The sequence below is a fragment of the Salmo trutta genome, chromosome 30 (genome assembly GCF_901001165.1).
Source record: "Salmo trutta chromosome 30, fSalTru1.1, whole genome shotgun sequence".
Classification (NCBI taxonomy): Eukaryota; Metazoa; Chordata; class Actinopteri; order Salmoniformes; family Salmonidae; genus Salmo; species Salmo trutta.
Window position 1 is genome coordinate 27,293,674 of NC_042986.1, and position 288,358 is coordinate 27,582,031.

Sequence of the window (288,358 nt, forward strand, 5' to 3'; positions counted from 1 at the left end):
AGTAGTGTATGGTAAACACTGACTTGAACCCATCTATCCACTAGGTAATAGTGTATGATAAACACTGACTAGAACCCATCTATCCACTAGGTGATAGTGTATGGTAAACACTGACAAGAACTCATCTATCCACTAGGTAGTAGTGTATGGTAAACACTGACTAGAACCCATCTCTCCACTAGGTAATAGTGTATGGTAAACACTGACTAGAACCCATCTATCCACTAGGTAGTAGTGTATGGTAAACACTGACTAGAACCCATCTCTCCACTAAGTAATAGTGTATGGTAAACACTGACTAGAACCCATCTATCCACTAGGTAGTAGTGTATGATAAACACTGACTAGAACCCATCTATCCACTAGGTAATAGTGTATGGTAAACACTGACTAGAACCCATCTATCCACTAGGTAGTAGTGTATGGTAAACACTGACTAGAACCCATCTTTCCACTAGATAATAGTGTATGGTAAACACTGACTAGAACCCATCTATCCACTCGGTAGTAGTGTATGGTAAACACTGACTAGAACCCATCTATCCACTAGGTAGTAGTGTATGATAAACACTCTCTAGAACCCATCTATCCACTAGGTAATAGTGTATGGTAAACACTGACTAGAACCCATCTATCCACTAGGTAATAGTGTATGATAAACTCTGACTAGAACCCATCTATCCACTAGGTAAAAGTGTATGGTAAAGACTGACTAGAACCCATCTATCCACTAGGTAAAAGTGTATGGTAAAGACTGACTAGAACCCATCTATCCACTAGGTAATAGTGTATGGTAAACACTGACTAGAACCCATCTATCCACTAGGTGGTGCGCTGACAAACTGCCTAATCTCTGCTCAAATGTGTGCCATCCAGTGGTTATGCTGTTTATTAACGACAGGTGTACTAACCTTAACACAGAATACACAAACCTCCCTCATACATACCGGTATGCAACATGCATCTAAACAGTAGATAGCCTTTCTAAAGGACCTTGTTGACAAGGGCTTTATTTAATCTGACCTAGTAAAATATATGGAAAAAAAACACCAGAATGACACACATGATGATGCATATTAGAAGTCAAAGACCAACACATGCATACCATAAGTCATATATTTGTTTATTTAGCGTTGTCAACATTGTCACAGTTGAAGTTTTACAATAACTGGAGTCTTACTGACTCACTACTCACTGGACAAACTGAATGCACATAGAAATGAGGCCACTCTTGTCTTTCCCTTTGATGAGTGTGTGTCTGTCTGTGTGTGTGTGTGTGTGTGTGTGTGTGTGTGTGTGTGTGTGTGTGTGTGTGTGTTTAGGAGGCAGTGAACGTTATAACAGTCTGTCTTTGAGATCCACAGCGAATGACAGTTCAGTACAGTTGGAGGCAGAGACAAGCGATATGTTCTGAATCATATATTTTCCACCTCCCATATGAGGTGACGGGCACACCACCCTGATCTCCACGGCAGATGTTGGATAACAGTAGTGATAATATACACACTATATACATATCCCTTTTCTCGCACTTGGTCCCTTCTAATCTTCATTTTAGATAAACCACCTTTTTTAGAATTCCATAATTAACACTTCTACTCTTCTATTTACACAACCATAGCCCTCGGCTCAATAACAACAGAAGTGCAACGGTGTTAATGTTTTGTTCTTTTTACAATGGCTATGTATATGCAGATGAAATAAATGCATGCTGAGCTCAAGTAACAATCAGCTTAACGTGGGACAGCAAGAGCAAGTCAACATCAGAAGATTCCAGATCTAAACCAAAGGAAAGGAAATAAAGTCAATCAACTTTACAGGCTGACCTGGTCAGCAAGCTCACAGTGAAAAGGACACACGATGCATCAGGTCCATGCAGTGCATTGTGGGGGTACTTCTCAGACTGTAGATCACTGTGGACATTTCTTGAAGCACTACAACACATATCAAGATCAATGTATACATTTCGTTCTTTTGTTTTTTACGTTGTCCGACCATTTCTGAGTTACAAAAAGGAAAATATGAAATTATTAGAAAGACATTCAATTGATTATTCATGTTCCAGATAAGATATGTTTATCTGTCTAAATGTCCTTATTTTTTGTTATAATATCATGGCTCTAATATGAACGGTTGTGTTGAATGTAGTCTTATGGTTTCAGTTTTCTTAGTGAATGTTAAAATACATTTACACCCTGAATATTGGGAGAAACAGTTGACTCTTACTTTAATGTACACATGATAATAGACTCTTATTTTGTAGAATGTAGAAAGTTATTTTACTTTACATATATCCCAGTTCCTTTGTTCCATTTGCATTTCTTTGCTGTATATTAGATCTACATTTTTTTCAGATTTCCTGAAAAATGAAAGCGCTCCTTCATATGTGCTTATCCAGCAAAATAGTTCTGTTCTGCCCACAGGGAAGCATATTCCTTTTAAAATATATACACACATTCCTCTTTCCTTCCACCGTGAACTGTGTAAGTCAGTACATAATCTGGAATGAAAAATATATATTTTTCACCTGAATCTCTTCCTGGACAACATGATAACAGACTTGAACCTGTAGAAGGCCTACATTTCTTTTTTACGTGATTGCACTTTAATCGCTATGGTAACACTGATTTGTTATAGAATGTGGAGAGGATAGCCTCACATCAATAACATTACATGCAACATCACTTATTAGACATTCCACTGAATTCCAGGACTGTGCTTCTCAGAGAACCATGAGAACAACCACACATTAAGCCACTGAGAGAGAACGACAGGGGTCCGAACTAAATAAATAAATAACGACACAACATGAAAACATACAAAACAAACAGAAGGGACCCTTTGCTTGTTCTGAATGTACAAAATCAGTACGAAGATATTGCACGTACAGAATGATAAAAACAAAGTTGACAAACAAACAAATAATTCACTACATACTTAAGATCTTATTTTAGTCACTCAACTACTCAGGTTTTGTGAAGAAAACAAAAATATAGTAAATTATGAAGAAAAAAAATGATTATTGTATTTCAATTTGAAGAGTCAAGAATGCAGCTGCATCACTGGCATGAGACATTACCAGCTCTACTGTGGGTCCATCAGTAAAGTCTCCGATAGGTCAGGCAAGCTGTGAGCTGAGCCAGCATACAGCCAAGAGAAGCCCATTAGCTCAACCAGAGAGCTGTGACACATCTTCACTGCTATCTTACTACATGTCCTTACTCACAGTGCTAAACATATAAAGGAGTACTATACTGAGCTGAGAGGGACCCATCTACCCAGCAGATGAGCAACATATGCTCAGTAAATGCCCATGCCAAGAAGTGTCTGTCCACTAAGGTTTTATACAGCACTAGGAGGGCCATGTGCCACAGCTGCATTCCTGAGTCTCTCAATGCTCTGGTTGGAAGGCAAAGGGTTCCAGAGCAGGTTATTGGCCTGCCTGACAATGTGGGTTCACGCCTCCTTTCCATCTATCCTGTTACCATAGAGTCAGTATAATACTGAGAAAGTTCCTTTCTAATGATAATAATAATGGTTGTATAATCTTAGAAGGTACTTTACGCACAATATACTGTACATGAAGTCTGGACTAAATAGTTTATGCATTAGTAATTGGCACATTTATTAATGAGAGTTAGTAGACAACACGTAAAGCTGTCATCTACAGTAAATGCAGCACTAGAACTACTACCATTGAGACTGATCCTCAGTTGTTAGCCTGTCCATTGGTCTAGGTATTGTGAAAGGATTACACCTAGCTTTTCTACACTACATGAATTCTACGAAAGGCAACAACAAATAGCATTCTTAAAAATAAAGAAAGGGTTTCACAAACCTCAAGAAAGTAGTGTTAAAGCTAGCCTTGTTTCGAGAAGACTGTCCCAACTCCTTACACGAAGGGAAGACAGGCTATTGAAAGAACAGAGCAATGTAGAGCGGCCTACAGAGATGCACGGTTCTCTTCAGCCGTCACAGCCGGGTTTGGTGTGAGTTCACAGGGATTAGGAGGGAAAGGGTTTCCCCGTACAAAACGCCTCCTCTCTCAACCCCTGACAGAAAGAAAGAGGCCCCCACTCTAAGGTCCGAGCCGTGGCCCTTTGTGGAGGAATTGAGTCTGGTTTCCAACCTGCATATTGGTGAGATGCTGAAATAGGGAGGGGATACAGGTGACTGCCAGAGGTCCATCTCAACCACAGCAGTGGAACACAGTGGACAGGCCATGGACAGTATACCCTCTGTCCCATTGGTGGACGAGTCTCTCTCTCTCTCTCTCTCCTCTCTCTCTCTCTCTCTCTCTCTCTCTCTCTCTCTCTCTCTCTCTCTCTCTCTCTCTCTCTCTCTCTCTCTCTCTCTCTCTCTCTCTCTCTCTCTCTCTCTCTCTCTCTCTCTCTCTCTCTCTCTCTCTCTCTCTCTCTCTCTCTCTCTCTCTTCACACCACGGTGCTGATGCCACTGTGCTTGGGTTTGGACCCGCCGGGTGCCGGGCTCTGCTGCTGACTGTGGTGGTGAAGGGCATGCTGGGAGTGTGAGGCATGATGGCCGTGGGTGCTGTGACTGTGCTGTGGTACAAGCGGGTGTTGGTGTGAGTGGGAGGAGGGTGCGTATGCTGCCGGGTGCTGGTGGTACTGTGTGTGGGGCGGGGGGTGGTAGTGGTGGTGGTGGTGGTAAGGAGGGGGGTTCTGCTGGCAGTACTGGGAGTGGTGGAGCTGGGCCTGGGCTACCTGCTGGGCTGTGTGGTGGAGGTTGGACGGATGGGGCGTGTGGGAGATGAGGGTGGGGTGACCGGGCGGAGGAAGAGGAGGATGGCTCTGGGATGAAGGCTTTGCCCGCTTGCTGCCGAAGAGCGACCCGAGGAGGGAGGAGGAGTTGGGGATGGTGGGGTGGCCCCGGGGCGGGCCCTCACTGCGGGGGGTCGTGGCTCTCCGGCGTGTGTGGGGGCTGCTAATGATGGACCCCTGTGGGAGAGAAGAAGAGGACATCATATCTATCCGTACCTTTAATACAACTGGACATTCACACGGTACCTTTTACTAGTCTAAACTACCATCATTTAGGCTACGGTACCCCCTCATGGAAATGATGCAAATTGCCTGCATATTCAACAGCAAGTTGCACAATGTTACAGACAGAGCATGCAAAAAAATGAACTAAAAATGCCATCTCATGATGGTTGACAGACAAATAATGAATGGTAATATTAGTGTTATGGCCACTCTTGACAATGTTACAAATGAAGAAACCTACATTTCAAAACATTTCTAACATAACGTGTGAAATCTGTTCAACGTGTGAAATCTGTTCAACGTGTGAAATCTGTTCAACGTGTGAAATCTGTTCAACGTGTGAAATCTGGTCAACGTGTAAAATCTGTTCAACGTGTGAAATCTGTTCAACGTGTGAAATCTGGTCAACGTGTAAAATCTGTTCAACGTTTGAAATCTGTTCAACGTGTGAAATCTGTTCAACGTGTAAAATCTGTTCAACGTGTGAAATCTGTTCAACGTGTCTGTGAGATTTGAAAACTGAACCTTCATAATAGATGCATCAAAACTATACAGGCCTATACATATTCCTATTGTTGAACGCCTTCCAAACCTGCACAGAGTCCCACATGCAAATGGTTAAAAACAATGGAGGCAGAGGATCCACATGCAGAGGAGGTAACAGGCATACTCTCTATCCATATTGGGTTAGCATTCAACCAGACAGCAGGAAGCAGCACATTTTAAAACAACTCTGTTCACTTCTCCCCTGTTCTAGTTCCAACTCTATCCTTTATGTAATTCATCCACCTTTTAGAAGCCCTTCATTTGGTTCATGCTCTGTCCAAGGTTGTAAAGAGACCCTATAGATTTCTTTGAAAGTGGAATGACATTTTAAGGGTCCCCAGACTCTAAAACCAACACATGAACACATGGAATGAATAAATGATGATGAATGAAATCCACATCTTTCATATTGACTATTTCATATTGTGTGTAAAAAAGCCCATTGATAAGAGTTCTGATAGTGAGATATTGTAGAGATACTGCTGTAAAATAACCTACCTCCCTGAGCTTCTAATCTCTCTGGGCTTTCTTTCCATAGAACAGGCAGGGGACAGGAGAGGGACCAGGGTGGTGAGAGAGAGGAACCAGGGGACAGGAGAGGGACCAGGGTGGTGAGAGAGAGGAACCAGGGGACAGGAGAGGGACCAGGGTGGTGAGAGAGAGGAACCAGGGGACAGGAGAGGGACCAGGGTGGTGAGAGAGGATCCGGGGAACAGGAGAGGGACCAGGGTGGTGAGAGAGAGGAACCAGGGGACAGGAGAGGGACCAGGGTGGTGAGAGAGGAACCAGGGGACAGGAGAGGGACCAGGGTGGTGAGAGAAAGGAACCAGGGGACAGGAGAGGGACCAGGGTGGTGAGAGAAAGGAACCAGGGGACAGGAGAGGGACCAGGGTGGTGAGAGAGGAACCAGGGGACAGGAGAGGGACCAGGGTGGTGAGAGAGGAACCAGGGGACAGGAGAGGGACCAGGGTGGTGAGAGAGAGGAACCAGGGGACAGGAGAGGGACCAGGGTGGTGAGAGAGGAACCAGGGGACAGGAGAGGGACCAGGGAGGTGAGAGAAAGGAACCAGGGGACAGGAGAGGGACCAGGGTGGTGAGAGAGAGGAACCAGGGGACAGGAGAGGGACCAGGGTGGTGAGAGAGGAACCAGGGGACAGGAGAGGGACCAGGGTGGTGAGAGAGGATCCAGGGAACAGGAGAGGGACCAGGGTGGTGAGAGAAAGGATCCAGGGAACAGGAGATGGACCAGGGTAGTGAGAGAAAGGAACCAGGGGACAGGAGAGGGACCAGGGTGGTGAGAGAGAGGAACCAGGGGACAGGAGAGGGACCAGGGTGGTGAGAGAGAGGAACCAGGGGACAGGAGAGGGACCAGGGTGGTGAGAGAAAGGAACCAGGGGACAGGAGAGGGACCAGGGTGGTGAGAGAGAGGAACCAGGGGACAGGAGAGGGACCAGGGTGGTGAGAGAGAGGAACCAGAGGACAGGAGAGGGACCAGGGTGGTGAGAGAGAGGAACCAGGGAACAGGAAAGGGACCAGGGTGGTGAGAGAGGAACCAGGGGACAGGAGAGGGACCAGGGTGGTGAGAGAGAGGAACCAGGGGACAGGAAAGGGACCAGGGTGGTGAGAGAGAGGATCCAGGGAACAGGAGAGGGACCAGGGTGGTGAGAGAGGATCCAGGGAACAGGAGAGGGACCAGGGTGGTGAGAGAGGATCCAGGGAACAGGAGAGGGACCAGGGTGGTGAGAGAGGATCCAGGGAACAGGAGAGGGACCAGGGTGGTGAGAGAGAGGAACCAGGGAACAGGAGAGGGGCTTTAGAGTTACATAACACTGGGGGGAGAGTAGGTGCTACAACAGGTATTCACTGGCACCCCTGACTTTGGTAATAGAACCCCAAAGCAAAGTAAAACTGCGGGTCTGGACATGGCTGAATGGAGGACAACAAACAGCTGGGGGAGGGGTTGGGGGTACGATGACGACACAGGGATCAGAGGGAGGGAGGGAAGGAGGGAGGGAGGGAGAATAGTAGTAGAGTCATGCTTGTTTCAAGAAAAAGGGCAAACTGGCCACATGACCAAAACAAGAAATGTCTCCCATCTAGACAAGGCCAGCTTCAGAGGCAGGCAGCCCATGCATGCACACGAACCGAGGCAGGCAGGTTGTTAAAAGGCATCCGAGAGAGAAAAATGAACTGAGAGTCTATGAAGCAGAGGGGGGTGCAAGACCAAAAAAAATGTACGGAGTGTTTTGACAGTGCACATCATCACATAGAGAGTAGCTTGGATACCAGCTGCTTCCAACTTACTTCCATATTGCTGTCTAGTGATCCTGCACTGCTGCGGCGCCCACGCTTGCCTGCCCGAGACATGCAATACCACAGATTAGAGATGGATAGGACAGCACTCCTGGATCAACTACAGAGGTTTAGGCAGCCCTCCTCTCCCCTAGGGGGCAGTGCAGGGGGTTGTGAGTAGTACACTGGAAGCTGAGATAAATCTGGGCTGAGGTGAGAACAGGGGGTCAGGAAGAGTGTGGGGAACCGGTTGATAGGTAGGTATTACTGTGGCGAAGTTAAGTCCATTATTTTTGCAGCTTTGTTCAGAGATAAAGACAAACATTTGGTCTGTGTACTTCTACACTATTCATATTATATATCCTAGATTTCTGATAATAAGCTTTCTAAAATACTCAAGTGATGCTAGAACGAATATCCGGCATGGGCTCAAACTTAAAAGGACAAGGAAATCATTTTTGTAACATTAAGCTGAGGACATCTGCATAACTACAAACCGTTTAGCAAACTATACTCTGCAACTAGTTAAGATTATCCATTGTTGAATTTTTTGGTTTTGTCCTGATAAAAGGTGACAACAGAGATTTAATGTTGTCACAAGATGTAGATTGTCATAAGGGAAGGTCACAGCTGGCTTTGAAGAGAGCCAATGGCAGTGACAGTCACGGAGGAGGAGGAACATCAAAAGCAATACAATGGCTGTTGCACATGAGATGTACGAGCAAATACAGAAAAGGCCCAAGGGCGAACAGAGCGGTTTGCCACTGTTAGAGGCCCAGCCAATGGATACAGGACCAGTCTTCACATATGGAGAAAGGAGAAAACCCAATGGGAATGGAAATATCAGGAAGTACATAATGAGATGGAGAATAACGAGAAAAGAAAAAAACACAGGAAATGACCACACTATCATGCCACGTCCTGCGATTAGACAGTTAGGGCTTAACCATACACACACACAGGATACGCTATGTTGTTCTATTGACTTCAGCACTGACTAACCTTATCATATCAGTATTTCAGTACAGTATCCAACATGACAATGGAAACAGAGCAAATACTTCCCAATGTGAGATACAGTAGGACTGTAGGACCCCTATATGGATTTCATTACGTTACCATGATGTCTTAACATAACTGAGATCCAGAATGAATGACATGTCCTCAAGGTGCTGCGCATTAGAGTCAGAGATGCTATGTGAAGTACTGATATTCATGACAATGAGATGCTTGTTGTCATTTTGGAACCAAATCTCATCTTTTGTCAGTTATTGTATGAGAACACATCCCCATTGAGTTCAGTGGGGTTGAATCACAGCAATGAGAGAATGACTGGTAGGGTGAGTGAATAAATGGGAGATTAATTGAACATATAACAAGCAAAGCTCGTCATGAAATGTTTTGAGAAACAATAGGGATTTAAGAATGAGAATGTGACACGTAAAGGTGCAAAAATCAAAGGTGTTCATTGAGATATAAAGTATATTTGGATTCAGATACAGGGAAGAGAGCCATCCTTCAATATCACTTTTCAGTGAACAGGCAAATCCTCTAAAGTAGGCCTATGGATAATATCATACCAAAAAGCTTATTCATTTAGAAACTTGTATTTGTCTATGGCACTCACCTACTTCTCGTTTCATATCCCAGGTTATGATAATACTATTTCACATTGAGGTAGGGCACCAGTATCAGAAAATCATCTTGGGACTAAACTTACAAAGGACCTTAAGCTCAATGATCCTGTGGAGTCTCACCCTGCCCATGTATAGTATGCCTTTTAGTTATTTCATAGGAACATCTCACTGGAATAATGTTTTGATTGATCATCAATACAGCTTAGGGGAGGAGGGGAGAAGTCTGACATTAATGCATGGTGCTCTAAAACATAATGTTGGATGCTCTGAGATATATCACTATAGGACCAGTAAGGAGGTAACAAAACAGAGGGTCTCTCCCAGGAAAGGACCCTCTGGTGAACACAATGATGACCTTTGACCTTACCTGCTTCAGAGAGGTCGCGGAGGGAGCTGCTGAGGGCGCTCCTCTTCAGGCCCTCGCCCATGGTGTAGGTGTCATCCAGACTGGCACGGTTCATGTTGCCGTTGCCAGCCTCCTTCTTCAGCCCAGAGCTCTGGGACATACTGGGCCTCACCACCCCTTTCTGCTTCTCCAGCTCAGCTGTATATCAACATACACATTCTTTTATTTTGTATTTTATTTCACCTTTATTTAACCAGGGAGGCCAGTTGAGAACAAGTACTCATTAACTGCGACCTGGCCAAGACAAAGCAACGCAGTGCGACAAAAACAACAACACAGAGTTACACATAAACAAACATACAGTCAATAACACAATAGAAAGATCTATGTACAGTGTGTACAAATGTAGAAGAGTAGGGAGGTAAATGGGGAGAGAGTAAGGTGAGGAGTGTGTTTGTGTCTTTGTTTCAGTGCTAGCTTTCAGACACACAATAGTTCTACATTTCCTCATATAATTTCATCACTGGCACTAGCCTTATTTTCTCATAGACTATAGGTATACATTTGGTAACTATTGCATATACATAGTAATTAAATGTTGCATTGTTAGTGCACCTATATCCTTTTGGACGTTTGACTCGTTCTTAAAAATAGTGTTCTGTGTGTTTCCCTTTGATGAATCCCACAAACACAGTCCTCCTCCTGATAACCATCCTGTGAACTCTATAAATAGTCCTCCTCCTGATAACCATCCTGTGAACTCTATAAATAGTCCTCCCCCTGGTAGCCATCCTGTGAACTCTATAAATAGTCCTCCTCCTGGTAGCCATCCTGTGAACTCTATAAATAGTCCTCCTCCTGGTAGCCATCCTGTGAACTCTATAAATAGTCCTCATCCTGGTAGCCATCCTGTGAACTCTATAAATAGTCCTCATCCTGGTAGCCATCCTGTGAACTCTATAAATAGTCCTCCTCCTGATAACCATCCTGTGAACTCTATAAATAGTCCTCATCCTGGTAGCCATCCTGTGAACTCTATAAACAGTCCTCATCCTGGTAGCCATCCTGTGAACTCTATAAACAGTCCTCCTCCTGGTAGCCATCCTGTGAACTCTATAAATAGTCCTCCCCCTGGTAGCCATCCTGTGAACTCTATAAATAGTCCTCCTCCTGGTAGCCATCCTGTGAACTCTATAAATAGTCCTCATCCTGGTAGCCATCCTGTGAACTCTATAAATAGTCCTCCTCCTGGTAGCCATCCTGTGAACTCTATAAATAGTCCTCCTCCTGATAACCATCCTGTGAACTCTATAAATAGTCCTCATCCTGGTAGCCATCCTGTGAACTCTATAAATAGTCCTCCTCCTGGTAGCCATCCTGTGAACTCTATAAATAGTCCTCCTCCTGGTAGCCATCCTGTGAACTCTATAAATCGTCCTCATCCTGATAGCCATCGTGTGAACTCTATAAATAGTCCTCCTCCTGATAACCATCCTGTGAACTCTATAAATAGTCCTCCTCCTGGTAGCCATCCTGTGAACTCTATAAATAGTCCTCCTCCTGGTAGCCATCCTGTGAACTCTATAAATAGTCCTCATCCTGGTAGCCATCCTGTGAACTCTATAAATAGTCCTCATCCTGGTAGCCATCCTGTGAACTCTATAAATAGTCCTCATCCTGGTAGCCATCCTGTGAACTCTATAAATAGGCCTCCTCCTGATAACCATCCTGTGAACTCTATAAATAGTCCTCCTCCTGGTAGCCATCCTGTGAACTCTATAAATAGTCCTCCTCCTGATAACCATCCTGTGAACTCTATAAATAGTCCTCCTCCTGATAACCATCCTGTGAACTCTATAAATAGTCCTCCTCCTGGTAGCCATCCTGTGAACTCTATAAATAGTCCTCATCCTGGTAGCCATCCTGTGAACTCTATAAATAGTCCTCATCCTGGTAGCCATCCTGTGAACTCTATAAATAGTCCTCCTCCTGGTAGCCATCCTGTGAACTCTATAAATAGTCCTCCCCCTGGTAGCCATCCTGTGAACTCTATAAATAGTCCTCATCCTGATAGCCATCCTGTGAACTCTATAAATAGTCCTCCCCCTGGTAGCCATCCTGTGAACTCTATAAATAGTCCTCCCCCTGGTAGCCATCCTGTGAACTCTATAAATAGTCCTCCTCCTGGTAGCCATCCTGTGAACTCTATAAATCGTCCTCATCCTGATAACCATCCTGTGAACTCTATAAATCGTCCTCATCCTGGTAGCCATCCTGTGAACTCTATAAATCGTCCTCATCCTGGTAGCCATCCTGTGAACTCTATAAACAGTCTTCCTCCTGGTAGCCATCCTGTGAACTCTATAAATAGTCCTCCTCCTGGTAGCCATCCTGTGAACTCTATAAATAGTCCTCCTCCTGGTAGCCATCCTGTGAACTCTATAAACAGTCCTCCTCCTGGTAGCCATCCTGTGAACTCTATAAACAGTCCTCATCCTGGTAGCCATCCTGTGAACTCTAAACAGTCCTCCTCATAAACAGTGAATTAGTAATGAGGACCATGAGGCCCTCTCTGCCTCTATTTGACTGAGTTTACATGACCCACGGCGGCAAGGGAGGGAGGGGCGGACAGAGGGAGGGAGGGAGAGGGGGACAGAGGGACGGGCGGACAGAGGGCTGGAGGGGCGGACAGAGGGAGGGAGGGGTGGACAGAGGAAGAGCTAAAATGTCTGCTCACACTCTATCCTGTATTTCTCCATTTCCTGGACCTCTGCAATGGACTCCCGCAGGTCGTCAGTAAACTTCTTGCGGTCCTGGGGGTTGGGCGCGTTAAAGTTGATGAGGACTTTGATGTCGGCACCTGGTATGGCTGATGTAAGCTTGATTCCATTCCCGTAATCTGGACAAGAGAGAGAGCAAGTGAGCTAGAGAGAGACCTTTAAAACTAGGTCCATCGACCACAGATGAAGTTTAAAAGAACACGTTCCGAAAATCTGTCTGATGTTTTAAAAGTATAAACAGTGTCTCATTTCATCATCCCGGGACGGTTAGATGTATTTCTGTGGTAAATTAAACCCAGTGGGATGTACTATATACAGTGCATTCTGAAAGTATTCAGACCAGTGGACTTTTCCCACATTTTGTTACCTTACAGCCTTATTCTAAAATTGATTCAAATATATATTTTTTCAATCTACACACAATACCCCATAATGACAAAGTTAAAACAGGTTTTTAGATATTGTTGCAAATTTAAAAATTGTTAAAAACCTAAATAACTTATTTACATAAGTATTCAGATCCTTTGCTATGAGACTCGAAATTTATCTCAGGTGCATCCTGTTCCATTGATCATCCTTGAGATGTTTCTACCTGTGGTAAATTCAATTGATTGGACATGATTTGGAAAGGCACACACCTGTCTATTTAAGGTCCCACAGTTGACAGTGCATGTCAGAGAAAAAAACCAAGCCATGAGGTTGAAGGAATTGTCCGTAGAGCTCCGAGATAGATTGTGTCGAAGCACACATCTGGGGAAGGGTACCAAAACATGTCTGCAGCATTGAAGGTCCCCAAGAACCCAGTGGCCTCCATCATTCTTAAATGGAAGAAGTTTTGAAGCACCAAGACTCTTCCTAGGGCTGACCGCCCGGCCAAACTGGGCAATCAGGGGAGAAGGGCCTTGGTCAGGGAGGTTGACCAAGAAACCCATGGTCACTCTGACAGAGCTCAGTTCCTCTGAGGAGATTGGAGAAACTTCTAGAAGGACAACCATCTCTGCAGCACTCCACCAATCAGGCCTTTATTGTAGTGTGGCCAGACGGAGGCCACTCCTCAGTAAAAGGCACATGACAGATCATTTGGAGTTTGCCAAAAGGCACCTAAAGGACTCTGACCATAAGAAACCAGATTCTCTGGTCTGATGAAACCAAGATTGAACTCTTTGGCCTGAATGCCAAGCGTTACGTCTGGAGGAAACATGGCACCATCCCTACGGTGAAGCATGACGGTGGCAGCATCATGCTGTTGGGATGTTTTTCAGGGACAGGGACTGGGAGACTAGTCAGGATCGAGTGAAAGATGAATGGAGCAAAGTACAGAGAGATCCTTGATGAAAACCTGCTCCAGAGCGGTCAGGAGCTCAGACTGGGGCGAAGGTTCACCTTCCAACAGGACAATGAACCTAAGCACACAGCCAAGACAACACAGGAATGGGCTTTGGGACAAGTCTCTGAATGTCCTTGAGTGGTCCAGCCAGAGCCCAGACTTGAACCCGATCTAACATCTCTGGAGAGACCTGAAAATAGCTGTACAGTGACGCTCCCCATCCAACCTGACAGAGCTTGAGAAGATCTTCAGAGAAGAATGGGAGAAACTCCCCAAATACAGGTGAGCCAAGCTTTTAACGTCACACCCAAGAAGACTCGAGGCGGTCATCGCTGTTCTAAGGTGCTTCAACAAATTACTGAGTAAAGGGTCTGAATACTTATGTACATGTGATATTTAAGTTTAAAAAAATTTGTAAATGTGCCAAAAATGAAAAAATCCAGTTTTTGCTTTGTCATTATGGGTTATTGTGTGTAGATTGATGAGAAAAAACAATTTAATCAATTTTAGAATAAGGCTGGAAAAGGTCAAGGGTCTGAATACTTTCCGAATGCACTTTAAGCATGCTGGGCTAACACATTGGGGAGATGGTGAATTGGGAGTGAGAGGTCTGTGCCACTTACGCTGGTTCTCAAACATCAGAACCTGCATCCCATACAGAGAGAAAGACTGCCTGAAGCTGTATGTCACAGAGTTCTTCTTCTTCTGGAAAATCTTTGTCACCTGCACCCAAATAAACACACAAACAAACACACAGCCAAATACACAAGTTATACTGTGGGGGCAAGAAAGAGAGAGAATAAAAAAAAGCTTAGACAGAGGTTTAAACTAAAAAGACTGGATCATTGTTGTTGCTGTGAGGCTAGAATGATCATATTTAGGACAGGATAGGACAGGAGAAAGGAAGGAGACGTACCACCAGAAGATCATTAAACAGGAAGATCTCCCGCTGGTGCAGGCCCAGCTTCTGGAGCTTGTTGGGGTCCGGCACTTCAAACAGCCGGCAGTAGCAGACCAGCCTGCGATGGGGCAGGGACAGGACCTAGAAGCCAAAACAACATTACTCCCTAACACTCAGCGATCAGGCCCTGAGCTCAGGCCACAAAGTAATATGACCCCAAAATAGAATCGTTTTTACTCCGTAAAAACAGTTATATTTTGGGGTCATATTAGAAATGCACACACTCAGATATACGCATGCACGCACGCACGTACGTACGCACGCACGCACGCACGCACGCACGCACGCACGCACACACACACGCACGCACGCACGCACACCCTCAGCTATGCCGTCAGGGAAATAAAAACGGAAACTATGAGCCTCCATTTTAGGATGATTTAGTGTGAGGAGTGCAAAGGAAAGGGCTTTTAATGATGTCTGAATAGTGTACTCCAACCCCCTGGTGCTGCTGGCTCTCCTTGTTACATTATTCATCCTAATGTATTCATTGTCGTTTGGAGAGGTGCTTTCACCACCCTAGTTTGTTTGGGAGTCAGGGGGACACACAGTAATTAGACTAGGTTCCCTTAGACCAAAACACATCCGTCATTTATTCCCTCAAACAATGTGCTCATAAAAGTTTAATACTAGCAAATTAAAACAGTCTAAAACGGTCTGATTCATCCAATGAAAATTCATGAAAAGCAGGAGCTGGTAGATCATTTTCCTGTAGAATAATATGATTATGTAAACAGTGTAATGTAGAATAATATGATTATGTAAACAGTGTCATGTAGAATAATATGATTATGTAAACAGTGTCATGTAGAATAATATGATTATGTAAACAGTGTAATGTAGAATAATATGATTATGTAAACAGTGTCATGTGGAATAATATGAATATGTAAACAGTGTCATGTAGAATAATATGATTATGTAAACAGTGTAATGTAGAATAATATGATTATGTAAACAGTGTAATGTAGAATAATATGATTATGTAAACAGTGTAATGTAGAATAATATGATTATGTAAACAGTGTAATGTAGAATAATATGAATATGTAAACAGTGTAATGTAGAATAATATGATTATGTAAACAGTGTAATGTAGAATAATATGATTATGTAAACAGTGTAATGTAGAATAATATGAATATGTAAACAGTGTAATGGCAGTGTAATGTAGAATAATATGAATATGTAAACAGTGTAACGTAGATTAATATGATTATGTAAACAGTGTAATGTAGAATAATATGATTATGTAAACAGTGTAATGTAGAATAATATGATTATGTAAACAGTGTAATGTAGAATAATATGATTATGTAAACAGTGTAATGTGGAATAATATGAATATGTAAACAGTGTAATGGCAGTGTAATGTAGAATAATATGAATATGTAAACAGTGTAATGGCAGTAGAACAGAAGCCTGCAAGCATATAGGTTACAGAAGTTACATCGTTTATTATTCTCCTAAATATATTCAGAACAATCTTTCAGCACTTCTCACCCCTAAAACATTCATGACTAATAATACCCACTCTAACAAATGCCCTCTGTCTGTGTGAGGCTTCTGTGTGTGTGTGTGTGCGTGCGTGCGGCGTCTGTGTGGTCTGTTCCTGGCAGTTATATATGCCTGGCTCAGTATACAGTCAGTAAACACTGCAGCTCACTAGCACCTAGGAATTTATATGTGTTGACTCTGTCTACAGGAGCATCAAAAGAGATCCTGCTCATCACAGTAATAGGTGTGGGCTTTCAGGGGAAAGTAGACCCTTAATAAAACTAAAGTAGTCTGAAACAACAAGTATCTACAGGACTTGGATGATTTTAGGCATCCTGATACAGTAAGACTGGGTGATGGTAGTTTAGGCCGAACACCTGATACAAGTACAGTCAGGGCCATCATTATTGGCACCCTTGATGAAGATGAGCAAAAAAATACTGTATAACATAAATAATACAAATACTGAGCTAGATTGTATGCTAAAACAGTTTGAAAATTATATTTTTTTATACTAATACAATTGCTCATCTCATCGCTGGACTTGAATCCCATTGAAAACCTGTGGTTTGAATTGAAGAGGGCAGTTCATAAGAGCAGATGAAGGATATCAAGAATCTGGAAAAATTCTGTATGGAGGAATGATCTAAGATCCCTCCAAATGTGCTCTCCAATCTTACAAAAGCATTTTAGAAAAAGGCTCAGTGTCGTTATCTTCGCAAGGCGAGGGCGTTGGAGTATTGAAAACAGGGGTTCCAATCATTTTTTATCTCATAGCAATTGTATTAGTATAAAATAACATAATTTCAAAAATGTTGGAGCATACAATATAGTTCAGCATTTGCATTATTTATTTTATACAGTCTTTGTTGCTCATCTTCATCAAGGGTGCCAATAATGATGGAGCTGACTGATCACGCATAGCCCTGACTTACATATAAATTGTGGGTGAGGAAAATTAAATTCAGCAAAAAAAGAAACGTCCTCTCACCGTCAACTGCGTTTACTTTCAGCAAACTTAACATGTGTAAATATTTGTATGAACATAACAAGATTCAACAACTGAGACATAAACTGAACAAGTTCCACAGACATGTGACAAACAGAAATTGAATAATGTGTCCCTGAACAAAGGGGTGGTCAAAATCAAAAGTAACAGTCAGTATCTGATGTGGCCACCAGCTGCATTAAGTACTGCAGTGCATCTCCTCCTCATGGACTGCACCAGATTTGCCAGTTCTTGCTTTGAGATGTTACCCCACTCTTCCAAGGCACCTGCAAGTTCCCGGACATTTCTGGGGGGAATGGCTCTAGCCCTCACCCTCCGATTAAAATAGGTTCCAAACGTGCTCAATGGGATTGAGATCCGGGCTCTTCGCTAGCCATGGCAGAACACTGACATTCCTGTCTTGCAGGAAATCACGCACAGAATGAGCAGTATGGCTGGTGGCATTATCATGCTGGAGGGTCATGTCAGGAAGAGCCTGCAGGAAGGGTACCACATGAGGGAGGAGGATGTCTTCCCTGTAACGCACAGCGTTGAGATTGCCGGCAATGACAACAAGCTCAGTCCGATGATGCTGTGCCACACCACCCCAGACCATGACGGACCCTCCACCTCCAAATCGATTCCGCTCCAGAGTACAGGCCTCGGTGTAACGCTCATTCCTTCGACGATAAACGCGAATCTGACCATCACCCCTGGTGAGACAAAACCACGACTCGTCAGTGAAGAGAACTTTTTGCCAGTCCTGTCTGGTCCAGCAATGGTGGGTTTGTGCCCATAGGCAACTTTGTTGCCGGTGATGTCTGGTGAGGACCTGCCTCACAACAGGCCTAAAAGCCCTCAGTCCAGCCTCTCTCAGCCTATTGCGGACAGTCTGAGCACTAATGGAGGGATTGTGCGTTCCTGGTGTAACTCGGGCAGTTGTTGTTGCCATCCTGTACCTGTCCCGCAGGTGTGATGTTCGGATGTACCAATCCTGTGCAGGTGTTGTTACACGTAGTCTGCCACTGCGAGGACAATCAGCTGTCCGCCCTGTCTCCCTTTAGTGCTGTCATAGGCATCTCACAGTACGGAGATTGGAATTTATTGCCCTGGCCATATCTGCAGTCCTCATGCCTCCTTGCAGCATGCATAAGGCACGTTCACGCAGATGAGCAAGGACCCTGGGCATCTTTCTTTTGGTGTTTTTCAGAGTCAGTAGAAAGGCCTCTTTAGTGTCCTAAGTTCTCAGAACTGTGACCTTAATTGCCTACCGTCTGTAAGCTGTTAGTATCTTAACTCCTTATGGATGGTGGCAGTATTGAGTAGCTTGGATAACTGATGTGCCCAGAGTAAACTGCCTGCTACTCACGCCCGGAAACTAAGATATGCATATTATTAGTATGTTTCTATGTTTCTAAAACTGTTTGAATGATGTCTGTGAGTATAACAGAACTCATATGGCAGGCAAAAACCTGAGAAAAAATCCAAACAGGAAGTGGTTTGTAGTTTTTCAAGTGATTGCCTATCCAAACTACAGTGTCTGTGGGGTCATTTTGCACTTCCTAAGGCATCCACTAGATGTCAACAGTCTTTAGAACCTTCTTTGAGGCTTCTACTGTGAAGTGGGAGAGAATAAGAGCTCATTGAGTGAGAGGACTGCCAGCAGGGCATGAGCCTAAGCCATGCGCGCTCACATGAGAGGTAGCTCAGTTCCATTGCATTTCTGAAGACAAAGGATTTCTCCGGTTGAAACTTTATTGCAGATTTATGATAAAAACATCCTAAAGATTGATTCTATACATCGTTTGACATGTTTCTACGAACTGTAATGGAATTTTTTTCGTTTTCGTCTTACCTGCGCGCCTTTGTGAACTGAAGGCGCGAACAAAAAGGAAGTATTTGGACATAAAGGATGGACTTTATCGAACAAAACAAACATTTATTGTGGAACTGGGATTTCTGGGAGTGCATTCTGATGAAGATCATCAAAGGTAAGTGAATATTTTGCTATTTCTGACTATTGTTGACTCCAACATGGCGGATATATTGTATGACATGTTTTTGTGTCTGAGCGCCGTACTCAGATTATTGCATGGTGTGCTTTTTCGGTAAAGCTTTTTTGAAATCTGACACAGCGGTTGCATTAAGGAGAAGTTTATCTGAAGTTCCATGCATAACACTTGTATTTTCATCAACATTTATGATGAGTATTTCTGTAAATTGATGTGGCTCTCTGCAAAATCACTGGATGTTTTGGAGGCAAAACATTACTGAACATAACGCGCCAATGTAAACTGAGATTTTTGGATGTAAATATGAACTTTACCGAACAAAACATACATGTATTGTGTAACATGAAGTCCTATGAGTGTCATCTGATGAAGATCATCAAAGGTTAGTGATTCATTTTATCTCTGCTTTTTGTGACTCCTCTCTTTGGCTGGAAAATGGCTGTGTTTTTTTGTGTATAGGCGCTGACCTAACATAATCATATGGTTTGCTTTCGCCGTAAAGCCTTTTTGAAATCAGACACTGTGGCTGGATTAACAAGAAGTAAAGCTTTAAAATGGTGTATAATACTTGTGTGTTTTAGGAATTTTAATTATGAGATTTTTGTTGTTTTGAATTTGGCGCCCTGCACTTTCACTGGCTGTTGTCATATTGATACCGCTAATGGGATTCCAGCCATAAGAAGTTTTAACATCCGTTTCACAGGTGCATGTTCATCAATTGTTTATGGTTCATTGAACAAGCATGGGACACAGTGTTTAAACAATTTACAATGAAGATCTGTGAAGTTATTTGGATTTTTACGAATTATCTTTGAAAGACAGGGTCCTGAAAAAGAGACGTTTCTTTTTTTGCTGAGTTTATATGGTTTTTACTAGGGCTGTGGCGGGCACGAAATTTCGTCAGCCGGTGATTGTCAAACAAATAAATGTCGGTCTCACGGTAATTGACCGTTAATTAACATAAACACATTTAGCATCTCCTGGCTTCCACACATGGCCTACAAGCCCCGGATGCAGACCTTTGGAACGTCTACATTTTTTAAAAGTCTAATAAATCCATGTAATATAGCCTACACCTTCACAATAAATCCATTATTTAAGACAGGTCTAAAGAAACATGATATGATAAAAATGTAGTCTATTTCAGAAGAACAGAATTACATACTCTGAGTTGTCCTTATGTTAGGTCCTGATCTGGCTATGCCAAATGGCTGTGGGCTACACTAGTTCGTTTATCAGACAAGATTTACTTAGAATTCCGTGGCTTTATTTTATATTATTTTATAGTCTGAAGAATACAATTGAACAAAGCTGAATAAAATAGAAAGGATATTTTCTCCAAATGATTTGAGGGAGTGCTATTCTGTGTTGAGCGGTTAACAAAGAAATAGATACTCCTACTGTATATGCTTAATTTAGACTCTAAATTAAGCATATACAGTAGGAGTATAAATTTTAGAGTTATTTATGTAACTTTAGTTGTTCTACAAACGTTGGGCTATACGTTGTAAGGCTACATGATGCAACTCTAATGATGATTTGAAAAAAGTCGCTTGAAAGATATGATCTCTGCTTTGTTTTTTTGTGCAGTCTCGCATTCACAATTTGACAAGCACTTAATGCCTCGAAATTCACAGCGGCATCCCCTTTGTGTGGCCGTAATGCACCCTAAAAAATCCATGTCTTTTGCGGCCAGTGGCCTTTGTGCCCTTGGCCAGAGTGCTGCGTTGTGCCCTTCTCCCTGAGTGCTGCGTGCTCCGAAGCACCTCTCACTCACATGGCTCTCCATCACGTGATCGGGTCTTTCTCACAGGCTACAAGTGAAGACAGGCACATCGGGAACGCAACTGCGCGTGTCCTTACCCAATTCCGAGGTGCATATTGAAGACATTTGAAGAACTGTCCACATTCACTTTTCGTCAGCCAACAAGATGAGTAGGCCTAACGAACAGCAAAAGCACTAGCCTACGTCAATCTACTATCCCACATAGTACAAAAGTTGACCTATTCTATTCTGGGCAAGAAATGAATATTCCAAACATAGTCTGGGACAGTTGGGGACACGGTAGATCCCAAATTAATACACTAGCATCACATCTTTAGTGTGGTTGATAAACTATTAACTATTTCTTCACATTATAAGTGCAGCATAGCGAACACGGCAGTAGGCAAAAACGCAAATGTTCCATTAGTGGGAAAACACCATTATCAAAAGTGACCGCAAATCTTGTCTTTACCTATACTAAATAATATATGTATGAAATTTGTTTTGATTTATCATGCACCTGTCTCGAAACAGGGGCAGCAGAAAAAATACATGTCATCTACATACACTTAGGTTGGAGTCATTAAAACTTGTTTTTCAACCACTCCATACATTTCTTGTTAACAAACTATAGTTTTGGCAAGTCGGTTATCTACTTTGTGCATGACACAAGTCATTTTTCCAACAATTGTTTACAGACAGATTATTTGACTTATAATTCACTGTATCACAATTCCAGTGAGTCAGAAGTTTGGAATATTCCAGAAAATGATGCCATGGCTTTAGAAGCTTCTGATAGGCTAATTGACATCATTTGAGTCAATTGGAGGTGTACCTGTGGATGTATTTCAAGGCCTACCTTCAAACTCACTGCCTCTTTGCTTGACATCATGGGAAAATCAAAAGAAATCAGCTAAGACCTCAGAAAAAAATTGTAGACCTCCACAAGTCTGGTTCATCCTTGGGAGCAATTTCAAAACGCCTGAAGGTACCACATTCATCTGTACAAACAATAGTATGCAAGTATAAACACCATGGGACCACGCAGCCATCATACCGCTCAGGAAGGAGACGCATTCTGTCTCCTAGAGATGAACGTACTTTGGTGCGAAAAGTGCAAATCACTCCCAGAACAACAGCAAAGGACCTTGTGAAGATGCTGGGGGAAACAGGTACAAAAGTATCTATATCCACAGTAAAACGAGTCCTATATCGACATAACCTGAAAGGCCACTCAGCAAGGAAGGAGCCACTGCTCCAAAACCATCATAAAAAAGACAGACTACGGTTTGCAACTGCACATGGGGACAAAAATCGTACCTTTTGGAGAAATGTCCTATGGTCTGATGAAACAAAAATAGAAATGTTTGGCCATAATGACTATCATTATGTTTGGAAAAAAAGGGGGAGGCTTGCAAGCCAAAGAACACCATCCCAACCGTGAAGCACGGGGGTGGCAGCATCATGTTGTGGGGGTGCTTTGCTGCACGAGGGACTGGTGCACTTCACAAAATAGATGGCTTCATGAGGATGGAAAATGATGTGGATATATTGAAGCAACATCTCAAGACATCAGTCAGGAAGTTAAAGCTTGGTCGCAAATGGGTCTTCCAAATGGACAATGACCCCAAGCATACCTCCAAAGTTATGGCAAAATGGCTTAAGGACAACAAAATCAAGGTATTGGAGTGGCCATCACAAAGCCCTGACCTCAATCCTATAGAAAATTTATGGGCAGAACTGAAAAAGCGTGTGCGCGCAAGGAGGCCTACAAACCTGACTCAGCTACACCAGCTCTGTCAGGAGGAATGGGCCAAAATTCACCCAACTTATTGTGGGAAGCTTGTGGAAGGCTACCCGAAACGTTTGACCCAAGTTAAACAATTTAAAGGCAATGCTACCGCATACTAATTGAGTGTTTGTAAACTTCTGACCCACTGGGAATGTGATGAAAGAAATAAAAGCTGAAATAAATCATTCTCTCTACTATTATTCTGACATTTCGCATTCTTAAAATAAAGTGGTGATCCTAACTGACCTAAAACAGGGAATCTTTACTAGGATTAAATGTCAGAAATTGTGAAAAACTGAATTTAAATGTATTTGGCTAAGGTGTATGTAAACTTCCGACTTCAACTGCATGCACTTAAATAGCGGACACTTTTCTCATGTTTCATTTTCATGCCAGCCCGGTAGACTATACTCCTGTTGTAAAGACAAGCAATGTGCTTAATACTAGGAAAGTTGAGAAATAAATATAGTAGGCCTAGCCTATAGAAAGCTGATGGGATCCTCCTCTTTTTAATAGAGGCCATAACTCTGTTTTCTCACGCAACTTACATAGCCTATAGAAATGTTGTACAAATGATCTCATGGGGTTTGATTACATTTTGATTACATTTTGAATACATTTGCATTGACGTCACAGTGATTAGCGGGACAATAGAGCGCTGAGTACCAGGCAGTTAGCATGTTTGGTAAGCTACTAATGACCATCAGCAGTATCAGAGCTTGGAGAAGCCTAAGTACTGTGACTAAACGGTCATGTGGAATTTGACTGCCTTCATGACTCGTGACTGCCGGTAATACGGTCACCACAACAGCCCTAGTGACTACATGGTGGTTACATGAAAACGGTGAATATGTACTTACACATCCTAGACCGTGGTGGAGAGATCCAATCTGCATTGAAAGGACAGAGAGAAGATCAAAAGGAGAACCTCATTACTGTTTATGTGCTTACAGGACATCACCTAGATCATGTTACATATAAATGCAGTACATTAGTCACATTACATCTCATAGGTCATCTCATTGATGGGGTCATACAGGCTCTTCCCTCTGAAGGTGTATGGTTACAGCCTGGTTCAGGATTAGTCTGGCTGTGTGTTTATGAGCCATCTACACTACGTACAAACCACCCTCATGAGAACCTCAAAGTAGAATCTCAGTATTGCAGTTGTCCTGTAGGTAATTTGACAGTCAGTAATGAGTTGAATGAGGTGGTTTAAACCAGTGTCTCCTAATCCTGGTCCTTGAGTACCCCCAACAGTACACAGTTTCCGTTGTAGCCCTTGACAACCACACCGCATTCAACTCATTGAGGACTTGATGATTAGTTGACTAGTTGAATCAGGTGTGCTTGTCCAGGGTTAATATAAAAATTTGTATTGTTGGGGATACTGGAGGACCAGGGTTTGGAAACACTGGTTTAAACAACAGAGGTGAAAATGACAGTACAAGTGGGGACAGATACAGGTAACTGATAAAATAAAAGACACCAACATAAACAGCCACCAGAACAGCTTCAGTGCATAGATTCTACAAGTGTCGGGAAGTATATTGGAGGGATGTGACTACATTCTTCAACAAGAAATTCCATAATTTGGTGTTTTGTTGATGGTGGTGGAAAACTCTGACTCGGGCGCCACTCCAGAATCTTGCATAAGTGTTCCATTGGGTTGAGATCTGGTGACTGACAGACACACACACTATGACCCTAAGCATGATGGGATGTTAATTGCTTAGTTAACTCAGGAACCACACCTGTCTGGAACCTGCTTTCAATATAGTATGTATTTACTCAAGTGTTTCCTTTATTTTGACAGTACCTGTAGATTGTTATAGGACGGAAGTCTAATGTGGATTTTAATGTCCAGGTTCTTCACTGTACTGTGGGTCCTCTGAGGGTTTTGATACTGCTGTTTAGTGATGATGAGGGATCATTTTTCATTGCATTACATTATAGCGTGTGGTGAAGGAGTGATCACCTTCTGCTCCACTACTGGGAGATATAAGGAGTCCATCATCATGCTAAAATCAGTCCGTCTGGAGCTTCCTGGGGTATAAGGGTTTAATAACTTCAAATTCATGCGGTCACTGAGAATCTCAGGCCTTGTTCCCCTCTATCTTTACATGACCGAAATGTAATTCATGGCTACAGGTACAGACTAGGCTTCTTCACTATATGCAGTACTTCACTATATTAAGTGTTAAGGCATTAATGAGACACATTGGTAACAGAGAAGAACAACATTCAACAAACTCTCTCTCTCTCTCTCTCCAAGTAAGGGAAGGTTATGGGAGTTCATTCTTCATTAGACTGCAGAGGCTGGACTCCCCACTTGTGCCATCAAACCCCTGCAACTTCTCCAGAATGCTACAGCAACCTTCCCAAGTTCTCCCATGTTATGTCACCTGCTCCTCCGCACACTCCACTGGCTTCCAGTTGAAGCTCACATCCACTACAAGACCCTGTTGCTTACTTACAGAGCAGCAAGAGGAACTGCCCCTCCCTACCTTCAGGCTATGCTCAAACCCTACATCCCAATCCAAGCATTCCGTTCCACCACCTCTGGTCTCTTGGCCGTCCCACCCTTACGAGAGGTCAGCTCCCACTCAGCCCAGTCAAAGCTCTTCTCTGTTCTGGCACCCCAATGGTGGAACCAGTTTCCCTCTGATGCTGGGACAGCAGAGTCCCTTTATTGAGGAAAAATGTACTTACTGGGACTGTGAACTGTGGTTGTAAGTTGCTCTGGATAAGACCATCTGCTAAATGACAAAAATGTAAAATGAGGTGGCTAACACCTCTCAAGGGCCGTGGGTGTATTAAAGTCACCAATGTGAAGGTCTCAGAGTCAGACATGACTCATTACTCTACAGTACTACAGCCACAGGACCCCGCAGCTGCCAGTGGACTGCCAATACAGTACTGCAGAAGCCCTCTTTCTGTGAGGGTTTACACACCAACAGCAGGAGAAGAGGTGATAACTTTAAATAGGAAAATGTGTGAAGACACAACTCTCTCTCTCTCTCCCCCTCTCCCTCTCCCTCTCTCTCTCTCTCTCCCTCTCCCTCTCCCTCTCCCTCTCCCTCTACCTCTCCATGGATAAATGCATGTCTTTGACCTGTGTTTGACAAACCGAACACAATAGTTAATCGTAGTGCTATGGAGCGACACATTTCATTAAGACGACAAGTCTTTCCAGTGTAAAACCCAAGGGCATTTCCATCATCTGCCTTGGATCAAGTGCTCTGCAAAAAGTGCTGTAGAAGAAGGGTTTTAGTTAAGTTCCTCACCGGTTTTTTGTTGCCCACTATGAGTTTCTCCACCTTCTGGACCTGAGACACATGGTCCTCGTTGGTCTTCAGCTCCCTCTTCCTGATCCTCTCATAGATTCCTACCAGAGTCTCCCTGGGGATGTCCTCCCCATCGTCCACCCCTGGGGAGGAGGAGACAAGGGTTACACACACTCTCACTCAGAGACAGAGGCACACACACGCATGCACGCACAGGCGCACCACACACAGGCAAATTCATGCACACACTGTTCTTGTCATTGAGAGAGGAAAGTAGAGTGAGATTATGAATCCCTCTTAACCAATTACTTATTGTTGTTTTCCCATTACTGACACTCATCACGATAGATTATGAATTATCCCATCATGCTTTATTTCTCAAATAAAATCTCAAATGGCAAAATAAGACAAATAGTTTAATGTGCTTCTATCACACTGCTCACCCAATAATAACAAATGTAAATGTGATTATGCTAATGTGATTGTGTGAAGGAGCAAGTAATCAGTTGTAACACATTTCTTCACAATTCATAGTTATCACTCTGTTATAACACCAACACCTTAAACAGCCCCGACTCAGTCACAGCCTGCTTTGTCGACTTCCAGAAGGCTGACACACAGTGAAATGTCATTTTAACACACGTGACATGTGGCAACTTCTTCAGATAGTCGACATGCTGCCGTCACCCTACCGGTGAAAAATATATTATTTTCATCTGTGTGTCATGAAATAGTTGCATTTGTGATTGAAATGCTGATTACGTAGCAGAAATAAACAGTATTGTCGTGACAGGTGTCAGAGGAGTGACATTCTGTCTGTGGACAGTGGAGCCAGTTCCAGGTGTGATTGAACATTCATGCTGTGCTTAACTTCGTCCCCAGGCTATTATGCACAGTGCATATAATGGTACATCAACGATTCAAAGTTGGCCTTAGCGGGAGCGACCTTAGAATTCTAGTATTTGTCATAATATCTTTGCGAATCACACGACTGCGAGGCGTGGCTCTGTTCATGAGGTATGATAGCGTACAGGGGAGGGTTAGGGGGAAGGTGTTGTGGGAGATGATTGGTTGGTAGGTTAAGCCGATTAAGGCAATGTCCATGCGCCGGGAGTTTCTCCCGGTCTTTCTGTAATGGCTAACGAAGGCCAAGTTCGGCACGTTGGTCCACCAGACTCTTTGTGCATTTGGGCGGAAGTGTCTGGGAACGACATTATGTTTAACTGGAGTGGATGTGTGTTTCTTATTTTCTACAGATACATGGTAGTGGAACATGCTCAAGTGTTTTTTATTCACTAAGCATTGTTGAAAGGGTGAAGCAATCATATTGTAAATGTCCCGCACTCACTTTATGCAGTTTTTAGTTCATTTGATCATTTTTATTTTCTCTTAAGTATGTAGAGGACAAAGTCTCAGTTTTGACTTCAGAAACCCTGACATTTCCCCTTCTCTCTCTCACCTCGGAGGTTCTTAACGAAGTCCTCCAGCTTCATCTTCCTCTCTGGCTTGACGTTGGGGCTGTACATATCGGTGTTGAGGAGGATGATGGCGAAGGCCAGGATGAAGATGGTGTCAGGATTCCGGAACTGGCGCACCACCGTGGGGTTACAGATGCAGTAACGCTGACTGTAATACAAACAAACAGGAATGACAGATGACATCACATGTCAGAGATTGAAAGAGTCATGGAGACTTTTGATATAGAGAGCCATCATAGAATGCAACAGAATGTTAAAAGCCTTATAGTCCACACAATGTGGACATTTGTCTTGTTGACTTGCTGGTGAAAACGTGTTCAGGCCAGGATACAATGCATCAGATGATGGTCAATAACTGTCAGCATGGTGTGTGTACCATGCCATCATATTGCAGTATCGTGTGTGTACCAGTCCTTTAGCCAACATGGTGTTGTGAGCAAAGCTAGCAGTGACTTGCATTTCTAATACTTAGGTCAGCGTCAGAGCAACTCTATTTGAAAATGTAATGCAAAAGAGCAAATAACAATCTGTCTCTCTCGTGACATATTTTCCAAAAATACTGTGCAGTACTTTAGCCATTACAGTAACGCTAAAACAGATCTGTGTGCCCCTCTTGGCCAAACCCCTTCAGTATACGCATCTCTCACCGGTATGTATCTTTATTCCAGTACATCCTTAACCTATGTACTCTCCTCTGTTGTCTCACCTGTAGGCTTCAATGAGGCGCTCCACCTTCTGGGCCTCTCCCTGGACCCGGATGTGATTCTGGAACTTTCTCAGTGCCTCGTCCAGCTCCATCGACGAGAAATCCATCTCATCTACCACACAGCTGGAACAACCAACCAACCAACCAACAATTCATTCACTAACCCAAAAATATATCGTTGATCAATGGTTTGTCTAGTATTCATTTACAAAAGTCCATCTCATTTACTTCCCAGATAAAACACACAGATCACAGGGGCATTCTGTGAGCAGCAGTTCAAGATTAGTCAAAATCTGACAGGAAACTCCCTAATAGCCCTTTGATAATGACACAAAACACATTTGAGAGGCCAAGTGTGAGGAGCACCAGATTGTTCTTAAATGTGGAGATCTGTGTGCTTGAGATAGGGTGACTTTGGGGGTTTTCTAGTCCTATTGACACAGCCAGTCATCTCTATCGCCTGTAGCATGTTAATGAGTCCAGCCTGTCCCTCCCTCTCTCTCTCTCTCTCTCCCTGAGCAGCAGAGTGTGGACATTCTACTAGGCTGGCCCAAAGCCACAGATATACAAAATTGAAATAAAAAATTTTCATCAAATAAAATGTATTAGTCACGTTCACAGCAGGTATAAAACGTGCGGTGAAATGCTTGCGTGCTAGCTTCCTCAACATTGCAGTACAATATCAGCCATCCTCACCCATCTTTGTTTAATATGTTGAATTTTAATGGCCACAATGTTAGTGCCAACTGTTCCAAGGCAATAACCTGTCAGTTAGGAGAAACATTTGGAGCAGTGAGAGTGAAGATGGAGGATAGTTTGCTGAACTCTGTACAGTTCATCTATTGTTCTGGCCTGGCCTACAGTATTACATTTACATTTAAGTCATTTAGCAGACGCTCTTATCCAGAGCGACTTACAGTAGTGAATGCATACATTTCATACAACTTCATACAGATTTTCCTGGTCAGGTCAAAATGACCTGGCCTTTAAAAATGACCAATTAACAGTACTCACTCCAGGACGTCTCTGTTGAACTGTTTCTGCCGGTTGCCCAGGAACTCTCCAATCATCTGCCTGCTCAGGCCCTTTCTCTGAAGCAGGAAGTGAGCCACACCCACAGGCGTGTCTGGGACGAACCCTCTCTCAGTCAGGTACTGGACACCCTTTTCTGGCTTCCTGCAGACACACACACATATAAGCAGGCGTGTCCTTATGCGGCCTATCCAATCATTTTACAGAGCCAAGTGTGGTGTTTGATTCTGACTGATAGGAAGTGACCTCAGCAGGAAAACGGTGGATAATAATATTTAACCAAGGCACAGAAAATGGAGCGACACTGTCTGGCTGTATGTAGTAGAGGTTAAACAGATGGACTGTAAAATAAGTTCAATAAGTAGACATATAAATATTCAAAGAGATGACACAAATGCCCAAATATATGGCTTAGCCTATAGGCCTATCTTACACAAATGCATTTTTCCATTTTTCCATTTTAATAGATCCTCTTATCCTCAACATTCCTAATTGAATTGAATTAGACTTATTACTTATATTGTGTGGCACTCATACAACCGTGATTACTGTAGGTAGGTTACCTCGGTTCAACTACCGGGACCACTCTACAACATCAACAGCTCATTGACACCAATCAGTGGTCAGCCACGTCAGCACTTTGTCAAAGCCGAGCACCTACTTGTTGAAGAGGTTCAGGCCGATGCGATAGTGCCTCTTGCGGATCACATCGTTGCTGAAGACCGGTGAGTCCCAGCTATTGCGAGTCTCTTTGTGGTACGTCTGCTTGCTGAGTGTCTGTTCCCTCAGGCTGTCCCGGGACGACGACTCAGAGCTGCAGTTGATGGTGTCGTTGGAGTTAGACGTGCTGTTGATGCTGTCGTTGTCCCCATCCGAAAAGTCAGACTCAGACTTGCTCTGCCGGTTGGCCGAGCCGTTGATGGCCAGGTGGCTCTCCAGCGCCCTGTGGCGGTGGCGGAGGGGAGCCTCGTCGTCCCGGGAGGGCCCTCGTGGGGGCGGACCATGAGAGATGTGTTTGGGGCTGGCCTGGGAGGATGCCACGATGTGCCCGCCCCCATGAGGCTCGTAGACAGGTGGACGTTTGATGGAGCTGCGGTCAGAGCGGTCGCTGTGTTCGGCGGAGCTGTCGCTGGGCGGCTCGATGGTCAGCAGGGGGAGGTGGAGCCTCTGTTCCTGGCACTCCAGGGAGGGAGTGCTGCGGCAGCTGGTGTCCGTGTCACGCTCGTCATCCTTGGGGTCCAGTGGCCAGTAGTCCTGGGAGGAGTTGGCCGAGCGCAGGCGGAGGTCTGACTCAATGCTGGAGGGCTGGTCACCAGACCCCCGCGACAGCCCCATGGAGGGAGACAGTTCCTCCTCGTCAATAAACAGAGTCACATCGCTGTAGGATGCCATCATGTCTTCTCGCTTGCGTCCCGTCGCCCCGCGGTGAGGCTTCACCTGATAGGCCACCTCCCTCTCCACCTCGGGGCAGCCCAAGCCCTCTGGGTCATGACCCTCGTCGTCCTGCAGGCTACGGCAGTTCAAGGCGTCATCGATGGACTCGGCCAGAGACTTGACCTGCCTGGAGAAGGCGTCCTCCAGCTCTGTGATGGCATCCGTTAGGTGGTTCTGGGAGGCCGGGTGAGACGCCATGTTGGCCTGGTGGTGGACCTCCAGGTCCCCACACTCGGACTGTACCAAGGCCAGGGGGGTGCCGTCGTTTGTCAGGGACACTTGTTTCCCCTCAAAGTAGGAGCTGTGGACTTTCTCAGGGCCCTCGAAGGAGAACTGCATCCTCATATTGGACAGGACGATGCGTCGGGACATGCGGTTCTCAGACATACAACTCCTGAGGCGCTCAAAGTTTTTGTTCATCTGGTACTGACGGAAGGCTGTTTGGATGGTTCGGGCCGCATGCCGGGTTATGAAGCGTCCGCCATATTTACGCTCCAGCATCTCCACCTGACGGATAATAACACCATGATTATAACACAACAGCCCTTCACAAATGAGGACCCATGCTCATACACGTGGGACTGAACTGAGCTTGTCGAGGGACAATTACTATCATTTGTTAGTCATACAAATGTCCAGGATGAGCAGAGAACCTGTAGCAAAGCAATGCCACTGTTTTTTTCAAAGGTACCTGTAGATGCTTAGTTAGGGTGTGTGTAGTGTGGTCAATGATACAGTCGTTCAGTAGCGGAGATATTAGGTGACGCATCTGTATAGATGTTGATGAGTGTGTCTGCAGACAATCAGACAGTGGGGCCAGGGTACTCTACCTGTTTGTCCTGGAGGTCAGCCGACAGCTCATAGCCCTCTGAGTGTGAGCGGGAGCGTTTGATGGCCTCTTCCTCGGCCTGCTTGCGGAGGATGGACTGGGAGTGCTGGAGCTTGGGCCTGCGGGGGGGCCGCTGGGGGCCGGGCTGCACTCCGTGGCCGTAGAGGGGGCCCTCGAAGCGGTCTGGGCTGATCACTGGGCCCCTGTAGCTGGCTCCACCGTCGCTCTCATTGGGCCGCGCATCCCCCTCCACACTGCAATAACAGACACACAGAGATACACAGTTACTCTACTGCAATGACACAGAAAGAAAGAGTTTCTCAAAGTTTTCATCCGCCTCCACACTGCAATGATACAGAGAAACAGAGTCATTCAAAGCTTTCATATCCTGTGCCCATCCACTGGTCTCCCAGTACTCATACCATATTGACACTCATCAAGTAGTCATCTCATCCATTACTCCTCTAGAACCTATTCAGGACAGTAAAGTACAACCACCAACATGGACCATTCAGTACTCATTTGGAACTGTCATTCTTTCATTTTTTAATTTCACCTTTATTTAACCAGGTAGGCCAGTTGAGAACAAGTTCTAATTTACAACTGCGACCTGGCCAAGATAAAGCAAAGCAGTGCGACACAAACAACAACACAGAGTTACACATGGAATAAACAAACATACAGTCTATAACACAATAGAAAAAAAGTATATATACAGTGTGTGCAAATGATAAGATAAGGGAGGTAAGGCAATAAATAGGCCATAGTGGCAAAATAATTACAATTTAGCAATTAAAACACTGGAGTGAGATGTGCAGAAGATGAATGTGCAAGTAGAGATACTGGGGTGCAAACAAGAAGAAAAAAAATAACAGTATGGGGATGAGGTAGTTGGATGGGCTATTTACAGATGGGCTATGTACAGGTGCAGTGATCTGTGAGCTGCTCTGACAGCTGGTGCTTAAAGCTAGTGAGGGAGATATGAGTCTCCAGCTTCAGTGATTTTTGCAATTCGTTCCAGTCATTGGCAGCAGAGAACTGGAAGGATAGGCGGCCAAAGGAGGAATTGGCTTTGGGGGTGACTAGTGAAATATACCTGCTGGAGCGCGTGCTACAGGTGGGTGCTGCTATGGTGACCAGTGAGCTGAGATAAGGTGGGGCTTAACCTAGCAAAAACTTGCAGATGACCTGGAGCCAATGGGTTTGGCGACGAGTATGAAGCAAGGGCCAAGCAACGAGAGCATACAGGTCACAGTGGTGGGTAGTATATGGGGCTTTGGTGACAAAAGGGATGGCACTGTGATAGACTGCATCCAATTTGCTGAGTAGAGTGTGTACACGACTTTAACCCCTGTGCTGCTGAATAAGTTCAGGAAATGTCTGTGAATCAAGTCCTCACAGCATGAATTTTAACTAAGCTGTTGATGTCTAAATGAAAACAGCCAAATAAAACAGTGAGGGCTGAAGTCCATGTTTCTGTGTGTTTAAAAACGTAATTACAGACTCAATACGGCATAGATGGTGGTAGAGCAGCATTCAGCCTTAACACGACTCATTTCTCAAAACTGCTGACAGTAACATTTCTAGACACAGCCTACATCAACTTCTCAACACTGTGTGCTGATTAAAAGTGCATGTAAGTGGGTCGGCCATGATTACTATTTGAAATATGACTGTAACAGCCCCATTCATTATCTAGTATTCAGAGAGAGTAACACGTCACCAAGCCAATCTCCATGAAAAACTCAGCAGTCAGCACATTTGTTGGCGTGATGACACAGTAAGAACCAAGCAGTGCAATCAACATACAAACCCTTCAACCCAACCTTTGAAAGCAACCCTTCAACCCGGCAGGAAGTTAAACAGGAGAGGGTACTCACTCACTCTTACGTTCAACATTTGGAGAAGACTGCTGCTTCACATGCAGAGACCTCCTGTGCTCTATGAACTGCCAACTCTTCCTCCATACCTTGTCCACCATGTCTGATTGCCAACAGCAGTCCAGAGTTCACACTAATGACTGTATATATGAACACACTCAGAGCAGCTCCCTCCGCAGTAAGTCTGCACCATGCAGTTCAAAGGTCAACCAGTGTGCAATGACAGTTACATCATGTTTGGCGTATAGGAGCCTCAGTAAATATTCCAAAGTCCTGTTTGAGCTTAGAGTGACAAGGTAAATATATACAAATGTTAATCATTCGAAAAGTCTCAAATTGAAATCCATTCAATGAGTCAACATGGAAAGGGGTGTTTGTGAGTGAGGGTGGCTTCCCCATTTATAACTCCTGTCATTAACTCTTTTCATGGGAACTTTCCCTTTTACACAGGATATGTTTGGGTTTGAATACTGACCTCATCTGTAGTATACACCGGACAAACCCTGGATTCTTAGCTACATTAAACCGCTTCCCTCATCATACAGGAAGAAGGCTGCCAGCAACTGAGTTATGACCAGGGGAGTTCGTTATTGGTTGTACACTACAAACATAGAAATTAATCTTAAAGCTGTAATAAAAACTACAGCCAATAAGGCTTTTAGTTACAATTTCATAGTTTAACAATGATGTTTCTAATTTCCATTACATGCAAAATCAGAAATTGTGATACCTCTTAGTGTTTATATAATTTGATATGAAGACCATTAGTGAATTTGACCCATCATACACCACACCCAAAGTACCAAAGTAACAAGCAAGGTTGTTTGCCTATATCATCTGACCTACAAACAGATATCAGTCACAGCTGACTACAACCAGTGTTAATCCCCTGACCATGACCACAGGGTATTTTCAGCCTTATAATGGGATGACTGTATAGAATACTCACAACAAACCCTTCTGCATTTCAAACACATACTGACACCATGTTAAGACCCTCAGTCAAGGTTTAGTAGGCCCTCCAATTGCCTGACTAAAATGTAGGGGCCTTCTGACTGCTAAATGGGATCTAGCACTACTAACGTATGCACCACAGCTGAAGAGTCAGAAGGGTTAACACATGAAAGGCATTGAGAAACGGCTAATGACACTACGGTTTCAAAGGTGCACAATCGGTTTAAAACTTTTCTCAGAGACACATTGTGCTTTGTAAGCCCTTTTGAATTCGTTTTAGACACTCAACCGCCTCTCAATCAAGCAGTGGCGTGTGAATTCTGTAAACACGTCGATCGACGTGTCTCCACAGCGGCCAGCCAGACTGCCACCTAGAACATGGAGGAATTAGCTGAATACAGACAGAGAACGGCTATTCTTGTGAAGTACTGCAGAAAACTAGGGTCTTGCAGTGAGATTTAAAGTGACAGTTACAGTTGAAGTCGGAAGTTTACATACACCTTAGCCAAATACATTTAAACTCAGTTTTTCACAATTCCTGACATTTAATCCAAGTAAAAATTCCCTGTCTTAGGTCAGTTAGGATCACCCATTTATTTTAAGAATGTGAAATGTCAGAATAATAGTAGAGAGAATGATTTATTTCAGCTTTTATTTCACATTCCCAGTGGGTCAGAAGTTTACATACACTCAATTAGTATTTGGCAGCATTGCCTTTAAATTGTTTAACTTGGGTCAAACGTTTCGGGTAGCCTTCCACAAGCTTCCCACAATAAGTTGGGTGAATTTTGGCCCATTCCTCGTGACAGAGCTGGTGTAACTGAGTCAGGTTTGTAGGCCTCCTTGCGCGCACACGCTTTTTCAGTTCTGCCCATAAATTTTCTATAGGATTGAGGTCAGGGCTTTGTGATGGCCACTCCAATACCTTGACTTTATTGTCCTTAAGCCATTTTGCCACAACTTTGGAAGTATGCTTGGGGTCATTGTCCATTTGGAAGACCCATTTGCGACCAAGCTGTAACTTCCTGGCTGATGTCTTGAGATGTTGCTTCAATATATCCACATAATTTTCCTCCTCATGAAGCCATCTATTTTGTAAAGTGCACCAGTCCCTCGTGCAGCAAAGCACCCCCACAACATGATGCTGCCACCCCCGTGGCACAGTGGCTTCTTCCTTGCTGAGTGGCCTTTCAGGTTATGACGATGTAGGACTCATTTTACTGTCAATATAGATACTTTTGTACCTGTTTCGTCCAGCATCTTCTCAAGGTCCTTTGCTGTTGTTCTGGGATTGATTAGCAGTTTTTACACCAAAGTACGTTCATCTCTAGGAGACAGAACGAGTCTTCTTCCTGAGCGGTATGATGGCTGCGTGGTCCCATGGTGTTTATACTTGCGTACTATTGTTTGTACAGATGTACGTGGTACCTTCAGGCATTTGGAAATTGCTCACAAGGATGAACCAGACTTGTGGAGGTCTACAATTTCTTTCTGAGGTCTTGGCTGATTTTTTTTGATTTTCCCTTAAAAAAGTATTGTCAAGCAAAGAGGCACTGAGTTTGAAGGTAGGCCTTGAAATACATCCACAGGTACATCTCCAATTGACTCAAATGATGTCAATTAGCCTATCAGAAGCTTCTAAAGCCATGACATCATTTTCTGGAATATTCCAAGCTGTTTAAAGGCACAGTCAACTTAGTGTAAGTAAACTTCTGACCCACTGGAATTGTGATACAGTGAATTATAAGTGAAATAATCTGTCTGAAAACAATTGTTGGAAAAATTACTTGTGTCATGCACTAAGTAGATGTCCTAACCGACTTGCCAAAACTATAGTTTGTTAACAAGAAATTTGTGGAGTGGATGAAAAACTAGTTTTAATAACTCCAATCTAAGTGTATGTAAACTTCCGACTTTACAACTGTATGTATGTATCATACGTTGTCTGCACTTACACTTTAAACCTAGCTAAAATTGGCCCTTGTGGATAAATAGGCTACACCTTGAGTTGATCTGAATGTATTGAGTTGAAGTGAATGTATTGAGTTAATCTGAATGCATTGAGTTGAACTGAATGTCGTGAGCTGATCTGAATGCATTGAGCTGATCTGAATGTATTGAGCTGATCTGAATGCATTGAGCTGATCTGAATGAATTGAGTTGATCTGAATGTATTGAGTTGATCTGAATGTATTGCGCTGATCTGAATGTATTGAGCTGATCTGAATGTATTGAGCTGATCTGAATGTATTGAGTTGAACTGAATCAAATGTAGTTCTAATAACTCATTGTTGTCATAGCAAGACAAAACTCTAAGACATTTTATTTAACCAGGTAGGGAAGTTGAGAACAAGTTCTCATTTACAACTGCGACCTGGCCAAGATAAAGCAAAGCAGTTCGACACATACAACAACACAGAGTTACACATGGAGTAAAACAAACATAGTCAATAAAACAGTAGAAAAATAAGTCTATATACAATGTGAGCAAATGAGGTGAGATAAGGGATGTAAAGGCAATAAATAGGCCACGGTGGCGAAGTAAATACAATATAGCAAATAAAACACTGGAATGGTAGATTTGCAGTGGATGAATGTGCAAAGTAGAAATACTGGGGTGCAAAGGAGCAAAATAAATAAATAAATACATTAGGGGAAGAGGTAGTTGTTTGGGCTAAATTATAGATGGGCTATGTACAGGTGCAGTAATCTGTGAGCTGCTCTGACAACTGGTGCTTAAAGCTAGTGAGGGAGATAAGTGTTTCCAGTTTCAGAGATTTTTGTAGTTCGTTCCAGTCATTGGCAGCAGAGAACTGGAAGGAGAGGCGGCCAAAGGAGGAATTGGCTTTGGGGGTGACCAGTGAGATATACCTGCTGGAGCGTGTGCTACGGGTGGGTGCTGCAATGGTGACCAGCGAGCGGAGATAAGTGGGGACTTTACCTAGCAGGGTCTTGTAGATGATCTGGAGCCAGTGGGTTTGGCGACGAGTATGAGGCAAGGGCCAGCCAACGAGAGTGTACAGGTCGCAGTGGTGGGTAGTGTATGGGGCTTTGGTGACAAAACGGATGGCACTGTGATAGGCTGCATCCAATTTATTGAGTAGGGTATTGGAGGCTATTTTGTAAATGACATCGCCGAAGTCGAGGATCGGTAGGATGGTCAGTTTTACGAGGGTATGTTTGGCAGCATGAGTGAAGGATGCTTTGTTGCGAAATAGGAAGCCAATTCTAGGTTTAACTTTGGATTGGAGATGTTTGATGTGAGTCTGGAAGGAGAGTTTACAGTCTAGCCAGACACCTAGGTATTTGTAGTTGTCCATGTATTCTAAGTCAGAACCATCCAGAGTAGTGATGCTGGACGGGCGAGCAGGTGCAGGCAGCGATCGGTTGAAGAGCATGCATTTAGTTTTACTTCTATTTAAGAGCAGTTGGAGGCCACGGAAGGAGAGTTGTATGGCATTGAAACTCGTCTGGAGGGTTGTTAACACAGTGTCCAAAGAAGGGCCAGAAGTATACAGAATGGTGTTGTCTGCGTAGAGGTGGATCAGAGAATCACCAGCAGCAAGAACAACATCATTGATGTATACAGAGAAGAGAGTCGGCCCAATAAATGAACCCTGTGGCACCCCCATAGAGACTGCCAGAGGACTGGACAACAGGCCCTCTGATTTGACACACTGAACTCTATCAGAGAAGTAGTTCATGAACCAGGCGAGGCAATCAATTGAGAAACCAAGGCTGTTGAGTCTGCGGATGAGGATGTGGTGATTGACGGAGTCGAAAGCCTTGGCCAGGTCAATGAATACGGCTGCACAGTATTGTTTCTTATCGATGGCGGTTAAGATATCGTTTAGGACCTTGAGCGTGGCTGAGGTGCACCCATGACCAGCTCCGAAACCAGATTGCATAGCGGAGAAGGTACGGCGGGATTCGAAATGGTCGGTAATCCGTTTGTTAACTTGGCTTTCGAAGACCTTAGAAAGGCAGGGTGGGATAGATATAGGTCTGTAGCAGTTTGGGTCAAGAGTGTCACCCCCCTTTAAAGAGGGGGATGAGCGCGGCAGCTTTCCAATCTTTGGGAAACTCAGACGACACGAAAGAGAGGTTGAACAGGCTAGTAATAAGGGTTGCAACAATTTCGGCAGATAATTTTAGAAAGAAAGGGTCCAGATTGTCTAGCTCGGCTGATTTGTAGGGGTCCAGATTTTGCAGCTCTTTCAGAACATCAGCTGACTGGATTTGGGAGAAGGAGAAATGGGGAAGGCTTGGGCGAGTTGCTGTAGGGGGTGCAGTGCTGTTGACTGGGGTAAGGTGGCCAGGTGGAAAGCACGGCCAGCCGTAGAAAAATGCTTATTGAAATTCTCAATTATAGTGGATTTGTCGGTGGTGATGGAGTTTCCTATCCTCAGTGCAGTGGGCAGTTGGGAGGAGGTGCTCTTATTCTCCATGGACCTTACAGTGTTCCAGAACTTTTTTGAGTTTGTGTTGCAGGAAGCACATTTCTGCTTGAAAAAGCTAGCCTTGGCTTTTCTAACTGCCTGTGTATATTGGTTTCTAACTTCCCTGAAAAGTTGCATATCACGGGGGCTGTTCGATGCTAATGCAGAACGCCACAGGATGTTTTTGTGTTGGTTAAGGGCAGTCAGGTCTGGAGAGAACCAAGGGCTTTATCTGTTCCTGGTTCTACATTTCTTGAAGGGGCATGCTTATTTAAGATGGTGAGGAAGGCATTTAAAAAAAATAACCAGGCATCCTCTACTGACGGGATGAGGTCAATATCCTTCCAGGATACTCGGGCCAGGTCATAAATCGTACACACCATCCACAGCTTTCTTACACACCAATTCTTCAACAGGGGACTATATCAGAGTAGATCCCTGTGACAGATTAAGTGGATAACATTAAGTCTAACTCTCTGTTCTGTTGGGCTGAGACACCGAGGGTCACATTACCTTGACAGTAAACCAACGCTAACCGCCTCCCTCTGGGCATTAGATAGACACACAGTGTACTGTATCTAGACAGTCTAGACCTGCAGACAGCAAGCTAGAGTTAAGATACACACAGAGGCCTATTTCCTGCATGCAGCACCAACACACCCAGTGTGACAGAGTGAAAATCACACTTGTTGCATAATCGCCGTGGGGACAAGTGTTCCCGACCATCTGTCATGGCAAACTGTGTGACGACGCACTCGTCCCCGAAGTATGAGGCAGGCGCACCGAGTATCCTGCCACAGTACTACCAGAGAGACCGGCTATAACAATGCCTTTATTTTACTATGAATTTGACAGACCTGCGATTTTCATGGTTTCATCAATACAAATGATTTATTGTATTTGATATAGTCCATCATTTCATTTCAGGGCAATATTGGAATTGGTGGTCTCTCTGGCATAACAGACTATGATGAACTGAATAAACAGCTTCATGAAGCCCTGAACCTTTGCTGCTACAGTGAATCTCTTTCTGTCTATTGTTGCATGCGCTTCTCACAAAGACTGATCCCGTCAGAAATAAGCTTTGCTACAGAGATGTAGAATCTGGTTTTCTTAAGCTACTGTAAGAGTTTTCTGGTTTGTTCTTCACTGTGTCAGGCCAAAACTATGTATGACAGTAGTGGATATGGTTGCTTTACGTGCACAATTCCCTCTCCTTTACTGCACTGGCCCTTTCCATGGAATACTGAAGTCTCGCATACACAGTCTTATCCTCACTTCTCCACCTTCATCCATCACGCAACAGCACCCACTCTCCCTCGGAATTCTAATTCTCCCTCTTCAGCCACCAAAATGGTGTAAGTAAAGAGAGAAAGAGCAAGGAGAGAGAGAGACTCCACGTGCCATCCTGCTGTTCTTTTCCTTGAAGGTCACCCTCACTTCCCCCCTGTCAGGTCAGTCGTTCCTGATGAGAGGAAGAGAACAGAAAAAAACGAACGAAGAAAAAGCTGTGTTTTAGAGAGCAGATGTTTCAGGCTACAGTGAAGGGTGAAAAGAAGGGAGAGAGGAGGAGAGGAAAGCAGGGCCTCATATGACACAGTTGAAGTCGGAAGTTTACATACACTTAGGTTGGAGTCATTAAAACTTGTTTTTCAACCACTCCACAAATTTATTGTTATCAAACTATGGTTTTGGCAAGTCAGTTAGGACATCTACTTTGTGCATGACACAAGTCATTTTTCCAACAATTGTTTACAGACAGATTATTTCAAGGCCTACCTTCAAACTCACTGCCTCTTTGCTTGACATCATGGGAAAATCAAAAGAAATCAGCCAAGACCTCAGAAAAACAATTGTAGACCTCCACAAGTCTGGTTCATCCTTGTGAGCAATTTCCAAACGCCTGAAGGTACCACGTTCATCTGTACAAACAATAGTACGCAAGTATAAACACCATGGACCCACGCAGCCGTCATACCACTCAGGAAGGAGGCACGTTCTGTCTCCTAGAGATTAATCTACTTTGGTGCGAAAAGTGCAAATCAATCCCAGAACAACAGCAAAGGACCTTGTGAAGATGCTGGAGGAAACAGGTATAAAAGTATCTATATCCACAGTAAAACGAGTCCTAAATCGACATAACCTGAAAGGCCGCTCAGCAAGGAAGAAGCCACTGCTCAAAAACCGCCATAAAAAAGACAGACTACGGTTTGCAACTGCACATGGGGACAAAGATCGTACCTTTTGGAGAAATGTCCTCTGGTCTGATGAAACAAAAATAGAACTGTTTGGCCATAATGACCATCGTTATGTTTGGAGGAAAAAGGGGGAGGCTTGCAAGCCAAAGAACACCATCCCAACCGTGAAGCATGGGGGTGGCAGCATCATGTTGTGGGGGTGCTTTGCTGCAGGAGGGACTGGTGTACTTCACAAAATAGATGGCATCATGAGGATGGAAAATTATGTGGATATATTGAAGCAACATCTCAAGACATCAGTCAGGAAGTTAAAGCTTGGTCGCAAATGGGTTTTCCAAATGGACAATGACCACAAGCATACTTCCAAAGTTGTGGCAAAATGGCTTAAGGACAACAAAGTCAAGGTATTGGAGTCGCCATCACAAAGCCCTGACCTCAATCCTATAGAAAATGTGTGGGCAGAACTGAAAAAGTGTGTGGAAGCAAGGAGGCCTACAAACCTGACTCAGTTACACCAGCTCTGTCAGGAGGAATGGGCCAAAATTCACCCAACTTAGCTTGTGAAAGGCTACCCGAAACGTTTGACCCAAGTTAAACAATTTAAAGCCAATGCTACCGCATACTAATTGAGTGTATGTAAACTTCTGACCCACTGGGAATTGGATGAAAGAAATAAAAGCTGAAATAAAACTCTCTACTATTATTCTGACATTTGACATTCTTAAAATAAAGTGGTGATCCTAACTGACCTAAGACAGGGATTTTTTTACTAGGACTAAATGTCAGGAATTGTGAAAAACATTAAACGGATTTGGGCTAAGGTGTACGTAAACTTCCGAGTTGAACTATAACTCCAGGAGAGAACGTTTAACAACAACACATCTACAGACTACACTTGGTTATTTCAGTTATGAAAAAAATTCCATTGTGTCCTTATCAGCCAACACGATACAGTGGTGGAAAGTACTTCAGTAAAAATACTTTACTAAAAATAAGTACTACTTAAGTACTTTTTTGGGGTATCTGTACTTTACAAATCATATTTTTGGCAACTTTTACTACATTCCTAAATAAAATAATTTACTTTTTAACTCCATACATTTTCCTGACACCAAAAAGTATTCGTTACATGTTGAATGTTTAGCAGTACAGGAAAATTGTCCAATTCACACACTTCAAGAGAACATCCCTGGTCCTCCCTACTGCCTCTGTTCTGGCGGACTCATTAAACACAAATACATCGCTTGTAAATTATGTCAGTGTTGGAGTGTGCCCTTTGTTATCTGTAAAAAAAAAAAGTATTCAATGGTGCTGTCTGCTTTACTTAATGTAAGGAATTTTAAGTGATTTATACTTTTACTTTTGATGCAAAAGTATATTTGAGCAATTACATTTACTTTTGATACTTAAACCTATTTAGAACCAAATACTTTTAGACTTAGCATTTTACTGGGTGACTTTCACTTTTACTTGACTAACGTCCTATTACGGTTTCTATACTTATACTCAAGTATGACAATTGGGTACTTTTTCACCACTGGTCAGATAAGATGGGGATTAACAACCCACCATAGAAGAAAGCTTAAACCAGTGGAAAGGCAATTAATCAAGTGATATAGAAACACCTCCCAAAGGAGAGATTATATTGCCTTCCACATCACTTTACATAAAGTTTGACTTGTATTTTATTATATTAGCAAACTAAAAGCAGGAACGGTGGTCTACGATCCCTAGCTTTCCTCCTGGTCTGGATCTGGAAGGACTGGAGCAGGGTGTCAGTTCAGCTGGTAGTGATTTTCAGCTGGGGAGCCAGAGGTGGGTTGTCCCTCTCTCTCTCCTTCCTCCCTTTTTCTCTGCATATACTGATAAACACGCAAAGGCCTCAGCTTATTCCATCACACAGTCCAGAGGGAGCAAAATTAACGCCTTCCCGGAAAAGAGGAGTCACATCCACTGGGGATCTGGGAATAGTGGACTGCTAATGACGTGCAGGCTGAAGGAGTTCCAGTTGCCTGACGACTCACTGAATTCTTCCACTGCTCTATCGATCGCTTATCATCACTACATACTTCAGTCTGAATCTGCCATCATTGAAGTCCTTTGTGGCGATGAGGGGAGTTGTACAAAACAAAGTCATCAGCGATTGGATCATCTCTAACTAATCAGAGTATCAAAGCCAATGACTAATTCTCAAAACATCGCTTTCTCCACATGTATTCTGGCTCTGGCCCAACCCATCGGTTTCTGGTACCAATCAGACGATCCGATTGTGTCTGAATGCGTTTGCATTCTAGAAGGGTTGGGGAGGGAGTCAAATCCAGACTCAAATCCAATGTGTTCAAATTACATGAAAATAATGCTATTTTGCCAAGCACATCAGTTGTGGGTTTGGCATTGAAAAGCAGAAGCATATTCAGAAAAGTACCTCATACCTACAGTAAAATATGGTAGTAGATCTTTGATGTTATGGAGCTATTTTTCTTTCACTGGTCCTGGGGCCCATGTCAACGGCATCGTGAACTTTGCCAAGTACCAGGACATTTTAGCCAAAAACCTGGTTGCCTCTGCCAGGAGGCTGTCACAAGGCCACAACTGGATTTTCCAGCATGACAATAACACCAAACACTAATCAAAATCCACAAAGAAATGATTAATTGACCACAAAATCTCTCTCTCTGGGAATTGAATCGCATTGAAAACCTGTGGGTTAAATTGAGGAGGGCAGTTCATAAGGGCAGACGGAGGATATCAAGGATCTGGAAAGATTCTGTATGGAGGAATGGTCTAAGATCCTTCCTAATGTGTCCTCCAATCTCATAAAACATTTTAGAAAAAAGGTTCAGAGTCGTTATCCTCACAACGGGAGGGTGCTAGAGTATCCAAAACAGGGGTGGCAAGGATTTTGAACATTATCTTGAGATTTATTTTAATTACTTTGTAAATAAAATGTCTTTCTCTGAGCAATTGTATTATCATAAAATAATATAATTCCATTAGTTTTATACAATATAGCTCAGTATTGGTTTTATTTATTTTATAGTCTTTTTTGCTCATCTTTGTCAAGACTATGTTGAGCTTGGTGTATGACAGAATGTCCTTCCTTTTCTCGTTTAGCCTTTTGTACTTCACTGGAGTTAAGGAAAAAAGCTCACCAGACACCATAAGTCAGTTGAATCAATGAACTTAGAGCTGTGGCATTAGAGCCCATAACCCACACCCGTCACCCTAACCCTCACACCACAAACAGTGTGCCCTCTCCTGTAGAGTAGATGTTCTCCAAACACAACAAAAACAGATGTTTTCTCTCTCCACTGCCAGCCAGTGACTCAGAGAGCTCATAAATACAAACGCAAACTGTGGTCCACAAAGACGCAGATGTGTAAAAACCTTTCGGAGGTCAAAGTTCAACAGACCACACAGCAACATGGTAATGTAGTGCAAGTGCAGCGTTAGAAAAACAACAAAGCTATAAACAACACTCAGATTAGGGTCGCAAATCTACTGGTAGTTTACCAAAGCTACCGGAATCTTCAGTAATTTTGGTAATTAACAGAAAATGTATGTCAATCTATCATAACTTTGGTAATTTATACTTTAATTTTTTATTTATTTATTCATATATACACTGAACAAAAATATAAACGCAGCATGCAACAATTTCAAAGATTTTACTGAGGTACAGTTCATAAAAGGAAATCAGTCAATTGAAATAAATTCCTTAGGCCCTAATCTATAGATTTCACGTGACTGGGCAGGGCTGCAGCCATGGGTGGGCATAGGCCAATCCACTTGGCAGCCAGGCCCAGGCTCAGCCAATCAGAATTCATTTTTCCCCACAAAAAGACTTTATTACAGACAGAAATTCATTTCACTATTCCATATATTTTACATGTGATAAGGCCACACAGAGGGTAAGAAATAATTAGACACATGTGATCACCTAAAGTACCCAAAAGGGCCACTAGATGTCTTGTGATAGATTACAAAAAATAATTGAAAAAAAATAAATAAAAAAATAAATAAAAATAATAATACAACAAGCCTAATTGAGATACATTTCTCCTTTCAGGTCCAATAATGATATTAATGGATTTGTTTTAAATAGCTCACAAATGAGAGCTAGTATACAGAACCAGATTGGAATTTACAGTGTAGTACAGCTGGAAATTGGCTTGCTGAGCCGGCCAAGTTAACTGACGGGATCGTTAGGAGAGTTTCCAGTTGACGTTATGTAGTTGACATCGGCCTCATCACAGTCGTGATTTTTACTACTTTAATTCTGACTTCTTCATTTGAACTATCTCCTACTTCAGTTTCAGTGGCTGAGCTAGCAGGAGCGTTGGCACACCGTCTTAGGAATGAGGAATGACTGTCTAGACAGAACACCAGTCCCAGGACCAGTGTTTGCTTTGGTATTTATGAGTCACTGGCTGGCAGTGGAGAGAGAAAACATCTGTTTTTGTTGTGTTTGGAGAACATCTACTCTACAGGAGAGGGCACACTGTTTGTGGTGTGAGGGTTAGGGTGACGGGTGTGGGTTATGGGCTCTAATGCCACAGCTCTAAGTTCATTGATTCAACTGACTTATGGTGTCTGGTGAGCTTTCTTCCTTAATTCCAGTGACCACGCGGTCTCTGGTGCAAACTGTCTCATCTGCCTGCAGCACCACTGATACGCACCACAATTCTGTTGCATCACGCAGTTGTACACCACCGCCAGCAGTCTGTACCGTTGACACCAGGCAGGATGGGTCCATGGACTCATGCTGCTTATGTCAAATCCTGACTCTGCCATCAGCATGACACAACAGGAACCGTGATTCGTTGGACCAGACAATGTTTTTCCACTCCTCCATTGTCCAGGGTTGGTTATCGAGTGCCCACTGGATCTGCTTCTTCATGTATATAGCTGATCGGAGTGGAACCCAGTGTTGTCGTCTGCTGCAATAGCCCATCCATGACAAGGACCGACGAGTTGTATGTTCCGAGATGCCATTCTGCACACCAGTTATTTACCTGTTTGTGACCTGCCTGTTAGCTTGCACAATTCTCCCCTCGACCTCTCATCAACAAGCTGTTTTCTCCCACAGGACTGCCGCTGACTGGTTGTTTTTTGTTTATCGCACCATTATCAGTAAACCCTAGACAGTGTTGTGCGTGAAAAGCCCAGGAGGTCGCCCGTTTCTGAGATGCTGGATCCAGTGCTCCTGGTACCGACGATCATTCCTCTCTCAAAGTCGCTTAGGTCACTTGTTTTGCTCATTCTAACATTCAATCAAACAGTAACTGAATGCCTCAATGCCTGTCTGCCTGCTTTATATAGCAAGCCACGCCCACGTGACTCACTGTCTGACTGCCTCGATTCCTTATTTTCCTTCTCTATGCTTTACTTCCCATTGTAAGTGAATGAGTCATTCCGCATCATGATTGATTTACTGATAAAATCTCTTATAGGGGTTGATTTTTTTATTGACTTAAAAAAGATCAATTCTGTATTAAACTAAGAGCCCCAAAGGTATTCATGAGCACAGGACGGATGCAGTAAAGAACTGTCTCTTTTGAAAGAGAGATGGCTCGGTGGTGGTGCATCATCAACAGACCACTCACTCAATATGGCCGTCATTCACAAAGCACTCCCAATATAGGCTGCTACAGTACAGTCCTCACCACACCAACGTACAGGCCCAGTCAGACCTGGTGCTGGATGGCTGCTGTCTGAACCTGAGCCTGCAAGTTTTCATGTGTCTAGTGGCGATGCTAACAACCAGACAGTCATTCTCTCAGTAATTAATAATTCAATTAGCCGCCGCACCACACTCCACACCTGCCCTTGACGATCCAGCCATAAGATAACAGCCCCATCAGTCAGTCACAGCCAGTGACTCCACAGGAATGCCCTTCAACTCATGACAATGGGCAGAAATACAGCACACATACATTTTCTTGTGTTACAGACGAATTTAAAATGGATTAAATGGAGATGTTTTGTCACTGGCCTACACACAATACCCCATAATGTCAAAGTGCATATATGTTTTTGACATTTTTACTAATTAATGAATTTCAAACACAGATTCAACCACAAAGACCAGGGAAGTTTTCCAATGCCTCTCACCTGTTTGTAGATGAATATCCCTTTGAGAATGGTGAAGTTATTATTACACTTTTGATGGTGTATTAATACACCCAGTCACTACAAGATACAGGTGTCCTTCCTAATTCAGTTGCCGAAGAGGAAGGAAACTACTCAGGAATTTCACCATGAGGCCAATGGTGACTTTAAAACAGTTAGAGAGTTTAATGGCTGTGGTAGGAGAATATTGAAAAAGGATCAACAACATTGTACTTACTCCACAATACTAACCTAATTGACAAAGTGAAAAGAAGGAAGCCTGTAAAGAATAAAAATACTCCAAAACATGTATCTGTTTGCAACAAGGCACCAAAGTAATACTGCAGAAAGTGTGGCAAAGCAATTAGCTTTTTGTCCTGAATACAGGTTTGGGGCAAATCCAATACAACACATTACTGAGTATGACTCTCCATATTTTCAAGCATAATGGTGGCTGCATCATGTTATGGGTATGCTTGTAATCGTTAAGGACTGGGGAATTTTTCAGGATAAAAAAACAGAATAGAGCTAAGCACAGGCAAAATCCTAGAGGAAAACCTGATTCAGTCTACTTCCCACCAGACACTGGGAGATGAATTCACCTTTCAGCAGGACAATAACCTAAAACACAAGGCCAAATCTACACTGGAATTGCTTACCAAGAAGACAGCGAATGTTCTTGAGTGGCCTAGTTACAGATTTGACTTGAAACTATTTGAAAATCTATGTCAACACCTGAAAATAGTTGTCTAGCAATGATCAACAACCAATCTGACAGAGCTTGAAGAATTCTGAAAATAATAAAATGGGCAAATGTTGCACAACCAGGTGTGGAAAACGCTTAGCGACTTACCCAGAAAGACTCACAGCTGTAATCGCTGCCAAAGGTGCTTCTACAAAGTATTGACTCAGGGGTGTGAATACTTGAATTAGATATTTCTGTATTTGATTACATTTGCAAACATTTCTAAAAACTTGATTTCACTTTGTCATTATGGGCTATTGTGTGTAGATGGGTGAGAAAAAACATATAATTAATCCATTTTAAATGCAGGCTGTAATAACAAAATTTGAAATAAGTCAAGGGGTATTAATACTTTCTGAAGGCACTGTACATGTCAGTTAGACTGACACTATACCGTAGCAGTATTGATGTATCACATTCTGTAAAGCTGCAAACAATCTATTCAGTTATGCAAAGAGGCCAAGTGAAAATCACCTATTTTGTTAAAAGAAGAGGTGATATCGAAATGGCACACCCAACACCTATGCAACTCGATTAAGTTGGAGCACAGAATTCATTATCGTGAACCTAATATCACAACTGTAAGATAACTACTGTCTTCTACCCTGGCTCATGTAATGTGGATATGCTATGCACGTCACTAGAAAAGCACTATGTTAAGAATGGGAGACACATATCAAAGCATGCATACAGAGATTGTGTTGCACACACACAAGCACGCAGACACACACACATTTCTGTTTAAGAAACATTGTGCCTGATCACTTGCCATACTAGCCTTGTCTAACCTTACCCGATTACAAACAGTACAGAAGAACAGATCAGGAGAAAAATATATGTACAACACACACACACACACACACACACACACACACACACACACACACACACACACACACACACACACACACACACACACACACACACACACACACACACACACACACACACACACACACACACACACACACACACACTGCCTTACCAGCTGTCCAGCTCCAGCTCCAGTAAGGACTGGGTCTTCTCTGAGTTACAGTGCAAACACCACATGCTATCTAGCAGTCACAAGACGAGGTGCTCCAAGCATTACCAGCCATCTTTCCCTGTTACTGCCTATGGATCCGTCTCAGATGGGACCCAGTCCCATCGCCTAGCCCTCTAGGTATAGCACTGCATTAGCAGCATACAGTATATTCCCATTGCTTTGCCATCTCAAGGCAGCGCCCTATGGATGTATGGCAGGCAGGCGGGCTAGCAGTGATTGCTAGGTGGCAGAGGAAGTCAGTATAGCCCCTGACAGACGAATGGAGGAATCTTTCACTCACTCTTTCCTTCCCTCTCTCTCTCTCTGTCTGTCCTCAGCTCTTCAGGCTGGCAGGAGTGTGTGTGAGGTGGAAGTGGGGGCTGGTGGGTGGAGACGCTGGACTGGTAGCAGTATGGATGGAGGCGGGAGCAGGGAAGGGGGTGTGTGTTCTGTAGCTAGGGAGAGGAAAGGGGATGGAATTCCTCTAGCAGAACGCTGAGGGGGGAATACAAATGACCCTGGACCAACAAGGATAAAAAAGTAATGCTATCTGAGGGAGGGGAAAAAAACATGAGAGGAAGGTATGGAGGGAGGGAGAGGAAGGTATGGAGGGAGGGAGAGGAAGGTATGGAGGGAGGGAGAGGAAGGTATGGAGGGAGGGAGAGGAAGGTATGGAGGGAGGGAGAGGAAGGTATGGAGGGAGAGGAAGGTATGGAGGGAGAGGAAGGTATGGAGGGAGAGGAAGGTATGGAGGGAGAGGAAGCGAGCCACGAAGGGCACACAGACAGAGTGAGAGGGGGGAGAGAGAGAAAGAGAGAGAAAGAGAGGGGGAGAGAGAGAGAGAGAGAGAGAGGAGAGAGAGAGGGGAGAGAGAGAGAAAGAGAGAGAAAGAGAGGGGGAGAACGAGAGAGAGAGGAGAGCCAGAGGGGAGAGAGAGGTGGAAGCACCTCTTTTAATAGTCTTTCAGGGTCCAGCACTGAATGTTTGCATATAAACAATGAGGAAAAATAGGAAGAGAGAAAGGTCTTTGTTAGTATGAATTTAGAGGCCCCTCCTCTCCCTCCCTCCATATCTCTAATGCAATCCCAAAGGATATAACAGCTACTGTACAGTCGACCCTGCCTTTCTGTATCGGTATACCCTCTTAATTTCTCTATTCCTCTCTCATCACCTATTCTTTTGACCTTCCCATTTCAAGATGTCCCTTCCGCATTCTCTGTAATGTCTGTATTCAGCTCTTTCAAGCTCGATCATGGATGGAAGATAATGAAGCAGCACACAGCATGTGTCCCATTGCACCATAATGGACTGAGTGTGTCAGTCAGGCATGAGCTCCAGTAGAACCTCTTGCCTGCGATGGTGCTGTGCTCTCTAGGCTCCTTAAGGTTGACAGGACAGGGCCCGAGAACAATTAACCCAGTAAGAGAGGGGGTTGGGCTATGGGGGGAACAAGGCCAAACTGCCCCCCAGTCAGGGGTATTTTTGGGGGATAATGACAACAGGCACCAGAAATATGGGGAGAATGGTTCCCAGATGAGTCGGGTTTACTGGGGACACCAATCACTGACGTGCTTGTCTCAGGAGGAAGGTGGTGATTTCCTCTAATTACAAGCCTGGACCCTGGGCTTCCCCGGGGAGAAAATTATTGCTTCCTTTGGCCCCTTTTCATCTGGGACTTCAAATGGAAGATTGAGAGAGAAACAGAAAGAGGGAGGAAGTCAGAGAGACACAGAGAAAGAGAAATAGAAGGAAGCTCACAAGGAAAAAATGTGCATATTTTACCATGTGTGTCTGTGAGCTGAGCTGAGTGGCGGGTGGGGAACATAATGGTTATAGAGACAGCAGATGGCTGAGCTGCTGCAGGAGGAGGAGGGCAGACTGACTAAGGAGCTATTTCAGACGGAGCAGAGACCCAGACCCGTAGTGCTGCTGTAGCCCCACAGCTGGCGACACATTGCACAGCAGCAGACACCCAACTCCATTTGACAGGAATTACCTGTCACGCAGTCTTTCCATTGTTTAGAAGCCCTGTTTAGTTCCGACCGACAGTAAACAAAACGCCCACACCAAGAAGAAAAACGGTATCAAAAACCCACAACTTCTTAAACGGCTTTGAATCTATTTTACAGGCTCATTATGTTGTAATTCAGACGTGTTAGTAAACCCAAGGCGAGAGCCTCTAAGCGTTTCGCCGGTATTTTGAAATGAGTCCAGAATATTATCAAAGCCCCTCGGGCTGCAGCGGCAGTCAATACTTTCATCACAAGAGATACTAAATAAATAAACACAATCCATGCTGACATTCATTTGGAAGGAAGATTTGAATTGATATGAGGGGAGGATTTCATTACGGTCTGGTGGTCCAGTGGTGAGATGGACGGCTACATTATCAGAGCCACTTAGATTTGTTAGGAATGATTACGGGTCTGGAGAATATCACTTGATTTCATATGGTTGATTAAAATTTTTGGGGAGTGAGTTTAATATGCAAGGACAAGCATACGGCCTCAAGCAAGCGGAACTTTTGGTAATATCTGTATAAGATCAGGACTGGCTCAGTGTGGCTCAAGTTCAACATAATTGGAACCATTTATGTAGGACCTCAATTGAAAACATTGATAAGCAGTTCAAAGAATGACAGCACTATCTAAAAATGAAGAATGCAAAATGCAATTTCAAAAGGAGTACCCCCCTGAGATCATGGTGTTTGACAAGGATATATTAATGATCTGCATCAAAACTACCGTTCCAAATATTTTCTGCTGATGATACAAGTGTGTTCTTTCCCACAGCAATGTCAACTATCTCACTGAATAAACTGCTAAACACATGCAAGCACTGTTAAAACTGAGTACAAGGAAAGTGAACAAATATGTATTGACTTTAAATACTGAACAAACCCTCTGTGTCTACCTCCTCCATCTCTCTCTTGCTCTGTGTGTATATGTCGGAAAACCTTCTATATCCCTCTGCCCCTCTCCAAGCGTCTGCACAGCTCTCTCCATGGGAATGATGTCATGGTTGGGAATTCCAACAGGGGGCCCTGTCTGTGCTCATAAAAAACCCAGAGTCTCCCCAGCTCACTGCACATGGCCTGACTGAATTACAGCTCCCAGTCCATCACCCTCTCCTGGCCTTGGCAAGAATAGCAGATCTGGGACATCACCACTTTATGGCATATTTTGTCTGAAAGGTTAGCTTCACAGACCATTTCCATATTTCAGTCTAGCACTTCACGAATAATACTGAGTTATGAATGCCTTACATTCAGAAAATGTTAGAAAATATAACTGAAAATGGAAAACGGCACCTAGCTACAGTACTGCAGATTCCTGAGACCTCCAGTGTTTTTCCATTGAAGCGATAGCTAGTTTCCTGGAGACCCACTCACAGAGTTTGTATTGTATAATAAAGAGTTGTGCTGCACTACTCTGTCTACATGATGTCTTGCACCATTTCTCATATTTGCTTTCTTGGGAGGCCAAGCCAAGGCCAGTGAGAACTGCACCAGAAAAAATGATAACGCAGACGACACCATTTTGTATACTTCTGGCCCCTCTTTGGACACTGTGTTAACTAACCTCCAGACGAGCTTCAATGCCATACAACTCTCCTTCCGTGGCCTCCAACTGCTCTTAAACACAAGTAAAACTAAATACATGCTATTCAATCGATCACTGCCCGCACCTGCCCGCTTGTCCAGCATCACTACTCTGGACGGCTCTGACTTAGAATATGTGGACAACTACAAATACCTAGGTGTCTGGTTAGACTGTAAGCTCTCCTTCCAGACTCACATTAAGCATCTCCAATCCAAAATTAAATCTAGAATAGGCCTCCTATATCGCAACAAAGCATCCTTCACTCATGCTGCCAAACATACCCTCGTAAAACTGACCATCCTACCGATCCTCGACTTCGGTGATGTCATCTACAAAATAGCCTCCAACACTCTACTCAACAAACTGGATGCAGTCTATCACAGTGCCATCCGTTTTGTCACCAAAGCCCCATATACTACCCACCATTGCGACCTGTACGCTCTCGTTGGTTGGCCCTCGCTTCATACTCGTCACCAAACCATCTGGCTACAGGTTATCTACAAGTCTCTGCTAGGTAAAGCCCCGCCTTATCTCAGCTCACTGGTCACCATAGGAGCACCCACGCGTAGCACGCGCTCTAGCAGGTATATCTCACTGGTCACCCCCAAATCCAATTCCTCCTTTGGTTGTCTTTCCTTCCAGTTCTCTGCTGCCAATGACTGGAATGAACTGCAAAAATCTCTGAAGCTGGAGACTCTTATCTCCCTCACTAGCTTTAAGCACCAGCTGTCATAGCAGCTTACAGATCACTGCACCTGTACATAGCCCATCTGTAAACAGCCCATCTTTCTACCTACCTCATCCCCATACTGTATTTATTTATCTTGCTCCTTTGCACTCCAGTATCTCTACTTGCACATTCATCTTCTGCACATCTACCATTCCAGTGTTTAATTGCTATATTGTAATTACTTCGCCACCATGGCCTATTTATTGCCTTAACTTGCCTCATTTGCACTCACTGTATGTAGACTTTTTGTTTTATTTTGTTCTACTGTATTATTGACTGTATGTTTTGTTTATTCCATGTGTAACTCTGTGTTGTTATATGTGTCGAACTGCTTTGCTTTATCTTGGCCAGGTCGCAGTTGCAAATGAGAACTTGTTCTCAACTAGCCTACCTGGTTAAATAAAGGTGAAATAAATAAAATAAAAATAAATAAAAATCAGACTATCTGCCCGGTCTGGAAGCAATTTGCTTGGTGATGTCATTGTTTGATACGGCAGCGTTTTAACAGAAGTAGGGGACCGGGATATTTGGAGTGAATAGTTAGGAACTCGTTCAAAGTTAGAAACAAACACATTTTTCTGGGGAATAAAGGATTCCAGTGTCTAATCGGGAGCTGGAAGCAGATGTATAAATAGGTTGGACTGACAGTAATGAAAGGATATGCAGCGTTGCTCATCAAATCCCATCCTGGCTGGCAGCGATGCCGGAACAGATGTGTTACCACTGGATCTTCAGGGAACCATCAAAGATCATCAGACACCAGCTAGTGATGTCTGAAGGGCTTGTCTTGAAAACGTGTCTCTACATCCGTTAGTAATGCCTGAACTCTACATTTAGAATAGGGAACGTGTCACTCATGTTGTACGGTACCAAAGAATAGGGACAATATATTGGATGTGACAGTAGGCAACACAGATGGGCTGTTTCTCCTCCTCCTGTTTCTCGCTGCAGCAAAATAGCAGTTTGATTGCATCAATTAAGAAGGCAAATAATTTGTTTAATTGGCCGCCAGCAGCACTAAGGTTATTCTTGTTTTGCACACAACCAATTATGCAGAGAGGGCTGCTACACCCAGCTCTCTCTAATGATGATCTCCCAACCCCTACTGTGCTGCTCACCACATTCACTCTGTGGCAGAAGATAGTAGAGTCAAATGGACAAGAATGGAAAGGTGACACAATTCAATATAAATAAAGTTGAGTATGCAATCCCAGGCCTGTGCGTTTGTACAGTCCTGGCCAAAAGTTTTGAGAATGACACAAATATACATTTTCACAAAGTTTGCTGCTTCAGTGTCTTTAGATATTTTTGTCAGATGTTACTATGGAATACTGAAGTGTAAGTACAAGCATTTCATAAGTGTCAAAGGCTTTTATTGACAATTACATGAAGTTGATGCAAAGAGTCAATATTTGCAGTGTTGACCCTTCTTTTTCAAGACCTCTGCAATCCGCCCTGGCATGCTGTCAATTAATTTCTGGGCCACATCCTGACTGATGGCAGCCCATTCTTGCATAATCAATGCTTGGAGTTTGTCAGAATTTGTGGGGTTTTGTTCGTCCATCCGCCTCTTGAGGATTGACCACAAGTTCTCAATAGGATTAAGGTCTGGAGAGTTTCCTGGCCATGGACCCAAAATATTGATGTTTTGTTCCCCGAGCCACTTAGTTATCACTTTTTCCTTATGGCAAGGTGCTCCATCATCCTGGAAAAGGCATTGTTCGTCACCAAACTGTTCCTGGATGGTTGGGAGAAGTTGCTCTCGGAGGATGTGTTGGTACCATTCTTTATTCATGGCTTTGTTCTTAGGCAAAATTGTGAGTGAGCCCACTCCCTTGGCTGAGAAGCAACCCCACACTGGTCTCAGGATGCTTTACTGTTGGCATGACACAGGACTGATGGTAGCGCCACCTTGTCTTCTCCGGACAAGCATTTTTCCAGATGCCCCAAACAATCGGAAAGGGGATTCATCAGAGAAAATGACTTTACCCCAGTCTTCAGCAGTCCAATCCCTGTACCTTTTGCAGAATATCAGTCTGTCCCTGGTGTTTTTCCTGGAGAGAAGTGGCTTCTTTTCTGCCCTTTTTGACACCAGGCTATCCTCCAAAAGTCTTCGCCTCACTGTGCGTGCAGATGCACTCACACCTGCCTGCTGTCATTCCTGAGCAAGCTCTGTACTAGTGGTGCCCCGATCCTGCAGCTGAATCAACTTTAGGAGATGGTCCTGGCGCTTGCTGGACTTTCTTGGGTGCCCTGAAGCCTTCTTCACAACAATTGAACCGCTCTCCTTGAAGTTCTTGATGATCCGATAAATGGTTGATTTAGGAGCAATCTTACTGGCAGCAATATCCTTGCCTGTGAAGCCCTTTTTGTGCAAAGCAATGATGACGGCACGTGTTTCCTTGCAGGTAACCATGGTTGAACAATGATTCCAAGCACCACCCTCCTTTTGAAGCTTCCAGTCTGTTAATCGAACTCAATCAGCATGACAGAGTGACCTCCAGCCTTGTCCTCGTCAACCTGTGTTAACAAGAGAATCACTGACATGATGTCAGCTGGTCCTTTTGTGGCAGGGCTGAAATGCAGTGGAAATGTTTTTTGGGGATTCAGTTCATTTGCATGGCAAAGAGGGACTTTGCAATTAATTGCAATTATTCTGATCACTCTTCATAACATTTTGGAGTATATGCAAATTGCCATCATACAAACTGAGGCAGCAGACTTTGTGAAAATGTATATTTGTGTCATTCTCAAAACTTTTGGCCACGACTGTACATGAGTTCTATTTTTACTGCAACCATTTTGTTAGTAACTTAAAGAAAAAAAGAGACCCTATTTTTCCTGTGTTACTGCAAATAAAATGCAGCCGTGTAAAGTGGAGCTTTGTTTGTCCATGCAGAAATGTTTTCCCTCCAGTCCTCTTTACCATATTTCTCTGTGTTCTCTCTAAGCCCCGCCCCTGAACAAAACCACACTACAAAACAGTGCTGCCATGCTAAAAACAGAGCCATGTGAGATCAGAGGTGACACACTACACTATGGTAAACACACTGTCAGGGAAATGAACAACACACCACTGCCTCTACCCACAGAGAACTGGTACTGTGGTACAATACCTCCCACTGTAGACTGTGGTGCTGTTGTTCTGTACATTACAATGACAGATTACAATCCTTTGGTAATGCCACATTTTGCAACAAAATGACTAGTAGAAGATTGGCTTTCTCTAATGCTCAGTGATGATATTACACTGCAATGGGCCTACTTAGAGGGCACAACAAGGATATATGACACAATACTAGTATTACCTTTCCTTTCCCTTTCCAGTTAGAGTATCCCTCATGATCGGCCATGCCATACAGCACTGTGCTCAGATTACCAACTGTGAGTGACCACTGAGAATATAAATACACAAGATGGCAGCTGGAGTGCATAAGCGGAGACCACTGAAACAGGCTAAATAAGGATTGGGGTGTAGTAATCTGATCTCAGATCTGTGGTTAAGGGCTAGTGACACAGAGTGCATGACAGCTGTCCCATAGATAGACACACAGGTCCTGCAGTGTGCCTCCACCCTCCAGATTGATAGGGCCATCTGCTGGCCAGAACTGACATTGGAGTCATCTCTGTTATCTCTATAAACAGTCACATAGCGACCCTGAGGGAGAGCTGAGCTATGACCATGATGTCATAAGACAATGAGGTCAGGCATCTCAGTGACCATGGAGTGAGGAGGGAAAATGGGGTCAAGAGGTGAGACAGTTATTGAACGATCCAAGGGATGGAAAAAGACACTGACCTGCTTTTACGGGGCATATTTGTCTACGTCATGTTGAGATGGTCAATTGACATGACGGCTTATGGTTCACAGAATGCATGATGTTTATTTATGTTGAATTTAATCAAAACATAAAATACCAAACAAGTCTCATCATATTTTCTGGGACTGGAAAATAGAAGTACAGTCAGTTGCATTACTGCATCTCACAACAACAAAAGGTGATGTAAAAAAAACAACATCAAAAGGAAACAACATTTTCTGTACATTTCAAACACATTTCTACAGGAAAAAAACTGAAAACTTCTTGACTTCCCTTCAGCAGCCAAACACTGTGGAGCCTTTTGAACCAAACTACAGGTCTGTGCTGACATCTACTTCCTGGTCTAACGACACCATGGTGACCAATCCATCATCAGTCAGACTCCCAGCCTGTAAAGCGGAGGCCAAACGCTGTAAAAGACGCCTCCCTCGCCTCTCCTTCCTTTCTCTGGCTCCAAAATTGATTTTCAATGGCTTTGAAACATTGGTGGGTAAAAACTGCTTCTGACGGTTACAAAAATAGTTTGAAACCTGATCATCTATATTCCAGACGTAAGCTGTGTGCGTGAAACATTTTTAATATAATAACTGGCCTGTTTGTTTTGGGCGATTGACAAGTACATCTGACTATTAAATCCAATTAGACACACAAGAGCAAAGTGAAATCTAATGATGCTGTTGATTTAAGCAAATTGACTGTACGGCCCACAATAACATCTGTTGTCAGTTGAATTAGTTTGCATTATTGGTCAGTCGCATCAGAGATCAGACAAACTTTCAGTGAAAAATACACTATTATTTTTGTAAGGATGTACGTACAATGTAAGTATTACAGTGAGAAAGACAGGGAGAATGAGAAGCAGAGAAAGAACTAGGGGGGGGGGGGGCAGTGGGGTGAAAGGGTCAAAACAACACCTCAACAACAAATCCTCTTCATCCCTCCTCCCCACTCTCTGTCATCCGCCTAACCCCCTCACATTTCCCCTTCCCCAACCACATCCAGCTAATCACTTCTCCAGTCATGTCCTGTTCTCCTTCTCTCTATAGTCTGCTCTCTCAGCCATGGGGTTCTACTGGAGCTGTGCTAGATCTGCTTACCTACTATGTGCTCCCTTGCCCTCGTATGTTCTGGCCTGGCAGTACCCGCTGTATCTCTGTGGCATCCGAGCCCCAAAGGACACTGGTGCAATTGAGCCCAAGAGGAGCACCTCCCTGCCCTGCCGTTTGCACTGGCGCTGCCCATTGTTTGAGTTGGCACAGGGCATAAAGCAAGCCTTTCTCGTGCTGCCTGCCGCATCGTACATTTTACATCTTTGATTAGGGACGGAAGCAACAAGGCCTGCCCTGTGGCGATGTGTCAAGCTGTCAAATTGACAAATAATATATATATATATATATATATATATATATATATATATATATATATATATACTGGGTGGTTTGAGCCCTGAATGCTGAGTGGCTGACAGCTGTGCTATAGGAGACCGTATACCATGGGTAAAACATGTATTTTTACTGCTCTAATTACGTTGGAAACCAGTTTATAATAGCAATAAGGCTTTATGGTATATGGCCAATATACCACGGCTAAGGGCTGTGTCCAGGCCATCTGCATTGTGTCGCGTCTATGAACAGTCCTTAGCCGTGGTGTATTGGCCATATACCACACCTCCTCGGGCTTTGTTGCTTAATTATACCATTTCCATTTTGTGAAAGAAACTCAAACACAGAAGTTGCAGACTGTTTGAAACTCAAACACAGGCAAAGGTTGAGACTATGAGAGCTGTGCTGAATGACTTTCTGTGCTCCTTCTGAAACGGAGAAGACTGATGATTTTTCACATTAATGACCTTCTCATTTGGCCGTTGACAGTAGTGCAATAATTCATTTCACACAAAGTTGTTTTAGGCAAAAGTGCTCTGTACTAAATGATTAAGGCCAGCTGTGGGAGTGACAGCAGCCACGGGGCTAGTCGAGATAATGGCCAGCTGTGGGAGTGACAGCAGCCACGGGGCTAGTGGAGATAATGGCCAGCTGTGGGAGTGACAGCAGCCACGGGGCTAGTGGAGATAATGGCCAGCTGTGGGAGTGACAGCAGCCACGGGGCTAGTCGAGATAATGGCCAGCTGTGGGAGTGACAGCAGCCACGGGGCTAGTCGAGATAATGGCCAGCTGTGGGAGTGACAGCAGCCACGGGGCTAGTGGAGATAATGGCCAGCTGTGGGAGTGACAGCAGCCACGGGGCTAGTGGAGATAATGGCCAGCTGTGGGAGTGACAGCAGCCACGGGGCTAGTGGAGATAATGGCCAGCTGTGGGAGTGACAGCAGCCACGGGGCTAGTGGAGATAATGGCCAGCTGTGGGAGTGACAGCAGCCACGGGGCTAGTCGAGATAATGGCCAGCTGTGGGAGTGATTGCAGCCACGGGGCTAGTCGAGATAATGGCCAGCTGTGGGAGTGACAGCAGCCACGGGGCTTGTGGAGATAATGGCCAGCTGTGGGAGTGACAGCAGCCACGGGGCTAGTCGAGATAATGGCCAGCTGTGGGAGTGACAGCAGCCACGGGGCTAGTCGAGATAATGGCCAGCTGTGGGAGTGACAGCAGCCACGGGGCTAGTCGAGATAATGGCCAGCTGTGGGCGTGACAGCAGCCACGGGGCTAGTGGAGATAATGGCCAGCTGTGGGAGTGACAGCAGCCACGGGGCTAGTGGAGATAATGGCCAGCTGTGGGCGTGACAGCAGCCACGGGGCTAGTGGAGATAATGGCCAGCTGTGGGAGTGACAGCAGCCACGGGGCTAGTGGAGATAATGGCCAGCTGTGGGAGTGACAGCAGCCACGGGGCTAGTCGAGATAATGGCCAGCTGTGGGAGTGACAGCAGCCACGGGGCTAGTGGAGATAATGGCCAGCTGTGGGAGTGACTGCAGCCACGGGGCTAGTGGAGATAATGGCCAGCTGTGGGAGTGACAGCAGCCACGGGGCTAGTGGAGATAATGGCCAGTTGTGGGAGTGACAGCAGCCACGGGGCTAGTGGAGATAATGGCCGACAAGGTGATTAGCACTGAGTGACATCATCACCTAAAGAGATCTCCTACAGATGGAGAGTTAAGCTATGGATTTAACAGGAGGAAATTAATGTCATGCAAATGGTGGGAAGGCTGAGATAAGGAACACCATATCACTGTGATTTGAGAGGTACAGTAGATCTCACCTTGAGGAAAAGGGGAAGGACTCTTTTTATCTTCCATACAATATTAACCTCACTTGCCAAGCTTCTAGATTCTCCTATAGTGATGTCAGACACCGTTGTTAAAAGAGGCTCACACAACAGTGAAGCCACAGAAGTATTCTGATTCTAATCTATGAGTGGGGATCCTAAAAGGTGTGTCCAGTATGTCCTCATATTATGATACTGTAAAAAACACAAGAGTAGCATGAACCTAAAATATAGGCCTAAAGACAGGCTTCTATTGGACAGCCAGATAGCTATAGTTTGACCGCTAAAAGCATTGTGGTGGAGGTCGGGGAACTGCAGCGTCAGGCCCTCAAATATTTGTTAACTGAAGGAAATCCTAACCGGTTTCTAACCTCCTCTCTTTTCCAAAACGCTGCAAATCTGAGCGGAAAACAACAACTAAGTCCAAACCCCTGTCACAGAATGTACCTCTGAAAACGGTCAGCCTATCAGTTTACTGGTGACGGTAACCTGGGATGTTTGAGCTTTTTTCAACTGCAACGGGACCTGGATCATTAGTATTTAAATATTCATTAAAAGGTTTGCTTGAAAGCATCTCAAAAATGAAGGGGAAATTAGGAGATACATTATTCATGTCCTGCAATACCTCCATTTGTAAAGCCTTGGGTTTGTTGTAGCTAGCAGTGGACACATTATACTGTAGGTCACTGTGTAAAACATGGAAACAATGTGTCCTTTGAAAAAACATATTCATGGATAACTAATTTAACCAGTCATACTGTCTTTCATTTTTGCTTTCACTAAATGTTCTTATGCTCTGTGAAAATGAGAAGCTAAGCCAACTTGTCTTCAGGTCACGAGAGTGTTGAGAAATATTTTCCTGTCGTCAACACATTCCAGTGGAACCAGAAATCCTGAGTGTGCAAATTCCATTCATACTTCATTTCCAGCAAGTCTTGGAAGAGTGCAAGCCAGCACATCTACTGTCACTCCATATTCATAAAACCCCCTCCAAGCTGACAGGAAGGAAGGAACAGAGACTTTTTAAGAATGTGAGAACTTCATCTCATGACCCGAGCCACGGGCAAGGAGAGGCGATGTATATCATAAATGAATTATACAGCACCAAGTTTTATGTTTCAGTCGCTTCAATGCTTTTGATAAGGTTTAAGATGGTGCTAAATCATTTACTAGAGAGTGGAATAGGCCTATGTACTGTAGAACACATGGATTCCTCTACCATTTTCAATGACAAATGACCCGACACACTTACTTTGCTTCGTGTCCATTAAATCCATACAGAACCAAAATCTCCTAGACCTCATCTAACATCCTAGTGAAAGCCAATAGGGATAGAATCCCTTGTTCGGAATATGTTTCTTTCATTTATTACGTTTATTTGGCAGGGACACTGTACGACAAAACATACGTCTAACAGTATGGGAAGTGATGTGTTGCACCAGATTTAGCTGACCAAAGAAATCCCTGGATACACAACATTCACACACCCACATGACATCAACATCAACACAAAGCTCACAACACTCCAAACCCAATTAGGCCCTGCAGAATGAGGGGAAAGAATCACAGTCATTACTGAGACATGTATTACAACCAGAGAGCCAATCTCTCCAGTGTCTTGGCCTTATCCTGGCCACTGTGATATACACTGAGTATACCAAACATTAAGAACACATGCTTTTTACATGACTTAGAATGACCAGGTGAATCCAGGTGAAAGCTATGATCCCTTATTGGTGTCACTTATTAAATGCACTTCAAATCAGTGTGGATGAAGGGGAAGAGACGGGTTAAAGAAGGATTTTGGGCAAGACAAAAGATTTAAGTGCCTTTGAACGGGGTATGGTAGTAGGTGCCAGGCACACCGGTTTGTGTCAAGAACTGCAACACTGCTGGGTTTTTCACGCTCAACAGTTTCCCATGTGTATCAAGAATGGTCCACCACCCAAAGGATATCCAGTAAACTTGACACCTGTTGGAAGCATTGGAGTCAACATAGGCCAGTACCCCTGTGGAAGGCTTCGACACCTTGTAGTCCAAGACCCCAGGAATTGAGGCTGTTCTGAGGGCAAAAGGGTGGGGTGCAACTATTAGAAAGGTGTTCCAAATCTTTTGTTCACTCAGTGTTCGCTCCATAAGGCTTAGTGCTTTATTGACTGCCTGCACAGTCCTGGGCTCTGTGAATTAGTCATTTGAAGCCCTCAGGTCCAGCTCTCCCAGCTTGCACGATAAGACGAGGATAAAACACTGGTCATTCCAAGGGTAGTGAGCCTCAACCGCAGTCTGAACGACCCCAGACCAGTCAGGGGATGCCCAGTTGGAGGAGCTGAGGGATCCGTGAGAAAATATGAGAGAGGGGGATGGATTTCACTCCTGTGCCTCTCTGTTTGGCTCCTTTAAATGGAGATGTGTAGGTACGGGTGGAGTACAGTGAATTCATTGAATCATAAGAGGCTGGTTGATGATTTTAAATTAGCTTACAGTTAAAGTGGCTACCACTGTAAAAACCAAACTGAATTTGGTCTTCAAAGATAAGCAGTGATTCTAATCCAATGAACTTCCTCCAAACCTGAGTTGTCACTCAGAAATAAGAAGTCATGCTAGCCAGAGCTAAAGGACAGGAGAAACTGAGCTGGTACACAGAAACATCACATGCACAGCTCAGGTGGGACTGTGCTTTCCCACCAGCCTCGCTGACAGACAGGATATGACCCTTTCCTTTCCACACACGTGCACTATAGACATATACCAGAACCACAGAGCTGAGAGTCTTTACTGCCAGGAGAGCTGAACAGGAGGACCAGTGTGAGGGTGACAAGCCCAATTTATCAGCCTCTAGCTCTGAAAGGTTAAGTGAGTAAACATTGATTTTGGCAGAACAAGGTTAAGTTGTTTTCAGCAGATGTTTGGTCTTGAGGTAAATAATATTCTATAGAGGCAGCAACAGAGTATCCCTGCTCACTTGATGCTGAATACAGAGCACATTTAGGCCTACACGCATTGGAATGTGGAGAAAACACCTGGGATTCAAAACTCTTGTTAATTCTGACTAATGATCGTTAGGGGAATACTGTGTTTCATTATGATCTCTAGCTGAAAAACAAAACTCAACTCACCCCTACAGACAACAAGACAACAAAGAATGTGTTGATGGCAGAAAGAGAGAAAGCCAGAAAGGCGAGAAAGAGAGAGAGGGGGTGAGAACGATGAGTGGCTAGTATGGAGAATGTATGATGAAAGCTCTGGCCTGACAACACATAGAAACAAGCCATTAATACACGATGACCCTGTAGTGTGCCAACCTCCATTCTGTCAAATGACTGATGAGAGAGAGACCTCTCTTGGCTCTGTGTGTTTAACTTGCTTTAACAAAGGCTCCTGTCCGGTCCGCTATAGGTTTATTTGAAAAGATGCCAATAGGGTGCTGCCGGCTGCTGAGCAGGATGAATCACCCAGGAGCTCTGCAGTGAGTCAGAGGGGAGAGCTGGGCTGGCTCTGGCTGGGGAGAGACAGGGCGGCCCTGGTCCAGCATAGACAGGACAGGGTGAACAATCATTGGTCTACAGAGAGAAACAACAGAGGACACAGGAGCCACAGATCTACAGTCACTGTTTGGACAAGAACAGTTAAGTTAAATAAACGTATGCGCACACAGAAATAAACACTTATCTCTCTTTCTCCCCTCTCTTCTCTCCCTCCAGGCAACATTAATCAGTGTAACCATGAAGTCAGACAACAGTGCAAAGCAGCAGAGCCGGTACTCCGCCGTACCGTACAATCCATTGACCTGGCAGCCTCTGCTCTCACCTGTAGAGACACTCTGGAGACACGGTCTGCATCCCTCACTGCCACACACCGACTGAGCCAGCATGTCAACAACACCCCTTAAACCCCACTACCGCAGCCACACACCGACTGAGCCAGCATGTCAACAACACCCCTTAAACCCCACTACCGCAGCCACACACCGACTGAGCCAGCATGTCAACAACACCCCTTAAACCCCACTACCGCAGCCACACACCGACTGAGCCAGCATGTCAACAACACCCCTTAAACCCCACTACCGCAGCCACACACCGACTGAGCCAGCATGTCAACAACACCCCTTAAACCCCACTACCGCAGCCACACACCGACTGAGCCAGCATGTCAACAACACCCCTTAAACCCCACTACCGCAGCCACACACCGACTGAGCCAGCATGTCAACAACACCCCTTAAACCCCACTACTGCAGCCACACACCGACTGAGCCAGCATGTCAACAACACCCCTTAAACCCCACTAACGCAGCAACACACCGACTGAGCCAACACGTCAACAACACCCCTTAAACCCCACTACTGCAGCCACACACCGACTGAGCCAGCATGTCAACAACAACCCTTAAACCCCACTACCGCAGCCACACACCGACTGAGCCAGCATGTCAACAACACCCCTTAAACCCCACTACCGCAGCCACACACCGACTGAGCCAGCATGTCAACAACAACCCTTAAACCCCACTACCGCAGCCACACACCGACTGAGCCAGCATGTCAACAACACCCCTTAAACCCCACTACTGCAGCCACACACCGACTGAGCTGGCATGTCAACAACACCCCTTAAACCCCACTAACGCAGCAACACACCGACTGAGCCAACACGTCAACAACACCCCTTAAACCCCACTACCGCAGCCACACACCGACTGAGCCGGCATGTCAACAACACCCCTTAAACCCCACTACTGCAGCCACACACCGACTGAGCCAGCATGTCAACAACACCCCTTAAACCCCACTACCGCAGCCACACACCGACTGAGCCAGCATGTCAACAACACCCCTTAAACCCCACTACCGCAGCCACACACCGACTGAGCCAGCATGTCAACAACACCCCTTAAACCCCACTACCGCAGCCACACACCGACTGAGCCAGCATGTCAACAACACCCCTTAAACCCCACTACCGCAGCCACACACCGACTGAGCCAGCATGTCAACAACACCCCTTAAACCCCACTAACGCAGCAACACACCGACTGAGCCAACACGTCAACAACACCCCTTAAACCCCACTAACGCAGCAACACACCGACTGAGCCAACACGTCAACAACACCCCTTAAACCCCACTAACGCATCAACACACTGACTGAGCCAACACGTCAACAACACCCCTTAAACCCCACTAACGCATCAACACACTGACTGAGCCAACACGTCAACAACACCCCTTAAACCCCACTAACGCATCAACACACTGACTGAGCCAACACATGTCAACAACACCCCTTAAACCCCACTACTGCAGCCAGGTAGCTACTGCTTCAGCCAGACATCAAATTCACACTGCCAGAAAAAAACCAGATACCATAAATGAGCCCACCTACCTGAGCCTCCATATATCTGTCTCCTCTGTGTCCAGTCACGAGCAGAGAAATAGAGAGAGGAGAGCGAGAGAGATGGAGCTGAAAGCCCCTGCACTATAAGGCAGGCTCGTTGATCTACATAGCGCTGAGGTCGGTAAACAAGCTGTTAGGCTAGCAGTGGATCGAGGTGGGATATAGTGCTGTAGTGTAGGCTGCCTGGGGTTGAAAGACATAGAGCACCAAACAGGAACCTGAATGTCAATAAAACAGGAAGGCTCTCCCTGCACTTTCCCCCCTCCCTCCCTCCCTCCTTCACTTGCTCTCTCCCTCTTCTCTGCTGCTTCTCTGTCCCCTTTATACCACTCTCTCTCTCTCTCTCATACACTCAGCCATTTTTTCCTCTCCCTCTTCATATCTCTCTATTTCAGTGCATTTATTCAGCTGTTGTGTTGATCCCAGGGCTCAGTGGGGACGTGTCCAGAGTCATTGTGTTGCAGCGCTGCAATGTCACCACTGTCTCTGTCGCTCATGACCAGGAATCTGAGCTCTGTCAGCAACCACTGAAACAAGTCTTTTATAATATCTACTGATTGAATATGTGCTGGCTCCCTATACTAAACATTGTATTACAATCTTTATTGGCTTGTAATAAACATTGTATTTCGATCTCAACTGGTTTGAATGAAACCACTTCTGTAGTGTATGAAAGGAAATGAAAAACTCATCACTGCACGTGATTGCACCATCTGAAACTGGAACCATGGACATTGTGAGCGGAAAGCGCTGTCAGTATCATCAGACTTTTAGAAAACCTCAACCTCTCTGTCTTTCCTCTGGGCCTCATGTCTTGTCAAGGTCTCACCAGACCTCTCCGTCTTTCCTCTGGGCCTCGTGTCTTATCAAGGTCTCACCAGACCTCTCTGTCTTTCCTCTGGGCCTCATGTCTTATCAAGGCCTCACCAGACCTCTCCGTCTTTCCTCTGGGCCTCGTGTCTTGTCAAGGTCTCACCAGACCTCTCCGTCTTTCCTCTGGGCCTCGTGTCTTGTCAAGGCCTCACCAGACCTCTCCGTCTTTCCTCTGGGCCTCGTGTCTTGTCAAGGTCTCACCAGACCTCTCTGTCTTTCCTCTGGGCCTCATGTCTTATCAAGGTCTCACCAGACCTCTCCGTCTTTCCTCTGGGCCTCATGTCTTATCAAGGTCTCACCAGACCTCTCCGTCTTTCCTCTGGGCCTCATGTCTTGTCAAGGCCTCACCAGACCTCTCCGTCTTTCCTCTGGGCCTCGTGTCTTATCAAGGCCTCACCAGACCGCTCCGTCTTTCCTCTGGGCCTCGTGTCCTATACCCCTTAGCCCAGTCCTCTGGTTCTACGCTGGGCCAGAGACCACAATACTCTGTCAGCACTTTGTTGAACACAATGGAAACATCCCTCTCCTGATATGGAGGACTTGGCTAGTCCAGATTCCAGTGACTGTTGCCACAGGATTCCCCTATTGGAAACCAGCTGTGTGCTGTAAAACTATGTAATTGTTCAATTATTTTCAGATGTATCTTTATGAATTAATCTCGGAGACCCAGAATCAAAAGCTTGCCTAAATGTGTCAGCTACTCGATGCATTTATGTTAAGAATGTCTGTCCCCGAGAGATTAGTATGTATTAATCAATCAAATGGCTTTAATAGACTAATCTGTGTCAATTACAAAACCCATCTGTAACTTTGGTGTACTAAACCATATTCATATGATATTTCTTCCAGCAAAGCTGCTATGTTTCTCTCGGCTCCCAGCAGGAGCCCCCCATTATCTCTGAAAATAAGAAAGTAAATGCTGCCTATAAATATCTATAGAAACTACCTTCAGAGACACCAGTGCGAGAGCGGAGAGAGAGTGAGAGAGCGAGAGATACTCTGAGGTAATCCATACAATGCCAAAGTCCTCCCACATTCCCTCATCTCTTATTTTTCTGCCCTCCAATGGTTCACAGTGGAATATACAGTACCAGTCAAAAGTTTGGACACACCTACTCAATCAAGGGTTTTTCTTTATTTTTAAGATTTTCTACAGTGTAGACTATGAAGACTATGAAATAACACATATGGAATCATGAAGTAACCAAAAAAGTGTTAAACAAATCAAAATGTATTTTATATTTGAGATTCTTCAAAGTAGCCACCCTTTGCCTTGGTGACAGCTTTGCGCACTCTTGGCATTCTGTCAACCACTATCGTGAGGTAGTCACCTGGAATGCATTTCAATTAACAGGTGTGCCTTGTTAAAAGTTGATTTGTGAAATGTATTTCCTTCTTAATATGTTTGAGCCAATCAGTTATGTTGTGACAAGGTAGGGGTGGTATACAGAAGATAGCCCTATTTGGTAAAAGACCAAGTCCATATTATGGCAAGAACAGCTCAAATAAGCAAAGAGAAACGACAGTCCATCATTACTTGCAAGACATGAAGGGCAGTCAATACAGAAAATGTCAAGAGCTTTGAAAGTTTCTTTAAGTGCAGTCGCAAAAACCATCAAGCACTATGATGAAACTGGCTCTCATGAGGACTGGCTCTCAGAGTTACCTCTGCTGCAGAGGATAAGTTCATTAGAGTTCCAGCCTCAGAAATTGCAGCCAAATAAATGCAACAGACACATCTCAACATCAACTGTTCAGAGGAGACAGCGTGAATCAGGCCTTCATGGTCGAATTGCTGCAAAGAAACCACTACTAAAGGACACCAATAATAAGAAGAGACTTACTTGGGCCAAGAAACACTAATGGACATTAGAACGGTGGAAATCTGTCCTTAGGTTTGATGAGTCCAAATTTGAGATTTTTGGGTGCAACCGCTGTGTCTTTGTGAGACGCAGAGTAGGTGAACGGATGATCTCTGCATGTGTGGTTCCCACCGTGAAGCATGGAGGAGGTGTGATGGTGTGTGGGTGCTTTGCTGGTGACACTGTCTGTGATTTACTTAGAATTCAAGGCACACTTAACCAGCATGGCTACCACAGCATTCTGCTGTGACACATCCTCACATCTAGTTCGCGCTTAGTGGAACATTTGTTTTTCAACAGGACAATGACCCAACACACCTCCAGGCAGTGTAAGGGCTATTTGACCAAGAAGGAGAGTGATGGAGTGCTGCATCAGATGACCTGGCCTCCACAATCACCCCACCTCAACCCAATTGAGATGGTTTGGGATGAGTTGAACCGCAGAGTGAAGTGCTCAGCATATGTGAGAACTCCTTCAACACTGTTGAAGCGTTACAGGTGAAGCTGGTGGAGCGAATGCCAAGTGTGTGCAAAGCTGTCATCAAGGCAAATTGGGGGTTACTTTCAAGAATCTAAAATATATTTAGATTGGTTTAACACTTTTTTGGTTACTACATGATTCCATATGTTTTATTTCATAGTTTTGATGTCTTCACTATTATTCTACAATGTAGAAAATAGTAAAAATAAAGAAAAACCCTTGAATGAGTAGGTGTGTCTAAACTATTGACTGATACTGTACATCCTGTCAGTTGTTAGGGTAAAGACATCCCACATCCTTTTATGTCTCAGGTCTCATTCCTTAAATAATTCACAGTGGAATTGGCGTAATCTCCTTGTGTTGGGGGCGAAACAGTTAGCTATGACAGAGGGAAGTCTGTGGGTCTCTCTATCACTTGGAGACTGGAGAGATATGAAGGTGACCTGGTTTGGGAACATTTTCAGCTGGGGATTGAGGCTCCTGTCCTCTGTTATAAAATGATCTAACCAACAGATGGAGCCAGTGCACAGCAATTTAGTACCAACACCATTCTGTGAGTGAGTGAGTGAGTCTGCACTAAATGAGGGAGAATGTCAGAGAGAAAGAGAGAAGATTAAGAAAATATATAGTGTGTTTGGGGAGAAGCAGGAGTGGGAGGACAAATAATATTATCTCTGTATCTGTCAGGGGAGCTCATTTGTGGCGGAGTATGAAGACGACAGTAACAGTACTGTATAAAGAGAACGGGTTTGTTCTCTAAGTCCAATACCAAGACAGGGGACTGGGAGGCAGCAATTACACTCTCAGAAATAGTTGTTAAAGAACTTTCTTCAGTGTAATTTTGATGGCCGAAAGCAATGATGGAGTAAGTAACCACTATTCTGAACTCCCATGACAGAGAGATCCATAACACAACAGTTCTCTCTGGAATGCTCTGTTCTTGAGAGAAGATATACATTTGGAAAAGAACCACTGCTAAAACACTCTGAATGTTCACATAAAAAATAAATTAATAAAAAAACAAGAAGCCTGGCTGTATCGAGAGTGCCTTGTTGAAATTGTGATGAACTGTCATAATTGAGAGAAGCCATTCGGCAGTGAGGATAGAAGGAAGACATGCTAGGAGTGAGTGTCTCTGGGGATGTTACCACCAAACACTGATGGAACTGCACACGGTTGTCACAGTAACAGAAAAGGCAGAATAACTACTTTGTAATTGTCAGAGGACAGAATGCCCTAGAAGGATAAACAGTACACGTTAATGATTATTTACATGCAACAGAGCAGACATTATAATTTATCACAGAGGCAGGTACTAATTTAAAGACGTGGGAAACCATCCAAGTAGACCATAGCCCTACACGAAACCATGCTAGTCAACTGTTTGTACTCAGCAGTGTGGATGTCCAAAATACTAAACAACATTACTTGTGTAGTTTGATGAAGTATTCCAGTATGCTACATCAATGGGCAGAGATGCAAACTGGTGAGGGCCCAAAAAGGTGACACTTTTTTTTGTTGCACTGAAACATGCAGAAAATCCCTGTGAGGGGGAAATGCAGGTTTTAACTAATTAAACAACAAAGAATATGATCTACATGATCAGTCTCTGTGTGTAAAATAAAAAGTGGTTCATGTGAACCGAACTCACAGCTAAAAAATGTAAAGAAAGCAATCTAATGTTATTTGTTGCCTAGACTTTACCGCAAATGACACTCTTGAGAACAAATATTGCAGTTAGCCATGACAGCCTTTATAATAGAACGCTTGTGACCACACACATCTAAATATTGCACTTGGGGAAAAAACATCTTAAAGTAGAAACAGAATGAAACAAACGACAATCTATTTTTGCTATATTATAGTGGCCACTTTTGTAGACATCAATCAAGTGCACAAGGCTACATGTGTGCAAAAATAATGTTCACTGAGTAAAGCATTTTATAATCACCCCTCACTCACACACAAGTGTTACTGTCAAATTCAATACAACAAAAGCAATATCTTTGGGCTACACTGCACATTATTACATTGTACACTTTCTGCCTGTGGATCTGTTCTACAATGTGCCAGCAGAGAATGATACCCTTTGTTGGCATAATTGATCTATTTCAGGCAGAGACTACACCTGGCATACCCCTTTTTATCCACTGTATTAAAAAAGTGATAAAGAAGGAAAGTGTGTGGTGTTCCTTTCACCTCTATAGTGGCATCCAGTTTAATCCAGGCCCATCTCCAGCTACACTTGTTTAACAAGCAACGCCTCATTTTCACCTAATTCTCTCATTCTAAAAATGAACCACATACCGTAGAGGGAAACCAGTTAACAGATAGTGGTTAGTTCGTTAGCTAGTTAGCTAGTTAACATTTCACACAGACTGCCAGGGTCCAGTAAGCAACTAACACGTTATATCTTGAGCCAATTTTCATAAACTCAATAATTTGATCAGATAAATTGGCTAAATGTGGCTCAACATTTCTCTGGCTAGCTAACGGAAAATTCGATCCAGCTAGCACGATTCTTAACAATGCTAACAATTCTTGTTCCACCACACTTTCTCCCTCACCTCAAACGTTCCAAATGCCAGTTGTTTTTTGGTTACAGCTCATGAAGTACGCTTCATCACCTTCTCACCGTTCAGCCCCGTGGTCAGCCTTCCCACCTAATGTTACCTATTCGTTATCGTTCAGGGGACGCGCTGCTGTAACTGGCAAGCTGCCAGGCCTATACATTTATCAGCACAGGATCAATCATCAGCCTGCTCGGAGGAATCTTGGCCAATGAATTAGTAATGTTTCAGCTTTAAACCAAGGCCACGGGTTATGTATTTACTACGTAGACTCCTGTACAGTCTCTCAGATAGACACAGAGCTGAAAGAACTCCAGGGCATGTCAAGATATTTTACAGTTTTTCTCTCACTTTCTTTTTCTCTCTCTCTCTTCCCCACGTCTCTCTTTCTTGTTCTCGGTCTCTCTCTCACACACACAGACACACAATACAACTTATTGTCCATTAGTTACAGCACACATACAGTCGAGCGCAGGGTCAAGCTGGATGGAGAAAATGTTGTGGGGTTAAGAGCCTTGCTCAAGGGCCTAACGGTAGGGGAATATCTTCAGGGTGTGAACCAATCAGCCCTCCAACTGCCAGATCAATTCTGCCTGTAGCAGCGCTTTACTGTGTGTGTACGTGTGTGGAATACAAACCATACGGTGCAGAGAGTGTGTGGAATACAAACCATACGGTGCAGAGAGTGTGTGGAATACAAACCATACGGTGCAGAGAGTGTGTGGAATACAAACCATACGGTGCAGAGAGTGTGTGTGTGGAATATAAACCATACGGTGCAGAGTGTGTGGAATACAAACCATACGGTGCAGAGAGTTGTGGTATACAAACCATACGGTGCAGAGTGTGTGCAATACAAACCATACGGTGCAGAGAGTGTGTGTGTGGAATATAAACCATACGGTGCAGAGTGTGTGTGTGTGGAATACAAACCATACGGTGCAGAGTGTGTGCAATACAAACCATACGGTGCAGAGAGTGTGTGTGTGGAATACAAACCATACGGTGCAGAGAGTGTGTGTGGAATATAAACCATATGTTGCAGAGAGTGTGTGTGGAATACAAACCATACGGTGCAGAGAGTGTGTGTGGAATATAAACCATATGTTGCAGAGAGTGTGTGTGGAATACAAACCATACGGTGCAGAGAGTGTGTGTGTGGAATATAAACCATACGGTGCAGAGTGTGTGTGTGTGGAATACAAACCATACGGTGCAGAGAGTGTGTGTGTGGAATATAAACCATACGGTGCAGAGTGTGTGTGTGTGGAATACAAACCCTATGGTGCAGAGAGAGTGTGTGTGTGTGGAATACAAACCATACGGTGCAGAGAGAGTGTGTGTGTGGAATATATACCATACGGTGCAGAAAGAGTGTGTGTGTGTGTGGAAAATAAACCATACGGTGCAGAGTGTGTGTGTGTGTGTGTGTGTGGAATATAAACCATACGGTGCAGAGTGTGTGTGGAATACAAACCCTATGGTGCAGAGAGAGTGTGTGTGTGTGGAATACAAACCATACGGTGCAGAGAGAGTGTGTGTGTGGAATATATACCATACGGTGCAGAAAGAGTGTGTGTGTGTGTGGAAAATAAACCATACGGTGCAGAGTGTGTGTGTGTGTGTGTGTGTGGAATATAAACCATATGGTGCAGAGTGTGTGTGTGTGTACAGTAACTCATCACTCCTCTTCTCCTCCCCACCCCACCCCTTCACTCCTCTTCTCCCCACCCCACCCCTTCACTCCTCTTCTCCTCTTCTCCCCACCCCACCCCTTCACTCCTCTTCTCCTCTTCTCCCCACCCCACCCCTTCACTCCTCTTCTCCTCTTCTCCCCACCCCACCCCTTCACTCCTCTTCTCCCCACCCCACCCCTTCACTCCTCTTCTCCCCACCCCACCCCTTCACTCCTCTTCTCCTCTTCTCCCCACCCCACCCCTTCACTCCTCTTCTCCCCACCCCACCCCTTCACTCCTCTTCTCCTCTTCTCCCCACCCCTTCACTCCTCTTCTCCCCACCCCACCCCTTCACTCCTCTTCTCCTCTTCTCCCCACCCCACCCCTTCACTCCTCTTCTCCCCACCCCACCCCTTCACTCCTCTTCTCCTCTTCTCCCCACCCCACCCCTTCACTCCTCTTCTCCCCACCCCACCCCACCCCTTCACTCCTCTTCTCCCCACCCCACCCCTTCACTCCTCTTCTCCCCACCCCACCCCTTCACTCCTCTTCTCCTCTTCTCCCCACCCCACCCCTTCACTCCTCTTCTCCCCACCCCACCCCTTCACTCCCCTTCTCCTCTTCTCCCCACCCCACCCCTTCACTCCTCTTCTCCCCACCCCACCCCTTCACTCCTCTTCTCCTCTTCTCCCCACCCCACCCCTTCACTCCTCTTCTCCCCACCCCACCCCTTCACTCCTCTTCTCCTCTTCTCCCCACCCCACCCCTTCACTCCTCTTCTCCCCACCCCACCCCTTCACTCCCCTTCTCCTCTTCTCCCCACCCCACCCCTTCACTCCTCTTCTCCCCACCCCACCCCTTCACTCCCCTTCTCCTCTTCTCCCCACCCCACCCCTTCACTCCTCTTCTCCCCACCCCACCCCTTCACTCCCCTTCTCCTCTTCTCCCCACCCCACCCCTTCACTCCTCTTCTCCCCACCCCACCCCATCACTCCTCTTCTCCTCTTCTCCCCACCCCACCCCTTCACTCCTCTTCTCCCCACCCCACCCCTTCACTCCCCTTCTCCTCTTCTCCCCACCCCACCCCTTCACTCCTCTTCTCCCCACCCCACCCCATCACTCCTCTTCTCCTCTTCTCCCCACCCCACCCCTTCACTCCTCTTCTCCCCACCCCACCCCTGCACTCCACTCTCACCATTACATAAGTTAGTGCAGCACGCTCCCCTCAGGCACACAAAGAAATGAGATGCAAAAGAATGTCATCAAAAGTAAGAGAGGGTAAGAGAGGATAAGGATAAGAGCTGCTAGAGAAAGATGCAGAAGAAGAGATGGGGGCAGCATATCCGTTTGAGACAAGAGCCGTCACAGCTACATAGCCCCTAAACACTGATCATGTAAAATGGAAGTATATACCAGAGTCAAGGGACTCTGCATTTCAGTGTATTCTGCTCACAAACACTAGAATACAGTCCTGCAACAGAAAGTGAAAGAACTGAGATCGTGTGAAAGTGAGTAGCTTCACTGCCATAGCAAAAACACATAATGTAGTGTACCTACCAGATGATCTAAAGCCACTAAATGTATCAGGACTCAGGAGAGTCTGTACGTCATTAACATGTACATTTAGTCATTTAGGAGACGCTCTTATCCACAGCGACTTACAGGAGCAATTAGGGTTAAGTGCCTTACTTAAGGGCTCATCGACAGAATGTTCACCTAGTTGGCTCGGGGATTCGAATCAGCGACCTTTCGGTTACTGGCCCAACGCTCTTAACCGCTACCGCAGTGTTTCCCAACTCCAGTCCTCCAGTATCCCCAACAGCACACGTTGTTGTAGCCCTGGACAAACTCCCTGATTCAACTCATTGAGGACTTGATGATTAGTTGACAAGTTGAATCAGGGAGTTTGTCCAGGGCTACAACAACGTGTGCTGTTGGGGATACTGGAGGACTGGAGTTGGGAAACACTGTGGTAGGCTACCTGCCACTATGAGCTTCACAAGTAAATAAACCAGATTGCCAACAGCCTCATTTGCACTTCAAAGCTGCAGGTTGAAGTTTAAATGTTTAGTAACAGAAATGCGGCATAACTCTGAAATGAATAGATATTACAACCACTAATATCTAACTTGGTCTCACAAACAACACGGTAATGGAAGGTGGTATATTACTGTTATATTATCCTTGGTCTTAGACCTTGGAACTCTTTCAAAATGAGTTGGAATGTCTTGTTTATGTCAGTTAATTCAAGGTAACTATTTGCAACATTGTTAGAGAGGAAGGTAGGCCGTAATGTTTCATCTGTTTGTATTTCACATATGCTTACTGTGCCACAGAATAACTTCAAAACTGGATAACAATACATGTCCAAATGCAGTACACACTGATCACTCTAAGATGTCACGTTGAGCCATCACAGAAAGGGCTTGATGTATTCAGAGTTCACGGTGCAGTCTCCCCTCTGGGAGTAACACAAGTTTCAATTATTCAGAGAAGTGGACACTTTCAATCCAACATTCAATAGATCTGAAGAACCGTGTACACACAGAGAGCTTAAGATGCAGTGGGTGGAAAATACTGAGGTCAATTCTGCTGGAATAATGCCCTAGGTCTGTGTTATCATCAACATCCCACCAAACAAAATGCAACCGTAGCTCTATAATGCTGTAGTACTCAACGGTAGAGGGACTTACAGTAGTCACACGGAGGATAGACTACAGACGAATACTGTATAATTCTCGATTGGATACGCTCACAAAATCAATCATGAACACAGGTGTGAGGAAACATGCTGAATCAACTGTAAACTTGTGAATTTGGGCCTGACGCAATTTTGTGTGTGTGTGTGTGTGTGTGTGTGTATATACATTTGTGTGTGTGCATGTGTGTATACACATTTGTATGTGTGAGTGCGTGTGTGTGTGTGTGTATATACATTTGTATGTGTGAGTACGTGTGTGTGAGTGCGCGTGTGTATGTGTGTGTGTGTGTGTGTGTGTGTGTGTGTGTGTGTGTATATATATTTGTATGTGTGAGTGCCTGCGTGTGTTTTGAACTTATGTTGGAATGAGGCACTACTATCAACATGATCAACCCAAACAGAAAAATGGAAAATTGTTCAATAGAGTTAGCTGGAAAACAGACACACTTCAAATGGCAACAACTGCATGTATAAGCTGTTCCATACCACAACTTTAACTCACCACAGTGGAACTACACGTCCAATTGGCTGGTTGCAGCTTTTCCATTACACACATCGGTCTCCTCTCTGCCCAGAAAAGATCTTACTCGTCATAAACCCAGTGTACCAACACAGGCAGCCAACGTCCTATGTCTCTCCTCTCTCGGTCCTGATGTAGGTCAAGACACTGCTGTTTGTCAAGGTGTCCAGATTAAGTCAGAACAGCTTCAGACCAGGTCCACATGCTGTACCGTAGCCTACTTCCCATGGGGCTCTGGCTGGTCTGTTTGTTCTTCCTGGAGTCAGCTGCCGATCATGAGGCAGGGTTGCGTCATCGTTCGCCTCACAACAACCCCAGTTTCAGCATATTCCACCACATTGTCGACACAGTGGAAGATACAGACACTGGCATGGACACATTGATAGCCAGAGTTAGAGATTGAGGAAGTGTGTGACTCCAGTAGCCTCCAGTTTCCTTTCCTATTCAGATGACACCCTGGTCCCTGTTGTTCCCCCTGGATTGGAGACGAGGTGCAGCAGCGTTCGGGGACCAGAGACACCATCCAGACACACAGACAGTGAATAAATAATGGCTGCTGTGCTCCACTCGCTGCCATGGAACCATGGTCAGATCAGGTTGCCAGTCTTCTACTGTCTCATTATAACCTCTTTCACTGTCATACAGACCAATTTACTGAACAACTCCCTCAAAATCCTCACTTTAACACTGACCAGAATCAAATCAGACAGTCTAGATGGCCTTTCTTGCAAAACAACCTTCTGTTCCCGCCAGAGACAAACTTCACTTGAACGAAACACATGTGAAAGCTTGACTGTCTCCATCTGAAGAGACACCTCTAAGTCGGAGGAAGTTGGAGAAACGTACATGTTGAGAAAACAATGAGCCAGCAGGTCAAAAGGAATGTGTTTCAGAGGCACAGTGTGTTCTGACGAGACAGGAATGTTCCTCCTGGGTCAGTACATGCCTTGTGAGAGAGAGATAAGCGTTTATTTAAATCAGCCCAACAGGATTCAGAAACTAGATATCACTCAGCAAAACACAGAAAGGTGCATAGTCAGGCAGAAGTAAACCGAACAAGCCAATCACACAACACCAGCCTTTTAAAAATAACATAGAAAATTGTTTCATTTTGACACAGATAATATTTAATCTAATACTTTGTTCTGGGAACATATGGGTTCATTCAGGATGAGATTTCCATCTTTTAAGAAAATGTCCTCTGTATTCCATTCTACTCCAGAGGACTGACCTGAGCATCGCCTCAAAGCTTTTATATATCTTCATTTTCCAAATGATTGTGTTGGGTGTGTACTGTAAAATCTAGGAAACTTTGCATCACTGCCGCTCCTATGTGTGGATTTAGCCTAACACTGATGACGAAGATGATGATGATGATGATATGTTTCCAGGGTGTTGAACATCGAACATGTCTCCAGGAAACCACTTTTATAGACAGTATGGGCTGTATCTTTGATAAACTGGTCAAATATTTTCTAGGCAGTTTGTAAAGAAATAGACGAGACATGAGGAGCTGTCTGGGAACAGTCATGACAGATGATCTCCTACCTTATTGTTCGGCTTGAAATGCAGTACTTCCACATCACATTCCACGCGGCAGTGACCTCACTGCAGACACCAGACACGCAGGGAGAACATGTGCAGCACACGCAGGAAGGAACTTTCAAAATGGCCCAAACGCACCAAACTGTGGCAATTCCTCCTATAGCAGCCAGTGGAGAGACACCCTGTTCTAGACCACAAATGACAGCCCACATCCTTCAGTGTCCAAAGAAAAACACAGAGAATTCATTTTCCTCCAGCTCCAGTTTCCTCAGCTGTGCTGTTTAGAAGTTCCCTGTCCCAGTTTATCCTGCCTGTGTCCACACTCAGAAAGTTGCTAGACTAGCAAGTTATCCTGATGACCAAGAAAGGTAAAGGCTCAGTTCAGTATGTCTAGGCTCCTCGTTAAAGGCTTTCCACCCATACCGTTCACTACTACACCACTCCTCCCTCTCTCCACCCATACTGTTCACTACTATACCACTCCTCCCTCGCTCCACCCATACTGTTCACTACTACACCACTCCTCCCTCTCTCCACCCATACTGTTCACGACTACACCACCCCTCCCCCTCTCCACCCATACTGTTCACTACTACACCACTCCTCCCTCTCTCCACCCATACTGTTCACTACTACACCACTCCTCCCTCTCTCCACCCATACTGTTCACTACTACACCACTCCTCCCTCTCTCCACCCACACTGTTCACTACTATACCACTCCTCCCTCGCTCCACCCATACTGTTCACTACTACACCACTCCTCCCTCTCTCCACCCATACTGTTCACTACTACACCACTCCTCCCTCTCTCCACCCATACCGTTCACTACTACACCACTCCTCCCTCTCTCCACCCATACTGTTCACTACTATACCACTCCTCCCTCGCTCCACCCATACTGTTCACTACTACACCACTCCTCCCTCTCTCCACCCATACTGTTCACTACTACACCACTCCTCCCTCTCTCCACCCATACTGTTCACTACTACACCACTCCTCCCTCTCTCCACCCATACTGTTCAATACTACACCACTCCTCCCTCTCTCCACCCATACTGTTCACTACTACACCACTCCTCCCTCTCTCCACCCATACTGTTAACTACTACACCACTCCTCCCTCTCTCCACCCATACTGTTCACTACTACACCACTCCTCCCTCTCTCCACCCACACTGTTCACTACTATACCACTCCTCCCTCGCTCCACCCATACTGTTCACTACTACACCACTCCTCCCTCTCTCCACCCATACTGTTCACTACTACACCACTCCTCCCTCTCTCCACCCATACTGTTCACTACTACACCACTCCTCCCTCTCTCCACCCATACTGTTCAATACTACACCACTCCTCCCTCTCTCCACCCATACTGTTCACTACTACACCACTCCTCCCTCTCTCCACCCATACTGTTCACTACTACACCACTCCTCCCTCTCTCCACCCATACTGTTCACTACTACACCACTCCTCCCTCTCTCCACCCATACTGTTCAATACTACACCACTCCTCCCTCTCTCCACCCATACTGTTCACTACTACACCACTCCTCCCTCTCTCCACCCATACTGTTCACTACTACACCACTCCTCCCTCGCTCCACCCATACCGTTCACTACTACACCACTCCTCCCTCTCTCCACCCATACTGTTCACTACTACACCACTCCTCCCTCTCTCCACCCATACTGTTCACTACTACACCACTCCTCCCTCTCTCCACCCATACTGTTCACTACTACACCACTCCTCCCTCTCTCCACCCATACTGTTCACTACTACAACCACTCCTCCCTCTCTCCACCCATACTGTTCACTACTACACCACTCCTCCCTCTCTCCACCCATACTGTTCACTACTACACCACTCCTCCCTCTCTCCACCCATACTGTTCACTACTACACCACTCCTCCCTCTCTCCACCCATACTGTTCACTACTACACCACTCTTCCCTCTCTCCACCCATACTGTTCACTACTACACCACTCTTCCCTCTCTCCACCCATACTGTTCACTACTACACCACTCCTCCCTCGCTCCACCCATACTGTTCACTACTACACCACTCCTCCCTCTCTCCACCCATACTGTTCACTACTACACCACTCCTCCCTCTCTCCACCCATACTGTTCACTACTACACCACTCCTCCCTCGCTCCACCCATACCGTTCACTACTACACCACTCCTCCCTCTCTCCACCCATACTGTTCACTACTACACCACCCCTCCCCCTCTCCACCCATACTGTTCACTACTACACCACTCCTCCCTCTCTCCACCCATACTGTTCACTACTACACCACTCCTCCCTCTCTCCACCCATACTGTTCACTACTACACCATTCCTCCCTCGCTCCACCCATACTGTTCACTACTACACCACTCCTCCCTCTCTCCACCCATACTGTTCACTACTACACCACTCCTCCCTCTCTCCACCCATACTGTTCACTACTACACCACTCCTCCCTCGCTCCACCCATACCGTTCACTACTACACCACTCCTCCCTCTCTCCACCCATACTGTTCACTACTACACCACCCCTCCCCCTCTCCACCCATACTGTTCACTACTACACCACTCCTCCCTCTCTCCACCCATACTGTTCACTACTACACCACTCCTCCCTCTCTCCACCCATACTGTTCACTACTACACCATTCCTCCCTCTCTCCACCCATACTGTTCACGACTACACCACCCCTCCCCCTCTCCACCCATACTGTTCACTACTACACCACTCCTCCCTCTCTCCACCCATACTGTTCACTACTACACCACTCCTCCCTCTCTCCACCCATACTGTTCACTACTACACCACTCCTCCCTCTCTCCACCCATACTGTTCACTACTACACCACCCCTCCCCCTCTCCACCCATACTGTTCACTACTACACCACCCCTCCCCCTCTCCACCCATACTGTTCACTACTACACCACTCCTCCCTCTCTCCACCCATACTGTTCACTACTACACCACTCCTCCCTCTCTCCACCCATACTGTTCACGACTACACCACCCCTCCCCCTCTCCACCCATACTGTTCACTACTACACCACTCCTCCCTCTCTCCACCCATACTGTTCACTACTACACCACTCCTCCCTCTCTCCACCCATACTGTTCACTACTACACCACCCCTCCCCCTCTCCACCCATACTGTTCACTACTACACCACCCCTCCCCCTCTCCACCCATACTGTTCACTACTACACCACTCCTCCCTCTCTCCACTCATACTGTTCACTACTACACCACTCCTCCCTCTCTCCACCCATACTGTTCACTACTACACCACTCTTTCCCTCACTTCACCCATACTGTTCACGACTACACCACTCCTCCCTCTCTCCACCCATACTGTTCACTACTACACCACTCCTCCCTCTCTCCACCCATACTGTTCACTACTACACCACTCTTCCCTCTCTCCACCCATACTGTTCACTACTACACCACTCCTCCCTCGCTCCACCCATACTGTTCACTACTACACCACTCCTCCCTCTCTCCATTCATACTGTTCACTACTACACCACTCCTCCCTCTCTCCACCCATACTGTTCACTACTACACCACTCCTCCCTCTCTCCACCCATACTGTTCACTACTACACCACTCCTCCCTCTCTCCACCCATACTGTTCACTACTACACCACTCCTCCCTCTCTCCACCCATACTGTTCACGACTACACCACCCCTCCCCCTCTCCACCCATACTGTTCACTACTACACCACTCCTCCCTCTCTCCACCCATACTGTTCACTACTACACCACTCCTCCCTCTCTCCACCCATACTGTTCACTACTACACCACCCCTCCCCCTCTCCACCCATACTGTTCACTACTACACCACCCCTCCCCCTCTCCACCCATACTGTTCACGACTACACCACTCTTTCCCTCACTCCTTGCTGTCTTGAGGACAACCCTTCTTTTTGTTTCCTTACAACGCACCCTAACCCATCTGGCTGGGACTGCCTATGATCCCCACTGGTGGTGTGTGTGTGTGTGTGTGTGTGTGTGTGTGTGTGTGTGTGTGTACGCATGTGCCTAGTACCTGGGCCCATGTCCAAAAATGACAGAGTTCTCAATAGGAAGGCCAAGCAGGGGGAGGGTTAGCCCCAGTTCAGCAGCTGGGAGAGGCTGTTTTCAGTTACTACACCGGCCTTGCTTGGAACAGAATCTGACCATGTTACTGTAAACTCTCTGCTGGTGTTTCCAGTCACAACCCATAACGACTACATTATTCCAGTGACTGAGGAACCAGGAACATAATGTAGTATTTTTGATTAGGCATAAATAACAGGTTTTCATAATGGAAGAGACTACAGACAGACAGACAGACAGACAGACAGACAGACAAGACAGACAAGACAGACAAGACAGACAAGACAGACAAGACAGACAAGACAGACAGACAGACAGACAGACAGACAGACAGACAGACAGACAGACAGACAGACAGACAGACAGACAGACAGACAGACAGACAGAGAGAGAGAGGGAGAGCCAGAGGGGAGAGAGAGAAAGAGAGGGGGAGAACGAGAGAGAGAGGGGGGAGAGAGAGAGAGAGAGAGAGGTGGAAGCACCTCTTTTAATAGTCTTTCAGGGTCCAGCACTGAATGTTTGCATATAAACAATGAGGAAAAATAGGAAGAGAGAAAGGTCTTTGTTAGTATGAATTTAGAGGCCCCTCCTCTCCCTCCCTCCATATCTCTAATGCAATCCCAAAGGATATAACAGCTACTGTACAGTCGACCCTGCCTTTCTGTATCGGTATACCCTCTTAATTTCTCTATTCCTCTCTCATCACCTATTCTTTTGACCTTCCCATTTCAAGATATCCCTTCCGCATTCTCTGTAATGTCTGTATTCAGCTCTTTCAAGCTCGATCATGGATGGAAGATAATGAAGCAGCACACAGAATGTTCCCCATTGCACCATAATGGACTGAGATATTACTACTCAGTATTCCAATTAGCAATGTTTAGCAAATGTCAACACAATGTTTAGCTTGTGTCAATACCAGAAGAAACGTGATTGACTCAACACCCATCCATCCAGAGTGACGATTGTACCTACAGCTGATGAGAATTCCCAGCAATATAAAGTGACAGGAGGCACTGTTTTCAGGGTAAAATAACTGCTATGCAATGCATTATGGAAATGTCCTCATCCTACGAATACTAATGACCACAGCGTGTGTGTGCATGTGTGTGTGTGTGAGAATCCATTAGGATAGATGTGACAGTGTGACAGGTGCTTCTGAGGGTTCCACAGACTCTGGATCAGTCTACCATGTCTCCAAACGCAGCTTAGTTCTAATTTAGACATCAAACTCGGGCCTGATGCGGTCGGCAACATCAAACCAACTACATGGGTTATGCATGAGCAAAACTCCACATGTAGGCTACGCCTGGGATGTATATCAACATGAAATGTTACTTTAACAGTGGTGAAGTTGCAGAAGGTGAGTTATTAGATTAATGAATGGATTATTATAGTTTTGATTATCACCAGCGAGTACAGATGCTTTATGGTTATGTGGAACATAAAACCCTTTTCTCATTGCTCTTGAAGCTTCAAAATGCATGATATTAGTGTCGGCCTCTTACAACACATCTCTGCGGGGGGGGGGGTTCCTGCATGAAGTGGGATCAGGAAAGCATAAACCAACACAATCCCATAGGCATGTTCATTCCGCCCTTGGTTGTTCTCCTTGAGTGTAGATAATGTCTATTCTGTGGGAGTCAGCTAAACATTGGTATTCTCAACAGCATGGTGGAATCACAGCAGCTGTACTAGAATACAGAACGTCAGCTATCCGCTCGTGACAGGCAGTCAGAGACATGATGAGTATTTATAATCCATGTAGAGGGGATAGGGGAGGATGAATTGGAGTAGGCTTTGTAAGAAGTGTGCGCAGCTCCACCTTCCTATCGAGTAAACTACCTACTGTATGTACAGTGCTGTATATCAAACGCTGAGAGGAAACCCTCTGACTAGATTCAGTAAGGTGACCTGCCCTGCACTTACTTAAAGGCATTTAAAGATTATTACCCACTCCATGTTTCTGCCACTAAGCTGATAACACTGACCTGTGATACAATCATCCAACATTAAATCTACTCTTATAGCTAACACTCCAAGGAGACTGCATGGCAACATGAATAAATCCCTGCCCTGTAATGTGTAGGCTCATAAACCCAGATTCACTACCTGTAACGTGTAGGCTCATAAACACAGATTCACTACCTGTAACGTGTAGGCTCATAAACACAGATTCACTACCTGTAATGTGTAGGCTCATAAACACAGATTCACTACCTGTAACGTGTAGGCTCATAAACACAGATTCACTACCTGTAACGTGTAGGCTCATCAACACAGATTCACTACCTGTAACGTGTAGGCTCATCAACACAGATTCACTACCTGTAACGTGTAGGCTCATCAACACAGATTCACTACCTGTAACGTGTAGGCTCATAAAGACAGATTCACTACCTGTAACGTGTAAGCTCATCAACACAGATTCACTACCTGTAACGTGTAGGCTCATAAAGACAGATTCACTACCTGTAACATGTAGGCTCATAAAGGCAGATTCACTACCTGTAACGTGTAGGCTCATAAAGGCAGATTCACTACCTGTAATGTGTAGGCTCATAAAGGCAGATTCACTACCTGTAACGTGTAAGCTCATCAACACAGATTCACTACCTGTAACGTGTAAGCTCATAAAGGCAGATTCACTACCTGTAACGTGTAGGCTCATAAATACAGATTCACTACCTGTAACGTGTAGGCTCATAAATACAGATTCACTACCTGTAACGTGTAGGCTCATAAAGGCAGATTCACTACCTGTAACGTGTAGGCTCATCAACACAGATTCACTACCTGTAACGTGTAGGCTCATAAACACAGATTCACTACCTGTAACGTCTAGGCTCATAAACACAGATTCACTACCTGTAACGTCTAGGCTCATAAACACAGATTCACTACCTGTAACGTGTAGGCTCATAAACACAGATTCACTAACTGTAATGTGTAGGCTCATAAACCCAGATTCACTACCTGTAATGTGTAGGCTCATAAACACAGATTCACTACCTGTAACGTGTAGGCTCATAAACACAGATTCACTACCTGTAATGTGTAGGCTCATAAACACAGATTCACTACCTGTAACGTGTAGGCTCATAAACACAGATTCACTACCTGTAACGTCTAGGCTCATAAACACAGATTCACTACCTGTAACGTCTAGGCTCATAAACACAGATTCACTACCTGTAACGTCTAGGCTCATAAACACAGATTCACTACCTGTAACGTGTAGGCTCATAAAGGCAGATTCACTACCTGTAACGTGTAGGCTCATAAACACAGATTCACTACCTGTAACGTGTAGGCTCATAAACACAGATTCACTACCTGTAACGTGTAGGCTCATCAACACAGATTCACTACCTGTAACGTGTAGGCTCATCAACACAGATTCACTACCTGTAACGTCTAGGCTCATCAACACAGATTCAATACCTGTAACGTGTAGGCTCATAAACACAGATTCACTACCTGTAACATGTAGGCTCATCAACACAGATTCACTACCTGTAACGTGTAGGCTCATAAACACAGATTCACTACCTGTAACGTGTAGGCTCATAAACACAGATTCACTACCTGTAACGTCTAGGCTCATAAACACAGATTCACTACCTGTAACATGTAGGCTCATAAAGGCAGATTCACTACCTGTAACGTGTAGGCTCATAAACACAGATTCACTACCTGTAACGTGTAGGCTCATAAAGGCAGATTCACTACCTGTAACGTGTAGGCTCATAAACACAGATTCACTACCTGTAACATGTAGGCTCATAAACACAGATTCACTACCTGTAACGTGTAGGCTCATAAACACAGATTCACTACCTGTAACGTGTAGGCTCATAAACACAGATTCACTACCTGTAACGTGTAGGCTCATAAAGGCAGATTCACTACCTGTAACGTGTAGGCTCATCAACACAGATTCACTACCTGTAACGTCTAGGCTCATAAACACAGATTCACTACCTGTAACGTGTAGGCTCATAAAGACAGATTCACTACCTGTAACATGTAGGCTCATAAACACAGATTCACTACCTGTAACGTGTAGGCTCATAAACACAGATTCACTACCTGTAACGTGTAGGCTCATAAACACAGATTCACTACCTGCTCCGATGGGAGCAGCAGACTCAACCTTGCATAGATCCTGCACTAGGTGAAAGGTGAACACCACAATGGATGAGTGGATGTCGAGTCCAGTCACCCTTCCTCTTCTCTCCTCCTAAGCACTTATCAGCTCCAATCCCATTACAGCAGACATCATAAAGTAGACAAGCATTACCAAGAGACCAAGTGACCCAACCAAGTGGCTTGTTTTCTCAGGGAAATCGATTGTTGTCCAGCCAACTCACACACCCCAGAGTAATGTCTCACACAATCACACTTACTGTTAGCACTGTGCCTAAACACTGCTCTGTGTGCTGTTCTTAGTTTCTGTCTATAAAATATCTACACCAATTCATTTCACAGAGGTTTTTTTCATTCAAATTTGGAGTGTTCAAATACGAGCAGGAAGAAAGATCCATGAGCCACAGGCACAAATGAATTACAAGTGTTCCATCCTGCAGAACAAATCGGAAAAACAAATCGCAAAATATCTAGTGTAAAGTCAACTTACCTCTTATGAAAAGTATTGTGAGGCTGTAGACACAACACATGCCAGTAATCCATACAGAATGTCTTAAATTTCCACATTTTTCTGCTCCTAAGTTCTCCTGCAGAAGATCAACAGGGGGCCCCGATAAGGAGACAGCGCTGGTTAGTCCATGGTGCCAGGTGTTGTATGTTCATGTTAGCAGATCCAGTAAACATCATGGCACCACAGGTACTGAACATTGCCCAGGTGTTCAATGTCTGAATCCAGACATGGATCCTCCTCTTCTGGCACACTGTCCTGGTCCTGAGTGGGTAAACTTCTCTGGAGCACTACAGCGCTTCTATGGAACTCCCCAGATTAAAACCGTTCTGGATGTGCGTCTCAAACACCAAACCAGATGAGAACCAGGTCCATCTAAAGTAGTCTTAGATCAGGATCCAGACCAAAATCTATTTGGATCTGTTTGGATCAACTCAGACCAAGTTGAAGTCAGGATCTGCTTAAAATAACTTGTACACTGTAGACTGCATCAGCTCTGTTCAGCTCGTATCCAGGTCACTCAGGCTGTCCTCTGTTCCCGTCCCTCCAGAGCGTGTGTCAGGCTGGGAGTCTGTGGGGAGGCATGGCTATAGATCCACCGGTCCAGAAGATACTGGAGTCTGTGGGAGTACAGAAGCACTGAGGACTAATCCTTCATACACCACACATGCCTCTCTGATCTGATAGACACTGTCTCACTCAGGCTTAGCAATGGGCCTTTTCTTCTTCCTCCTCCTCCTCCTCTTTGGTCGCAGAAGCAAACTTTCTCGATGAAGGCAAGAGATGGTGACTCCTCTACCTCTATCACTCCCTCCCTGTGTCTCTGACCCTGTTCCTTTCCCTCTTTTCCTCCTCTCTGACTTTAAACTCTCTCTTCTCCCTCAATATCTGTACCTTCACGTTCTCTCTCTCTCTCTCTCTCTCTCTCTCTCACTCTCTACTGAAGTGAATTACAGCTACTGCAATCTACATAGATCCTCCCCGAAATGTGCCAATTCTGGTTGCCAGGCAACACTATGGTACTATTGAAACTGCAAATGGAAGCCTGCAGCAAGGACCCTCATTGGACAGACCGGTCGATGGGGAGTGGCCACAATATTATCTACAACTGCACGAGCGTACACCCATGCTGTAATCAGAATAGGCAGAGGCTACAAGTGCTGAATTGTTCAGGGAATAAAATCCTCTAAGGAAGAAGCAGAGCATTCAATGTTGCATATTTGAGCTTTAAACCATCAAGGTCAAGGAGGTGTTGTAGTGAATACAATGACCCATGAATTGTATGAGAGAATGAATATACCTGGTCTCTAAATGAAGCTATTCATGAAGTCATTGAATATCTAAGGTGTGAATGGTTACGTGTGAACAGGAGGTGTGATGGGTATCGGCAGGAAAAAGAAAAACAGGATGTAAATTGAAATTGTATTCATGGAGTGGTTGGAGGTGACAGAGCAATGCCCTGGATCAAACAGCGGCATGTCATCATTATCATCAGCTGAGCATCGACTGAGATTTTACGAACATGGCTTCCCTAAACAAGCACAGGTCTGTTCTCTGAGAGGCTGTGCCAGACTGTTGTACCACCCCATCTCAGGGGCCATGGGAAACAGGGGTACGGATGAGGCCCAGGCCTATCATCATCTCATCATTATTCAACCCCCATCCATCACCATCCCCCATACCCCTACACACACACACACACACACACACACACACACACACACACACACACACACACACACACACACACACACACACACACACTCTCTGGTGATATGTTATTCAGATGAATAACAGACAGATTCAGATAGCATGGTTGTGCCATATGAGACAGAGTGCCTTCAGAAAGTATTCATACCCCTTGACTTATTCAACATTTTGTTGTGTTACAGCCCGAATTCAAAATGTATTAAAAAAAAAATTGCTCTCACCCATCTACACACAATACTCCACAATGACAAAGTGAAAACAGGTTTTTAGAAATTGTTTATTGAAAATTAAATACAGAAATATTTCATTTACATACAGTACCAGTCAAAAGTTTAGATAAACTCATTCAAGGGTTTTTCTTTATTTTTACTATTTTCTACATTGTAGAATAATAGTGAAGATTTTAAAACTATGAAATAACACATATGAAATCATGTAGTAACAAAAAAGAGTTAAACAAATCAAAATATATTTTATATTTGAGATTCTTCAAAGTAGCCACCGTTTGCCTTGATGACAGCTTTGCACACTCTTGGCATGATCTCAACCAGCTTCATGAGGTAGTCACCTTGAATGCATTTCAATTAACAGGTGAGCCTTGTTAAAAGTACATTTGTGGAATTTATTTCCTTCTTAATGCCCAAATAAATGCTTCATAGAGTTCAAGTAACAGACACATCTCAACATCTACTGTTCAGAGGAGACTGCGTGAATCAGGCCTTCATGGTCGAATTGCTGCAAAGAAACCACTACTAAAAAGACACCAATAAGAAGAAGAGACTCGCTTGGGCCAAGAAACACGAGCAATGGACATTAGATCGGTGGGAATCTGTCCTTTGGTCTGATGAGTCCAAATTTGAGATATTTGGTTCCAACCGCCGTGTCTTTGTGAGACGCAGAGTAGGTAAACGGATAATCTTTGCATGTGTGGTTCCCACCATGAAGCATGGAGGAGGAGGTGTGATGGTGCTTTGCTGGTGACACTGTCTGTGATTGATTTAAAATTCAAGGCACACTTAACCAGCATGGCTACCACATCATTCTGCAGCGATACGCTACCCCATTTGGTTTGCGCTTAGTCCCACTATCATTTGTTTTTCAACAGGACAATAACCCAACACATCTCCAGGCTGTGTAAGAGCTATTTGACCAAGAAGGAGAGTGATGGAGTGCTGCATCAGATGACCTGGCCTCCACAATCACCCCACCTCAACCCAATTGAGATGGTTTGGGATGAGTTGAACTGCAGAGTGAAGTGCTCAGCATATGTGAGAACTCCTTCAAGACTGTTGGAGAAGCGTTACAGGTGAAGCTGGTGGAGCGAATGCCAAGTGTGTGCAAAGCTGTCATCAAGGCAAAGCCCTGTTAAGTTAGATGGGGAGCAGTGGCAAACCGCAATTTTCAAGTCTTTACACATATTTTCGATGGGATTCAAGTCTGGGCTTTGGCTGGGCCACTCAAGGACTTTCACATTCTTGTTCTGAAACCATTCCAGGGTTACTTTGTCTGTATTCTTTGGGTCATTGTCCTGTTGGAATGTAAATCTTCACCCCAGTCTAAGATCGTTTGTTCTCATCAAGGATTTGCCTGTATTTGGTTCCATTCATTGTTCCCTCTATCATCCCTATAGCATGATGCTGCCACCACCATGCTTCACGGTAGGGATGGTGTTAGATGGGTGATGAGCTGTGCCTTCTCCAGACAAAGCGCTTTGCATTCAGGTCAAAGAGTTACATTTTTGTCTCATCCGACCACTGAATTGTTTGCCTTATGCTTTCAGAGTCTTTCATGTGCCTTTTTGCAAACTCCAGGTGTGCTGTCATGTGCCTTTTTCTCAGGAGTGGCTTCCATCTGACCACTCTCCCATTAAGCCCAGAGTGCTGTAGAGTCTGTTGTCCTTCTGGCAGGTTCTCCCATCTCAGCAAAGGAACACTGTAGTTCTGTCAGAGTGGTCATTGGGTTCTTGGTCACCTCCCTGACCAAGGTCCTTCTTGCCCGGTTGCTCAATCTGGTCTGTATGAGTATGGGTAGTTCCATATTTTTTCAATTTCCCAATGATGGAGACCACTGTGCTCTTGGAAACTTTAAACACTGTAGAAATTGTTTTCTACCCTTCCCCAGATATATATCCCTCATCACAATTCTATCTCAGAGATCTATGGACAGTCCCTTGGACTTCATGGTATAGTTTCTGCTCTGACATGACCTGTGAACTGTGGGACCTTATATAAACAGGTGTGTTCATTTCTAAATCATGTCCAAACAAGTGAATTGGCCACAGGTGGACTCCAATCAAGTTGTTATGACATATCAAGGAAGATCAAAGGAAACTGAATGCTCCTGAGCTCAGTTTGGATTGTCATATCAAAGGGTTGTGAATACTGATGTAAATTAGATATTTCTAGAGCTGACCCCATTTAGTTGGCTGAATTATTTTGGGTCGAGCAGTAGCAAATACACTATATATACAAAAGTATGTGGACACCCCTTCAAGTTAGTGGATTTGGCTATTTCTTCGGTGTATAAAATTGAGCACACAGCCATGCAATCTCCATAGACGATCATTGGCAGTAAAATGGCCTTACTGAAGAGCTCAGTGACTTTCAATGTGGCACCGCCATAGGACGCCGCCTTTCCAACAAGTCAGTTCATCAAATTTCTTCCCTGCTAGAGCTGCCCCAGTCAACTATAAGTGCTATTATTGTGAAGTGGAAATGTCTAGGAGCAACAAGGCTCAGCCGCAAAGTGGTAGGCCACACAAGCTCACAGAACAGGACCGCCGAGTGCTGAAGCGTGTCCTCGCTTGTAACACTCACTACCGAGTTCCAAACTGCCTCTGGAAGCAACGTCAGCACAAAACTGTTTGTCGGGAGCTTCATGAAATAGATTTCCATTGCTGAGCAGCCACACACAAGCCTATGAGTGGTGTAAAGCTTGCCGCCATTGGACACTGGAGCTGTGTAAACGCATTCTCTGGAGTGATGAATCATGCTTCACCATCTGGCAGTCCGACAGACGTATCTGGGTTTGGTGAATGCCAAGAAAAAGATACCTGCCCGAATGTATAGTGCCAACTGTAAAGTTTGGTGGAGGAGAGCCTGAAGTCGAACCCGGATCTCTAGTAGCACAGCTAGCACTGCGATGCAGTGAAGGGAAATCTTAACACTCCAGCATACAATGACATTCAAGACAATTCTGTGCTTCTAACTTTTGGGCAACAGTTTGGGGAAGGCTCTTTCCTGTTTCAGCATGACAATGCCCTAGCGCACAAAGCGAAGTTCATACAAAAATGGTTTGTCAAAATCGGTTTGTAAGAACTTGACTGGCCTGCACAGACCTCAATCCCATCGAACACCTTTGGGATGAATTGGAACGCCAACTGCAAGCCAGGTCTAATCGCCCAACATCAGTGCCCGACCTCACTAATGCTCTTGTGGCTGAATGGAATCAAGTCCCTGCAGCAATGTTCCAACATCTAGCAGCAAAGGGGGGGAACAAAGGGGGGAACAACTCTATATAAATGCCCATGATTTTGGAATGAGATGTTCGACGAGCAGGTGTCCACATACTTTTGTAGTGTATATATTTTTTTTTTATGGCACACGAGACACTTGTCTGATTCATGTATGTCTCACTGAACTAATCCATTACGGAGGCCACGTGATGCAACACCAGTATCACTAGTAGTACATTTACCCTTAATTGGTTATGGTCATTTCTGTTCATGTTTTCAATATATTATCATTACAGTCTTTTACCGTTCTCATTTTCGGAGTGAACACTGTTTGCAGACCGCACAACCTAGGCTACTCTTGTGAGGAACAAGTTTAGGTTAATTTCATTCCATTTAAGAGAGTTGTCAATTTATTAATTGTCTTTTATTTGTAGCGCTCCTGTCAATCAATGTTGAGTAAGGACACGCACCTGATCATGCATAGAAGTATAGTAGGCTACCTGGCCTGCATGTCAATCAATGTTGAGTAAGGTCACGCACCTGATCATGCATAGAAGTACAGTAGGCTACCTGGCCTGCATGTCAATCAATGTTGAGTAAGGTCACGCACCTGATCATGCATAGAAGTATAGTAGGCTACCTGGCCTGCATGTCAATCAATGTTGAGTAAGGTCACGCACCTGATAATGCATAGAAGTACAGTAGGCTACCTGGCCTGCATGTCAATCAATGTTGAGTAAGGACACGCACCTGATCATGCATAGAAGTACAGTAGGCTACCTGGCCTGCATGTCAATCAATGTTGAGTAAGGTCACGCACCTGATCATGCATAGAAGTACAGTAGGCTACCTGGCCTGCATGTCAATCAATGTTGAGTAAGGTCACGCACCTGATAATGCATAGAAGTATAGTAGGCTACCTGGCCTGCATGTCAATCAATGTTGAGTAAGGACACGCACCTGATAATGCATAGAAGTACAGTAGGCTACCTGGCCTGCATGTCAATCAATGTTGAGTAAGGTCACGCACCTGATCATGCATAGAAGTATAGTAGGCTACCTGGCCTGCACGCAAATGTAGACCTATAAATACTCCCATTTGGGGATCTGATATTATTTATGATTGTCTTAACTCACCAGCACTGTGGCGCTTCTCAAACAAATGTTTTCTTCACCTAAAACAGCAAGTAAACAAAAGTCTGTTTTTACATCCATTGAGAATGACAATAGTTCCTCAAAGTAGCCTATTTGAAAAATCTTTTGATAATCACTTGGTGTTAAAGGGGAAAAAAATGTAATGCTCTGATCTGGGGGAAACGTCATAAAATAGGCCTACCTGTCACGACTCCCACTGAAGGTGGCGCCCCCTCCTGCTCGGGTGGCGCTCGGCGGTCGTCGTCACCGGCCTACTAGCTGCCACTGATTCCTTTTGTTTTCCCCCCTTTCCGTTATTGTTTGCACCTGTCCTCAGTTGGGTTGATTAGCGGGGCTATATTAGCTAGTTGGCCCGCCTGCTCTTCGTGCGGGATTGTTTCTCTGTGTGTTGCTTGTTTACGAGCTGGATGTATTTGGCGCTAGTGCATTGTTTTGCGCTCTCTGAGTTTTGTCCCGTGTTTGGGGCACTTTGATTTTGTGTGCGCTCAGTTCGCTATTTGGGGTGGCTGGTGTTTTACCATGTCGAGCATTAAAGCTATCACCCTTATCGCTGTTTCCTGCGTCTGATTCCTCCTCAACTACGCCCAAGCCTTACACTACCTGATTACTTCTTATCCCTTGTGCAAATAGCCTACAGCTGTGTCTGTCAGAAGCTCACTGGAGCAGGAAACTCTGAGGGCCCAGAATATTTTATACAATGTTGTAAGTTTGCTAGCCGAGCTTGAGGCCGGACCAATTAATAGTTGATACAATGGTTTGAAGTTCGTTGACAGGCCATGTGTAGCCAATGTGATTTATAGGATATTTATTTTATCAGGATATTTTCTACCTGCAGGCTGCAATGTTTTTATTTGTTGGCTTTATTTAGGCTATTTTTATATAGTTGGCAATGGCAATAGAAGTTGGCAAAGGCAATAGAACCACATAATGATTGAGATACGAAGACTCTTATAAATAAAATGAAACTGTTACATGAAAATGTGCATATGAAAATCATAACTGGCACTCAGATCGGTAGAAATTGTAAGATAAATTGGCACTTCAAATGGAAAAGGTTGCCGACCCCTGGTGCAGCCTATTACCAGCACCTTCAGGAGCGTAATGGCAGAATCTACGAAGACCAGCAGCAGATGGAGGACCATGCTTAAAGCATCAGACAAGCACAGCAGCCTACATATAGTTGATTTTATTAACACATAGGTTGTGTCTATATAGGGAAAAAGAACAGACTCTCAGTCTACCAAGATTTTGTTTTAGTCGGGGACAGCCCTAGATATTTCTGTATTTCATTCTCAACAAATAAATACAAAATAAAAATAGTCTAAAAACATGTTTTCACTTTGTCATTATGGTCATTATTGTGTGTAGATGGGTGAGAAAACGTTCATATTTAATCAAGTTTGAATTCAGGCTGTAACACAACAAAATACAAAATGTGAAATAAGTCAAGGGGTTTGAATACTTTCTGAAGTCACTCTGGGTAAAGTGTCTATTAAAACCGCTTAGATGTACAGTGCCATGCAGAAGTATTCATCCCCCTTGGCGGTTTCCTATTTTGCATTACAACCTATAATTTAAATAGATTTTTATTTGAATTTCATGTAATGGACATAGACAAAATAGTCCAAATTGGTGAAGTGAAATGAATAAAATGACTTGTTTCAAAAAATTGGAAAAGTGGTGTGTGCATATGTATCCACCCCCTTTGCTATGAAGCCCCTAAATAAGATCTGGTGCAACCAATTATCTTCAGAAGTCACATAACTAGTTAAATAAAGTCCATCTGTGTGCAATCTAAATGTCACATGATCTGTCAAATGATCTCAGTATATATACACCTGTTCTGAAAGGCCCCAGAGTCTGCAACACCACTAAGCAAGGGACACCACCAAGCAAGCGGCACCGTGAAGATCAAGGAGCTCTCTAAACAGGTCAGGGACAAAGTTGTGGAGAAGTACAAATTTAGGGTTGGGTTATAAAAAAATATCTGAAACTTTGAACATCCCACGGAGCACCATTAAATCCATTATACATTTTTTTTAAGAATATGGCACCACAACAAAGCTGCCAAGAGAGGGCCGCCCACCTAAACTCACGGACCAGGCAGGAGAGCATTAATCAGAGGCAACAAAGAGACCGAAGCTGCAAAGCTCCACAGCGGAGATTGGAATATCTATCCATAGGACCACTTTAAGCCATACACTCCACAGAGTTGAGCTTTACGGAAGAGTGGCCAGAAAAAAGCCATTGTTTAAAGAAAAAAATAAGCAAACACGTTTGGTGTTCGCCAAAAAGCATGTGGGAGACTCCCCAAACATATGGAAGAAGGTACTCTGGTCAGATGAGACTAAAATTTAGCTTTTGGCCATCAAGGAAAACGCTATGTCTGGCACAAACCCAACAACTCCCATCACCCCGAGATCACCATCCCCCACCGTGAAGCATGGTGGTGGCAGCATCATGCTGTGGGGATGTTTTTCCATCGGCAGGGACTAGGAAACTGGTCAGAATTGAAGAAATGATGGATGGCGCTAAATACAGGGAAATTCTTGAGGGAAACCTGTTTCAGTCTTCCAGAGATCTGAGACTGGGACGGAGGTTCACCTTCCAGCAGGACAATGACCCTAAGCACACTGCTAAAGCAACACTCGAGTGGTTAAAGGTGAAACATTTAAATGTCTTGGAATGGCCTAGTCAAAGCCCAGACCTCAATCCAATTGAGAATCTGTGGTATGACTTAAAGATTGCTGTACACCAGCGGAACCCATCCAACTTGAAGGAGCTGGAGCAGTTTGCCTTGAAGAATGGGCAAAAATCCCAGTGGCTAGATGTGCCAAGCTTACAGAGACATACCCCAAGAGACTTGCAGCTGTAATTGCTGAAAAGGTGGTTATGCACGCTCAAGTTTTCATTTCTTGTTTGTTTCACAATAGAAAATATTTAGCATCTTTAAAGTGGTAGGCATGTTGTGTAAATCAAATGATACAACCCCCCCAAAAAATCTATTTTAATTCCAGGTTGTAAGGCAACAAAATAGGAAAAATGCCAAGGGGGTGAATACTTTCGCAAGCCACTGTAAAGTCCCATTTTAGGGGACATGTGTGGTTCTGGTCCTGCTTCCGACCGACATTTACCCCTGGTTCCCTTGGACACAGGGTATATTTTCTGAGCCTGTGTGACATAGATGTGAAATCTGAAACCACTTAAAGCTGGGATGTCCCTCCTGCCATTTCATTCACTCATCTGACTGTCCATCAACTCCTGGCTGAAAGCCACTGACAAAGAACATGCCTGCAATCGTTTCATCGTAGCCCAGCAGGAGAGTGGTTTCATCACGGTACATTCAGCACATTCAGAGTTCGATTTATCTAAAATAATTGATAGATTTTAGCCTCTTCAGGATATCCTACCACTGGGGGCACCACAGCGCATTTTGGAAAAAATGTGTTCCCATTTTCAACGGCCTACTAATCAAACTCAGAAGCTAGGACATGCATATACTTATTTTATATGGATAGAAAACACCCTAAAGTTTCTAAAACTGTTTGAATGGTGTCTGTGAGTATAACAGAACTCGTATGGCAGTCAAAACCCCGAGACTGATTGAACCAGGAAGTGGGATTCTGAATTGTGGACTCGACTTCACAGCCTTCCCTGTAATTCACAACGTGAAAAATCGATAATTGAGCACTTTCTAGTGCTTCCACTAGATGTCCCCAGTCTTTACAAAGTGTTTTGAGGCTTCTGCTGTCGAAACTCAGTGAAGGAGACGATGTGGCAATTGGTCACAGTAGGAGGGCCATCAGCATTGTGACGTCGGCGGCCGGTCTACCCCCACCTTTGGAAACGTTTTGAAACACAATGAAATCGTCCCACTCGAATCTTATTGGCTCTCTTGTTGAAACAGGCCCTGAAGATTAATGTTATACAACATTTGACATGTTTGAACGAACCTAAAGGAGGGAAAAAAGTCATTTTTCGTTAGCCAAGTCCTGCGCCCGTATCAACATTTGGATACAGACTTCGGACGCGCTAACAACAGCAAGCTAATGGAACATAAAGGATGGACTTTTTCGACCGAAAATACATTTGTCGTGGACCTGGGATTCCTGGAAGTGCTTTCTGATGAAGACAACTAAAGGTGAGGGATTATTGACAATATTATACAAGATTAGATGTGATTTTAGGTTTTCTAGCTCATTTTCTGAGTATCGCATCCCCTTTTATCTCAAAGTGTGATTACCCTGTAAAGTTAATTTAAAATCTGTTATGACGGGTGTTTTCAAGAGATATTCATCTATAAATCTTAGATTGACAATATAAAATAAAAAAATAGTTTTCGAATAGTAATTTATGAAATTGTAGCACTGTTTCCCGGGACGCATTTTATGGGAAAATAGTTAGTCAACGTCAGGTGCCGATGTAAAATGCTGTTTTTATATAGAAATATGACCTTTATTGAACAAAAGAATGCATGCTGTGTGTAACATGATGTCCTAGGTGTGTCATCTGATGAAGTTTGTAAAAGGTTAGTGCTGCATTTAGCTGTTTTTTGGTTATATGTGATGCATGTGGTTGGTCGGAAAATTCAAATGATGCTACTTTTACCATGTACTCCTCTAACATAATCTAATGTTGTGCTTTTCCTGTAAAACCTTTTTGAAATCGGACGACGAGGGTCGATTCAAGAGAGGTGTATCTATAAAACGATATGAGACAGTCCTATATTTGAAAAAAAATATATATTGAATTTCGTTATGCTAATGTTGCTAGGAGTTTTTCGCTGGAAAATGATCCCGCTAACGGGATGAGACGCTCAAGAAAAACACTTTCTGTTTGTCATAGACGGACAAAATGAATATGAGATGAAAGGCGAGCTCCTAACAAGGTCAGGAAGCCATGCTCTCTGAGATGTTCACAGGGATGGGGGAAGATGTTTTGATCAAGAAAGACCTTCAGAATATATGCACATTTTCTCTAACACTAATAAATATTTTACAGTTATAAGGAAGGTGAAATCTTATAGTTAGTCATTTTATAATGTGATTATACTATATTTAGAAATAATATAAGTCATTTCAATCCTTACTCATTCAGTTTTGTTGAATAGGAAATACATCATAAAATATTTCATTTTATCATATTTGTACTGTGTACTTGAGCTTGTGTACTCAAAAGTGATTACACCTCAGCAATGTATAACTATTCTTACAAGAACATTTTTTCTGAATATGCAGCCTTACTAATTATTGTTTATGGCCCTCGTGATAAATACAAACTTTTGGGGATTACGTAGACTACATTTGATTACATTTAACTGGATGAAAAACAATATTAACTAGTTATTAGATACGGCACACCTCAAACTACTCCAGACTGACGGAACATAAAAAAGAGATTAACATAGAACATGGAAAGTCAGAACTCTTTGCTGGTTGAATGACATCACTCACACCTCTGACCATCACTCTTTATGAGGCATAACCTTTATGACAAAGACATTACATTATCCCAGAACAGCTATCTCACTGCATAACCACCAAGTTTAAAGTCAAGGTCAAATTTCCAATGGATGGCATGGTGTTACATTAACAGTGCTGTGTGTTCTGGAGACCAGCCAAAGACACCAACATACTCTAAGAGCCAATGAGGAATCACAGCTGAAAGCATTCATCAGCGTGAGACAAATACTGCTTCTTTATGGCTATATCATCATTGTGCTGTATCAATATGAATCTGCTGGTCCAGCAAAAGGAAAGTCGGTAAAGGGCACACAGTGGTATCAGTTGAGCCATCAATCAGAAAAAATGTGCTGATACAGAGAGCTGCTTGACATGCTCCAGCACCGAATGCGGTCTGTTACTACAGACTGATATGGAGCCTTACCGTAGTATGACCCTCACTCTATTTAACATTCCTAGTCAATCACTGATACTCAACCAGGTCAATCTCATCATGGCATCCAGTTGTCCGCTAAGAGAGAGATTTGAATGTGAAGTCAAACAAATAAAGAGAAATGGCCCCCGGCCAGTGCCCTGTACGTCGAGAGGCAGCCTACATGTCAGCACTCCAACATGGGGTAGGGTGACCCAGGAGAGGGGTCTGGCTTCAGGGGTAGAGGGGGAGATGAGAGATGAGATGCAGTGGTCAATCTATAGAAGTTGGAATGCAACATGGTGGAATAAAGTGTAGAGAATGTGTAAGAATAAAGCAGGGAGAAAGAAAGGGGACGATGGTGAGTTAAGGAGGGATAGAAGGATGCAGTAAGAGGAAGGAACAAGGGGATGTGATTATGGATGGCTGCTAGAGGTTTTACGATGGCTACCTGTGAGCAGACTCTCATATTAATCATATAATGATGGTGTTTTCATCAGCCTGATCATTGCGAAACAAAAGAACAAGGTGACATATCAGTGTGTCCCTGAACAGTGAAAGACAATTTGAATGGTCATGCCTTAGAATTGCCCTCCCCCTAGTGGCAGCTAGCTAGCTCTAGTCTTCTGGCAAATGTGGACGGCAGTACACAACATTTCCTCCCCAATTTTATTCAATTCAGAAACATAATCACACACACAACATATACTAGAAAACAATATTTATTCATATCTCATTTCAATACAAGGGGGCCCTACAATTGGAACACTTGAAGGCAATTCTTTATGATAATCCCAAGCAGTTTGCAAATATGAGCCTCAGAAAAGGCAATCATGCACTCAGTTGTATTTCTAAATCAGAAGAAATAGATGCTGTGTATGCAAGACCCCAATAGGGAAAGGGAAATATAGTATCGAGGATTGTCTTACATGTATTTTAGTTACATTACAGTATGCTACAGTATAGAAGGACAGGTGAGCTCACACAGTAAAAGAGCAGTGGGGAGATTCATATAGATTATTAAAAACAAAAAAATACATTTTAAGTGATAAGTAGGCATTGATCTGAAGCCGAGAAAAAAATAGGAAATTCACATGAGCATCACAATGCATACTTCACCCATGCTCTACCAAGGTTTTCCAGTACACAGCTTTGACCTACTACAGTATCTATGTTGGTCTATTGTACTTCCAACAATGTGTAGACAGGTTGCTTAGGATTCAAACCTTCTCAAACAGCCTAATTCAAATTCTTAGAGGTGCTCCCATAATAATGTGATTTGTACCGCATACAAGGTAATGTATTGTGTTCTTCCCACCACACACGAAGACATTACACTACCTTTTCAAGCATTTGTTTAATCATTTGAAAGCAAGCTTTGCTTTTATACTTACAACACCATCAGGCTTGATTGAGTGAGCTGTTTTGTTTTGTAGTAATGTGGTGCCTGCCTGTATTTCCTTAAACCTTTAATTTAATAAGAATGCATTCATTTAAAAATACATACATTTCATAACATATTTTTTGGTCAGTAGGTACCCAACATAACAAGAGTTGTTATTTGAGACACAGTGACTCATATAGATAGAGGTCTATAGAGCCTGTCAACATTCCTGATTTCTGTACCTGTAAGCTGTGTAATACTGACTTGAGCTCAGAACCACTTGTTTTTCAAACATGGTCCTGTTTTATTAATTGCTGTGCTGAACTATTTTCTACATTGTCGAATGATCAAAACTATGCCATAACACATATGGAATGATGTAGTTACCGAAAAAGTTTTAAACAAATCAAAATATATTTGAGATTCTTCAAATAGCCCTTTGCCTTTTACATTTTTATTTAAATTGAACCTTTATTTAACTTGGCAAGTCAGTTAAGAACATATTCTTTACAATGACGGCCTACCCCGGCCAAACCCGGACAAGGCTGGGCCAATTGTGCTCCAACCTATGGGACTCCCAATCACGGCCGGATGTGATTCAGCCTGGATTCGAACCAGGGATGTAGGGACGCCTCTTGCACTGAGATGCAGTGCCTTAGACCACTGCGCCACTCGGGAGCCTTGATGACAGTTTTGCACACTCTTGACATTCTCTCAACCAGCTTCATGTTGTAGTCACCTGGAATGCATTTCAATTAGCAGGTGGGCCTTCTTAAAAGTTAATTTGTGGAATTTCTTTCCTTCTTAATGCTTTTGAGACAATCAGTTGTATTGTGATAAGGTAGGGGGGGGGGGGGTATACAGAAGATAGCCCTATTTGGTAAAAGACCATGTCCATACTATGGCCAGAACAGCTCAAATAAGCAAAGAGAAATGACAGTCCATCATTACTTTAGCACGCTGCCCAAACAGTGCGCGAGCGTTGCAAAATAAATATACACATACATGTTATTCAATCATTGCATAGCCAGGCGCAAAAATAGAAGTTGCTTCTATTTGTGATGCAGTACGCGATGCAAGTCCTGCCTCTCCCATCTCCTCATAGGGTTTTAGAAGCATATACCCACATGCCATCTCCTCATTGGTTATACCCACGTGGGTGAATGAAAGATGAACTGAGGTCGGTTGTGGTAATTCACCTTATTATGAAAGTTAGTTGCCAATCACCATATAAAATCCAAAGAAGAAAAAGCCTGAGATGACTTGAAATGATTCGGTTGACCATTTTATGTGTGGATTAATTGTCTGAGTAGAGGACCTTGTGCATGTCAGGTAAAATAACAACTCAATATTGATATGCCAGGACAAATTAGCTAGCAACAGTAAATAGGACAAATTAGCTAGCTAGCTAAAATTGCCATAAATGTTTAATGCTTTTCGACCTGTCCCCAAATTAATATAATTGGTTCAGAGTTTGTTTTGATATTTCAACCTGCGTGTCATTGATTGCATTTGGTGTGGGGGGGGGACAAAATCAATTTGCACATGATGACGGACGCGGTTTGGGCATGGTGTAAGACATGAAGGTCAGTCAATAAGGAACATTTGAAGAACTTTAAAAGTTTCTTCAAGTGCAGTCGCAAAAACCATCAAGCGCTATGATGAAACTGGCTCTCATGAGGACCACCACATGAATGGAAGACCCAGAGTTACCTCTGCTGTAGAGGATAAGTTCATTAGAGTTACCAGCCTCAGAAATTGCAGCCCAAATCAATGCTTCACAGAGTTCAAGTAACATACACATGTCAACATACACTGTTCAGAGGAGACTGCGTGAATCAGGCCTTCATGCTCGAATTGTTGCAAAGAAACCACTACTAAAGGACACCAATAAGAAGAAGAGACTTACTTGGGCCAAGAAACACTAATGGACATTAGAACGGTGGAAATCTGTCCTTAGGTCTGATGAGTCCAAATTGGAGATTTTTGATTCCGACTGCTGTGTCTTTGTGAGACGCGGTGTGGGTGAACGGATGATCTGCGCATGTGTGGTTCCCTCCGTGAAGCATGGAGGAGGTGTGATGGTGTGATGGAGCTTTGCTGGTAAAACTGTCTGTGATTTATTTAGAATTCAAGGCACACTTAACCAGCATGGCTACCACAGAATTCTGCAGCGATACGCCATCCCATCTGGTTTGGGCTTAGTGGGACTATCATTTGTTTTTCAACAGTACAATGACCCAACACACCTCCAGGCTGTGTAAGGGCTATTTGACCAAGAAGGAGAGTGATGGAGTGCTGCATCAGATGACCTGGCCTCCACAATCCCCCAACCCCAAACAAATTGAAATGGTTTGAGATGAGTCCGACCGCGGAGCAAAGGAAAAGCAAAAAACAAGTGCTCAGCATATGTGGGAACTCCAAGACTGTTGGAAAAGCATTCCAGGTGAAGCTGATTGAGAGAATGCCAAGCGTGTGCAAAGCTGTCATCAAGTCAAAGGATGGCTATTTGAAGAATCTCAAACATAAAATATATTTTGATTTGTTTAACACTTTTTTGGTTACTACATGATTCCATGTGTTATTTCATAGTTTATGTCTTTACTATTATTCTACAATGTTGAAAATAGCAAAAATAAAGAAAAACCCTTGAATGAGTAGGTGTTCTAAAACTTTTGATCGGTAGTGTAAATATATCACTATTATTTGATATATTTACACTACCAATATTAGGTCCGTAAAGTCCATTAACCCTCTGAAGAATATGAATTAGGCTGTTTGAGGTTTGAATCCTAAGCTACCTGCCTACACATTGTTGGAAGTACAATAGAACAACACAGCTACTGTAGTAGGTCAAATCTGTCTGCTGGAAAACCTTGGTAGAGCATGGCTGAAGTAAGCATTGTGGTGTCGTGAATTTCCTTCCTTTTCGGCTTCAGACCAATGACTACTACTCACTTAATGAAGGAAAAATCCACCCAAAACCACTCATTCCTATAATTTACTGTGTTACATAATACTAATATATGAGAACAATATTTTTTTGGAACAAATGTTTAATTTTGTCGTTATAATAAGATTGGAAGCAACATCTGAAAATCGTTGCTGAAATCTCTTGCTGCTCAAGTCGACAACAAAACCCACAATGCAATGCTTGCTCTATGGGCTGGCTGGCTAGCTAGCTAGCAAACACAGCTACACACAATAATACCAAAGTCAATATCAGCATGTGAAGTAGCTAGTTAGCTGTAAAATCACCTTAACAAACTGCATTATCGATTTAAGAGTCTACAATCTCAGACTGTTCAACCTGCAGATCGTTGTGCCTCACAGACTGGAGTCTGACATTCTCAACTGCACCACCATGCAATGCACCCTGGACTGAAGAGGCAGGAAAATAGGAAAAATGTGTTAGACACTCTGTTAAATTAATGAATTGCTGCCTGCTTGAACAGCAATAGCTCAGATACACATGAAAACATGAGATGACCCAGGGAATTGATAGAACATTGCTCAAAGATGCACAAAAATAATTTAACAAAAAAATTATATTAATCACCTTCCGGAAGGTGATTATGCAACATTATTATACAACACATTATGCTGATTGGCTGACAGCCGTGGTATATCAGGGTATGACAAAACATTTATTTTTACTGCTCTAATTTCGTAGGTAACCAGTTTATAATCGAAATTAGGCACCTCGGGCGTTTGAAAAATGGCAACAGAAATAATGTAGTTATTAGTATTTATTTAATATAAACAGGTGATTTTCCAGATGGAACAAAATCTTGCTTAGGGCTCCTAAAAGGCTAGAGCCGGCCCTGAGCATCTTAAGGCCAAGTTAATCGTTAGAACCTTTGTAGTAGCATCATTATATCTCCGAGCTGTTCCCCTAAACCATACTTATTAAAGTTGCACTTCAAAACGCTTGGAATCAAACAGCTGCTTCAGACCACTAACAGAACAGGTAAGTGCTTTGTTAAATGCCCCCCCATGTCACTTTATACATAGAAGATCTCCGATAAACATAGAACCACATGGTTTATCTGTCTCTCTGTGACAGCAATAACTTCAGAATAAAGTTGACTACAAATGCAAAGTTGATAATATCGTTGCAATTGATACAAACAAGTGACGTATAAAAAGATGCTTCAAATGAAAACCGAGATTACTGCATTCAAATATAAACAGTAGGCTATAGGGCCATGTCAATCATATTGAAATACAGTGCCTTCAGAAAGTTTTCATAACCCTCGACTTATTTCACATTTTTGTTGCGTTACAGACAGAATTCAAAATGTATTACATATATTTCTTCTCAACAATCTACACACAATACCCAATAATGACAAAGTGAAAACATGTTTTTAGACATTTCTGCACATTTATTGAAAATAAAATACAGAAATATCAAATTTACATACATTTTCACACCCCTCTGTCAATACACGTTACAATCACCTTAGGCAGCGATTAGAGCTGAGTCTTTCTGGGTAAGTCTCTAAGAGCTTTGCACACCTGGATTATTTGCACATTCAACTTTTTAAAATTCTTCAAGCTCTGTCAAGTTGGTTGTTGATCATTGCTAGACAGCCATTTTCAAGTCTTGCCATAGATTTTTAAGATGATTTAAGTCCTAACTGTAACTAGGCTACTCAGGAACATTCAATATCGTCTTGGTAAGCAACTCCAGTGTAGATTTGGCCTTGTGTTTTAGGTTATTGTCCTGCTGAAAGGTGAATTTGTCTCCCAGTGTCTGTTGGAAAGCCCACTGAACCAGGTTTTCCTCTAGGATTTTGCCTGTGCTTAGCTCAACAACAAAAAAACTCCCTAGTCTTTTCCGATGACAAGCATACCCATAACATGATGCAGCCACCACCATGCTTGAAAATATGAAGAGTGGTACTCAGTGATGTGTTGTGTAGGATTTGCCCCAAACATAACGCTTTTTATTCAGGACATGAAGTTCATTCATTTGCCACATTTTTTGCAGTTTTACTTTATAGTGCCTTTTTGAAAACAGGATGCATGTTTTGGAATGTTTTTATTCTGTGCAGGCTTCCTTCTTTTCAAACTGTCATTTAGGTTAGTAACTACAATGTTGTTGATCCATCCTCAGTTTTCTCCTACCACAGCCATCTAACTGTTTTAAAGTCACCATTGTCCTCATGGTGAAATTCCTGAGCAGTTTCCTTCCTCTCCGACAACTGAGTTAGGAAGGATGCCTGTACCTTTGTAGTGACTGGGTGTATTGATACACCATCCAAAGTGTAATTAACTTCACCATGCTCAAAGGGATATTCCATCTCCCAACAGGTGCCCTTCTTTGCGAGGCCTTGGAAAACCTCCCTGGTCTTTGTGGTTGAAATTCACTACTCCATTGAGGGACCTTACAGATACTTCTATGTGTGGGATACAGAGATGAGTAGTCATTCAAAATTAATGTTAAACACTATTATTGCACACAGTGAGTCCATGCAACTTATTGTGTGACTTGTTTTGCAAAGTCTACTCCTGAATTTATTTAGGCTTGCCATAACAAAGGGGTTTAATACTTATTGACTCGAGACATTTCAGCTTTTCATTTGTAACTAATTTGTAAAGACATGATTCCACTTTGACATTATGGGATATTGTGTGTAGTCCAGTGACACTAAATCTCAATGTAATCCATTTAAAATGTTATGTTTAATCAAGTTCTATTTTGCTACTTGCTGGCTACTTAATATATTTCATGATGTAATGATGTGCCAAATCTGTGATTTTATTGGGTGAGCATTAGAATGAGCCACCTCAATATTTTCAGCTGTAAGTGGTAATATCTCTCTAGGAGCTGATCCGTCGTCCGTATTGTGAAATAATTCTAATGTTAATGAAAGATTTGAATGGAGAAAGCTAATCTTCCTTTCTTTCGATACATGCACCAACAACACACATAGCGACTGCTCTCTCTGCGTGGTGTTGAGGAAAACGCATATTTTATCTTTGGCCGTTGTAGGAAAGATACATTAAAACACAAGTTCATAACATAAGTTCCATCACTATCGGGAAACCGATACCTGGCCTCTCCACTGTTCTCTCTTCCATAGTAGCGTCGTCACACTCCCTGTCCCTACACTCAACGAGGACCAACAAACCCAAGGGCTCTTTTAAGAGACACCCAATTAATTAAAATAAGCACACACCGTATGTGCGCGGGTGTTTGTGTGTCGGAAAAGGGAGGGGGGTGTCAAAACCTATACGCATCTGTCTGGTTTGTGCATGCATTATAAATTAGCAGCGTGACAGTTTTCCCAAAGTTACCAACGTTTGGTGTATCTAACTGGCTGTAATAGCAGCCAAGGACGTTCGCGAGCTTATTTGTTTGTGCTCTGATTACACGCAAGTGTCCAGGTCAGCAGTTTACACAGATGACTGTCTTTAGCCATATGAAAACCCTTCCATAGCAAAATATACCTGGCTAGCTAGCTACCTTCCTTTTGCTACTCATCCAACTGGTGTTAGCTTTCTACTAGCTAGCTGCTACTGAACAGTGAGATTCGGCTGAAATACTACAGAAAGGTAGCAAGCACATCGTTGGATTTTATTAGGCAGAAATGTGCATGTGAGAGAGAAAAATTGTGAATCTAATTAAAAAAATGTTGCACCTACAAACTTGTTCAGTCCAAATCGATATAAGTCTAATGGTCACTTTATGGACGATGTAACCTCATTTTTATCCTATAGTCTAGAACAAATCCGGTATAGTGGTTCTCGGTAACGGCCAGACGGATCATGACGATCATGTGTTGTGTACCTTCAATCAAGTTGATTTGAATCAACATTGGTGTCATATTGGCTTAGATATGATGGTAGGGAGATTTGAATTTAACATTGTGTGTCAAACAATGCATACTATAACATTTAGATTACAGTCAAATCTCTTATCACATACAGTAGATGCTACACTACTGCTGTTTAGCCTCCAGACTTAAAGAGGGAAGAGAGAGCGAGAACGAGGGTGAGGACAGAGAATGGAGAGAAAGAAAGAAAAGGGAGGAGGGGGGAAAAGAGAGGGAGATAGAGGGTTAGAAAAAGAGAAGGGAAAAAGAAATGGGAGGAGAACAAGAAAGAGAGAGATGGGGAGATAAATAGTTGAGAGGAAGAGAAATGTGGGAAAGCAAAATTAAGCAAGAGAGGAGAGGAGAGAGGGGGAGGAAGGAGGGAGCAGGAGAGAGAAAAGACTTACATAAAGCTGGAGCAGTGTTTAAAAGTAGAGAACAGAAAACGAGGGAACAGAAGAAAAAGAGAGATCCAGTAAGGCTGCAGGGTGGAGGTGGAATCCATGTCCTCCCTCTCTTCCCTCCCACTATCGTGAAGGCGTTTATTGAGGCCGGGCAACAGAATTGATGGAGAACATAGTCTTCCCTATGAAAGAGGGCATACTTATACACAAGAGTGCCGACAGAGCTCACATGTGTAACGCAACATACACATTACAATGAATTATGTCTATTCTGGGTGGGGCGATAAAGCATTTTTTGTGATTTCTTGAGTGATGTTTTTGTTGATATTGGAATGGTTTACAAGTAAGACAATGCACAGTGATTTAGGTGCATCATGTGAACATTGTTTAAGCATAATGTTGTGACAACATTGCATAGAACGTGATGCTCTATATTGATGGTAGGATTATCTATTGGCGAGTTATCAACAATCCACAGAAATTCAGAGTCATGAAAACCAAACAGGATGATAGATATTACACATGCATGCTTTTAGACCTATATTGGTTAAGGACAACCGCATGCAAGATAAAAGGGTTTCAGTCACAATACAGTGAAAATAAATATGGTAATGAAATCAATGTTTCTACAAAATTGTAATTACATTAACAGAGTACCATGTAAATATGCGTTCCCATAAAATGTGTATAGTTGTTCGTGGGAACACAGTGTTCTGCATGCGCATGCTGCTATGCCACCCTCCTTCCCACTGCTCTGTATCTCAGTGCCTGAAGCTGCTGTTGGGACGGTTAAGGGCCTATTATGGGATGGCTCAATCCACGGACGCATAAACACTAGAATATACCCCTGAGAGAACTACAGCTTCCAGAGATATACCCCTGAGAGAACTACAGCTCCCAGAGATATACCCCTGAGAACCCACTGCTCCCTGAGATATACCCCTGAGAGAACTACAGCTCCCAGCAGTGGAGAGAGCTAATCCATGCCCTGAGCATGTTCCAAACAAGCCCTGTCCAGTCCAGGGCTGGCACTTCAAGTGCAAACCTAATAGCAATCACATTCCGTGACCCCAGCCCTCGTGTGGGTGCCAGTGTATTAGAGCAGAGTCCAATTTCAGAGCTGCCTAGTGCTAGCCTGGGCGCCAGTCAGATTCTGATTTGCCCAATTTATCATTGTCTTGGCAAGGCAACAATGAGGTAACCCTGTTAGGTTAATGATGGAAACAAGGTTGGAGTCCTTTCTTTTTGATTAAATCAGTCAATTCAAGAGGTGAATTAAAATTGTAAATCATGAGTTGATCATTTCTCATGACAAATAACGTAAGGTTCCATATTTTCAATTCATACCCAGAATTGACTGAATTGAAATGGAATAGCTGGAACACACTAGCGCCCAGGCTATTGTAGCATAGCCCCGGCTAGCATTGTTCTTATTGGCCCTGTTCAGTGCTGTTAGCGTCAAGGTCTGAGTGCTCAGCTGTCCATCACCCCAATGGAGAGGAGATTCAGTGCTCTAATGTACTTAAGTAAAAATACTTTAAAGTACTACTTAAGTTGTATCTGTACTTTACTATTTATATTTTTGACAACTTTTACAGTGATTTTTATTTAACCATTATTTTACCAGGTAAGTTGACTGAGAAGACATTCTCATTTACAGCAACGACCTGGGGAATAGTTTCAGGGGAGAGGAGGGGGGATGAATGAGGTGACCGTGACGGTATGAGGCTCAGATTGGGAATTTATCCAGGACACCGGGGTTAACACACCTACTCTTACGATAAGTGCCATGGGATCTTTAGTGACCACAGAGAGTCAGGATGGCCGTTTTACTTCCCATCCGAAAGACGGCACCCTGCACAGGGAAACGACCCCAATCACTGCCCTGAGACCAGAGGAAAGGGTGCCTCCTACTGGCCCTCCAACACCACTTCCAGCAGCATCTGGTCTCCCATCCAGGGACCAACCCTGCTTGGCTTCAGAAGCAAGCCAGCAGTGGGATGCAGGGTGGTATGCTGCTGGCCACTTCCCAGCTAGCACACTTGGTTCCTTGGAAGTTGTGGGAATGTACGTTTTTGGTTTACCATTGGTTCTGGGAACAAAGCCATAAGTTTACTTACTGGTAAAATGGCCTGTTCTGGGATCGTTAAATAATAAAAAAGCAATTGAATCAATTTTAGAATAAGGCTGTAACATAACAAAATGAGGAAAAAGTCAAGGGGTCTGAATACTTACCGAATGCACTGTATATTTTGGGTTATGGTGGGGTACGGCAGTTTAACTAAGCTCATGAGGCATTTATGAGTTATATTCTTAAAAAATCAATGTCTATATATCATGAATATAACAGTCCAAAAAGGGAGGTAATAACTCCGGATTGACCTTTTAAAGGAGGGATTTGGTCAAAGCTACACAAACACACATGGGCACACACTCAACACACATTGTGTAACATGAACTGCAGTTGTTTTTTTAGACGCATAAAGATGCTTGTCAGGTTGACACAAATGTGTCTACTCTACTCTGACTAAAGCAGTGTTTGGTTCAGGGTGCCTCGCCAATTCACCTTTCATTAGGAGGCTGAGCTGGAGGAGGCTGTTGTTTAAATTTCAGGACAGTGTCCTTCCGGAATTCCAATGTAGAACCCCTGTTCCCCATGAAGGAAACCACTATTGTCCCAGGCCAACAGAACAGACATGGCTGTAGGGTAGATGTGAGGTGCTGGGATAAGGGTTGTAGATGTGAGGTGCTGGGATAAGGGTTGTAGATGTGAGGTGCTGGGATAAGGGTTGTAGATGTGAGGTGCTGGGATAAGGGTTGTAGATGTGAGGTGCTGGGATAAGGGTTGTAGATGTGAGGTGCTGGGATAAGGGTTGTAGATGTGAGGTGCTGGGATAAGGGTTGTAGATGTGAGGTGCTGGGATAAGGGTTGTAGCTGTGAGGTGCTGGGATAAGGGTTGTAGATGTGAGGTGCTGGGATAAGGGTTGTAGATGTGAGGTGCTGGGATTAGGGTTGTAGATGTGAGGTGCTGGGCTAAGGGTTGTAGATGTGAGGTGCTGGGATAAGGGTTGTAGCTGTGAGGTGCTGGATAAGGGTTGTAGATGTGAGGTGCTGGGATAAGGGTTGTAGCTGTGAGGTGCTGGATAAGGGTTGTAGATGTGAGGTGCTGGGATAAGGGTTGTAGATGTGAGGTGCTGGGATAAGGGTTGTAGCTGTGAGGTGCTGGGATAAGGGTTGTAGCTGTGAGGTGCTGGGATAAGGGTTGTAGATGTGAGGTGCTGGGCTAAGGGTTGTAGATGTGAGGTGCTGGGATAAGGGTTGTAGCTGTGAGGTGCTGGGATAATGGTTGTAGATGTGAGGTTCTGGGATAAGGGTTGTAGCTGTGAGGTGCTGGGATAAGGGTTGTAGATGTGAGGTGCTGGGATAAGGGTTGTAGATGTGAGGTGCTGGGATAAGGGTTGTAGATGTGAGGTTCTGGGATAAGGGTTGTAGATGTGAGGTGCTGGGATAAGGGTTGTAGATGTGAGGTTCTGGGATAAGGGTTGTAGATGTGAGGTTCTGGGATAAGGGTTGTAGCTGTGAGGTGCTGGGATAAGGGTTGTAGCTGTGAGGTGCTGGGATAAGGGTTGTAGCTGTGAGGTGCTGGGATAATGGTTGTAGATGTGAGGTTCTGGGATAAGGGTTGTAGATGTGAGGTGCTGGGATAAGGGTTGTAGATGTGAGGTGCTGGGCTAAGGGTTGTAGATGTGAGGTGCTGGGATAATGGTTGTAGATGTGAGGTTCTGGGATAAGGGTTGTAGCTGTGAGGTGCTGGGATAAGGGTTGTAGATGTGAGGTTCTGGGATAAGGGTTGTAGATGTGAGGTGCTGGGCTAATGGTTGTAGATGTGAGGTGCTGGGATAAGGGTTGTAGCTGTGAGGTGCTGGGATAAGGGTTGTAGGGTAGATGTGAGGTGCTGGGATAAGGGTTGTAGCTGTGAGGTGCTGGGATAAGGGTTGTAGATGTGAGGTGCTGGGATAAGGGTTGTAGATGTGAGGTTCTGGGATAAGGGTTGTAGATGTGAGGTGCTGGGATAAGGGTTGGAGATGTGAGGTGCTGGGATACGGGTTGTAGATGTGAGGTGCTGGGATAAGGGTTGTAGATGTGAGGTGCTGGGATAAGGGTTGTAGCTGTGAGGTGCTGGGATAAGGGTTGTAGATGTGAGGTGCTGGGATAAGGGTTGTAGATGTGAGGTGCTGGGATAAGGGTTGTAGATGTGAGGTGCTGGGATAAGGGTTGTAGCTGTGAGGTGCTGGGATAAGGGTTGTAGATGTGAGGTGCTGGGATAAGGGTTGTAGCTGTGAGGTGCTGGGATAAGGGTTGTAGCTGTGAGGTGCTGGGATAAGGGTTGTAGATGTGAGGTGCTGGGATAAGGGTTGTAGATGTGAGGTGCTGGGATAAGGGTTGTAGATGTGAGGTGCTGGGATAAGGGTTGTAGATGTGAGGTGCTGGGATAAGGGTTGTAGCTGTGAGGTGCTGGGATAAGGGTTGTAGCTGTGAGGTGCTGGGATAAGGGTTGTAGCTGTGAGGTGCTGGGATAAGGGTTGTAGATGTGAGGTGCTGGGATAAGGGTTGTAGATGTGAGGTTCTGGGATAAGGGTTGTAGATGTGAGGTGCTGGGATAAGGGTTGTAGATGTGAGGTGCTGGGCTAAGGGTTGTAGATGTGAGGTGCTGGGATTAGGGTTGTAGATGTGAGGTGCTGGGATAAGGGTTGTAGATGTGAGGTGCTGGGTTAAGGGTTGTAGGGACATTTTAGGCTATGAGGGACCATACTAACAGTCTCCTGGTGCAGAGGAGTTTACTGATAGGAGTTTGACTACGTGCCCAGGAAGAAATATGTTGAAATATTCCAATCATATATTTCCCAAAATATCTCCATATAAAACAATATTGACACTTCATGTAAAAAAACATAATGGATACACATTCTGGGTTGTCACGGTTCATTTGAATAATGTCGGATTCTCTGGAGGGATGTGGAGTAGCTGTAGTGTAGCCTAAAGGCTCCGGCATCGATGCAGGGATGCCCATACCCAGATAATAGCTGCTAGATGGAATTGTGAAGCCGCTGTCCTGATGACGCCAGCGCTACGCCAGCGCTACGCTAGGCAAACAAACAACAGAGTGCGTCACCACCACCGCCAGGCACTGGCAGCACATTTCTCTGCTTTTAGCCCGAGTACACGGCAGCACACGGCACAGCACTGGAACTGCAGTGTCAGGCAGCAGGACACAAGGAAGCATGACAGGCTGTTACCTACCGGCCTGCATAGCCACAGTCTGCATAACACATGCTGCCACGGCCAACGATTGGCTCAGATCAAATTCCATCCATCATTTCAGATGATAATATTAATAGAAATTCTATTTCCATTTCAAGGAAGTATTTCCAATGAATAGGCCGATCATTCAATTCTTAGAAATTTGATGCACTTAATTGACTGAATTGAAATGGAATTTAACCAGAGAGATACAAAGGAAAGATGGATTTGACCCCCATGGTCATGCTGGCCATTATGTAAGACTGTGACTATGTAAATAATCCTGCTGTCACTGCTTGGCCAGGCAATACAGAGAGCATGCTGTCACATCTGATCTAGTCAGCACATGGGGCAGTAAGCAACAGCCCTGCAAGTCACTCACCACACACACACACACACTCACTCAAGCGCGCTAATGCGCAGATACATTCTGCATGGATGTACGAGCCTATCTTCAAAATAACACTGTCCCACTCTTTCACCCTTCCCTGAGCCACTGTCCCCTAGGCCACTGTCCCCTGGGCCATCAGAGAGAAGGGTAGTAGTAGAAATGGGCATAATGACAGAGTATATCATCCAATACTGTACAAATCCTGTTTTTCCCAGCTCTTGTGCCAAGTTGATCGTATGTAAACACTCTTGTCATCAAACTGTATGTCATCAGTAGGGACCAGTCTCTGAGGATCATACTATAGTAGATCATATCTCTGTATTGCCACAGTCAGGTTCATATCTCTGTATTGCCACAGTCAGGTTCATATCTCTGTATTACCACAGTCAGGTTCATATCTCTGTATTACCACAGTCAGGTTCATATCTCTGTATTACCACAGTCAGGTTCATATCTCTGTATTACCACAGTCAGGTTCATATCTCTGTATTACCACAGTCAGGTTCATATCTCTGTATTACAACAGTCAGGTTCATATCTCTGTATTACCACAGTCAGGTTCATATCTCTGTATTACCACAGTCAGGTTCATATCTCTGTATTACCACAGTCAGGTTCATATCTCTGTATTACCACAGTCAGGTTCATATCTCTGTATTACCACAGTCAGGTTCATATCTCTGTATTACAACAGTCAGGTTCATATCTCTGTATTACCACAGTCAGGTTCATATCTCTGTATTACCACAGTCAGGTTCATATCTCTGTATTACCACAGTCAGGTTCATATCTCTGTATTACAACAGTCAGGTTCATATCTCTGTATTACAACAGTCAGGTTCATATCTCTGTATTACCACAGTCAGGTTCATATCTCTGTATTACCACAGTCAGGTTCATATCTCTGTATTACCACAGTCAGGTTCATATCTCGGTATTACCACAGTCAGGTTCATATCTCTGTATTACCACAGTCAGGTTCATATCTCGGTATTACCACAGTCAGGTTCATATCTCTGTATTACAACAGTCAGGTTCATATCTCTGTATTACCACAGTCAGGTTCATATCTCTGTATTACCACAGTCAGGTTCATATCTCTGTATTACAACAGTCAGGTTCATATCTCTGTATTACAACAGTCAGGTTCATATCTCTGTATTACCACAGTCAGGTTCATATCTCTGTATTACCACAGTCAGGTTCATATCTCTGTATTACCACAGTCAGGTTCATATCTCTGTATTACCACAGTCAGGTTCATATCTCTGTATTACAACAGTCAGGTTCATATCTCTGTATTACCACAGTCAGGTTCATATCTCTGTATTACAACAGTCAGGTTCATATCTCTGTATTACCACAGTCAGGTTCATATCTCTGTATTACCACAGTCAGGTTCATATCTCTGTATTACCACAGTCAGGTTCATATCTCTGTATTACAACAGTCAGGTTCATATCTCTGTATTACCACAGTCAGGTTCATATCTCTGTATTACCACAGTCAGGTTCATATCTCTGTATTACCACAGTCAGGTTCATATCTCTGTATTACCACAGTCAGGTTCATATCTCTGTATTACAACAGTCAGGTTCATATCTCTGTATTACCACAGTCAGGTTCATATCTCTGTATTACCACAGTCAGGTTCATATCTCTGTATTACCACAGTCAGGTTCATATCTCTGTATTACAACAGTCAGGTTCATAGGGAAGTGATGATTATAGGTCTCCTTCATTCTGTATAGTTGGATCATAGTTGGATGGTGATGATCAGTATTTTCTCTGTAAAAGTAAAGATACCTTAATAGAAAAACAAATCACCCAGTAAAATACTACTTGAGTAAAAGTCTAAAAGTATCTGGTTTTAAATGTACTTAAAAGGAAATGTTCACCCATTTTGAATGTTACAGTGCCTGTGAACATATTCAGACCCCTTGACTTTTTCCATATTTCCTTAGGTTACAGCCTTATTCTAAAATGTAGAAAATGTGTTTTGGCCCCTCATCAATCTACACACAATACCCCGTAATAACAAAGCAACATAAAAAAAAAAAGAAGTTTGCTAATGTATTAAAAATAAAAAATCATATTTACATAAGTATTCAGACCCTTTACTCAGTACTTGGTTGAAGTACCTTTGGCAGCAATTACAGCCTTGAGTCTTCTTGGGTATGACGGTACAAGCTTGGCACACCTGTATTTGGGGAGTTTGTCCCATTTTTCTCTGCAGAGAAAGCTTGAGAGGATTAATCGGGTTCAAGTCCAGGCTCTGGCTGGGCCACTCAAGGACATTCAGAGACTTGATCCGAAGCCACTCCTGCGTTGTCTTGGCTGTGTGCTTAGGGTCGTTGTCCTGTTGGAAGGTGAACCTTCGCCCCAGTTTGAGGTCCTGAGCGCTCTGGAGCAGGTTTTCATCAAGGATCTCTCTGTACTTTGCTCCGTTCATCTTTCCCTAGATCCTGACTAGTCTCCCAGTCCCTGCTGCTGAAAAACATCCACACAGCATGATGCTGCCACCACCATGTTTCACCGTAGGGATGGTGCCAGGTTTCCTCCAGACACTTGGCATTCAGGCCAAGGAGTTCAATCTTGGTTTCAACAGACCAGAGAATCTTGTCCTTTAAGTGCCTGTTGGCAAACTCCAAGCGGGCTGTCATGTGCCTTTTACTGAAGAGTGGCTTCCGTCTGGCCACTCAACCATAAAGGCCTGATTGGTGGAATGCTGCAGAGATGGTTGTCCTTCTGGAAAGTTCTCCCATCTCCACAGAGGAACACTGGAGCTCTGTCAGAGTGACCATCGGGTTCTTGGTCACCTCCCTGACTAAGGCCCTTCTCTCCCGATTGCTCAGTTTGGCCGGGCGGCCAGCTCTATGAAGAGTCTTGGTGGATTCAAACTTCTTCCATTTAATAATGATGGAGGCCACTGTGTTCTTGGGGACCTTCAATGCCGCAGAACGTTTTTGGTACCCTTCCCCGGATCTGTGCCTCGACACAATCCTGTCTCGGAGCTCTACGGACAATTTCTTCGACCTCATGGCTTGGTTTTTGCTCTAACATGCACTGTAAACTGTGGGACCTTTATATAGACAGGTGTGTGACTTTCCAAATCATGTCCAATCAATTGAATTTACCACTGGTGGACTCCAATCAATTTGTAGAAACATCTCATGTACGATCAATGGAAACAAGATGCACCTGAGCACAATTTCGAGTCTCATAGCAAAGAGTCTGAATACTTATGTAAATAAAGTTATGTGTTTTTTATTTTTTATACATTTCCAAACATTTCTTAAAACCTGTTTTCACTTTGTCCGTATGGGGTATTGAGTGTAGATTGACGAGTAACAAAAATGTTTTAACGTAGCTGTAACGTAACAAAATGTGGAGAAAGGGAAGGGGTCTAAAATACTTTCTGAATGCACTGGAAGCTTGTTTTACTCCTACGTTTCTTAACAAGGTCAATGTAAACAAACACAGTTTCAAAACATGGTTAAAAGGATCATTTTGATCTCATGGTCAGTTGTTGCATCCATTGGTCTGTCTAGGAATTTGAGAGGGGTTATTTTTCTGAAGCCCCATCTCTCAGCTGTTTACCAAAACAAGTGGCGGGGTATCCACGTTATTGTTTGAATTTAGGATTAGCCCTTTAACCCTGACCCCCGTGTCACCTTGATTTCCTGACCTGCACTAATCTGGTCTCATTTAAAGCCGTCAGTCAGTCCATCAGTCTGTGTCCAGTGAAGTGGACTGCTACTGGAAGACTGGTGAAAGGACAGACAAGGAATCGGAGACAGATGGTGCTGCTGATTATGCAATGCTTATAACCATCCCAGTCAAGCAGAATAAAAACACACAGGTATTGGACTGTAGCAGTGGTGGCCTGCCTGGGGCTTATGACGTATTCATTTAATGCTGAAAAATACCAGACAAAATGAAAGCATCACTGTGAATAATCATGTGTTATAATATTGTAGGTACTGCAAAACGACTCTAGCTTTTGGGATTGTGAGTAACAAGACCAGATTGCCTGTGAAGGACTTGGCAGAGGCTATTGCATATTTATTAAGTGGACTGATCCCTATTTTCTGCACAAAATGATCACCCAGTGACGGGCCAATTCATATAACACATAATGATGCCTGAGCAATACGCATCCACACACATGAAGATCTGATCATATCTGATCATCATTAGATTATAAGTGCACACTAACCAATGCATCTTGATCAGGCTGCACACCATCACAAAATGCAAAACAGGATAAACTGACAAAAATAGATTTTTATGTGATGATATCTCTTTTTTTCTGTGTGGAATCATGTTGGAACAAACCGATTTTGGCGCAGGCACCTGCACCGAAACAACAATAGAAATTCAACCCCTCCGGAAGAGAGAGGTTGGAGGTTCACTGTGTGATACAGGAATACAATATGATTCCTGTATCCTTTCACAAACAAAGACCTAATCAGAGATGACACAAGGATTTATTCAGCTGAGGTAGCAGCAACGCTAAACTGGAGAGACAAGCATGAAGCATCCAAAACAGTGTTGAAGCGAACAACGACATCCCAAAAATAACATTCACTACAAGTACCAGCCGTATCCATAACGCACGCACACACACACACACACACACACACACACACACACACACACACACACACACACACACACACACACACACACACACACACACACACACACACACACACACACACACACACACACACACACACGTCAGAGCTGGGAGGAAATCACGCACTACATAAGAGCCGTCATAGCATCAGCCAAAAATGAGTCATATTCTCCTTGTCAGTCATCAGCCACTCAAAACAAAATAACTCCCATGACAGGGTGATTTCAATCACAATGGAAACAATCTGACAGTATAACATCACAACAGTCTACCAAAAACCCTTCATCCTCCCTCATCACATCACACAGTGTCCATTTCAACAAAAAGGATAAAAAATTCAATGAAAATGTAATTGATCATATAAATATTAACAGCCATGTTTACCACCAACACACATGTCTACCACACACACACAGACATCCCTCCACATGACCACCATTCTCCGTTAGGGTTGTTAACTAAGGGAGAGAGCTCTCAGAGTCACAAACTCATCCCATCTCTATTCTCCAGACATGACAGGATGAGAGGAGAGGACAGAGCAAGGTCTGCAAGCGCCAGCTAGGTGACTCAGCACATGCACTGGAGACACTGCAATAACAAAGTGCCACACTGCATCCCTGTCAATGAAGGATGGAAGGACCAGTGCCTGGTTGCATCAGCCCAGCCCCACCTCCATACAGCCCCATTCATACAGCATGAGGTTCACAGGGACTGCTACTACTCACATGTCATATAGCCGGTAGGACATGGCAGAGCTGGGTCTGTCCGGGTGAGCCCCGCCGCTGGGTGGCGTGCTGGACTCGCTGCGGGGACGCCTGGGGTCGGTGCTGCTCACCACGGCACGCCACACGCTCGGCTTGTCCATCCTCCTGGCTCGTCAATGGGACTTGACTCAACGGAGCGAAGCGTACGCACAGACTCATACACTCTCTCACATACACTCTCACTCTCAGTCACAAACAGCCAGCCAGAAAGAGCTCTGTGATGTAACGAGGCAGGTCCAAAAGGCAGGCAGGGGGTGTGTAGTGGTAGAGCAAGGCACAGTGAGGCTGGGAGGCTGCCTGTTTAACACTGATAAACAGCCTCCATTTAAACCCATGCTAGGTGATGATGGCTGAACACGTACCAAGGCAGAGGAGACAGGGCTAGCCATCAAAAGCATGGGGATAACTTGCAGGAGCGAGAATTATATATTTATTGTCTCTAATACACACCGGATTTCATCCACATCCTCCCTACACCACCTCTCCTCTGCTCACGGTAGTACAGCCCGCAGCCGGGCCACCCGATTGGCTCTCTGGTCTCCATGGAAACAGGAGAATGTGTTGGAGGTAGGGCTCATAGTCTCTCTCTCCCTCCCCATCTCTCTCCCTTTTTGTGGAATCAATGAGTTTCTTTCTGCTGCATCCCAAACTGATGAGGCTTTTAAGACTAATGAGGGATTGTGCAATTAGTTTGTCAGGTAAAGCCTGTTAATTAGACTCTATAGGAAGACAGGGCATCTGCTTCGTGGCTCTGGAGAGTGACGGCGGGGAACAACACCTCATATGAGAGACAGAGAGAGAGAGAAAAGCCCTTTGAATTGACTTGAGAGAGAGAGGCAAATGATAACAAAGGGCAGCCAGTGAGCACAGCCTAGCCATAACAAAGGGCAGCCAGTGAGCACAGCCTAGCCATAACAAAGGGCAGCCAGTGAGCACAGCCTAGCCATAACAAAGGGCAGCCAGTGAGCACAGCCTAGCCATAACAAAGGGCAGCCAGTGAGCACAGCCTAGCCATAACAAAGGGCAGCCAGTGAGCACAGCCTAGCCATAACAAAGGGCAGCCAGTGAGCACAGCCTAGCCATAACAAAGGGCAGCCAGTGAGCACCGCCTAGCCATAACAAAGGGCAGCCAGTGAGCACAGCCTAGCCATAACAAAGGGCAGCCAGTGAGCACAGCCTAGCCATAACAAAGGGCAGCCAGTGAGCACCGCCTAGCCATAACAAAGGGCAGCCAGTGAGCACAGCCTAGCCATAACAAAGGGCAGCCAGTGAGCACAGCCTAGCCATAACAAAGGGCAGCCAGTGAGCACAGCCTAGCCATAACAAAGGGCAGCCAGTGAGCACAGCCTAGCCATAACAAAGGGCAGCCAGTGAGCACAGCCTAGCCATAACAAAGGGCAGCCAGTGAGCACAGCCTAGCCATAACAAAGGGCAGCCAGTGAGCACCGCCTAGCCATAACAAAGGGCAGCCAGTGAGCACAGCCTAGCCATAACAAAGGGCAGCCAGTGAGCACAGCCTAGCCATAACAAAGGGCAGCCAGTGAGCACCGCCTAGCCATAACAAAGAGCAGCCAGTGAGCACAGCCTAGCCATAACAAAGGGCAGACAGAAAAAGCTGGCTGCCAAAAGAAGGCAGGCAGAGTGATCACTGCATTATGAAAGAACCAGAGACAGAGCTGTACTTCCTCATTAAATGCACAAAATACACAACCATTAGAGAACATTACTTCCCCAGATTTTCATTTCAAATTCGAAGTTTGGTAAAGCGCTCTGATGAAGAAAAGCTACAAATCCTACTAGAAGACGACATAGAAAGCTGGAGGTTGGCAGCACACTACATAACAGCCTGCCACGAGATGACAGTTAGTGACTGTTGCAATAGGATGAGGAAGAATGGATTATTTTATCGAGTCCATTGTTTCATTTTACCTCCATATTAACATTGTTTCTGGATCATTCTGTGGATTTCCATAACCTGGTCATTTTCTATTGTTAATACTTGTTAATGACTCTTTTTATAATGTAACATTGTGCTTTGGTACTATGTATCAATACTGTATGTCATGTCAATAAAGTACATTGAAATGTAATTGAGAGAGAGTGGAAGATAATGAAACATCTATGAGTGAAGACCCCGGTTAATGAAAAATGAGTGTATGTGCAATTCTTACAAGGCTGGTGACTTATGTTCTTTGTTCAACACAGGAAACAATTATCCATCAAATATTGAGGTTACACAGCCCTTGCATCATAGGGGAGGGTGGTAGAGCCCATTCAAAAAGAGTCTTACATCTATAGGAATATCTGCAGTATATATTCTATACTCATTCATGTAATGATGGAAATCTCATGCACAGCACATCCATTTCACAAAGCCACTTCAATAATGCAAGCGACACACAGATCAAAGTGTTGTCTATTAAATCTGCTCTTGGGGCAAAATGGGTCTATACTTACCAAACCGCATACAATAGGGAGGGCTGGGGAGTAGGGAGGGCTGGGGTCTAGGGAGGGCTGGGGAGTAGGGAGGGCTGGGGAGTAGGGAGGGCTAGGGAGTAGGGAGGGCTGGGGTCTAGGGAGGGCTGGGGAGTAGGGAGGGCTGGGGAGTAGGGAGGGCTGGGGAGTAGGGAGGGCTGGGGAGTAGGGAGGGCTGGGGAGTAGGGAGGGCTGGGGAGTAGGGAGGGCTGGGGTCTAGGGAGGGCTGGGGACTAGGGAGGGCTGGGGACTAGGGAGGGCTGGGGACTAGGGAGGGCTGGGGACTAGGGAGGGCTGGGGAGTAGGGAAGGCTGGGGAGTAGGGAGGGCTGGGGTCTAGGGAGGGCTGGGGAGTAGGGAGGGCTGGGGGCTGGAGAGTAGGGAGGGCTGGGGTCTAGGCAGGGCTGGGGTCTAGGGAGGGCTGGGGAGTAGGGAGGGCTGGGGAGTAGGGAGGGCTGGGGTCTAGGGAGGGCTGGGGAGTAGGGAGGGCTGGGGAGTAGGGAGGGCTGGGGGCTGGGGAGTAGGGAGGGCTGGGGTCTAGGGAGGGCTGGGGAGTAGGGAGGGCTGGGGAGTAGGGAGGGCTGGGGAGTAGGGAGGGCTGGGGAGTAAGGAGGGCTGGGGGCTGGGAGTAGGGAGGGCTGGGGAGTAGGGAGGGCTGGGGAGTAGGGAGGGCTGGGGAGTAGGGAGGGCTGGGGAGTAGGGAGGGCTGGGGTCTAGGGAGGGCTGGGGTCTAGGGAGGGCTGGGGAGTAGGGAGGGCTGGGGTCTAGGGAGGGCTGGGGTCTAGGGAGGGCTGGGGAGTAGGGAGGGCTGGGGAGTAGGGAGGGCTGGAGTCTAGGGAGGGCTGGGGTCTAGGGAGGGCTGCGGTCTAGGGAGGGCTGGGGAGTAGAGAGGGCTGGGGTCTAGGGAGGGCTGGGGAGTAGGGAGGGCTGGGGTCTAGGCAGGGCTGGGGTCTAGGGAGGGCTGGGGAGTAGGGAGGGCTGGGGGCTGGGGAGTAGGGAGGGCTGGGGTCTAGGGAGGGCTGGGGAGTAGGGAGGGCTGGGGAGTAGGGAGGGCTGGGGAGTAGGGAGGGCTGGGGGCTGGGGAGTAGGGAGGGCTGGGTCTAGGGAGGGCTGGGGAGTAGGGAGGGCTGGGGTCTAGGGAGGGCTGGGGACTAGGGAGGGCTGGGGACTAGGGAGGGCTGGGGACTAGGGAGGGCTGGGGACTAGAGAGGGCTGGGGAGTAGGGAGGGCTGGGGAGTAGGGAGGGCTGGGGAGTAGGGAGGGCTGGGGGCTGGGGAGTAGGGAGGGCTGGGGTCAAGGGAGGGCTGGGGTCAAGGGAGGGCTGGGGAGTAGGGAGGGCTGGGGAGTAGGGAGGGCTGGGGGCTGGGGAGTAGGGAGGGCTGGGGTCTAGGGAGGGCTGGGGAGTAGGGAGGGCTGGGGAGTAGGGAGGGCTGGGGAGTAGGGAGGGCTGGGGGCTGGGGAGTAGGGAGGGCTGGGGAGTAGGGAGGGCTGGGAGTAGGGAGGGCTGGGGAGTAGGGAGGGCTGGGGAATAGGGAAGGCTGGGGAGTAGGGAGGGCTGGGGTCTAGGGAGGGCTGGGGACTAGGGAGGGCTGGGGACTAGGGAGGGCTGGGGACTAGAGAGGGCTGGGGACTAGGGAGGGCTGGGGAGTAGGGAAGGCTGGTGAGTAGGGAAGGCTGGGGACTAGGGAGGGCTGGGGGCTTGGGAGTAGGGAGGGCTGGGGTCTAGGCAGGGCTGGGGAGTAGGGAGGCGTGGGGTCTAAGGAGGGCTGGGGAGTAGGGAGGGCTGGGGAGTAGGGAGGGCTGGGGAGTAGGGAGGGCTGGGGAGTAGGGAAGGCTGGGGAGTAGGGAAGGCTGGGGAGTAAGGAGGGCTGGGAAGTAGGGAGGGCTGGGAAGTAGGGAGGGCTGGGGTCTAGGGAGGGCTGGGGACTAGGGAGGGCTGGGGACTAGAAAGGGCTGGGGACTAGGGAGGGCTGGGGAGTAGGGAAGGCTGGGGTCTAGGGAGGGCTGGGGTCTAGGGAGGGCTGGGGTCTAGGGAGGGCTGGGGAGTAGGGAGGGCTGGGGACTAGGGAGGGCCGGGGTCTAGGGAGGGCTGGGGTCTAGGGAGGGCTGGGGTCTAGGGAGGGCTGGGGACTAAGGAGGGCTGGGGACTAGAAAGGGTTGGGGACTAGAAAGGGTTGGGGACTAGGGAGGGCTGGGGAGTAAGGAAGGCTGGGGAGTAGGGAGGGCTGGGGACTAGGGAGGGCTGGGGACTAGGGAGGGCTGGGGAGTAGGGAGGGCTGGGGAGTAGGGAGGGCCGGGGTCTAGGGAGGGCCGGGGTCTAGGGAGGGCTGGGGTCTAGGGAGGGCTGGGGTCTAGGGAGGGCTGGGGCTAGGGAGAGCTGGGGAGTAGGGAGAGCTGGGGAGTAGGGAGGGCTGGGGAGTAGGGAGGGCTGGGGAGTAGGGAGGGCTGGGGAGTAGGGAGGGCTGGGGTCTAGGGAGGGCATGGGAGTATGGAGGGCTGGGGTCTAGGGAGGGCTGGGGTCTAGGGAGGGCATGGGACTAGGGAGGGCCGGGGTCTAGGGAGGGCTGGGGCTAGGGAGAGCTGGGGAGAAGGGAGGGCTGGGGAGTAGGGAGGGCTGGGGAGTAGGGAGGGCTGGGGTCTAGGGAGGGCTGGGGAGTAGGGAGGGCTGGGGAGCCTCGACAGGGGTATTATTGTTGATCCCCCCTCTAACTCCTCTACCCCCCAACTCCTCTTACTTCCCCCTCTAAAACTCCTCTACTCCCCCCTCTAAAACTCCTCTACAACTCCTCTACCCCCCCTATAACTCCTCTACCCCATCAAGCTAATCTACTCCCCCCCAACTCCTCTACTCCCCCCTATAACTTCTCTAATCCCCCTCTACCCCCCAACTCCTCTACCCCCCAACTCCTCTAACCCACTAACCCCAACTCCTCTACCCCCCTCTAACCCCCCTTAACTCCCCTATAACTCCTCTTTCCCCCAACTCCTCTACCCCCCTCTAACCCCCTTTAACTCCTTTAACCCCCCTCTAACTCCTATAACCCCCCTTAACCCCTCTAACCCCCCTATCACTCCTCTAACCCCCCTATCACTCCTCTAACCCCCCTAACTCCTCTATCCCCCCTCTAACACCTCTATCCCCCCTCTAACTCCTCTATACCCCCTCTAACTCCTCTATCACCCTCTAACTCCTCTATCACCCTCTAACTCCTCTATCACCCTCTAACTCCTCTATTACCCTCTAACCCCCAACCCCTCTACCCCCTCTAACTCCTCTACTCCCCCCTATAATTCCACTACTACCCCCTCTAACCCCCTAACTCCTCAACCCCCCCCTAACCCCCCTATAATTCTTCTACTCCCCCCTAACCCCCCTAACTCCTCTACCCCCCTCTGACCCCCTTTGACCCCCCTCTAACTCCTCTACCCCCCTCTAACTCATCCAACCCCCCTCTAACCCCCCCAACTCACCTAGGCCCCCAACTCCTCTAAACCCCAAATCCTCTAACCCTCCTCTAACCCCCTAACTAATCTACCCCCCTCTAAATCCTCTAACCCCCAACTCCTCTACCCCCCCTCTAATCCCCTCTAACCCCCTAACTCCTCTACTCCCCCCAAACTCCTCTACTCCCCCTCTAACTCCTCTACCCCCCTCTAACTCCTCTACCCCCCTCTAACTCCTCTACCCCCCTCTAACTCATCCAACCCCCCTCTAACCCCCCCTAACTCATCTACCCCCCCAACTCCTCTAAACCCCAACTCCTCTAACCCCCCTCTAACCCCCTAACTACTCTACCCCCTCTAAATCCTCTAACCCCCCAACTCCTCTACCCCCCTCTAATCCCCCTCTAACCCCCTAACTCCTCTACTCCCCCCTAACTCCTCTACCCCACTCTAACTCCTCTACTCCCCCCTAACTCCTCTACTCCCCCCTAACTCCTCTACTCCCCTCTAACTCCTCTACTCCCCCCTAACTCCTCTACTCCCCCTCAACTCCTCTACTCCCCCCCAACTCCTCTACTCCCCCCTAACTCCTCTACTCCTCTACCCCCCTCTAATCCCCCTCTAACCCCTGAACTCCTCTACTCCCCCCCAACTCCTCTACTCCCCCCAACTCCTCTACTCCCCCCTAACTCCTCTACTCCCCCCTAACTCCTCTACTCCCCCCTAACTCCTCAACTCCTCTACCCCCTCTAATCCCCCTCTAACCCCCTAACTCCTCTACTCCCCTCTACTCCCCCCGTAACTCCTCTACTCCCCCCTAACTCCTCTACTCCCCCCTAACTCCTCTACTCCCCCCTAACTCCTCTACTCCCCCCTAACTCCTCAACTCCTCTACCCCCCTCTAATCCCCCTCTAACCCCCTAACTCCTCTACTCCCCTCTACTCCCCCCCTAACTCCTCTACTCCCCCCTAACTCCTCTACTCCCCCCTAACTCCTCTACTCCCCTAACTCCTCAACTCCTCTACCCCCCTCTAATCCCCCTCTAACCCCCTAACTCCTCTACCCCCCCTAACTCCTCTACTCCCCCCTAACTCCTCTACTCCCCCCTAACTCCTCTACTCCCCCCCTAACTCCTCTACTCCCCCCTAACTCCTCTACTCCCCCCTAACTCCTCTACTTCCCCCCCTAACTCCTCTACTCCCCCCCTAACTCCTCTACTCCCCCCTAAACTCCTCTACTCCCCCCTAACTCCTCTACTACCCCCCTAACTCCTCTACTACCCCCTAACTCCTCTACTCCCCCCTAACTCCTCTACTCCCCCCTAACTCCTCTACTCCCCCCTAACTCCTCTACTCCCCCCTAACTCCTCAACTCCTCTACCCCCCTCTAATCCCACTCTAACCCCCTAACTCCTCTACTCCCCCTCAACTCCTCTACTCCCCCTCAACTCCTCTACTCCCCCTCAACTCCTCTACTCCCCCTAACTCCTCTACTCCCCCCCTAACTCCTCTACTCCCCCCCTAACTCCTCTACTCCCCTCTACTCCCCCCCTAACTCCTCTACTCCCCCCCTAACTCCTCTACTCCCCCCCTAACTCCTCTACTCCCCCCCTAACTCCTCTACTCCCCCCTAACTCCTCTACTCCCCCCCTAACTCCTCTACTCCCCCCTAACTCCTCTACTCCCCTCAACTCCTCTACTCCCCCTCAACTCCTCTACTCCCCCTCAACTCCTCTACTCCCCCTCAACTCCTCTACTCCCCCTCAACTCCTCTACTCCCCCCCTAACTCCTCTACTCCCCCCCTAACTCCTCTACTCCCCTCTACTCCCCCCCTAACTCCTCTACTCCCCCCTAACTCCTCTACTCCCCCCTAACTCCTCTACTCCCCCCTAACTCCTCTACTCCCCCCTAACTCCTCTACTCCCCCCTAACTCCTCTACTGCCCCTCTAACTCCTCTACTCCCCCCTAACTCCTCTACTCCCCTCTAACTCCTAACCCCCCTAACTCCTCTAACCCCCCTAACTCCTCTACCCCCCCTAACTCCTCTACTCCCCCCCTAACTCCTCTACTCCCCCCTAACTCTTCTACTCCCCCCTAACTCCTCTAACCCCCCTAACTCCTCTATATTCCCCTCTAACTCCTCTACTCCCCCCCTAACTCCTCTAACCCCCCTAACTCCTCTACCCCCCTAACTCCTCTACTCCCCCCTAACTCCTCTACTCCCCCCTAACTCTTCTACTCCCCCCTAACTCCTCTAACCCCCCTAACTCCTCTATATTCCCCTCTAACTCCTCTACTCCCCCCCTAACTCCTCTAACCCCCCTAACTACTCTACTCCCCTCTACTCCCCCCTAACTCCTCTACTCCCCCCTAACTCCTCTACTCCCCCCTAACCTCCTCTACTCCCCCTCTAACTCCTCTACTCCCCCCCCTAACTCCTCTATTCCCCCCCTAACTCCTCTACTCCCCCCTAACTCCTCTACTCCCCCCCTAACTCCTCTACTCCCCCCTAAATCCTCTACTCCCCTCTACTCCCCCCCTAACTCCTCTACTAAACCCCTAACTCCTCTACTCCCCCCTAACTCCTCTACTCCCCCCCTAACTCCTCTACTCCCCCCTTAACTCCTCTACTTGCCCCTCTAACTCCTCTACTTGCCCCTCTAACTCCTCTACTCCCCCCTAACTCCTCTATTCCCCCCTAACTCCTCTATTCCCCCCTAACTCCTCTACTCCCCCCCTAACTCCTCTACTCCCCCCCTAACCCCCCTAACTCCTCTACTCCCCTCTACTCCCCCCTAACTCCTCTACTCCCCCCCTAACTCCTCTACTCCCCCCCTAACTCCTCTACTCCCCCACTAACTCCTCTACTCCCCCCTAACTCCTCTACTCCCCTCTACTCCCCCCCTAACTCCTCTACTCCCCCCTAACTCCTCTACTCCCCCTCTAACTCCACTACTCCCCCCCTAACTCCTCTACTCCCCCCCCTAACTCCTCTACTTGCCCCTAACTCCTCTACTTGCCCCTCTAACTCCTCTACTCCCCCCCTAACTCCTCTACTCCCCCCTAACTCCTCTACTCCCCCCCTAACTCCTCTACTCCCCCCCTAACTCCTCTACTCCCCCCCTAACCCCCCTAACTCCTCTACTCTACACCTACTTTGGGTGGGGTAGTGAGATCCATTTTATTTCCCACTGAGAGCAGAACTGCAAGCCCAAGACAGGATGTTGGTAGTCAGTGCACAGGCAACGAGAGGAGAGGCGTGCTAAGCACATCACACTCCTCACGACGAGGACAATATTCTCTATACATGTAAACACTCATGTACACACACACACACACACACACAAACTAAGCACCATCAATCACACAGCACATATATATCCACTTTACTCTATTTTCTCACGGGGCTCAAACATTGGCCTATTCTTCTTTAATGAAGCGGTCCATTTTGATAAAATGGTGTGTCAGTGTGTGTTGTCTGTATCAGTCCTCTCCTGCCAACCTCTGCACCCCCATCCCTGTTGCCATACAGTACAGCCTCTCTGTGCCCAGCTGGCCTGGTGGATGAGACTGGGCACTGACTCTGGCAGGGGTATGGTGCCAGCACGCGCACGCACACACACACACACACACACACACACACACACACACAAACACACACCAACGCCCACACCTACAGTAGCAGCAGCGAAGGCTTTAACCATCACAGGAAGTGCATACTGATGAGTCCCAGCCTAATTGCCTCATCCCTGTTCTCTGTGAGAGAAGCAGCGAACTGCAGAGCCTTCTTAGTCAACGAGATCCAAAAGTGTCAGGAAATGGCTCAGATGGTGGATAGATATGGTGCAGAATGCTAATAGGCTGGCCCCTGGGCAGATATCTTCATCTGGCTTTTCCTTTCCACTGCTGAGAACAGACAACAACGAGAGGATTTAATAGAGATACAGAGAGAACAGACATTAACAGAGAACAACGAGAGGATTTAATAGAGATACAGAGAGAACAGACATTAACAGAGAACAACGAGAGGATTTAATAGAGATACAGAGAGAACAGACATTAACAGAGAACAACGAGAGGATTTAATAGAGATACAGAGAGAACAGACATTAACAGAGAACAACGAGAGGATTTAATAGAGATACAGAGAGAACAGACATTAACAGAGAACAACGAGAGGATTTAATAGAGATACAGAGAGAACAGACATTAACAGAGAACAACGAGAGGATTTAATAGAGATACAGAGACCTAAACTCATCCTAGTCTAAATGTCAGAGCCACTATCTTACTCTGCTATACCAGAAGAAACTAAACACACATAAATCAATGACAAAGCGATAATGCCTAAACCATGTCTTGGACTAAAAGACAGGGAGCTGGGTCTCTGCTTCTGAACAGGTCCAAACCAAAGTGATAATCATACCTTAATAAAGCAAGAATAGCCTGAGTACTGGATTAACAGCTAACAAAGCAGAGCTCTAAGCAAACCCATGCTTTACATGGATCATAACTCTAGCCATACATAGTTTACGGGTTATATTACTACCTTCTTAAAGCCTTGATTCTGACTGGCTGATGGGCATTCTATAGCTGTACATTACTCACACAGCTGAACAGTTATAGGGCCTAGTGTCTGAGATGGTGGCCTTGAGTGAGCTTCAGTCCAATTATGGAGAAGACAGCATTGCACCCCACCTTACTGCAGTACACAGCGGTCTATGTGAACATTGGCACATGTTGTTCATTAAGGGTTTATAAAACATTAATGAGGCTTCACAGCAAAGACACCTTCACTTTCAACTGGGACACACACAGCATCTGGGTGTGGTGGACTGGGAGCTCCTGCTTACCAACATTATACAGAATGTGATGCGAAACATAAGCTTTATTTCTTTCAAAGCGCCATCATCAGTATAGTGTTGAGCGAACACAGCAGATGCCTTCTGTGAAGTTCTTGTCTAGCTCTGGAAGATTAGTAGTGGTATTGTGTTGTGGTGCAGTGGGCTGAGCTTTATTGTCCCATACCTGGTGCCTTGCTGATTGTGTTCTGTTGTTGTTGTGTGTTGATAGCTGCTGTGTGTGTAGACAGCTGAATGCTGATGTGTGTGTCTCCCAGTGGGAAACTGCCTCATTTAGAAGCCCAGTTTTACTGAGCTGCACCTCAGGGGGCTTGAGCCTGGCTGGGCTGTCTCCCACAACACAGGGGGAGGCACAGAGAAGACCTGGGAGACAGTTACATCAAATCACACCTCTCCCAGTGTTCCGAAGGGCACTGAAGGATGAGCTGAAGATAACAGCTGTTTGAGAAGGAATCTACAAAACATTTCCAAACACAATGAGAAAAATTATATGGGTTCAAAATTCAGCCATCATCATTATCCATACTAAACACCCAACCCAGTCCTCTTGGAATGTAAATAAAAGCCTTTATTTCAATCGTCTCACCACTGACCCATTGCCGCCGATACAATACAGTATTGTGTTGAAATAAGTCATGATCCGAGATGCCATGTGCACAAAGGATTTCATCCCTCAGCTCCAAACCAGTCGCTCTTTAGGACACATAGGAGACTGAGCAGAGGACCGACAGATGAAGCAAAGGAACACAAGAAAACAATTCTCGGGAGAGAGAACGGTTTTGTAATGTTAGGTGTAATGTTCCTCTAACGCTTGCATGTCCAGTTTCCCGTTAGTTAGGGGAACGTTCTATGTATCTGTGGCGGACATGAGTCGGTAATGGTCATGTGATGAGGTAGCCCCGCCTGCGAACTTCAAAAGCAGTGTCTGCCCTCAGCCCAAGAGGTAATTCTGTCTAGGTCTAAGATGTTGGGACCCGGGTTCATATCCCACGTGGCTGTTAGCAAAAACCACCGGAGAACCTACTTAGCATGTTTTGGCATTAGAGGAGAATATTCCCTTATTGTCAAACAGAACCTATCCAGAATGTTCTAGAAACGTTTCATTGGAAAGTTGCAAGAACCTTCCTTAGTCCAGTGGAACTTTGATTCCTTACACACTGAAATGAAACATGCTCATATCACCACAAGATGGCAGTACTTCAATGTTGTTGGATCGTTCTGGGTCCAAACCTGCTCAGCCAGACATTACTTACAGACGGCATGGTGGAATGATCAATACCATTCCTGAGGGTGTGAAAATAACTTTCTCCCAGCGGAAATTACACTGGTACCCACGAGAAAAGAGAAATGTACACTGTACATAGCCATATGACATTTGAAATGTCTCTATTCCTTTGAAAAGTTTGTGAGTGTAATGTTAACTGTTCATTTTTTATTGTTTATTTCATTTTTGTTTATTATCTATTTCACTTGCTTTGGCAATGTACACTCATGTTTCCCATGCTAATAAAACCCTTTGAATTGAGAGAGAGAGAGCTGGGCCCCCAGGAGGCAACGGGTCTGAGCAGAATGCATAACACGGCGTACCCAGATCGGGGAGAAGATGACAAACATTGTTACCTCCCAATACATTAGAATGTTGCAGTCCATCGATAAGAGAAGATGAACTTACAAGGCGATGTACACTAAGCATAGACCAAGGACATGAATGAAGCAGTAGCATATTTGTGAAGCATTGATAATCAAATTCAGAGCCAGCGAAAAGAGGTAAGAGCAATCATCCAATTGATACTTGATCATTTTTCTCAATTTAGCACAAATATATATGTGTGATGTTTTATAACAGTCAGTGATTTCAGTAGAACCCCATTGAGATGGCGTACAGCAGGAATGGACATCTGGCGGCCCTTAACAACCCCCCCCCCCCCCCCACCGACCCCCCAAAAACTAAAGTTTTAGTAACTCAGTTGGGTCTCAAATTACTGTTGAGATTTAGAATAGAATTTGTGGTTATGCATCAGCAGTTTCTCATGTTATTCACTGACAGTCCCTCAATTAACCATGTCAGCTACCATTTTTAGATTGGTAAATTAGTCTAGCCAGCTATCTAAACCTGTGGTAATCATGGTCGAATTACAGACCAGGGGGCCCTCATTGATTTTGTAAGTCATGCTCACTCAGATAACATATTAACATGGCATATAAGACCAGGCAAAATGTTAGAATTTAAGGAAATTAGCTGTAAAACAAATGTTTTTCTATCCTCCTCATGGCAAAATATGTATTAATGTATCAAACTTGCTTTTAAAACTGAAACATTCTCTATACACCATGGCAAAATGTCCACTGCAGCTCCCCATTAGGAGTTCAGATTTTTGTGGCCCCTACCGCCATCAAAGTTGCCCATCCCTGGCATACAGCATCTCAGTATTCAACATGTTTTGGTCCAAAATAACTAAATATAAGAACCACCATATTGTTCCACAACAGCAGCCTATTTTTCTGACCTCGCCAATTAACATCAGCAACTGGAAAAATGGAACTCTGTGACCACAACCTTTCACATCTACTCAGGAAGTGAGAAGGTGCAGCATTTCTTTTTGATCATAACATCCCTTCTCTCTAACACAGGGCAGGGTGCGGCGTGTCAAAGCTCTCTCTGTCAGCAGATAGGCTCTCTGTCTTAGAGCATCTGTCATCCAGAAACCAGCTGTTCACTTTGTAAGCCAAATAAAGCACTGTTTCCTCTGTGACTGAAGTGCAGTCAAAGTCCCTGCCTTCTCCACCGGTCTTGTCTTGGAGTCCCTACGGAATAAGATGTGATGCTAGGAATGAAGTGGAAAATGATGATTCTAGCATCGATATAGTATGCAGGGCTAAAGGCTCCGGCACGTTCATAACAGTATGCAAAGTGTATCAGTAGAAGTGTGGATATACACAGGGTTATAACATATTTACACATGTATAGATACGTGCGTGCGCGCACACACACACACACACACACACACACACACACACACACACACACACGTCACATAAGTTGTGATATCATAAATCTGTGTTTTATATTCAGTAGGGACTACTGCATTCCTCTGTCGTGTCACACTGCTTACTGCTTATATACAGTAGTGGAGTTGACTTTCCATGCATAGAGAGAGCCTAATCCCACTGTGATAAGCTGCACTCAACTCATACTCTGTAGCTTAGAACCCACCAACAACCATCAATCTAACAGCTCTCCCCAAATCAAACTCACACCCATATCATATCCCCCTCCTTTCTTAATAAAGCCTAAAAGGCTGTTTAGAAGAACAAGCTGTTTCTCATATTTACAGTTTAATAATGTGCACACACCCTCCGCTCTAATTCCCCTAGGGGGGAAAGCGTTTAATACCTTCAGAGGATCTGTCTTGTCCCCTCCCGCCCTAGCCCCAGAGCTCAGGCTGTATCGGAGCGGTGATAGGCAGAAAGATCAGAGGCATCATGAGACCCTTTTTGCCAGATAATGCAGAGGCATGAAAATGATGACGTGATAAGCTTCGCCTGAGATTAAAATCTCCCACTATATCAACATACACTACATGATCAAAAGTGTGTGGACACCTGCTCGTCGAACATCTCATTCCAAAATCATGAGCATTAATATGGAGTTGTTCCCCCCCCCCCTTTGCCGCTATAACAGCCTCCAATCTTCTGGAAAGGCTTTCCACTAGATGTTGGAACATTGCTCCAGGAACTTGCTTCCATTCAGCCACAAGAGAATTAGTGAGGTCGGGCACTGATGTTGGGCGATTAGGCCTGGCTCGCAATCGGCGTTCCAATTCATCCCAAAGGTGTTTCGATGGGGTTGAGGTCAGGGCTCTGTGCAAGGCAGTCAAGATCTTCCACACCGATCTCGATAAACCATTTCTGTATGGACCTCGCTTTGTGCACGGGGGCATTGTAATGCTGAAACAGGAAAGAGCTTCCACAAACTGTTGCCTCAAAGTTGGAAGCACAGAATCGTCTAGAATGTCATTTTAGCATTAATATTTCACTTCACTGGTACTAAGGGGCTTAGCACGAACCATGAAAAACAGCCCCAGACCATTATTCCTCCCCCACCAAACTTTAAAGTTGGCACTATGCATTCGGGCAGGTAGCGTTATCCTGGCATCCACCAAACCCAGATTCATCCGTCAGACATCCAGATGGTGAAGTGTGATTCATCACTCCAGAGTTCAATGGCAGCAAGCTTTACACCAGTCCAGCCAACGCTTGGCATTGTGCGTGGTGATCTTAGGCTTATGTGCGGCTGCTCGGCCATGGAAACCCATTTCATGAAGCTCCCGACGAACAGTTATTGTGCTGACGTTGCTTCCAGAGGCAGTTTGGAACTTGGTAGTGAGTGCTGCAACTGACGACAGACAATTTTTACCCGCTACACGCTTCAGCACTCGGCAGTCCCGTTCTGTGAGCTTGTGTGGCCTACCACTTCACGGCGGAGCCTTTTCTGCTCCTAGACATTTCCACTTCACAATAACAGCACTTACAGTTGTCCGGGGCTGCTCTAGCAGGGCAGAAATTTGACAAAATGATTTGTTGGAAAGGTGGCATCCTATGACGGTGCCGCGTTGAAAGGCACTGAGCTCTTCAGTAAGAACATTCTACTGCAAATTTTTGGCTATGGAGATTGCATGGCTGTGTCCTCGATTTTGTACACCTGTCAGCAACTGGTTTGGCTGAAATAGCCGAATCCACTAATTTGAAAGGGAGCACACATACCTTGTACATATAGTGTATCTCCCACTATGTTGTTAATTAATACTATGAAAGGAGAGCATCAGTTAAGAGGTGTGTGTATGTGTGTGTGTGTGTGTACACAGTATGTATGTATGTATGTATGTATGTATGTATGTATGTATGTATGTATGTATGTATGTATGTATGTATGTATGTATGTACGCTACCGTTCAAAAGTTTGGGGTCACCTAGAAATGTCTTTATTTTTGAAAGAAAAGCGCAATTTTTGTCCATTAAAATAACATCAAATTGATCAGAAATACAGTGTAGACATTGTACACGTGTGAATGACTATTGTAGCTGGAAATGGCCGATTTTTTATGGAATATCGACATAGGCGTACAGAGGCCCATTATCAGCAACCATCACTCCTGTGTTCCAATGGCACGTTGTTAGCTAATCCAAGTTTAGCATTTTAAAAGGCTAATTGATCATTAGAAAACCCTTTTGCAATTATGTTAGCACAGCTGAAAACTTTTGTTCTAATTAAAGAAGCAATAAAACTGGCTTTCTTTAGACTAGTTGAGTATCTGGAGCATCAGCATTTGTGGACTCGATTACAGGCTCAAAATGGCCAGAAACAAAGAACTTTCTTCTGAAACTCGTCAGTCTATTCTTGTTCTGAGAAAGGAAGGCTATTCCATGCTAGAAATTGCCAAGAAACTGAAGATCTTGAACAACGCTGTGTACTACTTCCTTCACAGAACAGTGCAATCTGGCTCTAACCAGAATAGAAAGAGGAGTGGGAGGCCCCGGTGCACAACTGAGCAAGAGGACAAGTACATTACAGTGTCTAGTTTGAGAAACAGACACCTCACAAGTCCTCAACTAGGAGCTTCATTAAATAGTACCCGCAAAACACCAGTCTCAACGTCAACAGTGAAGAGGCGACTTCAGTATGCTGGCCTTCTAGGAGTTCCTCTATCCAGTGTCTGTGTTCTTTTGCCCATCTTAATCTTTTCTTTTTATTGGCCACTCTGAGATATGGCTTTTTCTTTGCAACTCTGCCTAGAAGGCCAGCATCCCGGAGTTGCCTTTTCACTGTTGACGTTGAGACTGGTGTTTTTTATGGAATACGTGATATTGGAACACTGGAGTGATGGTTGCTGATAATGGGCCTCTGTACGCCTACGTAGATATTCCATAAAAAATATGCAGTTTTCAGCTACAATAGTCATTTACAACATTAACAATGTCTACACTGTATTTCTGATCAATTTGATGTCAATTTAACAGACCAAAAAAATTGCTTTTCTTATAAAAACAAGGACATTTCTAAGTGACCCCAAACCTTTGAACGGTTGTGTATATATGTATGTGTGAAATGTGTGTCTGTGTATGTACAGTGCATTCCAACATTTATGTTACAGCCTTATTCTAAAATCGATTCAATTGTTTTTTCCCTCTCAATCTACACACAATAACCCATAATGACAAAGCAAAAACCTGTAAAAAAAAAAAGAAGAAATATCACATTTACATAAGTATTCAGACCCTTTACTAAGTATTTTTTTGAAGCACTTTCGGCAGCAATTAGAGCATCAAATCTTCTTGGGTATGACGCGACAAGTTTGGCACACCTGTATTTGGGGAGTTTCTCCCATTCTTCTCTGCAGATCCTCTCAAGCTCTGTCAGGTTGTATGTGGAGCATTGTTGCACAGCTATTTTCAGGTCTCTCTAGAGATGTTTGATCAGGTTCAAGTCCGGGCTCTGGCTGGGCCACTCCAGAACATTCAGAGACTTGTCCCGAAGCCACTCCTGAGTTGTATTGGCTGTGTGCTTAGGGTTGTTGTCCTGTTGGAAGGTGAACCTTCTCCCCAGTCTGAGGTCCTGAGCACTCTGGAGCAGGTTTTCATCAAGGATCTCTGTACTTTGCTCCTTTCATCTTTCCTTCGATCCTGACTAGTCTCCCAGTCCCTGAAAAACATCCCCACACCATGATGCTGCCACTACCATGCTTCACCGTAGGGATGGTGCCAGGTTTCATCCAGACGTGACGCTTGGCTGTCCGCCCAGAGAGTTCAGTCTTGGTTTCATCAGACCAGAGATTCCTGAGTCTTTAAGTGCCTGTTGGCAAACTCCAAGCGGGCTGTTACGTGCCTTTTACTGAGGAGTGGCTTCCGTCTGGCCACTCTACCATAAAGGCCTGACTGGTGGAATGCTGCAGAGATGGTTGTTCTTCTGGAAGGTTCTCTCATCTCCACAGAGGAACACTGGAGCTCTGTCAGAGTGACCATCGGGTTCTTGGTCACCTCCATGACCAAGGCCCTTCTCTCCCTGATTTCTCAGTTTGGCCGGCTGGCCAGCTCTAGGAAGAGTGTTGGTGGTTCCAAACTTCTTCCATTTAAGAATGATGGAGGCCACTGTGTTCTTGGGTACTTTCAATGCTGCATACATTTTTTGGTACTCTTCTCCAGATCTGTGCATCGACACAATCCTGTCTCGGAGCTCTACAAACAATTCCTTCGACCACATGGCTTGGTTATTGCTCTGACATGCACTGTCAACTGTGGGACCTTATATAGGCAGGTGTATGCCTTTCCAAATCATGTCCAATCAATAGAATTTACCACAGGTGGACTCCAATCAAGTTGTAGAAACATCTGGAGGATGATAAATGGAAACAGGATGTATCTGAACTCAATTTCGTGTATTTCTGTTTTTATTTGTAATACATTTGCAAAAATGTTTAAAAACCTGTTTTCGGTTTATCATAATGGGGTATTGCGTGTAGATTGATGAGGAACATTTAAAATTGTATATATCCATTAAATTGTATATTAAATATATAATTGTATATTAAATTAAATTGTATATATCCATTTTAGAATAAGGCTGTAATGTAATAAAATGTGGAAAAAGTCAAGGGGTCTGAATACTTTCCCAATGCATTGTATGTGTGTGTGTGTGTGCTTGCATGTGCGTGTGTTTCATCCTGGGCCTTTGGAAAACAAGATTGATGTCACACCTGATCACATCTGAGGATGTTATAACTGTGACACGTCAATTGGCATCTGCGCTTCTTTTCATCACCACGAAAAGGACATATTTACAGCTATCGCCCCCTTCAAACCTTCCCTTCGCCTCAAGTTAATACCCCATCTTCACCGTACCATTTAGAAAACATTTCAAAACACTCCTTAAAATATACTGCTTAGCATGTCTGTATTCAGGTTCCATTATATACCCTCTATTACATTATCCTTAAGAGGCTGTAGACCTGGGGTGGGCAAACTTTTTGGCTCGAGGGCCACATCGGGATTTCAAAATTCAACAGAGGGCAGCACATCATTGTTTGGGACCGATTTGTTCGTCACAATCGATTTGCGAGCCAGGAAAAGGGCAGTTATATCGGTCCATTATAATGTCTACATACTTTCTATCTAGTTTTAGACATTCAAGAGAGGCCTGGAGGTTTTTTAAACACAATCACCCCCCCCCTCCAAAAAATAAAAATGATATACACTGAGTATACCAAACACTAGGAACACCTTCCTAATATTGAGTTGCTGTAGACGCGTTTAGACAACACACACTCTTCCCTGGGTGGGAATATAAACGCCACCAGCCATGACTAGACAGAGTTCCTAATGCTGATAAGTGATCAGGCGTGATAGTCGACTCTCGTTATTGTGAGCACAACCCTGCTCACGGTGCTGTGGTTTACTGAGCCCTCCTTCCAGCTGCTAGTCCTTAAGGGCAGCAGTGTGTAGTGCTGCATAGTGCTGTGGGCTCAATACAACGCTAATAGACTGTCACAGGATGTCACAATTAGTATGACAAATTCCCACCATGAGCTAGACGCACATGATAAAACACTCCAGCTCTCCTCAGAGTGACACGGTGAATATGTGGTCAGGGATCAGTCAGGAATACAAAATAGAACTTTTAATGGACACTTAATAGATATATATTTTTTACATTTCCATGAAACCGCATCAAAAGACAAAAACATTCAATTGAATTCCTTCAGTACATGAACAACCAAAGATCTTTCTATGCCACATAATTCAATCTCAACTACCTCCTAGTTGAGTCCACCTCTCAGCGACCAGTTGAGAGTGTCCTGATGGTAGGTTCATCATTATAGCAGCAACCCTGTAGATTCCAGACAGACAGAGAGAGACCGAAAGCCAGAGCAGCACTCCAGGACCTACACTACTTCCAGAAACTTGTTAATGTGTGTAACCTTGTATTATTATCAAGGTGCTCTGAGAATGGTCCTCACTGATTTAGATCAAACGCTAAGAAAAAACGAGTTGAAAATACCACTTGAACAGCTGTCAGAACATCTGCATGTTTAAAGATTTTCAGTAAGGTGAGCTATAATTGCTTCTCTAAGCACAGTGTAGGTGTCCTTTATACAGTATTACATTAGGAGACATTTTGTAGCCGGTAAAGCAGGTTGTATTTGAACATTGGTCATCCAGGAATGTGCTATTTGTGGCGATGCAGCTGTTGGAGTGGCTCTCACATGATGGACACCTGCTAGGGAACTACGAGAGCAGCCATACAGATGCATGCATATGCACACACATGCAAACACGCAAACACACACACACTCTATTCCGGTGGCCATGAAAGGGGACCTGATTAACCACAATAAGGGGAAATCATTCAGAGCACAACCTGTCCTCACATGTCAGTTTCCTATCCATAAGTCCAATTTATCGTAAGCATTGTAGCCCCATTCATCTGAGATCCGTACTTTTAGTTCCAGTGATCCAGCTTTCAGCACAGCGTAGAGGCTATAAATAACTCCTACAGAACGTGATGACGAAACAGAAGCCCCGAACATTAAAGAACATCCAGAGCTTTCCCATGAGCTCCCACACACAAATAAATATATGTTGATTCAATGTACAATTGTAAGGCAACCAGCTGCAACAGGATTGCGCAATAAAATTGTCACACAAACTTTGCTCAACAACATTTTTGTTGATGGCTCTCAACCTTTGCCTCTCCCGAGTCCGTACGGGAGTTGCAGAGATTGGACAGCATGAAATTGGGGAGAAACAGGGTATATAACCTCAGCAAAAAAAGAAACGTCCCTTTTCAGGTCCCTGTCTTTCAAAGATAATTCGTAAAAATCCAAATAACTTCACAGATCTGCATTGTAAAGGGTTTAAACACTGTTTCCCATGCTTGTTCAATGAACCATAAACAATTAATGAACATGCACCTGTGGAACGGCTAACAGCTTACAGATGGTAGGCAATTAAGGTCACAGTTATGAAAACTTAGGACACTAAAGAGGCCTTTCTACTGACTCTGAAAAACACCAAAAGAAAGATGCCCAGGGTCCCAGCTCATCTGCGTGAACGTGCCTTAGGCATGCCGCAAGGAGGCATGAGGACTGCAGATGTGGCCAGGGCAATAAATTGCAATGTCCGTACTGTGAGACGCCTAAGACAGCGCAACATGGAGACAGGACGGATAGCTGATCGTCCTCGCAGTGGCAGACCACGTGTAACAACACCTGCACAGGATCGGTACATCCGAACATCACACCTGCGGGACAGGTACAGGATGGCAACAACAACTGCCCGAGTTACACCAGGAACGCACAATCCCTCCATTAGTGCTCAGACTGTCTGCAATAGGCTGAGAGAGGCTGGACTGAGGGCTTGTAGGCCTGTTGTAAGGCAGGTCCTCACCAGACATCTCCGGCAACAACGTCGCCTATGGGCACAAACCCACCGTCGCTGGACCAGACAAGACTGGCAAAAAGTGCTCTTCACTGACGAGTCGCGGTTTTGTCTCACCAGGGGTGATGGTCGGATTCGCATTTATCGTCGAAGGAATGAGCGTTACACCGAGGCCTGTACTCTGGAGCGGGATCGATTTGGAGGTGGAGGGTCCGTCATGGTCTGGGGTGGTGTGTCACAGCATCATCGGACTGAGCTTGTTGTCATTGCAGGCAATCTCAATGCTGTGCATTACAGGGAAGACATCCTCCTCCCTCATGTGGTACCCTTCCTGCAGGCTCATCCTGACATGCCCCTCCAGCATGACAATGCCACCAGCCATACTGCAAGTTTTGTGCGTGATTTCCTGCATGACAGGAATGTCAGTGTTCTGCCATGGCCAGCGAAGAACCCGGATCTCAATCCCATTGAGCACGTCTGGGACCTGTTGGATTGGTGCGTGAGGGCTAGGGCCATTCCCCCCAGAAATGTTCGGGAACGTGCAGGTGCCTTGGTGGAAGAGTGGGGTAACATCTCACAGCAAGAACTGGCAAATCAGGTGCAGTCCATGAGGAGGAGATGCACTGCAATACTTAATGCAGCTGGTGGCCACACCAGATACTGACTGTTACTTTTGATTTTGACTCCCCCTATGTTCAGGGACACATTATTCAATTTCTGTTAGTCACAACGTGCAAAATCAGCAGGGGATCAAATACTTTTTTCCCTCACTGTAAATAAATCACCGACAGTGTCACCAGCAAAGCTCCCTCACACATCTTCCTCCATGCTTCACGGTGGGAACCACACATGCAGAGAACATCCTTTCACCTACTCTGCATCTCACAAAGACACAGCGGTGTTAACCAAAAATCTCAAATTTGGACTCATTAGACCAAAAGACAGATTTCCACCGGTCTAATATACATTGCTCGTGTTTCCTGACCCAAGCAAGTTTCTTCTTCTTACTGGTGTCCTTTAGTAGTGGTTTCGACCATGAAGGCCTGATTCACACGATCTCCTCTGAACGGTTGATGTTGAGATGGATAGATGGATAGATAAACTACATTCAACACTGGTCAGATCCTTATTCTCACTCTGATCAATGGCATATAAGTTCTTCGTACCATCAGGGCTGACATGTACAGTATGTCATCTCTCGTGAACGCCTGCTATCAAGTTTCTCTTAACCTCTTGGGCAGTTGAAACCGCTCATTAACTGAACTGAAATGCTGTAATTGTTAGTCTTCTGTTTACCTATAAACTCACTCAAATGGAAAGCCCCAGAAACCATATACAGGACCATAGTCCAAAAAGCATTTATTCAAGTGGCTATGGAGGTGTCCTATATTGTTTTCCCTTCAACCTTGCAAAACTCTCACAGAACTCTTGCAAGTGGCGATGAGCTTCTCAAACTCACTCCACTGTGATATATATTGTACATAAGATGGTACAGGCTTTGACAAATTTGGTCCAGCAATCATAATGGGCATCCTCCACAAGTCCCTTAAGAGTGAATAAGGAGTAAACGCATGGCCAATATTTCCATTCGTGCAATATGAAATGAGAAGACCCTGATAAGATTTTAGCGGGTCGTTGGCCCATGTCTGCAGGTGCTTTCAGTGTATCTACTTTAAGCAAAAATGTTCTTAGTATTCCATCATCCAGCACACCAATATTCTTTGAGACTGTAAAAATGTGTTTTGCTGTCACCAGTAAAAGATTATGCATAGGGTCCACTACAGCCATGTCTATGGGCATGAAATAAATAGCCCAGGGTTCTGGCCCTCATGTGGGCCCATCAGGGGGCTCTTCCAGCGAGGAAACAATGCATCACCAAACGAGGGCATGGATTTCCACATGTCATGGCCAGGCTGGATCGGATGCCGGGCTACAACACGGTGGCTGATATGAACGAAAGACTGATGACTCAAGTAGCTCAACTATTTCAACAACAACAGCAGCAGCTACAACAGAGAACTTCTCCAGCGACTGCACCAGAACAGGCAACGGGCATTCGCCAAGCAAGATGGAATGAGTTATCCGTAAGTTCAATGTTTACTTTTACATCCTGCACATTGGTGGTAGCCAACGTTGAATATTTGAATCCTGTTAATTTGCTAATGATGGTATTTTCTGTTTTAATAGCGTTCAGTAAGGGATCTACACATTAATGCTGGCAAGGAGGACAAATATAAGCCGCAAGAATAGTGAGGACAAATGTGTATTTGTTTATGACTGAATTTGATCAACCAACCAATCAGGGTAGATTGTTGTATGATTGTTAAATATATGAAATAGCTGTGCGAATATCATGCATAAACTTAATTTCATGTTTTTTCTTTGTCATGTCTCAGGAAGAACAGGCCGCACAACACCCGCGTACTGTCTGCTGGTCAGTCAGCTGAATTAAGGTAGACAGATGGAGAGTGGAGCATGGCAGACTTTGAAGGTGAGCAGTCCCAGAAAGACATGGATTGACTAACATAGTTCTACATCTTACAATTTTCTAGAGGATTTTGATGCATATAACCATTGCTAATACACCACACTGACTCCTCAGATGCAGCTGCAAATTGGTATTGGACAGAAAGAGGCGCAAAAGACTTGACACCCCAGACAGAGCAAAGGAACAGGACATAAAAAAGCGAAGGCGGAGACAGGTTTGTTTATAAATGCAAACCAATCCATACATATTTTAGTGTGTGCTTTTTTAGCTTTGAGATTCCAGTGTTCAAGACCATTTGTTTATTGGGCAGAATTACTGATCCTCTCGTGTAATTTCACAGGCTCTGGCCAGTCGGTCAAAATAACTCTTTGCTGAAGAGAAGTAGCGATTTGCGGAGGGAACTGAAGACATGATGTCTGATGTGTAGACAGTCCCAGAAGACCAGGATGAATTTTTAATAACCTCCCCACCCTGGCGCTGCCCTGAGTTTGAGGACCGGATTGTGTCTGCAAACCGGAAATGAAGGGACAAGCTCGCTTATTGGGAATAAAAGCACTGTCAGAAGGAAAACCGTAGCAACCATCCATGTCCACGGCAACCATAACATCTGATGCAATAGACCACACAATCACCTGAGTTCAGAGTTCAATTAAACATTGACCCATGTTTCTCAAACGTAACATTTCAAAGTCGTTCCAAACGTAAAATGTCAAACTGTTTAAGGTTAAGTTTAGGCATTAATTCAGAATTTGTAAGGTAAGGCTCAAGGTTTGGAATAGGCTTAAAACAAAAATCCAAAAACTCTTTATCGCTAGATTCAAACACGCAACCTTTGGTACCAGAGGCAGATGCTTATGCCCATCTGCCATCCCGGTCCACAACACCCTAGCAAAACCCAAACCTACTTGAAGGTAGCAGTGCTCATAGTTGCCCCTAGTGACCGGTTTCCACGTCATCTCCTGATGTCAGACATGTCAAATACTGACTTCTATCACAGTTGACTTGCCTGTGAGAAGAGCTTGCAATGTTTTGTTTTGTTATTTCCTTACTTGTTTTTTGGAAGGGGGTTAGGGAATATATTTTGTACTTATGTCATACATGTCTTTTTATAACAGAGTCCGGTGACAATCAAGGGTGGGTCAGGCTGTGACAATGGTGAGGTGCGCATGTCAGAATAAATTAACACCATGTCTCAGACTGGACACATTGCCAGTCAGGATCTCTCCACCGAGCGTTGTTAACACCCTATGGATCCGCTTATCCAACAGTCGGTGGAGAAACCAGCTTTTGAGTATTCAGAGATAAATCACCTAAGTTCTTCCGACTGGCATGGAAGTGGCTAGAGTCTTCAGGGGCCAGTTGCACCATTTGGTTGTAAGTGGGTCATAGATCAACGTCCGGCATGAAATATGCTCTACGCTGGACCTAAACATGATACCTGTTGCACCACCTGGGTGTAAGCCCTTCTATGAGCTACTCCTAGTGAATATTTTACGCCTAGTAGGAAGCTGACGTAGGGTGTTACATTGGGATAACCATCATCATACACACGGAAAATAGCAATAATAACTAACAAAATGGCCATATGGACTATCTGAGTTGATCTTTGTATTTCTGCACTGTTTCTATGCACACTCACAAGGCCCTACACACTGATAATCCAACACATACATGCTGAACAAAAACATAAAAGCAACATAAAACAATTTCAAAGATTTTACTGAGTTATAGTTCATAGAAGGAAATCAGTCAATTGAAATACATTTATTAGGTCCTAATCTATGGATTTCGCATGACTGGGTAGGGGTGCAGCCAAGGGTGGGCCTGGGAGAGCACTGGGGAGCCGGATATAGGCCCACCCACTGGGGAGCCAGGCCCAGCCAATCAGAATTACTTTTCCCCACCAAAGGGCTTTATTACAGACAGAAATACTCTCTTCCTTCAGTACCTAAAATGTATTAAATAAAAAAAAATCCTAAGCAATCTACACAATACCCCATAATGACAAAGCGAAAACAGGTTTTTAGACATTTTTGCAAATGTATTAAAAATAAAAAACAGAAATAACTTATTTACATAAGTTTTCAGACGCTTTACTATGAGACCTGAAATTGAGCTCAGGTGCATCATGTTTCCATTGATCATCCTTGAGATGTTTCTACACCTTGATTGGAGTCCACCTGTGGTAAATTCAATTGATTGGATATGATTTGGAAAGGCACACAGCTGTCTATATAAGGTCCCACAGTTTACAGTGCATGTCAGAGCAAAAACCAAGCCGTGAAGTCGAAGGAATTGTTTGTAGAGCTCCGAGACAGGATTCTGTCGAGGCACAGATCTGGAGAAGGGTACAAAAAAATGTCTGCAGCATTGAAGGACCTCAAAAACACAGTGGCCTAGAAGTTTGGAAGCACCAAGACTCTTCCTAGAGCTGGCCGCCCGGCCAAACTGAGCAATCAGGGGAGAAGGGGAGAAGGGCCTTGCTCAGGGAGGTGACCAAGAACCCGATGGTCACTCTGACCGAGCTCCAGAGTTCCTCTGTGGAGATGGGAGAACCTTCCAGTAGGACAACCATCTCTGCAGCATTCCACCATTATTGTAGAGTGGCCAGGCGGAAGCCACTCCTCAGTAAAAGGCACATGACAACCCACTTGGAGTTTGCCAAAAGGCACCTAAAGACTCTCAGAGCATTAGAAACAAGATTCTCTGGTCTGATGAAACCAAGATTGAACTATTTTGCCTGAATGCCAAGCATCACGTCCAGAGGAAACCTGGTATCATCCCTACAATGAAGCATGATGGTGGCAGCATCATGGTGTGGGTATGTTTTTCAGCAGCAGGGACTGGGAGACTAGTTAGGATCGAGGCAAAGATGAACGGAGCAAAGTACAGACAGATCATTGATGAGCAGCATGGACTGGGAGACGAGTCAGGATCGAGGCAAAGATGAACGGAGCAAAGTACAGAGAGATCATTGATGAAAACCTGCTCCAGAGCGCTCAGAACTTCAGACTGGGTTCACTTTCCAAATGCACACAGCCAAGACAACACAGGAGTGGCTTCGGGACAAGTCTGCTTTGTCATTATGGGGTATTGTGTGTAGATTGATAAGGGGAAAAAATGATTTAATAATTTTAGAACAAGGCTGTAAGGTAACAAAATATGGAAAAAGGTCAAGGGGTCTGAATACTTTCTGAAGGCAATATACATTTATACTGACTCTACACACACCCACTCACATACAATCATGATATATGCTGCTGCTACTCTGTTTATCATATATCCTGATGCCTAGTCACCTTACCCCTACAGTATACATATCTACCTCTATCGAGCCAGTATCCCTGCACATTGTAACTATGGTACTGGACTGACCCTGTAAATAGTATGCTTACTTAATAGTGTTCTTTTTATTTCTTAATTTGTTTTTGTTCTACCTTGTTATTTTTAGTATTACATTGTTATTGAATACTCCATTGTTGGGGTTAGAGATTGCAAGAAAGGCTTTTCACTGTACTTGTGCATGTGACATTAAAACTAGTATTTTTTTAAAGAATATGAGTCGAGTTGCCTATATGACTGAGTCAATAGCAAAATACACTTAATTTAAGCTACTTTATACTAGGCTACATAGTCTGACATGCTAGAAAAATGTTTTTTTATCAGTGCTAATGAGTAAACTAGAGAAAGATTATCATTATGGTCACTCACCTCAACATAGCTAACATTTTCCTTGCCTAATTGTAACACAATCCAAACGGAGATTCAGTGAATACAAAAATCTGCCATTGATTAATGTATTAATAGGAGTCTACATTCTTGTCTTAAAATGGCGTTTTCCCAATCAAAACGGTGCTGAAATTATAGTTGACTACACTCGCCTACTGCATTAAATTATTTAAAATGTTTGGATGACTGAGTTTCAGTAAGTAAATTTTTTATACATGTATTCAATGGCATTAGCCTACTTGTTCCAATATTTTTGTCATTCAGTGATATTCATTCCCACAGTAATAATTAATTGATCCATCCAGTTTTGGTTAAGAAAATATGAATGCATAGTGGTGGGCTTTGCGAAGTGATGGGCGACGTGACGGGCGACGCGACATGCCTCTCAAACTTTAGAATTGCCCCGAAGATGTCAACAGCCTAGTAATGGGCACTGCCTAGCAACTATCATTAAGAAGCATCAAATCTCATGAATGCGCATTGCTTACAACTAATATTATTTTTGGTTGGTGCAACATGTGTAAATTCTGATCACAAAGTTGGACGTAGCATTTAAGATCAACTTTCTTTATGCGCAACTGGTGCAAGCGGTCCCAGAGGTATAAGGATAATTGGGGGTCTGAAACTAGGGTATTTGGTGCAGTGTATCGAACTGTCAAGTGGAGTTAAGCGAGGTTGTCCACTGTCTCCATATCTATTTATTATGGCCATCGAAATGTTAGCTATTAAAATGAGATCCAACAATAATATCAAGGGGTTAAAAATACAGGGCTTAAAAACTAGTGTCAACATTTGCTGATGACTCTAGTTTTCTTAACTCTGCAATCTGGATCCCTGCAATCTTATTTATGATCTAAATCATGTCTCTTACCTCTCAGAACAAAAACCTAATTATGTACCATATTACGTATTGGATCGTTAAAATATACTACTTTTACATTACCCTGTAGTTTACCATTGAAATGGTCTGATGGTTAAGTAGACATAATTGGTATTCATAACCCTAAATACATATACTCACTACAACAACTTTCAATAGAAATTTGGCAAAAATAGACAAGATCTTGCAACCATGGTGAGATAAATACCTGTCTATTTATGGTAAAATTACACTGATTAACTCCTTAGTCAAATCACAGTTTACTTATATTGCTGCCTACTCCAGACGACTCGTTTTTCTAATTATATGAGAAAAAAATATTTTACTTGATTTGGAATGGCAAGCCAGGCAAAATAAAACATGATTAATTATATAATGAATATGAGTTTGGGTGGCAAACATGATTAAAATCTCTCACTGAAAGCTTCAGTCATACGAAAGTTACACTTAAACCCAAACTGGTTCTCCAGCAGATTATGGCTTACCCGCTGTTCATAAATTGCCTTTATCCAGATTACAACATAACATTTTTGGTTAATTTAAAATGAAACCTCATTCAAAAAGTATTTCATTTTCTAAAACAAGCACTACAAAGCTGGTTATAATTTCAATTTCATCCTCCTGAAAAGCCAGGCAAAATATTACAACAAATATTATGATTAAACTGAGTGAAATAGAGAAAGAGCATAATGAGGGAGGGAGAGAGAGCAAGAGGGAGACATTTTTACATTTTAGTCATTTAGCAAACGCTCTGATACAGTGCATTCATCTTAAGATAGCTAGGTGGGACAACCACATATCCCAGTCATAGTAAGAACATTTTTCACAATAAAGTAGCTATCAGCAAAGTCAGAGCTCGAAAGGGGGATTTTTAGTTTTTTTGTTTAATTGTTGTTTTTTGGGAGGTGGGGAGGGGGTGCGAGAAGGGGGTGCTGTGGGATTATTTAAAATAGTGTTTAAAGAGGTAGGGATTCAGATGTTTTCGGAAGATGGGCAGGGACTCTGCTGTCCTAGCTTCAGGAGTACGCAGGTTCAACCATTGGGGTGCCAGGACAGAGAAGAGCTTGGACTGGGCTGAGCAGGAGCTGTCCTCCTCTGGGTTGGGCCAAGAGACCAGATGTGGCAGAACGGGATAGAGAGATGATTAGAATTACAGAGAGAGAGTGAGGGAGGGAGACAGAGGGAGATTGAGCCTACAGTATATCCTGAGCCAGACCAGGCAGCCCTGAGCTCTGCAGGCTGAGGGAGAGAGAAGCTAAATCCTGGGGTGGTGCTGGAAATTATGAAGATGAAGTTGACATTTTTTTTTTTTTACATTTCCCTTTAAAGCATGCTCTCTGTCCACATGTTTATAGGGTAGAAAGCTTGAGTTTTTACTCACCAATGTAACAACACAGTGTGGTCAAAGACTTAGTAACTTAGCTGTAGTCACAATCTGGTTATCTACAAGTACAAACATATTTATGTTTTGGGGTTATTACGTTTTTATTAATTTATTTCTGGAAATCTTCTAAACTATCCACAACTATTTCTCAACCTCATATGGAGAATCTACTCTGCGCTACCGAGTTCGTATGCTAGCTCAAGAGCTAGCCCAATCTAGCTAACGTTAGCTAGCATGTAATTACATTTCAGACCAAGTGTTGGCGGTGGCGAGCTACAATCCACCAATCACGAGGCAGTGTGATGTAAACAATGAACAGATGGGGCACGTGCGGCCATGCTGCATTCTCATCCATATATTTATATGTACATATCCTTATTCATCCCTTTACATTTGTGTGTATAAGGTAGTTGTGAATTTGTTAGATTACTTGTTAGATACTGATACTGCACTGTCAGAACTAGAAGCACAAGCATTTCGCTACACTTGCATTAACATCTGCTAACCATGTGCATGTGACCAATAAAATGTGATTTGATTCATGCTCTTCAGACTTTGTGGCTGTGTTATGTAGTGGGAACCCGTTAGCATGGCAGGTTGGTGCCTTCTTGCCGTGGGTCAAAAGATGAACTAGAAAATCATACCTACTTTAAATTGTGTAGTACCTTGTCTGTTTTCGGCATGTTCTCTGTGAAGTAGGCTATGAGAGTTTTGTAACTTCTCCAACTTGGCTTAGTGCTAGCGGCTAGCTGACTGATATCTGTAATCTATCTATTTTTGGTTTATTTTTGCTTATATGGCTATTGGATTTCCCTCACTCTCCCTCGCCGGTGTTGTGCTAGTTATGTTTGTGGTGGTTGGCTAGGCTAATAGCTTGTTGGCTAAATAACTAACGTTAGCTGGCTGGCTGGCTAGCTGGCTAAGATAAAGAATGTTTGTTATATGCAGTTAACTGGTTAGATAGCGTTATGTATTTCTAAAACTTGTGTTTACTTTAATGTAGCTGATAGCAACTGGCTGACTCATTCACTTTTAACGTAACGTTAGTAGGCTGGTAGGGCTAACGTTAATAGGCTAGTTGGCTAGCAGCCTTGGAAGTTGATTTGTAACAAGTATTTGCTTGTAAATTGGCTCAAAATGTAATTGAAACCAGAGGTCATGAGTGCAAATTATTTGGATTAATTTCCTACATATTACATCACATCCTGTGAAAACATTTCCCGACATGACTTCGGGCATTTTTTATTTATTTAATATCTTGAAAAATGTAAAAGTGAGGTGTAACTTTGCATTGGGACTTTTGATGCAAATAATAATGCAAATCCATATGTTACATGTGGTTAAATTTATGCTACCTACCCTTTAACGGCTTAGTGATAAATGATAGTGTTGCATGGTATATTGAAACTTCAGTTCTTTTCCGATGCTTGAACATTTAAAAATTGGTTCGGTACTAGATTTCTGTTACTTTCGGGTACTTCTGTCAGATGTGTCTCATGGATCAAGTCTGTCTATAAGCACAGCCAATCCCTTGTTATAACGCGCACTGTGGCTGCTCCACTTACTCACTGCTAGTCTGCACTGGAAGTCTGGGCTAGAGGTCGACCGATTATGATTTTTCAACGCCGACACCGATTATCGGAGGACCCAGAAAAGGCCGATGCCGATTAATTGGACGATTTTATTTATTTCTTTATTTGTAATAATGACAATTACAACAATACTGAATGAACACTTATTTTAACTTAATATAATACATAAATACTATCAATTTAGCTTCAAATAAATAATTAAACAAGTTCAATTTGGTTTAAATAATGCAAAAACAAAGTGTTGGAGAAGAAAGTAAAAGTGCAATATGTGCCATGTAAAAAAGCTAACGTTTAATTAAGTTCCTTGCTCAGAACATGAGAACATATGAAAGCAGGTGGTTCCTTTCAACATGAGTCTTCAATATTCCCAGGTAAGAAGTTTTAGGTTGTAGTTACTATAGGAATTAAAGGACTATTTCTCTCAATACGATTTGTATTTCATATACCTTTGACTATTGGATGTCCTTATAGGCACTTTAGTATTGCCAGTGTAACAGTATAGCTTCCGTCCCTCTCCTCGCTCCTACCTGGGCTCGAACCAGGAACCCATCGACAACAGCCACCCTCGAAGCAGCGTTACCCATGCAGAGCAAGGGGAACAACCACTCCTAAGTCTCAGAGCAAGTGACGTTTGAAACACTATTAGCACGCACCCGCTAACTAGCTAGCCATTTCACATGGGCTACACCAGACTAATCTCAGGGGTTGATAGGCTTTAAGTCATAAACAGCGCAATGCTTGAAGAATTGCGAAGAGCTGCTGGCAAAACGCACAAAGGTGCTATTTGAATGAATGCTTATGAGCCTGCTGCTGCCTACCATCGCTCAGTCAGACTGCTCTATCAAATATCAAATCATAGACTTAATTATAACATAATAACACACATAAATACGAGCCTTTGGTCATTAATATGGTCGAATCCGGAAACTATAATTTCAAAAAAGAAACATTTATTATTTCAGTGAAATACGGAACCGTTCCGTATTTTATCTAACGGGTGGCATCCTTAAGTCTAAATATTCCTGTTACATTGCACAACCTTCAATGTTATGTCATAATTATGTAAAATTCTGCCAAATTAATTACGGCCTTTGTTAGGAATAAATGGACTTCACACAGTTCGCAATGAGTCAGGCGGCCGAACCTGCTGTATATACCCTGACTGCTTGCACGGAACGCAAGAGAAGTGACACAAATTCATGTTAGCAGGCAATATTAACTAAATATGCAGGTTTAAAAATATATACTTGTGTATTGATTTTAAAGAAAGGCATTGATGTTTATGGTTAGGTACATTGGTGCAACGACAGTGCTTTTTTCGCAAATGCGCTTGTTAAATCATCACCCGTTTGTCAAAGTAGGCTGTGATTCGATGAGAAATTAACAGGCACCGCATCAATTATATGCAACGCAGGACACGTTAGATAAACTAGTAATATCATCAACCAAATGTAGTTATCTAGTGATTATGTTACAATTGATAGTTTTTTATAAGATAAGTTTAATGCTAGCTAGCAACTTACCTTGGCTTCTTGCTGCCCTCGCGTAACAGGTAGTCAGCCTGCCAAGCAGGCTCCTCGTGGAGTGCAATGTAAGGCAGGTGGTTTGAGCGTTGGACTAGTAACCGGAAGGTTGCAAAAAAACCCGTTCCTAGGCCGTCAATGAAAATAAGAATGTGTTCTTAATCTGACTTGCCTAGTTAAATAAAGGTGTAAAAAAAAGAAAAAGAAATAGGCAAATCGGTGGCCAAAAATCCCGATTACCGATTGTTATGAAAACTTGAAATTTTGAATGAATGCTTACGAGCCTGCTGCTGCCTACCATCGCTCAGTCAGACTGCTCTATCAAATCATAGACTTAATTATAACATAATAACACAAAGAAATATGAGCCTTAGGTCATTAATATGGTCGAATCCGGAAACTATCATCTCGAAAACAAAACGTTATTCCTGTTACATTGCACAATGTTATGTCATAATTACGTAAAATTCTGGCAAATTAGTTCGCAACGAGCCAGGCGATCCAAACTGTTGCATATACACTGACTCTGCGTGCAATGAACGCAAAATGACACAATTTCACCTGGTTAATATTGCCTGCTAACCTGGATTTCTTTTAGCTAAATATGCAGGTTTAAAAATATATACTTGTGTATTGATTTTAAGAAAGGCATTGATGTTTATGGTTGGAGCAACGTGTACCTAAGCGATTATATGCAACGCAGGACAGGCTAGATAAACTAGTAATATCATCAACCATCAACTAGTAATTATGATTGATTGATTGTTTTTTATAAGATAAGTTTAATGCTAGCTAGCAACTTACCTTAGCTTCTTACTGCATTCGCGTAACAGGCAGGCTCCTCGTGGAGTGCAATGTAAAGCAGGTGGTTAGAGCATTGGACTAGTTAACCATAAGGTTGCAAGATTGAATCCCTGAGCTGACAAGGTAAAAATCTGTCTTTCTGCCCCTGAACAAGGCAGTTAACCCACCGTTCCTTGGCTGTCATTGAAAATAAGAATGTGTTCTTAACTGACTTGCCTAGTTAAATGAAGGTCAACATTAAAAAATAAAAAAAATAAAAAAAATTGGCCAAATCGGCGTCCAAAAATACCGATTTTCGATTGTTATGAAAACTTGAAATCGGCCCTAATTAATCGGCCATTCCGATTAAATCGGTCGAACTCTAGTGTAGACCAGGGACACAAAATGTAAATGTCATCAATTTTTTATTCAGGCTGTAACAAAGCAAAATGTGTAAAAAGTCAAGCGGTGTGAATACTTTCTGAAGGCAAAAAATATATAATGTAATGATATTGAACTCAAAAGATGCCCAACGATTGAACAGAGCATTAGCTGAGTTTATCTGTCTGGATCAAGTGCCATTCTGTGACTTTGGCTAATATGCCTTCTTTTTTTGCTGTGGTATCGTTTGGGTATCGTTTTGGTATTGAGTATCCTGATGGTATCGAGTATTGTGATACTAAACCTGGTATCAGTATCGTGACAACACTATAAATTAAGTTAGGTTATTTTCCTATTGATGAGAGTAACTACAATCGTTCACAACACATACACAGTAGTGTGCTTTTCCCTTTCAAGTTTCTCTGCAGCGAGATGCCTTTAAATATTTCATCCCCTTGGCTGATAAATCGTATAGAGCAATTACTCTGTCACAGAATAAGCTGCAATCCACTGTCCCCGTTGGGCAGGCTCCCTGCTCCACTTTCTCTCTAAGTCTCAACAAGCAGGCAGTAAAAACACTGCTTTTATTGCACACTTGAACAGACTTTACCAATTTGTATTTTTGGGGGACAAACCTCTGACAAAAAACAAAGAAAGAGCTTTAATGTAGCACAGATCACAATAGAGGAGAAGTCACTGTTGTCCTAGCTACACGTGTAGTAACACAAATCAGGATTGGAAGTGTTAGTCATGGGATGGAGATTTTCTCCCCTGGAGTATTCCAGGGTGGTCAGGAGGGATCAGTACAGAGGAGAGGGCAGAGGAGAGAGAGGAAGAGGAGAAAAAATGGAGAGGAGAGGGATAAAGAAAATGGAGAGAGGGGGGAAAGAAAGGAGAGGAGAGTTGAAGTTAAGGAGAGAGCGAATTTAGAGGGACTGTTGAAATCAGCTGGGGAGTCAGCCCATTTATCAGACATGAAGACTTTTCCTGTCTACAGATTCCATGAGTCAAAACTTTATTATAATTTGAGGACCAAAGAGTGCAATGGAACTCTTAATGGGGCTCAGTACAGGGACTAATTCAGATGCACAAGCAGTCACTGACAGAGTCATTGTTTTAATAAGGGTCTTTGATCATAATAACATTTTACATTTACATTTTAGTCATTTAGCAGACGCTCTTATCCAGAGCGACTTACAGTAGTGAATGCATACATTTCATGCATATTTTTTTATTTTTTTTGTATTGGCCCGCCGTGGGAATCGAACCCACAACCCTGGCATTGCACGCACCATGCTCTATCAACTGAGCCACAGGGAAGGCCAATAACTAATAACTACTAGAACAAGACAGGACTGTCTTTACTTTCAGAGACTTTTAAGACAAAGTTGACTATTTTTACCATCACATAATGAGGTGCAGTAATCAAAGAAAATATTTTGGTTGGTACAAATAGTTGGACAGGGATAAAAAGGCTGACAACTGTATATCCAGGTGTAGTACCTCACATGTTGTATCGGTGAATAAAACATTTATGCTAAAACAAATTGCCACGTGAGCACAATTAACATTAGGAAGGTTCATGACCAGGCAGTTCCTTCTTCAAGGTTAATTGGCATGCCTTGTTGGTCCCACCACTTTAAACATCAACAGTAGCAGCAGATTCAACAAACCAAGCAAAGCAATTGGTCCTACAGACTTCCCCATTAAATAGACCTACTACCCAGATACAGGCAGATATAGGACCCATACAGGGCCCTGAAACATAGCCTTATCATACAGTATCTTGGCTACTGCTTGGAAATCACAAAAGGAAGAGAGGGTCATGCCTCAATTCTAACAGATATAAAGGATTTGTTTTGTATATGAGAGAGAAAGAAAGAGGCAGAGAAACAGAGAGAAAATAGAAGCCTGAACAAGTTCTTCCCTGGGGGTATGTTTGTGTTATTAGAGTTTCTTATATTAACAGTGTTGTTCACCTGGAATGTGACGGCTACTCTTCAGAGATTGTTCCATTTTGCTTTACAAGCACCATAAGGGAGACAATCTTTGCCTATAATGCTGCCTTGGTATTGACTGCTTTATCTAAACATCGTCGCTTAAGGCCAAAGTCGGACCATCAACAATTCCGAACATCCCCTGTACTTAACAGTTTAAACTGCACAAAACTATTTAAACTTAAGCAGTTTCTACAACATGTTCTGTATGTGTGTGAAAAATACAACAACATCAAAACCAGTTTAAAACAGCATCGCAACCTGTGTGTAATACTGAAAGTACTCACAGAAAAACATACAGTACTGCTTTTCAGCTGAACATTAGCATACTGGCAAATATCAATAAATGAAATAATGATTCAGCAGCAGCTCATATATGAAATCCCACACTACTAATATTTCATCTCTTCTTCTCCAATACTGAACGTCCACACACACAGCAATTGTGCCAGTACACACACAAACACACACAGGCATGAAGATAATTCACTCTTTTTAATATGGGCCTCCTACAGGCCTACCGTGTCACCGACGAGAATCATTATAAAATAAATAGAAATTGTTTGACATCCCTTCGGTGACACTGTGTAAAAAGCACTGCAATAGCATGGCAGTTTTTAATTTGACCCATAAACTAATCTGTTACATTAACCTTGTGTGTGACTAACTGTGCCTTTGTGTTGTGGTACCGGACAATTATTCAGAGTTTTATCATGTGCTAAAACTTTTTTCAGTCATGGAGGACAAAGGCAACCTCACAAAACATAAAGAAGAGCCAAAACAGAAGTGACATGGCCAAGCACCAGAAAACATTGTTAACACAGAAGACAAACAACTGAAACAGACATGAGGAAAGACCGTTTTGGCTCGATGAGAACACTTGTGTGACACACTCCTTCATTAAAGCATGTATTATTAAGCAGTTTTGGCAAGTCAGTTAGGACATCTACTTTGTGCATGACAAGTAATTTTTCAACAATTGTTTACAGACAGATTATTTCACTTATAATTCACTGTTTCACAATTCTAGTGGGTCAGAAGTTTACATACACTAAGTTGACTGTGCCTTTAAACAGCTTGGAAAATTCCTGTATATATAAAGGGAACACTTAAACAACACATCCTAGATCTGAATGAAAGAAATATTCTTATTAAATACTTTTTTCTTTACATAGTTGAATGTGCTGACAACAAAATCACACAAAAATAATCTATGGAAATCCAATTTATCAACCCATGGAGGTCTAGATTTGGAGTCACACTCAAAATTAATGTGGAAAACCACACTACAGGCTGATCCAACTTTGATGTAATGTCCTTAAAACAAGTCAAAATGAGGCTCAGTAGTGTGTGTGGCCTCCACGTGCCTGTATGACCTCCCTACAACGCCTGGGCATGCTCCTGATGAGGTGGCGGATGGTCTCCTGAGGGATCTCCTCCCAGACCTGGACTAAAGCATCCGCCAACTCCTGGACAGTCTGTGGTGCAACGTGGCGTTGGTGGATGGAGCGAGACATGATGTCCCAGATGTGCTCAATTGGATTCAGGTCTGGGGAACGGACAGGCCAGTCCATAGCATCAATGCCCTCTTCTTGCAGGAACTGCTGACACACTCCAGCCACATGAGGTCTAGCATTGTCTTGCATTAGGAGGAACCCAGGGCCAACCGCACCAGCATATGGTCTCACAAGGGGTCTGAGGATCTCATCTCGGTACCTAATGGCAGTCAGGCTACCTCTGGCGAACACATGGAGGGCTGTGCGGCCCCCCAAAGAAATGCCACCCCACACCATGACTGACCCACCGCCAAACCGGTCATGCTGGAGGATGTTGCAGGCAGCAGAACATTCTCCACGGCGTCTCCAGACTCTGTCACGTCTGTCACGTGCTCAGTGTGAACCTGCTTTCATCTGTGAAAAGCACAGGGCGCCAGTGGCGAATTTGCCAATCTTGGTGTTCTCTGGCAAATGCCAAACGTCCTGCACGGTGTTGGGCTGTAAGCACAACCCCCACCTGTGGACGTCGGGCACTCATACCACCCTCATGGAGTCTGTTTCTGACCGTTTGAGCAGACACATGCACATTTGTGGCCTGCTGGAGGTCATTTTGCAGGGCTCTGGCAGTGCTCCTCCTGCTCCTCCTTGCACAAAGGCGGAGGTAGCGGTCCTGCTGCTGGGTTGTTGCCCTCCTACGGCCTCCTCCACGTCTCCTGATGTACTGGCCTGTCTCCTGGTAGCGCCTCCATGCTCTGGACACTACGCTGACAGACACAGCAAACCTTCTTGCCACAGCTCGCATTGATGTGCCATCCTGGATGAGCTGCACTACCTGAGCCACTTGTGTGGGTTGTAGACTCCGTCTCATGCTACCACTAGAGTGAAAGCACCGCCAGCATTCAAAAGTGACCAAAACATCAGCCAGGAAGCATAGGAACTGAGAAGTGGTCTGTGGTCACCACCTGCAGAACCACTCCTTTATTGGGGGTGTCTTGCTAATTGCCTATAATTTCCACCTGTTGTCTATTCCATTTGCACAACAGCATGTGAAATGTATTGTTAATCAGTGTTGCTTCCTAAGTGGACAGTTTGATTTCACAGAAGTGTGATTGACTTGGAGTTACATTGTGTTGTTTACGTGTTCCCTTTATTTTTTGGAGCAGTGTATATACATACATACATACATACATACATACATACATACATACATACATACATACATACATACATACATACATACATACATACATACATACATACATACATACATACATACATACATACATACATACATACATACACACACACACACACAGTTGAAGTCGGAAGTTTACATACACTTAGGTTGGAGTCATTAAAACTCGTTTTTCAACCATATACACACACACACACACACACACACACACACACACACAAATAAAATGCTGAGCTGTAGTAATTAACACGTAATAATGTTAATACATTTAATGTAATAACCACCTGGGGGCTAAATTAACATAGCAGTCAACTATAACAAATCAGTAAGTTGTCCAAATAAATAACCAATGTGTTGGGGGCATATTGGAGCACTGTGCTGTCTCGTCAGTCAGCTGATTGGTAACTAGGGCCTAATTATGCTAATGAGTCTGGGAGATGATGAAGCACAAATGATAAACAGAGCTGCCAATCCAGCCTTTCACACTTCAATCACATGTCTGTCATAACCCACTTCACCTATTAGCTCCTAAATGTGTTCCTGAAACAAACATGGGTAAAGACCACAGGTGTCACGGGTGATCTGACATACTCATTTACCCAGTACGTTCACCATCATCTCTCTGTAAGACTTCATAGAACCCTGTGGCATTTAAATAAATCACACACTTCATGACATCTTCACAATTTATTCCCATCTAAAATATCAGATACCCATATCCCAGGTCTCTCTCTCCCTCATTTCCATATACCACAGCTGTTACGTATTTTGGAAATTAGCCTGGTATGAGTTTGGGGGATATTTCTGGCCCGTAATGAGGAGGGTAGGCTATGGGGTGGGAGCTCATTGCTATTTTATGATGAAGCACAGCGCAATGAAGAGGCGTTGAAACCCCCATCAACCTTTTGAAGCTGTGTGTGTGTGTGTGTGTGTGTGTGTGTGTGTGTGTGTGTGTGTGTGTGTGTGTGCGTGTGTGTGTGTGTTATTTGTACTCTAATCTCATCCATCTCGTTTGTTGAGAAGCTCTCAGGCTCCAGACCATTCCTGGCTAATGCATAAGAGATAGAGGCAGGTATTATACAGCAACATCATATCTCATTAGCAGGATGCCCGTTATGAATGTCAACATTAGAATGAGTATAGAGAAAACACAGACATGTCCCCAGATAGATGCTGTGTCACAACCAGCTCACTACAATATGCCTGTAAAGATTCAAACATGGTGCAACATATCTACCAGAAAGTCAATGTACTGGGAACTGTGCTCACTTCAGCAACATAATCACATCAAACACTAAGCCATCTTGAGCTTGAAGGGTCCTGTTGTGATTAAAGACAAAATATTTCAGTGCTATCATGCTTTAGGGCTCCAAATAGCTACACTGAACACACTTGACACATACACACCCGGACAACATGAACATGCTACTGTACCCAAAAGAGGCGGACTTCCACTTGCGGCAGGGGAAACTTCTCCTGCAGCTGGCCGACATCAGACTGGAAGGGCTCTCTGTGACGTCGATGGGCAGAGAGGCATGTCTCCTATAGAGAAACAGAGAGGAACAGAACACAGTCATCACAACCTGACTGGATATACTGGAGTCACATAGAGAGCGTTGACACTGAACTGGTTAACGTTAGTGTGAGTGTTGAGTGCCTCAGGATTGTTCCCCAGGAGACAAGAAGACCTTTTAGAGATGGAAAAATGGCACCAGTCAAGCCAGGGCCACCTTTCTGCTTTCACGCACAGCCTGATCGCACATTCAATCCATACATACAGTTGAAGTCAGAAGTTTACATGCACTTAGGTTGGAGTCATTAAAACTCGATTTTCAACCACTCCACACACTTTTGTTAACAAACTATAGTTTTGGCAAGTCGGTTAGGACATCTACTTTGTGCATGACACAAGTCATTTTTCCAACAATTGTTTACAGACAGATTATTTCACTGTACTACAATTCCAGTGGGTCAGAAGTTTACATACACTAAGTTGACTGTGCTTTTAAACAGCTTGGAAAATTCCAGAAAATTATGTCATGGCTTTAGAAGCTACTGATAGGCTAATTGACATCATCTGAGTCAATTGGAGGTGTACCTGTGGATGTATTTCAAGGCCTACCTTCAAACTCAGTGCCTCTTTGCTTGAAATCATGGGAAAATCAAAAGAAATCAGCCAAGATGTCAGAAAAAAAATTGTAGATCTCCACAAGTCTGGTTCATCCTTGGGAGCAATTTCCAAATGCCTTAAGGTACCACGTTCATCTGTACAAACAATAGTACGCAAGTATAAACAGCATCATGCTGTGGGGGTGCTTTGCTACAGGAGGGACTGGTGCACTTCACAAAATAGATGGCATCATGAGGAAGTGAAATTATGTGGATATATTGAAGCAACATCTCAAGACATCAGTCAGGAAGGTAAAGCTTGGTCGCAAATGGGTCTTCCAAATGGACAATGACCCCAAGCATACTTGTGGCAAAATTAAGGACAACAAAGTCAAGGTATTGGAGTGGCCATCACAAAGCCTTGACCTCAATCCCATAGAAAATGTGTGGGCAGAACTGAAAAGGTGTGTGTGATCAAGGAGGCCAACAAACCTGACTCAGTTACACCAGCTCTGTCAGGAGGAATGGGCCAAAATTCACCCAACTTATTGTGGGAAGCTTGTAGAAGGCTACCCGAAACGTTTGACCCAAGTTAAACAATTTAAAGGCAATGCTACCAAATACTAATTGAGTGTATGTAAACTTCTGACCCACTGGGAATGTGATGAAAGAAATAAAAGCTTAAATAAATCATTCTCTCAACTATTATTCTGACATTTCACATTCTTAAAATAAAGTGGTGATCCTAACTGACCAAAGACAGGGAATTTTTACTAGGATTAAATGTCAGGATTTGTGAAGAACTGAGTTTAAATGTATTTGGCTAAGGTGTATGTAAACTTCCCACTTCAACTGTATATGTTTAACATGTTACTCTACTATAGCTCTGTGATACAGTATAGTTATAGCCTTATACGGAGTTCCAAAATTAGAAATGAAAAGTAAACATTTTTATTTTGTTGTTTAGGATATTAAATATCATACCCAGCGCATTTCCTTAACACACATTTTGAATGTTAGATTTAAATGTGTTACACAGAAAAGCATTAATCACACTCTATAGAACTTAGTTTGATTTATTTTTGTAAGACTGGCCCAAATTAAAATCGATCTTTTGTCCGGGAAAGTCTACAGTTTGATCTGGCGTCTAAGATATCATACATAATATATAATGTGGGGGTTAACAAAAACACTTAGTTTTCTCCCACATTTGTCTACTTCCCACATCCTAAAAAGAGTCTATTGAGCAGCAGCATTATGGTTTTCATTATTCACATGGTTTCCTGAGCATTATGATCTATCAACAGCTACACCATGGAAACACAATACCTCAAAATGAATAATTGAGTAGAACAACAATATTTAGCGTAGCACACATATGATATTATTCATTCCGTAGGAGGATATTTTCAAATGAGTGAATTAATCATTGATATGACATTGGTGAGATCTTGCATGTTTAGATCATATGCAGTAGAGTGGAGCCATATGAACAAAATGTTCAGCAGGTATCTGGATACATTCATCATGAACACAGAGGCACTAGGAATGAAATACAACGCTAGAGTTCAGAGGTCACCTCCCAGAATCCACCTGAACCTGTCTTATAAAAGCACAACAGCTTATTGAAGGTTCTGTCTATGGCTCCGGCTACCAAATAAATCATCGGTGTGGCATGATGTAAAAAAAAACTTCAACCCTACTCGAGACTGAAGAAGAAAGAGTACAGACATGAAGCAATTCAAATTATTCCAAAGAATGAAAGAACACAAAATAAATGTTCATGTAGACAGAAGGTCAGGTTCTTTGTGATGTTTCTACACAGTATCAGACAGTCTTTGTATGTTTGTTTTCTGCACTGAAATCCATTTAGTCAAGGACTCCTCCTCCTGATCTCATCATGGCAATTTCTATCTTTCTTATCATCATAAACCTGATGTAGTTTTGCCCAGCAGCACTTCTCACTCATCTATAGAAGAGCTTCCATGGTCCCCGGTGGCACTTTTGGCCCGCTGACACTGGAGTCGGGACCATCCCCTCTTCAGTTCACCCAAGTCTGCCAAGAGTCTCTCAGAGGTCACGACCTTCATTAAGCACGGAGCCATTTACATGTGATTGAACATCTGTCTTGAATGCTGAATGGCGGCCATCCACCGTCACAGAGCTCTGATCCCATCTCTGTCAGACACACAGAGCGGCAGGACATGCCATCTGACATCTCTGTCAGACACACAGTGCAGAAGGACATGCCATCTGACATCTCTGTCAGACACACAGAGCAGCAGGACATGCCATCTGACATCTCTGTCAGACACACAGAGCAGCAGGACATGCCATCTGACATCTCTGTCAGACACACAGAGCAGCAGGACATGCCATCTGACATCTGTCAGACACACAGAGCAGCAGGACATGCCATCTGACATCTCTGTCAGACACACAGAGCGGCAGAGGACATGCCATCTGACATCTCTGTCAGACACACAGAGCGGCAGGACATGCCATCTGACATCTCTGTCAGACACACAGAGCAGCAGGACATGCCATCTGACATCTCTGTGAGACACACAGAGCGGCAGGACATGCAGCAGGACATGCCATCTGACATCTGTCAGACACACAGAGCAGCAGGACATGCCATCTGACATCTCTGTCAGACACACAGAGCGGCAGAGGACATGCCATCTGACATCTCTGTCAGACACACAGAGCGGCAGGACATGCCATCTGACATCTCTGTCAGACACACAGAGCAGCAGGACATGCCATCTGACATCTCTGTGAGACACACAGAGCGGCAGGACATGCCATCTGACATCTCTGTCAGACACACAGAGCGGCAGGACATGCCATCAGACATCTCTGTCAGACACACAGAGCAGCAGGACATGCCATCTGACATCCTCTGTCAGACACACAGAGCGGCAGGACATGCCATCTGACATCCTCTGTCAGACACACAGAGCAGCAGGACATGCCATCTGACATCTCTGTCAGACACACAGAGCAGCAGGACATGCCATCTGACATCTCTGTCAGACACACAGAGCGGCAGGACATGCCATCAGACATCTCTGTCAGACACACAGAGCAGCAGGACATGCCATCTGACATCTCTGTCAGACACACAGAGCGGCAGGACATGCCATCAGACATCTATACTGAAAGCAGTTTGATCAATCATTTGGCCTCGGTGTCTTTGCTAAGCCTCCATGGAGAATAGCCAGACTGGCAGGTAGGACGTCTGAAGTTATATTCACTATCATCTCTTTTCAAATTCACAGCTTTGTGAGAAAAGTAATTACAGTATGAATATAGGTGAGGAATTACAGTCACATCGTATTCTGGCACTATCACAGAGTATAATCAGTTCATGTCTTGCTTAAAAACACCTTCACAGAAAAGCCCAGAACACACAAAATGTCTCATTCCTGCACGTAAGCCATGACTAATATCAGCTGCTAATTGAATCAACGGCTGATGCCATTTACTACTTTTTTGGCTAAATTAATGATTCATTTGATCTCTCTCTGTCTGGCTCTCTCTCATGTATGTATGTATGTATGTATGTATGTATGTATGTATGTATGTATGTATGTATGTATGTATGTATGTATGTATGTATGTATGTATGTATGTATGTATGTATGTATGTATGTATGTATGTATGTATGTATGTATGTATGTATGTATGTATGTATGCATGCATGCATGCATGCATGCATGTATGTATGTATGTATGTATGTATGTATGTATGTGGGTGTTAAATTGTAGGACAGCTTCTCTACAAGCCAGCACCGCAGGCTGAGGCAACTTAAAGGCAAATCATCATAAATAACTTCTGTGTTCTGCTTGACCACCATGTCTGAACTCACAAGGAGCATAACAATCCATCTGTCTCAAAGACAAACCTCTTTCTCAGTGAGCTGTTATCATAGTTCACCATCATGCTCCATGGCAACGACATCTACACTCATGAGTAGTAGAGATCAACCTTGTTTGATCCCAGAGGAGTGCTACAGGCAAAACATTTCAAATGTTTCCCTGGAGAACTCTTCTAATGAATCCAGAGGTGAGGTACAGTGATAGCAGTGGACAACCCTCCTCACCAGGGACCGTAGTGAGTCTTCAAGCAGTGACAGCTCCTGACATTGCACTGTGACTGAGCAAGGTGCAAGCTTGAAGGTTAAACTGTTCTGTCTCACTGTGGTCAACTTGTCACAGACATTTCCTGCCCCCCAGTTGATATAGAGCTTCAAATTGCAATATTATTCCAGTACTGTGTAATAGCTACCCACATAATAATGTATCAATAATTGACTTCTACATGGCCTAACAGAAGTCTATTCAGGTGTGAAGTACTTAACAATAATCTGAAAAGGTGCAATTCCGTATAATTGCACCTTCACTCCATTACCATCATCACATCATAATGCTATATTATGTAGATGCTACAATGCTTTAGCTACGGGTAGGCCCCACTACCTTGACACAACAATGCTTTCCTGTTCTCCTGTATGACTGGCAGTGGTTTATTCAGCAGCTACTGGTGTTTTAACACATAATGTGAAGGCTTTGACCTGAACATGAGGGATCAGAGCAGTGCTTTGTTCTCTCTCCTTCTTCTTCACTGTAATAACAGGGAGGTTTTTATAATGCCTCTCTTTCTGTCTCCACACCTCCCTGCTGAGAATAACAGGGGAATGAAAAGCCACTGATCCTGCAAGGCCTGTTGTTGCAAAACGCCTCCGTTGAGCCGCTACAGGCAGGCAAACAGGCAGGCAAACAGGCAGGCAAACAGGCAGGCAAACAGGCAGGCAAACAGGCAGGCAAACAGGGAGGCAAACAGGGAGGCAAACAGGCAGGCAAACAGGGAGGCAAACAGGGAGGCAAACAGGCAGGCAAACAGGCAGGCAAACAGGCAGGCAAACAGGCAGGCAAACAGGGAGGCAAACAGGGAGGCAAACAGGCAGGCAAACAGGCAGGCAGGTATCACCACACTGTCACTCTGCTTTGGTCCCACAATATTCCTCTCAACGTCATATGAGGAACCTTGTTCAGGAACACACACAGAACGACAATTATGGCTTCTCAGACTGGAAGCTATATGGATGCTGTATGATCAAATGGCTTCATATAACAATGACAATGGGATTTAATCTAGAGATGGTACAGAGTTAATCATTACTATGCATTTATCTGTAATTCCTAGGTTATCCTCATTCATAGGGTAATGTTATTCTCATTTTGTGAAACATACTCAAACATACTTCCTAGACTTGAGCGATATACCATTTATACTGTATACCGGGGTATTTTGAAATACTGACGGTATGATTTTCAATACAGCGGGGGCTGCGGGGTTGGGTACTACGCCACTGCTTACAACTATAAGTTAAATATAACTAGAAGAAATCTAAGATGTGTCAAATAAATTATATCAAAGCTCAGGACACCAGCTATGCATTTGGTTTGCTAACATGCTAGCTAAGTGGCTAGATGTCTAGATCAAGCTTCTTGGTTACAGCAGAGACATTCAATCCCTCCTGGATCTGGGGCCTCATTTATAACCATTGTAAATTTAACACCAAATATAAAAATATTGAGATTTATAAACTTGGCGCAAGTCATACACAAGCATGTTAACCATTATAAATCAGACCTGTCGTAAAAAAAAAGGAGCATTATAACTTGAAATACGCCCCTAATTCACCTTTAAAGGTAAATGTAACTCCTCTATTTGCTGTATACTTTGGAAGTATTGGAATTAAGCCAAGACAGTATCAAAAAGGAAATAAAAATGGCAAACTTGATCAAATGTCTTTGGAGGTGTTGTCAGAATGTTTTCTTTGCAGTGACATTTACAGCAAAAACGATTGCAAATTGTTGTGGACCTGTCAACAGATCTTTGAATGCAATAATGTTTCCTGAACCTAAATATGCTGCACTGCCCGTGAATTATGAAACATTGTCTACACAAAAATATTAGATAAAACTACAGTAGGTCTACTTACAGTGGTAGCCTACACACTTCAATGCCACATTTCAATCTGTTAAGATCTACTGTGTTATAAGCCGCGCTCCCTGTCGGACGCATAGAGCAAAACCTTGAAATGATAATATCCTATCAAATAGGCCAATTAAATGAGAGATATACATGGTCATTTGTTGTATAGCTACTTCGGGAATATTAACTCATCATGGCCAGAAAAGGTGAGAAATGTATTCTGCAACAGCTATGATATACAGTATGTATTATGTTTATAAAGGAAAAATTGTCTACTTGAGAAATGTGACATTACAGTATTCAGACGTAGCCTACAAACGCCAGTGTAAAAGGTGAACCTTCTGTTCTAAAACGGATCTTCGGATTGGATCGCATAGAGCAAAATACTGGAAATAGCTTATCTCTATTTACTACTTTGATGTGGATCCAATTAAATGAGAGGTAGGACTGGGCCTCCCAAGTGGTCTAAGGCACTGCATCGCAGCGCTAGAGGCGTCACTACAGACCCGGGTTCGATCCCAGGCTGTGTCGCAGCCGGCCGCGACCGAGAGACCCATGAGGCAGAGCACAATTGGCCCAGCGTCGTCCGGGTTAGGGAGGGTTTGGCTGGCTGGGATGTCCTTGTCCCATCGCGCTCTAGCGACTCCTTGTGGCAGCCGGGTGCATGCACGCTGGCCCCGGTCGCCAGCTGTACGGTGTTTCCTCCGATACATTGGTGCGGCTGGCTTCCGGGTTAAGCAAGCAGTGTGTCAAGAAGCAGTGCGGCCTAGCGGGATCGCGTTTCGGCAGACACGTCTCTCGATCTTCGCCTCTCCCGAGTCCGTACGGGAGTTACAGTAACGGGACACAACTAACCACCAATTGGATATCAAGGGGTGAAAAGTACAACAAAAAAAGAGGGATGGGACAAATGGTAGCCTACACGAACTTGTTGTAGCCTACAGGCACGAGCAGCCTATGAAACCCTCAGTCAGGAAAAGTGGGTATTTTATTCTGCAATAATCATGAAAATGAAATAAATAATAACAAATATATGCCTATTTCAAATTATTTTTTAATGCAAAGATAAGAAAAAAAAATGTTTAAAAGTCAAATGTTTGTATATTGTTATTATATTTAGCTAGGCTAACTGTATTTTTGTTATGAATAAGTGTCATACATTCCCCGTTTGCACAAGGCTAAACTATTGCCTTCTTGCAATGCAATACTTCAACCACCTGAAACTGTGCGTACATGGTTTAAAGGAAGCCGTCTCACGTCAAGTTCAGTTTTTATAAATGCCAACTTTTGAGTGAAATCTGGCACACGCATGTTCTGGGGCATATTTTGTGTGTACGCAACATTTATAAATGAGGCTGCTGTTGCCGAAGTAGTTTTGTACCCCTTGTGTACACATTCTGTAATACCTTATACCCCGGGATATGGAACAGAAACGGTATGAAAATCTGGATAACGCCCAACACTAATACTTGCACACCTGCTCTGAAAAATTAGGAACTGTTATTAAATCATTTTTCATTCTCGGATGAATATTACTTTCATCCATCCCCAGCCCTCATACTGTATTGAGTGTGTCTGTGGGACTACTGGTGAGCTCTCTAGCTACCTCCAGCCTATTGTTCCTGGCTAGTCAGGCTTATTAATGAGTGCTGCTCTACACAGCAGCATCGTATCATCATCACCCATTCAGAGGAGAATAATCCAGCAAAACCAGGTCATTGAGGCTGTTCTGAGGCTGTTCACACCAGCAGTCAGTCAGTCAGTCAGTCAGTCAGTCAGTCAGTCTCTCACTCTGCTGGCTCCTAATCACATCTGAATGGAGACATCCATTCTGATTACAGTGGAGCAGGCCAATTAACCACAGCCATGTTGTTATTCCTCTCTCATTAGCCATCGAGTGTGTATAAGTGTGTATGAGTGTGAGTGTGTTTGTGCGTGCGAGTGTGTGTGTGTGTGTGTGTGTGTACACTCCCCCGGCGCTGACAGGCCGGTCCCTCTACGCGTTCGCTCACTGTCGGCTACAGTACCTCACCACAGCAAAGCAAAGCCAAATGCTCAGGAAGCACAGCTTATTTATAGCATCCTGTTCTAAATTCAATGGATTTTCCATGATTAATAATAATGAGCTAACTAACTACATATGGAACACAGTAAATGTTAAACAGCCAGGCTCAGTTGAAGTCATGTTGGAACTGCGCATTAACATGGGAGAGACATGTAAGCAATATGGCTATGAGCCTAGTGGGTGTCTCAGGAGAGTGACACATCAGTGGCTGTGTTGTGGTTTTGAATTTGAACCACCAGGCTAATTTTGAGCTTTAGTATTGCCTATGTGGCTGGTAGACTGGGGACAGTGAGGCGGTAGGCCTGTGGCTGGTAGACTGGGGAGAGTGAGGCGGTAGGCCTGTGGCTGGTAGACCTGTGGCTGGTAGACTGGGGAGAGTGAGGCGGTAGGCTTGTGGCTGGTAGACTGGGGAGAGTGAGGCGGTAGGCCTGTGGCTGGTAGACTGGGGAAAGTGAGGCGGTAGGCCTGTGGCTGGTAGACTGGGGACAGTGAGGCAGTAGGCCTGTGGCTGGTAGACTGGGGACAGTGAGGCGGTAGACCTGTGGCTGGTAGACTGGGGACAGTGAGGCGGTAGACCTGTGGCTGGTAGACTGGGGACAGTGAGGCGGTAGACCTGTGGCTGGTAGACTGGGGAGAGTGAGGCGGTAGGCCTGTGGCTGGTAGACTGGGGACAGTGAGGCGGTAGGCTTGTGGCTGGTAGACTGGGGACAGTGAGGCAGTAGGCCTGTGGCTGGTAGACTGGGGAGAGTGAGGCGGTAGTGATGTGGCTGGTATACTGGGGACAGTGAGGCGGTAGGTCTGTGGCTGGTAGACTGGGGACAGTGAGGCGGTAGCCCTGTGGCTGGTAGTCTGGGGACAGTGAGGCGGTAGGCTTGTGGCTGGTAGACTGGGGAGAGTGAGGCGGTAGGCCTGTGGCTGGTAGACTGGGGACAGTGAGGCAGTAGGCCTGTGGCTGGTAGACTGGGGACAGTGAGGCGGTAGGCCTGTGGCTGGTAGACTGGGGACAGTGAGGCGGTAGGCCTGTGGCTGGTAGTCTGGGGACAGTGAGGCGGTAGGCTTGTGGCTGGTAGACTGGGGACAGTGAGGCAGTAGGCTTGTGGCTGGTAGACTGGGGAGAGTGAGGCGGTAGACCTGTGGCTGGTAGACTGGGGACAGTGAGGCGGTAGGCCTGTGGCTGGTAGACTGGGGACAGTGAGGCGGTAGGCCTGTGGCTGGTAGTCTGGGGACTGTAGGCCTGTGGCTGGTAGACTGGGGACTGTAGGCCTGTGGCTGATAGTTTGGGGACTGTAGGCCTGTGGCTGGTAGTCTGGGGACTGTAGGCCTGTGGCTGATAGTTTGGGGACTGTAGGCCTGTGGCTGATAGTTTGGGGACTGTAGGCCTGTGGCTGGTAGTCTGGGGACTGTAGGCCTGTGGCTGGTAGTCTGGGGACTGTAGTCCTGTGGCTGGTAGTCTGGGGACTGTAGGCTTGTGGCTGGTAGTCTGGGGACTGTAGGCCTGTGGCTGGTAGTCTGGGGACTGTAGGCCTGTGGCTGGTAGTCTGGGGACTGTAGGCCTGTGGCTGGTAGTTTGGGGACTGTAGGCCTGTGGCTGGTAGTCTGGGGACTGTAGGCCTGTGGCTGGTAGTCTGGGGACTGTAGGCCTGTGGCTGGTAGTCTGGGGACTGTAGGCTTGTGGCTGGTAGTCTGGGGACTGTAGGCCTGTGGCTGGTAGTCTGGGGACTGTAGGCCTGTGGCTGGTAGTCTGGGGACTGTAGGCCTGTGGCTGGTAGTCTGGGGACTGTAGGCCTGTGGCTGGTAGTCTGGGGACTGTAGGCCTGTGGCTGGTAGTCTGGGGACTGTAGGCCTGTGGCTGGTAGTCTGGGGACTGTAGGCCTGTGGCTGGTAGTCTGGGACTGTATTAGTGCTGAATGCAGAGGTGCTTGTTGAAGCAATTTCACACAGCCGGACCCTGGTATTATATTACATACTGATGTAGAAAGACTATAGACATAACATCAGGTCCATTATTATTGGCTCCCTTGATAAAGATGGGCAAAAAATACCATATAATTGTATGCTCCCCAAAAAATTGGGAAATGATATTATACTAATACAACTGCTCAGAGAAAGATATTTTGTTTAAATTGTGTCAAATGAAAGTGAAGTGTCTGTATTTTTTTATTTTTTATTAAAGCACAAATACATTTTTCTACCATTTTCCATAGGAATTATGCAAAGGCTTTGGTTTCTGGTAAAACAGATGGAAAAGGGGTCTTAGACAACATCTACCAGAAAAAGTCTTAAAAAGGGTGAGCACAAATACATCAAACACAACAATGCTGAAGTAGAGGCCCATGCCAACAAATATCAACACATATATAGTTTTTGGGAAATGATTTGCCTTCTGTAAGTTTAAGAATGTTGCCTTGTACCTTCTAATTTCGTTACCAAAAATCCACATATCTTTAAGATATTTTCAAATTTCTCTCCCTGATAAGGGAGGATAATGAAAGGTCACAGAAATAACAAGGTAGACCTACCAATTAGATAGTGTTTTTACTGACTGTTTGTTTATAAATTATTATGTGATTAAAAAACATAATTCTGTTACCAAATTGGTAATGGAATTACTGCAGTTAAATTGGCTACAACAGGAAATCATAGTAGTCACAAACCACAGTTGGGTCACCTGCTACTGTCCTCCTTTCCACTGGCATACTGTTATGTTCAGCTCATAGGGTCACCTGCTACTGTCCTCCTTTCCACTGGCATACTGTTATGTTCAGCTCATAGGGTCACCTGCTACTGTCCTCCTTTCCACTGGCATACTGTTATGTTCAGCTCATAGGTTCACCTGCTACAGTCCTCCTTTCCACTGGCATACTGTTATGTTCAGCTCATAGTGTCACCTGCTACTGTCCTCCTTTCCACTGGCATACTGTTATGTTCAGCTCATAGGTTCACCTGCTACTGTCCTCCTTTCCACTGGCATACTGTTATGTTCAGCTCATAGTGTCACCTGCTACTGTCCTCCTTTCCACTGGTATACTATTATGTTCAGCTCATAGGGTCACCTGCTACTGTCCTCCTTTCCACTGGCATACTGTTATGTTCAGCTCATAGGTTCACCTGCTACTGTCCTCCTTTCCACTGGCATACTGTTATGTTCAGCTCATAGGGTCACCTTCTACTGTCCTCCTTTCCACTGGCATACTGTTATGTTCAGCTCATAGGGTCACCTGCTACTATCCTCCTTTCCACTGGCATACTGTTATGTTCAGCTCATAACTGTTTTCTTTCTCTTTCTGTCGTCTGGTGGTCAAAGCAAGGGTGTGACAACAGCCTGGACAACCCCTCCCTCTCACTCTCTTTTCTCTCTCTCCAGTTAATGTCACCTCTCCCAGCTCTTATGAAACCTACCACCTACCCTCTTTCCATTTACTGTAACCAGCGTCCTCACCCACTGAGCCAGTGATGCCAACTTAGCAATTTTGTTGCTAGATTTAGCAACTTCTCAGACTACCCTGGCAACTTTTCTTTCAAACAGCACCTAGCAACAAATTTAGCTACTTTTAAAAATGTATTTGGAACTTTTAGCAACTTTTGAAAAGTGACTCAAATCAAATTTTATTTGTCACATACACATGGTAAGCAGATGTTAATGCGAGTGTAGCGGAATTCTTGTGCTTCTTGTTCTGACCATGCAGTAATATCTAACAAGTAATCTAACAATTTCACAACAACTACCTTATACACACACACACAAGTGTAAAGGAATGAATAAGAATATGTACATAAAAATATATGGATCAGCGATAGCCGAACGGCATAGGCAAGATGCAGTAGATGGTTTAGAGTGCAGTATATCCATATGAGATGAGTAATGTAGGGTATGTAAACATTATATAAAGTGGCATTGTTTAAAGTGGCTAGTAATACATTTATTACATCCAATTTGTAATTATTAAAGTGGCTAGAGATGAGTCAGTATGTTGGCAGCAGCCACTCAATGTTAGTGATGGCTGTTTAACAGTCAGATGGCCTTGAGATAGAAGCTGTTTTTCAGTCTCTCGGTCCCCGCTTTGATGCACCTGTACTGACCTCGCCTTCTGGATGATAGCGGGGTGAACAGGCAGTGGCTCGGTGGTTGTTGTCCTTGATGATCATTTTGGCATTCCTGTGACATCGGGTCGTGTAGGTGTCCTGAGGGCAGGTAGTTTGCCCCCGGTGATGCGTTGTGCAGACCTCACTACCTTCTTGAGAGCCTTACGGTTGAGGGCGGAGCAGTTGCCGTACCAGGCAGTGATACAGCCCGACAGGATGCTCTCAACTGTGCATCTGTAAAAGTTTGTTAGTGTTTTTGGTGACAAGCCAAATTTCTTCAGCCTCCTGAGGTTGAATAGGCGCTGTTGTGCCTTCTTCACCACACTGTCTGTGTGGGTGGACCATTTCAGTTTGTCCGTGATGAGTACGCCGATGTGGATAGGGGGGTGCTCCCTCTGCTGTTTCCTGAAGTCCACGATCATCTCCTTTGTTTTGTTAACATTGAGTGTGAGGTTATTTTCCTGACACCACACTCCGAGGGCCCTCACCTCCTCCCTGTAGGCTGTCTCGTCGTTGTTGGTAATCAAGCCTACCACTGTAGTGTCGTCTGCAAACTTGATGATTGAGTTGGAGACGTGCATGGCCACGCAGTCATGGGTGAACAGGGAGTACAGGAGAGGGCTGAGAACGCACCCTTGTGGGGCCACAATGTTGAGGATCAGCGGGGTGAAGATGTTTCCTACCCTCACCACCTGGGGGCGGCCCGTCAGGAAGTCCAGGACCCAGTTGCACAGGGTGGGGTCGAGACCCAGGGTCTCGAGCTTAATGACGAGTTTGGAGGGTACTACGGTGTTAAATGCTGAGCTGTAGTCGATGAACAGCATTCTTACATAGGTATTCCTCTTGTCCAGATGGGTTAGGGCAGTGTGCAGTGTGATTGAGTCGTCTTTGGACCTATTGGGGCGGTAAGAAAATTAGAGTAAGTCTAGGGTGTCAGGTAGGGTGGAGGTGATAAGGTCCTTGACTAGTCTCTCAAAGCACTTCATGATGACAGAAGTGAGTGGTACGGGGCGATAGTCATTTAGCTCAGTTAACTTAGCTTTCTTGGGAACAGGAACAATGGTGGCCCTCTTGAAGCATGTGGGAAGAGCAGACTGGGATAAGAATTGATTGAATATGTCCGTAAACACACCAGCCAGCTGGTCTGCGCATGCTCTGAGGACGCGGCTAGGGATGCCGTCTGGGCCGGCAGCCTTGCGAGGGTTAACACGTTTAAATGTTTTACTCGCGTTGGCTGCAGTGAAGGAGAGCCCGCAGGTTTTGGTAGCGGGCCGTGTCGGTGGCACTGTATTGTCCTCAAAACGAGCAAAGAAGTTGTTTAGTTTGTCTGGGAGCAAGACATCGTGGTCCGCAACGGGGCTGGTTTTATTTTTGTACTCCGTGATTGACTGTAGACCCTGCCACATACCTCTCGTGTCTGAGCCATTGAATTGCGACTCTACTTTTTCTCTATACTGACGCTTAGCTTGTTTGATTGCCTTGCGGAGGGAATAGCTACACTGTTTGTATTCGGTCATGTTTCCAGTTACCTTGCCCTGACTAAAAGCAGTGGTTGGTGCTGTCAGTTTTGCGTGAATGCTGCCATCAATCCACGGTTTCTGGTTGGGAAAGGTTTGAATAGTCGCTGTGGGTACAACATCACCAATGCACTTGCTAATAAACTCGCTCACCGAATTAGCTTATTCATCAATGTTATTGTCAGACGCTATGCAGAACATATCCCAGTCCACGTGATCAAAGCAATCTTGAAGAGTGGAATCCGATTGGTCGGACCAGCATTGAACAGACCTGAGCACGGGCGTTTCCTGTTTTAGTTTCTGTCTATAGGCTGGAAGCAACAAAATGGAGTCGTGGTCAGATTTTCCGAAAGGAGGGCGGGGGAGGGCTTTGTATGCGTCGGATTTCGTCTACCTTGTTGTCAAGAGACTGGACATTGGCGAGTAGTATGCTCGGGAGCGGTGCACGATGTTCCCGTCTATGGAGCCTGACCAGAAGACCGCTCCGTCTGCCCCTTCTGCGGCGCCGTTGTTTTGGGTCGCCTACTGGGATCTGATCCATTGTCCTGGGTGGTGGTCCAAACAGAGGATCCGCTTCGGGAAAGTCATATTCCTGGTTGTAATGTTGGTAAGTTGACATTGTGTCACAAATAATGTCGTTGTGTTGAAGGGAGGACCAATACGCAGCGGGAATGTGGATACTCATCTTTTTAATAAAACACGAGCAAAGCATCCACAGGAAAAAACAATACTCACGACAAGAACAGTGTGGCAGGCTAAACAAAAGCAGTGCTCACAAACAACTACCCACACCCACAAAGAAAAACACACACCTGTTTATAGGACTCCCAATCAGAGGCAACTAGAAACACCTGCCTCCAATTGAGAGTCCAGCACCCAACCTACACATAGAAAACCTACCTAGAACCTACACACAACACAAACCCTCTGCCACGTCCTGACCAAAACTAATACAATTACTCCCTCTGCTGGTCAGGACGTAACACGTTGCTCTTATATCCAATAGTTCTTCCCGGCAGTATGTAATGAAACTTAAAATTTCCTGGGGTAACAATGTAAGAAATAATACATAAAAAAACGAAATACTTCCTAGTTTCCTAGGAACGCGAAGAGAGGCGGCCATCTCTGTCGGCGCTGGAAGTGTGCCTCAAATGCTAAATGCACGCATTTTCCCTCTAAATGACACAAAAACGATTTTCTCGGTCACACACTCAGTCACAACACACGTGCCTGGTTGCAAAAGTGCATTGTGAGTGACGTCAGCAGCAGGCGCTCAGCTTGTGCACAGGCAGCAGCAGGCCAGCAGCAATTTCAGCAAATTGCAAATCATTGTTGGCTGACTGCAGCAGCAGCATGGGTTCAATGAGCCAAACCCAATGAATATAGTTGGTCACGAATGTTTGATCTTGAACAGAACTTACACCATCAATCAACATGTCTCAATCCAAATTGTACAGCCAGAAGTACAGAAAAGAGTGGGAGTCTGTACCTGAACAAATGTCAAATCATATTCTTTTGCCAAGATGGCCAGTCACTTTGAGTAACGTTATTGTGTATTCTACGTAATGACGCAGTTTTACGTTATCACGCAATGACATCACAACGTCATTTAGCAACTTTTAGCAACAAATCAACCTGCCTCTAGCAACTTGCCCTGAAAATTAGTTGGCAACACTGCACTGAGCACCAACCCACACCGGATGTCCATGGACGTTGAAAAGTAGTTGAAATTTGGTCAGTCCGCCCTGGCCGGACCAAATCTGAACCAATCATAGACAAGTTTGGGACAGCACAATAGAGTACTGTACGTTCGTATTCCAATACTTGTGGGTACTCATAAAAAAATGAATCACAGTTCTTTTTTAACAATGAAAAGGCTTTGTCTAAATTTGATAAATTAAATTGTGACAATGCTACACAAGGATATACCATGACATGTGAAATTATTAATTCAATAAAACAACAATCTTTGGAATGTAGTGTTTATCACGTGCGCCCCATAAAAATATATACCGTAGTAGCCTACACGGGTTTCACGCGTTTGTTGTTATTTTCTGCCAATCAATGTGGCACTGTCTACAGTCAGGGGCTCCTTGTGTAGTAAGCAACGTGGGAGATAATCAATGCAAAATGGAATTACAATTACGGAATTAAGTTAGTTAAATTTGAAGAAGTAGGCTACAACTACGAGCAACCATCAGGTAGGCTATTGTTTAATCTGAATGGAGTTGTTGTAGACAAGGACGGGAAGCGCACGAAAATGGCCTCAATTTTAGCCTAGGTAATGTTAGCTAGCTAGCTGGCTAACATAGCTGCCTATCTTTGCTAGCTTCTTGACATCGATTTGATGCAGTCAAGGTGGAACAGCCAGGTGGAATGATAAATGACCTATGGAAGTTTGTCTAACTAGTCTACGGTTGCTCTCGTTCTCTCCCTCCCGTGTAAAACTCATCGGCTACTGCCCATCGCACTGCTGCAAGCAAGCGGCACCAAAGTCAAGCAAGCCAGTTCCCAAGTTGAAATTTGTGAGTTTTTTTTCTTTTTACATGAATTTCGACTATACGGATATACGAAAAAAATGGCATGATATTATTTTAATTGTGAAATTATTTAAATTTGCCCATCCTCCCTACAGTACGGTACAGTACAGGGCGGCAGGTAGCCTAGCGGTTAGAGCGTTGGGTCGAAAGATTGCTGGTTCGAATACCCGAACAGACAAGGTGTGTCGATATGCCCTTGAGTAAGGCACTTACTCATTTGCTCCAGGGGCGCTGTACTACTATGGCTGACCCTGTAAAACTACACATTTCACTGCACCTATGTATTTCACAATAAAACATGGCAAGACTAATGTTGCACAACCAGGTGTGGAAAGATCTTAGGGACTTACCCAGTAAGACTCACAGCTCTTAGGGACTTACCCAGTAAGACTCACAGCTCTTAGGGACTTGCCCAGAAAGACTCACAGCTCTTAGGGACTTGCCCAGAAAGACTCACAGCTCTTAGGGACTTACCCAGAAAGACTCACAGCTGTAATTGCGGCCAAAGGTGCTTCTAAAAAGTATTGCCTCAGGGGTGTGAATACTTATCTAAATGAGATATCTGTATTGCATTTTCAATAAATGTGCAAAGATTTCTAAAAACATTATTTCACTTTGTCATTATGGGATATTGTGTGTATATAGGTGAGAGAAAAAACAATATAAACTTATGAATTCAGGCTGTAACACAACAAAATGTGTAATAAGTCAAGGGGTGTGAATACTTTCTGAAGACATTGTCTGTCTGGGGAGTTTATTAGCAGTGGCAGCTGTTGATGCATAATAACTGTTATTGGAAGACTGAAAATGTAGAGGAACTAGAGGCTGCTACTGTAGTTATGGTGATTGACACTACTCATGTGAGAGGATAAAGGCTTAATTAGCAGGATGGGTTATGGGCCAGTTCCACTAACTGATTGAATAGAGGCCCCAGTCTTGTGTTTCACAGTTTGAATCACTGGCAGAAATGCTGCAATGTTAGTACAGTGGCTTTGCTAGTGATGCTGCTCAGTGGGTGAGCCCCCCCCACCCCCACACACGGCAATGACAGGCAGAAACCTCCAGGGCTCAGACCCTCTCCTTCTCTGTCAACTCAGTAAGAAAGGACAGCCAGTACAGAACACAAGAGGCCGGAGGACAACAAAGATCAGGGGCGGAAAGAACAGAGAAGGCCTGAATCTACTGTATATCAACTACACAGACCCAGCTTTAGGGTTCTCTCTATTCTCAGAAAGCCCAGAAACACACAAAACTTGAGAGGCAGGAATAAGAGTGTAATTCACCATCTGCTTAACAGGAACATATGCGCGGATTACTAGTGCTGAGTGATAAGTGCTTTTTGAGGTCGGTTCGATAATTTAAAACAAATCAGTTTTCGATTTGGATTATTTTCATTTGATGAAATAATGGCATTAAAATAATTTTTGGGCTTTTTCATGGAAATTCCAAAGCCAAAAATAGTTCATTTAATTGCCAAAACGTAGAAAATATTCCACTGTTTCTGTCAGGTTCACATTGATCAATAAAAAATAAGGAAATAATCCGTAATAAAATAGTTTATATTGGATCTATATATAATGACGAGATGCTCATGTCTCCGCCCTAACATTGGGAGTTGTTCTCCCAGAGGTGGGAAAGCAGGCGACAAGCTTAGACCCAAAATAATCCCGTAGAAACGAATTGGGCTTATTTTGGACAGATTTTCGCCTCTTCTTCTCTGACCCGTCTTTGTCCAAGCCGGACAAAAAACACTGCAATGGATTATCGTCATTGAAGTTAATAACCAGGTTTCTGTGCTGAACTAGGTTGAATATTTGCTTAATGAAAACTACAACTCCCTTCAGGCCAGCGTCCCACATAGTTCTTGACTTGATTTTTCTCATGTTGTGAATGATTTGATTTCACTCTTGAGAAAAGGCGCGATGGGCTCACAAAAAAAAAAACGAATTGGAATTCGAACAATTGAACAGACGTCAGTTGTTAAATAACAAAAAAATAAACACGAAATGTTGATTATTCGCACAGCACTATTGATAACCCAAGATGTTAAATCCATATACTATGGAGACAAGGAGCTTATTTACTAGGGACTAGTGAAGGGGGGGAATGGACACAGCTACATATCAGGATATCATTTTTAATGATATTGTGTCATATTGTTTGGATAATATTGTAATATTATTTTTGCGCCAGTTGGCTGTTCCTGCTCCAAAACTCCAGTATTGTTCCTTCATAGCTTGTTCTCCATCTTCTTTTTAAAGGTGCTACACCTAGAATTTCGCAGAATCTCTCCCATATGTGGAAGCTAGGGGAATTGCAACAGCACTAGGCTACATTCGAAACTAAAATCTCCCTGCCCCCACATCCCATTTCCCCGTAACATGGCGGAGACTCACTCTTCAGCCTTTTACTTTCGGTTTTATATTTCACAGCGATTTAGATGGTACAATGATTCCCTACACTATTCCGTGCTTGTTTTCTCACAAATTGACATTGAGCGAACAGCGTAGAATTTTAGCAACAAAGAAATGACAGCGCAATTTCTACATTGGCCACTTGAACAGAGTTCCACTAGATAACACAGCCACAAGTCAAATCAAATCACATTTTTACCCAGACTATTCACATTTATGTAGGTAGAGTTAATTAAAGTGACTATGCATCGATGACAACAGAGAGTGGCAGTGGTGTGGAGAGGGGAGGGGGGTGCAATGCAAATAGTCTGGGTAGCCATTTGACTAGATGTTCAGGAGTCTTATGGCTTGGGGGTAGCAGCTGTTTAGAAAGCCTCTTGGACCTAGATTTGGCACTCTGGTACTGCTTGCCGTGCGGTAGCAGAGAGAAGAGTCTATGACGAGGGTGGCTGGAGTCTGACAATTTTTAGGGCCTTCCTCTGACACCGCCTGGTACAGAGGTCCTGGATGGCAGGAAGCTTGGCCCCGGTGATGTACTGGGGCGTATGCACTACCCACTGTAATGCCTTGAGGTTGGAGGCCGAGCAGTTGCCATACCAGGCAGTGATGCAACCCGTCAGGATGCTCTCGATGGTGCAGCTGTAGAACCTTTTGAGGATCTGAGGACCCATGCCAAATCTTTTCAGTCTCCTGAGGGGGAATAGGTCTTGTCGTGCCCTCTTCATGACTGTCTTGGTGTGCTTGGACCATGTTAGTTTGTTGGTGATGTGGACGCCAAGAACTTGAAGCTCTCAACCTGCTCCACTACAGCCCCGTCGATGAGTGCTCGGTCCTCCTTTTCCTGTAGTCCACAATCATCTCCTTTGTCTTGATCACATTGAGGGAGAGGTTGTTGTCCTTGCACCACATGGTCAGGTCTCTGACCTCCTCCATATAGGCTGTCTCATCGTTGTCGGTGATCAGGTCTACCATGGTTGTGTCATCAGCAAACTTAATGATGGTGTTGGAGTCATGCCTGGCCGTGCAGTCATGAGTGAACAAGGAGTACAGCAAGGGAACTGAGCATGGACCCCTGAAGGGCCCCGTGTTGAGGATTAGTGTGGTGGATGTGTTGTTACCTACCATTACCACCTGGGGGCAGCCAGTCAGGAAGTCCAGGATCCAGTTACAGAGGGAGGTGTTAAGTCCCAGGGTCCTTAGTTTAGTGATGAGCTTTGAGGGCACTATGGTGTTGAATGCTGAGCTGTAGTCAATGAATAGCATTCTCACATAGGTGTTCCTTTTGTCCAGGTGGGAAAGGGCAGTGTGGAGTGCAATAGAGATTGCATCATCTGTGGATCTGTTGGGGTTATATGCAAATTGGAGTGGGTCTAGGGTTTCTGGGATAATGGTGTTGATGTGAGCCATTACCAGCCTTTCAAAGCACTTCATGGCTACAGACGTGAGTGCTACGGGTCGGTAGTCATTTAGGCAGGTTACCTTAGTGTTCTTGGGTGCAGCGAATATGGTGTTCTGCTTGAAACAGGGAGAGGTTGAAAATGTCCGTGAAGACACTTGCCAGTTGGTCAGCGCATGCTCAGAGTACACGTCCTGGTAATCTTTATGGCCCAGCGTCCTTGTGAATATTGACCTGTTTAAAGGTCTTACTCACATCGGCTGCGGAGAACGTGATCACAGAGTCATCCGGAACAGCTGATGCTCTCATGCATATTTCAGTGTTACTTGCCTCAAAGCGAGCATAGAAGTTATTTAGCTCGTCTGGTAGGCTCGTGTCACTGGGCAGCTCTCAGCTGTGCTTCCCTTTGTAGTCTGTAATAGTTTGCAAGCCCTGCCACATCCGACGAGCGTCAGAGCCGGCGTAGTACGATTCGATCTTAGTCCTGTATTTATGCTTTGCCTGTTTTGATTGTTCGTCAGAGGGCACAGCGGGATTTCTTATAAGCTTACGGGTTAGAGTCCCGCTCCTTGAAAGTGGTAGATCTACCCTTTAGCTCAGTGTGAATGTGAGGTCCCTGGTAGGGACTGGGGAGAAAAGCACCTCGCCTTGACATGCCAGTCAAGTTTTCCAGCCCTAGTCACATCACGTCAACGATGTATACTTATTCTAGCTTTAAACCACTCCATGGCTTCACTCAGTCTCCTAAGACACTCCCATATAAATCTCCTGCCAGATAGACTGTATGAGGAAATTACAATGTGACAGTGAGTGACCTTGGGTTGCACTCATACCCATCATTTTCCCCATCATAATGGCCACTAGTGGACACTGAGGCACCTCATCAGTGCCTGGCTGCTACTATCATCAGCAGACAGGATAATCACTCATGTCTCTGCTAGCATGTTTTATTACAGAGCTGGTCAGCTATAGACTAGAGAACCAGGACCTACTCAGAGAGATGGGTGGGCGGTGGAGGAGGGAGAGGGAACGGGAGAGAGGGAACGGGAGAGAGGGAACGGGAGAGATGGAACGGGAGAGAGGGAACGGGAGAGAGGGAACGGGAGAGAGGGAACGGGAGAGATGGTCATCAGAGTTAATAAAGTGTTACCTGAATACTTGCCTTACATCATGTGTAACAGTATACATACCTGACCATTTTGGAGCTTTCGCATTCAGATCTGAAAAACAAAGAGGCTACTGATTAGTATATTAATCAATTCATTGTGAATACATTTATCAGACAATCTAATTGAAAAAAATCTCAATTTATCAAGGACGATACGACAATGTAAATGACAAACCAGCCTGGTTGCTTCATTCAGTCAGTGATTAAGTGCGAGTTTTAGAAGTAGTATTACAGAGAACCTGCAGCACTGAGCACTGCACTGTATGAATAGGGAAGAGCCAATTGAAAAGATGCAGTACAATACCAGCAGTCATAAATCAACACACTGCTGTGCTCAAGTCCTTCTCATGGTCTATATGTCAACAATACCAGGCGCAGTAAAGAATTCAAGCAATAAACTAGAAATCCCTGACAATATTGCTGTACATTGTGTTGCAAATAATACAATGCAATTACATTGACATTCCATCGGAGAGAGAAAACGTTATCCAGTGTTCCACTGTGGAGAAGCAAAGGGTTATTTCAAAACACTTTCGAAAAATATAAAAAAACATTTGGCCAATGTAGGTTTTCCCCATGCTCATAATGATAGAGACCTAGCTCTGAGACAAGCTCTGCTGGAATAAAGCTCCACATTTTTTAGACACTTCAGAGAACTCAAGACAAAGCTGGTCTAACTCATTTCAACCTTGCAGAGGTAACAAAAACTGCTATATAAGATCTGGATATGAGGAAGATGCGTCCATTACATAGTGCTCACTTCTTGAAGGAGGGGCTCAATCTTACATGGAATTACAATTCATTGAGATAGTTTAAGTACTAAGTTAGTATCCAAGAGACCAGTATACATAGCTATCCTGCATCAATGTCCTAAGCTTAAATGGGTCTCTGGCCCTACACAGAACATTGTCCATTTGCAGCCACACTCTTTAAACGCCCACACCAGTACAAATTCGCTTTTTCGAGCTGAAAGACAAAGGCCAGAGCTGTCCCATGATGTTGCACAACAATTTAAGTCAATAAGTCATTGTTTTAGTCAAAGTATGATATATCTGGGCTTGAAGTGACAAATCTGAACTGCCCACTTTGTGCAAATCCATGTGAATGCTGTGTCTTTTCCTATGATATAGAAATAATTTTTTACCCTCCGTTTTGTTTCAGGGCTGGTTTTTTGTTGAATGATACCACCCACCAGCATGGCTTTGTTTATTAATCAGAAACAGCTGCAAAGTTATTCCTCTTTGCAAGATGAGCCAAACAACCTTGTGTCCACTTGGCCGCCTTGAGCCACGGAGCACATTAAAATACCGGGTGCAAATGTATATTTTGCACCTCCACTTTTTTTTTTTTTACAATAAAATTATCCTAATCCATTGGATAGTTTGTTAATGTTCACTTATTTGTTAAATTATTTTTGTACTTTCCCCCCTTTTTCTCCAAAACACGACCCTGCCAAGCCGCACTGCTTCTTGACACTTAACCCGGAATGTGTCGGAGGAAACACATTCTAGCTGGCGAACAGGGTCAGCTTACAGGTGCCCGGCCTGCCACAAGGAGTCACTAGAGCGCAATGGGACAAGGAAATCCCGGCTGGCCAAACCCTCCCCTAACCCGGACGATGCTGGTCCAATTGTGCACCGCCTCTTGACACAGCCTGGGATCGAACCCGGGTCTGTAGTGACGCCTCAGGTACGGCAATGCAGTGTCTTAAACCTCTGTACCACTCGGGAGGACCACATTTTCACTTATTTTTGAGCTAGACTGTATTAAAAAAAAATATATATATATATATATATATATATATATATATATATATATATATATATATATATATATATATATATATATATATATATATATATATATATATAACCATTTTATATAATAGTATGATTGCGTGATATGATAGCATTTAGCAAACCCACTTGCTCCGTCGTCCCAAGATGAATGTTTTTGACCACTAAAGTTTTGCATCGCTCCACGCTCCACTGCTTTGAATGGTATAACATTAGCTATGAACCACAAGTTCCTATCCAGATAATTAAAAGGCACCTGCAAAATACAATTCAAGGAACTCATAGTTCCATGTTATCTGCGGCGTACATGATCATGAGCAATGTCATTGTAGCCTATCATTTCACTTCCCCTGTGAGAACCATGAGCACGGGTTGACTTGGCTTTGCTGTACCACAGCCGAAGACTGCCAGCAGCCTGCCTACCTACCTGACGTTGCAGTGTCATAACAATAAACAAAAACGCATATCAGCTATCTTTCAATAGTTATCCAAATTACCGGAGCGTCATCTTACTCTTTGTAGCAATTTTATGGCGGATTCCCGGCCGCAATTTATGGAAGATGCCAAAACCTTGGAAATAACAATTGATCGTGACGTCAAAGATTGGCCAGTGGTTTACATCTGTGGCAAAGTCTTCCCTAAATCAATGCTTATGATTTAAGGAAGGCTTCCAACTCCAGAACCAACCATAGAGCCAGTTGGCTAATCTTTTGAATACAGTGTAGTAAAAAAAATACAACCGCAACTACAGATAACATCAGCTGGCTAGGTTAGCAAGATAGCTAGCTACACTGATAGCTGTCAGTGCCTTATTTGTTGATGATCAACTCCACATGGAAATTTCCACACCCAATTCACAAATATGTATAAATAGCCTTTGCTATTCATCCGAGGTGGAACCTGAAGGTGCATTTCCTCTCCAGGACAAGAAATTACATCAAAATAGTGGCGGCCATGCGATTCCACAGGAGTATACAGTACTATACACAGACAGAATGTAATAAATGCCACTATACCATTTAAGGGAAAGCGCTCCGCACATGGCTGTTCTCTGGAACACTGCACTCGGAGCCAATAAAGCTACAGGCTATATCTAGCAAAATGTATGTGCCGTCATCGCCTACTCATTCTCCTCATATGGAGTAGGGGGAAAGTAATACGAGTTGAAAGTTACCTTGCCTAGCTTGGGCATTTTCACTAATTATGAATGGACAGGAAATTGCTTGAGTTTCTTATTGTAAGTTGAGCTGAGAATAAAATCTAAAGTATGTGACTACAGCATTTTTCCTAATTATGGGGGAATTTGAATTGTTGAATGAGGCGATGTTTGTCCTTTGGAATTCTAGAACTTCATTGTTGTTTTCAACAGAACCATCTGGACTATCCCACATGGCTACCTCCCTTCCACCCCTTCTTTCTCCCATTTCCCGCTCTTCTATACCCTGCTGATCACCTAAGTCTCTTTCTCCTCAGAGTACATCGGCAACAGAGGGACAGCAGAGTCATCTCTCTCTTTCAGCTCACCATCAGCTCTACTCCTGAGATACTAGAAGAAAAGTACTTCAACGTCTATATGGAGCTCTCTGTGTATTTCTTTTATCCTCAGCCATACAATCATTTAATTCCCAACAGAGTAGAAACTAAAACAGACAAAAATGTGATTATTTGATTGCTGGCAATGGCATTTGGTGCTGCTGGTGCCATCTCTCGTTGTTGTTGTCAGCACATGATATGCAGGCTTCACACAATCGTTTTGAAATCTATTTGATTTAGACCAGGGATGGGCAACTCTAGTCCTCGGGGGACTGATTCGTGTAACAGTTTTGCCCCAGCTAACACACTGGACTCCAATAACCACCTAATCATGTTCTTCAGTTTAGAATGCAATTAGTTTAATCAGCTGTGTTTGCTAGGGATGGGGGGAAAAGTGTGACACCCCTCCTCCGGCCCCTGAGGTCTGGAGTTGCCCATCCCTGATATAGACAAACCACAGCTACCCATTTTAACAAACAGGTGTTAAATCTGTCACTCTCTGTCTGTGTGCCTCTGTATCCACTGCTGTGTCTCACCCATATTGTGTGTGTGTGTGTGTGTGTGTGTGTGTGTGATCATGTTTAAAGTGCTCTGCACATTAGAATATTTGCCAAAGCTCTACTACAAACGGAACAAATACTGCTGAACAAACCAATCACCAAGTGGTCCAGTGAATTCATTAGAGCAAACCCCCATCACATTCACCACTGAACCTGGTCGAGCTGAGCAGAGCAGCAACATTGGGTCAATATGAAGCGCTGAGATTCATTGACACACATAGCACAGCTCCCGTCCAATGCATTGCCAACTATTGTAATATTGATTGGTGTTCATACTAACCCTGTACCAGTGCAGCATGATAGGCATGCAGACATTACTCACTAACCGAGAAGTCCCATTGAATCATCACCCCTAGAATCATTTCTTGAATGAGAAACACCATTTCCTTGAGCCCCCATTCGTGTCTGACAGGCTCAGAGCTGAGAAAAAAAAGTGACTGGGCTGCTTGAGTGGTCAAACTCTGGACAGCTCCTTTCCCACATAGACAGGCCATGTAAAGCTCTAAAAACCCTTTCAAAGAGAAGGCTACAGATGAGGCCTTTGCAATTTACAAGGATACTCAAATTCTGTAAAAATGACACATTCAATAGAAGGATGGAAAGTGAAGCACGTTGAATAGTAGGTTACAACATTATCCATTTATTTTCAAAATGTAATTATATTGCTTTATATTCCTGTCTGGGTGAAGGGGATAGGTGACAATTTTTCAAGCCTTGAAACTATAGCAAGTGCTTTGGAATAACTCCAAGGAACAATATGTAATACTGAATAATACATGACAATTCAAATAGTATGCACCTTTGAAAATACAGATTTACCTCTGTAATAGTGCATTTACAGTACCTGGCATATGTTTGGACACACCAACTCTTTATTATTACTATTTCCTACATTGTAGAATAATAGTGAAAACATCAAAATAACACATGCCATGTAGTAACCAATAAAGTGTTAAACAAATCAAAATATATTTTATATTTGAGATTAGTCACCCTTTGCCTTAATGACATCTTTGCACAATCTTGGCATTCTCTCAACCAGCTTCATGAGGAATGCTTTTCCAACAGTCTTGAAGGAGTTCCCACATATGCTGAGCACTTGTTGGCTGCTTTTCCTTTTTGCGGTCCAACTCATCCCAAACCATCTCAATTGGGTTGAGGTTGGGTGATTGTGGAAGCCAGGTCATCTGATGCAGCACTCCATCACTCTCCTTCTTGGTAAAATAGCCCTTACACAGCCTGGAGGTATGTTTTGGTTCAATGATAGGCCCGCAAACCAGATGGGATGGCGTATCGCTGCAGAATGCTGTGGTAGCCATGCTGGTTAAGTGTGCCTTGAATTCTAAAAAAATTACAGACAGTGTCACCAGCAAAGCACCCCCACACCATCACACCTCCTCCTCCATGCTTCACGGTGGGAACCACACATGCTGAAATCATCCTTTCACCTACTCTGTGTCTCACAAAGACCAAAAGGAAAGATTTCCACCGGTCTAATGTCCATTGCTCGTGTTTCTTGGCCCAAGCAAGTCTCTTCTTATTATTGGTGTCCTTTAGTAGTGGTTTCTTTGCAGTAATTCAACCATGATTCACGTAGTATCCTCTGAACAGTTGATGTTGAGATGTGTCTGTTACTTGAACTCTGAAGCGTTTATTTAGGCTGCAATCTGAGGATGAACTTATCCTCTGCAGCAGAGGTATCTCTGGGTCTTCCTTTCCTGTGGTGGTCCTCATGAGAGCCAGTTTCATCATAGCGCTTGATGGTTTTTGCAACTCCACTTGAAAAAACGTTCAAAGTTCTTGACATTTTCCGGATTGACTGACCTTCATGTTTTAAAGTAATGATGTTCAGTCATTTCTCTTTGCTTATTTGAGCTGTTCTTGGTAGGGCTATCTTCTGTATACCACCCCTACCTTGTCACAAAATGACTGATCGGTTCAAACGCATTAAGGAAATAAATTCCACAAATTAACTTTTAACAAGGCACACCTGTTAGTTGAAATTCATTTGAGGTGACTACCTCATGAAGCTGGTTGAGAGAATGCCAAGAGCCTGCAAATCTGTCATCAAGGCAAAGGGTGGCTACTTCGAAGAATCTCAAATATAATTTGATTTAACACTTGATTTAACACATATGTGTTATTTCATAGTTCTGATGTCTTCACTATTATCCTACAATGTAGAAAATAGGAAAAAATAAAGAAAAACCCTTGAATGAGTAGGTGTGTCGAAACTTTTGGCTGGTACTGTATATGAGAATTAATGTACTCGATAACACATGAGCTTTTAGGATGCATTTTTAAAAGAGTGAACTTTAAAAAACCCAACTGCAACGGTGTGATTTGAATGAAAACATACAGTGCCACATCATATCACCACTACAAAAGCTTTACTTTCACTAGTGCTTGAATTATGACCACTATAACATGCAACCAAATAAACCAACATTTGTAATGCATTCAAAAAGCAGGACAGGGGGCAGAAAGCACTTATATCAATAATTGATCTTTATATTTGCAACGTAAACATTGCTCTATATTAAATCAAATCCAATTATATTGGTCACATGCTTTGTAAACAAAAGGTGTGGACTAACAGTGAAATGCTTCCCAACAATGTAGAGATGGAAAAAATGTAAAAGTAATAGAAAAGTAAAACACCTAGTGATAAAAGTAATAGACACACAATGAGTAATGGTAACTTGGCTATTTTCACGGGGTGCCAGTACCGAGTCTTTGTGCAGGGGCACGAGGTAATTGAGGTCAATATGTACAAATAACTAGGCAGCGGCGACCCCAACTGTTTTGAGGCCTACCTGTTTAGCTAAAAACATGCTTTTTTTATATGTATTCAGACCCCTTCACTTTTTCCATATTTTCTTACGTTACTGCCTTATTCTAAAATTTATTGTTTTTTTTCTCCCTCAATCTACACACAATACCCCATAATGACAAAACACAAAAAAGCAGGTTTTTAGACATTCTAAAAGAAATATCACATTTACAATAGTATTCAGACCCTTTACTCAGTTCTTTGTTGAAGCACCTTTGGCAGCGATTACAGCCTCGAGTCTTCTTGGGGAAATTCCCACCAAAGAAACAGTGACTTCAGAAAGTATTCAGACCCCTTGACTTTTTCCACATTGTTACGTTACAGCCTTATTCTAAAATGCATTAAATACACAAAAATTTTCAGCAATCTACACACAATACCCTGTAATGACAATGCAAAAATAGGTTTTTAGAATGTCTGCACATTTATTAAAAATAAACAGAAATATCTTATTTACATAAGTATTCAGACCCTTTTCTTATGACACTCAAGATTGAGCTCAGCTGCATCCTGTTTCCATTGATCATCCTTGAGCTGTTTCTACAACTTGAGTGGAGTCCACCTGTGGTAAATTCAATTGAGTGGACATGATTTGGAAAGGCACACACACTTGTCTATTTAAAGGTCCCACAGTTGACAGTGCATGTCAGAGCAAAAACCAAGCCATGAGGTCGAAGGAATTGTCTGTAGAGCTCCGAGACAGGATTGTGTCTGGGAAGAGTACCAAAAAATGTCTGCATCATTTATGGTCCCCAAAAACACTGTGGCCTCCATCATTCTTAAATGGAAGAAGTTTGGAACCACCAAGACTTTCTAGAGCTGGCCTCCCGGCCAAACAGAACAATCGGGGATAAGGGCATTGGTCAGAAAGGTGACCAAGAACTCGATGGTCACTGTGACAGAGCTTAAGAGTTCCTCTGTGGAGATGGGAGAACCTTCAAACCTTCATCTCTGCAGCACTCCACCAATCAGGCATGACAGCCCACTTGGAGTTTGCCAAAAGGTACCTAAAGACTCTCTGGTCTGATGAAACTAAGATTAATCTCTTTGGCCTGAATGCCAAGCGTCACGTCTGGTGGAAACCTGGCACCATCCCTACGGTGAAGCACGGTGGTGGCAGCATAATGATGTGGGAATGTTTTTCAGCGGTAACGACTGGGAGACTAGTCATGATCGAGGCAAAGATGAACGGAGAAAAGTACAGAGAGATCCTTGATGAAAACCTGCTCCAGAGCTGTCAGGACCTCAGACTGGGGGCGAAGGTTCTCCTTCCAACAGGACAACGACCCTAAGCACACAGCCAAGACAACGCAGGAGTGGCTTCGGGACAAGTCTCTGAATGTCCTTGAGTGGCCCAGCCAGAGCCCGGACTTGAACCCGATCGAACATCTCTGGAGAGACCTGAAAATAGCTGTGCAGCAATGCTCCACATCCAGCCTGACAGAGCTTGAGAGGATCTGCAGAAAAGAATGGGAGAAACTCCCCAAATACAGGTGTGCCAAGCTTGTAGCGTTATAACCATGAAAACTCGCGGCTGTAATCACTGCAAAAGGGGCTTCAACAAGGTACTGAGCAAAGGGTCTGAAAACGTATGTAAATGTTATATCAGTTTTTCATTTTTAATCAATTAGCGAACATTTCTAAACCTGTTTTTGCTTTGACATTATGGCGTATTGTGTGTAGATTGATGAGGGGAAAAAAGCTATTGAATTAATGTTTGAATAATGCTGTAACAAAATGTGGAAAAAGTCAAGGGGTCTGAATACTTTCTGAAGGCACTGTATATAATTTTATACATTTTTATAAATGGCCTGTTTTGCATGTTATTTCGGCATTAATTTGCGTTACATATCAGCTTGCAAACAACGTAATTTGTTTAATCCTTGAGTTAATAAAGCCGCATACGAACATGGTGTCTTGAGTAAGGCAGCTCCAAAATGCAAGGGTTTAAACCTAGCTCAGTGCTTTCTGTGCTGGAGGGGCAGCCAGCTAAAGCACAGAGTGTAGACATTGGTAATGTTCTCTAGTTCTGCTGTGATTGGCTCAGTGTTCAGTCACTCCTGGGGCACATTAGAAGTGCCCATCCAAGAAGGCTCAAGATCATAGGGCACAGATCAACATCATACTTTCGAAATCTATGAATCACATTGACAATCTACAGGCTAATCATTTTCAACCCTTGTCATATGCAGAGAAATTATAGATAAAACATATTGCGATGCAAAGCAATCACTATTTTGCTTCCCTGCCTGCTATTCGGTGAAGAGGGTGTGTGGTCCAAGTCTGGGTTTAAGGGTTTAAAACATCTGTCTGAAAGGGTCTCTTTTTCAAGCTTAAAAGGATAAACACCATGGGCCAGAAAAGGTTGAATACATTGGTCATGCTGTCAATCCAGCATAACTTCTGCCACAATCAAAGCAATTGGGAACTCCAAACTGGGAAATCTCTGACTTCGATGCGTTCAAGACAACTGGGAATTCTGAGGAGAAAAAAAGAGCTTTGACTGGGAAAATAAATGTTCAACGGTTCACCAACTCAGAATTTCTGGGTTTTTTCTAGAGCACCAACTTTCCGACCTGAAGATCACTGACGTCATGATTCAACCTCGTTTTTCCCCCCAGAGTTCCCAGTTGTCTTGAAATCACCATAACTCCAGAGAATGCCAGACTTTGATGACCACAAAAGGAATGCAGCGCCACCTTCCTGTTCAATTGAGCACAGCACCAACAACAGTAAGTCCAAAAAAAGGCCTGTCTTGCATATTGCGGCATAGATTATGTAATATACCAGGGAGATATGTATACTGTAGCTAAGAAAGTAATACTAAGTGTATGTTGTGTAGTAAGCTGTTAGTAACCCATGTGTCTCCCCCTAAGAATTTGGTCCCTCCCCCTCAGAACTTAGCCTACTGTTCTGACTTGGTGGTGCTCATGTAGCCTATAGCCAATTTTAGAGAAATGTCATAGAATACTGTTAAAGCTTTCGTTTTCTGCTTATATGCCCCCGTTATTTATGTAAGAATGGCCGATGATCTTAATTCTGTCCATTTCAAAAGTGCTGATCAAATGGGCATATCGTCCATCTTAGCTCGCTCATTAATGTTTTAATCTAAATTATGGCTTGCCTCTTATGCGCTTATCATTCCCTTATGCCAAAATGTGTACATCCCAATTGTTATACTGCTTATATAGGTCTATCTTATTAATTAAGGATAGTACCCTTTTTTTCCAATTTTTGCCTAAAATGACATACCCAAATCTAACTGCCTGTAGCTCAGGACCTGAAGCAAGGATATGCATATTCTTGATACCATTTGAAAGGAAACAATTTGAAGTTTGTGGAAATGTGAAATTAATGTAGGAGAATATAACACATTAGATCTGGTAAAAGACAATAGAAACCAAAAAAATATGCGTTTTTATTTTTTACATTTCTTTCATCATCTTTGAAATACAAGAGAAAGGCCATACTTTCAGATAGGAGTTAGGGCTGGGCAGTATACCATATTTTACTATACACACCGATATTTATGCACGAACCAGTTTGGGTTTTTACTTTACCTTTTATAACGGTATTTGAATGTTTGGTTTGTTAAATGTGATACGCCGCCGTGTGTAACGTTCATTTGTATAGTTTACTCCGCTACTTGAGTTATCCCCCTCCGCTCTCTCTCTCCATGATGCTTTCCACACAGACCTAGTCCCACCCCCTGTCACTCAAGGAGCGCATTTGTTGTTGCTTGACCACGAGACACTTTCATTCAGTCTGCATGGTCAATGCAGCACATGCAACAATGTTGATGACAACGATATTGTTTCCACTTTGATCTTAATATAAATCCACAAGCGTTCTATAATTACAATATTAGTTTGTGTTTCTGCAAACAGCAAGTTTGTATTTTCTTAGCAAGTTAAGCTAAATCGTGTTAGCCACTAATGCTCAGAGCAAACATAGCTAGCTAATACAGCCTGATACCAGTACTGGTGGAGGCTTAAATCAGCACTCATGAAGCAAATTTCAAACTTTTATTAATCAAAAACATAAAACACTCAAATCGTCAAAAATTTGAAAAATACCATATATGATATGATATTTTGGCCATATCGCCCAGCTCTAATAGCAGTCTAGGTGTAACTTAGATTTTTGCCACCAGATGGCAGCAGTGAGTGTGCAAAATTTCAGACTGATCCCGTGAAGAATTACATTACTGCACAATATTTTGTATCAAGTCTGCCAAGAGTCTGCCTAAATGTGCCGAATTGGTCAATTGATACATTTTCAAGTACATAACTGTAGAGAACGTACACAAATTCTATGGTAATAAAAAATGCAAGTTTACACACTTCCAAGAATGGCATACACGATGGATCATTAGCTTATATACTAACTTTCACACATCTATACGGCCGGGTGTGTATGGTGCCAGAGACAGCAGTGGGGTCCAAACTGTAGACCCCAGTTCCTACATTTGAACATAAAAATGTATTTTATCAAACCAAATTATGCTACATTTTATCTCTGGGACCATCAAGAAGACAAATCAGAGCAAGATTACTGAATGTAAGTACATTACTTACCTTCAGAGGTGAATGTATTAAACCAGTTGCCGTGATGAGTTTTGTTGTGCACTCTCCTCAAACAATAGCATGGTGTTTTTTCAATGTAATAGCGACTGCTAATTGGACACTGCAGTTAGATTAATAAGAATTTAAGCTTTCTGCCCATATAAGACATGTCTATGTCCCAGAAACTTGGCTGTTGTGTACAACGCCATTCTAGTCACATTAGCGCACGTTAGCAACAACCGTCCCATTTTAGGGACACCCATCCCGTAGAGGTTAATACTTTTAGGCAATGTTGGAATGATGCATTTCTTTGTTTTGCTTACTTTGTGTATTATCATTTCTCTACGAGGAGGGGATACTATAATGTTGTTGGGTCTGTAGCCATGTTTGCCAGTGAAAGTTCAGTAATAGACCCATGTAATTCCAGTTGATATTGCAAGGGTTGTTTTGTTCGCGCAATGTGCTGTTTCTGCATCGGTATAGGCTTATTGTCTATAAAAGTGGATCCTCATGATTGGATTTTCCTTCTTTTTTAGCTCTCGTAGGCCTAATAAAATACTTAAAATGGTAGGCTAACAGTGTGTGTGTCTCTCTCTCTACTTAAAATAGAGTAAAGTTTAGGCCTCAACATCTTGCTAAATTTAACTAACACCTATCTGAATTTCTGTCGGTGTCCATTTTGAAAGTGCTGAACAAAGGGCTACCTCTTCGCAGCTCGTTTGCTTGCAGTTGCTTATACTTAGAGAGTGTTAATGATATAAAAACAAACATGAATTTACTGAACAAATGTAACAATGTTTGTGTATGCTTCAATAGTCGTGTCAACATTTGTATTACTGAAGGAGAATGCGGTTTTTATTGAGTTACACACAAATCCACAAGGAGTCAGTAGAAAACATATTTATTTAAGCAAGTCAGCCATACCAGGGGTAAGGATTCACTCCATGGTTCTGAAAGGAAAGCTCTGCTGTTGGGACAGCTATATGTAGGCCCTAACAGTGTGGGCACCGTTTGTCACCATTATAGTGCAATTAATGTATTGTTTAGTGTTGTGTAGTGACATTGTTGGCATGCATCTAAAAAAATTGGTTGAGTTCGCCCCACTAAGTTTAACATTATAAAATGGCCACTGTAACTGAGAATAAAGTGAAAGATAGTAAACAGTAGCAGCAGTGTATGTGTTGAGTTAAAAAAGTTCGTGCAAAAAGGGTCAATGCAGATTTATTTTGATTTCACCTTTATTTAACCATGTAGGCCAGCTGAGAACAAGTTTTCATTTACAACTGCGACCTGGCCAAGATAAAGCAAAGCAGTGCGACAAAAACAACAACACAGAGTTACACATAAACAAAACGTACAGTCAATAACACAAAAGAAAAGAAAGATTTTTCTATTTATGTACAGTGTGTGCAAATGTAGAAGAGTAGGGAGGCAATAAATAGGCCATAGAAGCGAAAATAATTACAATTTAACAATTAACACTGGAGTGATAGATATGCAGATGAGGATGTGCAAGTTGAAATACTGGTGTGCAAAAGATCAGAAAAAAAAGAAAGTCTGTCCCCAAAGGATTTGATTTGCTGGTTTTAAGCATTAAACTTTCAAATAGCTCTTTGTAGACTGTTGCTAGGTGTTATCATCCTCCATCGGCACCAGCCTGTACCCTACCTGCCCTAAGCTCTCTCCTGGCCCCTTACACTAAGTCTGAATTTGTCCAGCTAGGTGACCTACACTGGGACATGCTTAAACCACCTGACCAAATCCTAAAGTAATGGGACTCCCTAAATCTTTCTCAGATTATCACCAATCCCACAAGGTATGACTCCAAACACCCAGAAAAGGCTACTCTCCTCGATGTTATCCTCACAAGTAATCCTGATAGTGATCACTGTTTTACAGCCTGTGTTCGTAATAGCTGCTCAGTGAAACGAGCTGTCCTGATTTGTCATAGACGCTTGCTAAAGAACTTGAATGAGCAAGCCTTCCTTCCTTCATGAACTGGCCTCTGTAAAATGGTAAAGAAACAGCTTGATCCCCACTGTCGAAGACGCTTGGACCTTCTTTTTTGAAATTTTCTGTGATATTGTTAACAAACATGCCCCCATAAAGAAAGTTACTCCACCTCAAAAATTGCATATGGCAATTGCAATAAGTACACAGAATTGCAATAAGTGCACTCAGGCTATCCAGAAGGCCAAAGTTAGTTACTTTAAGGAGCAGTTATCTCTCTGTGGGTCTAACCCCAAGAAGTTCTGGAAAATGGTTAAAGACCTGGAGAATAAACCCTCCTCCTCACAGGTGCCCATGTCCCTTAAAGTTGATGTGGTTGTTACTGACAAGAAGCACATGGCTTTTTAATCACCACTTCATTAAGTCAGGATTCCTATTTGACTCAGCCATGCCTCCTTGCCCGTCCAACATTTCCTCATCTCCCACCCCTTCTAATGCAACTATCCCCGATGCTTCTCCCTCTTTTTCCCCTGCCCCGCTACAAAGTTTATCCCTGCAGGCAGTCACTGAGCCCGAGGTGCTAAAGGAGCTCCTGAAACTTCACCCCAAAAAAACATGTGTCAGATGGTTTAGACCCTTTCTTCTTTAAGGTTGCTGCCCCTATCATCGCAAAGCCTATCTCCGACCTTTTTAACCTGTCTCTCCTTTCTGGGGAGGTTCCCATTGCTTGGCAGGCAGCCACAGTTCATCCTTTACTTAAAGGGGGAGATCAAGCTGATCCTAACTGTTATAGGCCTATTTCTATTTTGCCCTGTTAATCAAAAGTGTTGGAAAAACTTGTCAATAATCAACTGGCTTTCTTGATGTCTATAGTATTCTCTCGGGTATGCAATCTGGTTTCCGCTCAGGTTATGGATGTGTCACTGCAACCTTAAATGTCCTCAATGTCACCATTGCCCTTGATTATAAGCAATATTGTGCTGCTATTTTTGATACGGTAGACCATTCCACTCTTGTGGGCCAGCTAAGAATTATTGATGTCTCTGAGGGGTCTTTGGCCTGGTTTGCTAACTACCTTTCTCAAAGAGTGCAGTGTATAAAGTCAGAACATCTGCTGTCTCAGCCACTACCTGTCACCAAGGGAGTACCCCAAGGCTCAATCCTAGGCCACACGCTCTTCTCAATTTACATCAACAACATAGCTCAGGCAGTAGGAAGCTCTCTCATCCATTTATATGCAGATGATACAGTCTTATACTCAGCTGGCCCCTCCCCGGATTTTGTGTTAAATGCTCTACAACAAAGCTTTCTTAGTGTCCAACAAGCTTTCTCTACCCTTTACCTTGTTCTGAACACCTCCAAAATAAAGGTCATGTGGTTTGGTAAGAAGAATGCCCCTCTCCCCACAGGTGTGATTACTACCTCTGAGGATTTAGAGCTTGAGGTAGTCACCTCATACAAGTACTTGGGAGTATGGCTAGACGGTGCGCTGTCCTTCTCTCAGCACATATCAAAGCTGCAGGCTAAAGTTAAATCTAGACTTGGTTTCCTCTATCGTAATCGCTCCTTTCACCCCAACTGCCAAACTAACCCCGATTCAGATGACCATCCTACCCATGCTAGATTACTGAGACATAATTTATAAATCGGCAGGTAAAGGTGCTCTCGAGCGGCTAGATGTTCTTTACTGTTCGGCCATCAGATTTGCCACCAATGCTCCTTATAGGACACGTCACTGCACTCTATACTCCTCTGTAAACTGGTCATCTCTGTATACCTGCCGCAAGACCCACTGGTTGATACTTGTTTATAAAACCCTGTTAGGCCACTCCCCCCATCTGAGATATCTACTGCAGCCCTCATCCTCCACATACAACACCCGTTCTGCCAGTCACATTCTGTTAAAGGTCCCCAAAGCACACACATCCCTGGGTCGCTCGTCTTTCCAGTTTGCTGCAGCTAGCGACTGGAACGAGCTGCAACAAAACACACAAACTGGACAGTTTTATCTCAATCTCTTCATTCAAAAGACTCAATCATGGACACTCTTACTGACAGTTGTGGCTGATTTTGTATGATGTATTGTTGTCTCTACCTTCTTGACCTTTGTGCTATTGACCTTGCCCAATAATGTTTGTACCATGTTGTGTTGCTACCATGTTGTGTTGTCATGTGTTGCTGACTTGTTATGTTGTTGTTTTAGGTTTCTCTTTATGTAGTGTTGGGTCTCTCTTGTTGTGATGTGTGCTTGTCCTATATTTATATTGTATTTATTTTTTAATCCCAGGACCCGTCCCCGCAGGAGGCCTTTTGCCTTTTTGTAGGCCGTCATTGTAAATAAGAATTCGTTCTTAACTGACTTGCCTAGTTAAATAAAGGTTAAATAAAAAAAGGCACGATCTGTTTCTGTAGAAAAAGCTAACTTTATATCTTAGCTTTTTAAACAGCTCATCTATATGTTTTTTTAAACATCAAATCCATATGAATCCAAATGCATAAGTATTATATGTGGAACACACTCGATTGGAGAACCATCTAATGAGTTAACATGTAGGTCATCTGAAACATTTGTATAGGAGTTGAAAAACATGTATTTAGTTTTGCCTGTATTAAGCACACATTTTAAGTGAGCAAGCTGTAGAGCATTCTGAGGATCTGAGGGCCCATGCCAAATCTTTTCAGCCTCCTGAGGGGGAAGAGGCATTGTCGTGCCCTCTACACGACTGTGTTGGTGTGTTTGGACCATAATAAATCCTTAGTGATGTGGACACAGAGGAACTTGAAGCTCTCGACCCACTCCACTAAAGCCCCGTCGATGTAGATGGGGGCGTGCTCAGCTTATGACATGAATTCATCACGGGAAGCTTCGGAACTAACTCTAAGCAGAATCTATCATGGTTGTAGGAGTATGCTGATCGGGCTGGCACTTTGCAACAGAATGCGAGTTACACTCTTTCCTTCCACATTAGGCCTCACAGAACAGCTGCAGAGGTGCATTCCAGCAGCCCTTTCAATAATGCATGAAGTGCCAGATCCCATTGGAGGTATCATGCTACAGGAAGACCTTTACAGGCTCCCTGATTGGCGGGGCCCATATTCCTTCTCATAAAGAGCCATAATCTCCTGTGGAACGTGGAAGATTTCAATCCAGCTGCTTCCTGGAAACATCTCAGCTTCCTATCACTACTGTCATGTTCTCATTCCTTCTCTTTCCCTCATTCTCTCTCAGACAGCTTCACCGCTTCCTCTTCTCTGCCCTGGCTGGGTCAAAGGTTAGCCAGCCAGGAGACAGACTGTGGGAGGACACTGTACTTCCTGTTAGAGAGTAAGGGGAAGGAAGGACAGGAGGGTGTACACCACCACATCACACCACCACAGGGCTCAAACTGCTGACTCAGCCTTTATCAATCTGCCTTTCTGCATCAGTAAGCGCAACTGGACATGACTGCAGAAGTGCACCGGACGGCTCTTTTGATAATGGCTTCCTGCTGTGCTTCATTTACTTATATTGGCACACTGTCTTTATGTGCTGTGGCACATCCACAACAGGCCTCCGATCCACATCTCACAATACAACAACCAAATCAGAATTAATAAACTAATGAATGATCTGTGAGAAAAAAAATCTTTCATATACAATCATTTTTTTACTGTGACACGGTTTACTTGCGCTGTATGCCTTCAAACACACAGTATAATATCTAGCTAGGAGACATTTCCCCAGAGCTATTTCTTCTTCCTTGGCTTGTTTCAGGGCTGACCTGGCCTACAGTAATTTTCTTCCTTGGCTTGTTTCAGGGCTGACCTGGCCTACAGTAATTTTCTTCCTTGGCTTGTTTCAGGGCTGACCTGGCCTACAGTAATTTTCTTCCTTGGCTTGTTTCAGGGCTGACCTGGCCTACAGTAATTTTCTTCCTTGGCTTGTTTCAGGGCTGACCTGGCCTACAGTAATTTTCTTCCTTGGCTTGTTTCAGGGCTGACCTGGCCTACAGTAATTTTCTTCCTTGGCTTGTTTCAGGGCTGACCTGGCCTACAGTAATTTTCTTCCTTGGCTTGTTTCAGGGCTGACCTGGCCTACAGTAATTTTCTTCCTTGGCTTGTTTCAGGGATGACCTGGCCTACAGTAATTGCTTGCATTATTTGTTATTCCACAGTAAATTATTTACTGAGGTTAAGGCTTGAAGGCCAAACATGCCTTCCAGCTTTTTGTTAGATTCATTATAAAAAGTGGAAAAGCTGTGATGATAGAGGAAGTTCGCATGTGGCTATTTCCTCTTTTTCTCTGGGTACGGAAAGCATGAGTAATTACCGATTGGCCAAGGTGCCTGATTAGTTTCCCCAGGTAGAGATGATTTAAAATAAAACTGTCATACACTGAGCATAAAACCAAATAATACAAATGAGAGCCTTTTTTATAGTCCTACTTGGAAAAGTATGGATATTAGTGTTCATCAAAACACCTTCTCATATATACACCACCTACTAAACTATATTGTTTTGCCCTCAAGTATTTTGATTTATCAAACAGGTTTCATTTTCAGATTGATTGGTGCAGGAAGACAGACAGATATGAAACCCTTCAAGCCGTGGTGAACAAACAAATTCCTGCAAGCTGTAGGCCTAATGAAAAGAATGTAATCGTGTCAAAAACAATGAACTGTTAATAGAAAACAGGGAGGCGCTTTTCCAATTTTCTGTTTCTTGCTTCACATCACAACAATGTCACCAAATGATCAATGGCTTTAACTTATGTTCAGCAACAGCAGCAGCTCACTCATATTGGGTCTCCTGAAAACAAACATTCTTAACCTTATCCAGTTCTCTAGAACTTCTCCTTCTAAGACCATTCCGAACATCTATTTCCCTGACACGTAACACCACCCAGAATGCAGCCTTTCAGCAGAAAATGTTGATGATATGGTGTGTGTGTTTACATGTGCTCCTGCTCCGTGCAGACCCCAGTCTACTGTGTAAATGAAGACCATTCATCATAAAGCAGACCCCAGTCTACTGTGTAAATGAAGACCATTCATCATAAAGCAGACCCCAGTCTACTGTGTAAATGAAGACCATTCATCATAAAGCAGACCCCAGTCTACTGTGTAAATGAAGACCATTCATCATAAAGCAGACCCCAGTCTACTGTGTAAATGAAGACCATTCATCATAAAGCAGACCCCAGTCTACTGTGTAAATGAAGACCATTCATCATAAAGCAGACCCCAGTCTACTGTGTAAATGAAGACCATTCATCATAAAGCAGACCCCAGTGCACCACACAGTTATGAGGTCTACATAGTTACCCCATTACTGAAATTCAAATGACCTGTATTAATCAACTACTAATTACACAGAGAGGTGTCTGGCTAACCAGTTATAATGAGTCTGTCTGATCATCTGGTGTGCTATGCTTCTCATTGAGCAAGCTAATTATGCATCATCATGACCCCACACCCACAGCAGGGCTGAGAGCGTACTCCTTTCAAGTCCTGCTCCTAGTCGTTCAAACTGAGACAGGTGCACACATACAGTATGTACACACGCATTCTTGTGAAAATTCACAAGTACACACGCACATGCATGCACACACACGCCACACATACCGACACAGATGAAAAGTGCCTCATTAATCCACATTTCATTTCTCTCCATCTATTTCCAGTGATTGCACCACAGTGGACAATAAGTTATTTAGGCAAGAGGAGTGGGTGGTGGTGCAAACCTTTAAGGCATGATATACACTGTCAGTCATGTGTATAGTTGTCAAGGGAGCAGCCATGCCTTTATAGACAGACTGCTGCAGGATGTTTCATCTGTCTCTCTGTTCCACTTAGCTGCTACATGCTAAGTAGAAATGTAACCGGGTGTCTAACGGTGGCAGCTACTGCTACAATTGAGACTCTGATCACATACTGAACACCTTGACTTTTTTCAAACAAAATTTAAAAAAAAAGTAAAGATACAGTCAAATAAAGCTATGTCTCTCTCCAAGTCAAATCCTAGATTGTCGGCATCAGTGACTGTATAGGTTGGCATGTGTAGACTGTCTGTCTGTACAGAGGGTAGATTCCTCCTCTCCCAACAGAAACTGAAGACTAGCAGCTGTCCTAACAAAAGACCGAATACACAGAAATTAAGAGATTTATATTTCCTTCCAACTGCATTCCACAATATATTGCTTGGATTTTTAACAGCCTTAGCAATCTTTAGTAAAGGCTAAGGTGAAGCAGAAAGCATAGCTCCCACTGGCTGATACAGTGCCTTCAGAAAGTATTCACACCCCTTGACTTTTTCCACATTTTGGTGTGTTACAAGGTGGGATTAAAACTGATTTAATTGTCATTTTTTGTCAACAATCTACACAAAATACTCTGTAATATCAAAGTGGAAAACAAATTCTAACATTTGTAAAAAAGTATATATATTTTTAAAATAAAACACTAATGTATCTTGATTAGATAATTATTCACAACTAGGGATGAAAGGGTCACTGGTTTCACGATAAACCACAGTAAAATTCCTACCGTGTTAGATTACCGCGGTTTGAAAAACCCACGGTAAATACTGTCCAGCATCAACCAAAGTTAGCAACAGTCTGACGCAGGCTCAGCATGCAACACGGGGTTTGTTTTGTGTGAAAACATGGAGGAAGGCAGTGACAGCGCTCAGGAGATTTTTCAGCCTTCTAAGACGACCAAATCTGAAGTGTGGTTGTATTTTGGGTTTTACAAGAGTGCTGAGGGAAACTTAACTGAAGATGGTCACCCTGTCTGCAGAACAAAAAAATAGCTGCGAAAGGTGGTAACATTTCAAATCTCTTGAGTCATCTTCGTGACCACCAACCACTACTTTATAGCGAATGCAAGGTAAGTTAACTTTTACCTCAATGCAGGATGTGGTTTGTCTGTCTAACTTGCTAATAGCTTGTCAATAATATAAACTGAAGCTTTCAGTGTTACCTACTCTTGTAAAAACACTACAAGTTGTTCTGCTGCTGTATGCATCGTGTGTCTGCAGACTCTATTCTCCCATTGCATAAAATAGACTGTGTGTGTGTAAATAATAATTATGTAATAATAATCCATTTTCTAATCCCTTGTTTACAGAGTGGGCGAGCAGCAGGCAAACCCAGTGATGCTACTGGTCCCTCCTCATCTACAGTTGTGACACAGACACTCAAACAAGCATTTAAAAGGCAGGCTGCTTATGCACCCACATCTAAAAATACTGAAGACCTCACTGCAGCCCTTTCATATTACATTGCAAAGGACATGATGCCATTTCAAATTGTTGAGAGGCGTGTCTTTCTGAGGCTGATGAAGGCTGCCGTGCCTCACTACAAAGTGCCATCACCAACATCATTTTCCAAGACTGACATCCCAAACCTGTACAACCAGGTTAAAGCTGATGTTGGGAAAAGTTTGGCTCAAGGAACATGGTTTACTGCAACTACTGACCTCTGGACCAGTGAAAGCAGGGGGACGTCAACCCTACATGAGCTTCACTATCCATTACCTCACCCCAGACTGGCAACTGGAATCAAACGGCCTGGAACACAGTTCTTACAAGAAGATCACTCGGCTCTCAACATCAGAGTTTTTTGAGAATATGCTGGAAGAGTGGGGGATCAATAAGACAGACCTGGTCTGCATAACCACAGACAACGCAACCGACATGACCAAGGCTTTTGAAGAGTTCCCAGATCTGTGGCTTGGGTGATTTGGCCATAATTTGAACCTGGCCATCTCAAAGGCTCTGAAAATTCAGAGAGTTGACACAGCAGTCAAGGCCTGCCGTCATCTGGTCCAAGGCTTCTCACGGAGCTGGAAGAGAAGGAGAGAACTGAGAGAAAAGCAAGCTGCCCTCAACATGCCACAGAAGGATCTGATCCATGATGTGGATCTACATCCAAGATGCTTGAGCGTTTCCTCAGCCAACAGCAGCCAGTCTGTGCGACACTGGCTGGAGAAAGAGGAACATGGCATCTGATGCCGACGGATGCCGACATAAGTGTAATGGAGCAACTGTGCCAGCTCCTTGAACCTTTGAGGCAAATGCATCTGTAAACTTGCTCAGAGACAAGAGTGACACTGTCAGCCATCAAGCCTGTCCTTGACCACATCACCCGTGATGTTCTGGTGGAAAAGGATACGGAGCCATCCCTGACTAAGGAGATGAAAAGGGTAATGAGAGAAGACCTTAACAACATATGCAAAGAGAGTCATGTACATGGCTTGTTTCATTAACCCCCCGCTTCAAAATGAGCTTTTTAGATGAGCCTTAGGCTACAAAAGTTGACACTGACAGCTGTGTCCAGGAGGCCTTGAAGCTGGCAGCTGCACAAGTCAGGGAAGAACCACAAAGCACCAGCAGCATCTCCACCACCCCCACAGTGGCATCGGAGGGGAAAGGCCTGGCTAGGTTGCTGAGAAAGATCACCTCTTTGCTGCCTTGTTGAGGTATAGAGGGTCAGATTCCGACCACCCCAGAAGACAGAGGGAAAGAAGAGATCAAGGTCAACCTGTCTCTGCCATCCATTCCAGCAGAAGAGGATCCACCGGTGTGGAGGGGCCCCACCCATTCCAGCAGAAGAGGATCTACCGGTGTGGAGGGGCCCCACCCATTCCAGCAGAAGAGGATCCACTGGTGTGGAGGGGCCCCACCCATTCCAGCAGAAGAGGATCCACCGGTGTGGAGGGGCCCCACCCATTCCAGCAGAAGAGGACCCACTGGTGTGGAGGGGCCCCACCCATTCCAGCAGAAGAGGATCCACCGGTGTGGAGGGGCCCCACCCATTCCAGCAGAAGAGGACCCACTGGTGTGGAGGGGCCATGCATCAGAGCTGCCTCACCTTGCCAGGGTTGCCAGGAAGCTTTTGTGCATCCATTTAATGTTAATGTTATTATTTTAATGTTTATGCACACAAAAAGTACACAGTGCTGCTAATTTTATTTGTTGGTTTTCAATATAAAACTTGCTGAAATGATTTCAGTGCGTGTATCAGTACTTTTTGAACATTTCCAGCACATTTTAACAATACAGCGATAATACTGATAACCGTGATAATTTGTCACTATAATTGTGATAGGAAATTTTCATACCGTTTCATCTCTATTCACAACCCTGAGTCAATGCATGTTAGAATCACCTTGCTCAGCGATTACAGCTGTGAGTCTTTCTGGGTAAGTTTCTAAGAGCTTCGCCCACCTGGATTGTACAAAATGTCACATTCTTTTTAAAATTCTTCAAGCTATGTCAAGTTGGTTGCGGAAAATGGCTGTCTAGCAATGATCAAGTCTTGCCATAGATTTTCAAACCAAAACTATAATTAGGCCACTCAGGAACATTCAATGTTGTCTTGGTAAACAACTCCAGAGTAGATGTGGCCTTGTATTTTAGGTTGTTGTCCTGCTGAAAGGTACATTTCTCCCCCAGTGTCTGTTGGAAAGCAGACAACCAGGTTTTCATCTAGGATTTTGCTAAGCACTATTCAGTTGATTTTTATCCTAAAAAAACTCCCTAGTCCTTGCTGATGACAAGCATACCCATAAAATGATGCAGCCACTACCATGCCTGAAAATATGAAGAGTGGTACTCTGTGATGTGTTGTGTCGGATTTGCCCCAAACATAACGCTTTGTATACAGTTCATTTATTTGCCAAATTTTTTGCAATTTTACTTTAGTGCCTTATTGAAAACAGGACGCATGTTTTGGAATATTTGTCTTCTGTACAGGCTTCCTTCTTTTCACTCTGTCATTTAGGTTAGTATTGTGGAGTAACTGCAATGTTGTTGATCCATCCTCAGTTTTCTCCTACCACAGCCATTAAACTCTAACTGTTTTAAAGTCACCATTGGCTTCATGGTGACATCCCTGAGCGGGATGTGGGAAAAGTCAAGGGGTGTAAATACTTTCTGAAGGCACTGTAGATTGGAAAGAAAGGGGTTGCCTGTGAGGGATTTTCAGTTCACTCTTATCACACTATCAGGTATTTACATATTGATGCATTTTCAGACACATGGAAGATGTAGGCTTTCTAGAAAGACAGCATGAAAATACAGAAAACAAACAAAGAGGAAGCACAGATCTCATCGTGATGTTGTCAGTTCAGTTCCCCCATATATTGCAACTGAAACTGAGAACAAAAAATCTAAGCTGATACTACAACCCCAAATCCTCTCTGCTCACAGTGTAGCAAGAAATCAACATTACTGATAGAGATCTGGGGTCACATATTGACTAGTCAGGATCCCAGACAATTTCTAGTGTTCTTTGAAACCTCATCTGACAATGACAAAGGGTGACACATCAAGACAGTCGTGAAGAGGGCACGACAACACCTTTCCCCCCAAGGAGACTGAAAAGATTTGGCATGGGTCGCCAGATCCTCAAAAAGTTCTAAAGCTGCACCATAGAGAGCATCCTGACCGGTTGCTTCGCCGCCTGGTATGGTAACTGCTCGACATCTGACTGTAAGGCGCTACAGAGGGTAGTGCGTACGGCCCAGTACATCACTGGGGCCAAGCTTCCTGCCATCCAGGACCTATATACTAGGCGGTGACAGAGGAAACCCCCAAAAAATTGTCAGAGACTCCAGTCACCCAAGTCATAGACTGCTGCTACTCGCTGTTTATTATCTATGCATAATCACTTCACCCCTACTACATGTACAAATTACCTCGACTAACCTGTACCCCTGCACATTGACTCGGAACCGGTACCCCCTGTATTTAGCCTCATTAATGTTATTTTATTGTGTTACTTTTCATTATTTTTGACTTTAGTTTATTTGGTAAATATTTTCTTAACTCTTTCTTGAACTGCACTGTTGGTTAAGGGCTTGTAAGTAAGCATTTCACGGTAAAGTCTACACATTCGGCGCAGGTGACAAATAAAGTTAGATTTGATTTGAACTTAGGGTTCCTGAGGCTGTGTTCAGCTGTTGTTGAATCAGACTTCACCTCCACAGCCAAGAGCCACACAGAAACACACACCACATTATCACTTGGCAACAACATGAGCGACAACAGTTCAAACAGCATTCTACAAGTATTACATAACGCTTAGGAATCGGCTGCATCAGCTTGTTGTGAGAGCTGGGAGATGGGTAATGGTTTGGAAGGAAATGAAAGACAAATAGAGCTACAAATAATATTCAGATGATGAATTCTCGCTCTGCCAGACATGGGATCACAGGATTTTACAGAAACCTATTTGTCAGCAGCAGAAATGCCAACCATTTGTACATCTGTCAAAAATCATGGTGGACTGATGTGGAAGTTGATAGTAGCAGTAAAGTAAAGATCTCTGTAGGACTCCATGCCAAGGGACCTCGGAGTAGTAGAGTGTTGACATGCGTCTTATGTGCTTTCTTGGTTTCCCCATGTCTTTCTGAGCTCGTTGTTATTATTATTGAGAGAAACACAAAGCAATAAAAACAACCATATCTGGTAATTGTGTGATACTCATACCATTGTGAACCTGATCAATGGAGCAAAATGTTTTCTCAGGGTGGAAGTTTGAGAATCACCATTCAGAGTGCCAATAGCTGGGCAGCGATGGGGGAACAAATCCCTATCTTCATTATAGTCTAATTAAATTGTACATTATTAAGCCCTCCATAATGAGAATCAAGCCAATCATATTATGAACGCTATATCTGTCAGTCAGCAGAGCCAGGAGGGAGGAAGGCTGGAGAGGCATTTTATTTCACACAGAACGCAGCCAGAATACATGAGGAAGGAGGAGGTCTAAGGACCGGCTCTCAGACCTGCTTCCATTGTGATTCTACCAGACAAGTCTATGTGCGAGAGATTACAATTGTGAGCTCAATGGTCTTTGAAATAGATGCCTGAAATGAAGTTGCATTATACACCACGCATCTAACCCTGCAGTGAAATTCAGAAATGGTGTTATCAAATGTCACAGGGAATGAAGAACAGGACATTTCCAGCCCACCTCTCTATTCAAAGTCAAATTAAAAAAGGGAAGCTCCTGGCTAGACAAGACTCGGGACCCACAGTAGTGAGTTGTCCCTCCCTCCCTCCCACCACCGTCCCACCCCCCTCGGTTCTGGTAAAGGCCACTCCACCATCAGATTCAGCTTAGAGATCTCATTAAAGCCATCATTAGCCATCCTCATGGGGGGTGCCCCCCGGCTACATCAAAGGACACAAGCCAAACATTAAGGCCATCTGTATAGCCCTGATTGGAGGGAGCAGAGGTCAGCGCAGCCTGGCGTCCCTCCAGCAGCACGACTCGGGCCACTATGAGATGTTAGGGCGTGATTTTTAGAGTGTTTGTAGAACTGCACTTTATTAAAGGATGAAGGCTGCTCTGGGGGAATCTGTGTTTGTGTGAGCCCCAGCCACAAATTGTCTTCGGCCATTGCCAGAGATTTATATGCGAGTCTGAATGTAAATCATCCCTGCGTAGACATTAATCTAGCGGGGGTATTTCATTAAGGGTTTTCACCTAAGAGAGGTTCAGGCGCCCGTATATTTGGCCTGGCTGGCACACTGATTGATCAGCAGAATGTCAGGTGAATGAATGTACACCGGCAGACACAAGAAGTAGCTTCCTCTTATCATGCCATTTCCTGCTGAGGGGTCCGCAAACAATAACACTGTTAGGGCCAGGGGGGAGGGTTTGGGTAGGCAAACTATTTATGAACCTCCCGATCTTCAGGTTACAGTAGCTGTTTTTCAGAGGGCTAGGGCTAAAGATGGCTGGAAAACAAACTGAGTCGCAGCTAATTACAGTAAATTCATTACAGTAAATGACGCCAAGAATAAAGAAGGGGATATATACAGTGTTATATGAAAATTGACTGCGTTTACAATTCTTTGTAGAAAAGCTTTTGGCCAAAATTAACAGCTTAAATAAGGACATTTCAAATGGAAATACACTGCAAATTCCTCTGACCTGTTTATCACCTGCATAAACACCTCCGTGGGTTGTTTACTTGGCTGGCCTGTTTAGATGATTTAAAGATCACTTAATGCTCGCACAAATCGCATCGGATGTGGATCTAGCGTAGGGCTGTGACGATTAAGAAATTTTGGGTAACGATTAATTGTCATTAATTGTCACGGTTATTGTCATAATTGTCATTTTGGTGAAAAATGTTTGAGCTTGTAATGCTTCATAACGCATCTTTGAAAATGATCTACGTCATACCTAATGAATACAACGCAGATTTGGTTACCCATACCACAAAAACGAATGGTTTTGACTGCATAGAACTTTTGGAAATTAAGCTTCTCCTCCCAACTGTGCCGTTCTGCTTGTAAAAATAATTTTTAAAATAAAAAAAATGCTATTGAGTAAACTATACAGTGCCTTCAGAAAGTATTCGCATCCTTTGACTTTTTCCACATTTTGTTGTGTTACAGCCTGAATTTAAAATGTATTAAATTGAGATGTTTCACTGGCCTACACTCAATAACCCATAATGTCAAAGCGGTACCATGTTCCAAGAAATGTTTACAAATGAATTAATTCTTCAAGACATTTCAGCTTTTCATTTCTAAGTTTTCAACCCCTTTGTTATGGCAAGCCTAAATTACTTCAGGAGTAAAAATGTTGCTTAAGTCACAATACGTTTTATGGACTCAACTTGCAAAGAAGGGCACCGATTGGAAGATGGTAAAAAATTAAATAAAAAGCTGACATTGAATATTTACATTTGCATTTTAGTCATTTAGCAGACGCTCTTATCCAGAGCGACTTACAGTAGTGAATGCATACATTTCATACTTCATTTTCATCTCATGCATTTTTTTTTGTACTGGCCCCCCGTGGGAATCGAACCCACAACCCTGGCGTTGCACACACCATGCTGGCGTTGCAAACACCATGCTCTACCAACTGAGCCACAGGGAAGGCGTATCCCTTTGAGCATGGTGAAGTTACTAATTACACTTTGGATGGTGTATAAATACACTCAGTCACTACAAAGATACATGCATCCTTCCTAAATCAGTTGCCGGAGAGGAACGAAACCACTCAGGGATTTCACCATAAGGCCAACGGTGACTTCAATTCAAAACTGGCCTCCCGAGTGGCATAGTGGTCTAAGGCACTGCATCGTAGTGTTGAAGGCGTCACAACAGATCCGGGTTTGATGAGGCGGCGCACAATTGGCCCAGCGTCATCCGGGTTGGGGAGGGTTTGGCCTGCAGGGATGTCCTTGTCCCATTGCGCTCTAGCGACTCCTGTAGCGGGCTGGGCGCATGCACACTGACACAGTCACCAGGTGTTTCCTCCGACACATTGGTGCGGCTTGCTTCGGGGTTAACCTGTTAGGACTAGGGGGCAGTATTTACACCGCCGGATAAAAACGTACCGATTTAATCTGGTTACCACTCCTACCCAGTAACTAGAATATGCATATACTTATTAGATATGGATAGAAAACACCCTAAAGTTTCTAAAACTGTTTGAATGGTGTCTGTGAGTATAACAGAACTCATATGGCAGGCAAAAACCTGAGAGATTCCTTTACAGGAAGTGGCCTGTCTGACCATTTATTGGCTTTCTTTGACATCTCTTTCCAAAACAAAGGATCTCTGCGGTAACGTGACACTTCCCACGGCTCCCATAGGCTCTCAGAGCCCGGGAAAAAACAGAATGTCGTCATTCCAGCCCCAGGCTGAAGCACATTATCGCCTTTGTCAAGTGGCCGATGAGAGGACAAAGGGCTTAGGCTCGTGCACTGGCCGCCCCCGTCTTTCTTTTTTTCCCCTCTATTTACCGAAACGCAGATTCCCGGTCGGAATATTATCGCTTTTTTACGAGATAAATTGCATAAAAATTGATTTTAAACAGCGGTTGACATGCTTCGAAGTACGGTAATGGAATATTTAGAAATGTTTTGTCACGAAATGCGCCATGCTCGTAACCCTGATTTACCATTTCGGATAGTGTCTAGAACGCACAAACAAAATGCCGCTGTTTGGATATAACGATGGATTATTTGGGACCAAACCAACATTTGTTATTGAAGTAGAAGTCCTGGGAGTGCATTCTGACGAAGAACACCAAAGGTAATAACATTTTTGTTATAGTAAATCTGATTTTGGTGAAGGCTAAACTTGCTGGGTGTCAAAATAGCTAGCCCGTGATGGCTGGGCTATGTACTTAGAATATTGCAAAATGTGTTTTCACCAAAAAGCTATTTTAAAATCGGACATAGAGTGCATAGAGGAGTTCTGTATCTATAATTCTTAAAATAATTGTTATGCTTTTTGTGAACGTTTATCGTGAGTAATTTAGTAAATTGTTAGTAAATTCCCCGGAAGTTTGCGGGGGGTATGCTAGTTCTGAACGTCACATGCTAATGTAAAAAGCAGTTTTTTTATATAAATATGAACTTCATTGAACAAAACATGCATGTATTGTATAACATAATGTCCTAGGTGTGTCATCTGATGAAGATCATCAAAGGTTAGTGCTGCATTTAGCTGTCTTCTGGATTTTTGTGACATTATATGCTAGCTTGAAAAATGGGTGTCTGATTATTTCTGGCTGGGTACTCTGCTGACATAATCTAATGTTTTGCTTTCGCTGTAAAGCCTTTTTGAAATCGGACAGTGTGGTTAGATTAACGAGAGTCTTGTCTTTAAATAGCTGTAAAATAGTCATATGTTTGAGAAATTGAAGTAATAGCATTTCTAAGGTATTTGAATAACGCGCCACAGGATTCAACTGGCTGTTACGTAGGTGGGACGATTTGGTGCCACCTAGCCCAGAGAGGTTAAGCGAGCAGTGTGTCAAGAAGCAGTGTGGCTTGGCAGGGTCGTGTTTCAGAGGACGCATGGCTCTCGACCTTCGCCTCTCCTGAGTCTGTACAGGAGTTGCAGCAATGGGACAAGACTAACTACCAATTGGATATCACGAAATTTGGGATAAATACAAATAAATACATTATAAACTGCTATGGGTAAACTTAAGAAACTATTCAGTTAGAGTCGAATGGCTGTAATAGGGGAAAACTGAGGATGGATCAACTGTATTAACCTAATTGACAGAGTGAAAAGCCTGTACAGAATAGTTCAAATCCTGTTTGCAACAAGGCACTAAAGTAATACTGCTGAAGGGTGGGACTAAAAACAAACAAAAGGTAACTAAATATATTTATAAATACTTATAAGCTGGAAGAAGAAGCCTATGTATTGTTGTCCATTAGTTTACTACAATTAGGGGAGGGGTGGTAGGGTTTGGGGAAAATAATAAAGATGGAAAATATTTGTTTTTATATATTAAAAATAATATATACAGTGCATTCGGAAAGTATTCAGACCAGTTGAAGTTCTCCACATTTTGTTACGTTACAGCCTTATTCTAAAATGGATGAAATAGTTTTTTCCCCTTAATCTACACACAATACCCCATAATGACAAAGCAAAAACATGGTATTACATTTTTTTTTTTACTGAAATATCAGATTTACATAAGTATTCAGACCCTTTACTCAGTACTTTATTGAAGCACCTTTGGCAGCAATTACAGCCTTGAGTCTTCTTAGATATGACTTGGCTCACCTATATGTTTCGGAAGTTTCTCCCATTCTTCACTGCAGATCCTCTCAATCTCTGTCAGGTTGGATGGGGAGTGTCGCTGCACAGCTATTTTCAGGTCTCTCCAGAGATGTTCGATCGGGTTCAAGTCCGGGCTCTGGCTGGGCCACTCAAGGACATTCAGAGACTTGTCCCGAAGCCACTCCTGCGTTGTCTTGGCAGTGTGCTTAGGGTCGTTGTCCTGTTGGAAGGTGAACCTCCACCCCCCCAGTCTGAGGTCCTGAGCAGGTTTTCATTAAGGATCTCTCTGTACTTTTCATCTTTGCCTCGATCCTGACTAGTCTCCCAGTCCCTGCCGCTGAAAAACATCCCCACAGCACGATGCTGCCACCACCACCATGCTTCACCATAGGGATGGAGTCAGGTTTCCTCCAGAGGTGACGCTTGGCATCCAGGCCGAAGAGTTTAATCTTGGTTTTATCAGACCAGAGAATCCTGTTTCTGATGGTCTGAGAGTCCTTTAGGTACCTTTGGCAAACTCCAAGCGGGCTGTCATGTGCCTTTTGCTGAGGAGTGGCTTCCGTCTGGCCACTCTACCATGAAGGCCTGATTGGTAGAGTGCTGCAGAGATGGTTGTCCTTCTGGAAGGTTCTCCCATCTCCACAGAGGAACTTGTGAGCACTGTCAGAGTGACCATCAGGTTCTTGGTCACCTCCCTGACCAAGGCTCTTATTTTTTATATATATATTTTTATTTTTATTTTACTTTACTAGGCAAGTCAGTTAAGAACAAATTCTTATTTTCAATGACGGCCTAGGAACAGTGGGTTAACTGCCTTGTTCAGGGGCAGAACGACAGATTTGTACCTTGTCAGCTCGGGGATTCGATCTTGGAACTTTCGGTTACTAGTCCAACGCTCTAACCACTAGGCTACCCTGCCGCCCCAACACCCTTCTCCCCAGATTGCTCAGTTTGGCCGGGCGGCCAGCTCTAGGAAGAGTCTTGGTGGTTCCAAACTTCTTCCATTTAAGAATGAAGGAGGCCACTGTGTTCTTGGGGACCTTCAATGCTGCAGAAATGTTTTGGTACCCTTCCCCTGAACTGTGCCTCGACACAATCCTGTCTCAGAGCTCTACGGACAATTCCTTCAAACTCATGGCTTGGTTTTTGCTCTGTCATGCACTGTCAACTGTGGGACCTTATATAGACAGGTGTGTGCCTTTCCAAATCATGTCCAATCAATTGATTGTACCACAGATGGACCCCAATCAAGTTGTAGAAACATCAATGGAAACAGGAGCTCAATTTCGAGTCTCATAGCAAAGGGGCTGAATACTTAGGTAAAAAGGTATTTCTGTTGGTTATTTTTAATACATTTGCAACATTTTTAAAAACACCCGTTTTCACTTTGTCATTATGGGGTATTGTGTGTCGATTGATGAGGAAATGTTTTCATTTAATCAATTTTAGAATAAGGCTGAAACGTAACAAAATGTGGAAAAATGGAAGGGGTCTGAATACTTTCCGAATGTACTGTATATTTACAAATAAATATATATATGGGGGATTGGAAATGATGCAGACAATTACATCGATAGAAGCCAGAATCTATCTGCAATATTAAAGCTGATCTTAGCCCCTAAAAAATATATCCTGCAAAAAATGTGGGAAAGCCATTCACTTTTTGTCCTGAATACAAAGTGTTATTGGATTTGCCCCAAATATACAACACATTACTAAGTACCACTCTTCATATTTTTTGAAGCATAGTGGTGGCTGCATTATGTTATGGGTATGCTTGTAATCGTTAAGGGCTGGGGAGTTTTTCAGGATAATTATTTTTTTTTACAGAATGGAGCTAAGCACAGGTAAAATCACAGCGAAAAACCTGGTTAAGCTTTCCAACAGACACTGGGAGATGAATTCACCTTTCAGCAGGACAATAACCTAAAACACAAGGCCAAATCTACACTGAAGTTGTTTACCAAGACGACATTGAATGTTCCGGAGTGGCCTAGTTAGATTTTTTACTTAAATCGGTTTGAAAATCAAAAGGAGGGAAGCGCCCTCTACCAAATTATGGCTCAGCGAATTGGCAAACACTGTTCACTTAGAAAGAATTAGATATATTCTGAACAATAAATTATCAACATTTGATCAAAATCTGGCAGCCTTTCCTCTCTTACTTGGACCAGTCGGCGCTGTGGATTTGTACATTTTAACGCACTCTCAATTGTAATATTTGAACCTACAAAAAAAAGCCGATACCGATTAAATCAGCTGAATTTTTTCCCCCTTTATTTGTAATAATGACAATTACAACAATACTGAATGAACACTTATTTTAACTTAATATAATGCATCAATAAAATCAATTTAGCCTCAAATAAATAATGAAACATTTTCAATTTGGTTTAAATAATGCAAAAACAAAGTGTTGGAGAAGAAAGTAAAAGTGCAATATGTGCCATGTAAAAAAGCTAACGTTTAAGTTCCTTGCTCAGAACATGAGAACATATGAAAGCTGGTGGTTCCTTTTAACATGAGTCTTCAATATTCCCAGGTAAGAAGTTTTAGGTTGTAGTTATTATAGGAATTATAGGACTATTTCTCTCTATACGATTTGTATTTCATATACCTTTGACTATTGGATGTTCTTATAGGCACTTTAGTATTGCCAATGTAACAGTATAGCATCCGTCCCTCTCCTCGCTCCTACCTGGGCTCGAACCAGGAACACATCGACAACAGCCACCCTCGAAGCAGTGTTACCCATGCAGAGCAAGGGGAAACAACTACTCCAAGTCTCAGAGCGAGTGACGTTTGAAACGCTATTAGCGCGCACCCCGCTAACTAGCTAGCCATTTCACATCGGTTACACCAGCCTAATCTTGGGAGTTGATAGGCTTGAAGTCATAAAGAGCGCAATGCTTGAAGCACAGCGAAGAGCTGCTGGCAAAACGCACGAAAGTGCTGTTTGAATGAATGCTTACGAGCCTGCTGCTGCCTACCATCGCTCAGTCAGACTGCTCTATCAAATCATAGACTTAATTAAAACATAATAACACACAGAAATACAAGCCTTTGGTCATTAATATGGTCGAATCCGTTAACTATCATCTCGAAAACAAAACGTTTTTCCTTTCAGTGAAATACGGAACCGTTCCGTATTTTATCTAACGGGTGGCATCCTTAAGTCTAAATATTCCTGTTACATTGCACAACCTTCAATGTTATGTCATAATTACGTAAAATTCTGGCAAATTAATTTGCAACGAGCCAGGCGGCCCAAACTGTTGCAAATACCCTGACTCTGCATGCAATGAACGCAAGAGAAATGACACAATTTCACCTGGTTAATATTGCCTGCTAACCTGGATTTCTTTTAGCTAAATATGCAGGTTTAAAAATATGTACTTCTGTGTATTGATTTTAAGAAAGGCATTGATGTTTATGGTTAGGTACAGTCGTGCAACGATTGTGCTTTTTTCGCAAATGCGCTTTTGTTAAATCATCCCCCGTTTGGCGAAGTCAGCTGTCTTTGTTAGGAAGAAATAGTCTTCACAGTTCGCAACGAGCCAGGCGGCCCAAACTGCTGCATATACCCTTAATCTGTTGCAAGAGAAGTGACACATTTTCCCTAGTTAAAAGAAATTCATGTTAGCAGGCAATATTAACTAAATATGCAGGTTTAAAAATATATACTTGTGTATTGATTTTAAGAAAGGCATTGATGTTTATGGTTGGAGCAACGTGTACCTAAGTGATCATATGCAACGCAGGACAGGCTAGATAAACTAGTAATATAATCAACCATGTGTAGTTAACTAGTGATTATGATTGATTGATTGTTTTTTATAAGATAAGTTTAATGCTAGCTAGCAACTTACCGTGGCTTCTTACTGCATTCGCGTAACAGGCAGGCTCCTCGTGGAGTGCAATGTAAAGCAGGTGGTTAGAGCATTGGACTAGTTAACCGTAAGGTTGCAAGATTGAATCCCTGAGCTGACAAGGTAAAAATCTGTCGTTCTGCCCCTGAACAAGGCAGTTAACCCAACGTTCCTAGGCCGTCATTGAAAATAAGAATGTGTTCTTAACTGACTTGCCTAGTTAAATAAAGGTGTAAAAAAAAAAAAAAAAATAATAATAATAATAATTTTTATAAAAAATAAAAATAAAAATCGGCATCCAAAAATACCGATTTCCGATTGTTATGAAAACTTGAAATCGGCCCTAATTAAATCGGCCATTCCGATTAATCGGTCGACCTCTAATCCCTACTGTTGACCAATCACCAACGAAAAGGCGTAGACTCGGCTTGCCTTGAGAACATTTTTGTGTGCCTAAACAACCCTCACCAAAGTCCAAAACGAACAAAAGAACTTCACAAAATGTCGTCATAATATACGTCCAAACTCTTCTGAACTGTTTTGGCTGGGACGCCTTTAGTCTGCAGACTCCCTGCTAAGAGTGGATGCCTTAATATGTCCTCACTGTACACAGGGTGTAAACAAGAACACTAATACATAAGACCTTCATCAATGCATTAACATATACATTTTCCACTTAAAGTTGAACATAGATTGAATTGATCAACCAACATTTATTTTTTTAATTCAGAGAAAGCTGTGGATAAACGCAGTCATTTCCAACTTCTATACCTAAACACATATCCTCCTGATTTATTGGATAATCAAGCCCAGATTAATTTGTTAAAAAAACATGATTATTATTAACCATGTGATAGACCCTATCAATCTACCTTGTAGAGGACATATTTCATTTCAGTAGAAACTAGAAAACCAGGGAACATTTTAAAAAGCCTGTGGGAAACTTGGACACTTATCAATCCATCTCCATAGTACGGTCGGATATGTCATTTCTTACAACCAAGTCAATGTGATAGAACAAGCCTGTTCTGGCACAGATCCTTTAATTACTGTACGTACTGCTACAGCACCAACAACAGACAGGCCGTGTCCGCTCTCAGCCCCTCCATCAGCTCTGGCTAATGTTCACCTGAGCTCGATTACTACTGAGGAGAGGTTTGGAGCTGCACATGATTTGTCACTGTCTATCAATATTTCATCAGGCAAGAATGCTATTCATGTTTGTTTACTCTAGGCCCTGTTTCATCCTGCATTCAAATGGCAGCCTGACAAGGCCACCCCTGGGTCCTGCTGGAGCATTTCTGTTGGTGTCACACGTACAAACCTTGTTTAACACTGCCCCAGCCTCTCGCTCATAGACAATAGGTCATTTACACACACTATTCACTATATAGTGCACTTCTGATCAAAAGTACTGCTTTATAATCGGGCATAGTGTGTCATTTGAAAAACGTAAACATAGGACTAAGTAAGGCAGACCACAGTGGGCTGTGCAATGGCCCATGGTTATGTTTATGCTCCATTTCAAAAGCGGTCATGGATATCCAACTGTCTTGTGCATAACATTATTTAATTATCCAAGTGCTTTGTTCCAGATCACTCAGTGGGTGGCTTTAAACCGAGGACCTTGTTTGATTAAGTTGTAAACAGAGTTTTACTTCCTCAAATACCTATAAAAATATGAATATTTTTGGTAACATCACTTCTTTCACATCTTGCGGTTCGAGAAACTTTCTCTGCAAAGATCGGGTCAGCATCCCAAATATTGTTTACAGCATGTTGGCCATTCGGGGCTGAGAACTGGGCTAGAATGCAAAATGAGAGTTTACAGATGCATCTGGCGAGATAAGAAATGAAAGTGCTTGCAAACACCATTTCCCCCAGAGGACCGGTTGGGATCAGAGAGGAGCCACTCTGATTAAACCTCCTGCAGCCTTCTAATCCATCATGCAATAAGAAGACTGGATCAGGCCACAGCAAATACCATGCTACACACACCCATTCTGCTCAAGGACAGAACCTTACCTGTTAGGTTACTTTTTACTTTGTATGACTGAAGATTTGTGAAGTTTGGAGAGCTAGCCTGAATAAGTAAGTACTGGTGACTGTTTGTGCCAGTCTGTGTTTTGGCATTCAGGTGACACAAGATTACACTACGATGTGCTGTACTGTATGACAATGAGGCTAAAGATTTCTTTCCTGTTTACTTACTGTACCTCCTGACCTGACATGCAATTACTTAACAATTGAATGATATACTGTACGTTTGTCTGCCTCTCATTCAGAGGGATCTATTTTAACAAACCTTGGTTTTGATGAATTCATGACAAAGTTGTGGTTGTGTCGATGCTTGGCCCCTCACTGGCCAATCAGAACGCACTCCAATGGCGAAATGTGGTTGCTTCATGTTGTGTATTTACGGTCTTTTATGTATTGCCTTGGAATCAACTCCAATTCCAATGTTAGTCCGTTGTAGTTTAAATGGCCTACAGAAACTAAAAAACTAAATGTATACCCATCTTTGCTAAATACGTTAACTTGAACCCATTTGCAGTCCACATTGTTTGAAGTAATTGCATGGCTTCACACAGCATTCACACTGATATAGGGGCTAGGCCTAGTGTAAATTGCATTATGGCTGAGCATGGACATGCCAAACATTGCCAATAAGCAAGACTACATTAATTATTCATAATGCCTAAAAAGAGAACAAATAATTCTAAACAAAACAACTTGTTTTAAACAGGCTATGTCACACTTACATGCACCATATTTCTCCCCATGGGCACAGAATATTAAAACAATGCAGACAATGGAGGGTTTTACGCACATCCAAACTTTTCACAGTAGCTGGACAAAGATCCAATATAAATTGAACGGGAGAATGTCCACTCAAAGTTTTACTGCTCCCAAATTGGCCTATTTATTTTTTATTTAACCTTAATTTAACCTGGTAGGCTATTTGGGAACAAGTTCTCATTTGCAACTGCGACCTGACCAAGGTAAAGCAAAGCAGTTCGACACATACAACAACACAGAGTTACACATGGAATAAACAAACATACAGTCAATAATACAGTATAAAAAGTCTATATACAGCATGTGCAAATGAGGTAGGATAAGGGGAGGTAAGGCAATAAAAAGGCCATGGTGGCGAAGTAATTACAATATAGCAATTAAACACTGGAATGGTAGATGTGCAGAAGATGAATGTGCAGTCATTGGCAGCAGAGAACTGGAAGGAAAGGAAGCCAAAGGAAGAATTGGCTTTGGGGGTGACCAGTGAGATATACCTGCTGAGCGCGTGCTACGGGTGGGTGCTTCTATGGTGACCAGTGAGCTGAGATAAGGCGGGGCTTTACCTAGCAGAGACTTGTAGATGACCTGGAGCCAGTGGGTTTGGAGACGAGTATGAAGCGAGGGCCAGCCAACCAGAGCGTACAGGGGCTTTGGTCACAAAACGGATGGCACTGTGATAGACTGCATCCAATTTGTTGTGTTGGAGGCTATTTTGTAAACGACATCACCAAAATCGATCGGTAGGATGGTCAGTTTTATGAGAGTATGTTTGGCAGCATGAGTGAAGGATGCTTTGTTGCGAAATAGGATGCCGATTCTAGATTTAATTTTGGATTGGAGATGCTTAATGTGAGTCTGGAAGGAGAGTTTACAGTCTAACCAGACACCTAGGTATTTGTAGTTGTCCACATATTCTAGATCAGAACCGTCCAAAGTAGTGATGGACAGGCGGGCAGGTGCAGGCAGCGATCGGTTGAAGAGCATGCATTTAGTTTTACTTGCATTTAAGAGCAGTTGGAGGCCACGGAAGGAGAGTTGAATGGCATTGAAGCTTGTCTGGAGGTTAGTTAACACAGTGTCCAAAGAAGGGCCAAAGGTATACAGAATGGTGTCGTCTGCATAGAGGTAGATCAGAGAATCACCAGCAGCAAGAGCGACATCATTGATGTATACAGAGAAGAGAGTCGGCCCGAGAAATGAACCCTGTGGCATCCCCATAGAGACTGCCAGAGGTCCGGACAACAGGCCCTCCGATTTGACACACAGAACCGAAGTAGTCGGTGAACCAGGCGAGGCAATCATTTGAGAAACCAAGGCTGTTGAGTCTGCCGATAAGAATGTGGTGATTGACAGAGTTGAAAGCCTTGGCCAGGTCGATGAATACGACTGCACAGTAATCTTATCGATGGCGTTTAGGACCTTGAGCGTGGCTGAGGTGCACCCATGACCAGCTCTGAAAACAGATTGCATAGCTGAGAAGGTATGGTGGGATTTGAAATGGTCGGTAATCTGTTTGTTAACTTGGCTTTTGAAGACCATAGAAAGGCAGGGAAGGATAGATATAGGTCTGTAGCAGTTTGGGTATAGAGTGTCACCCCCTTTGAAGAGGGGATGACCGCGGCAGCTTTCCAATCTATGGGAATCTCAGACGATACGAAAGAGAGGTTGAACAGGCTAGTAATAGGGGTTGCAACAATTTCGGCAGATAATTTTAGAGAGGGTCCAGATTGTCTAGCTGGCTGATTTGTAGGGGTCCAGATTTTGCAGCTCTTTCAGAACATCAGCTATCTGGATTTGAGTGAAGGAGAAATGGGGGAGGCTTGGGCGAGTTGCTGTGGGGGGGGGTGGAGGGCTGTTGATCGGGGTAGGGGTAGCCAGGTGGAAAGCATGGCCAGCCGTAGAAAAATGCTTATTGAAATTCTCAATTAAAGTGGATTTATCGGTGGTGAAAGTGTTTCCTAGCCTCAGAGCAGTGGGCAGCTGGGAGGAGGTGCACTTATTCTCCATGGACTTTACAGTGTCCCAGAACTTTGAGTTTGTGCTACAGGATGCAAATTTCTGCTTGAAAAAGCTAGCCTTAGCTTTCCTAACTGCCTGTGTATATTTGTTCCTAACTTCCCTGAAAAGTTGCATATCACGGGGGCTATTCGATGCTAATGCAGAACGCCACAGGATGTTTTTGTGCTGGTCAAGGGCAGTCAGGTCTGGAGAGAACCAAGGGCTATATCTGTCCCTGGTTCTAAATTCATGCTTATTTAAGATGGTGAGGAAGGCACTTTTAAAGAATAACCAGGCATCCTCTACTGACGGGATGAGGTCAATATCCTTCCAGGATACTCGGGCCAGGTCGATTAGAAAGGCCTACTCGCTGAAGTGTTTTAGGGAGCGTTTGACAGTGATGAGGGGTGGTCGTTTGACCGCAGACCCCATTATGGATGCAGGCAATGAGGCAGTGATCGCTGAGATCTTGGTTGAAAACAGCCGAGGTGTATTTGGAGGGCAAGTTGGTTAGGATGATATCTATGAAGGTGCCCGTGTTTAAGGATTTGGTTTCATACCTGTTGGGTTCATTGATAATTTGTGTAAGATTGAAGGCATCAAGCTTAGATTGTAGGATGGACGGGGTGTTAAGCATGTCCCAGTTTAGGTCAACTAGCAGCACGAGCTCTGAAGATAGATGGGGGGGCAATCAATTCACATATGGTGAATTGTTTTATTGCCTATTTTTTTTTAACATAATCGGAACCATTTTACAGATCAGATCTCATCCACACATCTCCAGAAGTTATATTGCAAGAATGCCACGGATGTTGTCGCCATAAAACCAGGAAGGTGAATCATTCTAATAAGTTTGGTTGTAATAAAAGTTTACAAAAAAACAAGCAATCTGTATTTTTTTAAACAATCAATAAATGTAAAGATATCATAAAAATCGCCAGTATAATAAAGACTTGCATTACTATTGAACAAGCATTTGTTTTAATGGGCCTAAAAGGAGGGTTTGAATTATGAACATACTTTATGAAACAGAATACAAGCGATTCACACACACACAATACACCATAATGACAAAGCAGACATTTTTGCAAATGTATTAAAAATGTAAAAACTGAAATAACATTTAGAAAAGTATTCAGACCCTTTAAATCAGGACGTTGTTGAAGCACCTTTGGCAGCAATTACAGCCACGAGTCTTCTTAGGTATGACGCTACAAAATTGGCACACCTGTATTTGGGGAGTTTCTCCAATTCTTCTCTGCAGATTCTCTCAAGCTCTGTCAGGGTAGATGGGGAGCGTCACTGCACAGCTTTTTTCAGGTGTCTCCAGAGACGTTCAATCGAGTTCAAGTCCGGGCTCTGGCTGGGCCACTCAAGGACATTCAGAGACTTGTCCGGAAGCCACACCTGCGTTTTCTTGGCTGTGTGCTTCGGGTCCTTGTCCTGTTGGAAGGTGAACCTTCTCCCCAGTCTGAGGTTCTGAGTGTTCTGGAGCAGGTTTTCATCAAGGATCTCTCTGTACTTTGCCCTGTTCATATTTCGCTCATCCCTGACTAATATCCCAGTCCCTGCCGCTGAAAAACATCCCAACAGCATGATGCGGCACCCACCATAGGGATGGTGCCAGGTTTTCTCCAGAAGTGACATTTGGCATTCAGGCCAAAGAGTTTAATCTGGGTTTCATCAGACCAGATAATCTTGTTTCTTGTGGTCTGAGAGTCCTTTAGGTGCCTTTGGCAAACTCCAAGCGGGCTTTCATGTGCCTTTTGCTGAGGAGTGGCTTCCGTCTGGCCACTCTACCATAAAGGCCTGATTGGTGGAGTGCTGCAGAGATGGTTGTCCTGGAAGGTTCTCCCATCTCCACAGAGGAACTCTAGAGCTCTGTTAGAGTGACCATTGGGTTCTTGGTCACCTCCCTGACCAAGGCCCTTCTCCGCGAATCGTTCAGTTTATCTCCTCTCAAACTTTATATTTTAATAAAGCTTTGGCGATTAAGATTTAGGATGCGTTTCCGCTGTCAAAATTCATACCATAACCAACTGTATTACTGCTAAAACCAGCTTTTGGTTGGTCTTAAATATCCCTATCAGCGCTTCCTGAAATTAGCACTTTGGATCATGTTTTTAAGGATACACCTCAAATATTTCTACCCCGCCCATCTGAGCTGATATAAGACAGGTCAATTGCCGAACCTTGCGCTAGGGTTGGAAAATGCCAGTGCGCCGGTTTTTACATTACGAAATTGCGTGTTTGACACTAGCACCGCCTTAACGCCAGCTGTAAATAGAGCCCAGAGTCTTGGGAAGATGCAGAGTGGATGTCTGTTCTTTAACAAGAGCTGACTATTATGGAAACTGCATATGGTCAGCACAAACACTTAGAGAGCTGACAAGGCAGACTGTTTAAGAAACATGAAGAAGAGCAGGAGCCACTCTCCCTGCCTGACTCCTCTCCAGCTAACTCTCAAACTACCTAACTGCTCCTTCCACTTCCCTTATTTCTTAAGAAAGGATTGTGTGTGGCGTGTGTTTTCGTGTGTGTGATTGTGTGTCCGTGCGGTGGGGGTAAGAAAGAACTGGATAGAAGGCTTTAGTGAGATTTAGCCAGCTTTACTCAACCTGATCCAGCTTTCCTCCAGTAGGAACCAGCTTGGGATTTCAAATCAAATCAACCGCTGCCTAGCCCTACCTGACCACCCTAACCTAGGGGTTAGGCTATATGCTCATTTAGTGGTGCTATAGGGTCTATGGATCCTGTACAGGGTTAGTGGCTGATGGAATGATTTCCAATACCTGTGCAGTAGCCCTCTTCCCTCTCTCAGAACCTGACACAGAGCGCTGCCCAGAGGCCTCGCCTCGTAGTGCAGAAATATCCGAGGAGACATCTGTTGACTTGGCAACACAAGGCCCTTTATCAGGGGTCCCTGTGACGCTCTCTCCACTGGTCTGTGATTTGAAAATTAAATGGTGGGGAAAGAGATAGCTAAAGATGGCACCGACAGACATGGCATCTCTGCTTCTAGCTCCTAAGCAACTTTGCAGTATTTAATTTTTTGTGTGTTATTTCTTACATTATTAGCCCAGAAAGTTTTTTGTGTTATTACATACAGCCGGAAATAACTTTTGGATATTAGAGCGAAGGTAACTCACCAGCATTACGTTCAGAAATACGACTTTCCCCGAATTGGATCCTTTGTTCCCTCCAATGCAATTGAACTTATCCCAAAGGCTTCTCCAAGACACAGCCAGTGGAGAAGAGGTATTTGGAGTGGACTTCTAGTCCAACTCAGGAGGTGGGCACACCATCCACCGCTCAGTCTCAGGACAATAAATTAGACGAGCCAAGACGAGGATCTCCTTCCAGAGAGACATCAGGGACTGTAAAATACTATGTTTTACAGAATCATGGCTCTCTCCCGATATACTCTCCCTGTCCATACAGCCAGCTGGGTTCTCAGTACATCGCGCAGACAGGAATAAAGAACTCTCTGGGAAGAAGAAAGGCGGTGGTGTATGTTTCCTGATTAAATACTCATGGTGTGATCGTGATAATGTACATGAACTCAAGTCATCTTGTTCCCCCAACCAAGAATACTTCACAATCAAATGCTGACCGTATCACCTCCAAAGAGAATTCTCTTCAGTTATAGTCACAGCTGTGTATATTCCCCCTCAAGCCGATACAACGATGTCCCTCAAGGAACTACACTGGACCTTGTGCAAACTGGAAACCACATATCCTGAGGCTGCATTTATTGGATTTGGGGATTTTAACAAAGCAAAGATGAGGAAAACGCTATCGAAGTTCTATCAACACATTGCCTGTAGTACTTGCACTTCAAAAACTCTCAACCATAGTTACTCTCCCTTCCAGGATGGCTACAAGGCCCTCCCCTGCCCTCCCTTCCGCAAATCAGATCATGACTCCATTCTGCTCCTCCCTTCCTATAGCAGAAACTCAAACAGGAAGTACCCGTACTAAGGTCTATTCAACACTGGTCTGACCAATTGGAATCCATGCTTCAAGTTTGTTTTGATCACGCGGACTGGGATATGTTCCGGGTTGCCTCTGAGAATAACATTGACGTATACACTGACACGGTGACTGAGTTAATCAGGAAGTGTATAGGGGATGTTGTTCCCACTGTGACTAGTAAAACCTACCCAAAACAAAAACTGTGGATAGATGGCAGCATTCACTCTAAACTGAAAGCGCAAACCACCACGGCAAGGTGACTGGGAATATGGATGAATACAAACAGTGTAGTTCTTCCCTCTGTAAGGCAATCAAACAGGCAAAACGTCAGTACAGAGACAAAGTGGAGTCGCAATTCAACGGCTCAGACACGAGACGTATGTGGCAGGGTCAACAGACAATGACGGATTACAAAGGGAAAACCAGCCACGCCGCGGACACCGACGTCTTGCTCCCGGACAAGCTAAACACCTTCACCCGCTTTGAGGATAACACAGTGCCACCAAACCTGTCCGCTCCCAAGTTCTGTGGGCTCTAGTTCTCTGTGGCCGACGTGAGTAAGACATTTAAGCGTGTTAACATTTGCAAGGCTGCCAGCCTAGACAGCATCCCTAGCCGCGTCCTCAAAGCATGCGCAGACCAGCTGCCTGAAGTGTTTACAGACATATCAAACCTTCCCTATACCAGTCTGCTGTTCCCACTTGCTTCAAGATGCCCACCATTGTTCCTGAATCAAAGAAAGCAAAGGTAACTGAACTAAATGACCATCGCCCCGTAGCACTCACTTCTGTCATCATGAAGTGCTTTGAGAGGCGAGTCAAGGATCATATCACCTCAACCTTACACCCTAGACCCACTTAAATTTGCATACCGCCCCGATAGATCCACAGACGATGCAATAATCACCATCGCACTGCACACTGCAAGATCCCATCTGGACAAGAGGAATACATTTGTAAGAATGCTGTTTGTTGACTATAGCTCAGCCTTCAACAGCATAGTGCCCTCCAAACTCATCATTAAGCTTGAGGCCCTGGGTCTGAACCCCGCCCTGTGCAACTGGGTCTTTGACTTCCTGATGGGCCGACCACGGGTAATGAAACAACACCTCTACTTCGCTGATCCTCAACACAGGGGCCCCACAAGGGTGTGTGCTCAGCCCCCTCCAGTACTCCCTGTTCACCCATGACTGTGTGGCCACGCATGCCTCCAACTGAATCATCAAGGTTCAGACGACAACAGTGGTAGGCCTGATTACCAACAATGACGAGACAGCCTACAGGGAGGTGGTGAGGGCCCTGGCACAGTGTTGCCAGGAAAATAACCTCTCCTTCAATGTCAACAAAAAGAGCCGATTGTAGACTTCAGGAAACAGCAGAGGGAGCACGCCCCCATTCACATCGACGGGACCGCAGTGGAGAAAGTGAAAGGCTTCAAGTTCCTCTGCGTACACATCACTGAAAATCTGAAATGGTCCACCAACACAGATAGTGTGGTGAAAGCGGCGCAATTGCGCCTCTTCAACCTCGGGAGGCTGAAGAAATTTGGTTGCTAAGGGCTCTCGGCCGGCAAACGCTACCAGTGTGTCCGTGCCATTAAAAGTGATGTCATATCCAGCAGCTTACTGACTACTTTTTTCTTACCCTTGCTATAAATACACCCTAGGTGATAAAAATATCACCAAGACTGAAATGAAATCATTAAGGACGTTTGAGCCAAAACAGTAGGCTAGAAATAACTTTCATGTGCTAAGTACTTAAGAATAGATCAACATAAAAAGCAATAAATGAAAACTTAGACTATGCAGTCTCATCAATGACACCAAAGGCTGGCGAGTCTCTAGCATCTGAAGGTAAGACAATGACGGAAGTCCTATCCACACTGCTTTAAAAGCATGCTGTAAAATATTCAATAGTCATTCTAAAAACAAGGACGAAGAACAGCACGTGAGAAGACCTAAATGACAGAATATGGTCCCAAACATTTGTTTTCCACACATCTCGTGATAATGATCAGTCTCAGTTTAAGTGTCATGTAAACGCACCATTTAAATCACATTTTCTCCTACTGAAATTCCATTTACAGTTCTCCGGCAGTCCTGCTTTTTATACTGTTGGTTTAGAATTGCCCACCACACTTATATGCCATTAAGGATTCAGTAACCGCCATAAAACCCACTTTACGTTAATAATCTCTGTCATATTTCATCAGGATCATAGAGGAAGAGCAGACTGCTAAATAACCACCACCACATAGGAGACGGTACTGGAGAACTAGGCTAACGTTGGGCGGTATCCAGATTTTCATACCGTTCATGTACCATACCAGAGTATACGATATTACCGGCAGTGCACACAAGGGCCGATATTTCTTTCCAAACTTAAATTATTATTTTTTTTTTTAAATGTACTGCTCAAAACAGATTTAGGCAGGGATCTTGGCATGGATCTTGACCCAGGAGGGAATTGTTGTGTCATCTGTAATCAAGAAGCTTGATCTTGCAAGCTAGCCACTTAGCTAGCAATTTAGCAAACCAAATGCATAGCTGGAGCCCTGAGCTGAAGATAGTTTATTTATAAGCATTGGCGTAGCACACACCCTCATGAGCTTTAGGGGGTCCCAAACCCCAAAAATTACAAATCATACCGTCTGTATTTTAAAATCCCCTGGTATAAGTTTTTAATAGGTATACTGCCCAAGCCTACTGTTTCTCAGACACAGCGCTATCACCCAACACAGGCTGGTGCTGAGATACTGACAGCGGGGGGACGAATCATGTGGCTTTGAGGTGATATTTATTAATGGCCCTAGCTAACGGTCAAAGGTAGAGTATGTCCTGATCTCATATGTCGCTCGCGCTGATCCCACAGCTAATACACACTGTCCATGAGTCCTCCATATACATATTGATTGGCTGCCACAACTCATCAGGACACAACCACACCCTCCCTACAAGACAAAGGTCGCCGGAGGTTTCAAGATCCTGCTGACTGGTGAAGCTGAGGTAACGGCATGGAGTGGACTTTAAACACAGTGCTGATGTGAGTGAGATATATGCTCTATCACCCTGCCTTGCCCTCGGTGGCTAAACCTCCAATCACTCCCAGACGAGAGCCGCCCAGACTGCCCTCCTCCTACATAAAAATGAAACATATGGAAGTAATTGCATAGTTGATCTATCCCAGCTCAGCTCCTTTTCCCAGAGCTTGTACCGTGCGCATTCCATAAATATCCTGGATTTGTCCCTGCCCGACACATGAAATCCACTTAAAAGACTAGCACACCGATGCTAAGCTAGTCTGGCATGAGAGAGCCCTCAGCCAACTGAGGTTAGCAAACATGAATCAAAAGACTCCATGACAGTAGTGAACCTGAGAGCCTGGAGTCTCAGTCTGGTCGCTGGGAAGCAAAAATTACTGCCCACTGGCACTGGACTTCCTCCAATTCATTCCATTCTGGTTATACGCTACAGTCATAGGGAGGACGTTGGAAGAAAGCTATGGCAGTTGTTTGTATTGAAAACCAGTCATTGACGACAAAGCAAATTATATAACCTTCATACTGCAAATCTATTATTGAGTTTAATGCTCACCAACCAATGCAAGATAAAACTTGATTTACTAAATTAGATGACATAACAGGCCACTACTTTGTAGATAACATGGTTACCATAAAACAGATGCAATGAAAACAGAGCCCATCAAGTCATGAACAAAAGGAATAAATGCAGTCAAATGAAAAAAAAGACTGTCTAAAAATAGAATAGCCTAGAATGATTTAAAGGATAATCCATTCATATGAAATCTTTGAGCCCCATTAAAAACGGATTCCTCTGCACAATAACTTCCAAGCGGTTGAATGAAATACACCTGGAGTAGCAAAGGTTTCCATATCTGGTCAATGATAATATTCCAAGCTCCATATGGCAACATTTATCTTTCGTCGCACTGTACCTAAAAAGCTGTCCCTTAATGTGTCCAACCGCTTAGACCCGCGGGGAGGTAGCGGACTGTATCCTACTGATGGGCAGTTCTATTATGGCTTACAATTTCCTGTGTACTGTTGGGCATATTAGTGTTAAGTTATATCGTGGCGTTTCAAGAAGCATGTTGGTTTGACTGCAATACAATAAAAACGGTCTTGTGCGCAGTGGTCAATCTGGTCTCTTAGAAAGAATAAGTTTTGATGCAAACCTTGACTTTAGGCTATGATATTACCTATTAGGTCATATATCAAATACGTCTATAGACACTTTTTACATCTAGAACAGTGCAGGCCTATGTTGGTGGTGTGCGTTTATCTGGGGTTTAAAGAGCAGATTCCCGCCAATGATTTAGGAAACTATGGGGGATTATTTGTGACATCTATCAATGTATTTCAATAGTGCAGTGCGAGCAATAAATTCTTACTTTTCTTGGGTGATGTTTTCCTTTATGGCACCTAACGTTGCGTGGCTGTTGCCCTGTTGCAGCAGCCTACACGTAGCCAGATGTCGCTGGTACAGCTCTTTCAAACAGGCGTTTTCTGAACACAAGTCGGACACTTGATGCTCCAGCTCCTCTATCCTTTTTTTCTGCCTCTCCAGTAACTCCTGTTGGGTCTCGATGATGTTATTAAGCTCCTTCAGATACTCTGCAGCCCTGGTTGGGGTTTCGGTCGGGCTTTCCATCTTGCTTCGACTCGGGTTGCCCCCCGATCTCAGTTTTCTCGGAGTCCGTTTTCAACCTGTGTTATGGCTACGTTCAGTTAAATTCCAACCCGATGTGCCTTTTTGCGCCTCGCCATTGTTTTCATGTGGTGCTGGTTGAATGAAGTGTGACGAATGGTGCCCAATGAAAAGCGTGTTCCGGCGGTTAGCCTACACCATAACTAACCTCCGAAAACCACTCCAGTTAGGAAAAAAACATGTTTTAACCCTTCAAAGGACGTCGACCCAGCTGTATCATATCCTTCATATCCTTTTAGTTTGGCAACTTATTCCAAACATATAGACGAGACTGTCTGACACGGATCCCCTGTAGAGTTTTCCGAACCGATGTAGGATGTGTCGTTCTCACCCTCCGGTCCACGTTGTACCCGTGACTTTTCGTAAACAGACGCTGGTTGTCAAGTAGGCGGGGTTTTCAAGTTTTATGTATCTGCATTTACAGAGTGCAAAGCTCCTACATCCCGGACCCACGGGATGGGATCTCCTTCAATAGTACATCTGTTTAAAACGCTTTTACTGGTCTTCAGTGTCAGTCTATTCAAAATGGAACGTTTGAAAATCCTATCGGGCTCAGAATTGACAGAGATAAGCTATTGTAAGGTTTGAATTGTTTCAATGTGGGTCGTTTGACTTGGAATGTGTCAACTCCAACGGGTACCGTGTCTCAGCCATAGGCAAGGAATGTGATAGATAGGTACGGTGGTAAGATTTCCAATAGGTAACAAAATGCCCAAACGTGACAACGCACCATAGACGTCTGTTCCTCTCCTCATCTGAAGGGTTGATCAACTCATGGTCTCAGAGAACTTCGTATTAGTATGTAGGCTACGTTTCGTATGGTATGTATTAATTTGTGGATGGCCATCGACCATTTCGTATGATGTGTGGCTAATGTTAGTTACTGTAGGTGGCTAACTTTAGAGGCTAGGGGTTAAGAGTTAGCATGTTAGCTAAACCTTTCCCTTTAAGCTAAGTAGTTGCAAAGTAGCTAAAAAGTGGTATGTAGTTGCTAAAATGCTAAAGTTCTCCATGATGATATTTGAACAGACAAACCTTTGGGTTGCTTTGATTTTTGCCTTAAGTAACCTTCTGTCTTATGTAACCATACCAAACATAAGATATTTTACTAATTTGATTGTCTCGGATTTACATTTACTATGTTACGTCTAGTCTATAAGACTAGGCTGAACAACTGTGAGGCCAGCCTGTGCTAGTGGAATATTCTACCCCTATAGACATGTGGCATCAAGCTATTTGTGTGTGTGTGTGCCTGTGTGTTTGCACAGGTGTGTTGATCTATTCAGATTCTTCGCCCAACAGGGTATCACATTTCCTTACACCAATATGAGGATTGGCAACAAACATTTGAAACCTGTTTTACATCCTATTGACCATCTATCACCCAGAGAGAATCAAATGATGATTAAGCAGACAAGCCAATTCATTCCTTGAGTAAACCGTCTTCCATTTTTTTGGCAGAGCTGCCACGAGTTGATTATACTTTTGTATTGAGCCTACATCTCCATACACATTTTAGTTATTGCTTGTGACAATTTTACCAACCTTATTTACAATGTAATTCATAAACATCATACCTTTTTTATAAAAACAGTTTAAGAAACATGGTCTTTTGTCTATCAGTACATTAAGAGTTTTGCCATATTTGTTCTGCCTCTCCTGGAGGATGAAATTGGGAATTGTAACCAGCTCTCAAAATGTCTTCATTTAACAAAGAGGATACTTATAAACAGGGTTCCATTGTCAATTCACTGTGACGTCTTTTTTTGTGCAATTCATATGTTACGAATCCAATTCATACAATATATTACAAATTTGATCACTCAACTTTTCCTGGATATGTACACCAAGAACATCAAATTCACCATCTGCCTATTTAAAATCGGGAGACCACTTGGCAATTTAAAGATTGTATATTTTAAAGACCCAAACACTTATCATAGTTGGGTTTTAGTTCAGAGAAACTGGAGAAATTATCCAGGTCCTCAATAAGGCCCTTCAAGGTTGACGATTGAGGACTCAAGAGAAAAGTTGGCGTACATTGATACTTCTGTGTCTAATCCATAAAGGTTTTGCCCCTTAATGAGAACCGCTCTATCCCCATTATACCGCCCTGACCCCTACCTTAAGCCATCTCCATATCACTTCCATCCAGAAAAGTTTGGAGGTAAATTATGCATTAAATGAGACTGAGGAATGAGACCGGAGAAGTGCGTTATTCACTCTACTGGCTGATTATCTTCTTCCTGTTTTTATTTAACTAGGCAAGTCAATTAAGAACAAATTCTTATTTACAATGACGGCCTACACCGGCCAAACCAGGACAATGTTGGGCCAATTGTGTGCCGCCCTATGGGACTCCCAATCACGGCCGGTTGTGATATAGCCTGGATTCGAACCAGGGTGTCTGTAGTGATGCCTCTAGCACTGAGATGTAGTGACTTAGACCGCTGCGCCACACGGGAGCATTATCAAAGCCAGGGGGAGATGACAGAGAAAGAGATGCACACAGCAACCATGTTCAGACCCATCTCCCTTCACACTCTCTATTTCTCTTTAGTCTTCACACATTCTCTTTCCCTTTGATCAATATTTCAATGAAAGAGCAAAATGTTGTATTCTTCGATGCTGTTACACTGCATTTGGACAAAAATGTTGTCCATATAACGGAGGGGCTTTCTTCACTTCCACTATATCAGTACAGAACGAGCAAGGAAGGGCTGTACTGTACAGTACTTGCAGTCAGAGAGAGAGAACTTATTCCCTTGTAAAAGCAGACGGTGTGGCTGTGCTGAGAAGCAGGCCGAATATACAGTCCAGATGTAGTGTATTAGGGTTTTTGCTGCAGCTCCCAAATCCCCATGGCGGGGAGCCAGGGAGCGGGCGGGCCTGCTGATGCCTGAGCTAACCCAGGCTCTGGCACATAGCATCCAGTTGGGCATGCAGCGCAGCATTCACCAGGAGCTGGTATCAGGTGCTGGTACGGAGCCCTTCCTCGCACATGCCGCCAGAAGTGTGTCACCAGATGCCTTACCCCAGTGACTTCTATTTCAGGTCCAGCATTTGTCCCCAGTGTCAGATTACATACCACCCAGACGGGCATGCAGCCTTCAACATTCACCAATGCCAAGTATTCCTTTCAGTAGAGTACGTAGCTCTCTGCTGCTTCCCAGTTTGTCACTCTGCTTCTAATTGGCCATAAACAACCTCTCACCTCTCTGGCACTAGGAGTAATGGGCGGTGCAAAACGTGCGTCACCCTGCCGGACACAACACATAAGTGGTGGTAGATGAGGTCACCAACCACAAGATGTAAAGCAGTCTGAAAGACATTGTCATTGTTACGGTCCTCTCTGCACTCTCCTTCCTTCCTCAGGATGACCAGTCAGTGTGGTAGTGGTGGAGTGCCAGCCTTGGAAGATTTACAGTATTTCCGCTGAGGCAAATCCATTCCGAGACACTCTCTTAGTTCAGCTTCAACAAAGCATTGGTCCACTCTGTGATGGAAAAGGAGACCCTATCATTTAGCCAGCAATGTGGAAAAAGTTTTGGCAGAGAATGCCTAGAAATCCAATAGCCCAGTACCCTGTCCTCAACCCTACAAAGCCCAATTCCTCAAGAAAATGAACTCATGCAGCATACTTGTGTGATGGATGTGAATGGGCTGTGGGCAAACCAGTGAAGAGAATATTGCATGTGCAGAACTGTGGTGGGCTATAGGACAGTCTTTCTTAAAATTCTAGCCTATTTAATGTAATGTATGTCAGGTATTTCAACACAAATCGAAGCTGTAACAATTTAAGAGGAACTGAAGATTGAGATTTCATTTATAGCTTTCAACTATTAAGATGTCACATTTTCCATATAGCTCAGTTACTTTAGTAATAGCTATGGTACGGTATATTACCTGAGATTGTGTTGATTTGGAGAAGCCATGCCAGATGAATGGGCTCCAACGGATTGGACACTTTTTTTCAATTCTCGCCAAAAATAACATATCCAAATCTAACTGCCTGTAGCTCAGAACCTAAAGCAGGAATATGCATATTCTTGATACCATTTGAAAGGAAACACTGACGTTTCTGGAAATGAATGTAGGAGAATAACATTAGATCTGGTAAAAGATAATACAAAAAAAAAACTCTTTCATCTTTGAAATGCAAGAGAAAGACCAATATATGACTTAGGAATCTAGGGGAAATTTAGATTTTGGCCACTGATGGCAACAGTGTATTGGGAGTATTGAAATAGATTTTCCATGTGTCCTTATTCTCCTTTTTAGACTGATCCAATGAACCATTGCATTTCTGTTCAAAATGTATCGGGGGGGGGGGCACCAATCCTGTAGAGGTTAACGGCTTCCATTTGGCTCATCATACTCAGCACAGTGGTCAATAAAGTGGATAGCCAGTCTTGTTATTCCTGTCAGGTCTCCTTCACAGCCCTGGTCTCAGTTTTCCTCCCGTCAGTACAGTAACCTATCTGGAACACTGGTCACTGGCAACCGACGCCGCTCTTCCGCTCCTCACCCAAGCCGGGAGGAACCAAGACAGCTCCTTGGTAGACAAGTTGGCAGGTGGGTTTTCACAACTGTCACACACTAATGGGGAAAATAAATGGACTGTCTAGGCTACTTTAGTTTAGCATGCATGATTGACCTTACAGTCATGCCTGTATGCACAGAGCATGTCCTATTCTGCATGAAATGACCATTGTGTAATAAAATAAAATTGTCATTTTGACTAAGATCACCCTGGTACGAAAGCAGTGGATTTCTGTCTAAGTATGTCCTCTCAAAGAGAAGCCATATTTGATCATTTTCTCATTATAGAATCTTCCGTTGCTATGGATAACCCATCAATGAGGTTTCTGTCTTCACACAACACTAGGCCTCTCATCTCTTTCTCGCTTTGTAAGCAGGCCTAGGCCTGGCTCTAAAATGTGCCCCTTGAACCACTGTTGGCCTAGGCCTGAGCTAAGCAGCTGGCTCTTTAATCAAACAGCCACACAACGTTTAAGCGCTTGTTCAGTCTTTAGTGCATCTCTTTACTAGTGTGTGAAATACATTGCCGAAGACCTGTAATGCACATCCCAGTCACTGGAGCAAGTATATGCATGTGTTTACATATCTCGTGTTTGTACTTTACAGTTAAAACGGATTGCAGAAAAAGATGACATTCAAGTGCTCAACGTATGTCGTGCTATCAAAAGTAATTTATTTTTTAACCTTTATTTATACAGGTTTTTTTCTCATTGAGAACATTTATTTTCCAAGAGAGACCTGGTCCAATAGCAGCAGGGGGGACAACGTTTCAGACAAAACAACTTGCATACACTAACACAACATTAAACAAAACTATAAACATTAGTGTCTCCCAGATTGGAGAACTCATTAATGGGCTCCACAGCTGGCCAATTTGTATCACAGCATCCAGCACCCCATCATGCACTTCTCTACACTCACTTATGGATGCCAAGCAGTTATTGGCATCCACTGTGCCAGAGCAGGCATACAGATGAGCTGTGTGCGACTGACTGAGCCCCACTAGGCCAGTCCACTGACGCAGGCAGGCGGGAGGACAAGAGGTGTTTAATCAGCAGTCCCAGACCTTTAACATGTCTCCAGAGACCCTGAGAGGATGACACTCCCCTAATCCCCTGTCTGTGGCGGAGCGGGTGGAGGGAGCGTGGTGTGTGAAAGTATCACTCGGCTTAGGGACAGATGGGAAAGCAGTTAACTGTGATGCGCATAGGACCTGCTCCTACATCGCAAACACAGGAAGGAAATGAATGGGGAAACAATCTTGTATCAGAAGGGATATGGTATTTATTCATTCCCAAACACACCACCACAGAGGAATGGGCTGCAATTGTTGAATGCCTTAAGTATACAGTAGCCTCTGTTCCAATCGATGTGATTCTAGCTAGACACCCATGTACACATGTTCTGTTCTCCCAGCGGGGTGAAATTAATTCCAATCAAGAGACAAGCCATAACCACAGGGGTGTATTCATTATGCCAATGGTGTTACAAAATGTTTTGCAACAAACTGTTTATTCCAAACGCTCTTCAACGTGACATAAAAGCTGTTGGGTTCTTAAACAGAAGTTGTAGTTCATTGTAATTGTATCGTTTCCACACGTTGCCATTCCAATCTGAATAGTCTGTTGGCACAAGCTGCACATCTATAAACGATCAATTATTTCGTGCTCTAAAGTGGAATGGGTTCCTTGCAGCCTCTTATTTTCTTTGAAAAGAGACAACTGAACTACAACTTCCGTTTAAGAACAAAACTCAAGTGTTTGGTGTAAACTGTTTGTTGCAAAATGTCTTGCAACAGAACAGAATCAGTGTAATGAATATACCCCTTGTTAAATCGAGGCATTTGAAAAGTAAAAATGTTATATTATTCAGTAATGATATTTGATCTCACAATCACTCAAGGCGGATGGTAATTCTGGTATTTATGCTGTCAGTGCAACGGAGATAAGAGTAAGACAGGACGCTTCAAATTCCAAAACATAGGAACGTTGGAACCATCAAGCAGGGGATCATTATACTCTGTCTGCACATTAAAGCATTCAACATAAATCTCCTTAAAAGATCCACAGCTTTCTTTCTCTAAATATAATAGTGATTATTCTGCCAAACAATGACGTGCAGTCAGAGCTTGAAGCTTCAAGTCCTTCAGCGAATACAAACATACCTCTTGATACACAGGTCATTTACAATAACATTGCCAGTTAACTTTGGTTGCTCAGGTACCGAAAGGATTGTATAGTGAAAAACTGAAAGATGGTTCACATTTGTGATTGACAGAAGAGATGCCCGTCTTTAGGCTCAATAAGTACTGTACTGACCAAAGTATTTAGAAATTGTTAAATAAAACAGTTACAAAACAATAACGTCAACAAAGTGAATGCTCTGGCTGACCATATCCTGATTTTGAACACAGATAGATAGAGCTCACTCTCTCTTAACAATAAATGGAGTCAGTGGTCATACTTCACAAAATCAATATTTAGACATACCCTTGATTGAAATAGACATCTTTGTGTTAACAGTAGCTGACAACTAGGCCATCCAGGAGTGTAGTTTGTCAAATTCCTGAGTTAAAAAACATTGATTAACAATACAGATCTTCACGGCAGAAATACATACTGTATTTAAAAAGCAGAACTACAACATGTGCAAAGCGAAATGGCAGTATACATCAGTTCACTATTGCAGCTTCTCAAAATAAAGTATTAGTCTAAAATCAAGTACAATTTATATATATTTTTTTAAATCAGACCATGTATAATGTACCATGCTGTCTGGTTGGCCATGGGTCCAGAGATTGCTGATCAGGCCGATCTGTGACCTGCGAATCTTGTTGCAGTGGGGGCAGGAAGGTTTGTGTCCTCTCCTTGCCTCCTTTTTAAAAAGGTCAGAGGTAATCGAGGGGAGGAAACACAAAATGGGCTTGTATGAAATGAGACTCCATTTATAGAAGAGGAATCCTTAAATATGTGTTAAGTGGTAAAAATCCATTTTGCCTGTTGTGCCAGACATTTTATAGATGAGTTGCGTAACAAAGAGGAGCAAACTCCTCCGTTCACCTTTAACAAATATGGAGACCACTTATGGGTCACGTATGAGAGGACGGACACACACAGCCCTACTCACTCTACAAAATCCCTACTTGCATTTAAGAAAAATTGTCAGTCACATGACTAAGTGAAAATGAGACTGAGTTTGCCCCTATTTAAACAAACCACACATACTTCTGAACACCATACATCTGACAGAACTAAAACAGTAAGATCCTCTGACATTCTCCTGAGTGACAAAAGCACCACTTCCCAATCCCACGTAGAGTTAAATCCGGAGATGTCAGAGGCTGGCGTGGGTACTAATGGGATCTCTACCGGGAATAATAGTCTGGGGAGAAGAGTCGTGGTTTGTGGCTGCTCATTGGGTCCGGGGAGGTCATCTTGTGGACGAAGGAGTTTGAGGTGAAACCTGAAACAGAGGTGTGAGTGAAGCACAGCTGGCAATTCTTTTGTTGAGCAGTAGTGAAACTCAAGCACCTTCAGTGGAACAGAGACTATATGAGAGCAATGAACAGCTGTAATCAATGTCTCCAAGCAGCTATTAACCAAATGAGCAAAACAAGATTGCTAAACACAGATGAAATAAAATGTAAATGTACTGCAGCTACCACTCTCTCCATTAAATTGTGTTGCAGAGGTATAGAGCCTATTAGAAAACTGTAAATTGAAGCAAACACTATTTAAAAGCGGGTAAGTTGCCAAACAAAGTAATCCGTCATCTCTTTAACGAGTTATTTCCTATACCATTCAGCAGAAATTCCATCACAAATTTATACTAAGCCCATTAAGAAATTTGGTAGTAATTACTTGTTTTTTTCCTGTACCGCCTAAAGCGAAGGAATTGCACTTCAAAATATTTAATGGTTCCTGACTTCCCTGAACAGTTGCATATCGCGGGGACTATTCAATGCTATTGCAGTCTGCCACAGAATGTTTTTGTGCTGTCAGGGGCAGTCAGGTCTGCTAAATTGTAATTACTTCGCTACTATGGCCTATTTATTGCCTTACCTCCTCACGCCATTTGCACACACTGTATATAAACTTCTTTCCTATTGTGTTATTGACTGTGCGCTTGTTTATTCCATGTGTAAATCTGTGTTGTTGTTTGAGTCGCACTGCTTTGCTTTATCTTGGCCAGGTCACAGTTGTCAATGAGAACTTGTTCTCAACTAGCTTACCTGGTTAAATAAAAGGTGAAATTTAAAAATATATATTCTACGGGAGAATTCCTTTGGCATAGATTCAAGTTTGATTACAATAACTATTTTGTGACAGAAATTGAAACACCATTTGTTTTTCCTTTGTGCTTATAGAAAAATTCTGGAGTGATATGACTGGTTAGAAAAATCTTTCCCATATCCCAGTTTACTAAAGATAATGTAACTTTCGGTATAATAATGGAAGATAAGAACATTACATTTCTATTGAAAGTTCTACTTATTTTGGGTAAATTTTATATTCATAAAAATGCATAAAAACCCAGCCTTTGCTTTGTTTTTCAGAAATAAATGTTTAATTACTTCGATTCATTGGAATGTATATGGAGAAAAAAGTTGGCAAAAAGACTCCTGAAATGAACGAATGAGTTATTAGTTATGTTGTACCCCTTGTGTGCTCGGTTTCCTACTGATTCTATTTGAATGCATGTTAGGGGCGGCAGGTAGCCTAGTGGTTAGAGTGTTGGACTAGTAACCGAAAGGTTGCAAGATCGAATCCCTGAGCTGACAAGGTAAAAATCTGTCGTTCCGCCCCTGAACAAGGCAGTTAACCCACTAGGCCGTCATTGAAAATAAGAATTTGTTCCTAACTGACTTGCCTAGTTAATTAAAATTATACTTTGTTTTTTATTACCAATGTACAAGTACAATAAACTATTTACAAGACATATTGTAAAAAATGACAGGTCTCTACCTGAAGGGGGCGGTGTTCTCTGAATGAAGGCTGGGTGAGGTGCTAAGTCCTTCTCAGAAAACAGTGCATGACACACTTGATGGGAAGAGAGCATTAACATCACATGTTAGACGGTCAAATGGTTCCTGAAGATCTGCAGTATCATCAAGAAATTCACATTCCCCGCCTAGGGCTGGGTGATATATCGTATTTTAAGATACCAGTTTGGATCCACATACTGGTATGGATTTTTATAATCTATAACAATATTTTCACACAGTGCTAAATACGTTCTACTGGACTACTTCGTCAGTTTTGTCCTAGTTTGGATGAGTATAAAACAAATCACAACGCAGATAACAAATGATTTGGTTTTAATGCGCTGTCATCCTAGGGTCATACACTACTCAATATATTTCAAACTTGTATTATTCAGAAACATAAACTACCATAAAATACTGCAATACCGTCAAAAATGAGATCTGATATGACATTTTGGCTATATCGCCCAGCCCCATGATTTCATTGTATCGACTTATAATGCAGACCTGCTGACACAGTAAAGAGGTGGCCAGCCTTGTGGGGGAAGTGGCAACTCACCGATGATGATGATGGCCGTGCCAGTCAGTAGAGTGAAAATGGTGAAGAACATCATCTGGTAGGAGTCTATGAAGCCCTGCAGGAAATGGGCTCCCTCCATGTTAACCACGGGAGCAGCAGCTGGAGAGTGGAGGAGGACAGAGGGGTGGGTGAGACTAGGACCTTCTAGCCGTTATGAACTTGTTCTTTGTAAAGCAGAATCCCTGTTGAATGTTTTGATACAACAACGACACAATGGTATGGTGCTAGTTGGCGCTGCAGAGAAATCCTAATGTGCTCCATTTCTCCAGCCAATTAACACCTAATGGCTTTATGGATGGCTGGTCAGAAGATGCAGGGTTCACACTGCAGTCTCCTGCTTTCCTACTGATGCAGTAATAATACAGCTCTAAGATGAGATGACGGACCTGAACATTTTAAAGAAAGGTTTCCCCAAGTCTCAAACGTTTGGGAAGTGTAATAGTGTGTAGATACTTTCCCCTACTACACCGCATCTTGCTACCCTGCACCATCACAGCATTAAACCATTAATATATCTTCAGCCCTGTTCCACTCAGAGATGACGTTGCTGACCTTGCATGGTGGTGCTGGGGTCAGCCACGTGGATGAGGGTGACTGGGATGACGAGGGTGTGGCCAGTGGATGAGCTGGTTATGGAGACGGAGGCGGAGGCTGCAGCCTGGGGGTCCATGGTACTGACCATGTACTTCAAGAAACTGGGGAAGCCGTTAGACACCTCTCTCTCCTGAACCGAGATGGACAGAGAACTGGACGATACCTAACGGACAGGAGGAGGAGATGGTGGGTGAATCAGCGGGGTTATAGAGAATTAACATCCAGTGCCAAATGTTTTACATCCCTCATTGTCCATCATCATTCATTTCCCTTCTCCATTTTTATCTCCTTCTCTAAAGTGTGATGAGACCCATGTCAAAGGTACTTTATATGAAAGTTGATTGACATCCAGACCTTCAGGCTGTCGAGTGCTGAGGCGGGGCCGTAGACGGTGAGCTCTGCGCTGGGCTGCAGGTTGCTGAGCAGCAGCTCTGTCTGGTCAGAATACAGGCCGGTCTCCACAGGCAGCCTGGCACAGACCTGCTTCCCAGAGAAAGCACTGCCCTTCACCCCAGCCCTCACCAACAGGCTGGTCATGGACAGGCTCAGCACCCGGGTCTGCTGGTCACTCAGAGGCTGCAATGTCAGAGAGCAGGAGTAGAAGCCTGGAAGGAGGAGATATAGAATTACAAACCAGTCTAATGTGTGCACAAGTCTAAGGGTCTAAAGAGAAAGTGACGTCAACAGTCTCATTTCAAGACTTCAATGTTCATGGATGCTTACTTTTTAAAGAGTATGCTTGTCCTCTACAACCACAACACGTTCCCAGATGCTAACACAATTAGGCCTACCCCCGCTATCAGCCGTTTGGAGAAAGGGAGCCCATTCAGCTGACTATATTATCCCTACACGGTTTATGGCCTTCAGTGAATTCATTTCATGAGAGTTACAGGTATTGATTATTCCCTCGTAAACACTACTTTCTTGCCCTCTTTGCCACAACAGCCCCTGGTGCACTCCACACACACACACACACAAGCTGGCCCACTGTGGGTTTAGTAAATCCCTGCATGCATTTTCATTGGATCTAATGGACGGTTAATGATGTGAAGGTCATATCCATTATACATAAGTAAACTGAAACTTAGAGCAAAGACCATCCAGTGAACATATTGGCCAACATTTCCCACATCATTCTTGAGCCTTAACAGGTCCTACCGGTGCTGGGATCGAAGCTGGTGTTTGTGAGGTAGACGTTGTGTGCGGAGAACTCGACAGCGTCACTGGTGAAGCTCAGAAGGCAGCTGACGGAGGTCTCTGGGTGCAGCAGGGCGATAGACGCAGTCTGGACCGAGGAACAGGACCCTATGAGGTTGTTCCCTCCCTCTCTGGTGGTGAGCAGCACCCTGGTGTCCTTGTCCCCCCTCACCGCTGTCCTGGTGGGTCCCTCCACCACTACCTGGCACAAACACACAGGGAGGCACAACACTGGCATCTCTTGGGGTGCATCTCAATGCAATGACAAAGGAACAGGGCTGGTAAAAGCGATTCCAGGAGTTGCCTCACCTATCCTGTGATGTGGACCTTTACACTCGTACCAGTATACTGGTAGAAAATGGCAGATTTGAACACTGATCAATTGCTAAATTGGAACGCAATGACTGTACAGTAACATGCTATACATGACAGAGCTCAGGCTCTGCACCTCACAGCACTGTATGGGTTTTGAGTGACAGCTGTTCTGAACTTGACCACCACGCACAACAGGTTGCTCCCATCCCTCAAGCTAGTTGGGCAACTTTTGCACATTTGTTGTTGTCTGAGTGAGGGTTGCTGTAACTGAAGAGGACTCGATATACACTGCTCAAAAAAATAAAGGGAACACTTAAACAACACAATGTAACTCCAAGTCAATTACACTTCTGTAAAATCAAACTGTCCACTTAGGAAGCAACACTGATTGACAATAAGTTTCACATGCTGTTGTGCAAATGGAATAGACAACAGGTAGAAATTATAGGCAATTAGCAAGACACCCCCAATAAAGGAGTGGTTCTGCAGGTGGGGACCACAGACCACTTCTCAGTTCCTATGCTTCCTGGCTGATGTTTTGGTCACTTTTGAATGCTGGCGGTGCTTTCACTCTAGTGGTAGCATGAGATGGAGTCTACAACCCACACAAGTGGCTCAGGTAGTGCAGCTCATCCAGGATGGCACATCAATGCGAGCTGTGGCAAGAAGGTTTGCTGTGTCTGTCAGCGTAGTGGAGGCGCTACCAGGAGACAGGCCAGTACATCAGGAGACGTGGAGGAGGCCGTAGGAGGGCAACAACCCAGCAGCAGGACCGCTACCTCCGCCTTTGTGCAAGGAGGAGCAGGAGAAGCACTGCCAGAGCCCAGCAAAATGACCTCCAGCAGGCCACAAATGTGCACGTGTCTGCTCAAACGGTCAGAAACAGACTCCATGAGGGTGGTATGAGGGCCCGACGTCCACAGGTGGGGGTTGTGCTTACAGCCCAACACCGTGCAGGGCGTTTGGCATTTGCCAGAGAACACCAAGATTGGCAAATTCGCCACTGGCGCCCTGTGCTCTTCACAGATGAAAGCAGGTTCACACTGAGCACGTGACAGACGTGACAGAGTCTGGAGATGCCGTGGAGAATGTTCTGCTGCCTGAAACATCCTCCAGCATGACCGGTTTGGCAGTGGGTCAGTCATGGTGTGGGGTGGCATTTCTTTGGGGGGGCCGCACAGCCCTCCAATGTGCTCGCCAGAGGTAGCCTGACTGCCATTAGGTACCGAGATGAGATCCTCAGACCCCTTGTGAGACCATATGCTGGTGCGGTTGGCCCTGGGTTCCTCCTAATGCAAGACAATGCTAGACCTCATGTGGCTGGAGTGTGTCAGCAGTTCCTGCAAGAGGAAGGCATTGATGCTATGGACTGGCCCGCCCGTTCCCCAGACCTGAATCCAATTGAGCACATCTGGGACATCATGTCTCACTCCATCCACCAACGCCATGTTGCACCACAGACTGTCCAGGAGTTGGCGGATGCTTTAGTCCAGGTCTGGGAGGAGATCCCTCAGGAGACCATCCGCCACCTCATCAGGAGCATGCCCAGGCGTTGTAGGGAGGTCATACAGGCACGTGGAGGCCACACACACTACTGAGACTCATTTTGACTTGTTTTAAGGACATTGCATCAAAGTTGGATCAGCCTGTAGTGTGGTTTTCCACTTTAATTTTTAGTGTGACTCCAAATCCAGACCTCCATAGGTTGATAAATTGGATTTCCATTGATTATTTTTGTGTGATTTTGTTGTCAGCACATTCAACTATGTAAAGAAAAATGTATTTAATAAGATTATTTCTTTCATTCAGATCTAGGATGTGTTGTTTAAGTGTTCCCTTTATTTTTTTGAGCAGTATATTTTGAAAGATGAGACGTAGAGGATTCTAATACAGTAAATCACACTTTGATGTCATTCAAAAGCCAAACACCCGCGAGTCCAAATGTGTCAACGCTTATGATCACTACGTTTGATGTACAGTTACAAGATGACATACCCTGGGTTGTTCTGAACAGAATGAGCCTATTTGTCCATTGTGAAGAAAATTTGCAGTGGAACACGCACCTGAATGGAGTCACAGCTCCTATGTGCACCAAAATGACGATCTGTTTCTCCGAATTGCCTTGTAAAAGCCTAACACTAAGACTATATTTTTTAACTTAGCTAATCATGAATAGGATTTCAAATGATGCCCACCTGACCCAGATTGTGATTTATAAATGGTCTGTTTTTAAATTGAGTAAAAAAACATTGTGTGATGGCAGGGATGCAGGGGTTGTATTCCAAACCAAAAAACTATAAGTGTGCTTGCTGGAGTTCCCCAATGGCAGAGCTAGGACTCATAAAAGCACCTTATAGACTTCGAGTCATAAAAGTGCATTGAAATTACTTAGGAACTGGTGCACACTTTGGTCCTCTACTGTCTAATAATTTTCCATAATCTCCAAACTGTTCCCTTTTAATTCCTACCATGCTTTTCATATGGTCTGTAAGAAACATTTCAATTTAGCCCTATCCATATAGGCCAATTCCAGCTACGCAAGTGAACAGCTGTGTATATTCATTTCAGTGTTCAGTACAGCAACATGGTATCTGTTAACATCTCCATGCAGAGTCATTCTCCTTTAAAATGTCATTACCGAGTTATCTACTCAACCAGATAGCATCCATCTAATCCACACGGATCCTCCTCAGCCCTTCACTCCCTGCTAATTGGGAAAGATTCATATGTAAATGCACAAAAGGCCTGTAGTAGCCAGAAGGAGGGAGCTGCCTGGAAGAGACAGACAGACTCTCTCTCTCTATGTGTTTGTGTGAGAGAGAGAGCTCAATCTCAGAGAGGAAGGCTGGGCTAGTAATGAATCCTTACCATGCTGCCTGCGTCATGTTGCTCTGCAGAGAATCGCCACATAAGGGGAGGGGCATCACACACATTACACAACATCTACACTAGTGGGAAAGGGAAAGAGGGATACCTAGTCAGTTGTACAATTGAATGCATTCAACTGAAATGTGTCTTCCGCATTTATCTCAACCCTTCTGAATCAGAGAGGTGCAGGGGACTGTCTTAATCGACATCCACGTCTTCGGCGCCTGGAGAACAGTGTTTTTTTTTTACCTTGTCAGCTCGGGGACTCGATCTAGCAACCTTTCGGATACTGGCCCAACGCTCTAACCACTAGTCTACCTGGCCCAACACTCTAACCACTAGGCTACCTTACACAAAGCTGTCTTTGCGATCATGATGGTGATGAGATAAGTGTTTGTGATGCATCCGCATGGTGTCAGATTTGATGGAGATATCACCTTACCTCCATAGCTAATGTATAAAACAAGTATAGTACCTCTCTGTAGGTCTTCAGCAGGCCAGTGATCTCATAGTAGACAGTGGCGGTGCCTGCATCTCTGGCCACGCCCACGCCCGTTTTAGAGTCCACCTGCAGCACGCCAGTGGATGATGAGCTCCAGGTACCCAGTACACCTGTAGGGAAGAGACAAGAGCTGATACATTACACAAAGCTCAACGCTCCCAACTAGAATATTCACACTTCATTTAAAAGACTGTCTTATAGTTCACACTGCTTCACTCAGGGCTGACAATGGTAATGTTTGCAAACCTCCAATAAACATTCTTATTTCTAGCTTTGAAAAAAAGCTAGAAAAAAAGCTGCAGAAAAACGACTGCATTCAGAACTACATAAACAAAGTAAATTGCAAAAATTATCATTATCTCATTAACATAATAAAGATGCAATATCAAAAGAACCAATCGATCCAATGAAACATACATTTCAATCCAAAATAGTCTGAACATCTTTCGTAGATAAGCCTCCGTCATTTCATGCACCTTGGTTGTACTACTAGTAACAGTGCATGTTATTTTACAACACCACATTAACCTCTCTCTGACGTCTCACCTTGGGGGCTGAGGTGCTGGGCACTCAGGCAAACCACATCTCCCACCACCAGCATCGTGGCGTCCTCTGGGTGGATAGCATGCTGGACTGGCAGCGCCAGGTAGTCAGCCATCCCCGTATTCTCCTCGTCCCACACGGCCAGCAGGGTGAGCCCGACGTTGACCGTCCGCACAGTCAGACTGTTGTTACATGGGCCTCGGCCAACCTGCACCAGGTCGTCCCTACAGACAGACAGGAGATCGAATGGTCAACATGAGTTTGGTTGGTATAACCAGTAATCAACTACCTCTGCCTGGACACAAGACCAGAAGTGACTCTCCTGTGGCCCTATAGGGCCCCAATCACAGTCAGAGCCCCTTATTACCCCACCATCTTACTTACTCTTATTTGGACACATCTCTTCTATAGTCAGTCAGCACTTTGAGAACAAAATAATGCAATCAATTTATTGTGCAAGCGAATGAGGGAGTCCCTAGCAGGGCTGAGCAGCACAGCCTCCCCTCTTCACCCTCACCTATTCTTTAGCTCAGGTGGAAACAACTCACTCTGAAATGGGAATCAAATCTAATTTTATTGATCACATACATACATTTAGAAGATGTTATAACGGGTGTAGAGAAATGCTTGTGTTCCTAGCTCCAACAGTGCAGCAATATCTAACAATTCACAACAATACACAGAAATCTAAAAGTCAAATACTGGAAATAAGAAAAGTAAATAGTAGGACAAGCAATTTCGGAGTGGCATTGACTAAAATACAGTAGAATAAAATAGAGTACATACATATGAAATGAGTAAAGCAGTACATAAACGTTATTAAAGTGACCAGTGATTCCATGTCTATGTATATAGAGCAGCAGCCTCTAAGGTGCAGGGTTGAGTAACCGGGTGGTAGCAGGCTAGTGATGGCTATTTAACAGTCTGATGTCCTTGAGATAGAAACTGTTTTTCAGTCTCCTGGCCCCAGCTTGCGGTGGGCAGACCGCACCACCTTCTGGAGAGTCCTGCGGTTGCGGGCGGTGCAGTTGCCGTACCAGGCGGTGATACAGCCCGACAGGATTCTTTCAATTGTGCATCTGTAAAAGTTTGTGAGGTCTTAGGGGCCAAGCCAAAGTTATTCAGCCTCCTGAAGTTGAAGAGGCACTGTTGCGCCTTATTCACCACACCGTCTGTGTGGGTGGACCATTTCAGATCGTCAATTTCTGGTCTGGGTAGATTTTAATATTCACAGTGGGGACAACATCCCCTATACACTTCCTGATAAACTCAGTCACCGTGTCCATGTATACATCCATGTTATTATACGTGAACATATCCCGGAATATATCCCAGTCCGTGTGATCAAAACAATCTTGAAGCAAGGATTCCGATTTGTCAGACCAGCATTGAATAGACCAATGCAGTTGTTTGACGGCCATAGTGGTATCGGCTTGAGGGGGAATATCCATGGCTGTGACTATAACCAAAGAGAATTCTCTTGGGAGGTAATACGGTCGGGCATTTGATTGCGCGGTATTCTAGGTCAGGTGAACAAAATGACTTGAGTTTCTATAAGATATCATAATCACACCATGAGTACTTAATCATGAAACATACACCACCGCCCTTCATTCTTGTATGCAATGTACTGAGAACCCAGCTGGCTGTATGGATGGGGACAGTATATCTGGAGAGAGCCATGATTCTGTGAAACAGAGTATGTTACTGTCCCTGATGTCTCTCTGGAAGGAGATCCTCGCCCTGAGCTCGTCTAATTTATTTGTCCTGGGACTGAACATTAGCGAGTAATATACTCTGAAGCGGTGGATGGTGTGCACGCCTCCTGAGTCAGACTAGAAGTCCACTCCGAATACCTCTTCAAAGCCGGCGTCTTGGAGCAGCCTCTGGGATAAGTTCAATTGCCCTGGGGGTGTGTGAACAAAGGATTCAATTCGGGAAAGTAGTAATCCTGGTCCTAATGCTGGTTACCGCCCCTCTGATATCCAAAAGTTATTACTTATGTAGTAACACAAAAAGCGTACTGGGCTAATAATGTAATAAATAACACGCAAAAAAACAATACTGCAAAGTTGCTTAGGAGCTAGAAGCAGAGCTGCCATGTCTGCCGGCACCATCTTGCTAAGTATCAGCCAGCTAAATTAATGTTGTGAACTTTGGGAGAGAGGTGTTGGCTTTTTTTTTAAAAACTATGGTCGATGTCCAAGCCGCCGCAGAAATCTAATTAGCACAATAAAAACAACCCCATAACAATCTGTCAGTTTAAGCTAGAGATATCTGCATTGGATGCATCCGCCTATGTAACACTTCTGCATCAGTGGTGAAAGGTGACAGAGCTAGAGCGGTGCTCGTCAGACCCATGAGACGTCCCAAAAATCAGTCTTCTCACAAAATCGTCTGTAGCGTGCCAACTGTTTGGCCTACAAATTATTATGACCCATCTATGGAAAGATGCTAAGACCTCCAAGCGTCTTGGGACTCGTCTGAAGTCGGTGCAGACAATCTGCCAACTTCTGTCTGTAGTGTCAAAACAGTTTGGACTACACACTAAAATAACCCCTCTGTGGAAAGGTGAGACTCTCACAAACACGTCAGTTGTTTTGCTCTAGGACATCAACAGGCCTCACAAGACTCGTCTGAATATATGGAGACTGTTTAGTGCCAAAAATAAGGGATTAAATACATGGAGAAAAATAATATATGTTTCCTGATCTGTCTTCTGCCTCTCAGATAGGACAGACACTTCAGAACAACCTTTCTTTGGATTTTTTTTTATTTGGGGGGGGGGGGAAACTATCTGTTATTCAATGCGTTTGTATTGGCTAATAGCAGCAAGGCCTAAAATTATGTCATCAAATAACTTTTGTATATCTTTTTTGATACTTCAAGGTGTCTTAAAATTCAAAATCTAATAGCAAAATGATCCTTGGTATGACTTTAAAACAATGCCATATAGTTCAGTAGCATCTCCCCCCTCCCCCGGCTTAGACTCTTGTGGGTGTCATGGTGCACTCGTTTACTGTAGTTGTACTGCTGCAGCATTCGGATAAACAGACTGTGGCTGTGCAACGTGCAGTCACAATCACACAGACATACTTTGTGTTGTACTCAAACAGCAAAACACAGACGAATCCCAGTGTTTCCACTTCTACACATCTCAATGTCCGGTACGGGTCAATATCATAAAAAGTACACCCCATACAGAGCATTAGAATGTAATTCTGAAAATCAATACTAGGCAGGGAGTCACTATTTACAATGTTTACTTTGCTGAGGGGCTACAAGAACTGATTGAATAAATGCATTCTGAGAGATTTAAGTGTTAAATTAAAATGTTCTGTTCCACTGGTAAAGGCAATGGAGAGACATTAGTTTGAGGAAAGATGGAAGAGTTTGCGCCAACAGATCCCTCCGAGAGCAGCTTTGGCACTACTTTTCCAGCTCATGATGACAAAATGATGGCTCCACAGCCTTGGTCAACACAGGTAACAGCCCTTGAACCCTACCATCCCATCTTAATTGTCTGCCTTGCTGCTTTTCCCCTTCCTGTTTGCATTTTCTTCCCCAATTAGTACACATTCTGAATCCTGTACCTTCATATCTCAAGTACAAGTTAACTTTATTAAGTGGTCAATTCATTTGACTTTCAAATCTGCACAAAATAGTATTATTGTAGGGTCCTTTGTAACCTGAAAATGAATACCTTTAGGGAAATGCACAGAAAGCAACCATAATTAACCAGAACTAACAAGTGTGAACTTACCTGTTGGTGGTGAACGTGAGCAGGGAGTTGTGACTGTGAAGGACCTCTCCGGTGTTAGCATGGAGGTGAACAGTGAAAGTAAGGACCATGCCCAGAGGAATAGCAGAGAGGCTGTCTCTGTGTAGAATTGGACTGGTGCTGAAACGCAGGTACGACACTGGAACCACCTGGAAAACCCCAGAAAGGAGCAAACCTTTATGCCAGTAAAGTACAGGTTGGATATTTTTATTTATTACAGGCCTGATGGAAAAAATATTTTGGCAAACTTTCCAAATGTCGAGAAAACAAAATAAGCTAGAAACGTTGAGATATTTTTTATTTGGTAAAATGACATTTGCGAGAAATGTCGGTGGAAAAGCTTTTATGGGCAAATATTGATAGAATAACCATTATATCAAAGCACTAGCGGTTCTGGGGGGTTGTGGGGGGGGCAGTGCCCCTGTAACAATTCTGGACCTCCTTGTGGCCCCCCTAAATGTGGAGTATGAAATAATTTTTACATAACACATTTTTGCTATCGTTCTTTTTTTTACATCCGTTATTAGACAGTGGCAACGCGGAACACTAATTTAACCCACACATTTTCTAGAGGGACGGCTTTAGGCGGAACACAACAGTATCGTACCACATGCAAAACGATATGACAACAATGTCTAATGTAACTGGCCCCTCTAACATTACAACTGGCCCCAGCTTGCCCCCCCAGTTGAAATGGTCTAGAACCGCCACTGTATCGAAGTAAACTTGGAGTCACACAATGGCATGTAGTGTAGTCCTCCCACTACGACTCAGGAAACCATGCAGTTCATTAGGCTACAGATGAAATAAGTTATAAACTTCACAAGGAGGTGAAAGTACATGGTGATGAGCTTGATGCTCCTTTCCAATAAATATCGATGCTCTTATTCTGGGGACGTGATAATCGGTGCTGGCTGCAGTTTGTCCATACTAATAATCTTATGTAGGCTATATGTGCTCTCTAGATAGCGCTGTTGGCTAGAGCGCACACTCGCTATATAACGCAATATTTTAACTTGTTTTATTCGGTACATGGGAATTTAACAGCAAAAGGTATTTTTCGGTACACTAAGTCATCATACTTAGCCTTTTATCTGCAACATATTGCGACACTCCCAATAACATCTGCTAACCATGTGTATGTGACCAATAAAATGCAATTTGAACCAGTCAATTTGATGGAAACATCTCTCATGGGAAAATCTGCATAAAAACCATATGCACATTTTTGTACAGTTTAAGTCGGAAGTTTACATACACTTATGTTGGAGTCATTAAAACTCATCTTTAAACCACTCCACAAATTTCTTGTTAACAACCTATAGTTTTGGCAAGTCGGTTAGGACATCTACTTTGTGCATGACACATGTAATTTTTCCAACAATTGTTTACAGACAGATTATTTCACTTATAATTCACTGTATCACAATTCCAGTGGGTCAGACTATGTTGACTCTTTAAACAGCTTGGAAAATTCCAGAAAATTATGTCATGGCTTTAGAAGCTTCTGATAGGCTAATTGACATCATTTGAGTCAATTGGAGGTGTACCTGTGGATGTATTTCAAGGCCTACCTTCAAACTCAGTGCCTCTTTGCTTGACATCATGGGAAAATCAAAAGAAATCAGCCAAGACCTCAGAAAAAAATTGTAGACCTCCACAAGTCTGGTTCATCCTTGGGAGAAATTTCCAAACGGCTGAAGGTACCATGTTCATCTGTACTGTTACGTTCCACAGTTTCTATGTTGTGGGTTTGTATGTATATATTTTCAGGATGGCTTCCTGGATCCCCCAAGCAGCTGATTGGTCGGCCCCATCAACGATTGGAGCTGACCCCGCCCTCTCGTCAGGTACAGCTGTCTGCAATTACAAACTCCTTCTCCAGCTGGACAAAAGCCAGTGTTCCTTTGTTAGGAGAGAGAGCTTCTTTGATGTCCTGTGTTGGTTGTTGCTCAGAGACAGGTTTTGTAAAGTATTTTGTAGCCAGTCCTGCTGAGGTATGTTTGTCAAGGACTGTGTTTTTGATTATTGAAATTGTTCACTTTATGTTAGTAATTATTCTGTTTTTGTTCCCAGGGGGAAGGGTAAGGCACCTTGTGAGTGCTTAGGCAAGAGGCCTGCGGGCATACATATACCCATAGTGTGCATAGACAGACTACATACTAAGTAAGACTTGGGTGGACCACCCCCTGTAGTTTGGTTTGCGCGCCAGGTGGTAAGGTTGGGTAGGTAGGAGAGATGACTAACTTTCTTTGGTTCCGTCCAGCCTTTTTTCCCCACATTACCGTGTTAAGGAAATAAATTCCCAGTAAACTAATATTCTATGTCATCCTTACCCGCACCTACAATCACATACCTCTTTCACTCCACGGGGAGTTGAGTGTAGCGGGGTGTTGCGTTCCCTCCAAGAGGCTTGCGTAACATGTACAAACAAAAGTACACAGGTATAAACACCATGGGACCACGCAGCCGTCAAACCGCTCAGGAAGGAGACATGTTCTGTCTCCTAGAGATGAACGTGCTTTGGTGCGAAAAGTGCAAATCAATCCCAGAACAACAGCAAAGGACTTTGTGAAGATGCTGGAGGAAACAAGTACAAACATATCTATATCCACAGTAAAACGAGTACTATATCAACATAACCTAAAAGGCCGCTCAGCAAGGAAGAAGCCACTGCTCCAAAACCTCCATAAAAAAGCCAGACTATGGTTTGCAAATGCAGACAAAGATCATACTTATTGGAGAAATGTCCTCTGGTCTGATGAAACAAAAGTAGAACTGTTTGGCCATAATGACCATCGTTATGTTTGGAGGAAAAAGGGGGACGCTTGCAAGCCAAAGAACACCATCCCAACCGTGAAGCACGGGGGTGGCAGCCTCATGTGGGGGTGCTTTGCTGCAGGAGGGACTGGTTCACTTCACAAAATAGATGGCATCATGTGGAAGAAAGAATTGTGTATATATTGAAGCAACATCCAAAGACATCAGTCAGGAAGTTAAATGGGTCTTCCAAATGGACAATGACCCCAAGCATACTTCCAAAGTTGTGGCAAAATGGCTTAAGGACAACAAAGTCAAGGTATTGGAGTGGCCATCACAAGCCCTGACCTCAACCTTCTACAAAACTTGTGGGCAGAACTGAAAAAGCATGTGCGAGCAAGGAGGCCTACAAACCTGACTCAGTTACACCAGCTCTGTCAGGAGGAATGGGCCAAAATTCACCTAACTTATTGTGGGAAGCTTGTGGAAGGCTACCCGAAACGTTTGATCCAAGCTAAACAATTTAAAGGAAATGCTACCAAATACTAATTGAGTGTATGTAAACTTCTGACCCACTGGGAATGCGATGAAAGAAATAAAAGCTGAAATAAATCATTCCACTATTTTTCTGACATTTCACATTCTTAAAATAAAGTGGTGATCCTAACTGACCTAAAACACAGATTTTTTACTAGGATTAAATGTCAAGAATTGTGAAACTGAGTTTAAATGTATTTGGCTAAGGTGTATGCGAACTTCCGACTTCAACTGTATGCATGAAAATCTGTCTCCAATTGGATGGAAACCTAGCTATAGACAGCAATGTAAGAGAATACGCTTAGACCAATGATAAGTCAAATACAAAGCACTCCATCTCTTGTTTAATAGTCTAAAAATGTGATGCCATTTGTAATGACTTAATAATGCCATGAAGACAACAGCGTCAACATTTATAAACTCAGCAAAAAAAACCTCTGTCAACTGCGTTTTATTTTCAGAAAACATGTGTAAATATTTGTATGAACATAAGATTCAACAACAGACAAACTGAACAAGTTCCACAGACGTGACTAACACAAATGGAATAATGTGTCCCTGAACAAAGGGGGGGGGTCAAAATCAAAAGTAACAGTCAGTATCTGATGTGGCCACCAGCTACATTAAGTACTGCAGTGCATCTCCTCCTCATGGACAGCATCAGATTTGCCAGTTCTTGCTGTGAGATGTTACCCCACTCTTCCACCAAGGCACCTGCAAGTTCCTGGACATTCCTGGGGGGAATGGCCCTAGCCCTCACCCTCCGATCCAACAGGTCCCAGATGTGCTCAATGGGATTGAGATCCGGGCTCTTCGCTGGCCATGGCAGAACACTGACATTCCGGTCTTGCAGGAAATCACGCACAGAACTTGCAGTATGGCTGGTGGCATTGTCATGCTGGAGGGTCATGTCAAGTAGAGCCTGCAGGAACGGTACCACACGAGGGAGGAGGATGTCTTCCCTGTAACACACAGCATTGAGATTGCATGCAATGACAACAAGCTCAGTCCGCTGATGCTGTGACACACCACTCCAGACCATGACGGACCCTCCACCTCCAAATCGATCCCGCTCCAGAGTACAGGCCTCGGTGTAACGCTCATTCCTTCAACGATAAACGCGAATCCGACCATCACCCCTGGTGAGACAAAACCATGACTCGTCAGTGAAGAGCACTTTTTGCCAGTCCTGTCTGGTCCAGCGACGGTGGGTTTGTGCCCATAGGCGACATTGTTGCCGGTGATGTCAGGTGAGGACCTTACAACAGGCCTACAAGCCCTCAGTCCAGCCACTCTCAGCCTATTGTGGACAGTCTGAGCACTAATGGAAGGATTGTGCGTTCCTGGTGTAACTTTGGTAGTTGCCATCCTGTACCTGTCCCGCAGGTGTGATGTTCAGATGTACCAATCCTGTGCAGGTGTTGTTACACGTGGTCTGCCACTGCGAGGACGATCAGCTGTCCGGCCTGTCTCCCTGTAGCGCTGTCTTAGGCGTCTCACAGTACGGACATTGCAATTTATTGCCCTGGCCACATCTGCAGTCCTCATGCCTCCTTGCTGCATGCCTAAGGCACGTTCACGCAGATGAGCAGGGACCCTGGTTAGGGACCCTTGAAGTTCTTTAAACTAAATAAAGCCAACTTAATCCAAAAATTGTGAAAGACAACTTTACATGTACGAATGTCAGTTGAATGCATTCAGTTGTACAACTGACTAGGTATCCCCTTTCCATTGATCTATTCGTGGATTATAGTGTACGGTGTTATTTCTCATTCCTTGCACTGTGTTTATTTGCCGTAGGGACAACAAAGATTCATAGAATTGAAGTAAGGAGCCACTGGGTCTCACCTTCACTGCGAGGACCAGTGTTTGATTGACACCGAAAGTCTCCTGTGAGGTCAGCAGCAGGGAGGAGGAGCCAGTGAGAGAGCCAGAGGACAGGAGGCCCTTCTCATCCACTTGGACAATGGTAGCCTGGTTGGGACATTCCAGCACCCGGTAGGACAGAGAACCTACACCGTCCCTGTTTACACACACCATGGGAGAAGACACCAGAGTTAGTAGACCTGTATCTTCTGGAGACGACTCAAACGGTTGTTTTAATAGTCAAGAGTAGAGCACTATAAAGGATATGGTGTCATTTGAGATGGAACCTAAGAGTTCATGTGTAGTGTTCAAAGTGTCTTAGGTTAAGACAAAGGGGTGTTGGTAGGCCCCTCTAACATTACCTGTTGGTCTGGAGTTTGAGCCCAGAGTTGGGAGCCATCAGTATGTCCTTAGCCTCCATGGCTGGGTTAAGCATGTGCAGCTTGTCATAAACCTTGATCAAAGGGAAGAGTTGAGAGTAATAAACAGAGGTTTTTACGCATCCTTTGATGTTTGGGTTTTCGTGACACGACATAGTATAATGCAGTTTGAAGCAGGATGCACGACTCATCTGTCCTTCTTATTACTTTACAAAGTTAACTACCACAGAGAGACTCAAGGACCATATTCAGAGCTTCAATGACTCAGACTTCTCAGCATGTTGTTTTCTCTTGCAATGTTGGTTCACTTTCAGTTTGTTTTTAGGTGGAAGGGAACGCAAGGACAAGCGGAGGTCCATAAACAAGCACTATAAACCAAACCAGAAATACATGAGCCGTGTCATATATTTCTGAAACGGTGTGATCCAGCTACACAGAGTGATCCATCACAATGCTGTGTCCTGGGCTGAACCCTAAATCCGGACCTCTTAGCTAGCAGTACTGCTGACTTGAATTCTTCCCCTGACCTAGGCTAACAGGAGATTGGGATCTCTGGCCAAATCCGTCAAATAAGTACCACGGAGAAAAGAACCAGCAGTATGCCGGACTTGGTATCCAACTTCCTCTGGTATATTATAGGTATCTGCATAAGTATAGTACCTGCATCTGGAGTTCATCAATAAGCTCCAGTAGATTTCCCTCCAGTTGTCCAGCCTTGGTGTCAGTGACCTTTAGGACCACCTTGAGGCCGGTCCTTCCTTTAGTCTTCCCTGTCACACTCATCGCAAAGTTATGCTCCGGTTGGAGCTGGACGGAGGCCTGAACAGAGACGGAGGTTTTATCAGTGAATGAAAGCAGAAATAGAGTTAGAAATATCAGATGTTGTTTCTCTAGTGAAGGTGGAACAACATTTTGTCCTAATTCAGTCAGTCACTCTGATACAGAAGAATGAGAGGAGCTCAAAACAAAGACGTCTTATCTGACTCATCTATAACTGTAATCATACCAGTATAATTGTAACAATTTCCCATTACACCATTTAAGGCTTCTTGTGGATTCAGTTGAAAACGATGGTGCTTGTGGACCCAAATATATCTTCAGCGGCCCTTTGCCACTCATCAAGGAGAAAAACTCTAGATGAAAAAGTGGTTCCCACCTCGGCGTGTCGTGATTGGAGTTCCAGGATGTCTCTCTTGGTGGTGGTCCAATGGAAGGTGAGGCCAGGCAGGGCGTTCCCAAATGAGAAGGGGGTCTGACTGCTGCTGAGCCCTATGACATATACAGGCATCTAGGTGAAGGGATAGGATGAGTCAACTCAGAGCAGGTCACAAGTCTTAATATTCACAATGTCATGCATCTTTCTTGGATTGAAGAATGTCCTGTGGACACTGTCAGAGACAATTTGAGATTACAGTTAATTTATCATGCGTCACCTGTGTCCCAGTCTTCATTCTGGTGATAGGGGCTTGGATGCGAATGGCCCTCAACTGCACAACTTCAACCTCTACTTGATCCTGTTCATAGAAAACACAGCATAGAATTACATCGCTTTCAATTGGTGAAAAACAGGATTAAAACACACATTGTGTTTCAGCTGATGATGTACAGGTATTTTACCTGAGAGACAACAACAAGTTTCCCAGTCTCGGCATCGACAGCTTGAACCAGTCCTGTCACGGTGACGTTGCCAATGGCGACGCCCCTGACGTGACCTATGCCGTTAACAGACGCTATCTCCTCATTGGCCATGGAGAAGAGGATGTTGGACTGGGGCTGTGGGCCACCCTCGGATGTGATCTACAACATGGAGAGATGAGGTAAGGGGTGGTGTGTGTGTGCCATAAATATGCAGACTATCCGTTTCACATGACTGGCCTTGAGAATACCGACAGCGTGTTCATTAACTCTAGTCAATGTGAGGTCTTTAAATTGCTCAAGTCAATCAAATCCTCCATGGTCTGTTAGAATAATCAACACTGGAGAATTGGAGATTAAATCAACATGTCACTCACAGGGTTTGAGTATACCAAACATTAGGAACACCTTCCTAATACTGAGTTTTGCCTCAATTCGTCAGGCATGGACTCTACAAGGTGTTGAAAGTGTTCCACAGGGATGCTGGCCCATGTTGACTCCAATGCTTCCCACAGTTGTGTCAAGTTGGCTGGATGTCCTTTGGGTGGTTGGCCATTCTTGATACACACGGGAAACTGTTGAACATGAAAAACCCAGCAGCATTGCAGTTCTTGACACAAACCTAGCATCTACCACCATACCCTGTTCAAAGGCATTTAAATATTTTGTCTTGCCCATTCACCCTGAATGACACCTATCCACAATCCATGACTCAATTGTCTGAAGGCTTAAAAGTCCTTCTTTAACCTGTCTCCTCCCCTTCATCTACACTGTGGATTTAACCAGGGAATCAATAAAGGATCATAGCTTTCACCTGGATTCACCTGGTCAGTCTAATGGAAAGAGCAGTTCCTAATGTTTTGTATACTCAGTGTATATTTACTATGACTTAATGTTCAGCAATTAACTGGCATTTGGAGAGCTTCACAAATGACAGGAAGACAAATTAGCATTTGTTCCAACAGGTAAGCTGGAAAGACCTATTCGAAAGCATACAGTGGGGGGAAAACAGTATTTGATCCCCTGCTGATTTTGTACGTTTGCCCACTTACAAAGAAATGATCAGTCTATAATTTTAATGGTAGGTTTATTTGAACAGTGAGACAGAATAACAACAAAAAATCCAGAAAAACGCATGTCAAAAATGTTATAAAAGGATTTGCATTTTAATGAGGGAAATAAGTATTTGACCCCTTTGCAAAACATGACTTAGTACTTGGTGGCAAAACCCTTGTTGGCAATCACAGAGGTCAGACCTTTCTTGTAGTTGGCCACCAGGTTTGCACACATCTCAGGAGGGATTTTGTCCCACTCCTCTTTGCAGATCTTCTCCAAGTCATTAAGGTTGAGGCTGACGTTTGGCAACTCGAACCTTCAGCTCCCTCCACAGATTTTCTATGGGATTAAGGTCTGGAGACTGGCTAGGCCACTCCAGGACCTTAATGTGCTTCTTCTTGAGCCACTCCTTTGTTGCCTTAGCCGTGTGTTTTGGGTCATTGTCATGCTGGAATACCCATCCACGACCCATTTTCAATGCCCTGGCTGAGGGAAGGAGGTTCTCACCCAAGATTTGACAGTACATGGCCCCGTCAAATTATGAGGTGAAGTTGTCCTGTCTCCTTAGCAGAAAAACACCCCCAAAGCATAATGTTTCCACCTCCATGTTTGACGGTGGGGATGGTGTTCTTGGGGTCATAGGCAGCATTCCTCCTCCTCCAAACACGGCAAGTTGAGTTGATGCCAAAGAGCTCCATTTTTGTCTCATCTGACCACAACACTTTCACCAGTTGTCCTCTGAATCATTCAGATGTTCATTGGCAGACTTCAGACGGGCATGTATATATATTCTTGAGCAGGGGGACCTTGCGGGCGCTGCAGGATTTCAGTCCTTCACGGCGTAGTGTGTTACCAAATGTTTTCTTGGTGACTATGGTCCCAGCTGCCTTGAGATCATTGACAAGATCCTCCCGTGTAGTTCTGGGCTGATTCCTCACCGTTCTCATGATCATTGCAAGTCCACAAGGTGAGATCTTGCATGGAGCCCAAGGCCGAGGGATATTGACAGTTCTTTTGTGTTTCTTCCATTTGCGAATAATCGCACCAAATGTTGTCACCTTCTCACCAAGCTGCTTGGCGATGGTCTTGTAGCCCATTCCAGCCTTGTGTAGGTCTACAATCTTGTCCCTGACATCCTTGGAGAGCTCTTTGGTCTTGGCCATGGTGGAGAGTTTGGAATCTGATTGATTGATTGCTTCTGTGGACAGGTGTCTTTTTTACAGGTAACAAGCTGAGATTAGGAGCACTCCCTTTAAGAGTGTGCTCCTAATCTCAGCTCGTTACCTGTATAAAAGACACCTGCGAGCCAGAAATCTTTCTGATTGAGAGGGGGTCAAATACTTATTTCCCTCATTATAATGCAAATCAATTTATAACATTTTTGACATGCGTTTTTCTCAATATTTTTGTTGTTATTCTGTCTCTCACCGTTCATATAAACCTACCATTAAAATTATAGACTGATCCTTTCTTTGTAAGTGGGCCAACGTACAAAATCAGCAGGGGATCAAATACTTCCCCCCCACTGTATGGAGATTCAAATCATCTTCACAACTGGAAATGATACAGACATAAGGGTTTTGCAGAGGCCAGGGTTTTCTCACAATAGTCCATATAGCTGTAGAATCCAATTTACCTGGATCATTGCTCCGATTATCAGAGTCATTTTCCTGGGGATCAGTTTGAATGGTGGAAAGACCTAGAAATACCGAAACAAATGACTGTCAACGACATCATACAACATGATTGGACAACAATGTTGAGTTATGTTCTTATCCTCCTACCTCTATTTTCTGAGGAGCAGATACAATCTTCCTTCCAGTTCTGTCTACTAGCATAGCAGAAACACTGGTCTGTCCAATAGCTAACCCTTTGACCAGGAAGATAGCAGTGTCCTTCTCTGAGAGATCTGACAATGCTCTGGGGTAAACACAACATGAATGGTGAACTGAAACTGAAATGCAGGCATAATATACGTGCCGCAGTGAGTGCAGGAGTCATTCTAAATCTGTTTTTACATGACCAGTTGCACAGAGAGGCAATATAACTTTATACTTATATGATTCAATCATGTAACGGTAACTTACTGCAGAGAGACGATGGCAGAAGTTACACTGAGTTTCAAATTCATAAAGTGGAAATATTTGGCCAGGAAGGGCTTATTGTTGTCATCCAGAACCCTGACATGGGCTCTCACAGATTGACCAATTTCCACCTGCAAGAAACAAGTCAATGTTGTGTTACTAGAAAAAGCACTATTTGGGGATCTAATTTAATTAGTAAGTTACATAAAACAAAGTATATAAGCAGCTACACTCAAATGAGTTTAATTGGCATTAAAGGATCAACCAACATTCATAGCATCTTAATTCTATTTCCATTTCCTGAATACACACTTCACAGAAAACAAGGCTGTCCTGTTCCATAGCAAACCAGTGATACACAACCTTTGGAATTTCAGCATGACGCCATTTATTTAAAAGGGCTAGTCAGACCAGAGGAATGTGTGAGAGATAACAGGGATTACAGTCAAGCTGGGTGTCTGCCCTGCAGGATAAAGTATTGAGGCTGGCCACTGACCTTGTCAACCACTCGGACATAAACCTCCAGGATGTCTGAGATGTGGACCGTAGCCGTAGCAGGGACAGGGAGGGCCAGGCAGAGGTCATGAACCATCACCTGCACTGTCCCCGGCTGGACTGGAAGCACCTGGAGAGACCACAGTTATTAAAGGTTTTATGACATTTTTTCACTGAACTTGTCTATGTGTTAAAACAAAGGCACGAGGATGTCCTGGTGCTTTCATCAATGCTGCATTCATTCAAAGTATCACGTCATTTACAATAGCATTAGAAAGTAAGATGTTAAGGGACCAAAAGAGGTATAAGACCTAGGAAGGCAGTTATACAACGTCACATCAGACAAATATGTAACCATGGTATGCTAATCCTATAGAAGTACATTCAAACAGAGTATTGTCATTCTGAGTGTTCCATGTTCCTCCTCACCTCAGCAGATCCCTGGGCCTCTTTATGCACCACGTATGCTATCCCGCCAACACTGGTGTTGACAAAGAAATACCCAGATCCCTCCCACAGGGCCAGGTCAGCCTGGAGGACACAGCAGGAGAAGCCATAGATGAAAGCGTGATACCACAATGGACAAGATGACAAAGAAGAAGCCCAAGGCCCATCACAATATCAGCTGAAATGTACTGTAGCCCATGAAGTGTAACATCAATACATTGTGGTTCACATGCTTTTCACATCATAAGCCACAAGTAATAATAGTGAGATAATCCATGCTGATAAAACCTTGTGATGAAGGGCCCCTGTGTGTAATATTTCAAGGCATCATAATCCAGCGCTATCAGCTAGATGGTATCTGTGAGCCGTCAGCGATACGGAGGGAGACTGAATGAGGGGTTTACATGGCAGGTACTGACCTCAGTAAGAGGATTACAGAGCGTGAGACGGGTCAAAGGTCAGACAGGATTAAGATAGTAGTGGCCAGTGAGGGAAGAGTGGAGGACCATAGAAATGGGATACATGGTGAAGATATCACTTTTGACAGTGACGGATGGGATAGGTCACATTGTATTCTGTCAGCTCTAGAACATTTCACACAGGCCCCAGTTCTTACCCGCACGTTAGGGTGGTTGTATATGGTGACAGCTTCAGGACTGACTGTCAAGTCCTCCACCAATAGGAGCTCCAGAGTGGCTGAGACAGGGGTCAGAGGGTCAAACTGCCATGAAGAGGGAGATAAAACAGGACGGGTGCCATGGTTACAGGTGTAAATGTCATGCCAAAAGAGTAACAACTAGATGAGATTACCCTACATGACGGTGTTCTTACAAAGTTGAGTTCTGTGGTGAAAGTCAAGTGAAATCATAGTGTTAGTGTAAACGGCAAAATTAATATTATATATAATATTTGTACAGTTCTTTGAAGATCTGACTTTTGCCTCTCGTGTCTTGTGTAGTTATCGCAACCTCTAAACTGATTAAAAGGTTTATTTTCTGTGGTCACAGAGACAGACTTATTCAGCCAATGGCACTCTTCCTTTTATTTATTTTAACCTTTATTTAACTAGGCAAGTCAGTTAAGAACAAATTCATATTTACAATGACAGCCTACAAAAAGGTCTGCTGCGGGGGCTGGGATTAAAATGTTTTAAAAATGTAGGACAAAACACACATTACGACAAGAGAGACAACACAACCCTACATAAAGAGAGAAATAAGACAACAACATAGCATGGTAGAAACACAACAACATGGTAGCAACACAACATGGTACAAACATTATTGGGCACAGACAACAGCACAAAGGGCAAGGTAGAGACAACAATACATCACAAAAAGCAGCCACAAATGTCAGTAAGAGTGTCCATGATTGAGTCTCAATGAAGAGATGGACATAAAATTGTCCAGTGTGAGTGTTTGTTGCAGCTCGTTCCAGTCGTTAGCTGCAGCGAACTGAAGAGGAGCGACCCGTGTGCTTTGGGGACCTTTAACAGAATGTGACTAGCAGAACGGGTGTTGTATGTGGAAGATGAGGGCTGCAGTAGGTATCTCAGATAGCCAGTCACAGGAGGAAGTGAAAAAGACAAAAAATGAACACAACGGCTCTCAAATGAGTTGCTTGTCTAACCACATAAGATAAAAGGTGTTGTTTCTCTGCTATAGGTTGTGTTTGTCTTACCGGACTGAGAACCTTAGCAGCCTCAAGGTGGGGGGCCTGGTAACCCAGAGCTGTTACTGTTATAGCAGCAATCCCAGACTGGTGGTGGACAAGGACCACCTGACGACCTGACAGACAAGATGACATTTCTGTTGGTCAAAGCTATTGAAATAGCCTGCAAAAACCTGGTAATTTACCTGATTTCACCTGGTATTAGATTAAAGAATAACGACAAAAGCAAACAAGGATACCATCATGAGCATGATCAAAGCCGTACCATGAAGTCTCTTCTGTTTGTTGCTGTCCTCTAGTAGTTCCAGTTCCATAGGCATGGTGGAGTCAATGCTGGCCAGGGATACCTTGGTCGACTCCCAGACGATACTCAGAGAGCTGAAGTTGTCAAACTTCCTGCCTTGCTGGTCAAAGGCAGCCAGGTGCAGCACAGGGTTGTGGTAGTTTGAGACAGGCACCTGCAACAAATAATGTTACAATGTAGTTCTCTTTCTATGTTTCAGTAAACATAGAATCACTGTGTAAAATGTACCGTCAGTGAGGAAGACATTCAATTTAATACACTTTATTTATTCCCTCAGGAGCAATTAAGGCAGAAAGACAAACTTGACATGACCTTGGGTCTTTAGTTTTTTTGTCTCGCTAGCTCCTGTGGCAAATGTGTTAGTATGTGTGCTGTGTCAACACTGCCTGCTTTGCTGTCTTTTCTTCACCAGTTGTTTGTTCTGTTGCAGCAGAGGGCAGGTGAGGTCCAGCTGGGGACTGATGTACACAGGCACCAAGGTGAGGCGAGAGGGAGGGGCGCACACAAACTTCACCACCGCCGGCTCCACCGCAGGATAGGGATTGGTCAGACTGGGCTGGTTCCCCACGGTTACTGCCAATATCTAGAAAGATGGTTATAACACGTTTATTAACTGTTCATAACACATATTACTGGTGTGTCACAATTTAATCTACAGTGCATCTCAAAGAGCTAAAAAGTCAGTTTAAAGCCCAGGGTACTGAACAAGTAGGTACCGAACAAGGAAAAGCCCATTCCCTCACCTGTTCTCCTATGGCTCTACAGGTGGCTCTGAACCAGTGTCGGAGGTAGCTACGGGAGGTGGACCCGGTCAGAGCCAGCCTAACCCCGTTGTCATCTTCAGCCTTCAGGTTCAGGAAGAACTTGGAGGGCTCTAGAATCCATGGCTTGGGGCCGCCCTCAAACAGCATGAGCTTAGAGGAGCCCAGGGTCACCAAGGCAACAGAGGCAGGGTCCACAGCCTGGACAGGACAACAGGTAAAGCACAGGTCAGTGAATGGAGAAGTGGTATATTTTGTAGAGCCAAATTATATTTCATGAAGCACATTTATTGCATTCTGCCTCCACATTTGTTAGATGTCTTTCAGATAAAGCCCTGAGGTCACTGCCAATCCTAAATGATTCAACTCCAGGAGGTTTTTCAACCCTCTCTGGGGAGAGTGGATGAATGTGTTCAAGTCAGACAGCCAAACTGGGTCAAGGAGGTAGACAGACAACATGGTGAAAGGTTGGTAAATGCTACAATATTTATGAGGAGAGCGTGAACTGCAAGAGCCGAGCCGTAGTTCTCGGAGTAAGAGTGATGGCAAGTCTGCCCAACTTGTTTCTCTTTACATCCCAAAATAAAACAATTTCCTGTTAGTGTACTGAGCACTGTTTTAGCATGCACTCAGGTTAATGGGATGAAAACCCATAGGCATGGAATAGAGCATGCATGACAGAATGATGCATACATGGGAATGGAAATGGCGCTCTCCATAATGACTCTTAGCTTGACATAAATTGTCTATTCTATGGCCGAGTTGACATCAATTCCATTACAGTGCAATACTTGAGACAAAGCAGCAGGAAGAAGTAAATCAGTGTATCCAGTGCATGAGGGCATAATTACAAATGCACAGAACACTGAGGAAACCCAGGAAGAGGTTATTTAATGCTAGCTCATCCTTGCTCTTCTGTACTGATTGCAGAGAGATAAAGAAAGTGTGTGTGTGTTGTATTGTGAAAGTGTGTGTAAGTGTGAAAAGGTGTGTGTGTGTGTGTGTGTGTGTCCCAATCTTGCTGATTAAGAGAAAGGCTAATTGATGCTCCGGGGAGAGTTGGCGGGGAGAGTCGGCGAGGAGAGTCGGCGAGGAGAGTGAAGATCATTGGGCAGACTTTAGACAGGATCATTCACAACACAGAGCACAGGTAAAGGACCACTCATCAGGGTGTGTAGGTGCATTTTGTATAAATACAAAAGTAGGAAACACAGAAATCTTATGAGTCTTATGATGCAAAATCCATTATACGGGGATGATTGCTGTATCTTGAAAGTTACATATCTTGAAAACTTGATTGCTGACAAGCAAAACATTTTGGGACCATGTCAATAGACTAATGAAACAAACACCAAAATACAGTTTTTGATTGGAATTTTCCTTTAAATAACACTCTTTTTGTGAACAAATGTTTCATTTTATCATTATAACAATGCAAGTAGAAACGTGAAAATCGTTTTGGGAAATCTGGTGCAGCTCAAGTCTACTACATAACCCACAATGCAGTGCTCTCTCTGGGCTGGCTGCTATCTAGCTAGAAAAAGATGGCTACACACAATAATACCAAAGTCAATATCAGCATGTGAAGTAGCTAGCTTAGCTGTAAAAATCGTCTAAAACTGCACTATCAATTTAGGAGTCTTAATCACGGAGTTCAACTTGCAGTTTATCTCTGCTACTGAGCTATAAACGGCATCTCTGCCCAGTGCAAGAGCACAGTAATGTTGCTTTCCCACAAAGATACTTTTGAGGAGATGGGAAACTCCATCAGAAACGTACTAACGCCCATCATGTACTTTACCCATGAGTCATCAATGGGCCTCACAGTGCATTCTGGGTGATTCTGGGACAAGGAGAGCTCTCCTTCAAGGAGTCAATTGGGCATTAGCTCAAAAACCGAACAATAGCATGAATTCTGGGCACAAGTTGTACAACATTGCAAATATTTTCCAAGACGTGAGATAAATAACTTGTTCTCTGTAATATTGTATAGCCTTGGAATCGTCACATTAAGTACTTTCGAGGACAATAATCAGGTTCCTCAACTCATACCCTGACTTTGAGAAGGGATTGCATGACGATTATCTTAGCAACCGTGTGACGAAGAATGACAACATGAATGTGATGGGTCGACAGTCAGTTGGGTGGGAAGTTTCTCCCTTCTTTGCCCAATGAGATTCCCATCTCCTCCTTTCTGTAATATCTCAGTTTCCCACAGACAGAGCACATTGCGACATGGTACTTGGAGAAAGATTTTAGATTGAGCACATCGAAGAGAAATATGTACCTTGTCTTGATGATATAAACGGACGGATGTGTTCTAGACAGTATGACCATACCATCTATTGGCTGATTTGGCGATCTGGAGTGCAGGTAATCGTTTTAAAAGCCTGAAATGTGATATGTTATCATCCCCCCCCCCCAGCAACGACAATTATGTAGCGATGACACGTTCCTAGACGGAGTCCAGATTTTCACAGATGGACCACTTAGAAGTTAAATCATGGGGAAATGTTTTATTTTACCCACTGACAGAACATAGGTTTTCACCAAATTGACAGGAGTTTCATGATTTTTTATATCTGGGGGTAGATTACCCCTTTAACCTTAAGTTTCTTTGTGTGCCTTCGATAGGGGAAAATATTTAAGTAAACCAATATGAAATCCATGTGTGTGAATAGGCCATGCCCTCAGGTACAGGTACAGGGGCATAGACTCACTTTGAGTGGTGGGTAGGCAGCGATGGTGATCTTGGCACTGAGGTAGACATTGCCGTGGGTGTAGCTGACCGTTAGGGCTGTGTATCCTGTGGCTAGAGCCTGGGCCCTTACCCCACTGCAGTGGTTCTGCCCTGGAGCCAGTCTACCTGTAGGGAAGGAAGGAGGGAGGGAGGGGGAGAAAGAGAGAGAGCGAGAGTCATATGGCTGCAATCCCAGTCCTAGAGGACCAAATTCTGCCATCTTTCATACACATCTCTTATCCAACATAGACACACAACAGACAACAATATGTCCCATGCAAGCAATAAAATGTATCAAGGAAGGCAATTGAAGTGGTAGATCTTATGTTCTTCCGTGGATCAAGAGAGCTTTGAGGGAAATTAAAACCATATTGCCAATATGAGAAGGATAAACTGAACACTACAGAGGGTCTTTGTGAAGGCTCTGCCCCCCAGCTAGGTACATTTACAGTTTTTTTTGTCATTTATCAGTAGCTCTTATCCAGAGCAATTAGGGTTAAGTGCCTTTCTCAAGGGCACAGACAGATTTTTCACCTAGTCGGCTCGTAACGTTTTTCGGTTACTGGCCCAACGCTCTTAACTGTTAGCCTACCTGCCGCCACAGGTACAGTACTGTCAGAGTTTTATGACCCAAGTGTGGGGGCGTTTCTCACCCTCCAGCAGCTGGAACACCCCCTGGTTCTCCTCCTCCACCTGCAGGTCAAAGTGTCTGCAGTCGCTCAGCATCACCCGTTCCTCTCCTCCCCCCTCCCCTAGCAGGCCAAAGACCCGGAGGGGCAGGTCCAGTGCAAGGTGCACGCGGGCCTCCACCGGGCAGGGAGAGAAATCCATCCCCACGGGCTCCACCACGTACACCTGGGTGTGGGGGTTAGGAGGACAGTGAGACAGGTCAGAAGAAACAGCTGAAGTCCAGACAATGTTCTTCATTTTCTATGGATTTGTTTAATTATTTTCATTGACGTATAATGTTTGGAAACATGTTAACAACGACTAACTAGTACAGTTGATAAAGATGTAAGATATGTAACTATACAATTCACTGCATTGACCAGTGATCCTTCACATCCTGTAAAATGAGTTAGGGGAGGGCTATACGGTCACCTTCATCGCTCCATAGTGCATTGGGTTGCGGACATCATGGGCGTATACCACACTGACGCCAATGTCACTGACGGTCGTCATCACTCCTTTCACTGTCACCGTGGCAACAGCTAGGTTAGAGGAGGACCAGCTGAAATTCCCACTGCCTCCAGCTGCCTGGGACACAATGCAACATGGGTAAATATTGACAGAGTCTGCAATACATCAAGTTCAAGAGACACTAACTTGTATCTGTCATTCTAAGTCAGTGTCTGGCCTTATACAAATTAGTAGGTAGTTATAAGAAATAGCGAAAGAAGATTCACAAAATGTCTAAATATAAAATATTATACACAAACACAGAACTTGACGGAAGTGATGTGTAATTCATTGTGGCTGATGTGAGAGATTCTTCAGCATGAGCTCCAACAGAAATAACAGTGAACATATGTTGTATTTAACAGGGACAAATACCCGTATTGTGTACTGGTAGGCTCCAACCTTGGGCTGCCATGGAAACGTGAGGATACTGGGACTGAGGACTATGGGATTGTAGATTTCTACATCCTGTTCATTGTGGACTGGGTTTGCCAGCTCATGGACTCCTCCATCCTAGAACACAAACACAACCTTGTTAAGACATAGCCAGGCTGTTTCTAACTAATGATCATGATCTCTCACAATTCTATAAGATAGCATAAAGTATTAAAGTAAGATAACAACTAATAAAAAATCTGCAAAGAAACTAATCCAAGGTTTCTACAAAACTCACATGATCCACTACAGATTTGAGTGTAGCATCAATTAGTGTTAGCCCGTTGTTCAAAGCCTTGACCCGGTGGTAGGACCCATTCAGGGAGGACTCTAGAATCTCAAAGTACTCATCTGGAAACACAGCTTCGATCCTGATGTTCTGCAAGCACAAACAATCAAGATAGTAGCACTTAAAAATACAGAGGGGAATGAGAGAGTGAACAACTGTTTTAAAGGCCCAGTGCAGTCTAAAAGCGTGATTTTCCTACGATTTATATACATTTCCACACTATTAAGTTGGAATAAAACAGCCCTTTTAATGTAAGAGCTGTTTGAAAAGACTGCCTCAATTTCTGGAGTTTTGGCGTGCCTGGGAACATCACCAGCCGGTAAATTAGTTAGACCAATAAGAAACCTCTCTGCCAAAAACAGGTCATTTTCCTTTTTCCCCCTCCCCACTCAAACCACTCCCAGACAGTCCTAGAACAATTCTTGCTTGAGAAATTGCTCATTACTGTGCAGGCATTTTTGTATATTTTTGACCATTTTAATTGAAAACATACACAGTACGGTATCTAATTGTTACCCAGAAATCATTTGATATTGAGATAAAAAAAAACAGCTGCATTGGACCTCTTAAAGTCTGGAAAACCCTAACCATTAAAGAGAGGACAGTGCATACAATCTGGCTGAGATGATAACATAGAAACTCCATAAAACATTCAAAATCTTCCTTTCCAGTATTTGAATGTGTCCCAGCTATTGTTCAGTCTGCAGTTGATTAGACATCAAGAGGGATATGCCAAACTATTTAACAAAAAAAATCTAGTTTCCATTTTATAAGAGGGAGTGCGACAGTGTTTTGACAAATATAACAAACAATGGTGTAGAATTAAGACAACTTAGGCTGAGCTTACTTACATCGGATAAGTAAATCCTATTGCTTGACTTGTCAAACACTTCGATGAGGATATTATATACTCGTCCTGTTTCTAGAACCCAGCTCTCTACAGGATTCATCTTCAATCCTGGTAGTAAAAGAGAAAAGCAAAACAGGTTATAATTTGAACTGAAACAGGATATGTAGTTCAGAAATCACTCAATAACTGACAATGGTTTACTTTAAATGTTTCACTAATGCACAAGGATGAACAAAACGCATGCAGCCATACCCAAGTATCCCGCTTCCACAACATACAGAGTCCCGTTGGGCATGCGAGACACCCTTTGCATGCGAAGGCCTGAGCAATTGTTAAGGACAATAAAGTTAGGTTATACAAAGAGAGGCATACAGGGACCATTTTAAACACAGTTTAAATCTTGTGTTTGTCAAATGCACAATACAACCTGCTGGGATAAGTCTTAAGTAGTGAGCTTTAGCTAGACATGTTCCCCCCCAGACTGTTAAGTCCTGTTATATTACTGCCCGTCTCTGCAAGCCACTGAGAACGATATGAGAGAACGGAACACTCAACTTATCTAATCATGAATCCCTACATGAACACCATTCATGGTACACACCATTCATGGTACACACCATTCATGGTACACACCATTCATGGTACACACCATTCATGGTACACACCATTGTATGTCATTAAAATAAACCAGTGGTTCCCCAACTTTTCAGACGGGTCCCCCTTCCATCATCGGGGAACATCCTACGCACATTTATTTTTTGCCATTTAAAAACGAAATTCCTGCAATTCTACACATTTTGCTATGGGGCGGATATCATTTTTTACAGCTAACTTTCTGCAGTTTTACACATTTTGCCATGAGTGACTCAAACATTACAACAAAATCAATGGGCTAAAAAACCTAGCTTAAAAACATTAGCTGACATGGACTAGTTGATCTGAACATTTCTTATAAATAGCTCTCCAAGGTTTGTTTTAGTTGCTGCTAATTACCAACTAATGTTATAGCACTGTAGAGGAGTCTCAGACCTAAACTGATCAAGATCATATGAAGTGTATGTTGTCTTAAAAAGGAAACTCTTGTGATCCAGCAGCACGTTGATGTGTCCCAGCTGCAGGGCGTTAACAGTGGAGGTGCTCTGGTCCAGACTAGCCACAGCCAGGTCAGTGTTTCCATCAGCACCAGACACACTGTCCTGGAGGTACAGCTCATATTGATCACAGGGCATGGAGATCTCTGGAACACATTACCCTGGGTCAGCTCTTCATGATTTGTCTTCATTAACTATTTCTTACATAGATGGGATGGACAGTATACACCCTGAACTGTGATATGAATACCATCTAATCATTCTTGATACTACATTACTGTATCCAATGACACAATTCAATACTTTTCTAGACACCTTTTTTTGTGACCATTGTTGATACATCATTGGATTTGTAAATGCATAGAATGATATGCTTGACTGTATAGTGTAAGTTCAGACCCACCTGTGATCTTTCCCTGTCTGATCTTCTGGACCTTGTATTGGATGGATGTGCCCACCAGCAGGTAGACATCACATGCAGGGCTCAGCAGGATGTTCTCCAGAATCAGCAGTTTCACCTCTGCTGCACCTACATTCTTTGTGAAGGGTAGATATCATCGTTAAAGCACGGCGTACAAACGGCACATGCCATTTGCTACATCGAGAAACCAGACCAACTCCGTTGCAGTATGATTCACACGCCATCAATAGCTACCAACCCTCAAAGGCCCGCCTTTAATCAAATGTTTAATCTAAACTCTAGATCACATTTACTCCACACACAGAAACACATAAATCTCTCCCTCCATTTGGCAAATATGACCATAACTTTATCTTCCTGATTCTTGCTTACAAGCAAAAACTCTAACAGGAAGTACCTGTGACACGCTCAATTCTGAAGTGGTCCAATGAAGCGAATACTAAGCTACAGGACTGTTTTGCTAGCACAGACTGGAATATGTTCTGAGATTCATCCGATGGCATTAAGCAGTTTACCCCATCAGTTACCTGCTTCATTAATAAGTGCATCGATGACAACGTCCCCACAGTCACTGTACATACATATCCCAACCAGAAGCCATGGATTACAGGCAACATCCGGACTGATCTAAAGGCTAGAGCTGCCACTTTCAAGGAGCGGGACACTAACCCGGACGCTGATAAGAAAGCCGGTGTGAGTAAGACCTTTAAACAGGTTAACATTCACAAGGCCACAGATCCAGATGGATTGCCAGGACACGTACTGAGAGCATGACCAGCTGGCAAGTGTCTTCACTGACATTTTCAACCTCTCCCTGACCCAGTCTATAATACCTACATGTTTCAAGCAGACCACCATCGTCCTAAGGCTGGGCAATATGGCCTAAAAATCAGCTTGATTTAAAAAAAATGTATGGCCGATTCACGAGATCTCATATCTATACAGTGCATTCGGAAAGTATTCAGACCACTTTGTCCACATTTTGTTACGTTACAGCCTTATTCTAAAATGGAGTCAATTATGAATTTAAAAAAAGTAATAATCTACACACAATACCCCATAATGACAAAGCAAAAAGAGGTTTGTAGAAATGTTAGCAAATTTATGAAAAAAACACAATTATTAAATATCACCTTTACTCAGTACTTTGTTGAATAACCTTTGGCAGCAATTACAGCCTTGTCTTCTTGGGTTTGACGCAACAAGCTTGGCACACCTGTATTTGGGGAGTTTCTCCAATTCTTTTCTGCAGATGCTCCGCCAGGTTGGAGGGGAGTGTCACTGCACAGCTATTTTCAGGTCTCTCCAGAGATGTTCAAGTCCGGGCTCTAGCTGGCCCACTACGGGCATTCAGAGACCTGAATCCCCTCCTGCGTTGTCTTAGCTGTGTACTGAGGGTTGTTGTCCTGTTGGAAGGTTAACCTTTGCCACAGTCTAAGGTCCTGAGTGCTCTGGAGCAGGTTTTCATCAAGGATCTCTCTGTACTTTGCTCTGTTCATCTTTCCCTCGATCTTGACTAGTCTCCCAGTCCCTGCCGCTGAAAACATCCCCACAGCATGATGCTGCCACCACCATGCTTCACCATAGGGATGGTGCCAGGTTTCCTCCAGACGTGACGCTTGGCATTCAGGCCAAAGAGTTCAATCTTGGTTTCATCAAACCACAGAATCTTGTTTTGCATGGTGCGAGAGTCCTTTAGGTGCCTTTGGCAAACTCCAAGCGGGCTGTCATGTGCCTTTTACTGAGGAGTGACTTCCGTCTGGCCACTCTACCATAAAGGCCTAATTGGTTGAGTGCTGCAGAGGTTGTTGTCGTTCTGGAAGGTTCTCCCATCTCCACAGAGGAACTCTGGAGCTCTGTCAGAGTGACCATCAGGCAGCCGGTATTTTGTACTTTGTTATTTGTACTTTGTGCTGCCTCACTTGTTCTTTGGGCATTCGTTTTGTGACGAGGTTGTGTTCTGTTATTATGATTGCCTCAGTAAAGTGCTTTGTCCACTCATCTCTGCTCTCCTGCGCATGACTTCCATGCACCAGCTACACCCACCCCAGGACAGAATTTCACACGCTTTATATGGAGTCAGCAGGAGCAGGTGCCCCTGGTATAGGGATCGAGGAGCGGGCCCAGGAGTACGCCATGGACCGCGTTGTCCAAACCATGGACCGCTGAGAGAGACAGGGAGTTCCTCCAGCGCCTCCACCAGCACAACCAGGGTCTCCACTACTTGCCCCCCCTTCACCCGGTCCCAGTGGGATTCGTCTCGCCCTTCCCCGGGAGTACGAAGGGACGGCTGCACGCTGCCAAGGTTTCCTGTTGCAGCTGGATCTACCTGGCAACTGTCCACCCGGCTCCTTTGGGCCGTGAGAAGGTGCCCGCCCTCGTCTCGTGCCTCTCAGGGAAAGCCCTGGAGTGGGCCAACGCCGTGTGGGGAGAAGGAGATGCGGCGCTGGACCACTTCGAGGATTTCACCCGCCGCTTCCGGGCTGTCTTCGACCACCCGCCCGAGGGTAGAGCGGCGGGTGAACGCGTCTTCCATCTGAGGCAGGAGACGAGGAGCGCCCAGGAGTTCACGATGGACTTCCGGACCCTGGCTGGCGGCGCGGGCCCTAATCAGGGCCCTAATCGACCACTATTGCTGCAGTTTGCGCAAGGACGTCCGTCGAGAGTTGGCCTGCAAGGACACCACCTTCACCTTCACCTTCGACCAGCTGGTGGACCTGTCCAGTCGGCTGGATAACCTGCTGGCTACCCGCGGACGTCCAGAGCGGGGTCTGTTGGTTCCATCCCCCAGCACCACCACTCCGATGCCCATGGAGCTGGGAGGTGCTGCGCTCAGGGAGACCGGAGGAGGTTCCGTCTCGTGCACCATCTGTAGCCGCAGAGGGCACACTGCCGGTCGGTGCCGGGTTGGTCCCTCTGGGGGTCGAGGCAGCAGGCAGGGCACTCTGGCGTCACCCCAGGTGAGAAGGCACCATTCTCACCCAAAGCCCTCTGTTGCACACATGTTTTTGTTTGTTACTTTTCCACACATTCCCAGCATAAGGCGCTCGTCGATTCAGGCGCGGCTGGGAATTTTATAGACAGATAATTCGCCCATAGTTTAGGGATCCCCATCGTTCCAGTGGCTATGCCCTTCCCAGTTCATGCCTTAGACAGTCGACCATTAGGTCAGGGTTGATTAGGGAGGCCACCGTTCCTCTGGGCATGGTGACGCAGGGGGGTCACAAGGAGAGAATCAGTCTCTTCCTCATTGACTCTCCTGCATTTCCCGTGGTGCTAGGCCTACCCTGGTTAGTTTGTCATGACCCCACTGTTTCATGGCAACGGAGGGCTCTCACGGGGTGGTCGTGGGAGGTGTTTAGGGGTTTCCGTTGGTGCTACTACGGTGGAAAGTGCAGACCAGGTCTCCACCGTGCACATTCCCCCAAATATGCCGATTTGGCTCTCGCCTTCTCCAAAAAGAAGGCGACTCAATTACCACCCCATCGATGGGGGGAATTGTGCGATAAATCTCCTGGTAGACACCGCACTTCCCAGGAGTCACATGTATCCTCTGTCACAGGCGGGGACAGCGGCTATGGAAACATGTCTCCGAATCCCTGCGTCAGGGGTACATTCGGTCCTCCACTTCACCCGCCTCCTCGAGTTTCTTTTTTGTGAAGAAGAAGGAGGGAGGTCTGCGCCCGTGTATTGACTATCGAGGCCTAAATCAGATCACTGAGGTACAGTTACCCGCTACCTCTTATCGCCACAGCAATTGAGTCAATGCACGGGGCGCGCTTCTTCACGGAACTAGATCTCAGGAGCGCTTACAATCTGGTGCGTATCCGGGAGGGAGACGAGTGGAAGACGGAGTACCTCGTCATGCCGTACGGGTTGATGAATGCTCCATCCTCTGCCTTCCAGGCAGAGTTGTAAAGAAAAAGCCATATCTCAGACTAGCCAATAAAAATTTAAGATGGGCAAAAGAACAGACACTGGACAGAGGAACTCTGCCTAGAAGGCCAGCATCCTGGAGTCGCCTCTTCACTTTTGAAGTTGAGACTGGTGTTTTGCGGGTACTATTTAATGAAGCTGCCAGTTGAGGACTTGTGAGACGTCTGTTTCTCAAACTAGACCCTCTAATGTACTTGTCCTCTTGCTCAGTTGTGCATCGGGGCCTCCCACTCTTTCTATTCTGGTTAGAGCCAGTTTGCGCTGTTAAACTTTCTTTAGCTAACACAACGTGCCATTGGAACACAGGAGTGGTGGTTGCTGATAATGGGCCTCTGTACGCCTATGTAGATATTCCATAACAAATCAGCAGTTTCCAGCTACAATAGTCATTTACAACATTAACAATGTCTACACTATATTTCTGATCAATTTGATGTTATTTTAATGGACAACAAATTTGATTTTCTTTCAAAAACAAGGACATTTCTAAGTGATGCTAAACTTTTGAACGGTAGTGTATATGTATAGTACATAGCTACCTCTACCTCGTACCCCTGCACTTCAACTCGGTACTGTATATAGTCATGTCATTTTTACTCGTTATTTACTGTGTATTTATTTCTCGTGTCACTATTTCTATTTCATCTAATCTTTACCTCTGCATTGTTGGAAATGGACCCGTAAGTAAGCATTTCACCTTTAGACCTGTTGTCTACAAAGCATGTGACAAATACAATCTGATTTAGTCAACTTTGCAATCATATTTTGCATCATTACATTTACATTTCAGTCATTTAGCAGACACTTATCCGGATCAACGAACAGTAGTAATTAGGGTTAAGTGCCTTGCTCAAGGGCACGTCGGCAGATTTGTTCACCTAGTCGGCTCGAGCTTTCAAACCAGCAACCTTTCAGTTACTGGCCCAACACTCTTAACAGCTAGGCTACCTATAACTGACTGTTCTACAACATCCCACAGTGGTTCTGTCATCTCTGACTAATATTAGGTCCATCTTATGACCCTGGAGTTTTTTTATTTTCAGACGGGTGACCTCATAGCAAACAGGTCATCGCCTGGCGACGGTCCAGATGGCTAGACTAACTCTACTAGCTGTGACATCACAGTAACGCAAGTCAGCCTGTTATTTATAGCCGTCTATACCCCTGGAGGGCTGCTGTCTGCCAGCCACGAGCTGAGATGATCGAAATAAATCTTTTTAAAAGGAGCTAAAGTTCTACTCCTCTGATGTTCCTGTCCCTCGCTCCTAAAAATACATCTGATTGCAGTCCTTGAGCCAGTATTTGATTCTTAACTATAGAATATGATATTCCATCTCCACAGACTACTTCAAGAACAAGGTAAGAAATTCAGGAAATTATTAAACGGAATACCTTATACAGCGATTCTTGTATTTTCGCCTTGAGCTTAGCGTGGCCCGTTTTCAGTCCTGACACCAAGATGATATCTCCCTGTTTCCCCACTCTCTCCATCTCAGAGATGTAACCAGAGGGGGTGTAAGTAGACTCAGAGAATTTAAGAACCCTTGAGGGAAGGAAAATGCATAACAAGCCTATTATTGACAGTGACAAATTGACATCTTACAATTAACCTAAGTAATATGTTGAACTTGTGATAAGATAATCTGAGGTCTATCATATACTATTCTGGCACAAGGCAAATCATATACAAATGTATTCAAATAACCTGATAAATCACAGGTTAGATTGACTTTGTATTGAACTGCCATCCTTAAACCAGTTGTTGTTATAATTACGTTGTTGACCATCTACTTTTACGTTCACTCCTACAGGCAGGCTCCTTTCTCCAGGGTTGAATGCACGGCAACGTGGAGGAACTCACCGTAATGAGTTGTAGGAGTCAGGGAATCCATCCATGTCTGCATCTTTCACTATGGTCCAATCAAACACCAAGCTCGCCAGACTACTGAAGGTGTTTCCTGCACAATTAACAATTTGGGGGTTAGAGATATGGCTTAACACATGCGCCCATTGCTTGGGATTTGATTTAATGTACATAAAAATGTAGATGGCCCAATTTAATTTTCAAATAAAAATATATATTACATGTGACATGCAAAACATTGTCTTGTGAATTTGATGTGAAGTGTTGAAAGGACTTAACCATTTACACTTGTAAGAATTGGCCTATATGGATAGGGCTAAATTGAAATGTTTCTTACAGAAGAAATATGAAAAGCATATGCATGACAACGGTAGCAATTGAAAGGGAACAGTTTGGATATTATGGGAAGATTATTAGACCAAAGGTGAGGACACAACAGTTTACCTGACAAGACTGAATCCAAACACTACACTGTTGAATTCATGTGCATTTTACATTTACTGTACTTTTTGCAGCATTTGTTGATAATGAAAATCCTGGAAAATGTGGGGTAGGTGCAACATTAGATCAAATAAATGACAAAGTGTGCAGTAAAGTCCTTTAAATGCACTTATGACTCCAAGAAGAGTCTTCAACAGCTTTCATGAGCTCTCCTAGCTTTAGTTCTGCCGTTGCAGAACTAAACCAAGCACAATTGTAATGATTTTGTTTGGACCACAACCCTGCATCCCCAACATCACACAATTACTGTTGTTGTTTACGCATATAAAGGAGAAATCACTGTGGACAAGACTGAAAATAGAGCTCACTAGTTTGACAAGTCCCTAAAGGTTGCAGTCACATAAGCCCAAACAAAACCAGCAATCCTCTCAACACGATATTTTAGCGATTCCATTTGACAGCTCTGAGCGTAGTACACATCAAGGCCAAAACAAACACCGAAATGCAATGCGCCTTTGGGGCTGTCATCAAAGAGAATCAGGTTGTGGCGCCAGCTCATGTAAAAGAGTGTCTGTGCCTGGCCATAATGAAACCAGTGAGACAGAACAAACAGGGACATTAACAGCTGCCTCACGACATGGAAGGCCTGCCTCACGACATCACAATCATCACTAGTGGAAAAGGCGTTAAACCCTTCTAGTGCACACAACAATGTGGATCTCTAAACGCAGTATACTGAAGTGGGTAGCACTTCTCAGTTGTTCTTATATCTCTGTAGGAACACTAATTACTCTAGTAACATTGTATTGACATGATTCATAGCAATATTGTCAAAAAAACACAAGTGGAATCAGGACTTTATGATACAATGTTAGAGTAATACAGTGTTATTACATAGGTAGGTGTTATGATGACAGCACATGCCAATGTAAAAAGGTCTTTGTTGACCAAAAGAGAACCACTGACACAAACTGTCAAATAAAACATAAGTAAGAGTGTATCCTTGAACACTCACCTTCAGAGTCCAGTGCGTGGATCTTCAGTTCCAATGGCGAGTCCTCCAGGTGCAGCTCTCTGGTGGTGGACACTATCTGGATCTCACTGATTATGTCCACGATGGCATCACAGCGCAGCACCTGTCCCGTTACTGTGGAGAGGGGAAACGAGTCACATACACAGGTACTGTATCAACATTTGAGACATCTACAGAACCAGAAGTGAATATTCAAAAAAAGTCAGGAATCAGTTGTGGCTAACTCTGCTGAGGTTTGATAGGTCATGCTGTGATGAGTCCTGGGTTACATTCAGTATCGGACTGTACAACGTGGCAGAAGTCTGGGTGTTGTTGTAATTTTGGATGGCCTGAGAGCTAGCAACAATGACAAGAAGCTGCCATGTGGGGATTTGATTTGTAGGTGGCTTATTTCAGCTAGTTTTATCTTGTTCTTGATACCATGTCTTGTTTTGAGGTGAAGATGCTCCTAAGCAACTTTGCAGTATTTTTTTGTTATTTCTCACCTTATTAGCCTAGAATGTTCTTTGCAATATTACACACAGCCGGAAAGAACTTTTGGATATCAGAGAGGCGTTAACTCACCAGTATTTTTACCAGAATTGGATCCTTTGTTCGCACCTTTCAAAGCGATTGAACTTATCCTAGAGGCTGCTCCAAGACGCCGCCGGCGGAGAAGAAGTATTCATGGTGGACTTTTAGCTAGACTCAGAAAACGTGCACACCATCCACCGCTTCCAAGTATATTACTCGCTAGTATTCAGTCCCTGTATAATAAAGTAGACGAGCCCAGGGCGAGAATCTCCTTCCAGAGAGACATTAGGGATTGTACCACTGTTTCACAGAATCATGGCTCTTTCCAGATATACTGTACCCGTCCATACAGCCAGCTTGGTTCTCAATACATCGTGCAGATAGGCAGAGGTGTTGGTTTCATGATTAACTACTCATGGTGTGATTGTTGTAACTTACCACGACAGCTGTCAAGGAACTACACTAGACCTTGTACAAACTGGAAAGCAAATCTGAGGAAAACGCTACCGAAGTTCTATCAACACATCGCACACGGTACTCGCGCTTCAAAAACTCTAAACCGATGTTACCCTCCCTTCCAGAATGACTACAAGGCCCTCCCCCACCCTCCCTTCGGCTAATCAGTCCAAGCCTCCATTTTCCTTCTCCCTTCCTATAGGCAGAATTTTAAACAGGAAGTACCCCTGCTAAGGTCTATTCAACGCTGGCCTGACCAATTGGAATCCATGCTTCAAGACTGTTTTGATCACGCAGACTGGGATATGTTCAGGGTTGCCTCTGAGAAAATCATTGACGCATACACTGACACGGTGACTGAGTTCATCAGGAAGTGTATAGGAGATGTTCCCACTGTGAATATTAAACCTATCCAAACCAAAAACCGTGGATAGATGGCAGCACTCGGGCAAAACTGAAAGCGCGAACCACCGCATTCAACCACGGCAAGGTGACTGGGAATATGATCAAATACAAACAATCCAGTTATGCCCTCCATAAGGCAATCAAACATTCAAAACGTCAGTACAGAGACAAAGTGGAGTCACAATTCAATGGCTCAGACAAGATTGATTGCTTGTCTGGCAGGGACTCCAGACAATCATGGATTACAAAGGGAAAACCAGCCATGTCACAGACACCGACGTCTTGATCTCGGATAAGCTAAACATCTTCATTACCTGATTTGAGGATAACACAGTGCCAACGCTCACGTTCTCTGTGGCCAATGTGAGTAAGAGAGTTAAGCTTGTTAACCCTCGCAAGGCTGCCGGCCCAGACAGCATCCCTAGCCGGGTCCTCGAAGCATGCGCAGACCAGCTACATGGAGTGTTTATGGACATAATCAATCTATCCCTATCCTAGTCTGCGGTTCCCACTTGCTTCAAGATGTCCACCATTGTTCCTGTACCAAAGAAAGGGAAGGTAACTTAATTACTAACAACCCGCAGCATTCACTTCTGTCATCATGAAATGCTTCAAGAGGCTAGCTAAGGATCATATTACCTCCAGCTTACCGGACACCCTAGACCCACTGCAATTTGCATACCGCCCCAATTGATCCATGGATGATGATCCATCTGGACAAGAGGAATACCAGCATAAATATGCCATTCATTGACTATAGCTCAGGCTATAACATCATAGTACCCTCCAAGCTCATTGTCACCCATGCAACTGGGTCTTGGACTTCCTGACGTGCTGTCCCCAGCTGGTTAAGGTAGGAAACAACATCTCCACTATGCTGATCCTCAACACAGGGGCCCCACAAGGGTGCGTGCTCAGCCCCCTCCCGTATTCCCTGTTTACCCATGACAGCGTGGCCACACATGCCTCCAACTCAAATCATCAAGTTCTCAGACAACACAACAGTGGTAGGCCTGATTACTAACAATGACGAGACCTACAGGGAAGAGGTGACGGCCCTGGCAGGGTTGTAGCAGGAAAATAACCTCCCTCAACATCAACAAAACAAAAGGAGCTGATAGTGGACTTCAGGAGACAGCAGAGGGAGCACGCCTCCATCCACATCGACAGGGCTGCAGTGGAGAAGGTGAAAAGCTTCAAGTTCCTCAGCGTCACTGACAACGTGAAATGGTCCACCCACACAGAGGAGGCTGTAGAAATTTGGCTTGGCCACTAAGACCCTCAAACTTTTACAGATGCACAATTGAGAGCATCCTGTCGGGCTGTATCCCCACCTGGTACGGCAACTGCACCGCCCACAACCGCAGGGCTATCCAGAGGGTGGTGCGGTCAGCCCAACGCATCACAGGGAGCACACTGCCTGCCCATCAGGACACATGGTGTCACAGGAAGGCCAAGAAGATCAAGGACCTCAGCCACGGCCTGTTAACCCACTATTATCCAGAAGGCGAGGTCAGTACAGGTGCATCACAGCTGGGAGCGAGAGACTGAAAAACAGGCCATCAGACTGTTAAACAGACATCAATAGCCAGCCTCCACCCAGTCACGCATTCCTGCACCTTAGAGGCTGCTGCCCTATGTACAGATGAAGTCGGAAGTTTACATACACCTTAGCCAAATACATTTAAACTCAACTCCTGACATTTAATCTGAGTAAAAGGTCAGTGTCTTAGGTCAGTTAGGATCACCACTTTATTTTAAGAATGTGAAATGTCAGAATAATAGCAGAAAGAATGATTTATTTCAGCTTTTATTTCTTTCATCACATTCCCAGTGGGTCAGAAGTTTACATACACTCAATTAATATGCGGTAGCATTGCCTTTAAATTGTTTAACTTGGGTCAAACGTTTAGGGTAGCCTTCCACAAGCTTCCCACAATAAGTTGGGTGAATTTTGGCCCATTCCTCCTGACAGAGCTGGTGTAACGTAGTCAGGTTTGTAGGTCTCCTTGGTCGCACACGCTTTTTCAGTTCTGCCCACAAATTTTGTAGAGGGTTGAGGTCAGGGCTTTGTGATGGCCACTCCAAAACCTTCGTTGTCCTTAAGCCATTTTGCAACAAGTTTGGATATATGCTTGGGGTCATTGTCCATTTGGAAGACCCATTTCCGACCAAGCTTTAACTTACTGACTAATGTTTTGAATGTTGCTTCAATATATCCACATAATTTTACTTCCTCATGATGCCATCTATTTTGTGAAGTGCACCGGTCCCTCCTGCAGCAAAGCACCCCCACAACATGATGCTGCCACCCCCATGCTTCACGGTTGGGATGGTGTTTTTTGGCTTGCAATCCTCCCCATTTTCCTCCAAATATAACGATGGTCATTATGGCCAAACAGTTCTATTTTTGTTTCATCAGACCAGCGGGAATATCTCCAAAAAGTACAATCTTAGTCCCCATGTGCAATTACAAACGGTAGTCTGGCTTTTTATAGCGGTTTTGGAGCAGTGGCTTCTTCCTTGCTGAGCGGTCTTTCAGGTTATGTCGATATTTGACTCGTTTTACTGTAGATATAGATAATTTTGTACCCGTTTCCTCCAGAATCTTCACAAGGTCCTTTGCTGTTGTTCTGGGATTGATTTGCACTTTTCACACCAAAGTACGTTCATCTCTAGGAGACAGAATGCATCTCCTGAGCGGTATGACGGCTACGTGGTCCCATGGTGTTTATACTTGCGTACTATTGTTTGTACAGATGAACATGGTACCTTCATGCGTTTGGAAATTGCTCCCAAGGATGAACCAGACTTCTGGAGGTCTACAATCTTTTTCCCCCCAGAGGTCTTGGCTTATTTTATTTTATTTTCCCATGATGTCAAGCAAAGAGGCACTGAGTTTGAAGGTAGGCCTTGAAATACATCCACAGGTACACCTCCAATTGACTCAGATGTTGTAAATTAGCCTATCAGAAGCTTCTAAAGCCATGATATAATTTTCTGGAATTTTCCAAGCTGTTTAAAGGCACAGTCAACTTAGTGTATGTGAACTTCTGACCCACTGGAATTGTGATCCAGTGAATTATAAGTGAAATAATCTGTCTGTAAACAATAGTTGGGAAAATAACTTGTGTCATGCACAAAGTAGATGTCCTAACAGACTTCCCAAAACTATAGTTCGTTAACAAGAAATTTGTGGAGTGGTTGAAAAACGAGTTTTAATGACTTCAACCTAAGTGTGTGGAAACTTCCGAATTCAACTGTAAATAGACATGGCCACTTTAATAATGTTTCCATAATGTTTTACCAAATTCATATGTATATACTGTATTGTAGTCAAGGCCATCCTATTCAACTTTTGCTGGTGTTTCTTATTTTGTTGCGTTACAATCTAATTTAAATTGATTTTTATTTGGATTTCATGTAATAGACATTCATAAAATAGTTCAAATTGGTTAAGTGAAATAAAAAAAAAAACTTGTATCAAAAAATTGAACAAAATAAAAAACGGAGAAGTGGTGCGTGCATACAGTGGGGAAAAAGTATTTGATCCCCTGCTGATTTTGTACGTTTGTCTACTGACAAAGAAAGGATCAGTCTATAATTTGAATGGTAGGTTTATTTGAACAGTGAGAGACAGAATAACAACAAAAATATCCAAGAAAAAGCATGTCAAAAATGTTATAAATTGATTTGTATTATTATTATTATTATTATTTCCCTCATTAAAATGCAAATCATTTTATAACATTTTTGACATGCGTTTTTCTGGATTTTTTTGTTGTTACACTGCAAATATTGACTCTTTGATAAACTTCATGTAATTGTCAATAAAAGCCTTTGACACTTATGAAATGCTTGTAATTATACTTAGTATTCCATAGTAACATCTGACACTTATGAAATGCTTGTAATTATACTTAGTATTCCATAGTAACATCTGACAAAAATATCTAAAGACACTGAAGCAGCAAACTTAGTGGAAATTAATATTTGTCATTCTCAAAACTTTTGGCCATGACTGTATGTGAACACCCCTTCAAATTAGTGGATTTGGCTATTTCAGCCACACTTGTTGCTGACAGGTGTATAAAATTGAGCACACCGCCATGCAATCTCCATAGACAAACAAACATTGGCAGTAGAATGACCTTATTGAAGATCTCAGTGACTCAACGGTGCTGTCATAGGACACCACGTTTCCAACATGTCAGTTTGTCAAATCTCTACCCTGCTAGAGCTGTTCCGGTCAACTGTAAGTGCTGTTATTGTGAAGTGAAAATGTCTAGGAGCAACAACGGCTCAACCGCAAAGTGGTAGGCCACACAAGCTTACAGGATGGGCCCGCCGAGTGCTGAAGCACGTAAAAATAGTCTGTCCTCTGTTACAATACTCACTACCAAGTTCCAAACTACCTCTTACAGCAACGTCAGCACAAGAACGGTTTGTCAGGAGCTTCATGAAATGAGTTTCCATGGCCGAGCAGCCGCACACAAGCCTAAGATCACCATCCGGAATGCCAAGCATCAGCTTGAGTGGTGTAAAGCTTGCTGCCATTGGACTCTGGAGCAGTGGAAACGCATTCTCAGGAGTGATGAATCACCTTTTTACCATCTGGCAGTCCAACAGAAGAATCTGTGTTTGGAGGATGCCAGAAGAATGCTACCTGCCCAAAAGCATAGTGCCAACTGTAACATTTGATGTTAGAGGAATAATGGTCTGGGGCTGTTAGTCATGGTTCGGGTCCCTTAGTTCCAGTGAAGGGATATCTTAACGCTACATCATACAATGACATTGTAGACAATTGTGTGCTTCCAACTTTGTGGCAACAGTTTGGAGAAGGTTCTTTCCTGTTTCAGCATGACAATGCCCCTGTGCACAAAGCGAGGTCCATACAGAAATGGTTTGTTGAGATAGGTGTGGAAGAACTTGACTGGCCTTCACAAAGCCCCGACCTTAACTCCATCGAACCTCTTTGGGATGAATTGGAACACCGACTGCGAGCCAGGCCTAATCGCCCAACATCAGTGCCCGACCTCAGTAATGCTTGTGGCTGAATGGAAGCAAGTCCCTGCAGAAATGTTCCAACATCTAGTGGAAAGCCTTCCCAGAAGAGTGGAGGCTGTTATTTAATGCAAAGGGGGGAGCAACTCCATATTAATGTCCATGATTTTGGAATGAGATGTTCGACGAGCATGTGTCCACATACTTTTGGTCATGAAGTGTGTGTATGTATAGATGCACTCCGGACACCGACATTGCTCTTCCTAATATTTTTTAATTCCATTATTTTACTTTTTTTAGACGTGGCTAAAATTTGATGTAACAATGTATTTGAGAGACAACAAGTGCTCATTGTACAAATGTATTAATGTTCTCAATAAACATTGGAGATGAAATATAATTCACATGTTGTCAACAATCTAAGCCAACCCCGTCTGTTTTGCCCCATAATTGCGTACGTGTCGGTTTTGTTTCTTAGCACCCAACCAGTCTATAGCATTGGAGTAAACCGCTGATTTACACTATTACACAATGCTGTAAACCAGTGTTCTTCATTCCTTTTACTGGGCCCCACAGGGATGTACTTTTTTGTTCTAACCCAGCACTACCAATCCTCATTCAGCTAATCAAGGGAAATGTTTCAACATATAGTTAATAGGGCTGACTTGTGCACTACACTGAGTAGATTCTCTGCTGAAGCCTTTAGGCTAAATCACCTCAACTTCCAAGGACCGAAGCATAACAAGTCCTTATCATTAAGAATTCAGAGAATCTATACAGCTCTTATCTCAATTCGACCCTCATGAACTAGTTGATGAGCAAGTAGTAGCACTTCACCCGTTCATGTTAGCCTCATGTAATGCTGCTTCAAAAAGGCCACAAAGGCTATTTGACCAAAAGCTTAGCCACAATAAACTGACATTTGCATTGACACCAAGTAAGCAGATGTTCTCTCTTCATCCAAGCAGGTACTCTACTCCAGTGGTTCCCAACATTTTTTGTTGTTGCTCTGCACAGAGTTCCCCTGATGTACCCCCTCATGTGAATTTTACCAGTAAGCCTGTGGTTTCTTGAGTCTTCAAGTATCCCCTGTGGATAGGCCAAGTACCCCCAGGGGTCCAACTACACCTGGTTAGAAAGCCCTGCTCTACGTACCGACATCCTGAGCCAGTATGATGCTGGTGAGTCTGGAGGAATGTGTGGAGCAGGCCTGGAGAACAGCTCTCTGGGAACACTGTCTGCTGAGGTCAGCCTCTACAGCCTCGATGCTGGCCACCTCTGGTCTGGTGGAAGACCTGGAGGTACGAAAAGGTACTGTATTCAGACACTCCGGGGACAATATAAGTTTATAGATAAATACTTGTATTTATTCAAAACAAATGCATTTTGCTTTCATCTGGTTGCTTTCTGTCCTCTTCAGCAAAACCTGGTGAGCATAAATCGGTCTAAGAAAACAGATTTTGCCCAAGGACATGTTGGAAGCTGTTATCTAATGACAGGAAAGAATAAAATCTGTTTTGACAGGAAATGTATATGATTGATGAGGCACAGATTCTAAAATGAAAGACAAAGTTGATAGAGTATTTATTAACTTGTACCGTCAGCTCTGAATGGGAGTTTGTGTGCACTGTGCAGACCAGGCAGAGAGCTGAACATGTCCCACTGACCATCACACTCTAGCACAGTGGTTCCCAAACGTTCAACTCACTCTTCAAAGTTGTAATAGAACGCACAAGGTGCCATTTCAAAATTGGGTAGTGCATCATCAGTTCCTCTTGTCATGTCAGTCATTATATATTTTGGAGAGCTATTTATAAACTTGTCAGAAATGTCCATATCAACTAGCCCATGTCATTAACGTTTTTAGTTGTTGTAATGTTTAAGTCACTCAAATATAACACGAATAAACATTAGATATGGCAAAATGTATAGAATTGAAAGAAAAGCTTTAACCCGCAAAATGTTCTCTGCACCACATAGCAAAATGTGTAGAATTGCAGGAAATAAGCTTTAAACCTGCAAAATTCTCTCACCCAACAAGAGGGGTACAGTGCTTGTGCCCATAAAAATAGAAGTGGCGTGCGCAGGAAGGGGGGCCTGAGTGAAAACGTTTAGGAACCCCTGCTCTAGCGGATACCTGACATGGGGGGCATGTGGCTGGGGCTCACGGTGGGCATGATCCCAAGTAGATTCTTTTCAATGCATGGTCATGGGTGTTAGATTATATCCATCCCAAAACTATAGCTTCAATAAAGAACTTCACTTTCCATTAAACAAAATCTTTCTGATTTACTTGACTATATGCTGCAGTGTAACAGTTCATGTTGCAACGCGTCCCACACGACCTATGAGTAAGATATGAAAGACGGTACCTGCGGGGACCAAGCAATACAGTTGTCTGTTTCCTAGCGGGTCATTCTAGGAGCGATAATCTCTTTTTACAGATATTCACTTACCATCTGTAACAGCCTTCAGTTGCTTCCAATGTGAAGTTTATTCTGGTGCTTCGGGCAAGTGGTAATAACACTTTGGGGATATTCAACTTTGATGAGGCACTTGTGGTGTGAATTGAACTTGATATTAACACAAACACTGATAGCGTGTTCAGCGCAAAAATCGCCATTTCCGACAGCCAGATAGATTGCAGGTACTGCTATTATCAATAGAAAAAAATACAAAATAAAATATGTTAGAGGTTATAGCCAACTAGCCTACAGTGCAATAATTGTATATTTCTTCCATCCTCAATTATCCTAACGTTTCCGACACTGAGTGATCACCACGGGGTAACCTAATCGTTACAATGAACTAACATGACTACTGTAACCATTTCCTTCAGCAAACATTCGAACCATTGATAGTTACCTTAGTTTCAATTTCTGACAATAACGGAGAGCGGCAGCCGCATAACTATGATCATTTCGCCGGTTCCTAAAAATGGACGCCTTTAATTCAAATACCCTTCAAATCTCTTGGATAAAATATACAGCAGACCTTCCCCTACCGTCTAAGTTTAGGATAAAAGGTAAGTTCAACAATTATTATGTAGAAATACCCGCCATTAGAAATAATTAGAGCTGCAGCGTGCATGCTGGCTGGGAGGCAGTTGACGTCATTTACAAAGTAAAGTAGTGGATGTGATGCGATGATGACGCGTTGTCTTAAAGATGCAGTATTGCTCAGCTTTTAGCCCACCAGCAACATACAGCAACCTACAGTATGTATCATTACCACCACAACTGACACATAACAACATATATAAAGTATGTTCTACTCCCTGTATATAGCCATGTTATTTTCACTCGTTCTTTTTATTCGTTATTCACTGTGTATTTATTCCTCATGTCACAATTGTTTTAGTACATGTTTTATTATTTATCTTTGCTTTAACTCAGCATTGTTGGAAATGGACCTGTAAGTAAGCATTTTCCTGTTAGTCTACACCTGTCATCCAGGAAGCAAGTTTCAAATAAAATTGGATTTGACTATGCAGCTGAGCCGCCTACTGAGGGAGAGCTCAATCAGTTTGATCATCAGGTGAATTATGGATGTTTGTTATAACAATAGGGCTATTATGTACAGGTGTGACTGGGACGGGTTACCATACCCCTAGCGTAGCCAATCTCAAGATATTCAACTCCTGGTAGACTGATACATAGAGTTCTACTGATACAAGCAATTATAGTGGGGTTTCAAAACACAGATTGTACTCATGTCTGTTTCTCTTTGACCCCAGACTTCTGAGGATCACTGTACAGCATTAGTCAGTGAGTAGTGAATCATTCATTGTGATTGTTGTTCATGAGGTCCGCAGGTCTAAACGACTTTCAGTAACCCAATTCTTCCTCTAACTACCAGCCTCTCTGTCTCTATTTCTCACCAGTCACCACCAGCAGAGGACTGAGTTAAGTACATGCATGTCCTATGGATTACCTATTTATATTAATTAGTGCCAATCTAAACCATGGAGTTGGTTGACACAGAAATGGGAACATAATATAGCTGGCCCCAACCACTTACAACTAGACGAGTTGAGTAAATTAGCTGGGAGCAAGAGAGGATGGCTCATAATAATAATAATACATAGGACTTATATAGCACTTTTCAAGGACCCAAAGTCAAAACAAAACAGACCAAATAAAAACATGAATAAAGAGAGGGGTGGGCTCAAGGAAGGGAAAGAGTGTGATGAGTCAGTGTATGGGGAGGGTTTGGATACGAACCCGGTTTAGGGTGGCCTGCTGTGGTGGAAAGGAGTGTGTGTGTGGATTGGTAGGGGAGAAGAAGGTCTGAGAGGTAGGGGGCAGCTTTGTAGGTTAGAAGGAGGATCTTGTAATCAATGCGTTGGAAGACAGGTAGCCAGTGGAGTTCACGGAGGACAGGGGTGATGTGCTACCAGGACTTAGTGTGGGTGAGGAGTCGGGCTGTAGAGTTTTGAACCATTTGGAGCTCATGGATGAAGCTTGAGTTGATGCTGGAGAGTAGTGAGTTGTAGTCGTCAAGACGGGAGGAGATGAATGCATGTATGAGGGTTTTAGCGGCAGGACGGGAGAGGGATGAAAATGAAGGGAATGCAGTGAATGGACTGGAGACCATTCCATTCATTACGTTCCAGCCATTACTATGAGCCCCTCCTCCCCAATTAAGGTGCCACCAGCCACCACTGCAGCAAATACTTCAGGAAGATCAAACACAGACCTCTTAAAGGCCTCCGCATGCTTCCCAGCCGAAACCGTTTCGGAAGAGTTTGCATATATCATGATGACATTTTGTGAAATTTTTTGTTCGTTGTGGACTTCGGTAATGTTTTTTTTTGGCTGTTCGGGCACACTACACATTTGTAAAATAGCTTAGAGTCTGGGTAGGAGGTAACACAATAGGTATGTCTGCAAGAATACAAGGAGAGTGTAGTCTTTTGACCTATTGAAACAGGTTTGTTGGTCTTTTGTAGGCTTCAAATGATGAGAAATGTTACAGCTGATGAAAGATGGTTTGTCTTGGAACAAACTGTGACGTTCGTCGTTAAAGGTAGACCAAGGCGCAGCGTGAGTTGGGTTGATCATACTTTATTTTAAATGTGAACCAGCAAAAAAAACAATAAAACGAACGGCACGCTAGGCATGCAAACACATGCAACACAAAGACAAGATGCCACAACTGACTGTGGGGAAAAAGGGCTGCCTAAGTATGATTCCCAATCAGAGACAACGAATGACAGCTGCCTCTGATTGGAAACCATACTCGGCCAATCAAAGAAAAAACAACATAGACATACAACGCATAGAATGCCCACCCCATGTCACACCCTGACCTAACCAAACGGAGAAAAACGGCTGTCTCAGGTCAGGGCGTGACACAAACAGAGGAAACAATCACTTAACATCAAGGTATAAAGGTTAAATTAGCACTATTAAGTGAGGAGGTAACAAAACAATATAAAATAATAACTTTGCCTTGGCCGCCACACTGCATTCATACGATAATCATTGTCAATGAACGCAGCTCTGCGGTTACATGTTGGTTTGCCACCTCAACCTGCCTCTCTCGCACCGGACACTTCCAGTCTCCAGCAACATTGGCACCCCTACAGTTGACACACAACTTTTCCCACCGAAACTACACAATCCTCTGTCCCATGCCCTACTGCACACTTTCTACATCTTGGAATCTCCCTACAAACACATTTCATGACCATAAACGTGGCACCAAAAACACCGAAGTAGATTCAGCACAAAAGCTCTAACAGGATAACTGATATATCCTAACATGACTTTGTCGGGTAAAGACTGATTCAGAACTTAAAAGGACAGACTGTGACACCTCTGTTTCACCACACTCCCCACCTGGCCTGTGTCACACCAAATGATGGGAGTCACAAACACCGGGAATCTTCAATTTCAATTGCTCGACCTTCACACTCGACCTTCACACTTAAC

General features: G+C 43.9%; 3 protein-coding genes and 1 long non-coding RNA gene across 11 annotated transcripts; 1 reads left to right on the top strand and 3 right to left on the bottom strand.

Annotated features, from left to right (window-relative positions):
- Window positions 1-4,373: 4,373 nt before the first annotated feature.
- Window positions 4,374-228,219, bottom strand: LOC115168400 (IQ motif and SEC7 domain-containing protein 1). 7 transcript variants are annotated; one of them, XM_029723636.1, is made up of 16 exons: window positions 227,547-228,219; window positions 180,740-180,769; window positions 158,852-158,959; window positions 31,716-31,968; window positions 30,113-31,392; window positions 29,434-29,595; window positions 28,420-28,542; window positions 27,695-27,861; window positions 26,236-26,378; window positions 23,809-23,838; window positions 14,850-14,975; window positions 14,557-14,656; window positions 12,564-12,725; window positions 9,848-10,024; window positions 7,856-7,905; window positions 4,374-4,957 (listed from the first exon to the last, which is right to left on the bottom strand). In XM_029723636.1, the coding sequence occupies exons 1-16, from the start codon at window positions 227,804-227,806 to the stop codon at window positions 4,433-4,435; spliced, it is 3,696 nt and encodes a 1,231-aa protein (XP_029579496.1). In that variant the 5' UTR covers window positions 227,807-228,219; the 3' UTR covers window positions 4,374-4,432. The 7 variants fall into 7 exon arrangements, with proteins under 7 accessions (XP_029579496.1, XP_029579498.1, XP_029579501.1 ...); XM_029723643.1 differs by lacking the exon at window positions 7,856-7,905 and having other exon boundaries at window positions 4,826-4,957; XM_029723638.1 differs by lacking the exons at window positions 158,852-158,959; window positions 180,740-180,769; window positions 227,547-228,219 and adding an exon at window positions 118,718-120,322 and having other exon boundaries at window positions 4,433-4,957.
- Window positions 10,450-12,553, bottom strand: LOC115168401 (abnormal spindle-like microcephaly-associated protein homolog). Its single transcript, XM_029723644.1, has 2 exons — window positions 11,102-12,553; window positions 10,450-10,555 (listed from the first exon to the last, which is right to left on the bottom strand). Exons 1-2 carry the CDS (start codon window positions 12,331-12,333, stop codon window positions 10,471-10,473), a joined length of 1,317 nt encoding a protein of 438 aa, XP_029579504.1. The 5' UTR covers window positions 12,334-12,553; the 3' UTR covers window positions 10,450-10,470.
- A 5,447-nt stretch (window positions 228,220-233,666) lies between the features above and the next one.
- LOC115168402 (nuclear pore membrane glycoprotein 210) lies at window positions 233,667-285,528 on the bottom strand. Of its 2 annotated transcripts, none has more exons than XM_029723646.1 (40): window positions 285,288-285,528; window positions 284,879-285,072; window positions 283,578-283,717; window positions 276,027-276,158; window positions 274,568-274,664; window positions 274,099-274,249; window positions 268,753-268,885; window positions 268,337-268,495; window positions 267,511-267,579; window positions 267,260-267,366; window positions 266,358-266,498; window positions 266,060-266,197; window positions 265,607-265,762; window positions 265,159-265,360; window positions 264,486-264,631; window positions 261,748-261,966; window positions 261,414-261,587; window positions 260,966-261,158; window positions 260,710-260,816; window positions 259,646-259,750; window positions 259,012-259,113; window positions 258,584-258,712; window positions 258,091-258,218; window positions 257,788-257,923; window positions 257,640-257,702; window positions 254,930-255,109; window positions 254,746-254,826; window positions 254,469-254,600; window positions 253,973-254,131; window positions 253,295-253,386; window positions 252,915-253,089; window positions 247,752-247,918; window positions 243,992-244,212; window positions 243,419-243,555; window positions 239,722-239,962; window positions 238,918-239,168; window positions 238,522-238,726; window positions 237,949-238,068; window positions 237,370-237,444; window positions 233,667-235,867 (listed from the first exon to the last, which is right to left on the bottom strand). In XM_029723646.1, the coding sequence occupies exons 2-40, from the start codon at window positions 285,043-285,045 to the stop codon at window positions 235,770-235,772; spliced, it is 5,628 nt and encodes a 1,875-aa protein (XP_029579506.1). In that variant the 5' UTR covers window positions 285,046-285,072; window positions 285,288-285,528; the 3' UTR covers window positions 233,667-235,769. The 2 variants fall into 2 exon arrangements, with proteins under 2 accessions (XP_029579506.1, XP_029579505.1); XM_029723645.1 differs by having other exon boundaries at window positions 284,879-285,075.
- Window positions 273,742-274,806, top strand: LOC115168403 (uncharacterized). Its single transcript, XR_003870663.1, has 2 exons — window positions 273,742-274,065; window positions 274,518-274,806. It is a non-coding gene; the product is annotated as an uncharacterized LOC115168403 (long non-coding RNA).
- Window positions 285,529-288,358: the final 2,830 nt, after the last annotated feature.

Excerpts from the sequence above, each read along its gene's own strand:
- LOC115168400 (XM_029723636.1), bottom strand. The coding sequence starts at position 227,806 with ATGGAAAGCCCGACCGAAACCCCAACCAGGGCTGCAGAGTATCTGAAG. Across the intron at positions 26,379-27,694 it reads CTTCGTTAAGAACCTCCGAG|GGGTGGACGATGGGGAGGAC; the intron begins GTGAGAGAGAGA and ends CCTCCTCCCCAG. Across the intron at positions 14,657-14,849 it reads TGTTTAATGATCTTCTGGTG|GTGACAAAGATTTTCCAGAA; the intron begins GTACGTCTCCTT and ends ATTTGGGTGCAG.
- LOC115168401 (XM_029723644.1), bottom strand. The coding sequence starts at position 12,333 with ATGGCTACCAGGATGAGGACTGTTTATAGAGTTCACAGGATGGCTACC. Across the intron at positions 10,556-11,101 it reads GTTATCAGGAGGAGGACTAT|TTATAGAGTTCACAGGATGG; the intron begins TTATAGAGTTCA and ends GAGGAGGACTAT.
- LOC115168402 (XM_029723646.1), bottom strand. The coding sequence starts at position 285,045 with ATGGCGATTTTTGCGCTGAACACGCTATCAGTGTTTGTGTTAATATCA. Across the intron at positions 268,496-268,752 it reads CAGACAGGGAAAGATCACAG|AGATCTCCATGCCCTGTGAT; the intron begins GTGGGTCTGAAC and ends AATGTGTTCCAG. Across the intron at positions 260,817-260,965 it reads CAAACAGAAGAGACTTCATG|GTCGTCAGGTGGTCCTTGTC; the intron begins GTACGGCTTTGA and ends CTTGTCTGTCAG.